Below are 288,358 nucleotides of genomic sequence, written 5' to 3'. Positions count from 1 at the left end.
TGGACTTCAAATTGAACAAATTCAATGAGAACCGGAGATTATAAAAATGTATTATCAAACAAAAGTAACACAATTACAACGCTCGGTCTACGGCAAACAGAAAGTCTTTTTCTACACAACCCGTTCACAGAACGGACATAAGAAACGAATAAATAACTTCAAGAGATCTCATGAAGGAAAAATGATTCCCACATGTGTATCGCTTATCATCCACGTGTCCTGTTATCAAACCTAGCCAATTAATTTGTCTGATAACGGCATTTACAACACGTTAGTCCAGGTAAGCCTACTTTCTTAGGTCGATTTATAAATTAAAGTTTCCTTATCTACGCGTTCCTTGAATTTCAGACACTCATATACAAAAATCCTTAGATTACCTACTTACTAAACATTACACAGACCGTTAAATAAAATACTCAGATTCTTTGTCAATTGGGCAGTGTCTCTCAGGTCCTAAACAAATAAATTATAAGATTGTACAGGATGTCCCACCAGAAATGTGTAATGCCAAAGCTACAGCACGTAAATTTTCAACTACAGTGTGGCTCACTCACATCGACGGCATTATTTTAACCTGGTGAGACGAAGACCCCCCATGCAATTGACACAACAATATATCTTGGCGCGCAATGTGACTCATTTATGTCAATTAGCCGCTAATGAAAGTTACGGATTCCGAATTCGCTCTCTCTGGTTAGTCTGATAGTTAAGGGCTAAGTGAATTATAAAAGTGAGCGAAGGAGTGCTAACACAGCTGACGTGTAGAATTTTGAAACAATGCGTTAACAATTAAAAAGGTAATATTGTTTCATTACTTACATTTGATTGTGAAAGGGTTAGAACTTAATGCAAAAGATTGCAAGGGTTTGCTGCTGAATTGTGGAGGTTTATGTTGATTTCAGATAATACTAATTTGTGCATCCACTGTCACTTGTTGATTCTTATGCGTCTAAACTAAGAGAACATTTGTCTATCAAGTGTTGATGCAAAAGGCGACTACCTTGAAAGTTATATATCCAACAGAAATTTTCCTATTAAGAGTTAACTCAATACAAAAGACCACTACAACGAGAGTTTGCCCCTGAGTTGTCGCCGATTTGTGGTGATTGGATACACAATGTAACGTGAGCCCGCCAAAGCCTTTAAATTGTATAATTATATCTAAATCCAGCGTCAATTAATTAGGGCGTTTGTAATGGGCGGGTTTTGCGATAGTGAGGCAAGTTTTCAAATTCGCGTTTGTGCCGTTTGGCTAGAGCCGAGAGACATAAACCTGAAAACGCGATTGGTGGTGACGCTGGTCGTGCGTGTTGCGTTGGTTCCGTTTTGGATTAGTAGAGACAGCTTAAGAAGAGAGACGAGCATCATTAGCCATAGTGCACAGTTGTCTGCGAAATGTGTAACCGAAGTTATTCTAAAAAATTAAAAATTACAACTCGGCTCGCCCAAATTAACAAGAAACTCCAAATATACTGGGTTAGTAAACATACGCGCCGACATTCTTATTGTTCTATTCTTATTATTATTTCTATTATGTAGCACACCCTACTAATATAGTGATGAAGTTTTATTTTTCTTATTTTTTGTTACAGAAATACCTAGCTTCTTTACTACATTCCAATTTACACTTTTTAATGATTTAATAACTAACTATCGTCGCTTAATATACAAAAAGGCAAGATCGGAATTGGATCAAGAGGGTCTTAAGTACTTACAAGAAAATTGCTAAATAGATTTCTTTTTAATTTGTCGATGAACCTTCATTATTTTTATTCAATTATTAATTATCGCCTCTTACAAAAGACAAGATTGGAATTTGTCTAGAAACTCTTACCGCTGACGGAGAATGCGACGATGTTCCAGAATTAGAGTCGACTTTAGAACTTTCCGGTTTCCGAGCTTTTCAAAGCTTCGCGATTACATCATTAAAAATAAATACCGTCGTATAAAGTTGCAAAATTCCGCGTGTTGCGCTATCAACCAAGTAAACTGTTAATAATGAATGTTAATTAATAAATTTTGTTTACTTAAAAACTTCAAAGTACCTCGAGCATCTTTAAGAGGAGCGGGATATGGAAATTTTAATTAATCTTAATGTAACCTAACCGCACCACTCCGGTTTTTTCCTACGTACATCTTTGAGAGATGAGACTGGTATTTGTAATCTGCAACGTCGGTGGGATGCAATAACAATGTATTATTCACAAAGTCTAATCCCCATGGTTGCGCACTTAAGGAAATGCAGATTGCAACCCTCTATGTAAACATTAATCAAGAAAATATTTAGCCGGAGTGTAAATTCTCTTAATTAAATTTTCTGGTAGCGCAAGAAGTATTTCGATGTGCTCCGTTAATGGCAAAGTTTCTTATAATTGATTTGTACGAGTCTCTGAATAATATCCACCCATTTAGGGGCGAATACTGCTTGATGTATACCCGCTTACAACCAGCCAGCAGTAGATTTTGCACATTTCTCGTAAAGTTAGCGATAAATATTCAAAAATGTTTCGATCAATACTGAATTTGCACATATTGCCCCTTAGAAACGCCAATAAAACGTTTACTACTAAGGGATGATATGTCTAAATTTAATTAATTGCAAAGTTTGGTATAGTGAGTGTCCAAACACCCTAATTTGGTTCGGTTCGTTTTACATTCATTAGAGGTAGTTTATAAATCATTTCGAAAAAATTAAAAACTATGTATAATGGTTTGCGTTCGCTATTCCACCCAACAGACACCTACATAGCTTGCTCAAATTGCACAATTTCTGTTTTTTTACTTTCCCCCTCAGGCCACAACTGGGTTTCGACACAACAAAATGAGTTGAAGATCCCAATAAAGTTTCGCAATTCCCTTCATTCTTCCTATTTAAGTAAAAACCACTTCCTCTATCAACATCAACATCGTTATTAACCCGACTACCCCCGAAATTCCCCTACGTCGTCAGAACCGATAAAACACCTGCATCGATTATCTCGCACACGGCATTGTTTGCCGAAAAACCAAATTAATTCTGATCCGATAACCTGACCAGATAGACTTTAAACTATGGTAAAAAATTTCGACAAAATGTTCCTGAAGATACCCGTTTTTAAAACACACGAACTAAATACTACAAATAGAATTAGGTGAATTAAAAAATTACCGACTAAATTTAGCATAAGAAACTAACATTAAAATGATAAATCCACAAATTTTTCAACTTTGTGTTTATTTGAAATTAAAAGAATGCTCAGGTTTTATGAAATAGCTTGAGTTATGCTATAGACATGATATCCCGACTACCATTTCCGATATTCCGGCCGAAATAACGTTAACAACACATATTTTTACACTACAAGGTGGCTCGCTCTCACCTTATGAAGCAGTCCTTACCGTGGTAACGCCAATTCAGTCTATATTACAATTCGTGAAAAAAAAAGGGATGGATTTTCGAAAACTTCGCTCCAAGAAAACTTGGAAAACTGTAGAAATACATATAACATTGTGCAAACCTTGAAGATCAATTGGAAAATTTCTGGAGAATCATGCAATAACTCACGATCATCCTACGAGTAGTAGAACTTTAAGTAAGTATTCATTTTTAAATTTGAAATAGCTCGTTCTTGAAAAACTTAGCAAGAATGCTGGTGGTGACTAGAGGATGAGCAACTGCAGAAAGATTTGGAAATATTTTACGAGCATCTTCCGAAAATCTCTGTGAAACTTTCCCAAAAACCTTGCTGGGTGTTCGGAGAAGGATGTCTTAGTGGAATCTTACTAGAATCTCTTGTCCAGAGAGAACTGTGAACTGTGATCGTGGCGGTGTACTCATTAGGTGAAGTTATTTTCATATAATTCCTCCTAACACTTTCCTTTTTAGGTGATGCCATATGTTTTAATTGAATTGCCTATCTTTTTTTACCTATATCGCAATCCGAAACCCATTTATTAAGTTTGGAATTAATTGGAATTAGGTCTCCCAAGATATAGAAGGCGGTTTCTAAGATGGATTTTTACACATTGGTGCAGTTTGCTTAAAGTTTTTAAGAGCAACTAAAGCCTTATTGCACCTTCAGATACCCTTTTCCCGTGTTCCTCGGTTCTTGCTCCAACCGTTCTTGCTGAATTTGGGTGACCTTCAATATCGACCCCATTGAAGTTGTGTCGACCAATCTTTTTCTTGCCCAATGCAGAACTGCTCGAAGGGTAGACTTTGAAGCCATACAAATAAGGTAAACTGTAATTTTTTGCTATTTGAACTTTATTAGTGAACATTTAGCAGTCTTGCAATTGATTAATTTAATTTTAATTTGATCCTCCTCCGTAAGCGATCTGGCAGTCCGGGATAGTTGACGCGAAACGGTTCTGTCGTTTAAGAATCTATAGAATTGTAAGTCTTGAAATTCCTTAAGTATTTAGCAGATTCGGGAATTGTAATTATTTCGAACCACGTCATCTTTAAAAATGAGATGTATTTTGCAAATTATAAAGCAAAGAAGCTCTGCTACAGCGCTTGAACTTCCAACATTTTACAAGTCGTCGCTTTCGAAAAATAAAAATCCAAGTCGCAAAAGAAACAAAAAGGTCGTGTTGCAACCTGTCGGAAAACTGGAAAATCACTCAAGAGATTTTAGTGTTTCAATTTGCAAAACTACGAGAGCCGACGCTCGTTTTTCACTTTTTTGGTGCGCAATTCAGGGCGTCTAGGATAATAACATACAGCGTGGAAACAATTTGGGTAAAATATTAAACTTGCGAAAGGAAGTTTTAATAAAAATTCAAACGGTGTAGGACACATTCGCGCGCCATTATTGTTGCAATTTGGATTTTAGTCGTACATCTCTGAGATAGGTGGCGTCGTCTCAGCCGGCGTCACCCCAAATTTAGAATAACATTGAGCGGTAATTTTCCGAAATTCAATTACATTTTTGCATCGATTTTTACATTCGAGTCGAAAGCTCCTGATGTCGTCGTAGGCGGTGGCGAGGGGGGGATGCTACTCTTTCCGGAAGTTCGGCCGAATGGACGGGACAGGTTTATTTCCGCCCTTTCCCTTTATCAATAATTTAAACCCCAGTAATTTTAAACTGTCCATTTGATACGTTTGAATTTTGTATATCCACCGCGGATTTGACCTCCGAGCGAGAAGAGCTACTTTCAAATTGAAATGTTGCCTATACTTGGTGGGCTGATGTTTTATTTATGTCGCCGATCGACAAGAGAAATCTCGCTAGAAAATCTATTGGAAAAAACTACAGGGAGGATTTAATTTCAGTTTTATTTCGTTTCTTCTTTTTATTGGCGGCAACTTCCGCTCGGACTGGCTTTAAAAAAGTAATTTCGTTACTAAATTGAAAATCATAGGTTTTCTAGGAATATTATTTAGTGGACGGAAGATTTATGTGTACGGGAAATGTGTTTTCCCATACCCTTAAAACCGAGAGGATTATCGGGGAGAATTCGAATCGGTCTGGAGAGGAAGCATACCTGCGGCTACTATTGCAATTCACCTACCATGCATTCCCCTAAACAACTTTAAAATGATGCAGGTGTGGTACCGTAATCGAAAAGTTTACATTACTTTCTAATTCAACATTAAAATCAGATCCTTTAAAACATTAAACCTAAAGAAACGTCAAATGTATTAGGTACATTGCTTTCCCGTACGAGTTATCTAGGTCAGAATATTGAAATTATTTATTAGGGTGTAGGTGTTGAAAACGTAGAAAGTGTTTAAAATGCGTATTTATTCCAGCTAGCTCAATTCCAATTATTTTGAATTGCGAATTTTATAATTTTTCCTCTAAATAATAAAGAAAAATCCTAACCTTGACTTTAAATTTTATCAATTTGAAAGACGCAGTGACCTCGATCAACTACCGACAATTACAAAGGAGTCACTGAACAAATTTTAATTAACACCTGACATAATTCTTGGGTACGAATAAAAAAATCAGAAATGAAAACTCTATCTCGATTGCACTTTGGGTTCAATTAAACACACAGTTGACTAATTGACTAAGTCAAGTGTTTTTTTCGCAAAACATAAATGAAACTAAAACAACAATGCTGGAAGAAAGAAAGGGCGTATTTTTACACATACCACGCACGCGGGCGTTCAACAGACAATACTTTATCGAGTTTATCGAAAGCTACGAGGCCGTTGAATCTTGAAAGCCTTGATCACTAAATTTTTAGTTTTAGGCGCGTGAACCTTGAATTATGACAATCTGGGATATTAAGAGTCCCAAACCTTGAAATGATTTTAATCCTGAAATGAACCTTGACAAAGTATGTTGAACAATGGTAACTTGCAGTGAACGAATCTTGACAACATTGAATCATAATTTTTTGAGAACTTTGATTCTTGAAAACATCCAAAACGCTGCCAATCTAAAACCCTGAGGATCGTAAGAGTCAAAAATATTCAGACCAATGGATCTTGGTAACATCGAATTATGATAACTTTGAAGAATTCTGAAAGCTTGAGTCTCTTGAGTTTTGTAAACCTGGATTACAGCCCTTTGAATTTTCTTTCGAAATTGGTTTCTAGTCTATAACTTTTGATTGAGAAGTCTGATCGAAAAAGTACGAATTGTTTTGGATTCTACGCACCAAAATTAATAAGAAAAAGTGTTTTCCCGAGAAATTTTGGTGCAGTCGATTTTTGGTAAAAAAGGAAGGTTATACACTGCCTTTTTTTTTGCCCCGAAAAAAAAATTGTCTCAGATCGACCCGGAAAAAAATTTTCTTATAGAATGTGGCCTGTAGAATCCATAATTTCAAACAGTTCCAAGATTGGGCTACTAGTTCAAAAGTTAGAGCCCTTTGAATTTTCTTTCGAAATTGGTTTCTAGTCTATAACTTTTGATTGAGAAGTCTGATCGAAAAAGTGCGAATTGTTTTGGATTCTACGCACCAAAATTAATAAGAAAAAGTGTTTTCTCGAGAAATTTTGGTGCAGTCGATTTTTGGCAAAAAAGGAAGGTTATACATTGCCTTTTTTTTGCCCCGAAAAAAAAATTGTCTCAGATCGACCCGAGAACAAATTTTTCTTATAGAACGTGGCCTGTAGAATCCATAATTTCAAACAGTTCCAAGATTGGGCTACTAGTTCAAAAGTTAGAGCCCTTTGAATTTTCTTTCGAAATTGGTTTCTAGTCTATAACTTTTGATTGAGAGGTCTGATCGAAAAAGTGCGAATTGTTTTGGATTCTACGCACCAAAATTAATAAGAAAAAGTGTTTTCTCGAGAAATTTTGGTGCAGTCGATTTTTGGCAAAAAAGGAAGGTTATACATTGCACCAAAATTAATAAGAAAGTGTTTTCCCGAGAAATTTTGGTGCAGTCGATTTTTGGAAAAAAGGATGGTTATACCTACAGTCCTACACTGCCTTTTTTTTCCCCGAAAAAAAAAATTGTCTCAGATCGTCCTGGAAAAAAATTTTTCTTATAGAACGTGGCCTGTAGAATCCAACAGTTCCAAGATTGGGCTACTAGTTCAAAAATTACAGCCCTTTGAATTTTCTTTCGAAATTGGTTTCTAGTCTATAACTTTTGATTGAGAAGTCTGATCGAAAAATTACGAATTGTTTTGGATTCTACGCACCAAAATTAATAAGAAAAACTGTTTCCCGAGAAATTTTGGTGCAGTGGAAAAAAGGAAGGTTATACACTGTTTTTTTTTGCCCCGAAAAAAAATTGTCTCAGATCGACCCGGAAAAAAAATTTTCTTATAGAACGTGGCCTGTAGAATCCAATCTCAATCCCGGTATTTGCGGGATCGTTAGATGTTAATCCCGCGGGATCCCGGTATTTGCGGGATCCCGCAAAATTTTAAATAAATTGGCAAATAAGCAATTTTGTGCGGTTAACTTTTGTATTAAAATAAATCGCTAATTATCACAATAAGTATTCAACAAAAAAGTACCTTCAGGATAATTTAACACTCAAAAAAATCACCTGTAAAGCACAAATAGGTGAACTTCTAAAGTGCCTCAAAAATCATAATATATTTTTAACGAAAAAAAAAACTATTATTTTAAAAATAATTTCTCCGTTATGCGTTTCATTAACCAAGCAAACAGAGTCGTCCCCTTGGTCGACAAATTCCTCAGTCCCGCAAATCCCGCGGGATCCCGCTCCATTTATGTGCGGGATTAATCCCGCAAAAATGCTGCGGGATCCCAGTATTTCGAGATCCCGCGATCCCGGTATTGCATTCCCTACCTGTAACCTTGAAAATCTTGAACTCTAACAATTTGGGATATTAAGAGCCCTGAATCTTGAGACTCTCCAATCCTGCTGCTAATTAATTTTCAAAATTTTGAATCATAGTAACTTTCAGGTTTCTCTCGTACCAATGAACCTTGACGATATGTTAGCATGTGAACTTTGAGGGTTTTTGAGAACTTCGGCTCTCGAGGCTCTTGAATTTTGAACCCTAAACATGTTGACTCGAGCTTTAATTTTTTGAGAAATTTGTATCATGAAACTTAAAATTTGAAAACATTGAGCCTTGAAAATGGTGAATTCGGAAAATCTGGGATATTAAAATTCCTGAACCTTGCCAATATAAAATCGTGATAATAATGAATTTTGAGATATAAAGAGTGCTGAATCTGGAGACTACAATGAATATTGAATCAGAGTAACCCTGAATTACATCGGAAAGTCTTAAGGTTCTTGAACATCGGAAACCTTGAAAGTCTTGAAATGTTACAATCTGGGATATTGAGATTCATGAACCTTGAGACTCTTGAACCGAGGTATTATTTATTTTGACAATATTGAATCATGGCAGCTGAAATCCAGGAATCTTGTAAACCTTGCAACCAATCTTTCGAGAACATTGTCTCTTAAATGCTGTAAACTTTTAGAATTTGAACTCTGGAAGTGTGGGATATTGGGAGAACTGAACCTTGAGACGTTTAAATTTGGTACGAATCAGTCTTACCAAAGTTGGGTCATGGTGGTGTTCAAGTTTATTGCAATCATTTAGTTTTGAGATCCTTGAAGGCTGAAAACCTGGAAAATTTAAGACCTTGAGTTTTGTCAATCTGAAATATCAAGATTTCAGCATGCTTAAAGTTTAATCTTCCTATTAATGAATACTGACAATATTGGGTTATGTTGGGTTTGGAGTTTTTCGGAAAGTTTGGCTCTAGAGGCTCTTGAATCTTGAAAACCTTCGAGAACATTGTCTCTTAAATGCTGTAAACCTTTAGAATTTGAATTCTGGAAATGTGGGAAAACTGAACCTTAAGACGTTTTAGACTCGGTACGAATTAGTCTTATCAAAGTTGAGTCATGGTGTTTTTAAGGTTTGTCGCAAACATTGAGTTTTGAGATCCTTGAAGCCTGAAAACCTTGATCATTTGAGACTTTGAGTTCTGACAACCCGAAATATCAAGAGTTCAGCATGATTAAAGTGTAATCTTCCTATTAATGAATACTGACAATATTGGATCATTAGGTTTGGAGTTTTTCGGAAGGTTTGGTTCTAGATGCTCTTGAATCTTGAAAACCTTCGAAAACATTGCCTCTTAAATGCTGTAAACCTTTAGAATTTGAATTCTGGAAATGCGGGAAAACTGAACCTTAAGACGTTTTAGACTCGGTACGAATCAGTCTTATCAAAGTTGAGTCATGGTGGCTTTGCAATGTATCGCAAACATTGAGTTTTGAGATCCTTGAAACCTGAAAACCTTGATCATTTGAGTCCTTGAGTTCTGACAATCCGAAATATCAAGAGTTCAGCATGTTTAAAGTTTAATCTCCCTATTAATGAATACTAACAGTATTGGATCATGTTGGGTTTGCAGTCTTTCGGAAAGTTTGGTTCTAGAAGCTCTTGAATCTTAAAAACTTTCGAGAACATTAACTCTTAAATGCTGTAAAACCTTTAGAATTTGAATTCTGAGGCTCTTTAATCTTGAAAATTTTGAGCTTTGAATAATATATAGAATATCAGAGGTCAGTATCTTGCGACTCTTTAATCCTGATTTTGAATGTTGAAAATATTGAATCATATTGAAGGCTTTCAAGAACTTTGAGTCGGAAGCCTCTTGAATTTGGAAAACCTTGGGCCTTGATCGTCTAATTTCTGAAAACGAGAGTAGTAAAACAATCCCGAACCTTGCGACTCTTTAATCGCGGTATTCAAGTTCATGAATCTTGTAAACCTTGAACGTTAAAAAATCTTAATTCTGGCAATTTAGGATATCAAGAGCCTTGAATGTCGAGACTTTGATTCTGGTACTAAAACTTGTGTCTTGAGCAGCGCATACATCTTGGGTGTCTTAACGTTCTTGATTGTCTTTTGTTTTGAGAGTCTGATGTACCGTGAGAGCTTTGATTGTGTTCATTTTGAGTATCTTAACCTCAAGTTCTTCAGGCCCTAGAGCTTGGAAACTATCAAAACATAGAGAAAATTACGAAACCTCCTGGGTTTGGAAATTTCAGCAGGCTAAAAGTTTAAAGCTTTAAATAGACCATTAAAAATGTATAAAAAGGATCAGGATAATTTGAAACCACGCAGGTTTGCGATTCTGAAATCTCACTAACGAAACCATAAAGTGCTTTCAAAGTGAAAGCATCATGAACTAAGAGAAGTCGTTAACAATGGAATATTGAATTATCAAAAGAGCCATTTTTTTCCTGTCGAAAATTACACCAAGTCCATCACTAAACGATCAACACGCAGAAATGTTTTTAGGAACTTCTCCTTTCCTTGGTTTCTCACTCGATCCTCCTGCTGTCCGAAATAAGAAACTAATTCGAGAGTAATGCACATTTAAGAATTCCCTACGCGAAAAAATTCGACTTTTTTCTATTCCAACTTTCGAGTTTGTCTTTCTACAAAGTTTAAAGATGGAGCTCTCTTCCTTTTTTTCTGTCTCCGTCTTAGTTAGTTACCGGTTAACGGAACCGAGACTAATGCGCAGCTATTTCCGACTTCCCAAGATCACAAAACAACGGCTTTGCGCTTTTCGCCGCGCGGATACGTACTAAATCCCTTTGTTTTCACTGGAGAGAAGCGTTTTCGTCGAAGGTGTCACGCGACGATAGAATTAATCGCGAAATAAATAAGACGTCGATATGTGGCGCGCCCGCTTTCCATCCTTTTAAGGGGTGGCGGATGTAAAGGAAGCTGTTGCGATTTTAATTGCCTTGTTTACGAATTCACGTCGATAGTTCCGGCGGCGGAAAGTTTGTTGTTCCTTACGATGGGCGCCGATTTGATCGAGGTTCAAGTTTAATTTTGGGCGCATAAATTTAAATATTCAAATGCGAGCAAGTTGATTCTATTTTATCAGGCTTTAATGTAAATTATGCGTAGGAGTGGAATTTAAGTACACGCGGGCATTTTCCGCAATTTTGTGAACGAACCACCTGGAAATTCAGTAATATCATTAACGCGGTATTCGGAAAACGTTCATTAAAAATTTAAACATGGCTTTTGTTTCTTCCTCATTTGTAAGAATCTCAGTCTGCCTCCTGTTAACAGGCTACCGGTTCTTCGCCGTTGCTTACTATAAACCACGTTGATACTCTCAACAGCACATCCATACGAAAGTTCCTACATCCTTTATCAGAATTTTCTATTCCTCTTCCAATGTCCTGATTTCACATTTCCATTTCGACTTCACATTGTCCAATTTAACCTTCGATTGGAAATTCTCCATTTCTAATATCCATTTCTTTAATCCATTTTTTGTTTCCCCAGTCAACACGTTACGTTTTATCATCTGGGAGTTTCCAGTGTTCACCTATCGTGTTACCAATTCTATAGCTTCCAGTTTCTAAATTTCAAATTTCTTGTTTTTAGGTCCCAGTTCTAGATTATTCCAAACAAGATTCTTTAAAACACTATTAGTTTAACAGTGATTTCAATAAAATTCACGGAATTTTCCTTTCCTGGAATGTCAACCTGTCTGTGGATGGAGGTGGTCACTTTTTAAGGAGCACTATGGCACTTTCCTTTCCCAAAAGGTATTCCATATATTCCTAAAGTCCCTGTTTGCGTAGTCCTTTAAAACGTAAAAAAAATTGATGCTCCCCCTTGGAAAAATGGTCGCAAGAATTGTAAACGTGGAACAATTTGAAGGGAGTCTAATACCGGGGGGGGGGGGGGATAGGGAATACCCCCCCTCCCAGTCACCCACAACTAAACATCACAGGAAAGATATATTCTGTGTGTGGCTGTGGGGTATTCCAAACCCCTCCCCCCGATCCCTCGGCTTTAAACGCACCAAATTGATAAATTTGTGATTTTTGATCACTTATTAATTTGAGGGAGAGTCTACACCGGGGGCTCTGGAGGGGGGAGGGGGATAGAATACTCTACAGTCAAACACAGATATACACTACAGGAATGAAATATTCTGTGAATATATCTCTCGTTCCTGGAATGTATACATATGGGTGGCTGGGGGGTATTGCATACCCCCCATACCCCCGGTTTTTGAATCCCCCCAAATTGTTAAATTTTCACCACACTTGTGATCCCTTTTAAGGGGGGCTATTGCAATTTCTATATCCCACTCTGCTACAGGAAAGAAATATTCTGTGTGTGGCTGGCATAACTCCCCCCCCCCCCCCCCAGACCCCTCATGTTTAGACTACCAAAATTGATAAAACCAAAAATATATCCCATACCTCTTAAAATCCCCGTTGGGGTGCTGTCCTTTCAAACTTAAAAAAAAATTTAAAAAATCCCTGTAAAAAACCTATGCCCCCTTCAGCCCTTGAAAAATGGTCACAAGAGTTGTAAAGGTTTACCAATTTCATAGAGCGTCTACACCGGGGAGTCTGAGGGGTATAGAATACCCTCCAGCTAAACACAGGTAATGAAATATTATATGAATCTATCTCACGCACTTTTATTGAAACTCCGAGAGCTATGCGTTCCTGTAATGTATACCTATGTGTGTCTGGGGGGGGGGGGTATTCCATACCCCCAGACCCCTGTTTTAAACGACCACCAAATTGTTAAATTTTAACCACGCTTATGATCCCTTTTTAAGGAGGGCTATAATACTTTCCTTCCATATCTCCTAAAATCCCTGTTGGTATGTTGTCCTTCAAAACGTTAAAAAAACAATACGAGTTTTATGCCGTCTCACCCCTTGATCAATGGTCAAGAGCTGTAACGGTTTACCAATTTAAGGGAGAGCCTACACCGGGGGGTCTGGGGGGTATTCCAAGCACAGGTATACATTCCAGGAATGAAATATTCGGTGAATCTATTTCTCGCACTTTTATTGAAACTCCGAGAGCTATCCGATCCTGAAATGTATACCTATATGTGGCTGGGGGGGGGGGGGGGGTTCCCCCCAAACCCCCCGGCTTTAGACTCTACCAAATTGTTCAATTTTCAACACTATTGTTATCACTTTTTAAGGGGGGCGATTGTAATTTCCTTGCCCAAAAGTATCCATACCTCCTAAAATTTCTGTTGGTATGTTACTATTCAAACCGTTAAAAAAATAATAAAAATTCTATGCCCCCTCCCTTTTGAAAAATATCACAAGAGTTGTAAAATTTTACCAATTTGATGGAGAGTCTACACTGGGGGGTCTGGGGGGTATAGAATTTTCACTATTTTTGTGATCACTTTTTAACGAGGGCTATATTGTACTTACCTTACCCAAAAGGTGTTCCATATTTTCACATCTAACAAACATTCTATATCGAGAGAAGGGGGGTAAGAAATTTATACCCCCCCAGCCAAACACAGGTACACATTCCAGGTATGAAATATTCCGTGAATTTATACCACCTAATATTTATTAAAATTCCGAGAGCTCTCCGTTTCTTCCGTTTCTGGAATGTATGTGTGTGGCTGGGGGTATTCCACGCCTCCCAGCCTCCCCTCCCTGTTTTAGACCCCCCAATTGTTAAAATTTCACCACTCTTGTGATCGCTTTTTAAGGAGGGCTGTTGGACTTTTCTCGGCTATACGGTATTCCATACCTCCTAAAATCCCTGTTGGTATGTTGTGCTCCAAAACGGTAAAAAAAATAATACAAATTTTAAGCCCCTTCACCCCTTAAAGAATGGTCGCAAGAGCTGCAAAGGTTACCAATTTGAGGGAGGTGGTTTGGAGAGGTATGTAGTACATTCTGCCTTCCGGTATACATTCCAATAGCGAAGAGCTCTCGGAATTTCAATAAAATTCGTGCCCCTGTGTGGGGCTGGGGTATATTCCATACCCCCGCAGATCTGGGCAGTATTTAGTTCAAAATGGAATTAATTCGTGATCTAATTCTAACCCGCGAATCAAATTCAATGGAATTTAGCCTTTTTTAGCACTGCTATAAAAAGGCTTTTAATTAAATCCTTTTAGAGTCGAATTGTAATTGTGAATAAAAGGCTTAAATCACACGAGAGGATTAAGCTACCATATGATGGCTTAATTCCTTTCAGAAAACACTACCACCACAAATTGCTGTCCATAAATAGTTTCCCTCAAATTCACATTCACTCACATAAATCTAGCTATTTTCGTTCTGTCCCACGACTAATCGGCGCCTTACGCTTACACACGCATTTAAAAAATCAAGACCGTATTTTGAAACAACTCGTCCTCATAAAACATCGAAAAGAAATTGCGCCAAATAATATCCCTTAGTGCGTTTCGCGTGCAAATTATAGTTGGAGTTCTATTATAGGTAGATGTGGTGATCACGTTTTGTCTAAAGACATGAAACAAATTTTGTTGTACTGTAAGGCTTGATTACAACATCCTATTCTACCCGTCAGTAGACGGCGATTTTATTATAAGGGGGTGACAACCAATCGTCTGGGCCCCGTCAGAGATTGAACACCTTTTTCTGAGGTCATAAAATTTAGTTTTCTGTTCTTTGAAATATTAAAAGGAACCACAAATGTTTATTGTTTCTATAAAGCAATCGATTTCGGGTTAACCACCCATCATCAGGCTATGCTAAAAAATATCACATGAATTTGAAGCTGAACACAGGAAGTTTTCTGTACTGTGAGGGACAGCGCTGTTATTGTGAGTGTGTAGGATGATTAATATAATTGAGCCCGGAAAAAATCAACATTGTGTACCACACAGTTTAAGCAGAGCCGAACTGGACAGGACAGTATCGAGGAAGTTCGCACGGGGGGCACTTCCGTTATGGATATTTAGAGATTCTTTAAAAACTGTGAGTACTTTTAAGGTTTTGCAGATGTTATCTGTCGAACGCCTGCGTGCGGGGTAATTTGTTCGAACAAGCTTTGCAAGCGTAGCTTTCTTTCAGGAAGTTTGTTTAATTTTCTTTTCATGTTTTATGACTAAAATTTTGTTATTGTCAATCAATTAATTGTGTGTTTATTCGACCCCAATGTGCAACGCAGATAGATTTTTCTTCTCCAGTTCAAGAATTGTGTCAGGTGTTTCTGGGGGAGTGTGCCTATACCCCCCCCCCCCCCAATCTTAAAATATTAATGCGGTGGCTACGGTAAAGTTCATTGTCAATTCTTGAATAGGAAATAGTAGCCTAGCTAGAAAGGTCAGGGCTGACCTGTTAGCTTCACAGGTACCAAAAATTTTGAAAAGAAAACTTCATTTTATAACCTATACTTTATATTGATTCCAATTTCTCATTTTATATTTTTGACACTGTAATAGATAGAGGTCACTGTCACTCCAAACTCCCAAAAGAAATTTGATTGGAATAAAAAAGTCAGTCTGAACAAAATTTATGAAATCGAATCGAGTAAATGAATAATTGAAACATATGGGGAGACGTTCCGTTCCGGGGCCCGCATCTCCCCCACATAAATCTCGTCGCAACATCACGTAACTATGTAAACCCCCCAAAAACGAGACGCGACGAAAATCAATTCCCTCTCCTCATTGCAGCGTCTAATCGGTCCCGTAAACGAAGTTTTTCTTCGTACCACGTAAACGAAGAGACGTCGGCCCGCGAATTTGAATTTCAATCGGGCGCCTCTCAATTCGGATGCCATAATTAAATAATTACTCCACCTATTCCATGTCGGGCGCGATAATTATGGCGGTTTTTGTTTCATTGTTTACGGAAGGTCTCCATTCTTAGACCTTGCGACGGAATTACCTAACGGAAAATTTTATTTGCTCCGCTCCCCATTGTAAAGTTAGTTAGCCGGAGCGCGCTTGTTTATTGTTCTCCGGTTTGTTTTTGCATTACGGCGGAGAGGATTGTTTAAAATTAAAGGGTTTTTCCTCGGTTCCGACACAAATTCGGTTATAGTTTCCGCGAATTACTGTTATTCGTTGAACTTTCGGCCGCGATGCACAAAGCTTTGTGGTGGGCGCGCTTTCAGAAGTGGGATTTGAATTGTGCCGGATGACAGTTTATTTAACTAAATCAGACGAGCGTCGTGGTCCATCCAGTACGCGGTCCTGTAATACGTTTCGTAAATTATTAAGTTAGTTATCTGAGGAGAATTTATGTACAACTAGGTATAGTGAACAAAGACCTTAGCTACCTAAACTAAACTAAATAAAACTTCACGAACACGCTTCGCTATTTAGGCATTGTTAGATCGTACAAAGCGCGCTCTGGGTTGGAGTCTAAAGCTGAATGTTCACCCAGATATTGCACAATTGAGCAGTTGTCTGCTAACGTTTCGTGCAGTACACATTAAAAGCTCTTTGCGCCACCTTCAAATTGTAATAATGCTACCTTTCGTTGGGATCGTCCCAAAAAGCCGAACGTCTATCGACGCCTTCGCGTTGCTTACTTTACGTATCCCAACACAGAGGTGTACTACTGGGTCTGGTGCCCTAAACAAGGCGTTATCGGATAAATTAATTGGCATTGTTTACTCACAACGCCACGTACAAGATAACGAATGCAGGTGTTTGTAGGTAGAAACAGCAAGCAACGACGGGGAACGAACAATCGAAAATAAACAATGCTGTTTTTGGATCGTTGTCCAGTGTTGTTAAATTAAAATCATTGTATCACCCGATCAGTCATTATAGTTATTTGTTATCTTCATCAAATAAGTTATTGGATTACCTAAGTTACGTGTTAAACAAGATGTGAGTTTTAAAACTATCAGCTCTGTGTAAATTTCCCTATTAGAAACTACTATTTTTTTACATACTGAAATGATCTTATGCTTATTTAGGGGTTTGGAGTGGACAAGCCCACCTTAGCTGTAGTTACAGCAACGTGTGGTCTCCAGACATCCGGAGCCCATTATGAGAACAATGCTCTACAGAAAATAAAAGACGCAGAAATTACAACTTTCACAGATTTATTTCATTCTTGACACAAAATTCTCCAATAATCCTCGCGGTTCGTTTTATGAAAATGAACCAGAAACCGAACTGCGACATTTGAAGAAAAAAAATGAATCAATGCCCAATATGAGATTGTTGCGTATTGCAATACTTCCGTTTTTCCTCCATTCTTTTTATATAAGTTAGATAAAAGTTTATTGTTGTGATTCGCTCCCGATTCGGTTACTGTTCCAATAAAACTTTCCCCAATTTTCCAAACTAAACGCGTTACTAACTGGAGTTTTCATGAAAGGCCGACTCATAATGCCCCAATTAAGATATTTGCGAACCACATAAAAGGAAATGGAAAAGGAATTGAAAGAAAAATTTAATATTGTAAGGTTAGTATAGAGGGTCGTTCATCCATCGACGAACTTACAGTTGTACTCCTTTCGGCGAAATTTAATAATACGCGCTCGTATTTCAAATGGAAAACTTGTTCTTGAAAAATTCGAGATGGAAAGTTGGTAAACTTACTTGTTGAGGTTACCCAGTTGTTTAAATTGCACCCGTTTTTGCCACGCATGTACCGTTTTTATCGCCTACGTGATTTATGGACGTGTATACATATTGCCTCTAACTTATCCGGAGCCGATCTAATCGACCCGTGTACTTTAAGGGTTGCGACCGTCCGCTGTTGCCTAATTGGACTTGTATGCTCTTCCTGAGGGTCCCTAATACAATATGCAGGTTTACCTAACCGTATAATTAAACCAAATAAAAATTGATCCTCGCCGAGGAGGATCGTTCAAATTTGTGTCCGGAGGTTTTTTGCGAGCGGTAAAGATACACTCAACCCTTTTTATCGTCTCTTGATTGCGAAACTCTAAACCGTCCGGCGAGTATAATTAATGAAGCTTCACAACTTTTTCCATCTCTTTATTAAAATTTTTCGGCGTTAAGTACTTGCACCCCCTATTTTTCGTTAGGAGTGTTGGAATTTTAATTGAGATTTACCTCAAATTCATATCGTTTCGTTTATAATGACGAGTGGACATATCCCCTTTATGTCACGTGTCTTCCATTTTTATGCTTTCAGTTTTATCGCAGAAATATTCTGTTTTCAGGTTCCACTTGTACATAAACCGTTGGAAAAGTTTCGTGTTTCTGTTCGCTTTGCGCTATTTTATCCGTTTCGTACAAATTATTCCAACTTGTCTAGAAATAGGAGGAGAAACATCTAAGAAGAGATAAAGGAGACCAATAGAGTGCATTTAAAATCATTACGAAAGTTCTTAAGATTGGTGGCATAACGGTTAACAGCTTAGGAAAATCACTGGTGACAGTCTGACGGGCGTTATCCAACGATAACGTAATCTTAATAGGTTTTACGTGCCCTGAATTTGCAATATTGAAACGTTCGTGGGTTTGATTTAATGTTTTTGACCGCAACATCGGTCGTGGGGCTGAACAAATCAGATTAGCGCATTTATAGCGACACCAATAGGTGACATACCGGAAGCAGAAAAATGAATAATTTAAAATTCTTCCTTTTCGAAGGTAGAAGATTACCGGAACAATTTAAATCAGTTGCTGTTTGAATTTGGAATGTATGTATTGTGACACGCGGCAGTAAACACAGACAGTTCAATTACATCAGGCGCGTGGATCTCTAATAGAATTCTGACAACGTCGAAGGCAGTCTTCCCCCTTAGATCCAAGTTTCGTTACCATTGGTTCATTTTGTAGACACTACCGGGTTTGTATTAATTGAAAACTTTTCCAGAGGACATTGTGTATCAGGTACTGTTATTTGGTCTTCATTTGTGTTGTGTAAAAATCGTCATGTAGACGTTACTTCGGTCTAAACACCAAAAATACTGGTACGGAACACTCTGTATGTGAGAATTTTTCATTTTCTTAAGTGTAAATCGGTGGATTATTTCGGAAATATGTTGTTTTTTTTTTATTTGAATTTGTCTGTCATTATTATTTTTCCTTTTGGAATGCTTTGTAATTGCGCAATTCTTATTTATAATTATATTATAAATTATATTTAGAATGTTATCGCCTTTCTAAATTGTTTATATTGATTTGTGTATTTAATTATAAAACGTAAATGTGCGTGTTAAAATTCAAGACACATCTGGCCGTTTGCGATAAGTTTTATTATTGGACGAAATTAAATTATTGTTTTATCGTTACATGTCCGAGATGCAGATGTTACGCTTAGGGTTGATATTTTATAGTGGAAATGGTGTTTCGTTAAATTATCCTATTTGCTTTGTTAAAAAGGCACGAAATAAAGTGTGCTGTTTGTAGAAGTTAAGCAATTTTAATAAACAATCTAAGTTATCGTCAAGTGAAGTAGTAAAACTTGGTGGAGAGTTTTTAGACGGTTGGTCTAATCACGGAAAAGTTTTGGTAAGTTGACAATGGAATCAGGGAGGTCTTTTTAAAATTCAAGATCCTCATCTTATTTATCAAGATCCAGCTTTTCTAAAGCAAAGTGAAGTTCTGAAGCTGCCAGCGAGTGTTCTAGTGTCTTTGATAAGTGCTCCTGAATATCGCAAACCTTTTACGACCAGATTCCCGGCTCTGACCTAACCCGTTAGTCAGGTTCGGCGCCATCCATACATGCCCACGCCGCAGCCTTGCAGTTGTAAATATATTGGTTCACTCTGTCACTCGTGTATTGACACACCGAGCTCGTAACAATTAAATTAAAGAGAAGAAACGACAGGGAAATCCAGGAGAGCGAAAGGAGGGGTAATGGAAGAAACGCCACTTGTTGAAAAAGAACTACATAAAATGGATAAAGATTGGTTATTCAGGGACTTAAACAGAGCGTTTGATAAGATAGTAAGGAAAAGTCGTGGATATTGACGGAGGAAAGACAAACTAAGGAACAAAATACATCAGTAACCACCAGGATCAAACATCTGGGGCCCAACACCGAATCCTGTTCCTCCTAGACTAATCCCTACTTTTCTTTTTGTTTATTAGCACGACCCAAAAGTGGCGCTAATTACTTACCGCGGCCATCTTTAATCACGAATGAATCGGATTTGTTCTTCCCCATAAATCATGTGCGCCCAAATATCACCGCCATTTAGTATTGCAAATTTTAGGCAGTGAAACCCACTTAGATTGTATTATCGTTCCCCAACACCTGACAGACTGTCGCCAGTTCTGAACTAACCCATCCTGTATACTTCCTAGTATCCTGTACCTAACACTACGCAACTCTAAACCAATTCGAAAAAAAGCATCACCATTAAGGGCTCCCGTTACAACGGGAAGCGACAAGAAAAACATAAAATCCTTTAATTCTCTTCGCTTAAAATTCACAAGATGGTCCCGGAAGGCGTCTCAAAGTCTAGGGTATAGCTCAAATTACATCTTTTTCGGAAGCAACATAAGATTTCATTTCTGAAACTCGAATTTTTTTTTAAAATATTAACGATCGACGTAGGAAGCAAGAAGCAACAATCAGGCGGGTAATTAGAAAGAAAAGAAGTCAGAAGTCAAAAGGTAATGCGTAATATTTGGTACATGCCGAAAGTGGCCTTAGAAATTATACGCAAATGCGCCAGGGAAGTGTCGAAAGCAAAATAACAAGAGAAGAACTTAACTAAACTTATACAGTCACAATAAATCTCAAAATGGCAGATAAAAATGTCGAGTAACAACTATGGCGTGTACGTTCTTACAAGTAATGGTTGAATATCGATTTGTACAAAGAAGTGCGTGCCCCGAAAAAAATTAAGGACAATTCCGCACAACCTCGGGCGGCAAAACAAAGAACTATTGTAATACAAAATCCGAGACAAAATTTATAAATCTATAATAAAATATCTAGATGGTGTAAGAATTTAAATAAGAGCACAAATCTTGCTTAAGCGGAATATCAATCGGTAATAAAATAACTACTTGTAAAGCTTTCTCGAAATCTTGCCAGATCACAGAATCATTTTCCGAAGTTTCTCTCAGCGTCCTTCAAAAATATGTTAGGAATTATCGTCGTTTCAATCCTGGGAACCTTGAGTCTTGTTTCTTCACTCATTTCTCTAATTATTGTGAAAATAATCTAAGGAATCGTATAGAAATTCAACTAGAAATCCATAACTTAGGCGCTTAATCTCTTATTGAAATTGAAGACACGGAAAAAGAAATTGATTACGATCTAAAATTGCATCATTAGTGTGCAAGCCCTCTAAACGAAGACACTGATCATGGTCTGTTGGAATACAGTTTATCTCGAACGGTCCAAACAAGAAGCATTTTTTAAGTGGACGTCCAGCACACAATCTCATTTTTCATTGTTATTAACAAAAGTTAACTGCTCTTTGTTTTATATATTTGATGTTTCGCATGATTTATTTCAGAATTTAACAAAGGCCGCCTTTTCTAAACCGCCTCTCTTGTAAACTGTTCGTATACATACCACAAAATGGTTGACAGGGCTGTCACATACCTGAAACAAGCAACGAATATTAGTTGTGCCGCCTTAAATTATACTCCTTTGAGAGAGCAATTGAGTTAATTACCTCAAAGGTAAAGGAAAGCGCGTCAACAAAACCTTCCCTTGTTTTTCCATTACGTTACATGCAGTAAATAATGATATAACTTTCCGAACAAATATTTAGTATGAAAACGGATGTTATACAGTAATTAATTATTAATCAACTCTTTGAACTTCGCAGGAAAACTTTGTTTCTAACCTCAAACCTTCATGAATAAATCAAGCGAGCGTATACATTTTAGGGGGATATAATTTGAATTTCAACAATATTTAGTGCGTACAGATTTTATGATGACAACGACGCGAAAAAAACACGATCTTATTTAATTAAAAAGTTTCTTGCGGGAGGGAGAGGGGCGGCGGCGAGGAAAAAGCTCGCCATATTTACGGTGGCTTCAAATGCAAATCTCGAGACGAAATCTGAATTTCGGATGAAGAATACGTTGGCATATTAGATGTCACAACTCTTCATGTTACGACCGATATTTCACGTTCAAAAGCTTACGTATCACTTTTATTTTATATATATAATGTATTCTAAACATGACCTTAAGGACGTGCCGTGCGGCAATTTATAAAATTTAAATGAAGGAACGTCGCCGTTGGAAGGAAACACTGCCAATCATTCGTGCTTTCCGGTTAAAGGGCCAGAAAAAAAGCGCCCTAATTGATGTTCGTGGCGGAAAGTAAAAGGAATGATATCGTAAAGTGACGTGAGTCAGGTGAGCTTTAACCGAAGATCCATTCCTATAAGGCGATGAAGGTTTTTTATAGGGCAAGGTTTTTTATTTGCGTTTTTTCTGCTTTGAGGCCGGAAAGAGCTACATTTTATGGCACGTACTCGTGACATTTGTCTTAGAAAGGAAAAAAGTTGTATTCCGATACCGATCCTGTTCGAAGGATATCTTTGGTGTTACGAATTTGCCACGACGAAAGCAATTTTTCTTGGTTCGTCGTGAAATGCTTTAGGGAAGCATATATAAAGACATACGCCTGGAACAATAACGATCACATAAATGTTAAATCAGAGGAAGAGATTTAGTAGCGTCCAAATTTTTGTTGTGTAAACAACGTCATGTAGACGTTATTTCGATCAAACAGCAAAAATAATGACGGGACATCCTGTATATTAGAATATTTCAATTTTTTTAATTGCAAATCCGGTGAGTTATGTACGAATAAGCCCAGAATAGCTTTGTTTTATTTAAATTTGTATTTCCCATTAGACATCTTCTAATGTGTAATTCTTACTTGGGGTGTTATCAGGCGAAAATTATTTAACGCACATGTTTTATACCTGTTAAATGATTAGATGTTTCGAATATTGCGCGTTTCTAGAGAAATTGGGACATTTGGCGCGTTCTGCCGTTCATTGGCGATTGATTTGAAAATTCTTGAGGAATGAATGATTTGATGGTGAAAGTGGTGTTCCCTTAAATACTGTAGTAAACGTTAAAACGACGTGACGGTTAAAGCGCGTGTAAATTTGTTAGCCCAATTTGTTTTGTTGAAGACGCACTTCGTTTATGTTACAATAAATTTGTGCAGAAGAGATTTGTGCATATTAAAGTTCTCCGAATATGTAAGAAGTTTTGTAAAGTTGAAAAGCCAAGCAGTTCCTATTAAAAGTTAAAACTTTTCTACCGTCCGAGCAGCCACGAAAAAATTGTCATCTTATTCATTAAACCAGTTTTGTTGCTTCTTAAGTTCAGTGCTATTAAGAACAGGAGAAGTTTCCAGAAGCTGTCAGCGTCTGTGTGTGTGTTAAATGCGCCTAAATTTTTTATTTTAATTGTCAGCCGCCTGTGTGCGGGGTAATACATCCAAAACAAGCTTTGTAAGCTCTTCTCTCTTTCAGGGACTGCGTTATAATTTTTTCATGTGTTTCGGAATAGATTTTGTCATTCTTAGCTAATTTAAACTTCTTTAGTTGCCTGAGAGAACGCTCGAGAGCTTCCGAAATTTATTCAATTTATATAGAACCTTGTAGATCCCTATACGGTCTTTAAAGAGACAATGTCACTGAAGATCAAACTTGAAGGTGAAATAGAGGGCAACATTGAAGGTGAAACAGACAGTAGAATTAAATGAAATAGGGGGCAAAATTGAAGGTTGAATAGAGGCCAAAGCTGATTCAAAATTACTTTAATTATTTCCTTTATTTCACCTTCAATTCTGCCCTCTATTTCACCTTCAAGATTGATCATCATTGCCTGGACGTTGCCTTAGGAGTTCCTTAAGGGCTTTTAAAAATCCGACGCTTTATGGGTTTTAGAGACGTACCTTGAAAACTATTAGCAGCTTTTATGAATCGCTAAAAGCCTTTACAAACTTTTACGGGACATTTAAAGCCTTCAAAAGTTGGGGTCCACGAGCTTCCAAGGGGCACAAAGTGTCTCTCCAAGTCTCCCAGAATCAAGGACTTGTTTTTGATATTCTAGTAGTGGTAAGAGTCGAACCTTGAAGAGCCTTTAAAAGTTTGTTCGAATTACTAGTAACCTTAGAATCCCCTACAGTCGTATGTAAATTTGTGAGTCACAGTCTTTAAGAGGTATTTTGAAGAGTAAAGTTCTTAAGGATATGATTCTTGAAAACTGCTAAGGTTTCTGAATGACTTTTACGCCTTCAAACCTTCCAACGTTTTCAAACAGCTTTTAAAAGTATTAACTGACTTTAAAAAGCCTGCAAAATCCTATAGTAGCCTTGCCATTCTTTCACGGCCTTTAAAAAAGTGAAAGAATGTTTGTGAAGTGTCCAACCAGCTTCAAACGTCTCCCGTAGACTGGGAACCTTTTTTGGGTTTTCAGAGCTTTTTTAATCCGTTGAAAGTCCTTCAGGTACTTTGGGTAGTAAAGAGATGTCCCTCGGAAAGCACTGTAAGCTTGTAAGTCTCTTCTTTCTATGAAAGAGTTCAACTTTTAGGATCGTTTGTAAGTGCTTGATAACCTTTACGAGTTTTAAGGAATCTTTAATCTAAATCTAAAAATCATTATATCTTTTGGAGTCCCTCAAAGAGGACAAGAGCGTCACAGAGTCTTCTTGAGCTTTCTAGAAGCCTTTATAAAATTATAAAAACCAAACTTTGTAGAGCCTTTAAGGGTCTGATTCAATCGTCAATAACCTTAAGGAATCTTTGAAAGCGTTGTAATACGTGTTAGTCGCCTTTAAAGGCTGGATATCCCTAAAAGTTAAGGTTTGAAATAATCCTTAAGAGCTTTTAGGGGTCGAAAAGAGCAGAGGTTTTAAAAGCCTTCTAGATTTTTGAAAAATGCTAAAGTTCCCGTTTCAGTTCACGCGATTTTTGCGAATTTTATTACATAATAATCCTTAACGTTGCCTCTTACAGGCTTTTAAGGTTTGAAAAATTTTCACCTGTTTTTAAGACACCATAAGTACTTCCAGGTTTCCTTAATGCAATTAAATGTCTTCAAAAACTTCTAAGAAACTGGAAAAGCCTTATAGAAGCTTTGAGAACCTTTAATTGATTTTTAAAGCACTTAAGTGCCCTTAAGAACCGTGCAAAACCTCATCAACTTTCAAAGTGCCTAAGAAACGTACGTTGAATGAGTCTCAATGAGGATTTAGAACTCCCAAAAGGTCTTTTTTCTCCTTTTCCCAAAAGTCACGCTCTTAACAGAGTTTGCAAGCCTTACAGAGTTGAGTACATTCATATTTTAGAGATTTTAGAGATTTTAGTTCTAGGTGTAAGAGTTAGAGTTTCCCAAGGCTTTCCAAGTGTTCAGACAAACCATGAAATCGTTTAAATCCTTTTGTGGTTTGAAAGTCTCTAGGGCTTGAGTCAGTCGCTTAAGTCTCCAAGAGACACCAAGGTATTTGTGTGTGGTTATTTGCGTGAGAGGTATTTAAAAGCCCTTAAAGTTTCTCAAGAGACCATTCTCAACGCGCTTTGTGATTACACTTGTATGAGTCGATAAAGCACATCTCATGCTTTTACGGGTTTTTAAAGTCCTTAAATGACAAACAGCCTCCAAGGGACTCCAAGCGCCTCAAAGGGTCTCCAAGAGCCTTAAACAAGCCTTTATAGTGGGTGATATTATTTCCTCCTCAGCTGAGCTTTTAGATGCCTTAGGAGACTGCAAGGCACGGTTTTTTTGCTTATAACTTTTGACTAAGGGGTCCAATTGACAAAATACGAGACGTTTTAGAATCTACGAATATAAATTACTAGGAAAAAGTGTTTTCCGGAAAATGTTTGGGGTAGTCGATTTTCGGTGAAATTGCTAAGGCTATACACTTGCCTATAATTTGGGTCGGAAAAATGAATTTGAACATTTTGGTATAGATTTGGGTCTGTAGAATCCATAACTGCCAACAGTTTGAAGATCACTAGATCAAAAGTTACAACCCCTTAAATTTTTTTTCGAAATTGGATCGTCTCAATCTGCTTTTAAGAATTTTTGTGAGGCTTTAAAAGTTTTTAATAGTCCTTAGAAGGATCTTAAAGAGTAGACGCTTTAAAGATTTTTATGAGCCTTCAAGATTTTTGACAACTAAAAAGGTTTCCGAGTCTCACCAGGTGACCTTGAGTTCACCAGACTCCTACGAACTAATATAGCATTTAAGAACCTTAAAGATCTTCAAAAATGTACCAGCGCCCCCAGTGTCTAAGAACTTTCTATAGGATTTTTAAGGGTTCAAAAGTCTTCAAGCCAGTTTGAAAAAGAATTCGGAGTATTCATTATACTTTAAAGCTTTTATGGTTTTTTTACGGACCGAATATCTATCATTAGTACTCCCATAGAGCCTTTAAAGGTCTTTAGGCAATTAAATTACAAAAGAGCGTTCATAAGTATTTTCTCTCTAAAACCCTTCAGTGGTCCTTACGAATCTGCGACACACAGTAAAAGAGAACGAAGGGCTAGTTAATATTAATGAAGTAAAATGCTTTCGGTGCGTATAGAAGGGCCATCAACAGCGCCATTGTCGAAAATTTAATTATGCCAATGAGAAACGAGATGAAAATGTGCCAGTGACCCGTTTATTAACTGAAAATTGCACCTTTTGTTTCAAGACTGGTCATTACATTGAGAATTGCTTTCCCGAAAGCCATGGGCGGCGTAATATTAATGTTATATGTTCCGAAAAAGCGGTTACACTTATAAGGATTGACAAAGAACTTTACACGGGGTTAATTGAGACTGTTGCAGATGTTTCTCCCATGTCGGATAAATTTGCAGATCGATTTTTCCTGCCTCACGATTTAATGTTGAGAGGAATTGCGGGAAACCTTTCGTCCACATACAAGTTTGAAGTCAATGTTGAAATAACGAGGATTGGGTGGAAATGCGAAAAATTGTAGACGATTTGATTTCGAACGGAATCATTATTAGTGCGAAAAAAGGTAGGGCTATACTGCATGTGTGTTGATAGATATTATCCCATTACCCAGCAGAATGGATGATCACCTCCAATTCGCAAGACCCCTTTTGTAACCCTAGACGGTCACTGCGAATACATTAGGATGCGGTTCGGTTTAGCAAACGCGCCATCGGTGTCTCAAACAGCTAGTGGGCAGAATTCCCACACCTTATGGTTTTCTCTAGTCACTAAATATAGAAAGTACCGCAATCCAATGGGCTCGTGTGTTAGAGAGAGAACGCATGATTTTTGCCCCAAAATGGCGGAAGTTACCAGATTCTAGTAACTTTAATGTTAGGGATTGTTCCACCTGATTGGAGATATCTGTATATATTTTTATAAAACATGACAGTACTATGAAGTTAGGTTATAAAAAATTACAGCTATTCAGATTTTATTTGTCAATTTTTTTAAGTTGGCAGCAAATTTGCCCAAAAATGGCGGATGATTGCGGTATTTTCTATATCTAGCGGCTTTAGTTTTCTCCATCTCTCCTACTGCTGTCAATTCTTGGTTCTCCTAGATCTTCGACTCCATGGAGTTAATCCAAACCTTGATGTATATCGTAATGTTTAATTTCTATCCTTGTGGATCTCACATTTTCCCATAATCAGGGTCTTCGAGTACTACAAGCTCTCTGAGATCTTTTTTAATGTTTAAGCACGCAACACAGATTCGTTTTCGTCAGCACTTCGGGGATTCAGATTTGGAAAGCTTCAGAGTTGTCCCACTGTTCCAGCGCGTACAGGTTCGAAGTCTGTCGTTGGGCAGTAAAACCAATTAGCGCTCGTCCTCGAATACAATTCCGTAATAACGCGTGAAAATGTTGGGAAGCACGACCACCTCGTGAGAGCAAATGAATATCAAACTGCGATTTAATGCTAAACACAAGTGCTGATGACTTTTAGCGATAAGTGTAAGGTTCCTCCAAAATACAGTGTGCTCCTCAAACGTGTCTCTAGCCGATGTCCCATTTAACAAATGCAACTGCTCAACAATTGTAGACGTTCAAATTGACCAGGTTTAAAGGCTCAAATTTGGGTACAAGCATTTTGAGAACAACCTCTAAGCAAACTAGAATTCATTCACCCTGTATTTGGCATTCGAAAATGGATCCTTGACAGCTTTTTCGTATAAATGCTGCCCACACCACGTACGGTTACTACGCCAAAAAATGCTACTCAAAGCCGTGCTAATAATTTCCGTAACAACCACCTTCGCGTTCGAATCCCAGGTAAGACATTTCTTGTTCGCAATGCCCCCTGCATGCCAAAACCGTTACAGAAATCGACCGCCGAGATTTTCGACGCGTGGAAGATCCGCATCGAGCAAGAGCACCCCGAGTGCGCGAAAACGTCGGGCGTGTCGGACGAAGAGCTCGACGGACTGTTTCGGCAGCACCGACTGTCGTCCAGCAGAAACTTCAAGTGTTACCTGCACTGCATTGAGAAGGTTTTCAATTTCGTAAACGACGACGGTAGCCTCAAGAAACAGGAAATTAGCGACGGCGTCGAGAAGGCCACCGTTGATGTGGTAGACCTGTGCGGGGCGGGAGTGGGCGATGCGACGGATATGTGCGAAAAGGCCTATACATTTCTCACCTGTCTGTTGAATTTGTACGTATAATTTATTGGAGCTGATAGTTAATACAATAGTCGGCCTCGGCCGTTAGCATGTTTTATAAATAAAATCTGTGCCCGGAAGGTTTTTTTAATATCGGCCCAAGTTGAAAACGAGCTTAGGGCCTTTAATCAAAATCAAACATTTTTGAAAGATTTTCAAAAGGGCGTTGTACAGGCTTTATAAACCCCAAATTGTGCAAGACTACTCTAAGAGCTTTCTATGAAAACTTGAGCCCTTCTTGAGTGTTCCTGTTTCTAGAGTTCTACGCCTACCTGTAGCCTTTAGGCACTTAAGCGTTATGAAGGTCTTTAATGGTCCTTATTTACTGGTTTCATTTAAAAACCCTTAAGCATCGAGAATTATTAAATTTTGAAAATCCCTGAAAGTTTTCTGTTCAGCCTTTAAAGGTCTCCATGGACCTTCACTTCCACTGATGACGCTACCCTGTGGGCGTGGAGTTGTAGGGGCCCTGGGACTGACCCCCAGGATCGTGTGGGACGGCGTGGGCGCACTGTTGCGTCTTGAATGGGGCCTTTCAAACCCAACATCATCGGACATAGCCTCGGCCGAGAGCGTCCATTTTGGGAAATAAGTAATTCTCGTAGGCGGCCCTTGCGGTCTCTTCGGCTCCTGTTTGTGCGGTGTTGTACGCGTATAGGACTGCGTCGTGGGTTTCTTTTGGAGCGACGATGCGTGACACTTGCTCGCCGTTTCCTTATAGATAACCGTCTGTGGTTACGTGCTCCCGCAGAAACTACCTCGCCTACGTTCGCCTGTGGGTTTTGGCGACGCGATTTCTTAGCTGATTGCGTTTCACCCGGTCTGTCAGGGTCGCTACTTCCACGTTCGCTATGGCAGAACGAGTTCCCTGGGGCGTTTCCTCTGGCGTTGTTACTTCCGGTCGCTAGTATTCGTTCCAGATCCGGGACTGTTCCATCAGAGGCTGTTTCAGGATTGCGAGATTAGTGATCCGCCAGTTCTGTCGTCTTTTGTCCTGTCTAGCCCTAGCAGGACTCGGCTCGTAAGGTGAAGCGCCGGTATTCAAGGCCCGGCCTGTACCGCTTGATCGGCCACTTCTGCGCGTTGACGTGGTACCTAGATTGCGCAGGAGTCAGTTTCGCAATAATGTAACTGCTAAAGAGAGAGGATTCTATATCCGGTCCGTGCAGATCATAGCTGAAGGGAGATCTAATTTCATTCGGGTTGAAAGCCATGACAAGGGCGCATCTAGTACTCCTGGTGCACAAACAATTATGGTATTATGAACAATTGTTCTATCACGCTATTACCGACGTTGTATTAGCATTCGTTGTTGTTAACCTTGTTGTATCGATTTCCGTCTTCACCAAATCCACGCCTTTAAACCTTAGAAATGTCGAAATCTCAAACTCTGACGCCACGAAACCTTCAAACCTTAAAACTTTGATAGCCTGAAACTCTGAAATCCTCATGTTGTGGTAATTTGAAACAACCTTGTAACATTGGAGGGCTTACGCGTTGGATACTTAAATTTTCTAAGAACTTTGGGCGAACATTTCGAGTTTTGTATGCGTTCAGATTCTTTCAAGTGTGACTAATAGTGGCGAGAAATTTGGTTAAAGGAACCCATTGTATTTGAAGAAATCTTTCCCATGGTCTATTTTTGATGCTTGAATTAATCAGTATTTGTGATACGGATCAAACCACTCACATGAATATGTTTACGTGGCGGCAATTGAATGAGTTCTTTGTATTAATAAACTCAAAGAATTAAATCTTCCTTATGTTGAATTATACAGGAACTTCGTGGGAAATGTCGTTACTTTTATATGGGCAGCTACGCCGCCTCACCTCGCGCACCCGGCGAACTTCTTACTCCTATCAGTAAATTTCTGTGAATGGTACGTGCGCTCGGTTTCGGTGACTGCGTCCCCCGACGTTCTAATTAAACCAATTTTTCTAGGCCTAACGTTAAATATTTGTAATTGAAGTTAGGTTTACCCAAATATGCGAGCAGCTAACGTAAATTATATTAAATTTAGCCCAAAGGATTAATAACTTCCTTCCGCGTGTCTATTTCTGCTCTTTTATATTTCATGAACTTTCATTGGAGTATTTCAGAGAAATTTGTTTTGATTTAAGGGTAGTTGCTTACTGCAGCTATCAGTGAGGCCAGAATTGCGCTTCAAAATTTGATTCTGTAGACCGCAGGTCATTTCATACCCGAAGACCAGTTCGCGTTTCCGTGGTCAATCGGCCCTGAGTACTGTCACTTTTCCATGCGTTCGAAGTAGCGGGAAGTTTAGGGCTCAGTTCACGAAAAAAATATACCTAAAAATCCAATAAAATCTGGTCCAAGAAATGGAGGGTCAGTAATGTTATCGCGGGCGGTTTAGCTGTAGAGGTGGTGCAAGTAGAGCATCCACCCAATCAAATGTCAGAAAACTCGGAACCGTTGTCTAAGAGGTTTCCGGGATTCTTCGTTTGGCAGTTACGCTAAGCGCGTCCCCTTGAGTACAATACAAGAGTTACAGAAAAAAAAAACACGTGCAAATGTTGGGAAGTCAGACTACCTCGTGAGAGCAAATGAATATCAAACTACAATTTGATGCTAAACACAAGTGCTGATGATTCTTAGCTTAGATCTAGTTTAGATAAGTGTAATGTTTCTCGAAATACAGTGCGCTCCACAAACGTACTCCTAGCCAATGTCACATTTGGCAAATGCAACTGCTGAACAATTGAAGATGTTCAAATGGATCAGCTTAATTGGCTTAAATTGTGTCACTTTGTGTTCAAGTAGTCGGAGAACAATCTCTAAGCAAACAAGAATTCATATCACCCTGTATTTGGCATAAGAAAATAGATCCTTGACAGCTTTTTCTTATAAATACTAACCGCACCACGGCCGCTTACTGAGCCCAAAAATGATACTCAAAGCCGTGCTAATAATTTCCGTATCAACCACCTTCGCGTTCGACTCCCAGGTAAGACATTTCTTGTTCGCAATGCACCCTAGATGTCGAAACCGTTGCAGAAATCGACCACCGAGATTTTCGACGCGTGGAAGATCCGCATCGACCAAGAGCACCCCGAGTGCGCGAAAACGTCGGGCGTGTCGGACGAGGAGCTTGACGGACTGTTTCGGCGGCAACGACTGTCGTCCAGCAGAAACTTCAAATGTTATCTGCGCTGCATACACAAGGTTTTCAATTTCGTAAACGACGACGGTAGCTTGAGAAAACAAGACATTAGCGACGGCGTGGAGAAGGTCAGCGTAGATGTATTAGACTTCTGCATGACAGGGGTGGGCGAAGATATGGATGAGTGTGAAAAGTCTTATACACTTGTCGCCTGTATGCTCAGAAATATTTTTTCCTATAATTTGTTGTAGCGGATAGTTACTCCAATAGTCGACTGTTAGCATGTTTTATAAATAAACCCTGTGCCCATGAGGTTTTCTATAATCATTCACACTAAGTTGAAAATTGAGCTCCCAAGGTCTATTTTTGTTGTTTGAATTAATCAGCGTTTGTATCACATATCAAACAATTCACACGAACATGTCTATTTAACGTCTCGTGAACTTCGTATTCCCGTAATTTGGTTATAATGCAATTAACAGTCAATGAAACTCGATCTTAAAGTTAGTAGTTATTGCCAGGCATTCGTTAAGTTCAAATTCATCATAGTACTTCAAGGCATTTTTTTTCATTTAACATTCATTAACTTGGTTTAACACATTAATAATTTTCACGTAGCCTTTACGATTCATGAATCTTGCGTGTGGTCTAATTGCAACGAGGACTGGCTAACGTTAATTATTTGTAATTGGAATTAATTTTGCTCCAATATATGCGAGCAGCTAACGTAAATTCTTTTAACGTAGCGGAAAGGAATAATTATTTTTTTTGTTTGCCTCTTTGCACTTTAAAGAGAAATTTGTGTCTGTTGTAAGTGCAGGCCATGGCCAATCGGCCGTGAGTATTTCCATTTCGCCGTTCGTTTGTAGTAGACCGAGAGTTAAAGGCTCAGTTGATGAAAAAGAAGTGGTATACCCCTCCACATCCTACTTCACACTTACTTAAAATTAAGAATGGAATACAAAGTTAATAAAATCTGGCCCACAAGATAGAGAGTTGGTGATGTCGTCGCGGGCGGTGCGAGCCCTGACAGCGGGTTTAGTTATGGAGCTGGTTCCAGTTCCACCTAAACCAGTGTCAGAAAACTCGGAACAATGTCTAGGTTCGTTTGGCCAAACAAAGAGCAAATGTTTGGAACAAGACACGGTTTCAGGCACCCTGGTGTTTTGCTCTCACAATAATTTAGAGACGCGTAACATTCGTTTGTATTGTCTATCGAACTGCCTTTGCTTATAAGCAAATGCTCGGCTTTAACCAGAACATAATAAAATTTTTAGGTCCCAAGAGATCGTGGCAGACGTCCAACACGTTTACTGTTATCGCTTGTTATCGACATACTTTAGTTCACGTTTACTATGAAGCGGTATATGCTTATCTAATCTCACACACACAAACACACCCTCCCACACAATACGGGTTTTGTTTCATTTAATTAAATAAAGTTGTTCTTGATTGACTAGTTAATTAAATAAATAAACAAATAAGTAAATAAATAAATAAATAAATAAATAAATATATAAATGCAAATTAACGTATTGGCAGCTATATTTTGACTTAACGAGCTGTATAATGATACTTTAAATATGAAGGAAAACGAAATTCATGCTATCAACATTAGCAACGCTCATTGACCCGATGGGCGGATACACTAGAAAATAAGGTATATTTATACAACTCAAAGGATTGAAGCACTAACAGCATAACTGTCACGGGAGACTAAAAGAGGTCGATTTTTTAAAAATTATTTAGGGTAACGCTGTTTTTAGAGATAAACATGATAAGACCTCAATGTGTTTCCAGTATCGGATTTGGTCAACCCAACGTTTTGTAAATCTAGGTCCTTAAGTTCTTGGTAAACTTGGCTGCCCATAGTTTGTCGTTGAACTCTATATATACGTCTTGACCTGTATATTAGCTGGAGAAGTTGTGGCGCCAGTCAGTCGGACGTTGGAGCCTAGGACCGTAAATTCCGATGCAAAAAATACGCCGAATGATTTCACCAGAAACCGAATAAGATTAATTCATGAATAGAAATGGCCGATTTCGTTAATAAGGCACCTTTTCGGGTCGTCAATTAATTAGAAAAGATATGAAGGGAATCACCCCGAGGAGATTTTTGAAGGCATTCGGTTTTGTGTTACGGGAGCGTCAACCGTACGGCACAAAATAAATTTGAAAAATTCTTCGCTTAGCTACCAGTTTCAATAATTGTGTTACATACTTGAGTCTTGAAATATTCCCCAGCGATTTGTACCGATTGTGTCTAGTTGTGATAGTGTATAAGGTTCGGTTCGGAGACCTGAATTTAATTTTCCGCATGTAAGTTCAAATTTAGAGGAACTCGTCATTTTAGTAATAAAGGACACAAAAAAGCCATCTGTGTCCAAAAAACGTCATACAAGCAGCTCATTGGACGATAATTGAGTATTGAATACAGCAGAAATGAAAAACGTAAATCTTTCCCTCTAAATAATCTTAGGGTCGATAGTGCACCCCACCATGGTAATGAATTGGCGATTCAAAAGGACAAAAGAAATGATTCACGTACATCCATTATATCGTGTTGCATATGTTGATAAGGACACGCGCGGGGCGAATATATTACGTCCACATTCCGCTGTAACGGTGGAAACAAGGGCGAACGCCGGGAAAATAAATCGTCGAGAAATCCACCCTCGACCCCATAAACACCAGGAAGGCGTCTAATCACGCATCGTGCCTCCACCACCCCCTGCATTGCATTTGTATTACAATTCGCTCGTCGAGAGAATGACGCGCGACCCCTAAATCTTTCTGTTATTCGACGCTACAGCCCCCGAGAGACGTTAAAAGAAAAAAATGCAATTTCCAAGTAATAAATTTCGAGATTGTATTGGCGTTTGATAAAAAATTCAGTATTCGATCACAAGGGCTTCAGTAGGTTATACGATACCACCATCCCAAAAGTTTACCCAGTTTATTGTGCGCGATGGCAAAAAGACGTCCGCGTCGTTTTCGAATTGTTATCGTTTATTCCATCGCCTTATATCAATTTTTCGCTTAAAACATTCCGTAAACATAAACTTTGTAAATAAAAGGGGGAGAGAACGAAAAGGAGAGGGTCTCGGAATTATGAGTAACAGGCATAAATGCCGATAACAAGCTTTCAGAATTTAGACACGTCACCGGGAATGGGAAACGTTACAGTTAGGAAGAAATGGAAATGATTTCCGAATTTCAAATATTTACATTTATTTCGGATTGCCGTGCACGTTGCATACAATCAACGAAAATTAGAAATTCTGAATTTATATTAACCTAATTACGCTAAATTGGTATTTGTAATTATTCAAATGGAGAGAAACGAGATGCCTAGTTTATGTTACGCGTACAAAAATTTGCATCATCCAATTTGGGGCTACAATGTAATTATCTATAATATGGGATCAGCTGACTTTTCGGAGACGATATTCGGCTGCTTTCCACAATTTGGGGGCCAAAAATGTTTGGCAGGATGATTTCAGCTAATTATTCAGCTCTGGGTAGAGATACAGATGCCTCTCTTGTACTCCCTGCATCTTCATTTATAATTCAAGTCCTGCAATCACAATAATTTGGAGGTGCTGTATTGGTATGGGTTCAGTAAAGGACTTGTGATTCATTTTAGTCAATTTATGAAGCCTAATAATAAGACTTTGGATGTCCATCTGCTTCAAATCTTGTTCTGCATTCGTGGGGAAAGGGAAGTAATACAAACTGAAAACGTGAAATTGTTGAATGCAAATTGGAAAAGGAGTAAGAAAGTAAGTGAGTACATATCCGAGAAGGTTTTCCTTCCTTGTAATCAACGAAGTCCCTAGAGCTATTCTCGTGTGATCAAGAGAGGGCAGCCCTGAATTGAATTTGGATTTGACCGTTTCTTTTTGTTAATGTTTTAATTAAATTTCAGTCTCCCCATTTCTTACGTTTTATTGATGTTGGCCGATCCTTGGAAAGGGAACAGAACTAATATTATATTCGAAAAAATAGGTCGCGTGAAGAAAAGAAACGGGATACGAGTCGAAACGCTACGGGAACGGGGAATAACGGCGATGTCATTGCTGTACCTTCGCATGTTGGGGTCGTTTCGTATTTGGGATTTGGCCAGTACTTAAGTAAAAATCGGGTGGGAGATAGAGACTCTTAGTCCAACTTTGGAAGAGAATCGATGAAAGTCGAGCCCTGCAATTTTCGATCGCGTATTTAATTCTCAGCCAGACCTTCGGGGCAAACCTAGGTAACGTACGCGTGGAAATTTATAGAATATAGATCGGGTAATATTGTAAGTCGTGTACCCTATTTTTCAGATCGCGTAAAATTTCATTATTGATTAAAAGTTCAAACCAAAAGCCGTATAACCACAATAAAAGAATATTTCTTTAATACCTACGTAAATATTTGTGGGTCATTGCACGATCGAGTGAAAGCGCTCGTATTTAAATTAATTGTAACCACGAAGGCGCTGAGGTCCAAGGTGCAAAACATTTCATTGTGCTACATTTGGAATGGATAGTTACGTTAAAAGCAAGTTTATCAATCAAATCTTCGACCTATATTCTCTAACGGGATGTTTTTAGATTAACGATTACCGGTAAAAACGACAATTAATTCGTGCTTCTGTTAGCTGGCAGAACATTAAGTTGTAAGGGTAATTTCGGAGCTAAATTACATCAATTTTTAAATCAGAAAACTGGAGTTGGAACGGTATTATTGTCAAAAATTTGTTTGCAGCTGTTCTTCTTTCCATTTGAATTTTAAAAAAACCAAAGGGCGGAGGGCTATATGTAACTCCCCTCACTTTACTGGGTTCTTGGACCTCACGCCTACTTGAAAATCATTTGTTCCTCGGTTTGGTCACCTTTCTAGGCGGTATGAGATCTTACGGACTTCCTCAATTTAATGGTTTCCTTAATTAGGCTGAATATCGTGTGCAATGGGAAAAGTGCGACGGGAAGGGTGCAGGGGACAGCGAGAAGAGTGCATCGAGAAGTGTGCAGGGTTAAGAACAAGGGGAACAATTCAGGAGGGCAGAGGGCACAGTGTAGAGGAAACAGTTCAGCGGGAAGAGGGCAGGGGGCAGAGTCCAGGGGAAGAGTGCAGGGGGCAGGGTGAATAGTGCAGGGGAAGAGTCCACGGGCGCAGAGTGCAGGGGGAATAACGAAGAGAGAACAATGCAGAGAGAACAGTTCAGCGAGACGGGTGCAGGGGTAACAGTGCAGGCGGAAGATTGCAGGGGAAGAATGTAGAGGGAAGATTCCATGTGGATGACTGCAAGACAAGAGTGCAGGGGGAAGAGTACAGCAAGAAGAGTGCAGGAGAAGTGCTACATATTCTTAGAGATCTTCTAGAGCTCTTCATGGACAGCTTCCTTGTCTGTCTTTATTTCTCTCTGAATTAAAAAGACTACACCTGGTAGTTCTCCCTCAGGGCACATCTAGATTCCTATTATCATAAACTTGGAAAAGCCGATGGCCTAGTCGATGGCCTTAATCAAATTCCGTAAATTCCAATGAAATCTCTGCTCGTATTTTGAATAAAACGGATTGGACAAATCTGACAGATTCTGATATACATAATAAAAAAAGAATTAACTAAAAGAAAATCAAATTAAGACACTTTCCTTGAGACTTCTTCACAACATGAACCATGTACCTGTAGTGTTTAACTAATATAAGAACGATTACGTTACCAATTTTTACAATTGAACAGCCCGGGAGACTACCAGTACCAAAATTTAGCGGCACAGACAAAATCAACCTGCATCGATTATCTCGCACGTGACATTGTTTGTCGAAAAATTAATTAGTGTTGGGCCTTGTCTCCTGTTTCCTAAATTCCCCGAACTCTATTAACCTCCTGGGCCATTTCGACTCGTTTAGATCTCTTTAGCCCATCGGATCTCTTGGTTTCCCGGAAGAGCGTTGGTTTGGCTCAAACTTTTCAGATTTTTTTGCGGTCTGAGTACCACTCAATTTTATGCTTGATTCAAAGTATAATCCCTTTTCATTTCTTGATTTTTTTTTTAGATTTTTGTCTGCTTCATAAGCATCTCTCTTGACTGCTCCCTAGGCAAATAGCTTGATCATGAAATTCAATTTCCGAATTTTTTCTCTTAATTCGTATCGTTCTTTTCAAGTTACCTAATTTTTGTCGTATTTTAGCTTTATTGTTATGCACGTTCGGACGATTGCATTTTTTGTTTTTTAGTACGAATTTTTTTTAAATTAATTTTGGTATTTTTTATTCTTCTTGATTGGTTGTACTTTCCTGAAATACTTTCCAATTTTTTGTAACTTATTTTGTAACTATTTTTGCATCCTTGAATAATGCTACGTAGGGAAATATTTTTAGAATGTCAGTCTTAAGCTTATTCCAAAATTATGCTGTTAGGGAGTACTAAAAAACTTAGGAATTGTTTCAAATATTATGACAAATTTAACGTTAAAATCCAAGATGGCGGATAGTGTCTTCCTTCTACTATGCAAAATGTGTTTTGTCCATTTAAATTAGTTGGCATTGCACATTGCACAATAGTCGCATAAGGTGGCGCTTGGGGGCATTAAATATTGCAAAACTAATTGTTCCCTGTGGCTGTATTTTGACTAAGCGGCAATTACACTTGCATTCCTAATCGCTACGACTGCGATTCGATAATGAATTGTTATTTCATTATGACGCCGTAAATTATCTGCCACCATTTGAATTTAACATAAGATATTTCGGCAACCCAAATAGAAAGTCATAGAGTCCGCCATTTTACTCGAAGACGTTTAACTAATTGGAAGCTATTGTGGGTAATCGATTGCGGATGCAACTCGTTTCTCAAATTCAATTTGGCGCACTCCTTTAATTTCCTTATTATTGTCGAACGCGCTGGGTGAGTATACCTACCTAGCTCTAAGCTTCCGTAGAAAAAGAAAGGGTTGCATGTAATACGGAAATGCACTTCAACTTAAACTGTCACCGGCAGCCATCTACTTCCTGCATGTAATATCATTTAAGGTTCTTGAAAAGAGGCAAAGTTAAGAAAATTCGATTTTGAAATCCAATTTCTCTCTTATTGTTCCCCCATTTTATCGGCTTCCTTTTTATTGTCAAGGAAAACCTTCTGGTATCGCTGTAAATATAATGTTCCCGTTTTATCAATGAAGTTCACTTGCGTTAAAATACTAAAGTGAAATTTCCAAAGTTTGCGGGGGAGGAAAAAAATTAAGCTCGTCCCATTCCGTAGGAAATTAAACGGAAATTCCTTTCAACTTCTCTCAAACGCAAAGATAAACGAAAAATTTTCGAATATACCTTTTCGGATTTCGAATTTTGTATGGAGCATGGATTCCTTTCCGAAAAGGGACTAAATACCGTTTCGTTTTGATACAACTTTGTCTTATTTTTTCGCGAGCCGCAAAGGCGGGCAGGAAAATGCGGTAATGGGAAACGCAACCGAGGAGTTGAAATTATTCCACCTTCGACATAGTCTCGAAATACAATTAGGGGACGAAAGCATGCCGAAAATCGGCAAAGGTTTCCGTTTTGTCCGGTTTGAAAAAACCATTATTTGGAGTAAGCAAAAGGTAGGGCGATTACTGAAGTTAACAATGATGCCAGTGCAATACACTCCAAAAGAAAGCAACTCGAACAATTTAAGAAATTAGAAAATCCGGCGCGTCTGGGAAAGACCAAGAAGCCAAATTTAACCAAAGAAGGGGCGTAAAAAGCTCAGGGAAGAATTTATTGGTTTTTCGACCACATCACGTGCGAGATAAGCGATGCAGGTGGTTATCAGTTCTGGCGGCGTAAACGGAATTTCGAGTATCGTCGGGAATAATGATGTTGATTTGATTAAAGGGGGTGGTTTTTGCATAAATTGCAAGAATTAAGAGTAAACGGGGCCGTCGTCTCGGGTTATTTATAAAGAGAGGGTTTTGGTATCCGTAATCGTTCTCATATTAGTTAAAGAATGCAAAAAGTGACTAATCTCAAAAAAGGAGTCGAAGATGATAGCGTTTACTTTGATTATGTGTTTTAAAAATCAAGATATTTGCCTAGGGTGTAGACGTTGATTTTGAAGGATGTGGTGTACCCGAAGCAGCCGAGAGCGGGGGGCAAAAAAGGTTTGCTTCACTTTAATATTATTAATTCAAGTGGAAGAAGAGAAAGATGGATAAGGAGGTTACGTTACCCGACGAACTAATAGCCAGGCATGGTTAGAAGGTTTTGAAGAATGTAGAGTAGTTGGAGAAGCCGAAGATGTCGAGGAAGTAGTCGCAAAAGCCGAAAATCGGTACCAGGAAGCTCAGGAACCTACTGTGGGGTGTTTTTACTTCAAGAAAGCTGTGTTACTCATGCAACCATGAAATCGACGAGTCTGGAAACCCATTGAGCCTTTAAAGAAGACAGAGGTGAAGAAGGTTTGGAAGATTCTTCCTAATTGAGGTGGAAAGAAGTAACGATGGAAAAGAAAGCTGTGCTGATTAAGAAATTCATGAACTGAAGAACTCCATGGAGCCTAGAGGACGACGATTCTGAGAAAGATGAGAAGATTAAGAATCTGTAGTCGGGGAAGCAGTCTTCCCCCTGCACACTTCTACCCGGACTGTTTCCGCTGTACCCATCCCCCTACACTCTTCACCCTGCACTTTTTCCCTTTCACTCTTCTCGCTGCACTATTCCCAGCACTCTCACCGCTCCCGAAAACTTAAAAAATGTAAGTAAACGCCGAAAAATGTTTCTTTTTTTAAATTTAGTGGGTAATTCATTTAATTCTATTTGTTGTGTTTAGTTTGTGTCATAAATTTAAAACGAAAAACTTAGGAAGCGTTTAATGGAAACGTTTGCGCGAGTTTTATGTTTTTTTTTTTTTTTTTTGGCTTGGACTATTTGTCATTCGGCCAGTCGCATGGTGGTTGTTTATTTATGATTTTTTTATAGCCATATATTTGCTGCTGCTAAGAACTGTATATTAGGCATGCGTATACTGTTGCCTCATTTCTGGCCAGAAGAGATGTAATGTTGTATGGGGTTGGTGCTATTATTAACAATTGGGTGTACAGTTTCTTTCTTTCATTTTCATACCTCTTACACTCAAAAAATATATGTTCTAAGCTGCCAAGTGAGCCGCACTTTTCACAAGCATCGTTTCCTACTACATTAATACGGAAAAGATGAACTGTTGATCGGACTGTTTTTTCGACAAACAATGACACGTGCGAGATAAACGATGCAGATGTGCCACCAGTTCTGGCTGCGTAGATGGAATTTCGAGTGTCGTCGGGAATACCGATTTTAATTTTGTCTGTGACGGTATCGGTAGTCCAGCAATTTTAAGAACAGGTGAAGTAATCGTTCTCATATTAGTTAAACGCTGCAGAAACATGTTGCAAAGAAGTTTTAACTAATGGAATTTCGAGAAAGGAAACTAAGAAACCTAAACGAGACGGAATGGTCCAGGAAGTTTATAGAGTTAGGGGAGTCTAGGAAGCAGAAGACGTGACCGCAATGATTTCGAGCGAGGAAGCAAAGAAAAACGAGGAAGTTTGGGAACGGTCTGTCGGTCTGTATACTCTCATTTACGGCTAAAGGGCTGAACCGATTAGAACTACATTTGGTAAACATATTCTTAGACATCACCCACATAGAGTCCGATATCATTATGTATTGCTATGTAATCAATGTCGTTGAGGACGTTGAGGTTTGGTCCAGACACCTGAATCTAATGACGGGTCTTTAATTGGTAATCAAATATTCGATTTATTTGATTTAATTAATCTGTATGGGTTTTTGCGTGTAAACACAAAGCGTTTCTATTTGTATCCGTTTTATTTCGTTGTAAAAGATTATTTCCAAGAATTGTAAAATGGCAATTTTCGCTTATTTTCGTTATCAATTTTGCTTTATTAAATCATTATGTGACAGTTCTAAATTAATTTATGGGCACTTTGATTATTTTTATAAAAAGTTGATGTAATTTATTAGCGATAACAATGCATTTATTGGTCAAAAAAGCTGCGTGTTTTCATAGAAAATTCTTTATCTGACATAAGAGAATTCCGCGTAAATTTGTGTTACATGACTGAAATGTGCGTCTAGGAACAGAGTTTTTATTGGTTGTCACGAGCTAAGAAAATTAAGAATTCAGAAAAATTTTACAAGCCGAAGCCAAAAGAATTTTGCCAAGATTCACTAGGAAAGAGCATAATAATATTTAAATAAAAATGAGTAAATCACGTTTAACTAACGCGCGACTGTCTTGTAAATTCACAAAAGTTATTGATTATTGGTATTGTCTGAACCAATTTTTATACCTCAAGTAATGACATAAACAGAGCAAAACAGAGTTTCTAACTAAGAATAAGAAACCTTATCATCTTACAACGTCTTATCAATTTAAATAAAAGCAATAATTTGCATTTTTATCTAATAATGGCCTAGATTCGATGCGAACCATGTGTAGCGTAATCAGTCTCTCTGATAAACAGCACATCAACATTTAACACGATGCAAAACAAGGTGAACTTTTTTTATCCGCTTTCGATCGTGATGGCCCCACGTTTACGTACGAAAATCAAAAGTTTTGAATTTAAAGACGTCACTTTCCTTATTCATATATCTCTTGCAAAAGAAAGCCCACTTCAAATTCAATTTTATAAAAGCGCAAAATGCGATCCCTTTTCCTGATATTGTCATTGATATATTTCTGTTTTCTAACAAAAATATGTGAAATATTGTCGGGAATCGAAAAGAAGGGATGCGCCGTAGAAAAACATCGTATAAAGGGAAAAATATTGCGAACGCTTGCTTATAATTTCCGCTACATTAAGCAAGATGCAATTAATTGGAAAGGATTTTCGGAAACGTACGGGGTACGTCAACGTCTGACGTAATCAAAAGGGATCGCTCGTTCCGTTTTTAACAGTCGGTCGCGCATTTTGAATAATGTTGCACTTCTATAAATGAACAAGATAAGATTCTCAATTTCCCGAGTTGATTGCGAGCTCGAAGCTCCCTTATTTTGACCACTTAACAAGATCAAGCTCGGCTAAACATAAGCAGTTCGCGTTCCCCTCCCTTCGTAAGCGTTTCCACTTCGTCCCTTTGATCTTAGTCAATCTTTACGTGCACGTGATTGTTTACCGTCTGTTTAATCAAGCATTAAGGCCCTCACTTTATACACATCACATAATTTACAGCATGATAAATCTAATTCGTTACCGACCTTCTTACGTAAGGAAGCAAATTACGTTAAGCTCCGTGCGAAATCCAATTTGTTTAAGAATTAAATTATAAATTAATTTTCGGGGGGCTTAAGGAGTTTTACGGCGTTCAACTATAATTTATCTATAGAGTTCGCACAAGTTCTTAAAAAACTAGTGCTCAAATTCGCTATGTATTGGTTGTCACCTCGGCTACAATTCTTCATTAAAAAGTACTTGATATTAAATTTGCAATGAAAGAGGATCTAGACATAGGAAACGAGCAGCTCGTTTATTTTCGACGTTGTGGCTTCACGGCGCAAATAAAAAGTTGTAGAGAAGTTTCGTATCAGCTACATCAACTTTTACATCCTCCTTTAGGGCAGGTGAACTTGTTTAACAATTAATTTGATCGGAAATTTAAGTGCCCTATTGTTTTCTCGTTGACCTATTAAAGTTGCAAAACTTTCCCGAGCCTTTTATTGATATTTACGGTCCCCGTAAGGAGGCGACGCCGCTGAACAATAAAGATTCATTGTAAAATGGAAGCGAACGATTCAATTTATTGTGCATCTATGCATTGCGAAACATCATCTCGGTTAACTTACGACCTACAAATTTGAGCGTAAAGGACTTTATTTTATTTCAGCCGTGGAAAAGTTCGAAACTAAGGTATCGTGGAAACTTTAACGGCCATTTTATTAAATGTGAAAGTCGCCAGTGATGTTAATAAAAATGTTACCCATTTACTGCATTTCCTTTTATCACGATCGATGGAGGTAATCCCTAAAAGTTTCATCTCTACGCGCAATTTACTTTTAATACTTTCAATTAGTCTCATGGCTTTTAAATTGATCAAAAAGTAATCGTATTGCACTGTGTTGGGTTTACGGTATGAATTGTGGGGTTTCCAATTAACCACGGCGGATTTTACGATCTTTCGCATGTGACTGCTAAGTGTAGAGGTGCAACCCATCAATGCTGCAATTTAGGAAATCTGCATTCGTCTTGTGAATTAAAGGCATGTGCCAAATCTGATACCTTCATTGACGTTCACGCCGGTTCCTTTAAATAGCATTAAACATGCAACAAAAGCAAACCTCCCGGAAACAAACAGCACAGCTGCAAGCTTTCCAGTCTATCACGTATGTGTGTTAACTCGATGTGGAGAATATACTTAAATTGATTACACCGACGGCAAACAGAACACGTTACGTTGATTTTGCAATAATACACATTCGGAATATCTATACCAAGAAACAGTCGCTCCACATTTACCTATCTCATTTGCGCTACGCAAACATCTATCCTTGCTCGTTTTCTAATTGCGTAACGCCAGAAATGGAGCCGTTCATTCGTCGTGTAGCAACACGAAAAGAAGCGTAAAGCTTTGACAAGGAAAATGTAATAAATTTGTACGAAACGTATTTTTCGCCATATATGCTAATTTCGGAGTGCGCGTAGGGCCTGAGAGGGAGGAAGCCGAAACGTAGCAGAAGTAAAATTTGCTGTTCAACTAAAAGAGACAAGGGAATCAGTTTGCGGGCTTTCTTATTGACGTTCCCCCTTTATAAAACATTGGCGTAGATGAACCAAATTGATACCGAAGGAGCTGAGACGAACGATAGCAATTCGAGCCGGCGGAAATTTGGTTTAGGACGTGCTTACCTTTTAATATTTAAATCTTTCAAGGTTGAAGTGAATTTATCTGCCGCATTATTGGGAAAAATTGAAATTTCCACGTAGCCGTCCATGATGTATAGGCATCCGTCAGACGCAGAGGCGGGAAGCTTTCTAAGGTGAAACGTTTTCTTTTGAACTGCCTATCGAAAAGAGGGACTTTTTAGAATAGAAAGCGCGTGTACGTTTTAAGTTATGAACATTTAGGAAATTACTTATTACAAAAAGGAATGGAAATTTAAATTGCTTCTCCGCTTTGTAATTACAGCCGTTTCAATCCCGTTTTTTAAGAATAAATAATCAACTTCTATTCAGGTCCCTTTTACGTTATTGCGTACGAGGGATTATCCGGCGCTAATGAGATCCGTGATCCGTCATCTGAAATATTTAGCCGCTCTCAGCGTTTTTGTTTTTTCATAGGATAAAAAGTTTGAAAGAGTGGATCGGCCGAAAGCAAACATTATTGTTGTATTTTTTTAGGGGAGAACTCAGCTGTTGACCGCTGCCTATATAAAGAAAAAGGCCATTAACTCTATTCCTAAAACTTCATGTAAAATTTTGCGCCTTTGCTTACTGTCACAAAGACAATGGTGTGTTTGGGAAACGTTTCCACAAAGGCATTAAAATTATTTACTCTAATAGCCAGAAGTACGCTGCACTATGTGCCTTTATAAAACAATATACAAACAACAAATAATGCATATTTATAGTACCAAAGGGGTTGATTTCCCTTTTTAACTGAAGTGATTTGCAATCTCGCCTCGCTCGCTGAGAGGTTCAATTTATCAATTTTGTTAAAGCTGAATGACGCTGAATGGCTCTAAATTTTTTATTGGTTATTGTTTTTTTGTACTACCAATCACAGACGGCCGTTAAAGATCGTTAATCAATCCCACTCGCCTCCAAAACAAGCTGAGTCAAAGGTTTTCCCAGTACGAGTTTCTCATGCTTACTAAGAAATGCAACCTTAGCTATTAAAAAGGACATAATTTCACTCCGACCACCACTGTCTTGAAGCCCAACAGCCCATTGAAAATGACTACTTACTTGTAACATATTTCGTTGACTGCAATTATCCAGACAAATTCTTTACGTTAATAAAGCCCAACATTTGTTTCGAAAGACACTTTTTACAGCCTTAAAAATCCTAATTTACTTATTTCGTCGGAAAAAAATTCAAACATTTTCGTTACCGCGGGCGTGAATGGGTCGTCATGTGCATAGAAGTGGCGTAAAGGGGAAGGAAACGTGAAGTATAAACGTATTTCTTGTGAATGATGACAGAAAAAGATGAGAAGGTCGGGCACCCATGAAGAAAGCAGGCGTAAAAAAGGAAAGCGCTAAAAGGTAGATGCGAAGAAAATTTAAAAGAAGTGTATAAAGAGTGCGAAAGAGTGATGAGTGGGGTATGAACGAGAAGCAAAAGAAGATGTAAAAGCGAGAATAAAAGAGAAAAGGAGATATACGAATGATAAAGAAATGAGTAAATGGCGCCGAAAGGACATCAAAGTAGAAGTGAAAGCGGTGAAACCGCCGGAAGGAACAGTTCAAAATAGAGGAAGAAAGACTTTGAGGAAGTGTTAGCTGACTTACAAAATGATCACACGTGGTAAGGGCTGTGAATACCCCACAGGCAGAAGAAGCTCGATTGCTCTTCCTTGAGAATGATGATAACAAAAACTGATTGTAAATGTCTTGGGGCATCACCGGCTAATCATCGAAGCTATTTTAATCTGGGGGGTGGACCCCCCAGTCCCCGGTGGTAAATTCTCGTTTCTAAACCTTTGGAACCATCAATACTTGTGGCGATCTTGTTCGCGGGGGGGGGGGGGGTCTATCGAATCCCCCCCCCCCTTCACCGCAGCCAAACGAACCTTCTATTGCTCTTCCTAGGGAATGAAAACTCATTGTAAATGTCTTGGAGCAATATGCATCACCGGCTGACCATACAAGCTCTTGGTATTCCATACCCCTCAGACCCCCTGGTGGTACGTGCTCGTTTGCAAACTTTTAGAACCATCAATATTTGCGGGGATCATGTTCGGGGGAGAGCTATCGAGGCTCTTACTCCTGAGGATAATTCCACACTCCACCTCCTTGTTTTTCCTACAAAATGATGGCACGTACTATGCGTTGTAGAATGTTTTTAGGGACGTATACACCACAATGGGGGGGGGGGGTCTGGGGGTATGGAATACTTCTCAGGAAAAAGAAGCTTCTATTGCTCTGCCTAAAATTTAGGGGTTGTCAGCAATGCCAACAACAAAGATTGACGCTTTATAGTTTTACTAAAGAAAAATCGAATGGAAGACCTAACCTGATGCCGCACTATACAAAACTCCAAGAATGCACAACTCATTCGCCAATCACCTAGATGTCTTCCACTAGCAAAGGAGGAAGAAGCGAGTCCCTTGGAGGAAAAAAGATTAGTATCCACTTCCACGAATTCACGACACGCTACGAACTTTAAATTTAATAAGCGGTTATTGGCAAACGGAAGTGGCTCCAGAAGATCAGGCGAAAGCGGCATTTACGATCGGATCGGGATTATCGCATTTTACAAACATGCCGCGATTTAAACGTTTGCCACTGAAGAGGCTGAGAAAGGCGGATGTTCCCGAGCTGCAGAAGCGGGCAGAATAGTAAAAAGAGCAAAGAAGTAAAAAAGGAAGAGTTGTTTGAGGTGGTTAGGAGGAGAAAGAAAGTCTTAAGGTCACCGGAACAAAGGAAAGCCGAGGCAGAGATAAAGAAGAGAGTGAACTGAGGAGAGGGGAAACGGAAATTATGGAAAAAGTACTGGAACAATGGATGGAGGGTGTTAAATACGAAATAAGAAACTAAAGAGATAAATGGGCAAATTAAAAAGTGAAAGGGGAGATGACAAAGGAAATGAGAGGAGCAATAAGATAAGTAAAAAGAAAAACTTGTAGAACGGATAAACAAACTCAAAGAAGAAAATGAGAGAAAAGAATAAGAAAAAGCAAAGAACAACATAACGATGGATATAAATGGAAAGAGAGAAGTAAAAGCGAACGTAAAAGAGGCGAGAACAATTTGAAGCAGGGGGAAAGGAAATAGGTAATAGTCGCGGAACTAGCCTGAGGAAAAAAGGTAATGGGAGGTAGGGGAAAGATAAAGGGAAGCAGGATATACATATCGATGACGAACTGACCTATAAAAAAAGAAGGGTTCAGAAAGAAATTAGAGAGATAGCGGTGATAGAAAGAGGCAAACGCAAGAAGGTAAGATGGAGATATAGGAGATTAGTGGTGAAAGATGTAGAATACGTTGGAGTAACAAAGAGAGAGGAGAAAGAAAGAGAACGGGGTGAGAAAGGCAAGGTTTGGGGGAAGATTTTAATAAGAAAAGAGAAGGCAAGGGGGAGAGTCGACAAGGACAGAGAGAAGGAGCAAAGCGGGAATGAGTAACATGAAGATGTTCTGGAATGTAGTGGAGCAAGTAAGAGTAAATTCTGGGAGTTTGTAAGAGGATTTATGACGCGGTGGGGTTGGTGGAATCATGGATAGAAGACAAGAACTGGTAGAAAATAAAGAATAGCTTACCGAATGAATACAGATGGAAGAACCAATTTGCAAAGGTGGAAAATAATAAGGGAAAAGCAAAAGTAGGCATTTTGACAATGGTAAAAAAAGATAGGGGGAATGAAACGAAAGACGAGGAAAGCATACTGAGGAAAGACGAGTGGAAGTGGGGGGAAAGGAATGTAAGAGTTAACAAATAAATTAAAAAAAATTATAGATGAATCGGAGGAGAGGCTAATAGTGGGGGGGGGGGGAGATTTAACTGTTAGAACAGGAAATAAAGTAAATCGGGTGGAGATGGAAAGAGGAACACAAGATAGAAAGTCAAGAGATAGAGAATGCAACAGAGAGAGAGTTGTGACTGGAATTAACAGCTGCTAGGAGAGGTTGGAGAATATTAAACGGAAACATGGAGGGAGATAAGGATTGGCAATACACATAGAGGCTAACAAGGAAGATAAAAAGAGCAAGAAATGGAAAGGTTCAAATATGAGGGGAGATACAATTATGGACAAAAGACGTACACGGTGGGGGGTTATAAATGGGGACTAGAGGAGCAAGTATATGAAATAGGAAGGGTGAAAAAATATGAATGAGGGTATTAAAAAGGCAATAACATGGAAATAGATATAATATATAATAGGAAGAGGAAGGGGGGCATAAAAGAAAGGAGTGGTGGGACAGAGGGTGTACAGTACAGAAGAGAGAACAGAACAATGATGGGGGGAGAAAGAAAGAGAGAGATAGAAGGAGAAGGTTGTGAGAAAATATAAAAAAAACGGTACATAAGAATATGTAAAGAAAAAAGAACAAGGATTGTATGGAAAATTATAGAGGAATCTCAATAATGACTACCGGCATAATTACAGAATCTATTCCATGGTAGTGAATGCAAGATTGGAAACAGAAGGGGATATTGGAGAAAATGCAAATGGGCTAAAGGAAATGTCAAATGTTTCCATTGACAGACAACATTTTTTAAAGTATATGGACAGAACTCCTACGACTTCAGAAAGATTTCCAATATGAAACGATTTCGGAAAACCTTGACAACTTTTCGTGACTTTCAAAGATCGTAAAAGGGTGTTAGGGACTCATACACTTTTAAGGATCCGTTAGAGCTCCTAGAAGCTTTTTAATAAAAATTAAAAATCAATGTTGGGTTTTTAAAGATTATTGCAGTCCCTTGGAGAGTCATGACGACTGGGTTTTTAAAAGCTCTTATAGTCCTTGGGCGGTTCTATAGACTCTTTAAAGATTTTGAAAGAATTTAATTTGGTTAAAAATGGCTCTTAGACACCTTTAAAGATCCTTAAATGCACTTCAATACCCTAAAAGTTCCCAAGGGTTCCTATATGGATATCAAATTATGTCTAAGACGATTACCACCAGTTTTTAAAGTCTACCTCAAAACCTATTAGCTCACAGGTCATTAAATGCATTTTAAAGTAGACATTAAAGACAAATTAAAGGCTATTACAGCCTTTAGAAGCTTCTTGAAGATTCTTAAAACCCCTGAAGGCTCAAAGGCAAGTTTAAAAACCCTTAAAAGATAACCATCAAATGTCCTTAAAGACCTATAATGTCCTTTAAATGCCCCTTACGCCCAATTACAGAGTGACCCGCATAACGCTTTTTAGAGGTACCCCTGTAGAAGGTCTTAAGTTGTTCTATACTACTCCGGTATTTACCTTACGAATTAGGAAAACTGCAGGAAAACCTAATTAGGAGTAGCTGGCAGAATGCTCGAAACTGATCTAAGGCAATTTCCATCTCTGCCACAAATGAAAAATTCACCTCAACCCAGGTTCTGGGTTCCGACCTCCGGATTTATAGCCCAACGTTCGACCATTGAACCACAAACCCAGTTGGAAGGGGCAATGAATTTTAGGAAAATCTGACAGGTTGATGAGAAACTGAAATTAACCTGAGATGACTCTCCGAGAGCGAAGCCTAAAAGAAGCTTGTGGATGTTTTGAGAACAATTTGAGAACGCTGACTTGACCGAAACATGAAGGTCTGAAGGGATACCAGAAAAACCGTTCTTGGAAACTTCAAAGGAATTTGAGAGAGAACTTAAGAAAGATTTAAAGGGGAACTTGAGACGGTAAAGGAATTATAGGGAAACCTGAGAGAAATTTGATGAGAATTTGGGGGACGCTGAGAAACAAGTTGAAGAGAACTTTCTAAATATTTTATAATCGGTTTATGAAGTAATTGCATAGGAAGAGAATGAGATGAGGATTTAGAAGAATTTTGACGAGCAAGAAGAAGAATTCTGTACAAGTATAGTAGTTTCGTTTAAGTTATTGAAAGGTAGGTAGTGTTGCGTTTCGGAGTGAGTGTCTTCAGTTAATGGTTTCGATTTAAGAGAAAAATGTTGTTTTCAGTAGAAGGTACTTACTTCAGATGGAGGTGGAAATATAATAAAGTGATCACAAGAAAAAAAGGATACTAAAAACCGCCGAAAACCTATCCACCCTTAATATTTAACGATCAGAGCAACCTCATCTGTCCCAGTTTCATTTACTGCCACAAACACGTTATTTCGGCCATATTTCGCAAATATGAAAAGTTACATTAAGGAACTATTCAAGATAATGGCGGCCATGTTTCTACTCCCCCGATTTCGGCCGGTTTTACGACACCATCGACGACCTCCGAAACTGCCGCGTTTTTATTAAAACTCGTAATTAGTTCGGATGCGATTGGCCCATTTGATATTTCGGAATCGAAATTTCCGATCGGCCGATGTTTTACGCCCAAAAACTAATTCGCCCGAGGAAAATGGGGCATTCCGGAGCGCGAGTAAATAATCATCCTTTTTGCTCTTATTTGCAATTAAATATGGAGTTAACTGAGCAAAGCCTCGCCAAAACGTGCACTGTTTGAGTTGGGGAGTCCTAATTACTATTTCTGTATACAAGTAATGCTCTCCTCGTGTACCTAACTCTTTAGCATACATTGCACTCATCCCATGTAACAAATTTCCTCGGGGCTGAAAGTGGTAATTAAATTTCAGAATGCGCGCCAACTGTATTACAGTAGGTAGGTTCACACGCGAGCAACCCCCTTTAAATGTATTGTCAAGTCGAGGCACTCGAAAAATTTTAAGTCGTCTAAGTAGACGCACTTGACGCATTCTTAGTTCCCATGCGTACGAAACTGAATGTCGCTGTTGATATACACGAAAGTGGATTGTTTTGGTCGTATCGAGCTACCCTCTCGAACTTTCTTGCATCGAATTTTAAGTCAAGCGTACTCGAGTGGTAATATCGAAGGGGATACAAAAAGTCGATGGGATTGAAACGGAAAAGCTCTCTCAGACCTAATTATAGGCACGCATTCGCAATTTGCATTGACCACTTAAGATGTAGCTTATTTGCATTCAAGTAGTGTCTGCAAAGTTAGCGCACCATTTATCATTGCAATTTCAGAAATTAGGTGTCACCTTCACCCTCTCGGGCTACTAGTTCAAATTGCATCTGCAATAGTTCTACAGTTCAAGGGGTCAATATCACAATCATAGCAAATTGACTGAAATTCAGAAGTACTAGATTCACCAACAATAAGGCTCTGTAGTTCCGTACACATAGCACCAAACTTCAATGGCACCCTCTCGCCCTCTTTACACGTTTTACTTGCACATTTTCATCCAATTTTGTTTAATAATAACACGTAATAGAGTGCTAATCTATTGATCCGTTCATTTGGTAGAACTTCTCATTTGAAATTGGGGGAGTTCTACTCACAAGATCAAAACGACTGAAATAAAATTACCAACGCTATGACCTTAATGCTTAAATAATTTTTGTGAAAACCCTCTCTCACACCTTATCGTTATCGACGAACAAATTAATTCCAAACTTGCAATTTAATAAGTAATTAATAAGGCATTAAAATCTTAGCCAGAATAAGTTTATTTTGTAACGGCAGCTCTATTATAATTTTCGGGGGACTACAATAAAAATCATCGTTTAGACCCCCCCCCCCCCACCTCCCGTATCAAAGGAAAGGTTCCATGTTCATTTTATCTACAACTAGCACTGGGCGATATTTCATACGCGGAAAGGTTAGAAAAGGATTCAGAAAGACAAAGGTTCGGATGTGATCGGCGAAACCAATACGATTGCTAGTATTAAAGAGAATTAGGAAAGATTCCGGGAGGTTGAGGAAGTTATGTTCCAGGAGAGTTCAAAAAGATTCGAGAATATTCGTGAAGACCTTGGTACATTGAGAAGGTTCTATGAATGTTCATGTCTCTACAACTATCATAAAGATCGTCGTTTATCCTGCAGATCCACTGTGATAGGTCCACCCTTAAAAATTTCAACCCTTTACCCTCTGTGCAAAAAGTATTGTGTGCGAGTAAAAGCTCAACGTTTTGGGAAGAATGCAGATCCGAGAATCTGCGGGAATACCTCCCAATAACAAAGGAAAGCTTCGATGCAACTTTCTTAAAGATCTCCGTTTCCTGGGGAGGGGGGGGGGGGGGATTCCCGGGGATGAATTCGCCTTCAAAGCGTTCACCCCTTAACCTTCTTTCCAAAAAACATTGTGTAACTGCTAAGGGCTCTAAACGTTTTGGGAAGAATGATGAATCAGGAGGGTCTGAAAAACCCCCCAGCAAACCCCCCCCCCCCCTCAACAAAGAAAAGATTCGATGTTCATTTCTCTACACACCTATATTAAAGATCATCGCTAAAGACCCCCCGCTGGGACGTTCACCATCAATGCGTTCCGCCCTGTGACCTTTTCCAAAAATTATTGCTTAAGTGCTAAGGGCTCTAAACGTTTTGGGAAGAATGTAGCACCGGGAGGTTTGGGGGATATGTATAACCTCCCAGTAAACACCCTCAGTAACAAAGATTCAATGTTCATTTCTCTACAACTATTCAACTATTATAAAGATCTTAGTTTACTAGGGGGTATTCCAGTTCCCCAGTAATACATGCACCCTCAAAACGTTCCGCCCTTAGCCCTCTTTCCAGAAATTATTGTGTATGTATTAAGGGCTCTAAACGTTTTGGGAATAAAGTAAAACCGGGGGATGTGGGAGTACGGAATAGCACCCAGTAACAAAGAAAGGATTCTATGCACATTTCTCTTCAACTACTATATAAATCTTCCATACCCCCCAGACCCCCGGCGGTACGTTCACGTTTCAAGCGTTCATCCCTTAAACCTATTTCCTAAAATTATTATCTAAATGCTAAGGCGTCTAAACGTTTTGGGAAGAATGTAGCACCGGGGCGTCTGGGTGGGGGTATGGAAAACTTTCCAGTAAACATCCCTAGTAACAAAGGAAAGATTCAATGTTCCTTTCTCTACACCTATTATAAAGATCTTAGTTTACTGGGAGTATTCCAGATCCCCCGGTGATACATTCCCCCTCAAAACGTTCAGCCCTTAGCCCTCGTTAATGTGTGAGTGCTAAGGGCTCTAAACGTTTTGGGAAGAAATTAAAACTGAGGGGCCTAAAGGTATGGACTGCCCCCAAGTAACAAAGACGATCAATGCTCATTTTCTTCAACTATAATTATAGATCTTCTTTTACTGGGAGGTATAGAATACTCCCCTAAACGTTTTGGAAAGAATATTGAACCGAGGGGTTCTGGAGGTATGCAATACCCCCCAGTAACGAAGGCAAGATTTCTCTACAATTATCATAAAGGTCTTCGTTTACTGGGGAGTATCTCTCGGTGATATTTCACCCTAAAAACGTTCATTCCTTATTCCTCTTTCCAAAAAATATTGTGTAAGTGTGAAGGGTTCTAAACATTTTGGGAAGAATGTACATTGTAGAAGCGGGGTCGGGGTCTGGGATCTTCGTTTACTGGGGGGGGGGATCCCTCGGTGATACTTTCACCCTAAAAACGTTCATCCCTTATTCCTCTTTCCAAATATTATTGTGTAAGTATGAAGGGCTGTAAACGTTTTGGGAAGAATGTACAAACGAGGGTCTGGGGTATGGAATACCCCCGAATAACAAAGGAAAGATTCAATATGTTCATTTCCCTACAATCATCATAAAAATCTTCCTTTATTGGGAGGTATTGATCCCCCGTACGTTCAGCCCTTAACCCTTTTGCCAAAAATTATTGCTGTAAACGCTTTGGGAAGAATGTGGAACCATGAAGAACCGGCGGGTATGGAATAGAGATAAAGGAAAAGTTCAATATTCAGAATTACCTTTTCGGTAAAACTACATTAAGAGTGCTAGGAGCAATAGAGAAAGAGCTATCGAGCCCTCCTGCGATAAGGGCACTGTCTGCGGTGGAGGGGGGGGGGTATTGATAAACTCACTTAAAACTTCACGAATTCACCCAATTCCCCACAGTATTACGGAATCTTTTTGATTCTTCCGGGATCTGAATTTTCCACACTCCCGGAATTTTATTAAACTCGTCAAAGATACCAGAACCTTCTAAAGTCTTCTTTATTCCCGAATTTTTCTAAACCTTCTGGAACCTTCACGAACTCACTCAATCCTCCACAGCCTTAATGAATCCTTCTCGAATCATGAATCTTCCGGGAACAGAACTTTCCTCAATCTCCGGAATCATTCAGTCGAACTGATTCGACCTTCAGTTTTTATAGTTTTTTCAACATCTGCGGCTATTGACTTCCTCAGCTCCACTGATTTCTTTCAGTCTTTCTCGATATCCTGGACTCCATCGACTACCTCCACTTCTTTAGCTTCGTTGAACTCACCATACCTCTTGGTTTTCTCGCATCCATTCAGTCCTTCAGGCCCTTACTTTCTCAGATTCCCTAATTATCTTTTACTTGAAAACTATTTAAAGATCCAGACCCATGTGAAGTTGGAAATGATATACGTTAGTGCTCGAAGCTTATCGTTAGTGCTGCTACATAATATGAGAAAAATTAAAAAAAAAACCGGGGCGAGGTCAACTTCACACTCAACTTTTATTTATCGAAATAACGAACACCCACGGCGTTAGTGCTATGTTAGTGCTGTTAAATGCCAGTAAACAGTAGGAAATTCTTTCGCTGTTCCTAAAAGAATCAGGTGTGAGTCCCGCCTATACATTTTTAATTAGATGAAATGTGATTGTTAGTGCTAGTTTAGTGCTGTTTTGTGTTCAAAATTTGCGGTTCCAGCATTTCATCTTTCCAAGAAAAACGAAAAAAAGTAAAGTATTGCGTGAAGTTGGCCCCACCCATGATTTGTTTCTAAAAAAAACTAATATGATCGTTAGAGCTACGTTAGTGCTCTTTTGTGTTTGAATATTGCGAGTCTAACGTTTTACCTTTCCAAGAAAAACGAAAAAAAACAAAATCTTGTGTGTAGTTGGCTCCACCCTTGACTCGTTTTTAAAAAAATACTATTAGGATCGTTATAGTGTTACGTTAGTGCTGTTTTGTGCTGAAAGATTACGATTCCAATAATTATAATGTGACTCGACGCAAACCAGTCATAAATTTGGTCAACTTCACACAATATTTTGGTATTTTTTTTTGTTTTTCTCCGAAACGAAAAACATTGGAATCGTAATCTTTGAGCACAAAACAGCACTAACGTAACACTAACGATCGTAATAGTTTTTTTTTTATACGAGTTAAGGGTGGAGCCAACTTCACACAATATTTGAGTGTTTTTCGTTTTTTTTTTAAAAGATAAAATGCTGGAATCGCCATTTTTGAGCACAAAACAGCACTAACAATCACATGTGGTTTCAACTAATTAAAAATTTATGAGCATGGCTAACTGCACACTACACTTTTTTTAGGAACAGCGAAAGAATTTGAGACCCTGTTTGTCTGGCATTTAATAGCACTAACATAATAGCAAATATTTTGATAAATAAAAGTTGAGTGTGAACTTGGTCCCGCCCTGGTTTTTTCTATTTTTCTCATATTAGGTATATAGCAGCACTAACGATAAGTTTCGAACACTAACGAGCACTAACGTAGCACTAACACTGTCGGCACATTTTTGTCAAATTATTTCATGTGGGCGGAGCCAACTTCACATGAGTGCTGCCATGCTGTATATAACATTGATAAGTATTATGGTAATTACAAACAAAATTGAACCAATAATTAGTTTAGCAGCCTAGATGTTTAACAATAGTTACTCGAAAATTAAATGGGGCTCGGCCGAAAACCAATTCAAAAAGGACGAAGAAAATTAACCGTTCATTTTAAATTAGAAAACTGAGATAGCGAAATGAATTGAAATAGCAGAAAACTAACCCCATTAACAATGGAAAACATTAAGACCGCAGCAATGTACACAAACTCTTTTAATACGGGATAGGGGTTGATTGATGCATAAACCGCTGACGCTTGCACCTACTCGCCAAATTTGCACGACCATAATTCATCGATAATTGCTGGACGTGTCCTTCTGAGAGCACTAATTATTAATGTAAACCCCCCCCCCCGCGAGGGACCTCATTCAGACGAGTAAAGGAAATCGGTTGCACAATTGAAATTAAAAACCGCAGAATGGTAATGATTGCTAGAATGAAATAACAAAATTAATAACATCGCCTAAATGGCGGATTCTAATTTCGAGCGACCCATAAAATAAGTTGAGAGTTGAAAATTAAACCACCAGAGTTCGGGTTTCTCTCGTAATACCCCAAGTTCCGCACAAAAAACACTATAAGCCTTTATTTCATGATAACTTTTTAACAACCCTTGCGTTTTTAGTAAGTAATCGAAATTCTATTTAAATTTACCCTAAATACTTACGCATCGACGTCGATTCTCACCTGAAACACACAAAAGAAAACCAATTAATTAATTTATTACAAATCGTTAGTTCTGGTTTGCGCAATTCAAACGAAATGAAATTTTTTCTTTTTGAGAATTTTTATAAGACTCATATTGGAAACGCTGCTAAATGTAACAGTTTTCTAATTAACTTTTTCTCTTGGTTTTGTATGAAGCAAATTCAATCAATGCATTTCTCTACGCTCCACATTTCGACGAATACCTGCAGAATTTCTCCTTTTATAGAAAACATTCAAGGCGTAACTGTATAGAATTGAAAAAGAAACAGTCGGACGAAATTGAAAAATACGTGCACTCGACAAACCTCATTAGGGATTCGTCTAGTTCCGAGCAATTAATTATTAATGCACGTCGGTGACCTTTTCCTTTAACTTTTTTTTGTCCTAAATTAAATTATAACGTACAAATTCAGTATAAGAGTACTAGGGCTTGTATTTAAAAACGAAACACCGCTTGTCATTTGATTAAAAATCAAAAATTACAAAAACAAAACAAACACAAACTGGAAAGGTCCAAGAATTAATTTTCGAAAGCTGAAACTCACAAAATACATAAGTTTGACACAATGGCGCCCCGCACTGGACTCCAAAGTTCAGAAAAAGCAACTATTTTGATTCTGTATTAGAAAAATACCTTCTGAAAGACCATTTAAGAAATTTGGAACTTCAAAACTTTACGATCTCCCATACGAGACTGGAAAAATTTTTCGAACCTCCATTTTGGGCTCCAAATTCTGCAGAAGAGTTCCAGAAACTATGGAGCTTTATAGATCCTCATATGAGAACCTGCAAAAATTTTTCGTGTTTCTCTCCAAGGTTTTTAAGGGAGATAATGTGATTGTTAGAAGCCCTCAGTTGTAATAATAACTGATGCAAGAGACAACCTTATAAGAGGATGAAACTTTTCCCATACGCAAGTAGGAGAACTCCCTTATGAACAATGGAACCTAGAATGAAGTAACAACAGGTTTTTCCAGAATTTTGAGATTTAGATTTAGCCCGTACCAACGGATCCCCTCTCCGTCGAAACTGTTAGGGAGCCACTAATGATGTTTCCAGCTTCATTTAGGAGCTCGGCAATTTGTTTACACTCCCTAGTCCTAATCCCTAGTCCCTAAAACGCTTTTTTTGAACTTTTCCATTATAGAAGTAGGAAAAATTTTTCTACGAACTTTGGAGCCCAAAATGGAGCGACGTAGGATTTCTTGGTCTAGTAATGAAGGCTAAAAACGTCCCTTTCTCAGTAAACTCAGAAGACTGTTCTGTAATAGAGGATGAAAATTGTTAGTTTTCGCATATGGATGTTCCGAGAACTCTTTTGAGATCTTTTGGGGGAAAAAATATAGTCACGAAGCTCCATAGTTCGTAAAAGATATTTTAGAAGACAATTCTATAATGGAAAGTAGAATCGCCCAGAAAGTTTAGGTCTCAGCCTCTAGCGAACACACTTTATGACCCTCAAAAGCTTTTGCGATTTTTTACAGCGCCTTCTGGAACGTTTCAGTGTTTCTTAGGCATTTTCCGGAGACTAAGAGCTCATGCAGGGTCTTCTCTAGACCTTTTCCAGAACTTCATTTCATTTGATCTTGGTAATTTGTTGAACATTGAGCACTAAAAGACCTTGTAGGTTTCTCACGATCCTTCTAGATCGTTTTCAGAGACATCAAAGGGCTCAGAAAGCTTAGGTATCAGCCTAAAACTCTCTGGAATACCGGTAGAATGCACTTTGGGACCTGTGCGTAATTTTTACATCGCTTTCTAACACCTTTCAAAGTTTTCTACGCACTTGCCAAAAGCTTAGAGCTCATACAGAGCCGTCTAGGCCTTTTGAATCTTGATCGTCTGCTGAGCACTAGGCGGTATACGAACTTGTAGGTTTTCCGGGAGCCTTACAACTAATTTTATGCATTTTTCAGTGAAATAAGAGCTCATACAGAGCCTTGTACGCCTTTTCCAAACCTTTATTTCAGTGGATCTTGCTGGCCTGGTGAACATTATGCATTAAACGACCTTGTAGGTTTTTCAAGAGCCTTCCAACTCATTTTCAGAGACCTCAGACGAGCTGAGAACGTGTGGAAACATCCAGAAAGCTTAGGTATCAGCCTAAAGGTCCCTGGGATGCCGGTAGAATGCACTTTGGGACCATCAAAGGCCTGTGCGTTATTTTTACTTCGCTTTCTAACACTTTTCAAAGTTTTCTAGACATTTGCCAAAGGCTTTTAGAGCTCATACAGAGCCGTCTAGGCCTTTTCCAAACCTTCATTTCAGTGGATCTTACTGACCTGGTGAACATTAGGCATTAGACGACCTTCTAGGTTTTTCAAGAGCCTCCCAACTAATTTCCAGAGAGCTCAGACGGCTCATAAAATGTACAAAAGTTCAGAAGCTAAGGTAATATCCTAAAAGGCACTGGTAAACCAATAGAACACACTTTATGACCTTCGAAGACTTGCGATTTTTTTCATCGCCTTCTATTCAAGGTCTCTTATGCATTTTTCAGCGACTAAGAGCTTATACAGAGCCTTGCAGGCCTTTTCCAAACCTCCGTTTCAGTGAATCTTACTGACCTGGTGAACATTAGGCATTAAACGACCTTGTAGGTTCTTCAAGGGTCCTCCAGTTCATTTTCAGAGAGCTCAGAGGGCTCATAAAATGTACAAAAGTCACGAAGCTAAGGTAATACCCTAAAAGGCTCTAGTAAACCGGTAGAACACACTTAATGACCTTCGAAGGCCTGCGATATTTTCGTCGCCTTTTATTCAAGGTCTCTTATGCATTTTTCAGCGACTAAGAGCTTATATAGAGCCTTGCAGGCCTTTTCCAAACCTTCGTTTCAGTGGAATGACCTTCGAGGACCTGCGATTTTTTTCGTCGCCTTCTATTCAAGGTCTCTTATGCATTTACAGCGACTAAGAGCTTATACAGAGCCTTGTAGGCCTTTTCCAAACCTTCGTTTCAGTGGAATGACCTTCGAAGACCTGCGATTTTTTTCGTCGCCTTCTATTCAAGGTCTCTTATGCATTTTTCAGCGACTAATAGCTTATACAGAGCCTTGCAGGCCTTTTCCAAACCTTCGTTTCAGTGGATCTTACTGACCTGGTGAACATTAGGCATTAGACGACCTTGTAGGTTCTTCAAGGGCCTTCCAGTTCATTTTCAGAGAGCTCAGACGGCTCATAAAATGTACAAAAGTTCAGAATCTAAGGTAATATCCTAAAGACTTTTGCGATTTTTTTCATCGCCTTCTATTCAAGGTCTCTTATGCATTTTTCAAAAACGAAGAGCTCATACAGAGCCTTGTAGCCCTTTTCCAGACCTTCATTTCAGTGGATCTTACTGACTTGGTGAACATTAGGCATTAGACGACCTTGTAGGTTTTTCAAGAGCCTCCCTACTCATTTTCAGAGAACTCAGAGGGCTCATAAAATGTGCAAAGGTTCAGAAGCTAAGGTAATATCATAAAAGGCTTTGGTAAACCGGTAGAACACACTTTATGACCTTCGAAGGCCTGAGATTTTTTTCATCGCCATCGATTAAAGGTCTCTCTTATGCATTTTTCGGCCACTAAGAGCTTATACAGAGCTTTTCCAAACCTTCGTTTCAGTGGATCTTACTGGCTTGCTGAACATTTTGCATTAGACGACCTTGCAGGTTTTTCAAGAGCCTTCCAGTTCATTTTCAGAGACTTTAGAAGGATTAAAAATATGGAATGACCCACGATGCCTAAAACGCTCTTGGGGGGCTTACTTTAAGACCCTCTTTTGCCGTTTGCAATTTGTTTGCATCGCTTTCTAGGTTTTCAAGGTTCAAGGTTTTCTAGGCCTTTTCTATAACTTTATTTCATTGGATATTGCAATCTGTTGAAAATTAGACATTAGACGACCTTGTAGGTTTTCAAAGACCTCAGTTGGAAAAGTCCAGAAAGTTTAAATTGTCATGACTTTTCAACTCGAGGTTAGAGAATTGATTGTTAACATTGCTTCGGGTGGGCGCCTTGATTCGCGCTAGAAGGAGTTTGTTAATTTTCGTGTTTCCTAAGCAACGTACCTGGGTTTTCAGTATAAACCTTTGTTTAGCAATTAAAGCAAATAAACAGAGAAAAATAAGACAATCAAGCTGTATTTTTAAGCGTTAGGAATAATGTTGTACATAATCATAACTTCGAAAGCCGTATCGCTTTTCGGCCCGACTGAACCGTTTAACTTAACGAGGCGATACTAAAACAACAGAGAGGTTTTTTTGTAAATCCCGAAACAAAGGAAAACAGCAGAAAAGAAAATACAAACAAACCAATATTTTACTCGGAGTACAAGGAGTTTAATTCTAATTTAATTCAAATGAAAGTTTAAGTAGAATTCACTAAACGAAACGCTAACCCTCTTTTTTGTTTAACTTGTTATTAATGTTAACTCTAAAGACGGAGCTAATTAAAATATGCAGGAGTTGATTTATCGCTCGTTTAAATCTAATTAAGTTTAAAAGCAGTCCGCTAATCGGGTTAATTGTCAGGCGGACTGACACTGACCGATATGAAAATAAATATTTTCTAAGTTGCATTGTGGACGAATCTCAAGTCCGTGCTGAACCGTAGAGGTTACTAACGTCGTGGTATCGGTAATAGTCGCGGAGTTAGTTCTAAAAAGTCGCTGATCAAAAGAGACTTGATCCTTAAATATCAAAGTGGCAACAATGATAAGGAAAAAGAACGTATAAGACTAACCATTTATGAGAGAGGATCTCGTAATTTTCGAAAAAGCATTAGAATTTTTTCGAACATCGTACAAACGGGCCAAAAGATTATGGAAGTCACTTAGTGATTGACTGGGAACTCTTCTTTCCAGCGTTCAGGGCGGGTTTTATTTTAATGCATTTTGCTCCAAAGCATTACGACTGAAAACTTGTTAAACTAGGCGCGAAAAATTATTTTATGTGCGACTAACGCTCATTCCGAATCGGCACAAATGGGAAATGTATTGTAAAGTGTCGCGTGCAGTATTTCTAGTTATACGTACTGGTTCATAGGCTGTCCCGTATTAAAATCCTCATCAGCGGCGATAGCATTGTCACCTATCGGTTATCGACTGTCGCTGCGAATACGTATCCCTCTCCAATTTGCAATACCAGAAGTAATTACACACTTTCAAATTGATCAGCCGCAGTCGGATAAACGTACGCTTCGACTTTGTCAATAACAACATATAAATTACCGAATCAACATTAATAGACTGTGGTTGCGAGCCCAAGCTCTAAATATTAATCCAAACCGAGCTCAATACCCTCTCGGCTACCGAAATAGTGGAGAGGTGATCGAAGCGTAAGAACCACCTTTGCCTTTGCCCGTCCGCCGATTTTCAATTAATTCGCGCAACACTATTCATCGTTCACTCCGTTGTGTAACGAGCCGCAGGGGAGTGGGGAGGTGGGGGGAGGGGGCGAAAATGATCTTTTCGACATGTGTACTTCGGAGGGTCGTAAAATATTTTTAAGGGTGTACGAAATATTTCAGATAAAACTTTTGTTTTTGTTTTAGGACTACGCTCATAAAATTTATGGTCGCAGGAGCGAATAAATTCAGTTCTCGCAGCATTATTGTTGCATAAAAATAGGCCCTCCGCAAGGTTGTAGTTAATTAAATTTCATTTGACCCTGTTACTAAATATACCCTCGCCGTCGTAAAAATAAAGTACCAATGAGGGTCAATAATCGTTCGCCATTTTGTAAACAGCAAATCGTCAATGTAAAAGAAATTCATGTTAATTAAATAAAAGCCTCTCGTTTTATAAAAAAAAAAATTATTCAAGCTTCCATTTGGAAGGTTCTTAATTTTCTCCAGTTATAATTAAAATCAATTTATCTGCAAAGCTTTTGTTTGTTTGTACTGCGAAATATAATGAGTAGCAAAGAATCCTTTCAATTAAAATGCCTAAAATTAGCTTATCTAAGCATCTGTGTTTATTTTAGCGAGATCACGTGAACAGTTAGAAAAGGCAATTTTAACGGGCCGCCTAAAAATACAGAATAAAGTTGACGTTGAATTCAATGTAGTCATTTGGTGAATACGAATTTCATTTGGTGCATTAAGAATGAATAAAAAACGTGGATTCAATAATTAAAAAATGTCAAAGTCTCAAAGTTTCAATGCTCCAAAACTTTGAATTACGTATTTCTCATTTTCCAAAATCAGAAGACCTCCTACTACATGAAAACGCCGGAACCTGTTGGCAAGGTGTGAAAGAGTCCGAGGCGATGGGGGAGACTACAAAATGCTCCAACGCCAAATCTACAGCGAAGCCACCATCGGCACCGAAAGCAACCGCTCCATCCGCAGGACCCAATGGAATAATTTGTTTTAGATGCGGAGCCTCAAGCGTGATACGGAGAGGATGTCGAACCTGTATGGGAGGCGGAATATGTGGAAGATCCGACTCCAATGCCACCTCGGTGAAGCCAATGACCGATCATATAAGTACAATTCGAACGCACCCGCGGAGGCGCCCACATGGTGCGAGACGAAGCTGAGCCGGAAGTACAGCATAAATTGGTCGCCACTACTTTCGAACGCCGTAAATCACACCCTGCCGAACAATGTACCTCAACTTCCACGAGAGTACCAACGGTACTCACTCATGATGGAGAATAATCTTATCGCTATCCAGAAACCCAGGGAGAAGGGCCCAATCGAATAGCTCTGATCGCCGCGAAGCGAAGTTATCAAAATAATAATAATAATAATAATATATTGACATTGAGTCTTATGAGCTCAATTTCCGAAATCCAAAAATCTCCAACCCTAAAAATCCCAAATGTAAATCCACATCTCATTGGGAGCCTTAGGCTGTTTGCATGCGTAACAAGCTAAAATCTCGCTTCTCGTTTGTGTATATGGTACGTTTGGAAAACATAGTTGTCACTTTTTCATCGTCCAATTATTTCCTTTAACGAGGTGCGGCTGGAAGTTGCTGAACTAAATGGCACACTATCACTCAAAGTGATTTCACGTGCAGCGCTGTGAAATACATTCTGGGATCGTTACCCGGTATGGATTTGCACATGACTTGTGCGTTTAATGATCATAGTTGGAAGTGTATTCGTAAATCGTTAAACGCATAGCGTGGGTTATTTTCTTATTGCACCTGTTCGCTTTTATATAATCGACATCACATTTCCTTGTCATGAAAACCAATAAGATTTTTTGACGACCTTTTGGGTACATGCAATTTTTATTTACAGAAAAAAACATATTATACGGTCTATAAATGCACGGTTTTGCTTTTATGATCGCTGCATTCGCCCTTTGACTCGCATACCTTTCGATGAAGAAAGCTCGATTTAACCTCATAATATTCCGATGTAACCAACCCATGTGGCTCAGTAATGCTAAAAATTCCGGACACCGCGACTGGTTGCCATTTTTAAACTTTGCACAATTCCCTGCTACCCACGTAATTAAAAAAATAATGAGCTTGTTAAAATTTTTGCTTGACTTTATTAGCAAATTGAACTTTTAATCAATCCCGGCAACTGCTCCAATTTAAACCTCACAATTCATTTGAAGTCAATTGAGCTTTACGCAATTTTTTATATCAATAAAGGAGAACTTTAATTAAACTTTTTTATGGTGGTTTATGTTAAAGTGAAATATAACGAGCTAAATTAAATACAATTAAATTATGGAAAGTATAAAAGTTGTTTGATGTATTCGACATCTTTTGGACTGGAAAATTTATAATGGAATATCATGTTCGTTTGCTTTCTCTTTTTTTTTAAGTTCGCGAGTAAAAATTCACCTATATCTTGTCGGGAATTGTTTTATTTTTATTCGGACGTTATATTTATTTACGAAGAGGATTTCGGCTATGAAAATAAATAACGTCAAAACGGAATTTTATAGCCTTCTGCACAACTGACCTAAAACACACTCGATAAAGCAGAAATTGGAAAAAGGTGAATTCATTCGCATAAACCAATAAATCGCCACATGTATCATCTGGGGAAAAAAAGGGATCTTATCGCTCCCACCCGCTTTTTTTAAAAATTTAATTAACCCCCCCCTTCCCGGAGATCCCCCGGCTTTTGATAGATAGCAGCGTATGCAGATGATTTAGAGATAGAATTAGTGGCAGCGAAAACAATGTGTCCCTCGAACATGACAGGTTGTCCTCCGATCAAAGCTCACAACCGATTTGCCCATTACAATAGCTGATTAAGCCCTATTTTAAAACCAACAGACCGAATACGATTTACAGCCTAGCACATATCTGCGCACATTTGCATATCTCTTTTGTGACGTAATGACGATATTTCATTATTCCGTTAGAAATAGCGCCATTAATTTCTAGATTAACACCCGCCTCCCACTTTTGGTGCGCTATTGATTCGCGAGGACTTAAGCAAAATAGCGCGAATTTTTTTTAACGAGCCGCTAAAGACCGAGTTAATGAATTATGGACAAGTTTCGGTTCTTTTCCTTCGCGAAACTTCCGACAGATTACGGTTTCTTTTGAAACGCGTTATAATATGCAAGAGCGTTTTCATTAATATAACAAAAAAGAAAGGGTTGGTCCTTTTTTTGTGTCCCTAATCCAATCAGTGGTTTTCACTTTAATGCATTATTCATTTTTACGCCTTCGTCGATTTCACAATGCGCGTAGTAATGGAAAATTAAGCTCTCAGCTAAATGGAGAGGTATTCGGTCGAATTAACACAGACGGAGATTGACAAATATATCCGCATACAATGAAGACACATTCGTCAAATTTAGTGACACCCTGTATGATAAACTGTGCAATGAGATACTTTCAGTCTGGAAGAAAGCCTAGGAATTGAAGTAACTTAGGTAGCCAAAACATTCAAAGGTCGAAGTAGCATATCAAAGGGGAAGAAGGAGGGAAGAAGCAGGGAAAGTCAACGAGATTCGTGATACAGGCAAAGTGAAAAAAGAAAACAAGCTATTGATTTCAAAAAAATAGAAAAACCTCAAAGAAGTCTCCGAAACCAAAGTCACAAAACAAAGCTAAAGAATTTCCAAGAGATCAAGAACACAATGATGCAAATAGAGGGAAGGAAACAGTGTCAACGAGGAAAGGTTAGAGAAGGTTGACAGCAGGTTGAGCATATTGTGTAGACCACTTTGCAAAAGCTGAAGTGCTGAAATAAATTCAAGAAGCCGAAGAAAAAGAAATCCAATATTTTAGACAAGACATTGAAGCCAAAATCTGAAGGGGACAGAAATAGAAAATGCAACACTGCTATAGATGTGGGCGAGTTTGGTAAGGACATCAGGAATGCAATGATGCAAGGGAAAGGCAAAGTAAGCGAGACAATAGGGAAGCTTCAGAAGCATTCGACAAATACGATCGTTCTGACATCCAAGTCGGCTGCTGAAACATAGGAAAACCTGGGAAACAGCCAAAGGAGCTGAGGAAGTGAGAACTCTTAGGTGTTGTACAAACCGAAGTTGAGAATGGCGATAAAATTGAAGGCGTCGAGTAGAGAAGGGAAGAAACTCGATAGAACCTGGGAGAATAGGGAAGATCATGAGGTGGGAAAAACCAGTGATATCACGGGGGAACCCGAAGACTACGGAAAATGGGGATGTAGAAAGAAACCAAAAATTTAACGGTGTGACGACAACAGCGTTACTATGGGAGCTTCCGAGAAGCGAAATGATAGAAAAAGGTGATGAATCTAAAACATCAACGCAGCTTCCGTAAAAATTTCTGCACAAACAGTGGAAAATAATATAGAAAAGAAAATGCCGAACAATTAAATAGGTATGCCAAAGAAAGATGCTAAAGACGAACAAGTGAAAGGAGCTGCTTTTAAAGATCGTGTAGACGATTAAGTTGGGGGGAAACGTTCAATAAAAACGAGAAACCAATGAATCAAACCAAAAATCGGCAAAAACTTGAGGCTCTGGAGAAGCTGAATGAAAACAAAAAGGCGAAGAATTAAAAAAAGGCGAAGGAAACCAAGACGCCAATTACTAAGAAAATTGAAAGGAAAATTGAAAAGGAAAAGGATACGAGAGATAAGACAGTAAAAGGGATGCTGAAAAGGTCAAGTAAGTCAATGAAATCCACTGAATTGAGAAAGTAACTGGATCCTCTGAAGTCCACTTAAACCTAAGCGGGTGAGGAAGCCACTGGTGCATAGGAAAACAAGCCCAGGGAACGCAATGATGCAAATTAAGGGAAGGAAAACGAGTTAATGAGGAAGCTTCAGAGACTCAAAAGCAAAGAACGTTCACGAATTTCAGAATATGTAGACGACAACTTGAAGGAATTGAAGAAGTGATATACCTAATCGGGAACTTAATAATTCAAAAAATTTAAAAAAGACTTGAAGCTCTTTAGGAGCTCCAGAAATGGAAAAGTGGAAAAAACACACCAACCTATATAGTTTAAAAAAAACTAGAAGAGAGAAAAGAACTGAACATCTCCAACAACACGAAGACTGAATGGAATTCGAAGAATTCGAAGAAATTGTGTATATCGAAGAATTCGAAGAAATTGTGTATATCGAAGAATTAGAAGGGCCGAGAGGTGGAAAAATTAGCAACACTGAAAAGATTTGGATAAATGGAAGAGTTCCAAAACAGGATGCCCCAAAACCGAGGAATCTATGATTTCTAAAGACATGGATGGATAGGTCTCAAAAAACAGGAATGCAAGAAGAAAAGCAAGATGATGAGGAAGCTGCAGAGGCCCAGGAACTAAAGAACGTAGACGGAACGGCTGAAGTGTTCCAAAACCTTCAGAAGCCGAAGATGTCGTCGAGAAAATCAAATAACTCGACTAAACCGGATGTCATTAAACCGAATATTCCTAAAAGGTAGCCCAAGATGTTGGAGTTGGAGAACCGAAAAAGCTTAAAAACATGGAGAAACATTCGAAGATCCCAAAAATTTAGCAAATTGGGAAAAGTTAAGAATCGAAAATGGTCATGAAAGTTTAAAGAAATTACAGACATAGAAGACGGGAAAGTCTGAAGAAATCCAAGGATGCTATGAATTTGAGAACCTGGAAAAATTGGAGGTCGGCGCATTTCAAAATCTTAACCTAGGAATTTGCAAGACGTGAATGAGCCGAAAAAACTGGAAGAACTGGAGAAACTCGATGAAGAAAAGTCTAAAAAAATGTGCATAATATTATGAAGAATTGGAAGGGATACCTGAAAATGTGGAAGAGATCGGGAGACGATGAGGAAGCTGCATAGGCCCAGGAAACAGAACGTTCAAAACCGAGCCATGGCCAAAGAAATTATCATAGATCTCGCGGAAATAAAAAAAATCATAAAGAAAGAGAAAAAAACAATATGTCCCAACAGAAAAATTTTTTCCTCTCCATTTTCTGAAAATTGACTTCAAAATTGACCTTTTTCGGTTGTACGTCGGTTTATAATAAAAACTAGGATTCGGTCTTGTTTGGTTGCGGGGAAATTAATAGTTTCCGTGATATTTCCGTACCGAAAAAGAAGCGGCACCGAAACGCGACCCTAACCTTATAGTAAAGTTTACAGGTGGTGCACGATTTGTGGCGGCTAATGAGAATTCGCAGTCAGACGGTAAGTGAATCGATTTTTGGCACAATATTACAACGTATCAGAATCATCTTGAGAGTTGTATCATAATCACGCAAATCGCAGAAACCGCGATGCCCAAGTAGGTGAGCCGCCCCCGTTTCCAATATTAATCGTTATTACGGCGAGCGAGATAGGGGGACGTATATTGTTGCAACGATATTAATTGGCGCTCTCCTTTGGCTCGCAAATAACTTTGCGTTAAATGTATTTAAAGCACACACATTCTGGTATAAACCCGAGGGATTTATGAAGCTTCCCGTAAAGCCCGACCAGCTACTACTGGATAAAGGTCAGACCTAATATCGAGTTCATTATCGCGATTAAATTAAAGCGTCTTACCGACGTCTTTTTGTTTTCGCGCGTAAATCCGAAACTAGAAAATTAAGGGTGGCGTACACCCCATCGGATTACAGTTCCAATAATATACGTACGTAGAGCTTGTTTAATACACAGCGCCAGTCGGTCAGTTATAAAATTGCCCCAATAACAGATTTTGGCGGGAACTTGAAGGACGAATATTTCTTTCGTTCCCTTCGTCCCTTTCCCACAACACAGTTATAAAGAAGCGACCGAAGAGCACCTGATCATTATCTAATTCGTGTTGCATTGGATTGCGTAAATTGTGCAATTCTTGAAAATTTCCGAAAAACGCCTGTAAGAAGTACAGAAGTTTCCGCCCATTGATTTCTCCTGGTTCGACGACCTTTTTTCGAAATACGCTAGCAAAGCAGGCCGTGATCGGGCCGGATGCTCATGAATTTCTGTGTTTTTAATAACGTAACATAAGGTAATCGAATGTGTCTTGTATTTGTATGTTCAACTCATCACCGTGCCTTTGAGGGTAAAAAATTAAAATGTAAATTGAGTAGTAAAAAAGGATCGGCATCTTTATATTGTCATCTTTTTTACGAATTGTCCTTTAAAAGATGGGGTACTAATTGTTCTCGTGTAAAACATGACTAGGTAAGACAAAGAAGTGGCCAGAGAGGACTTTAAGGGGGCTTTTCTTGGGAGATTATCAAAAGAAAGTTAGAAAAATCTTGAGTGGGTTGATATTAGATTGTGCACATACTCTGACTGAGATTTTGGAATCTAATTTGGAATAAAATCTTGATAATAGTTCTCCCAATCCAAGTCTACCTCAAATTGTGCAAGTATTGAAAGACCGAAACAGATAGCTTTAACGATTCTCCTGCAATTTCCACGCAAGGTACTCCAATCCAGAGCAAAGCTCTTAAAATTCTTCTATAATTCTGAAAGGGTTATCACCGGATTCCGCCCTCTTACCTTCCCGCCGATATACGTTATAATTAGACACTCGTAATAAATCGGGTTCGTTTACCGTTATAACCCCTTTCCCCTCAATTACTCCCTATAGGGAGTAGACTACAACACCCCGCTCGCAGCTATTTTAATCAAACCGCCAACGCACAACAATACGTAGATGAAATTGAAAATAAAGAGGATCGCGATATCAAAAGGTGGAAAAATCAATTACAGAAATTTTTATAGCGAACAAAAGCGGGAAGGTGGGTGGGGAGGGGTGAGGAAAACAAGCCGATCCAATCACGACTCTTTTGCAATATCGGCTAATCCAGTTGTACCTCAAAATGTAGTACACGTATTAAATTCGGGCTCACGCATTTTCGCCGCTACAGAGGGGACTAATTTCCCCAGTGTGTGTAACATCGAATTTCGCACGTCAATATCGACACATACATACGTATGTGGACGCGCAGTTGGGAAAAAAAATTAATCACGTCGAGCGTTTTTGAAAAGTAATTTCGTCGTGTAAGTTTGGCTTCGGCGTAATTGGGCGACTTGCTAATCGATTCGATTAATTTCGAGTCTATTAGTTTGCCAAATTATAATTAATTGAGTAACGTCGCGTCAACACAATAATATAAATTGTGTTAATTACGTATTCAATGTATCCAACCGCTTGGTTGTGCACTGTGAATCAATTTTCATATCGTTTCAAAAGGGCGATGTGATTTGTCAGTCTTCATATGTTGACTATTTTATTTGACGAAGTACAGTATGGGTTTTGTATCACCGACAGCGTGAAGGTGCTAGATTTTCTACGACACGGCTTTTACACCACCTAGATGTGAATAATTTATATGGTACAGCGATGAGGTTGGAGGACAGGGCATTTTACTACTGCGAATCAACACCAATACGATTTTTGTCATTGATGTTTCTGAATTAGTAATTTTAGCCCCATCGAATATCTTTCCAAATAGGAAGTACGACCTAACTTGATCGATCCACCTCAAAATCGATTTTGACTTATACAGCGTTTCAGTCAGACGCACAAACATTGGAAGTGCTACTTGCAACAGTTGTTCCTTGCGCAATACATAACAACGAATGATACACTTAGAGACCCTCAAATCGCGTTATAACAGTATAGAGGTCTCGATATTTGGCATATTTGGCACATGACACCTCAAGAAGGCATTTCCAGTTGACGAAGAAATCAGAAAATAGATGTTACTACCAGGCAGACCGTCGTCCAATCGCGAGATTTCGCCGAGAAACCCATTATACAACAGTTCCACATTAGCAACACATCGTGGAGTACTCGACAACGATTTCTTTGTGGTACAAATCCCCATCTACGTAGACCGGTATTGCAGTCCTGTGTTCACTAATAGGTAACAAAAATCGCAGTCAATTTGAAAGTAACTCCCTCGTTTGTAAGGATTTTTTAAAAACAGAATAATTAATTGGCGTTGTAGCCTGAGCCGAACAGTCCGCTCGTTGTTAATATTTTTGCGTTGTAGTTTTTTTTACAACTGACATTTTGGTTTTGAAATTCAAGGCGAAGGTTTGTTACGGAGGATTAGTGTAGCCTTTGGTGTAGGGGCATGTTCCCTTTAATATTTGTACAAAAATGCGTTTTTCATTTATACACTTCTGATGCCTCATCCCCTCCTACTAAAATGTAGAAAATTAGAGCCGGTTCGTTTGAATTTCAGGAGAAAGGAACGCATCAGGCGAGGCACACCCCATCCTGGTGACACTAACAGAAGGATATGGAGGATCATGAAATTGGAAGAGACTCTTCGCAGGGTCAAAGTGAAGGGATCGTAGATAGAAAGAAAGGGATGGTAGTTAAATGTCGGAAAGCCGAAGGGCAAAGGAGACTGAATGGAAATAGAGGGTAGAAAGAATACAGGAAGTAAGGGAATTGAAATATTTAGAGTACTCATTGCAACGAGATAACAGGGTACATTCTCAAATACGAGAACAAAGGAAAAGCGGAAGTGGCGGTGAGACAGGTGGGGAACAGGAGGGAGGAGGTTCAAAAATGACTTTAGGACAAAAAAATACACGTTTGGCCCAATTGAGAGGAGGGGTGCTTACTGCTTATGTGCGGAACGGAGATAATGGGGGTAGAAGGCATAGGATGAACTTGAATAAATAAAAATGATGTATTATAAATGGGTAGTGGGGCTAAACGGAAGGACATCAAATTATATATTAGATGAGGAAATAAAAATGGAGAAGATAAGGATAGCCAAGGATGAACATAAAAAAATGTGAGAAGAACTGGGAAACAGTAAGAAGAACAAAGAAAAAATACGATGAGAGAGATGGAGATAGATCAAACAGCATCCCAGAAAACTATGGGGAAGTGGAAAGTCAAACTTGTGTCCGACCAACAGTGTGATCGCGATCAATATCTGCATTTGTTCCTGATGGAGGTTAACGAAGCACTGGTTTGGCGCCCCGAAGTTATGACCACACCGTATATTGGTAAACACGACCAGCTTTGCCGAAGACCCGGTATCGAGTTTGTCCTTTCGCTACGAAAAAGTTCCGGAAAAAAATGTCCTCCTGAAAATCGTATGCGATTCTTCGTATCTTTTTGTGTAATTGTTTATTGTACCGCGGCTAAATACGTGAGCTTTGTGATAAATTTATGATTTGGCAAGAATATTTACATAATTCTTACACTCAGCGAAAGTTCTCGTGCCATAAGAGAAAAGAGATAATTAATATTTGGATATATCAGCGCCGTTAATTAATTATTAAGCATTTTAGGGTCCCATAATAAGCGAAAATAAAAATTAAAAATTAAAAATCTAGTTGTTTATACGTTATCGGTCTTTCAGACATGCCGTGGTGTAGATAACGGCAACAGTTGTTGCGCCGGAAAATTCCAATTAAGACTAGATGTTGATTGGATTAACGAGTATTAAAGTTTGAATGCGCTTCATTGGGTGAACATTACCGGCAGACGGCGTCCAGAGTTATCTCAAAATGAGCGCGCTTAAAAGACGGGAAGTTCGATGTCCATCTTATATTTTTCCGATAACTACAGACCGAGTAATTAATGAAAAACCGAATTAATACCGCGTAAATAGAGATAGGCAATTCAAATACATGGGAGGGAGGGGGGAGAGTCGGTAATTGATTACACAATACTAAATAGAAAAATATTGGAAGAAATAGATGAATTTAAGGTAGGAACAAGGATAAAATAGGATCACCACCCTACGGAATTGAGTCTAATGGGGGAGACAAGAAAATCATAAAAATATAAAAGACGCAAATACAAAGGGAGACAGAGTTATAGACAAGAGATACGATGGAGCTGTAAAGAGGGAGATTATAGGAACAAGGAGAAGAAATAATAGGGAGTACAGAAGAGGGTTAGAAAGGCCGGTATTACAAAAGCAGTACCTAACGTGGAAGCAAATAATTGAAGAGGGGCGGGGGAGAGAAAAAAGAAAGGAGTGGTGGGGCAGAGAAAAATAGATATAGAGAAATGATGGAGAAGAAGTGACATACAGGAGCAAGCGGTGAGAAAACGGCAAAAAAATACAAAAGAAAATGTAAAGAACAAGTATAAATTGTGCAGAACTCCTGTGCAGATAAAGGGCATTTTTTAACCGAAATAGCTTTTGTTTTGACATGACCAATTGATATATTTCTTGCAGACGTCTCAATCGCCCTCTTCCGACAATCCGTTGTTGAGGTATAAGGGACCACGATAAGAGGTCGTGGAGGAGGACTATGGTTGGTAGAAATTAATTCCTTTCGTTAAGACCTTTCATTAGAGTACAATGAAGGATAAAACTAGTTCCACTCCCCCCCCCCCCTCCCACCACCCCGTAGTTTGATAGAGGACAGAAAGAAGGCCAGTAGTTTGGTAGAAAAACGAGTCGCACGGGAAAGTTATAGTTTGTACAAACCAATTTATTTCGATGAGACCTTTCATTAGAATGCCATGAAGGGTTAGAACATGTGAACAGCAATGGAAACAACATATTATTATGGTACCACAAGGTAAGGAGGAGAAAGAGGAGACCATAGAACCGAAAGGAGTAGTGGGCCAGAGAATACAGCAGAGAGAAATAGATATAGGAAAATGATGGAGAAAGAAGTACAGGAGAAAGCGGTGAGAGAACAGCAAAAAGTACAAAAGAAAATGTAAAGAAAAAACAAACAGAGAGGATACGAAGGGCAAATAGCGAAATAAAAATAGAGACAGAGGATTTTTGGAAGGAAACGGCAGGGAGAGGCAAAATAGGAACTGAGCCTTGAATTTTCTCCCCAGATATGGCCAAGGAACGCATGGGAAATCTAGTACACCAGGTGTGGAAAGGAGAAGCTGGGAAAATAGACCAAGGAATTATACGGGACACAGGATTGAGGGTAAGAATTGAAGAGAAGGACAGGGATGCATGAGATATATAAAAAAAAGTATTAACACAATGACAATGTGGAGGGCTCGTAGTGGAAAGAACAGGGATATTATGGTGCCTGGCGTACGCGGAGGGAGCTCTGATCATTGCAACAGCGGTAGAACAAATGAAGGAAACGATTAAAAGGATGGAGCTAAATGTAGAAAAGGCGATGAGATTTGGGAAGGGAGTGGAACGAAAGGGGAGATAGAACGGGAATGGAGGAAAAAGAATAGAAGATGTAAAAAAAAAAAATATTTTGGGTATCAATTAATGCAAAGAAATAATGAGGCAAATGCGACATAATGGGAACTAAGAAAAAAGTGGGTGGTTGAGAAACAGGTTGAGAACAGACCGGTGTGCTCATGTACGGAGCCATGGTATGGGGGTGAAAGGACTGGAATGGAGTGGAAAAAATACGAGGGTATTAAATGGGTATTGTGGCTAAACGGAAAGGCACCAAAAAGGATAGCGGCGGAACGCAGGGAGGTAAAGTTCAAGGACAAAGGTAGTTGGTGATTGACATTGTGGATGAACGCAATAGGAACTTGGGAAGGACAAAAAGGAAAATGTTATGAAAGAAATGGATATGAACGGACTGAGATCGAAAGGAAAAGAAAGGATGGAAAATGAGCTGACAAAATGAAACCCGGACAGAAATAAAGCAACTCAAAAGAACTGTTCAAAGTTTTAATGGAAGTTTTTTGACAGTTTTTCTATCCAAGGTTCAAAATAGCACTTAACAGTCTCGAATGCATTTTCAGGATACCTCGAGATTTTCAAACGGATGCATTTTGCAAGATTTTAAGTGAGTTTCATGACTCTCAAGAACTATGAGTGAGTTCCGCAAGAGTCCAACCTGAGTTTCGTGGAGGTTTCAAAAAATTTAAACTACCTTTCATGATAATTTGAAAAGAGATTCATCCCAGTTCTATAAGAACTCCTAAGGAGTTCCGTGAATCCCTTGAAAGGAAATTTTAAGAGCTCTGGAAGGTAACTTCGTGAGTTGAGCTATGAACTTGGCGTTTCCGGAAAGATTCAAGAGAATTTCAAAGCATTTGCAAGGTTTTAAGCCAGTTCCAAAAAAGTTTCAGTTTCAAGAAGATAAGGGAGTTTCAAGCAAAGCTTATGGCCGAGAGTTTCAAACGTGTTGCCCATTCAATTTCCAAATTAACAATCAAAGTTGCCCAAAGTTTTACGAGCTCCAAGAGAGTTTCATGGAGAGAAGAGAATTTCAGATGATTGTTTGAGTAAATTTAAGGCGGGACTCAAGAACATAAAGAAAGTTAAAAAATGTTTCAAATCCCACTCGTGGGAGTTGCCGGGTAACATAACGGTAAAATATGAGTAACGGGCAAATATAGACCATAGCATCTATCATTTAGCAAAAACGCAAAGTCTTTAGGTGGCCCAAGGGCCGAGATCGCGATGAAACAAACAGACAGACTGACGACGGAAAATCGAGGACTTAAACGTCACCTTTGTTGTATTACGCTAAAAAAATAAAGGGAGCCAATCGTGGAGCCAATAGAGAACACCATGAGCTTTAGGAGGGGTTAAAAAGAGCTCAAAAAAGTCAGTATTTGGAGGAAGTTTCCAAGGAGCTCCATGGGTTGATATTAGAGGCTACTCAATACAAGAATCTCGAACCTTCCCAGATTTTTCAATTGGGTCACCTGGAAAACTTGCAGAGCATATTTCATATCTTGTCGAGTTGGGGGTCTTCAGATTCTCGAAATGTTTAGGACCCTTAAGCTTAGTGTGATCTGTGACACTTTTGAGATTTTTGCGATTCTGAAACCCTTCATATTTTTATAGTACTTGCAGTTCTGGAAATTGTTACGATTCTGGCGATTCCTGAAATTTTTGCGATACATTCGATTTTTTGGTATTTTGAACTCCAGATTTTAAAAGTTCTTGTTATTGAAATGATTCAGATCCTTGACATCCTTGAGATACTGGAAATTCTTGAGATCCTTGAGAATCTTGAGATTCCAGAGATTCGACAAATTCTCGATTTTCTTGAAATTCTTAAGGACCATGAGATTCTTGGGACTCTTGAGATTCTTGAAATTCTTGAGATTTTTGAGGTTCTTGAGGTTCGTGATATTCTTGAGATTTTTGAAATTCTTGAGATTGAGTTTCTTGAGATTTTTGAGGTTCTTGAGATGGAGATAGAGAGCACACAAGAAAACATTGCAAATGAAAATTCGAATTTTTGAAAATTTGAATTTCTGTTCATTTTTATGAGACTGATTTTGGCAGAACCTGCCTTTACTGAAATCCATCTAGGACTATAAATTGTACAGTACCTACACGTTTGGGCAAAGCAACGTTTCAGAGCATTTTCACTGTAAAAAGAGAGGGAAAACACTAGACCATTTAAACTGAAACAACATAATCAAAATATTATAAAGCAGAAAATATACTGGGCTACCACAAAGAATCGGGTTAGTAATTGAAAGGCTAATTAGTAAAAGAGAACCGGCGAACTAAAATAAAGTCAAATTTATTGCGCTAATTTCCAACGAGTTTAATTACTCCTGTTAGTTGTTGTACGTAAAACAGTTGAAGAAACAAATTAAGTGCATAAATAGCTAGAATTGCAGACGCCAGAAAGTTTACTGTTGGAATGTGTATCGAATTACGATTAAATCATAACACCTGTTTGTTTGCGACTCACGCGATTATAAAACCGCAATTAAAAGGGAAAGGTATACCCGCAGAACTCGCTACGTCATCCCCGCGAGATGCCACCCTCCTGAAAAAAGGGGCGAGCTTACCTTATAGTATAAGAAGTAATCCACAGAGTAGGTATACAGCTAAACACTCGACATCATTACTAACAGCGCACTTTGTGTTCTTTTAAAATCCTTCGGCCACCACCCAAGAATTAAATCACAGGAGCACTACGTACGGTAATGGGAAACAAAGCGCGAGTCCCTAATTTATCCAAGAAATCCGGGAGAGCTAAACTTTCGAATTTTTTCCCCATCAAAAAGCTCAGACATGATTCAGTGCCGCCGATTCTACCCCGTAAGCACGCATTCCACCCCGCACGTCTGTCGCAGGATAACTGGGAAACTCGCAGGATCTCATTCTACTCCCCTACCGAGCAAGTGTAGGAGAAATGATAAGGGTAGTGGGGGGATATCGTTATTCCTCAGCATCTGATCTTTACCGGCCGTGAACCTCGCTCGCCCGTACGCCCTCGTTCGTGTTTTATTTTTTTCGAGGGGGTGCGTGTGTGCACCCTTGCACCTGATTTAACGAAATTACTCGCGTCGTCGGGAGTATTGCGTCGCGCGCGAGGACAGTTTTCGTCCCGGTTCCAGGCGGCGGGCGATCGCGAGCGCGCGGGAGGGTGAGGACCGGTTTGGGAATTCAATTGGATTATATATTCAGATATTTCAATAATTCCTTTCCAGAAATTTCTTTTAATCGATCGATATCGGATGCACGTTAATTTCGACGAATACGACCGTTACGTTCTGCGAGCTGCGGACGGTGGCGGCGTACACCCCCTAAAAAGATGTTCGACAACTCAATTGTGTTGATATTGAAGATGAAGGGAGCCCGCATATGGGGTTTCGTTTTGAGGGCGAGATGTGTTTCAGATTGTTCCTGTAGAGCGGCCAACCTTCAGTATAGCACCCTTGCCGCGATCGCTCGTGATACAACACAATGTGGGTCAACACTGCAGAGTTTGTGCCCTCATGAATTCTGGCCATTCAAGTTATATGTACCCTGGTAGGTTGTAGTTATCCAATACCTTAATTTTCCAGTTATTAGTTTTCCGCACCCTTGTATGGGTAGGTAAAGTATTGTTTTCGTCACAAAAGTCAGTTGTCGTTATTGTTCGGTTTGTTAGCACCTGCGTTCAGTTAGCCCCCCCCCCCCCACCTTTGGATCTTTCAAAATATTTTTATTGCAATCGTTTGTTGATCGTTTGTTGGTGTTTGTTAGCTACATTTTCACGTTTTTTGGTTGCACGTTATTCATTTTTTTTATCATTATTTTTTGTTATTCAATTATTCAAAATTCAAAAATTTGGGGGTATAGTTTCCCCCCCCCCCCCCACATTTTGAAATTTTAAAATATGTTTATTGCAATCGTTTGTTGGTCGTTTGTTGGTTGTTTGTTAGCTACAAGTTCACGTTAGTTGGTTGAATGTTATTTAATTATTCAAATTTCAAAAATTTGGGCGTATAATTAGCCCCCCCCCCCATTTTTTAAATTTTTGAGATATGATTATTGCAATCGTTTGCTGGTCATTTGTCGGTCGTTTGTTGGTGTTTGTTAGTTACATTTTCACGTTTGTTGGTTGAATGTTATTTAATTATTCAAAAATCAAAAATAAGGACGTATAGTTAGCCCCCCACTTCACTTAAATTTTCCCAATATGTAAATTGAAATCGTTTGTTGGTCATTTGTTGGTGTTTGTTAGTTACATTTACACGTTTGTTGGTTGAATGTTATTTAATTATTCAAAAGTAAAAAATTTGGGCGTATAGTTAGCCCCCTACCTTTTAAATTTTCAAAATATTTTTATTGCAACCGTTTGTTGGTCGTTTGTTGGTGTTTGTTAGTTTCATTTTCAGGTTTGTTGGTTGAATGTTATTTACTTATTCAAAATTCCAAAATTTGGGGGTATAGTTAGCCCCCCCCCCACCCACTTTTTGAATTTTTAAAATATGTTTATTGCAAATGTTTGATGGTCGATTGTTGGTGTTTGTTACTTTCCTTTTACGTTTATTGGTTGAGCGTTGTTGAATTACTCAAAATGCAAATATATTGCATAAAGACTTACGGTTCAATATGCTACATGTTTTTACTCTCACTCACATTTCTTAGTTTTAGATCATTTGGTGCCCATTTGTACCTATACTTACTTATTTTTGTAAATCATCTAACATAAATCCCAAAGTTCTTGCTCTTTACTTATTTATTTATTATATACCCCTCTCTTGTTCTGGGGCCTCAACAGGCTTGTGCCCAATTACAGAGTGACCCGCATAATACTTTTTAAGGTGTCCCTGCAGAAGGTTTTAGGTTGCTCTATACCTACTACTTGGCGTTTACCTTACCAATTAGGAAAACTGGGGGAAAACCTAATTCGGAGTAGCCGACAGAATGCTCGAAACTGATCTAAGGGCCCCCTCCCCCATCTCCACCGATAATTCTTACCTTAGCCCAGGTTCGAACACCCGACCTGCGGTTATGCAGCCCAACCCTCTACCACTACGGCTATCCTTTATATTGTACATATAAAGCCGATACAGACAAAAATACGTCGTTTTCTTCTTTTTTTGGTTACATCTAATGTCGCATGGATTCATTTAGGGACCCAGGACACTTCGCCGAAAGCCCACGACGCTAACAAAAATTCGTAAATCTATCTAAAAAGGTTGGATGAAGTGTGGAAATTAAAACGTTAACGTCGACATGGACACAAAATTTTTAAATTTTTGAATAATTAAATAACGATCAAATAACAAACGTGAATGTCGGGGGCTAACTTCACGTCCATAACTTACAAAATTATTTTGATGATGCTATCAACTAACAAACGGCAAAATGTAACTAACAAACTACCAACAAATGGTTGCAACAGAAATACTTAAAATTCAAAAACGGGGGTGGGGGGCTAACATACGATCAAATTTTAAATTTGAATAATTCAATAACGCTCAACCAAAAAACGTGGAAATGTAACCACCACACACCAACAAACGACCAATAAATGATTGCAATAAAAATATTCGGAAAATTCCAAAAGTGGGGGGGCTAACTATATGGCTATATTTTTGAAATTTGAATAATGAAATAGCATTCAACCAACAAACGTAAAATTTAGCTAACAAAAACCAACAAATGACCAACACACGATTGCAATAAACATACTTTTGAAAATTCAAAAAGTGGGGGTTAACTATACGCCCAAATTTTTGAATTTTTAGTAATTAAATAACGATCGAAAAACTAAAATCGAATTTTTGTTTTCTGGGGGATATTCTATACCTTCCAGATCCCTGGCATGTATGAAATATCTCCCAGGAAAGGAACTCCCCAGTTAAAAATCATAAGTAAGCCATTCATCTTTGAGGGTAGGTACTGATCAGGCAACACAATATCCCCCAACACAGTTGAAATGATGGTTCTCATGGTAGTTCTTCGAAAAACGGTTACCGGATCTTCTTTTTCCCGATGGGAGATTCCATGAATTACAGATTCTAGGATCATCCTCATCAGCTTCTCTTCTCCAGTACTTCTCACTCGCTTCCCCTTTCCCTTTCCAATTCCGTGCATTCGCATAGCATAGGCTCTATGTCCCCCTATTCCTCTTCACAGATTCTACATTTTCTTTCTTCTTCTTTTCTCCACTTCTTCCTTCTCTCGTCATTTCCGCCGCTAAACCTCACCATTATCTGAATGTTTTCCTCTCCATAAGTATTTCAGCAATCACTTCCTTATTAACAAGCTCCTAGCGAGTTTATAATTTTGCGGTGTCTGTCCGTCCGTCCGTCCGTTAGCACGATGACTCAAACGAATGGACCGATTACGTTGAAATTTTGTAGGTGGATTTTTTATTAAATTTGTAGATCGGAGTTCGTGAATTGGCAATGTAGCCCAAAAAATAAAGTAGGCCCTTTTGACATTTCCGTTAGTTATGAACCGAATTGCATGAAATTCAATATGCCATATAAAACACAATTCCAAAAGTTGAGCCTAATCGATCAGCATTCAGAGTGCCCTTTGCGCGTCTCGACCATTTACAGACCGAATTGCAAACTTTCTTATTTATGAACGTATTTAAATGAAATTTGATACATCTTGGAATAAAAGCAAATTTAACGCCAGTTTCAAAATTTGGCTTTGCGCATGCGCAGTGCCAACTTTCTTATTTATGGAAGCAATTAAATGAAATTTCATACATATACACTTTAAATAAAGGCAAAACTAACATCAGGTTTAACATTTGGTTTTGCACATGCTATAGCCATACCCAGGAGCTCGTTCATTGTATCTAGTTTATGCTCGTGACCTCTCCACCTTCACCCTCTGTTGCTGTACTTGTCCCTTTTTGTAAACTCATCTCCATCCAGCCATCCTTTCGACCTCAGTCCGTTCGCTCCATCTCCACCAAAGAATTTTTTTTCTTTCCACATTCCTTCCCTCGAAATTACCGCCCTGCGTCCCGATGCTATCTTTATTTTCTTTATTTTTGTTTCACCTCTAATATATAATTCGGTGTCCTTCCGGTTAGCCCCAATACCCACTTATAATACCTTCTTCAAGTTGATCCCATGCCTTCCACCCCCACATCTCCGTTCCGTACAAAAACACTCCTCTCACCATTGCATCAAACAGGAACTTTCTCTCATATGTTCTTGTTATAAAGTCATTTTTGAAGCTTCTCTTATTTTCACACCTGAATTAACAAATCATGTTAATAATTTCATAAAAATTAATAATAATAAATAATGAAATTTTTTGAATGTCATCATACTTAATAAAAGATTAGAACCGAAAAGAACCGTTATGGACCGAAAAAAAAAGCGCAAAACCGAACCGTTATTTTTTTTTAACCGAAAATGAACCGGAACGGTTCTAAATATTTTCGCCTAAATATAAACAGAACCGGAACCGATATTTCATTTGGGCCCGGGTCCCTGTTGGGGAAGTTAATAAGTGGGGGAGGGGGGAATGCCTAAACATTTTATTTAAACGTTGACTGTTTACGGCAAGGTTAACTTTCTCTTAATGCATCCACGGATACCTCACCTTATTAAAGTTACCTTGATCTAATTCCCTTTTGAACTTCTTAACTTCTTGGAGGAAAATTACGTCGACAATTACAGTCACCAGATCACGAGTGGAGTGCTGTATTTCAGTGGCATATAACCTACTTTTTTTAATGGACCACCCCATAATTATATTATTGCAGATTTGGAAGGTGGCCGAAAAGTACTTTTTCTGCAACATTTTATACCTTTAAGTTTGGCGAGTTGGCTGTCCTCCAAATTTGATCTTTGGGCTAATTTCCCTTATGCGATAAAATTAAACTGGAACATTTTTACAAGTTCCGAAACTTATTTTTAATGTCTTCGTAAAATGAAAATCTTTAATATTTATTTGAGGGACACAGAGATGTTCAAAAATACTTCTTGGAGCTTATCCTTAGCACATGGCTTGTCATTTTTAAAAACAGTGCAGCTTTGCAATAGAGCATATCTCTCTCTGCGGTTCCGTTTATTTCGCGTGGCGGAAATAATAAGGTCAAATTCTAATTTTTAGAATTAAGTTAAATCATCATCCAGCCTCTAATAATTAAATCTAAATTCTTTCTGTGTCTCTATTAATTATCATTCTTCATCGTTCATTTGTATGATATGTTGATATGCCAAACTGCATAAAATTAAACTCGAAAATTGTTTACCAAAAACCAGTTTTTTTAAAACATACGGAATGACTCATAACGGTCGAGACCGTGACCGAATCTTTCACCGGGGAAATCCTACAACATGACGCACCACAAAACAATGCCTTTGATGCATCACCACGAAATTCCAGGCTACGACTTTGCACCATAAAACAAGGTCACTTCTTAGTTTCGTCATCAAGGCCAAAATAAATTTACTTTTTGATACTCAACCTAGTAAAAGCATTTTCTAGGTTTTTGACAAAAATACACATTGTGGAACACCAGGAATCCGAATCGAACAATCGATCTGTCTGTCTGTACTCTCATTTCCGGATAAACTGTGTGATAATCCACCCTGATGGTTAGGCAACACACATTTACATCTGAAACAAAAATATAATATGCTCTGTATATGTATAACCAACGACCGTTTTGCGCAGATGCCGAATACTAGGGGATTTTCGTAACGAAGCGAGGAGAATGGAGAAGATGGCGACGAGGTCGACGGAAGATACACGCTTTCCCGGTTTTTTTTTTTATTATTCTTGATTATTTTTGGTGGTGGTGTTTTGAAGATGTATTTACAGGTAGTAACCATTTTATTCTTTCTTGCACTACATATTTAATCATTGAATTTCTTGCCACAATGTGATATTTACATTTTGCTGATTTTGCATAAACTACGATATCTGAATCATGGCGTACTCCATGCCTTTGTTTCGTGTACCGTTAGATGAATCATGTTTGTGTCATATTGTACAGATGATTATGCCATTATTTTGTTTAATTAAGTAATTTACTTCTGTTATTCATGAGGAGTTGATTATCGGTGTGATGTTGCTCTGTTCGATTGACCCGTAACTATTCCGTGAGGGAAGCACCTAATACAGTTTGATTGTTCGCTGTATCTGTTACTTTCTTATTCGTGGCGCATTAGCTATACGACGGGGGGCTCTTTTATTTGATGTTTCGATGTTTGTGTGTGCGAGTGGGTATTTCTGTCTCCGTGGAGTAGGTACCTAATGCAGTTAGATCTTTCGCTGTATCTGTTGCTTACTCGTCTCGTGCGGATTGTAGTTCTTAACATCTTAGCAATACGAGTGGGGGCCCTCTCATTTACATTTCCTCTATTTAAAATATGTTCTGCTTGAGCGATAAGCGATTTTCACATGAATACTTGCTATTGACCAATGGCATTCTCACATGTACTTTTCGTGTTAAATTATGTTAACTGAAGGATGGAATAGAGCCACACCATTTACATGTTACCTATGTACATGCAATTTGTTTATTTGACGAGTTGTGTTATTTCTATTGATCGTACAGGTATTTTGATGTGTTTTTGTACTGAATTGATTTATCATGTTTTCCACTGCATTTATGATGTCTTGTGAATTTTGTTTTTATGAACTTGTTTAATTGCATTTGATTTGATTATCTGATTTTTGTCATACAATTTGAGATGTTTTATTTATGTGTATTTTCTCTTGAATTTTATTGCTGTAGGTGATTTATTTCATGTATTTGTGTGGCCTGTGCCAGGGTTTTAGTCCCGTAGAAGGTTTCCCTGGCATGGTCTTGTGTGTGCGTTAATATATTTATTTGATCTTGTCATTTCATACGCACAAAAGTTCTGTCTTTTATTTAATTCCCTTCGCGATTATGTCCCACGTCCCAACACATAAAAGAACCGATTACACAACGTAGGAGTCCATTCGTGCTATCCCATATCGAGCCGACTGTCATCCAAATTCAAAGGTGCCGCGAGACTACCATCGTTTCGATTTGAAAGGTAGGTGGCTCTGCTTGTAGTTTTTGCCAGAGTTGGCAACCGTAAGTATAGGGTAAGTCGACGTTTTCCGTGTCGGCTTGATAGACCCCCCTAGGGACATTACAACTGCTGTACCAAATCTGGTATAAATATTTTTAGACAATAAAGGAAGGGCTGAAAAGCTTTCGGGCAGAATTGCGCATGCGCAAAACTCTCATTTTCGACTAAGCGGCCGATTGTTATTCTTACGTTACAGTCATCTGAAATTTATCTCTTGCTCCAGGCTTTATTTAAACATTTCTTTAAGTACCTCCTTCCCTGCTTTTCCTAGTTCTCCGATTTTTTTTCTTCAGGTTTATTGGTGCCTCTTGTATCTTTATGTTCTCTTCTTCATTTTCCCGAACAAATACTTCATTCTTCATTTAGATATGAAGCGTGTTTTTATTTAAATTCCAAATATATATCTTATTTCGACATTCTTATACCATAATTATGTGTATTTCTTGTGTAAGTTCGTGTAGGCCATTTACCTCGTTTAACGAGTTGCTTTCCATTGAAACTTAATTACGGTTTGTAGTATTCGAGTACTCGAGTGTCAAACGTTAGACAGTGCTATCGCAATGTTTATGTGCCGGGCTATTCATTATCCCTTTTGTGCTTTTGTGTTTATCTGTTACAGATAAGACAGAAAGGCGCCCTTCTGAATTCAGAGGGCCGTTACGACCAGAGTTCAAAGGTGATACTTTTATTTTTAGCGACTCCTTGATATAACGTGTGAGCGCACTGGCTTTCGCTGTAACCAAGTCGTAATTATATTTTTATTTTACTAGCCATAACGCCCATAACACATAATTGGGGAATTCAATAAAATATACCTGGATGTACTTACACTGGCCGAGGAGAAGGAAAAAGGCACATGCGAAGAAGATGTAGGGAAAGGACATGTTGCTATTCATTTTGTAATTCTATGTTTCCATGATTATTTTTAGAGTTGTGCGCGTTAGACATATATAAATCTTCGCGTAATGCCTTTATGGATTATTAATTTCTAAATGGGATTCTATTTTTATGTTCATTTGTGGTACATTTTCTGTTATATTAGTATCGTAGCATCTAAAAATCCCAATTTTGAGAATGGAAAGGGCGACGTGCTAGGTTCGAGGTACCGAAGTTTAAAATTTATGAAATTTCTCAAAACTTAATTCTAGAGTTCGCGAATTACATTCTGCACCTGATCAAGTTTTGAAGTTTTAAAATAAGGACCCTTAACGTGTATTTCCTTTTTTATACACATTAGCTGACATTGTGCCATGCGAAAGTCAAGGTTAATTTTTTCGACTGCTTACGCTGTTAGTCTAGACGAAAGACAAACGCGTTTATTTTTCGGTGAACGATCGAACTCGTCCTCTAAACGCCCAAAGCAATCGAATCGTTTTGCATCTACCGTCGCCCCCTGATTGCTCTTTAACGTGGCCAATTGAAGTAATTCGGGCCATGCGCTTTAGATGAAGTCATCTAATACAATTATAATTTAGGAGGCATTGTTAGAGTTTCTAAAAAATTATGTATACATACTTTTCAAACAACATTCTTTGAGATGGCGTGAAGTTAATGTTGTTAGAGTATACACAGCCGTCACCATCACTGCACCATAGAGGTTTGTTATGACTAGATAACTCCCGAATTTCGAGATTTATGGGTTTTTATTGGTATAGTTCAATCTGACAAATAACCAAAAGCTCTTTCTGTTAAAGTACGCCTACCGAGTACATCATTTGCTTGTCAGAGCAAGCTTCAATAGATGTTAATCAGATGCATATCGCGCTTCGCAATAATAGTGCATTGATTTTACGTGAACGAAACAAATTCGCAAATTCCATATCGAAGGTACCGCTCGCGACGACTTGAGAAATATAATCTAATGCTGGCGCGACAGCTGCCATTTCCCTAATATTGAATATAAATTATCGCCCTAATTTCTTCGAAGTGCCTTAGAATTTATTAACTTATTTTCTTTCGTTTTTTTTTCAAATCGTTTTATTAGGAAACCTCGCATTTAAATGCAAATTTTTTCGGGAAAAGTGTATCGATTGGCGTACAATTACGAAGTAGGACATTACAAGAAGAGTTAGTGTCTTTTATGTCTGTCTGAAAAATGTTGGCTGTCACTTTATTGAGTTACGCTACAGTAGGATTAACTGGGATTGAATGGGATTGGTGTTCTGGATTTGTGCATACCGTGCAATGAGCGCTTCTGTTCCCCCTTTAAAAACTGCTGCGGTAGTTTTGCTTGCGGAGCGTTACCTAGCCACTTGAATAGAATTCTCTTAGTAATTTTCCACATTTTCACCATTTTTAGATCTTCCTTGGTTGATTTGTTCTTTGTTACGTATAAGCACTGGGGAATCAGAAAAATGCGCGTCGTTTAGAAACCCGACAGAAATATGTACACATTAGATCTTGAAGAAATATCCAAAGAATCCATACTACCCAGAGATCCAAGCCAAGCGAGAGATCCAGGAAATCCAAATCAAAAGTTCCCGAAACTAGGGAATATTCAGAACTTTCGAAACCTTCAGTGGGTTTAGGAAGGTTAAATCCTGCAAGAAATAAAAAGAGACTATCGCTAAGAGCCGACTTAAAGCATAACTTATTAGATGAAATAATTTCTAAAGCGCAGTGATGAGTGGTGCCCGCTTTAAACTCTGATAGAAAATTAGCATTTGTGTTGATTAGTGGCACGATTTTATTTCGACGTTAAATTAAGTGAAACAGTAAAGTTTGTGTGTAAAGCGCCGAGCCGTATTGATTTGTGACATCGAAGTAACAAGGCAGTCGAAGATTTTATGATATCTCTCTACGTCTGGATCGCATCCGACATACTGATTTAATTGTCTATAAAAAAGTAGGCACTTAAAACTGTTTTATTTACAAATCGCAACTTGTTACCAACTTTATATATGATTAAGCGCTGCAACAGTGTCGCCGTTTGTACTTTTATTGAATAGGGAGCTTTAACAAAGCGCGGAAAACTATAAAACGTAATTTTTCTCATCACTGGCAAGGTATCGAAAGCGTAATCTTTGAGTGACAACCCATTCTCGCGTAAACTTCAATGAGGTTCGACTTTTCCATGGTTCAGAAATTAAATTTTAACACAACGAACCAATTCCGGATATCTGTCGCGGGATGTCACACAGCTTTCGTTGCAAAATTTTCTTTTAATAATGAATCTGTCCACTGTTAAAAGTTTCGCGTGATTTGGGAACATAATCTCAGTACGGTATTGGGGATCCGGTCCCAAGACCACCTACTCTGCATTACAGATCTAAACAGGACTTACAATGTAGGAGTCAAAAGCATCCAAGTGCGTTCGCAATGATTGGTTCCATTCCACAAATACTAAATAGAGGGCGATTCGGTTCGCCTAGGTTGCACGACTCAAAGGGTAGTTTTAGATACTGTATGATTAAGGTAAAGTATATTTTTTTATTTGTATCGGGTACGGATCGTTTACTTTAAGGTTGGAATTTTTATGCTGAGACAGTAATTAGAACTATACTTTTAAAGACGCGGTCCAAGAACCATAAGATCAAAAGTAATCAGAAAGAATGGAAATTGATAGATCCAACTGTATTCCAAAGTAGAAGCTCACGATACTCAAGGAATTCAAAGAACCCAATACACGATGGAGAAATTAAAATCATCAAAAGGTCAAAGTCGAGGGCAAAGTACTTATCCAGAATCCGCCTAATGAATGGTAGAGGGTAAGCATTGATAACTGCTTCGCAGAAATGTTTATTTAGGCCGATGATGAAACGACGAGTTTATTTTGAAAACCGAAATGTAGGTTTTTCATTTCGTTCTCGCTCCGATGGAATTTTAATTAATTTTCTGGATTCATAAGCAAATCACACACCACGTTTTTTTTTCGTTTGTCAGAATGCTCGGAACGCTAACTCTGTTACACGCTCTCATAGGCAGATTACCGGATTATGTAAGGATAAAGCGATCGCGTTAAATTTCACGCTTACCCACGATTGCCAAATAGTGACTTCTTTATAAGTAAACAGAAGTAAGCCTCCCCGATTGTAGTTACGAATAAAAGAAGTGTCTAAATCCATTTTCAATCGAGCCCGGCCGCCATTCGCCCTTACTTACATTATATTCGGTACGCATTACACCATTTTAGATATTATTCTTTGCTAAGTAAATAGAATCTCCTTTGTGAGGCTTTTGCGGTAAACGTTGATGACATCTGTACATTCTCAGCTCAGGCTTCGGGCGTACGCTCTTTAAAAATCTCGAAAAGCTAGAAACAAGCTGTAGCTGGATTTATAAAAATATGTTCCATGGAACAGGCGATGCTCTATTCAATTCGTTACAGATTAGGTTACATTCCTGCTTTCCAATATTTCTGCATAATAATTACGGATGGTTGACGTATTTCGCAGAAATTATTATTCGACTAAATTTAGAATCAACCCGAACCAAAGCTTGTTGTTCACTGTGAGTAAAAATGGTAAACTCCCGGAAGGTCGTCCAAATTATTAAATAGGAAATCAAACCTTACATTAATATGATAAAGATATTTCGTTCATTTACTTATTTTCTCATACTTATCTGTTACACCATGTATAATATTTGAAAAAAGTTATTCTGCTATAGAGAATGGTAAAGAGGGATTTTCTCGACCTTCTGGGTTTCCAGTAACTTCTGGATATTCTAGATCCTCTGGATCCTTGAGATCGTTTACATTTACATATTTTGTATGTGCTGAATAGTTTAAATATATTCGATATCCTAGATTCATTTACCTTTTGGACCATCTTCGATCATTCAAATCCTCTAGGTACCCCAAACCCTGCAAATTGAGTACATCCAGATCATATGGACATGATCTTCCAGAATCTAGATCACCTGAACCTTCCATACCTTCTAGACATTGAAGTGATGTGGACCGACTATATCTGCAAGGGTTTTTTCTAAGTCTAATCTTCTGTGAATTTTGTACCGATATTTTCTGATTTCTCTACTCACTCGGACTTTTCGGAAGCAAACACAAAAAAGGGTAGCACGTGTTCACAGTATCAAAAGTAGCAAACGCAGCAAAATTATCGATGGTAACAAAAGTGACTAGAGCAATGTTAAAAAAACGAGAAGAATTAACAGCAGCGAAATGTGGAAATGACCAGAAAAGCAAGGATTCGTGCCAGATTAGCGGGTGTAGAGACTGCAGAGAAGAGTGCAGAAGGAGCGAATTGTTGAATAAGAGCGGAAAGAATACAATCAGAAAGAAAAAGAAGGTAATGGGACAAGATCAAGAGTTGCACTAGAAGCAAAGAGAGCAAGCGGACCTAGTGGGATTAGTAATGTAGCCGAGGACACATAAAAGGAAAACAATATGATCAGGAGTTGCCAGAAAAGCAAGAAAATCAAAATTTAGAAGTAGTAAGAGGACGAGGCAGGGTTAGATCAGCTGTAGGGAAGGAGGGTCAAGCGATGATGGTTTTTGGAGAATTTGTATTCTTTTGCCTCTGATCTTGTAATAATAATAATAATAATTTTAATCCGTGCGAGTAGTTAACGAGGCTAGATCTGAGTTCTCACAAGAAACACCGACCATAATAATAATAATAATAATAATACTCTTTATTCTTCTCCTATAGACGTAATAATGACATTGAAAAAAATTCGAAAACAAAAAAGACAAAAGAATCACAAGGCGAAGTTCAGACATACAAAGAGAAATCTTCGTATCCTGTTCTACCACTTAAACCTTGACAGAACATCACAGTTTAAAGAATCTTCAGATCCCTTCGGGTGTTTACAGTTCTTACAACCTTTTGAGTATTTGGAGTCGTTGGAATGTTTGAAGATTTGTGTGTATTTAGAGCTTTTAGAGCCTTTCTAACCATAGTATCCTTAAGGTCTTGTAGATTTTTTGAATCCTTGCTATCTCAAGCCACATTATAAATTTAGGCCTTTTGTCGAGTTTTGAGTTTTTGAAAGTACGGTAACCTTTCAACTATGTCCTAAACCTTAGGGTCAGACCCGTTCCCTTAATGTCTTAACCCTGTTTGGACCTCCAAATTACCCTCTGAATAGGTGCTTTGAGTCCTGAGGATTCGGATTTTTTAAAAATCGAAACGTTCTACATCTCGCGTATATCTGGATTTTTTCAGTGCCTTCTAGTTTTCTTTGGATTGGTTGAGCCCTTTATACTCTTGTGTAAAATACGTCGGGCGGACGTTTTATTGGGCTTCGAAAACTGAAGTAATGATGGAGCACCCTGTATACGAATTTCAATAATTATTGTTAACGTTGAATGTGGTTTGTATTGGAGATGAAGCGCAATGTCGATTATATTATTTGGTTTCCAGGTCAATGCTTTGTATCAGAACTAATGATGTCTGACTTTGTTTAAATAATCGTTTTGTTTGTTTTGTTATGGTAATTGTAAATTTGTTACGTATTGGAATACTAGATCTAAACATCCAAAAACTATTTGGTTCTAGATTTGGTTAGTATTCGTAAAAGTTTATCTCATGTTTTTCTCCGGTCATAGATAAAAAGTTTTCTTATCGCTAAAAAATAAGTTTCGAAATAGGGACGTGTTGTCGCCGGTTACAAAACAGTTGAGAAGCGCTCTTGCGGGAAAAATTGGAAGCAGGGGGTTTGGGGTTGTTAAGGGAAATATTGAGCGTTCGTTGGCTGAAGGTACTGCTGCGCAGTATTGCTGGGAAGTATTCCATATCACCCAGATCCCCCGGTGCTACATTTTTCCCCAAAAACGTTTAATGTTAACCAGCTCAACAGGAAAAAGGAATTCGTCTGCCCTTTCTACAACTAATTATCATAGTCTAAGCACTCTAGTGGAAAAAAGTAGCACCAGAGGGTCTGGGGGTTTCGAATACCCCTCAGCATACGTAGATTTGATCACCCCGGTCCTTCTATAAGTGAGCTAATTTTTACGTCTTGAACCGGTAAGCGGAGGCGTGTATTACGTAGGTTAAATGTGGTCGCCAATTTAGATTGGACACATGTAGAATAACAGGGGCGTACTTAGAGCGTTAAAAGTCTCTCGCCATTTGGTTAAGTAAGGACGCAAACGTGAACTAGAACGTTTGTGCCCGTATTCGAGTTCAAGTTTGGGTTCGATTTGCGTGCAATGCAATTGAGAATTAAATGTGATAACCAACATGGGGTCATTGACTTTTCATGATCTTGAAGGAGTCATTGACCTCCATGGGAGAGAGATTTTTCGCCTTTACCTTAACCTACTTTCCAAGGTCGCTATCAGCGGGAGATGCGTGAATTCACCCTGACTTACTTTCCTTGGTGACGAGAGACCTTGAACGATCTAAGTACTCCCCTGTCGCACAATTTCGATCATATTATTTTAATTCGAGACCAACTTTGTTTGTATTGGAATTATTAGTTGTTAGTTTTGTTTAAAATAATCGCCTTGTAGTATGATTTTTATTTGCTCAGTAGATTACGATTAAGAAATGTTAGGGACATCTGGAAGTAATTGCGTTAAGTATTTCTTAAAAGATTATCTCATTTAAATCAGGTCATGCGATAAGGAGTTCGTTATCGCTCCGTAAAAGCTAATCAATTTGGAGATAAGTATGTGTTCGGCGAAGAAACAGAGGTGTAAGTGTGTGAGAAAAAATGATAAAGAAGTAGCTAGGATCGGAAATTTGAAAGAAGGGAAGAATATTTTAAATAGGTGCACCAGACTTTGAACGTTGGTAGGCGCTTTTTGCTTGCGATTTTGATGCAGTCAGTCTTATGACAGTGTCCAGACTGTCTTACTAAGATGTAAGAGTAATAATGTCACTTTCCATGACAGGAAGCTGTGGCTAAACTCACATTACGCGTTCCTCAATCCTGAGGGGCTCGTGTGGTTTACAGACGGGTCCCTAACGGAACACAGGAGAACCTCTGTAGAGGTTACCGTAATAAGCATATATACCATATGGAGTGACAGTCAGATGGCGCTCAGAGCCCTGTCAGCAGATGAAACACCGAGTATGTGGTCTCTCACAGAAACAGGCCTCAGCTCCTTGGCGACGGCTATCTGGAACCGCCTCCCCGGTTAGATCTTCCGTATTCCTCGATTATACGGATTCGTGATCCAAAATGGCGCGCTCAATGTACATAGGTTCATATTAAACGTACAGCGAAGAATCTCTCTTTCCCACACAATTTTTTCGAACGTAGTCGCCGAATCAAAAAACCGAAACGGACCCGATGCAAACTAAGCTTGGCAACGTTTTTACCACCCGAGGGTTATGTATTGGGATAAAAATAAATAGGCGTATAGCAGGAAGTCAGCCCCTCATACGCAGTAAGTTTTTTATAACCAGAAACACTGTGGCGTTTTAAGTCGTATCCGATTGGCCACTCGCTTCTTATCTGAAAGCGCTTCATTCTATAGCATTGTGAATTGTGTTGTAATTCTCTTCATATCACAGGAAGTGATTGATTTTTATTAACGATCTGGCCACGATTAACCATTCTGTGTGACGCGAATTAACCGCTATTAAATTCTCCTGCGACTGCTAATGGCATAGTATTTACGTGAGAAATACCAAACTGTCAAACGACGCCGCATTAATAACAAACAATTTTCAAAATTGAATCGCCACAGTTACAAGATAATCTCTGCGGTATTTTTCGAAATTTGCGTATGGCAGTCGGCGTTTCCAAATGGGGCAACATCTCCATTAATTAGCAAAGAAATCTGGGCCGCGCGACAAGTGAAGCAAGAAATGAAAAATAATAACAGGCTTCGAGGGAAGCCGCTTATATTATCCCCGTCCTCCCTCGCCGAAATAAATAGAGAAAACGCATGTAAGAACATGGGGAAGAGACAATTCAAAGTGCCTTTAATCCCCGAGTTTAGTCTAAATTTTATGCATATATTTACTGAAGCGTACTAAATTTATACAATTAAGCGAGTTACATTACGAAAATGTAAATAGATCAGAGTTGGTAATGCAAACTTAAACCTACAACTCGCACTGTTTTCCCGAAACCATTATCGGGTGGAGAAAAACAATTCGAGGATGGCGAGTTAACTGCACTCGCTTTGCATTACCTCCAGATACCGTTACCCCGTTAGCGAAGTTTCCGTTTTCGTGGCATCTCACTAAATCACATTAGAAAAGTTTCCTGGACGTCAAGTTTGTTTTATGGATTTATAAATTGTTTCAGTTAATAAAACGGCGCATCTCGACGGTAAAGAGCAACGATACGATGTTTGTTTAAGGGTTTAATATTGACAGCGGGAAATTTACACAACATTGCGGCACATCGTCTTGAAGTTGACCTAAATAAAACGTGTAGTATACAGAACAGTTTGCTATTCGAAGTTAATCCAGATTTGTGGGACACAGGTGCATTAGAAGGTTTTCCAAAGTTTTCCAAGTTTATTTTAGTACGGGATAGCAGATTCTTTTCGAGCAAAAATATTCCATACAAACAAATTTGTTGTTGCCTATTATTATTTTTTTATTTATTAACCCTAGTCTTTCGGCTTCGGGGACTTAATATACATTATACAGGGTGTCCCTAAAAGGTCTGTACAACGCGCTACCATGGGTTCTTGGTATCAAAATAGGACGATTTAACCCAACTTACCTCTATCCAAAAGTGCTTCGGTAAGGCGCTATCTACCGCCAAAGATTTTTAAAAAAATCGTTATTTTTATTTTATCGGAAAATGGTTTTGCCGATTAAAATGAAATTCGGGATGTGAATGTCTAATGTAAAAAGGGTCTTTGTGATATCATCGTTTTGATTGTAGTTGCTATGTAGGTGGTAAAATACTGACCATCCACATCTGAAGAGGTCTAAAACTTTTTAACTACTATTTTGACAGTTCTGAATTTTTAGACACTGATAGACAGTTTACTTGCAAGCATTTTTTGTCTCTTGATGAATATCGCTATCTGTGATGGTTTACGAAAAAAAAAAAATTTAGGCATGATGAATGGCATGCACCATACATGCGATTGTTCCTCAAAAACCATAAGTGCAAGCAAGAAATAGGCTATGACGATTTGGAAACCTGTGAGTATACTCCCTAACGCATTGGCGACCATTTCCACGGCAGTATCCAAACACTAATAGCATATCAGTTATCTCTGCGTTACTGTATTGAAAGGCCATATTACAATTTTAACAATGGCATTTTAAGTCTTCAAGCAAAACGTAAATTGTTCAAGTTTAAGAAACAACAAACAAACGTTACGCCACTCTAAGGTTTCACAGCCATCTTCTGATTTTTTGAGGAACAATCGCTTGTATGGTGCATGCCATTCATCATGCCTAAATTTTTTTTTTTTTTTCGTAAACCATCACAGATAGCGATATTCATCAAGAGACAAAAAATGCTTGCAAGTAAACTGTCTATCAGTGTCTAAAAATTCAGAACCGTCAAAATAGTAGTTAAAAAGTTTTAGACCTCTTCAAATGTGGATGGTCAGTATTTTACCACCTACATAGCAACTACAATCAAAACGATTATATTACAAAGACCCTTTTTACATTAGACATTCACATCCCGAATTTCATTTTAATCGGCAAAACCATTTTCCGATAAAATAAAAACAACGATTTTTTTTAATCTTTGGCGGTAGATAGCGCCTTACCGAGGCACTTTTGGATAGAGGTAAGTTGGGTTAAATCGTCCTATTTTGATACCAAGAACCCCTGGTAGCGCGTTGTACAGACCTTTTAGGGACACCCTGTATATAATGATACTAAGTAGTACAACACCCGAAATAGCTATATAATGTTTATTCTTATTCCACTTTTTCGCTTCCTCTCTTCTCTGCAACGTCCTTCTCATCCAGTAAATTCCTCTTCCATCTTCCTGTAATATTTCCTTTACTGCTTTGCTCGTCTTGGTTTTGTGAATCTGTATATCACGTGTTCTATCGTCTCTGTTTCTTCCTTACATAGCCTGCACTTTTCTTCCTTCCATCTTTTCCCGGTCCTATTTTCATTTCCGCATCTAAATCTTGCAATGGTTTTTATATTTTTGTTGTTTTTCTGTAGATATTTTGACAAGTGTAATGTTTTTATTCCTTTGTACGTGGTATTGTAGCTGCTGCTTTCTATTCGATTGATTTGGTATTGTAATTGGTTGTCTTTGTCTCTCTCCTTCATAATCATTGGTATATTTACTCCTCTCCTTAATCTTTCCGCCCCATCTTCTGCATACCCGTTCTTTTGGAAATATCTTCTTCTTCCTTCCGTCCACTGTTTGGGGTAACTCTTGCCAGTCCTAGGATCCATTTTAGGTATTTGTTTTGTATCCGCTCGATCTATTTCTCTTCCTTCGATTTTACACGATGTCTCGTCCTTATTCTTCTTTCTCCCTTTTTGGAAAAATCCATTATTTTTTGATTTTTTGTATTTATTATGAATGTCTTTCTTCTTGCGTATCTTTCTAACTTTGTGATCATTTTCTTCATTTCTGATTGTTTTGTTACAAGGAGCACCATGTCGTCCTTTTGTCATCCAATTTTTATTCCTCCTGCTTGCCATTTTCTTAATGCTTCTTCCAGGTCTGCCACATAAACGTTGAAAAGGGTTGCCCTTAGCGGATATCCTACCTGACTCCATTTTCCGTCCAAAAATAGTCTGTGTTTGTTATTGACTTCAACTTTGATTAGGTCCATTAGGTTGAGTTTAGGAGTGTGATTCCCCAATAGTTGATGTCATATTTGTTTCCTTTTTTGTATATTCGGCATATTTCTCCTTTATTCCAACTTTCCGGAAATCCTCCTCTTCTCCATACTCTGTTAATAATTTTTGTGATTTACTGTTTCACGTTTTCCAGCGCATGTATTATCATTTCATTTGTTATTTGGTCTGGTCCATGAGCTTTGTTTTCATTTTTGCTACTTCTGCTTCTATTTCTTCTTCCCCTATTTCTTTATCCTCCCTTTCACTTCTTCTTTTTGTTTTTTCCCCTCTGAAGCTTATCTGTTCGTTTAAACTTTGTATAAAGTAGTTATTCCCTTCTTCTTCTCTAATGTCGTCCGATATTCCTTCTTTATTTTTCCTCCCTTTGTTTATAAATTTCCACACTTCATTTTTGTTTTTGATGCTTTGTATTTCTATTATTTCTTCTTTTTGTAATTCTTCTTTTTTTCGTGTTGCCGCATCGTTTTTTCAGTTTTTATCGTTTTTCTTACACCTGTTAATATTCCCCTTTGGCTCTTCCTTTCTTGTTTTCCCTTCTGGCGTATTGATATTCCCATTCAAAGTCTTTCGGTATTTTTTTCTCCCAATTTTCCCAATATTTTTACTCTACCCATACTTCTATCATGCCAATTACATCATAAGCTTTCACGTAGATTCTCCCAAAATTCTTTATCCTTGTTGCTGATTTCCGCCACGTTCCAGAATCCAATTTGATGATTCCTTTTTTGTCATGTTTTCTTTTTTCTTTTCTTTCCTTTTTTTGTTTGTGTTTGTTGTCACCTGTTTGTTCTTTTGTTAATATTGTTTGTGTGATCTTCCCTCTCGTCCCCGATTGTGTATGCTTGTTTAGTTTTTTGTCGTTAAATTACCATCTCTTTCGTCTTACTCACTCACTTAAACGATGTATCATTTATCATGAGCTTCATATAGCCCATTTTTGTTGTGTTGCCTTTTTCTTCCTCCAACCTTTCTCTGATCTTTTGCACTTCTCTTTCTGTAAACGTCAGGTTGTGATCGATATATACCTTTTCATCTCTTAGGGCTTGTCTGTTCCGCTGATTCCATTTTTTTCCTCCCAGTTTGTACATTTTGTTAGAATCCCTATTTTTCGTTCTCTATTTTGTATTGTACGGGCTTCTGTAGTGGAAATATTTATTTTTAATTCATTTCTTAGAAAATTTATTGCGTCGGTTGCCTTAATATTATTTGCTCCTTCTCCTTTAATTATAACGTTATTTTGTTTTCTTCATCCTTTCCTCTTTTTCCAGTCTCCATTCTAGTTTGTTTATTCTCTCCTCTAGTTCTCGTTTTCTTTGTTCCATTTCCATTTTACTTCCTTCCCTTAATTTTGCCTCTTCGGTTCCTGCATTTCCTTTTTAAACTCTTCTTTCATTTCCGTTATTTCTTTTCTGTCATTTCTCATTTCCATCATAATCTTGTTAAGGGTTATCATCATGTTTTTAATTTCCTCCATGTTTTCTGGTTTTTCTCCTGTTTTTTTTTCTGTTCTGTCTTTGTTGTGGGCAGTGATCGGTAGATTTTGCTGTTTTTTTGTAATGGTTCTAGTTCGGCTTCTAAATGTTTCCTTGCTTCTTCCTCCTATTCTCTTCCTCTTTTCTTTATTAAAAATACTTTGAGATTTCCTGTGCTATTGGCTCTTGAATGTCCTTGCTGTTTTTGCTTTCCTCCTGTTTGTATTCCACTTGCGTTTTCTGCGTTCAGCAAGATAACTTCATTTCGTTGTTATCTAGGTTATCTAATCCCTTTTCTCTGGTCTTTAATTCTTGTGTATTCTTTGGCTTCTCTCCCCCTATTCCTTGATTATAACGCTGCTCTCTCACTTTCTGCTGTCGGGCACGGTTGCGTACTGCGATGTATGGTTTATTGGTGTCATTGTTCTTCTTTTATTCTTATTATTTTCATTTCCACCTTTCCAGTTCGTTTAGTTCTTCCATGCCTAATACCTATTCGTCTCGTCTTATACCTATTTTCCATTTTTCTTTCTCTTGTTTTCTTTTTCTCCTTCGTTTCGTTACATTCTTCTTTTATCTTTTTTGCGCCATACGTCTCTAAAAAGAATTACGCGGGTCAGCCTAATTAATTGGGCGCAAGCCTGTTGAGGGTCCAGAACAAGAGAGGGATACTAAATAAATAAATAATGCCACTGAGTCTGGATTTTGATTTTTCGTATCCTTATGGCTTTTGGCCTCATTGCTATAGCTGGTCTTTTAGCCACTTTCCAATATTTTCCGTTCCATCCATCGCCCCCTTCCTTGCACGTATTCGTCTCGTTTATTTTGTCTCCTTTAGTTTTTGATCTTTCGTCTTTTCACAAGGATCATTGATTTCTATTCTTTTATCCTTGCATTTGGCTCCTTACTCTCACCGAATACCTCGCCTTTGATCCTCGCTGCTTGTTGCATGGTACCTACTTCATTCTTGTTCCTTGATTGTTGGTATCTGAATGTGGAATGTGGTCTTTAGAATCCATAATTTCACACAGTTTCAAGATTGGGCTACTAGTTCAGAAGTTACATCCCTTTGAATTTTTTTTCGAAATTGGTTTCTACCTAGTAACTTTTGATTGAGAAGTTTCATCGAAAAAGTACGAATTGTTTTGGATTCTACGCACCAAAATTAATAAGAAAAAGTGTTTTTCCGAGAAATTTTGGTGCAGTCGATTTTTGGTAAAACAGGAAGGTTATACACTGCCTTTTTTTCAGCCACGAAAAAAAAATTGTCTCAGATCGATCCGGAAAAAAATGTTCTTATAAAATGTGGCCTGTAGAAACCATAATTTCAAACAGTTCCAAGATTGGGCTACTATTTCAAAAGTTACAGCCCTTTGAATTTTTTTTCGAAATTTTTTTTCTAGTCTATAACTTTTGATTGAGAAGTCTGATCGAAAAAGTACGAATTGATTTGGATTCTACGCACCCAAATTAATAAAAAAAGTGTTTTCCCGAGAAATTTTGGTGTAGTTGATTTTTGTTAAAAAAGGAAGGTTATACACTGCCTTTTTTTGAGCCCCGAAGAAAAAATTGTCTCAGATCGACCCGGAAAAGAAATTTTCTTATAGAGTGTGGCCTGTAGAATCCATAATTTCAAACAGTTCCAAGATTGAGCTACTAGTTCAAAAGTTACAGCTCTTTGAATTTTTTTTCGAAATTGTTTTCTATGTTTACAGAACTACAATTAATTTTCTTTTACCACCTGACAGTGATCCATTATACATTGCATCAGATTCCCTTATAAATAAAGTTGAATGGGTCCTATCAAGAAGTGTATTTATGCGAATGAATGTGGCGAACATCTACTGTACGTTTGTTTGTAAACGACCTGAATTTTTTTTAAATTATTTTTTCGTTGGTATTGCACTCTGCTATTTAGTGTACCGATTGGGCAGTGGGGTCGTGACCGTACCGTTACTGCGCATCAATTTTCAAAGATAAGTTTTCCAATTTGCACTCCTGCAGTGTGACGGGGCTCCAAAATTTGCACAAGGAATTTAAATTTACTCTAATTTTAGTCTTATGTCTCGAACACAGCCGAAGAGGAAATAAAACTTAAGAACAACCCGATTTGTAAATATATTTACATTTAGGACCCGTGAATACAGAGTGCCAACAGATATTGGAATTTGAAAATTTGAATGTGGATTTATTTGACTTAAAGCATTGAAGCCATATTTATTTGTTTAACCAGACACCATACAGAATTAAAATTCCAATTACATGTCACTGGGGCTCTGAACAAACATTAGGACTTAAGATCTAATTTGATTAATATCGAACCGTCTGTGGGTGCGGTTTCACGTTTATTTTTAGATCGCTGCTTTAAGTCACCCTACATCCACCAGTAACATTTTTGATTTTGACACTATTTTTGGATTATTATTCACTCTACTTGTGCACCACAGCTAAAGAGTGTAGACCTTTTCGTAATGCAATAGGCAATTGACAAGCTCGAAGGTCTTCTCGCAATTGTGGGTCTTCTCGAGAACCCTACCACCACAAAAGTCCACCATCTGATAGGTCATCCTCTCAAACATCTTATAGATCTCATCCCTGTTAACGCTTTCGTCCTCGTTGACAAGATTAAAGCTCTTGAAAACGCAATGAACGTAACACTTGAAAGTAGGGGTATCCGCCACTTCGCCATGGCGGAAGTACCCTTCCCTCTCGTCGTCAGTTATGGGCCACGTCTTCGCGCACTCGGGATGTTCCTGTTCGATACGGTTTCTCCATCTGTCATATATTACCTTGGTTTCCACCTGTGGAAGAACAGATTAGTTAAAGAGGAACGTTGAAGCGCTTTAACCTCAGCCTCAAAAGCTCGGGCAAAAACGAGCACTGCAGAAATAGTGAGTAGTACCTTAGCAATATTCATTGTAGAACTTATTGTGTTTTTCTCAGGCCAGCTTTTATACAAGTGTAACTCAAGGACCGTAACATATTTCAATATTGAGAGGTTTTTTGTGTGATGACCTTTTAATTGTTCAGAGAAAATAAACACCGAGTACTTTTATTTTGCAATTCAAGACAATTAAATAGTTTATGGCGCGTTTACACTTTTTTGCAATACTTTTGTTTTTCATTTCAATTCATCGTTCCCAAAGACCAAAATTTGAAAATTTACCTTATATGTAAATAAAGAGATGGGGAAAGAGCACTTTCAAAAAGCTTAGACAGGATCTTAAAAATTTTTACCACCTCCAAAATTGGAGGAGTCCTTTTATGTTAACTTAATAAAAAGTTCCAATAATTAAGTATGGAGTCTTAGTTACTCGCACCGTACATTTGCGGGTGAGTGATTCGCTGACTAACGTAACGTTAGTGCATACGTTGATAAATACATGAATGTAATGGCTTATATAACAACACATGCGAACTCATGGCTTCATTCTTCCACAACACTCAATGACAACATACTGTCTATTCGTCTTCTTCGTTGGTTCTTAGTTTACACTGAATTCAAATCATTGCTTTGTCTTTGTGTCCCAATTTTTTTCGACGCCAAAACCGCACACGCACATACAAAAAACGACAAACGGTAACTAACGCCTCCGAAAAGCGACTGCTCACGTACTGAAGAGCAGTATTTTACTGTTTCAAAATTGCTCAAACGACAATAAAAAAAACAATTACCTACGGTGAGCAATAAGTGTAATGTCTGGTCTGTTATTGTGAATAGTTTCGACCGTGAGTAGTGTCCTATCCCAATCTAATTTATGCGTGTTGTTTTCAAGTATTATCTGTGGAGTGTATTTGTAGTATCTTTAATGAGATTATGTTTAAGAGCTAATTTTTGATTGTGATCTTAGCTACCTGATAAATGGCGTTACATTAGCACCTAGGTTCAGTTCAACCACCACAACTACACACACAGCCGTGAAGGATCAACCTCAAGGGCGCCTGATAGCTTTCGGCTTCGAGGAAAATGACCAGGCTAAAACTTGCTGAACCTGAGGTGGGGAGTACAACCACCACAACTACACCATCAGCTGCTACAGGGGCAACTGCAAGAAGCTACAGAAGCATCACCGCCCAGGCTGACAAGGCGAGCTGTACTCTGTGCTTGCTCCAGCGTTGCTATTACCTACATACATAACTATAAAAGAGAATTTTATACCAAATATATCTGCAACACTGTACGATTGTTAGGCAGACGCGTCACTGTAAAGCAGGACATTTCCCCACATTCAAGAACCCTGAGTGGTTAAATTACGGGGTTTCTGGTCTAGTGGGCAGAAAAAAAAGAACCGTTTTCTTTGATACACGGCAAGAAAAACCTAGACCATGAAGTATTTATGTTCCTACCTGAAAGCTCTTCTGCTATCACATCTGTGTGGCCGTGATACCGCGACTATACAGTGAAGTTATGACATACAGGGTAAAGCTCAATAAGTAGTAGCATCAATACATCTCCCATGAAATTCTGTCAACCTGATGTACTGATGGCAGAACCGATAGAACACCCTGGAAAAGACATTATAGGGCGTGAATCAAATGTTCACCATACTACATGGGGGAGCACTAACGTCAACTCTAGGGGTAAATCATTACTTGAATCTCTGACAAATACTAATCTAGAGATTCGAAATCAGGGTGGTCCACGATCGTAACTACCCGAAGCTAAAGTGACTCAATTTAGAACAGTGGCGACAACAGGGTATCTCGTTTTTGATTGGTCGTTGGTTCCGGTCGCCATATTGGAGCTAAATTTCAAACTGGCCTCCCAAACGACGGGGTACACTCCGTGCTATAATTATAAATTATACTGTTTTGACAGTTCACGCTTTACGGCTTAAAGTTACTAGTTTACACTTTGCTTCTTTCATTTGCTATTTTTTCCTCACCAGTTTTATATAACATCGTATTTTTCAAGGCGCATATAGCTTAGGGTTACGATATTATAAGGTATGTAATTTGCTTAAAGTGTTTTTATATGTAAAACCAGGTGTAAAACTGTCCCTAACCTTATTAGTGGTAATTGATGTAAAAATTGTTCCAGAAGCCTTAAATGATGAGTTTAGATAGAAAACTGGTTAGAAAAGCAGCTTATACCAAATTTACCAGCAAAATCAATTGTGGCTATGGATAACACAGTTGTGATCATAACTATGCATGAGTTGGTTTAAAGTTTAGCATTAGATTTTAAAAAAATAAATAAAAACTGACATTTATTATTCTACAGTCACAATTTGACATGACAAGGTACATTGATCATACAATCAAACAGTTTTTTAGCTCCAATATGGCGGATTGTGATAAGTTGTCGGCACTGTCCTAATACAGTTACTGTACCCGAAGGCAGACTGTGATTGATCTCTCAGTCTGGCATCATGGAGTACCCTTGGCCAACTGACAAGTCACCCCATAAGTGACTATGTCAGACCATAGATAATTATCATTCCAAATTAACTGCAAGGGAGCCGTCCCAAAGGCTTAACGTAACCCCAAGGTAACGGATATTTCCCATTATAAACCCCTCCTTGGAGAGAAACAACCGTTTCAGGAGATACCTCACAGGTCCTGCTGACCTACAGGGCAAAGTAAATCTTCTGACCAACTCCATTGTGGAGTCATTTAAACAAGTATGTCCTCTCAGGAATGCCAAGACACCTTATAACCATCCCTGGTGGCGCGTGGCGCTCGAAAAGCAGAAAACTGCAGTTGGCAATAATGCAAAGAAGAGCAAAGCTACCGCCGATTGGGAGGCACAACCTCTCTGAGTCAGCAGAGGTACTGAGAGGCGCCCACTTTTCCAGAGACACCACAGCGCCATACCCCAACTGGCCACAAGTAACCCCCTGGCGGCGCATTTCCCGCTGTTTGTCGTCCTAGTTGAGCCGCGGGATCGGATTACTTCCTTCCGTATTTCGCCGGTCATGGTGAACGAAGTGCTGTCGGTGTCAGTCATTTTCACACCAATTGGGCGCAAATTTGTTGCCGGAAGACTGAATGGCAGTGGAGTTAAGGGTAGCATTATATGAAAATCAGAATGGGAAACACTAGAAGAATACCAATATCAATCACAAGGCGATGTGCCCTCCAACCCAAGGGCCAAGACTCAGTAGGAATGCCACTGTCGAACAAAAAGACACCTGGACAAGGTGAGCGAAGTAGGCTGTCTATGTAGTAGAGGAAGAAGAAACGCCTCTGGGTATACAGTGCTAGTGTAAAGTACATAATTTAATATTCATGTTCCTGGAAAGAGGAAAGATACATCCAGGGAGGGCCCCGCACCATAACTATGGTTAGAGGAACGAATGGCAGTATGAAAAAAATAGGAAACGCTCTGTATATCACAATCGTGAAAAATTTTCGACTTCGACCGTTTTACGCAAACCACGAGCAGGGATTTTGGAGTTTGAAGTTTGGCAGAAAAAGTTTTATTTAATTCGCTTCCGGAATGTGTCTCACGTCCCAACACATTAAAACAACCGTCGTAATATAACACAACGTAGGAGCCTATTCGATTCCTACCGCGTTTTTTAAATTGATACGAAACGTCCAACATAAAATTAGATACCTGTGTAATTTTCTTTAACTATATGGTAAGTCGAAATTTCAGTGCTGGATCAGGGGTTTGCGTGGACTTTTCTTTACAAATTTTCCCAAAAAGACATATTCCCTCTATCCGAAGAGCGTTTAAAGACGCCGTAGGATTTCTCTTCAGCCTTGACTCTTGAGTCTAGACTCCAGTCTAGAATCTCTCATCTAGAACCTTGAGGTTTGTGCCTAAGGCGTTGAATCTAGAACCTTGAGTGTGGAGTCCATAGTTTAATGGATTGCTTTTAGGGTCTTGAATTTTGAAGTTCTCAACCTGCACAGGTGAAGGTTCTACAAATTCTACACCACGTCACATGCTGCTTCCTCCAAAGGTGGTGGGCAGTGGAGTGGTTATATCATATCTCTACTACTACCTATTACTGTACATCTTTACCATACAACCGAAAAGAACCTAAAACTTAAGAACAAATTTAAAAAGTTTCGATTTTGAAATATATTTACATTTAAGGCCCATGTAACGTACGTGACTTAATGATTCAGTAATTGTAATAACCTTATACTACTTCTACACCCCCCGCTAAATAGCTTCAAGCGTACACCTTCTCGTAATGCAATAGGCAATTGATTAGCTCGAAGGTCTTCTCGCAATTGTCGACCTTCTCGACAACCCTACCATCACAAAAGTCCACCATCTCGTAGGTCATCCTCTCAAACATTTTATAGAACTGATCCCTGTTGACACCTCCGTCCTCGCCGATAAGATTAAAGGACTTGAAGATGCAATGAAGGTAACACTTGAAAGTAGGCGTATCCGTCAGTGTGTACTGGCGAAAGTACTTATCCCTCTCGTCGTCCGTTATAGGCCACGTTTTCGAGCACTCGGGATGTTCCTGTTCGGTGCGGTTTCTCCATCTGTCAAATATTACTTGGGTTTCCACCTGGAGAAGAGTACCTTTAGTAAGGGGGAACGTTGAAGAGTTCTCACCTTAGCATCGAAAGCGCGGGCAGCAGCTAGGACAGTAGAAATGGTGAGTAGAACATTAGCAGTATTCATTGTGTAACTTTCTCAGGTCAGCTTTTATACAAGTCCACCTCAAGGACCATAACATAGTTCAATATTGAGAGGCTTTTGTGTGATGACCTTCTTTTAATGTTTTAGAAACAATCTTGGAAAAAATTAATACCACACGTGCTTCTAATTTGCAAATCATTTCGATGATTATTTATGGATTCATGGGAAAATTACATTGCCCAAATTTTGGATTGCGTAGCTGTTGATCGTGATCACCAGAACCCACTTTTTGGAAAAAAATACGCTGTTATATTCGTTATGGCTGGCTGGCTGGCTGGCTGTCCGGCTGAGATCTCAGCAATTACAATTGATAGAGACTAAATTTTCACTAAAAGCTTTTTGTTATATTGTAGATGTGCAGGCACTAGCCTATTTTGAGTGAGATTACTCGTGAGATCGATAATTTTAAACTTTGCTAATGAAACACTGATCTGCATTACCAAAAATGCGCTTTCATCATGCATATGCTGATTTACAACTTGTTTATAGTATAGTAAGATAGATTGAAGCAGGTTTTTTAAGGACTCGGTTTCTCTATTATCGTCACCCCTTCTTTCTAGTTTTTCCAAGTTTTCAATTTTCTTACCAATTCCCACGCCTTCCAATTCTTCGAGTATCTAGAACTTTTATGAGTCCTGTCAAGTCACGAATTTTCCACCTTTTTCTCATTATTCAAGTTCGTCCAGGCATTTTAGAGAAGTTGGAGGGAGTAGGAGATTCAGAAGAAGTGAAGATTAGTAAGCAAAGAAAAAAAAATGTTTCAAGAAAGGTTGCTCTAAGCCAAAGAAGATCTGCTGAGATCTCAGGAATTTATTGTGAAACTGAAGAAGACACCAGAAAAACAAATAGCTGCTTTAGAGCTAAAATATTTCAAAAAAGAACAAGAAGCGATTACATTAAAGGACGTGAATAAGAAGATAGTACGGGATATGAAGAGAAACCGAAGTTAAAAGAAAAGAAGGTGAAGATTCGAGAAGAAGTAGAGTTGGATCAGTATTGCAAGTTGCTGCGTGAAGAAGAATTTGATGAAGACCAAGTAGAAGTCGAAGAAATCGAGAAATTACCAAATATGAAGGGATAGCGAAGAAGTGAAACCACAAGAAGAAATTAGAAAATTAAACCAGTGATAAGGATAAAATGGACGGAGATCAGTTATAAAGACGAGGAAGTGAAGAACATTTTTAAGTTTCAAGACAGGGAAGGTGTTTGAAGACCCATTTTAAAAGAATGTAAACTTTATCAACTGGAAGAAAAGGAAGAAAATATGATATCGTGAAGTGCCAGTGGCGTGACAGTGAAATGAACATTTAAATAAAGTGAGGAGTGTAAATATTTCTTATAGTGTTTTTTATATATGGTTTTTTAGTGAAGTTAAAGAGTTGAAGAGTTTAGTCTAGTGAAGCAAAGTTGAAGACAATTTATGAGGATATTTTATGAAGATTTTGAAGACTTTTATGAAGTTTTTTGAATATTTCTAAGGAAGTTAAGTGAAAAGTTGAATTTTTTATGTTTTTTGTCTTTTTCTTGATTAGGTTTTAGGATTTTTGGGTTGAATAGGATAGATTTAGGATTTTAGTATTTTTTGAATTTTGCCATTTTGTTAGTATATATCGATTAGGAGTTTCAGAATAAAATTCTTTTGTGGGTCACATTTTTATTTATTTTGAAGAAACGCTCTTGTTTCTTTTGTTGTTTTTCAAAGCGCATCAGGTTTTCTTCGTTTAAAAAATAGAAGGGGGTGCTGTAACGAGCGATTTTGATGCGGTGAATTTTTTCGGTTTGTTTCGTGTGAGAATGCGGAAATTAATGGCTGAAAGTTATTTCTAGTTCAAGTACAGGTCTATAGTCATCCAAACAAATATGGATTAGATCAGTAGAGGCGGATGAACTACATCAGAGGAAGGTACGACTCGAATCGAAACCATGAATGCTGGCGGGGGTCCAATCCAAACGTCAACCGAGATTCGGAAAACCTAGGAGGGGACCAGATCTCCACTCGTTCCTCAGAAATTCCATAGGAGCAAGGAGCAAACAAATTCAATTTATTACGTTCAAAATTACTATCAGAAAATTAGAAAAGAACCGAAAAAGGAACAATTTGAAGAAAATAAGCATGAAATAGTGGCAAATAAAATCAAGATTCAAGACGTTAAAGCAGTTAATCATAAAAAAAGAAGAAATGTTATATAATTCAATTCAAAATATCAGGACAAAAAAAGAAAACATGATATCGTGAAATCGCAGTGACGTGACAGTCACATTGAAAAAGAGGGTAAATATTTGTCAGTGTTTTTTATATAATATGTTTTTTTTTTAGTGAAGTTTAGTGAAGTTTATTGCAGTTTAATGGAGTGAAGCAAACTTGAAGGCAAGTTATTAGAATATTTAATGAAGATTTTGAAGATTTTTATGAAGTTTTTTGAATATTTCTAAGGAAGTTAAGTGAAAAGTTGAAGTTTTAGGTTACGAAGTTTCAAGCAGGTCAAAAAAGTTCAGAGCGCTTAGAAGATTCATAGGCCTTCACCATTTTCAACGATTCTACGGCTTTACAGTGTTGGAAAACTGATATTTTAGAATTTGAAATTCCCAACGTAACGCCTAAACCTGAAACTCGAAACCCTCGAACCTAAAAAGTGTAGAACTGCAAACAGCCTTAGGTGGGATACCTTAAAATCCTCAAAACGATAACGTTATTATTAAAATATATTATCTTCGAAGCTTTTTTTAATCCTTTGAAGTGTCCTCCTAAGTACGATAAAGGTGTCAAAACCTCAGGGCTTTTTGAAGGAACCTTTTTAATAACCTGAATTTTCCTGAACCTTTTAAACTTTTTGAGCTACAATTTTCCCCTCGCCCTCTGAAAGTAGGTATACTTTCAATGATTTTCCATCTTAAGCCTTTCGGAAGCTATTGAACCAATTGAAAGCAATTTTAACCTTGTTAACTTTGAGACATCTGTTCAGTCACAAATTGACATTACCAATAGAAAATCGCCGTATGAGATTTTACATTGAGTTAAATTAAAGTCGACCTTATATGGCTCACAAAATTTGAGTGTTTCCCAGGAAAATAAAATATCACACCACAAAAAAGGAGTTATTGACCTCAAACAATTCGGTACATTGACCTTTGATGATTTTAAAAATTGAATAAACGTTGATAACTTTAAAAATGAGATATGAGACCCCAAAACTGGGGATATTGATCCCTAGTTACTGTAAAAATAAAATATAACACCACAAAATTGGGTCTTGAATGGCGACCAACCTTTGGATTTTGAACGGTGCTCAACTTTTGAACTTCGAACTTCGAGCAACTTTTGAACTTCCTCTTCAAAAGAGAGCTAGAAAACTTTGAAGACATCCGAATTCATCCTTATGGAATTATTCATGGAGTTGATTTAGAATCGCCCTATATGGCTATCACTTGACATCATATAATTCGATACGCATAAATGCGGAGGTTTTTATAATCGCTGAGTAAAGTACATGACTTTCCAAGGTCATTATTTGGAGGGTAAATATCACACTCTTTCACTTCAGCTGAAGATGGCAAGGGACGCAGCAGGTACTTGGTGGATTGGTTCCGTGCGACTCCGAAGAGACTACACGTTCCATTTACGAATAGAAGGAGAGAGGACCTTGGGCGAGTCACTCTTCTAGGACGTAAACTGGGCCTGGACAGGTCAATGTAATATTTGCGAGCTATCATAGACTTCCACCTGACTTAGAAAGGGCACATTGGGCGAATAATCAAAAGGCCTATGTGCATGTAGAAGCCTTTCTGAATGTACAGGGGCCCTCGACTGGTACATTGGCTTTACACTTTTGTGATAAGATAAATAATTATGATGTCCTGGTATGCGCAGGATAAGCTACAGGAAGCAGATAGGAAAGGTACAAAGACTCGCCTGTCGAGGAGTCACTGGAACCATTAAAACCACGCCAACTTTGGCCATGGGGGCACTTCTGAAACTTGAGTCTTTACATTGAGCTATAGAGGCAGAGGCTCGGACGGCTTAAATGCGGCTAAATGATAGGGTCAACTTGATCTGAGTTCCACCGCACTGCGGAATAGGGGGCAACGAGCTGGCTCGGGAAGGTAATAGTGTGGTGCTAGTCGAGTCCGAGCTTACCCTAGGAATTTTTCTCCCCGTTGTCAGGGCCAGGATCAAAGACTGCGTGTCCAGGCTCAGTGGAAACAAGCAACCGGACGTGATCAAACACTTAAGGCCTAAGACCAGAAGTACCGTAGGGAAGGAATGCAAAGTAAAACACTGAAATTGGTGAAAGTTTGTTTATTAATAATATTATTATGGAGATTTGAAACCTATGAAGGTTATTCGGTGTACGTTAATGTTTAAAAGCAAAACAAGTAAAGTCAAAAATGTGTCACACTCGAAAAACGAGAGAGTGCCAAGTACGGCTGAGAAAAACCTAGACATTTGATTAATTAATCCAAAAAAAGTTTGAGCAATAATTAAAGAAACACACTAATTGCTCAAATACTCAATGTTGGTTGCAATCAAATTTGAAAACAAGCAGGTTAGCAGGTAGCACAAATCCTTTGTGAAAAACTGCATGGAAATTTACATGGCCTTGGTCAACTCCAACCTTAACAACAAAATATGTGGAAACACGCGAATCGCTACCTATTATCGCACAGAGATTCTCAACCAAAGAGTTTTTGTTAGCAGTCCCCCGCTTAAGGACCCGTAACTCGCCCCTCGTTCGGGGTATTCAAGCCTACAGTTGAAAATCTAGTACTTCTACACCCCAAAGGGATTCAAGCATACACCTTTCCGTAATGCATTAGGCAGTCGACATAATCGTAAATTTGCGCGCACTTGTCGGTCTGCTCCACAACACTTCCATCGCAAAAGTCCAACATCTGGTAGGTCATCCGCTCGAACGTCTTAAAGAACTGATCCCTGTTGATCCTTCCGTTCTCGTCCGTAAGATTAAAGGCCATGTGGATGCAATTGAGGTAGCACTTAAAGGTGGGCGTATCCGTCACTTTGTGCTGGCGAAAGTACCCATCCTTCTCGTCGTTCGTTATGGGCCACGTTTTCTCACACTCGGGATGTTCCTGTTCGGTGCGGTTTCGCCATCTGTCATATATTGCTTGGGTTTCCACCTCAGGAGGAATGAATTTATTAAAAAAAAGGCGAAGGTTGGTGAGCTCTTACCTTAGCCTCAAAAGCGCGGGCAGCAACGAGGACCGAAGCAAAAACGAGTAGAACCTGTGAAAGGCTCATTGTGCAACTTAATGGACTTGTTTCACGCTAGCTTTTATACAAGTCTACCTCAAGGACCGTAATATATTTCAATATATTTTTGTGATGACCTTCTTTTAAGATTTCAAAAGAAATTTATACGGTGTGCTTGTAATTTGCAAATTATTTCGATGTTTATTTATGAACGTTCTCAAGCGCAATTTACATTGCTCAATTTTTGGATTCCATAGCTACGGGCTGTTATAGACTTTATCCAACTTTTCAACTTCCCTCAGCTACACCGATTCTGCCAGTTCTTAAAAGCTTTAAGAATCCTTGCGTTCCCTCGGCACTTACACCTTCTGAGATTTACCACGGTTTTCCCCGAAATCATCCAGAGTATCGAGCTCTTTCACTTCTCCCATTGTTCTACTTTCTCTACGTTTTCCTGTTATTCCATTGACTTCGCTCTTTCATTCCCGTCTATTTCCCATTTTTAAATTTTCTGATTCCAATTTGTCCAAATTGTTTAGGCGGGAGCAAGTATGACTCTCTTTAGATAATAATAATATTTTTCTGATTCCTGTATTTTTTGGGCCTACTAAAAATGTTGGAAATATTTTTCATTTTTTCTAAATTATTAGTGTTTCAGTAATAATAATTGAATGAATTCAACAGAATCATTAATTCAGTAATTCCTTCACTCCTTTAGTTCCTAAAGCGTCTAAATGTATTTCCAAAGAATATAGTGATAATCTTGGAAAGTTACCATTGAGTAATGAAAAAAGCGAAAACAAGTGAGACATCACAACTGTAACATTTGCACATTGATAAATAAATAAATAAATAAATTAATTAATTAAATAGATATTAATGACCCCTCAAAAGTCAATTTGCATAACCTCTCATGTAGCAAGGTTTGGACTTGAATGCTGGGAAAACGAAACACCGGATAACATTATATGTATGTCTCAGATTAGTTTTTCCTAATATACAGGGTGTTCACTATGCAAATTCCCACGGAGAAAATACAAGAGTCTTTGTAACACTAGTATGATAGAAAAGTGCGGGGTAGTCTACCGAAGTGTTAGTAGTGTGTCTCGAAAGAGCCACCCTGTATATAATTTCGTGCAGGATGCTCGCCTTCGTCTACTTCTTTCATTGAACTATGTGCAAAATGTTCAAGTTTTTACATGTAATTTCTGCAGTCGGGTTTGGTACACTCGCTTTACAGTGTGACGCAAGGAACACAATCCAATCGATGCGTGAAATAAAAAAAAAAACATGGAAGAACCCAATTTTGCAGGAGCGCTTGGTTTTTGCGACTATGGCCGGTTACCGACGAGGAAGTCGATGTATAGGTCCTCCAGCATAAGCTTTCTTCAAGAATAATGAACAAAATTATCCCTTTAGTAGGAAAAGTAGGATGAGATGCGTGGCGAGGATTACCAGGAAATCAAAATTTCATAATTTCCTCCAGAATTTTGAGAATAGCAAGCGTCTCGGTGGTCTTGGAGTTTATTCTCGAGCACTACGTTCCTTGGAGGTATCACATATCCCACAAAACGACGGCGGTTGCTACTTTGTCCCAAAAGCGCCGGTTTCCAGACAATGTTTCAAAAATGGTAATTAAGAATCTTCCTTTTTGGACGTGCGGTACATAATATTTACCAGAAAGCTAACATTTGATGGTCTTCTCCCCGAAATTCACAAACGATTGGCTGTGACGTTACGATCTCGTTTCTGAGTGGTGTGACGTCACTTCCTGGTCCAGAACATACATTGGTCATCTACTCTCCTCTCTTCCCCTAACCCTCGAGACTGAAAAAAAGCATTATGCGGGTAACTATGTAATTGGACGCAAGCCCGTTGAGGGTCCAGAACAAGATGGGAATAATAAATTAAATAAATAAATAAATAAATAAATAAATAAATAAATAAATCAATAAATAAATAATTGTAGTATTTCTGGAAATGACAAAGGAACTATCGCTTAGCCCTCAGGGCCCTCATAATACTTTTTAGGTCCTCTTCTGCAAATAAGTATTGCATTGATCGTAGCACCGGTGGCTCTGGGGAGTATGAAATACCCCCCAGCACGAAGAGTCCTCGGCAAAAGACCACTTGGTGACCTCTTTCCCTTTAACCCTCGGTATTCTCATGGGTTTTGGAAATGACAATGGTACCGCTGTACACTGGGGGTATTCCATGTCCTCCAAAGACACGTTTCCTCACAAAAGGATGCATATTAACAGAAGCAGAAAAGAGATAATGGAATGGGGGAGATAATGAGAGTGGGTGAAAGCAAAGAGGAAGTGGAAGTGGAGGGGGAAAAATTAGACGGTTAACTATCCGGCCCGTGTGGCACAGTTCAGTTAAGTCTGGACTGTGGTGCTAAGGGTCCCTGGCTCGAATCCGGGTACGGGCATGGATATTTGTAAATGTACAGTGGGTTGGGTTGGTAGAGCAGACTTGGCTGAAACCCCGCCCGCTCAAAAATAAAGGCAAAATAAAATAAAATAAAAATGTATGGTCGAGAAGGGGTTAAAGTGTAAAAAAATATTGTAAATTAAATGGCGGTTGAGGAGCTAATATTGGAGTGAGATTTAAACGCCAGAACAGACAATAAAGGAAAAGGAGTAGAGGTGGGAAGATAGAAAGTCAAGAAATAAGGAATTATCAGAATTATCAGAAAATTTTATACGGAAATATAGAGGGTGATAAAGGGACGGCCAATACAGACTCATGGATGGAAGAGGGGTGTCGGTAATTCCTTACATACTAGTGAACGAGAAAATACTGGAAGAAATTCAGATAGGAACAAGGATAGAATCGAATTTCAAAGGGAAGATACAAGGGGAAAGGAGATTAGAGGAACAAAAAGGAAAAATAGGAGAGAGTACGGGTAGGCAAATTTGAAAGGGAGTATTAAAAAGGCAACAACGTGCAAGAGGTAAATGAAGATAGAGATGGAAAGATCATAAAAATGGGTGGTAGAACAAAGAGAGTATAGAAGAGAGACAGATACAGAACAATGTTGGAGAAATGAAGAAAAGGATAGAGGAGAAGAAGTTGAGAGTACCTTTTCTCCATTTTGAGCTCTTTTACGCCATTCCTGTATTGTTTTTATTCTTCCCTAGTTGTCTTACCTCCTTTTGTACTTCCCCACTCTCTTCTTATATTGCTTCTGGGCTCTTTACGTATTCCATCTATCAGTGAGTTTGCCTTACTAATTCGTCTCCTTTTTTGTACCTACTGTCTCCCCACAGCTAACGGTTTTGCAACCCACTGTACCTCCTCTGTATGTTGTGTTGCCTACTCTACCACAACGTTTTCCATTAATTTTAACTGCTGGATCGGCCTTGTTATTATTAATTTTTACTTATATTCTTTGGAATGTTGTTTTACTGCTGTTTCCCCGATTTAATCTTGAGTTCTTTCCCTTTTTTTAAACCTCGCTTAGCACTACCTTTAATTGCTCTCCACTGTTTATCATTTAACTATCTCTAAACCGGGAAGGAAAATATGTTGCTGATCAATTAAAAGTAGATTTACTGGAACCCTACATTTAAAACCCTAAAAGAAAATTAGAAGTAAACCCACTTTCTTGACAAACTAAAATGTACGTACCTCTTAAATAAAAGGGCTACTAATGCAACAATCGTCAATAGAAACTGTAATATGACAAATATCAGCCGAAACCTAAAGAGAAGGTACACTTCAATTGCGGGAAATGCAAATGGCGGTACTTACGATAACGAGATAGAACGCAAATTATATTCTCCCTACGGAGATCTATGGATCTGTAGCGGACGAAATTTCCGGTATTAACTTCTAGTAATTACGTTGCACAAATGTGCATAAAACGCTGAACCGACAAGTAGTTTAAATATTAAGGGTCTATTCTTTAACCGACAAGGGTGTTATTTACGAGTTAAGGAATAGAAGCTTTCATATAATTCATGACTTCCTGGGAGTCATCCGAAATGTACTTTGTTGCACATGTGTTACACAATCGGTAGTTTCGAACAGTAGGTCCACAGCACTTGTTAAGATAAGTCGAGTTCGGTTCAGCGATTCTTAAGATTCATTTTTGATTCTAAAATAAATTATATTTTAGTTGTATTTATTTTACTTTCACCCTTATCCACAACACCTACCACAGATCAATCCGTCCTAATTACCGCATAATTCCCAATTTAATGAATCCAATTACCAGAGATTAATAAAATATGGATGATGGCAATTAAAATTCCATGCCTTCTAACCGTTTCGGTAAAATGAAGTGTAACTGAATAAGGTTCTAGACAGAAAGAAAATACACATACTGTAGAGTATACTAATAGAGAAAATAATTTCCATTTAAGACCCCTGTAAACCAACAAATTTGAGAATCTGAAAATCAAATGCGCAAAAGGTTTGGATGTACTCGCTAACTCGCGTACACCTTTTCGTAATGCAATACGCAATTGACAAACTCGAAGATCCTCTCGCACTTGTCGGTCTTCTCGACAACCCCAGCATCACAAATGTCCATCATCTGGTAGGTCATCCTCTCGAACATATTATAGAGCTCATCCCTGTTGATATTTCCGTCCTCGTCGATAAGATTAAACTTAACGTGGATGCAATTAAGGTAGCACTTGAAAGTGGGCGTGTCCGTCAATTCGTGCTGGCGAAAGAACGTATCCTTCTCCTGGTCCGTTATGGGCCACATTTCCGAGCACTCTGGATGCTCCTGTGCGATACGGTTTCTCCATCTGTCGAATATTGCTTGGGTTTCCACCTGGGGAAGAATCCATTTATTATAATGAAAGCTTGATGGGTTCTCACCTGAGCCTCAAAAGCGGAGGCAGCAACGAAGACTGTAGAAATAGTGAGTAGAACCTGGGCGATATGCATTTTGTAGCTTAATACATTTCTCTCGCTCTGCCTTTTATACAAGCCGACCTCAAGGACCGTAACATATTTCAATATTGGGAAGGTGTGATTACATTTTCTATGGTTTCCGAGAAATTAAAACCGCGTGCGTTTGTAATTTGCACAATTTTAATACTTAATTATGGACGTTCTCAAGCGCGAATAGTATTGCATAATTTTTGGATTGCGCAATTATTTAGTGTAATAAGAAAAAAGAAAAAGAAAGAAACACAACAAAAACTCAAAATCTTAACATAACTAAACAACAAAATAATTAAATTCATATCTCAAAAAAAAAATAATAAAGTGTAGACAAACTGCAAGTTAGATTAGGATACGCATGAAAAATAAAGAGAGCAGGTGTAACGTGACAATTTTCACTGTGACATATAACTTCGAAGCACGGCGGATATTTCAGGTAAAGTAATAAGGAAAATAGATCGAAGCCATTGTACAAATTTGCAGGAACTGCAAGTTATTTAAGAGCTCAGAGTGCTAAAGGTCTTGCAATTCTTCCATTCCAATCACTTCTTCGGCTTCTTCAATTCTGAGAATTACCCGTTCTAGTTCGTACAAGTTTTCAATTTTCTCAACAATTCTTCCACGTCTTTCAATTACTCGAGTTAACACCTTTTCTAATTCTTCGAGTTTATCCACACCTCTCCTACAATTACTTTGCTGCAAATTTTTCCTTATCTTCAGAGGTCCCTGAAGTTAGCAGTACTTATACGAGCTCAAAATTTGTTTAATGTTTTATTATTTTGAGCTTTTTTTGAGTTTTTCAACGGAAGCACTCTTCATTTTTGAGCTCTCACAGTTACTTTGCAAACTAAATCTGAAAAAAGTTACTGCTAACTTCACGTGAGCAAAACAAATAGCAACTCAAAAATTAAAAATAACTTAATAATTATGAGTTTTTTTTTAGCTTTTCAACGAAATAACTCTCATTTTTTGAACCCTCATAGTTACCTCGTAATTCAAAATTGAATAAATGTACTGCTAACTTCACGTGAGCAAAACAAATAGCAACTCAAAAATTAAAAATAACTTAATAATTATGAGTTTTTTTTGAGCTTTTCAACGAAATAACTCTCATTTTTTGAACCCTCATAGTTACCTCGTAATTCAAAATTGAATAAATGTACTGCTAACTTCACGTGAGCAAAACAAATAGCAACTCAAAAATTAAAAATAACTTAATAATTATGAGTTTTTTTTTAGCTTTTCAATGAAATAACTCTCAATTTTTGAGCCCTCATAGTTACCTCGTAATTTAAAATTGAATAAATGTTATGCTAACTTTACGTTAGCAAAACAAACTGCAACTCAAAAATTAAAGATTACTTAATAAATATGAGCTTTTTTTTAGCAAATGCATAAATAAAGATGTCATAAATAATTCCCGTAATACCCGGCATACCGGATAGACGTCCGTGGCCGTATCAACTTCAATGTAAATCGAAGTTCCTATCTATAATATTATTATGGACTAGGTATGGTAATATACTGTAACGTGATTTATAAATTCGGGTTCGATTTATATCAATATTTATTAAACAAAACTAAAACGCTATAATAACTGTACAATTTATATCGACTATTTATATTACACTCACTTCGCCATTTATATCAGATATTCATTCGCGCTCTCGAACTGTCGTGCGTACTCGATCTCCGACGGTAGTGAACTGACTGCGATGTGCGATCCGCAACCATTTATAAACGCAAGCAATGCAGGTCCCGAATGCTCACATAACTTCCAGATGTGTCTCCAATGCGAATTCCACTGTCGCGCTAAGAACCTTTCAGGAGTTCGAAAGGCGACACCATGTCTGGAGCGTTTCCGTTACAATACATTATACTATAATACGTCTCATTACAAAATTAAAAACTGCAACTTAGCTACTTTTTATAATTTATAATATGCTGATTTTGTAGAAGAGGTTATTTTTGCTAAGACAACAGTCTACATCATACAAAACTGTCTATAATATTATGAGTCACGTTCGTCGTTCACTAAACAGCAGTACATGTACATTGTTTAATTCTCGTTTGTTGTGTCGTTCGTACTACTTATATCTAAATATTTTACACGTTGATTAGTTATTAAAATGGAGGTAAGTTATTCATTCGTTTTCTTTTATGCCTGTGGTGTGAGGTCAGTTTTATTCCGCCTTGATCACTATGGACGTATCCGACGTATCTAGCTTTCAATATTAGAAAATAGAAATAGAAAGTTCCACCAATGTGTTGCATTTTTTGAAAAGTCGTATTGTTAAAAGCTTTTTAGGTTGTAGAAACTAGGGATCGACCGATAGAAATAATTTGGCCGATACCGATATATTAAAGACCGATACCGATATAGGCTGATACCGATATTACATTGTATATAAATAATTGCTTGGAGAATTTATTGCACCTTTGAATGTTTGATTAATAGTTAATATTTTATAGGCGTAAGCCCGAATTAAGGGTTCTTCTTAGTTTTAGATCTTTATCTTTGTACGGTTGAAATGCCGCTGTGCTGTCGTTAGATCACAAAGGATTGCCCTTAACAATGTTTGTAGGTAGTGTCGTACGTAAATTATTTTAATACTTTTCTTTAGATACCTATTATAAATAGGTATATATGTTCCAGCGTTTTCTGTGGTTTTTGCAATAACTATCGGCGGCCGATATATCGGCCAAATAGATCGATACCGATTATCGGTATGTTGGTCGACATGGCCGATAGGCCGATACGTATATCGGTATCGGTCGATCCCTAGTAGAAACAGTACTGTATGTGTATTACAATTTATAGTAGACAATACTATTTGTAATTAAATCATTTCTTCATTCATGGGAAAATTCCATTTTTAAGCGTATTATACAATTATACATAAATTAATGTCCTGTATCTTACAGAGCCATGAATCAGATTGTTATAAAAATGATGCTCCAAATGATGCGTCTCCGCCAGAAAGGTAAGTTTCGCATAGAACTGTTGCCAACATTTCAGTTTTTTCAATTATAAATTAGTGTATCGAATAGTAACTTTACCGCGATTGATTTATCGCTGTGATAACTAATAGACAACTCAAAAATGATAGGTACTATATTTATTACTTCTCATACTTTGTACGTGAAGTAAGGTCAATACGTCCCCCTTCGTCAATTAGAAATTAGAATTTATTATTTTCCATAAATTTGTATGTACCATGAAATTTATGAACGGAACCCGCTGTTAAGTCTATGACTTAGTGGGACCGCATAATGTATAAATGTTAAAAACCAAATATATAAATACAAAAAATTATGCTTTATAAATAAGTAATAAAACTCAATCTACACTGGAAAATGAATTTATTTATTTATTTGAAAATCCAGTGTAGATTGAGTATTATTACTTATTTATAAAGAATAAAATGGACCTACACAAGGTAACACGCAACTCTATAAATAAACAAAAATTATTAGTAGTTAAGTAGGACGGGTTCTGGATCAAAAAGTCACTATAGATTCTGAAGGCCGTGTAAAAAGTCACCAGAAAAGTTACTAGATTCTCAAGGTTATTGCTCAATGTGATTTCAAGGTCATTTCAGATGACTTTGAAACATTTTTCTAATAATTGTAGGATTGTAACTTGGATAAGTATGTCAAGGTCATATAGGTTTACATTTCTGCTACATTTTTCTCAGAATTGCAGTTAATGTCTGTGAACTAGTAGGGCGAGTTCTGAATCAAAAATCACTAAAAAGCCATCAGAAAAGTTACTAGATTCTCAAGGTCAAATCGGTTCGCGTCTCTGCTACATTTTTCTTTGCACTATTTTGTTTATCTGTTTATAGACCTGTTGATCTGTTTAACTAAACAGATATTCGCAATAGGTTGGTTCAACAAGTAAACAGATAAACAAGTCTGTTTACCTGTTGACCTGTTTAAACTCATCATCTAAACATGTAAACTGAACAGCTGAACAGGTAAATTGAACAGCTGAACAGGTATATGAACAGCTAAACAGATATAACGAACAGATAAACAGATAAAATGAACAAATAAACTAAACAGCTCAATGTTGAATCGACCTATTGCGAATATCTGTTTAGTTAAACAGGTCAACAGGTCTATAAACGGATAAACCGAATAGTGCAAAGAGAAATGTAGCAGAGACGCGAACCGATTTGACCTTGACAATCTAGTACTTTTCTGATGGCTTTTTTAGTGACTTTTTGATCCAGAACCCGTCCTACTTCACTATTTGTATTGTATGACATTTTAATCAGACAAATAATCGCGATGTACGTTGATGATTTACAGGTTGAACCCAAAAAGTATCCCAAGAAGAAGAGGTAGGCCACCTACTGTAGATGCCGACAAGCTTAGAGAAATTGCACGAAATGAGGCAGCTGTGGTGGTATTAAACGGAAAAATATTGCCAAGATCCAATGCAGTGTGGGCTGAGCTGATACTCAAATACAAAGTAACAATGTCATTAAAAGGTTTTCACAACGCATTTCACGAATGCAGATATGGAATTGGAGACATCTTGGGTTTGAAAAAAAATCACGTTTATAGACCGCCTTGTATAGAAGAACTATCTGAAGAATCAAGCACTTCCCAGGAAAACGAAGAAGTGGATGCCAATCACTACCGCGATTTTTTCATTTCAATACCTGCGGAAAAATGGGCTTTCATTGCACCCACTACAGTACACGAAAAGTCTAGAGATATGGACAGGCTACGACGAGGCGTTTGGACTGATGTTATCGCCGATATGATAATAGAAAAAAAGCGAATATATTGTTGTTGGAGTTTCAAGAACCATCAAGTGGCAAAAACAAATAACGCTAAAAAATATTTAGTATTCAGCGCAAGATGTGTAGACTGCGGAGCGTGGTTAGAAGGAAGCGTTGATGAAAAACCACATGATGGTACAAACGTTATTGTTAACATTACAATAAAGGAAGGTGATTTAAGCATGAAGCATACAACTAGAAGACAACTCAAATCCGTTAAACGAACAGAAAAAGTTAACCAAATGATTGTCCGCAAAGAAGCTCCAAGCAAAACTCGCAACGATGATGCGAGTAACTTAATGCGACACGGAGAACTGGAACCACCAAATTTGCCAAGGTTAGGGGTATACTCAAAAGCACTTTCCGAGAGGATTACGGGTCAACGTTTACACAAAGATCCAATGATTGCTGTCCATAGACTTCAGTATCTTCAGCCTATTGGATTAATGATACACGAGGTAGGATTTGAATTCGTTCACTTTTGGACCGCTGAACAACAGACAGTGTTCAATGCATGTCATAGCAAAGGTCATTCTAAATTGTCAATAGACGCCAGCGGTAAATTTGTACACAAACTTCCTCGCCCGGGAGGAACATTATCTGGCCATTTTTTCCTTTATATAATGGTGATAAATATACCAGGGAAAGGTAAATCTCAAATTCCAGTTGCCCAAATGCTTTCTGCTAGACACAATGCTGTAGCTATTCAGTACTGGATGATGGAATTTATCCGTCTCGGCGCTGCTGTACCAAAGGAAGTTGTGACTGATGACAGTGGGGCATTAGTGAGTGCTGTTTGTAGAGCTTTTGCTAAAATGCCCGATACAGAATCTTACATTAATAAATGCTTTCAATTTCTCCAAGGAGAAATTTCTCAATCAGATATGCCCGCTTGTTATGTAAGATTAGATGTAGCGCATATATTAAAGGCCGTCGGTGGATGGAAAGAACTAGATAAAAATAGAACGCCGCGTTTAGTTCGTAGGTTTTATCTAAAGGGCGTAGGACTTCTTGTAGATACATGCACAATAGAAGCCGCAGCTGAAATTATGAAAGCTATCCTCACAGTAGCTCTTAGTGAACGTGAAGGGGTGTCGGTTCTGACAGGAGAAAACACGCCTTCAGATGAAAAAAAAATGTTTCTTAAGAATACCTATCGAACTGCAGGATTGCCGGAAACATTCAACGCCATCGAGGAAATACTGGGAACAACAGATCCGTATCAATCCGAATATGACGCCTCAATTCGAGAAGAAACAAGACCAATCTCTCCACTGCTTATTGACGATGCAAACGTAGAAGACATGGCCGCAACAGGAAAGGCCTGGGTAAAAGATATTGAAAGCGCTAGCAGAGATTTGGTGCAACAAAGCGCGGATGGTGATCGAGACAATATGATGTTCCTGCCTCGGGTGGTTAAACCTCTTTTACATCTTTTTTCTCGTTTTCCACTATGGTCAAAAGTTATGAATGACTACTTTAGAGTAGACAGTCGACCATCATCAGCTGGCGTAGAAAGCACCTACAACGATTTAAAAACACGAAAATTACAACTTCCAATGAGAATAGATAATTTTTTAATAGAATATTACAAATACATTGACGGGGCAGTAAAACTTGCTGGTGCGACCGACTTTGTTCAAGAAACAGATAAAATTATCAACTCAAACGATGGACAGCCTCCAAATATTAATTTGCTAGAAGAAATAGTAAGTTTACCTTCGGCAAGCAAAAATATATCTTCATATTCACCAAACAATGAAAATACCTCAGAGTACGCATTTTGTTCTCAAACATCTAACCTTCTTACTTGCTCTTTGTGTTTGGAAGGAAATCTACCTGGAGGTGCTCACGTTTGCGTGAACTGTAAGAAAGCCATCCATAATCTTGATTTCTGCTCCGTTCCCGTAAACACTAATGGTGAAGATGAAGGCTACGGTCAAAGGAGACGTTGTATTCAGTGCAACGCGAAGTTGATTAGCGCTCCAAATGTTAGTTCAAGTTCCACTGCAAGAGAAAAAACGTTTGAAAAATTACTCACGGAATCTAATCCTTCTGCACCGTATCTTATTGATCGATTAGATAATGTGGTTTTATCCCCCAAACACCAAGCCATAATTAAAGAATCGAGAGAAACTGAACACTGGAAGGGTTTAGGTGGGTCTCCAAAAACGAAGAGGAAGGCGAGATACTTAGGCCCGTGTCCTGAATGGGCTACAATTGAGGAAAGCAACGTGAGAAATGCTCCAAAGGTAGGGTTTTTAAGAAATGGTGGCCTCATATCTGCAAAACCTAAAAGGTCTAGTGGAAAAATAATGCAACTTAAAAACACGTGTGCATTCGATAGCATTGTCCAAGTTTTAGCTTGTATTTATGTAGACAGTTTAAAAGTTAGGGATTGTTTTGAGTCTATGGAGAACCCTTGTGAAGTGCTTCGTCTTGCGCAGTACCTTGCACAAACGTCAAGAGCAGGTCTTCAGGCTACTAACATGCGTTCCTCTATTTTGACGCAAGCATTCCCTGGCAAAGAACTTGTAGGTGGAGTTATTTCGCACGATTGTGTAACTACTGCTGCACATATGTACACAGTAACAAACTGTCCCGAAAGTTTTACCGAACATATACATTGTCCTTCGCCCTATTGTCCAGAACCAAACATCAATAAGAAGTACCATATAGTACGTATAGACCCCGAAGGGTTAGGTGAGCTGGGATTAAAGAACTTGCAGGATGCAATCCAACAAATAGTTCCTGGTCAAATATGCAGCAAAAAACTTTTGACGGAAGTTCCACAAAACTGGTATAATTCTGATGTTTATACAGATCCAGAAACCAAAGAAGACAAAGGTAATTTCACCGTTTATTTATTGCACTAAACCGTAGAACAAACACAACTAACACTTAATTATAATTGGAATTTACTATTTGTACAGACGTTCACAAAAAAGAAATTCGGTAGTCCCGCTATATACCTATGCAGTTTAACATGTAATTAGTACTAAGACCAGCTTAAAATCTATGTGAACAATTTTTTGTAAGAATCGTTACTATAGATTTTAATCTGTTCCCAGTATCACGTAGTATTGAGTAGGTTGTGGTGAAAACAATTAGTACTTTTAGGTCTTTAATCAATAACAAGTTAGAGTATAAAAATAATGAAACACGCCGTGTTTAGCATATTGTTAGTTCATATGCTGTTTAACCCACCTTTGCATTTTAAACTAGAGAAACCGATTATTTAGAATATTTGCTTACTTGATTTCAGTAAACTATTACTGCTCTGGAGTAATAGAGAGGACCTACACTCCGTCTTCATTGCTGTTTATGGAAATCTTGTCGACAAATGAAAATAAGCGAAGCCCTAATGCACAATTTCAGGACGTTGGCACGGAAGAACTAATTCGTTGTCTTCTGTCTTCTATACCTCCTGTGATCTCGTTCCACAAATCAACCTATCGATTACGAGGGGTAATTAATTATAAAGCCCCTATCATTGCAAGTGATGATGGACATTACATAGGGTATAGTCTAAGGTGTGATGGTACGTGGGAGGTGTTCGACGATCTCAAAACTAAAGTGTCCAGAGCAAGCGGCGACACCTCTGTGTCACCTCACTCTTTAATATATTCGTGGTAGCGCATAACAACGAAGTATCTACCGGGTATATTTATTTAAACAATGATTGGATTTAGGACATAACATATATTATATTATTGTTTACTACAGTATGAAAAATAAATTTTTTTTTGTTTAGTTACTATTTCAACTAATTTGTTGTGTCTAGTAACTAAGAGATTAAATATTGAAAGTTGATCTGTAGAGAAGATAAAAAACATAAAGGTATGAAGTTATGTATGAGTTTTGAGATGCTAGTCTTCTTAGTTGACGTTCTAGACACATTTTAAACTTTGATTTGCGACGTAACTACGAGAGCTCAAAAATTTATAGTTGTTCCATTGAAAAGCTCAAAAAAATTAATATATACATATATGAAGTTACGTTTAATTTTTGAGTTGCTAGTTGTATTACTGACGTGCGCTTTATAAACTTTCATTTGCGAGATAACTATGAGAGCTCAAAAATTGAGAGTTGTTCTATTGAAAAGCTCAAAAAAAGCTCATTTTTATTAAGTAATCTTTAATTTTTGAGTTGCAGTTTGTTTTTCTAACGTGAAGTTAGCAGTACACTTATTCAATTGTGAATTACGAGGTAACTATGAGGGTTCAAAAAATGAGAGTTATTTCGTTGAAAAGCTCAAAAAAAACTCATAATTATTAAGTTATTTTTAATTTTTGAGTTGCTATTTGTTTTGCTCACGTGAAGTTAGCAGTAACTTTTTTCAGATTTAGTTTGCAAAGTAACTGTGAGAGCTCAAAAATTTAGAGTGCTTCCGTTGAAAAGCTCAAAAAAAGCTCAAAATAATAAAACATTAAATAATTTTTGAGCTCGTATGAGTACTGCTAACTTCAGGGACCTCTTGATTACCACGCGATGTTTCAGAGGTATTATATACTTCACTGGTTATTAATTTAGTACGCGAAAGTTTCATAACACGTATCTAATGTGCTTTTCATGCGTGATCTAAAAATCGTCTTTCAATACAAATCCCCGTTTCATAGACAAATGGGCATGTGCTTAACACTGAAACTGTTCCCCAATCTACTAGAATCACGTCATTATTTTGTTCCGACAATTTCTCTGATAACGTTTTCAAGCACATTGAGCTGCCATTAATTACGCCAATAGATTACTCAAGCCTTTTGTTTGCTTTCTAATGACATTAGTCGCTCATACACGCCGGTGTTATTCCCTAATTAATAATCGTTAACGCGTAGGTACGAAAGTTCATTGGTATAAGTTCATTATTTTCATTTGAAGTAACTCTTTGCTTTACCCATACATTTATTACGGCACAACACCAATGGAACCTTTCTTTCCGTGACAGACGATACTCTTGTAACGTACTCGATATTTTTTTCTACCGCGGTAATTAGTGACAGCAAACTAAGGGGTTTTGAAGTAACAGACAAGGTGCGTTAATTATAGACTTTCTTATAATTTTAAAATCCTGAAGGATGGTAGGAGGGGGTAATAGTGCCGATTTTCAAAAGAGGTGACAAAGATCGTGTATAAAATTATAGGGGGATCAGGATAATGACGACGGCGTACAGAATCTAAGCAATATGATACTGAATGAAAAATTAGAAAGAGAAATGGAAGAAAAGAGAAAGTTGGAGAACAGATTTATTAAATCTGTGGTTGGAGGAACCACAAATGGCCTTCAGAAATGGAAGGGGAACGATCGGCTGCATATATGTATTACACTTACACAGATTGGTGGAAAAGGAATTGGAAAGAAGCACGGAAAGGTGTGTGTGTGTGTGTGTGTGAGAGAGGGTGTGAGAGGGTGTGTGAGGGTGGGTGTGTGTGTGTGTGTTTTTCATGAACTTAAAGGTAGCCTTTGACAGAGTAGTAAGGGAGAAAGTGTTTAAGATGGAAAAATAGACAAGAAGCTAAAGGACAGACTCAAGGATCTATATGGAGACACAAGAGTGAGGGTAAGAATACAAGGCAAGGAGTCTGAAGTGTGTTGAACTAAGACAAAGATCCCCACTTCCCAACCTTATTAAATCTTCACATAAGGGACTAGAGAGATGAAAACAAGTATAAATTGTGCACAACTCTTGTGCATATAAAGCGCATTTTTTTAAACCGAAATAGCTTTTTCTTTGACATCACCAATGGATATATTCCTTGCAGACGTCTCAATCGCCCTTTGTGAGTACTCTCTTCCGACAATCCGTTCTTGAGGTATAAGGGAATATATCCGATCACGATAAGAGGTCGAGGAAGAGGGCTATGGTTGGTAGAAATTAATTCCTTTCGTTAAGACCTTTCATTAGAGTATCATGGAGGATACGACGTAGACATGGTAGGGAAATCTTACGGCTACAAACCTAAAATACTTCCACTTCAATCGGTTTTCTTTACAGCATCATAGGTAATTACCCTTTAACAGACTACTTGTAGCGCCTCAAATTCAAAAGAGGAAAGATGGGTGATAACGTGATAAGACCAAGGATACAAAAGACAAAGGTTATCGATATAAATTTGGTTCTACAAACAGTGCAAGGTACTGTCAGCGCAGCTAATTCTGAAAGATATGAAGGATCTCAACAAGAGGAAGCTGTTATGTATGTCCAAGACCCAAAGATAAGAAAGATAAACAATTCATGTCACTAATGTAAAAAAAATGTATGCGCTTTACAAACAAAAACTATTACAGTTTACAAGTATAAATATTTGTTGTACTATTAGTAGGGGACCCCACCTGGTAACAAGTGTTGTAACGGAATTTCCCTGGACAGAAATTTTTGTTGATTGATAAAATTGCTATATGTATGTATGCATGTAACCCTGCACACTATTTTTGTATTTTAGCATTGGAAGGAAGTTGATATTTGTTACATTTACTTTAACCCGAATTGGGATATTGTTTAACCGTGACGAAGCTAAAAGGGAATTTAGCAATGTAAAGTAAAAATCGCGCTTAGAAATGCAATTTCGTCGTTTTAAAGTTTCGCCGTAGATACTACAATAGATACTAAGAGAGAGGGTATAAATACAAGTTTTTCGTGGTCGGAAGTGAAGTGTTTCCACAGGCAGCTCAGACGGGGAGCCTAAGTTGGTTTATTTCAAACATCCAAAAATAGTGCGTTACCGAGCGAATCGTCTTCCTGAAAATATTTAGAAGACCTAAAATTACACACTGGGAATCCGATACCATCTACATAGAGCCGTAGCAACGCCAGGAGAAAATTCCAACAGCATTTTTGGGAACGAGCTTTTAGCTCCTGTTTTGTTATTAATATCACTAGGCTGACAATTTCACTTCACCTGTATGAACGAATGGAGGATGATGATGATTGTTCCATACCTATGTGAAATATTTGGTATTGGCGCAACTGCAATGTCAAAATTCCCTAGGTTTATTATGTAAAATAATAGTTATTCATATAACAAGAGCGCGAAGTTCAATTTCGCGCATTGAGACTGAAGGTATTTTGACGAGGCGAAGCCGAGTCAAAATATCAGTCAAATGCGCGAAATAACTTCGCGCTAGCGTTATATACAATATTTTTTCTACAACTGAACCGATTGTTAATTAAATTTGCTGTTTAAGTTCAACTTTGTCACGTGCGCGAAATACTTTTTTTCACTGTTGACGATTTCGCGCACGTTGTCAATAGCAACCTTACGTATTAATTAACCGTTTAAAAATCTAGTATTTCGCGTTTCGAAATCCGTCAGAAAATGACAGGTTTTTTGACAGTTGTAGAAAAAAGTAATTAACGTCATTTCTTAAAAATCCCTTCTCAATAGAAAGAATAATAAATATATAAGGAAATTTGTTTCATTAGACGCCATGTACAAGAGCGCCTTTAAGAAACTTATTTTTTAATAATATATAATTTACTGTTTCCTTTGGCAATTTGAGTTATTAAATTAGATGTATAACTAAAATAGCAATACATATCACAGATTAAAGAACATTTTACGAGAACCAACCCAAATCTTTGTTTCCGAGTAAATATATGAAAGTAATGCACTCGTCAATAAATAAAATTACCTCTTACCTCGAGAACTTCTTAAAATGTAACCACTCCAAGATTTATGAATTCCCTTTCAGTGGGATAATGTTTAAAGAACATCATAAAGATACAAACGGCGAGTTTTTTCGAGGAAGCAAATTTCATATTCTAAGTATGACCTAAATGATTAAGATTACAGACGTTCATTTTACGCAAACGAGTAAAGGAATTTTAATTGGGTATAAATTCTAATGCGTACTTTAGCAAAGTTATATACCTACTTCGGCGTGTATTTCTAGATAACATTTTAATTGCATTCATAACAACTTTGTAAAGTAAATCTTTGGTAAAATGTTTATTAGTGTAATGGTTTGACTATTAATTGGGAGACCATTGAAACTTTATTAATCGATTTTCCAGTTAATACGACACGACAGAGCTTTCTTTATAACGGTTTGTTACACTTCAAAGGATTTTTCAACATACTACTCATACAGACTTATCGATATATTTCTTTTCCGATTTATCGGATTCTAGTAACCTAACCTAACCTAATTCTCATGCAAAGTATGTATTTTCTGTCCTACCCTGTATACTGTACATGTCAACTTGAATCTGATTGTAATAAAGCACCGGGCATTTATAATGCTTTCATTGTGTCTGGTAGATTTCTCGTCGCAAAATGGGTGCTTCGTCACACATCTGACTATAGTTAGTGGTTAGTACGTTGGAACCTACCTTTCATTACTTTACTTCCCAGGCTAACTCAGATAAAAGGTGGTTAAGTCAATTAGTCATTGATAATTAAAAATTCTTAACCAATAGTTTGGAAAATATTAACTCAATTTTATTAGCAAATTATTTAGAAATTTGAATACTCGAGTATATCTGGAGAAACTTCAATGTTGGCGTGCATCTGAAGTAGCAACTTTTTAGCATTGGAAATCCTTATGTTTGAATATGAGTATGAAGTTGCCAGCTTTACGCACAAAAGACAGCGGTGTCGCATCAAGTGACGATTGTACGGTACTCGACCCTGATGGGTAGCTGAAGGAAAAGTGGCAGATATTGTCGATACGGTACTTACTTAATAGTGCGCAATTGTTTTGTTAATTCCAATCTAAAATTATCGCATAGGATTACGAGCATGTTATGACTTTATGAGGCTTATTGTTCAGAAACTCTACGTTTGCGACATGAGTACTCATTTATAGATGAATGCTGGCATAAGTCACAAGATCTAAACACTCTCTGTGGCATAAGTAGTGAAGTGGATTAAACCCCCACGTACACATCTGATTGCTCCCGTCAAAATCAAGGTGCAGTTTCGTGTATTGCTTACAAGTTGAAATGGATAGGTATTCAAATTTGTTCCATTCGAATTAAACCTGAATTAAAAATTTAGTTTTAACAACAGCTTTGGACAATAAAACATTTGTTCCGCGAGAAAGCTTCAAGGTGGATTGCTTCGGTAAGATCTAGTAATTAATTTCGTATTGTTAAAGGAATGTGTCTCGCTTGTTAAAGGTTTGTGAGGGAAGTGGAAGAAGGGTGGTATTTAATTGGATTGGATCTACGATCACACTTCTCGTTGTCGATTCACCTTACAAGTTACTAAAGCCCTAAAGTTATGCAATAAAGTTATTTCCGTAATAGGATTCAATTCTCGGAACATATTTTAGATACCTACTGGAATGACCAAACCATATCGCTATGCTTTACAAATTTATGTTAATAATACAACGTTTGTCCCGGGTCGTCAGTGAATTTGTTATGATAAATTACGTTAATTGTTAGTATAATAATTATCTCTAAATTTAAATGTAAATGTAACAAGGTTACCACGATTACTTTGTGTCTCAGAGAAGTTATTAATTATTATAATGTCAAATTTGATTTTATTTGCGATTTCCTTGTGACGTAAGTATTACATTAGGATTTCGATTGGTGTATGCAAAATCTGCGATCAAACTCTTTCCGTTTGTCTTATATCTAAAGCCAAACTTCCAACTTTTATATATTCAAAAGGATTGAGTCTAATAAAATTAAATATGAATCAAAATTGCGTCTGGCAAAGCAATTTCATCTACTGACAAAGTCTTCATTCATTAATTAGATTTTATAAAATGTTCAATTACAAAGGTTTGCTTGTAAAGTAAACTAATTGTTTTTTTTTCTTTCTAAAATCATATAAGAGCTGTTACTGGTGGTCGTAGGGTAAATTTTTATCGATTACAAAAATTTATGCGCTTGTTGGATTGAAAAGGTTGAGTCGACGTTCATTTTTGGCAGACAAAAACGTTCCTTTTATACACTATAAAAACCATGTCACATGCTGTCGTAGGAGATATGTATATTAGTAGGTTCAATTAATGTTGCTGAAGTAGAACCGAGTGGCAGTTTATCTGTAACCGCTAGTAGTTCAAATTGTAGTCTCTATTGTGAAACATATAATATAAGGTTAAAGTAGAAATAGTACATTTTCGTCTCCTGAATTCTCCCTCAATTGCTTTACAGTTTGAAGAAAAACGAAATCTAGGTTAGGTTTTTCTTTCTTTGTGTCAAATGTAAAAAGTGATACGGTTGTAGTTACGAAAATAAAAAGAGGAAAGAGGTCGGAATAAAATCGTCGATACACATAAATCACAGTTTCTATCCCACAAGCAGACAACTTCTACACCAGATTTGAAAAAAAGAGAAATGACGACAAAACTACACACACTATTGGAGTCAAATATTGCAACTTAATTTCTTAACGCACATCTGATTCTAAACCAAGGAGTAGCGCGTAGCATTGGTATTTTACACGTACATTAGGGCGTCTTCATCTTAAAACGTGCGTGAAATGCACAAATGAAATCTAACTTTCCCACAGGCAATTTGTGGTTACGGAATTGCGGGACTGCCGGTTTAGATTTGCAGATTGTTTCGGATAGGGTAGGCAGTTCTAATTCAATACAACATCAAGATTATTAGTGCCGAAATGTTGAAGTAATCATTACCTTTAAAAATAATAAGAATTAATTAACATATTGTTATTTTGACAGAACTCAACCTTCTGCAAGACGAGAATTCCCGACTTCGTTATTGTGTCACTCTATACACTCTTCTTCTACGAAATGGTAGTTAATAGCATATTATTTACCAGTAAGAGTGATCTAGAAGTAATACGTTAGCTGATATACCACTCGCCTTCTGCTAGACTGGGACTTCTAGATGTTGGCGTCAGGATTCTAGTTGTCTTTGTAGGGTTTTAGTGATCGTCGTTTCTAAAGTGATCAGTTTGGATTTCTATCCACATTACAGGACTTGTAAGATGTATGGTAGAAAAGTCGGTTTTGGCTATATCTTATATTTCTCTACTGGAAGAAGTCGAATATCAAAGATTTCTGGCGAGATTCTTTCAACGCTTGTCTGTTCTCCATTGCCTGTACTCGGAAATTACTCATAGTTATAGTAGGTACACCGTAACAATGCCAGTTTCAATCAAATTAATGAACACAAGTTTAGCGCTGCACCTACTGAGATGTTAGAAGAAAGCTAATCACATTTTTAGCGCATTTCCACAAAAATATAAAAAAATGCGCTATTGTGGCCACTTTGTCCGTCCGTTCGTCCGTCCGTCCGCTACATTTGCGACGCTACTAGTTCTTTATCTTAAGAGCTATCGTTCTACTTTTTTCGCTATTTGGTTCGTTATGGTGTCGAGACTTGCACCAAGGAAGGAATTTTTTCTGCGTTTATTGATTTCTCGATGTGAAAGGAAGAAAAAAATTGCAATAATAACTTCATCTTCTGCACGAGGAAAGCTGTTTGTGTTGTAATAAGTTTTCGCATTTTCTCTATGTTGCGGTAAAAGATCCCAAAATACTACTTTACAGTCACGCTGAGTGCAGACATATTCGCTTTCACAGTAACATGTTTATATAACAAACAAACAATTGTTTGAGAGCCATTAAGACTAATGTTACTTCAAGCTATGTACTTGAACTTTCACAAAAGGAAACTGTTAATGCCACATCCCATTTTGCAGCTATTGATTACCTAAAAGTACAATCTATATGTCTGACAAAAATGCTTAAATATTCCTTTAGCCCTTTTTATTGTTATTTTAGGAAGTATAATTTCCCTACAAATTTAATTGTCCGGGTTTTATTTCTCCGGTTTTTGTTTATGACTTTGGTAGTCGGAATTATTTTTTTCTGAGTACATAAAGCTGAAATATAGGCGAGGGTATAGGATAATATAATTTGAATCAATGGTAAATATTGCTGTGTAATTCACTTGGTTGGGCAGTATGTTCAATATCTGCACCGTTTGAAGTTTCGATTTTAGAAATAATCACTCGGTTGCACTAATTAAAAACAGACTCTAGATTTACAGCGTTTATAAACACAAAGTTATACGTACTATCACCACAATCACCAAATATCGAAATAAAGAAAATAATTTAATATTTATATTATTGCCCTGCTTATACCTGTAAACCTACTTGAAGGATTCAACAGCAAACTTGCAATACTAGCTTCTAACTCAAACTGCACAAAAATAAATAATTCTTCTAACGTGAACAAGTGAGCACTCCATTAAAAACGTTAATTTCTCATCATGTAAAGACGTTACTAAATAATAAATTTATGTTATCAGGCTTTATACAAAACGCACTGCATCATAAAAAGAATTGTCGGAATATTTTACGACCGCGCCGCCCTGAAAAATCTATTCTGTCCTGTTCTAACTCCTTTTTAACAGAGCTAGCCTGGGAAGCAAGTGCGGAAGGTTAAGTCCTTAACTTACAAAAACCGAAAGAAAAGAAGAGTTTTGTAGATCGAACTACACCACGAATCTGAGCAGATTATCACACCTTTCTAAGTGCGTCCGCCGAAAAGTAGGGCAACCATTACACCAAAAACAATATTTTCTCAAATATTTGATACGATATTTGAAATCAACGCTTTGTTAAATTAACCCTCTATTGTCTCTTCTAATAACTGAGATACCGATACTGGTAATCGATATATAGGCATAGTTTGGTAACGTTTTAAGGCTTAGAGTCCTTCATTTGGAATATTTTGTATACTAAAGATCTCAGCACATCAAATTAAATTTCGTTTTCGATCCGCCACCTCAATAGACTGAATATACTGAATAAAGTTTCTCATTGAACCAAAATATGCATATAAATAAGGAAACAATGGTTTTAAAATGTACACAAGTACGCTATGACTTATAGAAGAAGTGCCTATTAAATTTAGGGTTTCTGTGGTCAAACCCCTGAGATAGGAGGACTAAAAACGCATGGAAGTGCTACTTCCTTCCAGCTTTACGTGGGTTTATTAATTCATGAATTGCCTATAGGTACCAAAAAAAACATCACCATGGAATGTACGAGTAGGTTACATAATCGATGTTTTCAATTATTATACATGTCGTCCTTTCCAATTAATTGACGCATACGGCAAAGATAATTAATCAAGATTGAATGAAAACCACTTACAACCTAAACGGTAAGATTAGATTCAACATAAAACTTGTCTAATTGCAAGTGCGACAGAATTAACGTGTCTTTGCAATTTATGTTATTAAACAATACAACGGAAGAAGACAAATTGCTTTCATTTTCACAGTACAAATAAGGGTGAAGTTTTAACTCCGTATATGCGTAAGCGATAGCATCGGATTAGAGTAGCACCTGTTGCACGATCTACTTTATTTACTAATTTGAAATTTAAATGCAATTATTTAGCAGAGGATTGCCATCTTTTCTAGTAATGGACATTTAAATTGATTTTTTTGCAACAATGGAGGAATCTGGCCTTGTCCCAAATAGCCTAATTCGCATTAACCGTTTAACCCATTTATAACGTCGATTATACATTAGGGGATAATCTTGTTAACTGCGCAATATTTTAAATTTTGTTTCGTATTATACGTAGGCCCGTTTTTATTATTGAGGTAATAAACCAATACATTTCTGAGGCCGACATTTATTATCATATCATATTAGTTTATCTTTGATTTGCGCGATAATTACTAACATAAATGTAATGCTATTTGGTATGGTTTTTTATGGTAGCATTTTTCCAGAGCTTTCCAACGATGTATCACACATGGGGGGTCACTATTTAAGATTTAAAAGTTGTGGTGGCTGTGGCGAAGGGGGTTGGAGGGGGTGCGTCGCCATCTATGTCATTGTGATTCCCCCTCCGAATTACCGAAACGGGTTTTGATTTTTTAAAATATCTCGACTAAGACATGGGGGGCGGTAAGTTTTCAAATTGCCACCCTGTATAAGAAAGTAAACATTATAAGTAGGAATTTCTATAATGTTTAACAAATGTTGTATTATATATGACTGGATACTGTTTTTCAGGCAGAAATTCGGTGAGATGAAATTTTCTTTTTCCTAGAATTTAAGTTTGGATATATCTCTTAATGTCTGATAACAAATTGATTTATAAAAATCATTCGACCTCTATATTTTGGTCTAACAACGTAGGTTGAGGGGATAATCTTTGTTGCCAACGGTGTAGCATTGGTTGTTGTAATTTTGATTTTCAGAAGAGGAGTTTCGCCTTAAATAGGACATCAAGAAGAAAAGCGTCGCTTTATGCCAATTTTAAGGCCATAGTGCGGCCAATTTAAATGAGCTTTTAGCCACAGTCAACGCAGAAATAAGTGAAGTGAAGAAATTCCGTTTGTGAAGCCGGAAGTACGTTTGTTCATGCTGGAGGATTGTCGTAAAGTCTTCGCTAATGCAAGGAGAAGTGTTTGTCGGCGCCCCCATAAGTGTTTTGTCAACGTGACTCAGTTTCAAGTTGAGTTTTTTATTGTAACGTCCTTGTCTGCCAGAGGAGAGGATGCTGCGATTACCCGGTCGTTAGTGTAAAGCGTGTTAATTGAAAATTGTAATTGTTTTTATGAACTGTCTAAGGATACTTTTTATTTGGATATTTCAATTCCCGAACAAGTAGTGTAAGTAGTTAAGTCTTAATTTTAATCTATTTGTAATAATTTTTTTGTTTGTGTTTTTGCACCATTTTCCTGTTGTGTGTTAACATTACATCGCAATTTTGTAATTTTCACATTAATTTCCGTATGTTTCATTCTCAACGAGTTCTTTCTTCTCCTTCTGGCTTCCACTTTTAAAAATTCACATCGCAAGATTAATGTAAGAAACCAATAACGCCGCCTTTATCAGTTATCACCATACGCTCCAAATAGAAGATAAATTCCCGGAAAAAATTTAAAGGTAGATGCTCAAGTATAAACAAACAGGCATCTTTTTTCTCATACAAAATAAAGATAAATTATTATAGTTGAGAACTGAGAAGTTTTTTGTGCCATAAAATCGTGAAAACGAAATTTAATTACATCTGAACCGAGAGCGCCGTCTTTTGAGTGTCTACAACGCTAGGGATTCAAATCAATAAATTTAAGGGTTGTTCCCTGTTATAACTTTATTTTGCTGGTAGCTTTTACATTTCACAGCAGATGGCAAGTCAGACAGCGAAAGTGAAATGATTTAACAAGTCTGCACGACGTATTACCATTTTCCTTACAATTAAATCATGATACCAGCTATAGTATCAAGCAATTAAATGGCATTACCCTACCTATTTAATTCGAAATTGACACGAATTAATAGATATTTCTATTCCAACATACCTATAGGGCTTTTAAAACGATCCAAACGTAATCAAAAGGAAGCCTCGTTAAAATCCACGATCACAGTATTTATAATATTTATAATTAGGAAGCGGTAAAACGGTTACACACTACAATTTCCAAAAAGCTGAAAGTTAGTTACGAGTATATGCATACATTCAATTCCAAGAAAATAATTGTACTAATTAGTAATGATGCAGTATTTATCTTTATACATATGTTACCCTTTACTATCTTCCACGTAACTAACGATATTTCTTTTCAGATATTTGGAAACGAAAAATTTAAGAAATGAGCAGAATAACTGCTTCACATTGGTATGGCCATTTACGCATCACACTTGAAGAAGGTTTCAAATGAAGACCATTGAACCGTCTAACTATCTATCATCGTTCAACATCGGGACATTTAAGAACGGTAGTTGGTCAGAACTACCGTTACTGACTTACGAAAATGCTAGTGATTGGGGACCTAAGCGAGATCCTCTATTTATAGTGATACCATTCACAATACTTTTTGGAGCCATTTTCCTGATTGGGCTGATTGGCAATATTAGTACTTGCGTCGTTATTGCGCGTAATAGAGCGATGCACACAGCTACAAATTACTACCTCTTCAGTTTGGCGATTTCCGACTTACTGCTGTTAATATCAGGATTGCCACAGGAGATGTACAATATATGGTCCAAGTACCCATACATTTTTGGCGAGGCGTTCTGTGTACTGCAGGGTTTTGCAGCCGAAACTTCAGCAAATGCTACAGTTTTGACGATAACTGCATTTACGGTTGAACGTTACATTGCCATTTGTCACCCGTTCCTGTCGCACACGATGTCCACGCTATCACGGGCGATAAAACTAATCCTGTTGATATGGATGTTTGCAATTTGCCTTGCAATTCCACAAGCTATTTCGTTTGGGATTGTATACGAAGATGTTCCTGAAAACGTTGCAGTCAACGAAGACCATAATACGTGCAATGTGAAAAGAATCGTGATACCTCACGCCTTTCTGATATCAACGGTTCTATTTTTTGTGACACCTATGACGCTCATTACCATTTTGTATATACTAATTGGCCTTCAACTTCGCCAATCTTCAGTAGGACCTGTACGTGGAGGAAGCGTAAAACTGAAACATTTGGTTTACAAAAAGGCGTTAGTGACACATACAAATTCAACTCAACCACCTACTTTCGTAACGAAAGATAACGGAACAACGGATCTTCAGTTGTCTCCAGAAGACAATCGAACAAACTGCTTGACTCCCGTATCACAGACGTCGACTCAACACGTAGTTAAAATGTTGGGTAGGTAATTCCCTTACGTTCTCTTTCTCCTCTCGCTACCCCTGGGACGAGTGGTGGAGAATAGTGCTGCATATGGAATGTATTTAGTACGCTAAATTATATATTCTGTTTCAGTTGCTGTAGTGGTTGCCTTTTTTATTTGCTGGGCACCGTTTCATGCGCAACGCCTTTTGGCCATTTATGGCCAATCGAGTTCATCACACATGGTGGCGACCTTTACTGCACTTACATACATCAGCGGCGTTCTTTACTATATGTCGACGACAATTAATCCATTACTGTATCACATTATGTCGCATAAATTCCGTTTAGCATTTAAGGTGAGTAGGTAGTACCATTTTCAATGGTTTTAACTTAACAATAAATGCAATATTATAAGTTTCCGTATGACAATAGAAAGATACTTTTTCATACTGTAACAATGGTGTAAAGTGTCTTGGGTTATTTACTCCGTATCCACATATTCGGGGATGGTTAGTAAAAACAACCAAAATCAAAATGGAAAAGGTTGTAGAAAGTCCCACTAATATGGAATGGACGGGCGGATAAATTCTTTGAAGCTGTTTCCTTTCGTTGTGTAAAAATTTTGATGAAAACCTCTTTGGGCCTACGGAAATGTAACGGGGAAGATATGCCGAAGAAACACAATGGTTTGGACGGTAGAAATTTACTTGTGTCACAAAATTCTTCAAGTACCTACTTGCTCTGATGGAAAAGTAGTTTCAACCAATGGTGACTTAAACTTCAATATATATTTTACGCTGTATTTAATGGTGGGTCCTACCAATGGTCCTACTTCGGAAGCTAGTAACTAAGCTTTTCTGCTACCCCAATAATTTAATTTTTGTAACGTAGACGCATCTTTCCACATAGTGTACATATTAATTTCTTCATCATATTGCTTATGTACTGATACTCTTTGATTTTGCAGGAAACGTTCACTGGCTGTCTATTCGTAAAAGAAGACCCTGCTACTTTGAGGTACTCTACAGGATCTGTCCGAGGATCAATAGATAAAGGAAATCCCCTCACAGAAACCTCACTTTTTAGATTAACATCAGGCAACAGCCTACGTACTCACTTTCGATACAAAAGGAAAGTCCATAAAAACAGAAATGGTGTAGTTTACTTGAACTCCGGTGTTACGAAGAACAATGACTGTAATAAATATGTTAGTTATTTACAAAATGGTTCAGGAGCGAGGAATCAACTTAGAGATTCATTACTGTACAGGAATGTTATTGCGCATTTAACCTCAGAAGACAATAATTGGAGCAAAGGTAGCGACTTAAGTGGGGGATGGTCCAATGATTCCTCCACAGTTATCGAAATTCAAAATATGCTGCAGAAAAGATGTAATTCGTGTAAGTTGGCAAATGGCGATGAAGTGACTGATATAGATTTATTGCCAAAGTCTTTTACAATGCCTAATGTAAACACTTGCCACTTAAAACCTTAAGGTTGCTCTTAAATGTACTATGTTGTGAATGTGTTTCTAAATGAAATATATTATTTGTGTATGTAATATTGTTTCCCTCATCGTAATACATACATAAGTATCTTTTTATTGTTTGGGATTATCCAAGAAATTATAAACAGATATATAAAAAATACAGCCGCTTAAGACCGAACAGAACCGGCGACAATAAAGGATAGTAAGCGATATCAGACGAGAAAAAAGAATTTTGTGCTCTCTGCGTGACATCTTAACAAATGTGTAATTATTACATATATCTAGCCCTGTACGGATAACCCCTCTCGGATGTTGCTAAAAGGCTCTAAGAGACGCTCACTTTTCCGGTGACGCCATCAAGTGACGCCCTTTCTGAACAATTCTAGGACAATGTAGAAAAATTACAGTGAATGTACCTACATAGCTCCATGAGCAGAAGATTTGCGCTATGTAACATTTATCTACCCAATACAAACTATGATGTAGGAGAAATTGGAAGAATCACTAACCAACTACCCAAACCTTATATCGTTGTTGATGATTATAACTCCCACCACACTGTTTGGGGATCAATTTCAAGTATTTTAAATGACAAGTACCGACTTTCTTTACCATAAGGTCAGGTACGTTTGATGCTTGTGTCAATATGCTCGCCCGGATTCCAGATTAGTCTAAAATGGGACGTGGAAAGTGATTTGTTCAATAGTCACCATTTCCCAATAATTATTACTGTACGAGGTAATAATCCCGCGATTAGATCTTGGCTTAAATTTAAAATCCTAAAAGCTATTTGGGGAAGATATGTTACCCGCCTTGTAGTCCCGAATGAGGAGCAAGTTAGTCTTAAAACTCTTACATCTTCTATTTTGGATGCAGCCGAGGCTAGTATTCCAAAATCCAAAGGTCGCAAAAGGACTAAAATGGTCCCATAATGGTGGTCTCCTGAAGTAGGAGAAAAAATTTCATTAAAGAAGCGAGCGAGCATTACACAAATTCTGCCATCATCCTACATTGGAGAACCTAATTGAATTTATAAAAAGAAGAGGGGAGTGCCGTAGGAAACTTCTGGAAGCGCAAAGGAGATCGTGGCAACAAATATGTGTCCACCATTACACCTGACGCTACCACCAATGAAATATGGAGAAAGGTTGGAGCTATATCTGGTAAAACAGCATGTAATTATCCGGCATTTGTCCGTAATTCAGATGGGGTTATGACAAACACTCTGCAGGAATGTCATATATCCTTACGCACCAATTTTTTCAGCTCCTTAAATTATTCAGAAATTTTTCTTGCAACCAAAGTTCATGAGAAAGCAAATCTTGTGGACTTTGAAACACAAGAAAGTTTAGATTACAACTTACCGTTTACGTTTGAAGAGCTGGAGCACCAAATCTTGCTCTCCGGGATACGATGGCATTCATAATCAAATGATCTGCCATTGTAGTCTGAAAATGGTTCTAAAGATTTTAATATTATTTAACAAATTCTGCGAAAATTGTAATTACCCTCCAGAATGGAAAAAGGCTGTTCCCATACTCAAACCAGGAAAGGATCCATTATCGGCAAAACACTATCGCCCAATCAGTCTAACGTCATGTTTGGGTAAGCTGTTAGAGAAACTGGTGAACCGGCGACTGCAATAATTTTTGGAAACCAACGACATATTGGTACCATACCAAACGGGCTTTTGGCATGGCAGGTCAACAATTGATCATTTGGTGAAACTGAGCAACAGAATCCTAAAGACCTTTGATAATAGAGAACATCTGGTGGCAGTATTCTTCGATATTAAAGGGGCGTAGGATATGACATGGAGGCATGGAATTCTAAAGAATATGTCAAAATAATTTACCCAAGTTTGTACGTTCCTTTTTAGAAGATAGGAGGTATTCGGTCAGAATCGGAGACACCTATTCCCAGGAATACATTTTAGAGAATGGAGTGCCACAAGGGTCAACTAAAAGCTGTTCTCTTTTTGCAATCACAATAAACGAAATAGCCTCAGGAGTTGCGGAACAAGATGTAGACGCGACGACCTGATGATATGCCTTACCGGAAGAACTATAGGCAGTGTAATGCGTAACTTGCAAGGTTCCATCAACCAAATTGCTACAAATGCAGATGCAGTAGGGTATGCGCTTTCCGAGGAAAAAACTAAAGCAATGCATTTTTGCAGGCTTCGTAAACCTCATTACGACCCTGTAATGTTTTTAAATGGTCAGGTAATAAGTGTACCTAACGACATTAAATTTTTAGAACTCACCTTTGGCAGGGAATTATGATGGACCAAGCACTTTGAGAACCTTGTAACATCGAGCAGGAAATCGTTAAACGTACTGAGCGTACTCGCACACCTGAAATGGGAGGCTCATCCTAAATCCCTTCTTGATGTATATAAGGCAACGATTCTGTCACGTATTGACTATGGGTGCTATAGTTATTCCACGTGTAACTTCACGTTGCTGAGTAAGCTGGACAAAATTCAAAATCTAGCAATTAGATATCCCCTTAGGGCCGTCACTGCTCTCAACGTCGAAGCGAATATTCTACCGCTTGCTCTTCGCAGAAAGCAGTTAATAGTTAACTATTACCTGAAAGTACATCAAAATGATAAACACCCAAATTATAAATTACTTAACGATAGAACTAGACCTACACGTTTATATAAATATCAAGACAATGCATGGAGGAGCTACAGTTGCAAGAGGATGACATTGTAGATCTCACAAAGGTGGCTGTGATGCACTGTGTAAATGAGCGCTGGCAGGAACAGTGGACCCGGACCTATAGGTACATATACATCTCTGAATAGTATATTAAGTATGGGGAACGGTAAGGGATTTTTACCGTTCGAAGACAATTGTTTGGAGGAGGAGCGAAGCGACGACTCCAATTATTGTCTGAGAACGGTAACCCTTAACGTTCGACGTGCTTATAACATTTTTTGCGCGATCGAAATTAAATTTATGCAACCAATATAAATATGCACTAAGAAATTAACGAGCAGAATAAATCGAAATGATCGAAGTGGTATGGTGTATATCACTAGGTAACCAGTTTATTTGTCAAAATTGAAGTTAATAATTTCATAAAAATGTGCATGTGTCTGATGTAGTTTACTATAGAGCATTCGCACCTTAGTATGCAGTATGTGGTCTTATGGACTATATCCCTCCTTTACTAATTTGCGTCATTCTTCAATAACGCTATCCTTATTCCTTACCGCAATGATGCCAAACTTACATATGATTGAATTTAAGCTTTAAAACAAAATATAACGTCAAATCTTCTTGTATTGTCATTACGTGTGTGGTTCGTTTTTGTCTTTCGTATTTAACACATTTTATTGTCTCATTGCTTTAAAAATCGTTCTTTTAAGAACGCCTCCATCTCGTACTTTATATACAAGGTAACTTTGAGTGTTCTTGTAGAACCGTTATTTGATTTCATCTTTTTAGAATATCCCATTAAATGGAAGCCGAAGCTGAAGCAGGATCTGCTAACGTGAAACGCCATAAAGGAGAGTGTTTTAGCCGGAAGGAGAAACACCTCATTATCAACGTGCTGAACTATTTCTCGGGAACGATGAACGTTACTGCAGCTGTGAAAGAAGCAAGTAAAGCTTTATGTTGTTCTGAACGGAGCATCTATACCATTAAAAAGGAAGACGGAAACGAAGGTGTATCAAGCCCGAAAAAACGCAAGCAAAGAAAAGGGAAACAAACAATGATCGTCTTCATGTGTATGATGAAAATGTGCAATCAGTTATTCGACGTAAAGTGCATAACTTCTTCATTACAAATATTCCACCAACTATGAACAGCATCTTAGCTTCCGTAAATGACGATAACGATCTACCCAACTTTAAACGCACCACATTATTCAATCTCTTGAAAGATATGGGTTTTGAATTTAAGAAGGTTGGCCGCAAGAGTATCCTTATTGAACGGGATGATATTATACGATGGAGACATAAATACCTACGTCGCATCAGGAAGTTGAGAGAAGAAGGTGCTTAATCTTTTTATTATATTTAATTGCAAATTACATAATATTTATATTTTAGGTAAAAATATTGTGTATACGGATGAGTCATGGGTTAACATTGGTCATTCGGTGAGCAGGGCGTGGCATGACACCACCGTTGAAAGCAATCGTCAGGCATTCATCAAAGGACTCAGTACAGGTTTAAAATCACCCACTGGTCTAGGGCCTCGCTTTGCGTTAGTACATGCTGGTGGTGATAATGGTTTTATTCCGGGCGCGGAACTGACTTTTCTCTGCAAAAAGAACACTGCTGATGCACACAACGAAATGGATGCAGACACTTATGAAAAGTGGTTTTTGAACAGCTTCTACCAAATGTGCCACCGAATTCAGTCATTGTTATTGACAATGCCTCGTACCACAGTAGAAAGTTGGAGAAGATACCAACAATGTCGTGGAGAAAAGAACACATTATAGATTGGCTTCGTGAGAAAAATGTACCGATTGAAGAAAATCCATTAAAACGAGACCTACTGGCTTCTGTTGCGCATGTTCGGCATCACTACGACAAAAATAAGCTTGATGTTATTGCACAAGAAAAAGGTTACGAGATTCTCCGTTTTCCTCCATACCATTGTGAATTAAATCCCATTGAAATGGTGTGGGCTCAAGTTAAACATCATATCAAAATGAATAACAAAACATTTAAAATAAAGGACATGGAAGAATTAATAAAAATGGGTTATTCACAAGTTACGGTTCAAAATTGGCAACATTATGTCAATCACGTGAAAACTATCGAAGATGGCATGTGGGCAGCAGATTATCTTCAAGATGATGTTGAAGAATTTATAATTCAAGTGTCGCAGTCATCTTCCAATGAATTTCAATTCGATTCCAGTGACTAATATGTATACTGTACATTTGTAAATTTTTGGGGACTTAATAAATACAAGCTGTTCTCGGCCACATTTGACAAACAATTACAACTTGTTATTAATTTACCTTTTTGACTTCTGAGGTTAGGTTAAAAAGTAATAAATAGTGTCTAAACTACCGTTTTACGGTGCAGTAATCGATCCTATAATAAGTTTGGCAAGCATGTACTGTTTCTCCATAAGCCCCATACTGCATACTAAGGTGCGAATGGTCTTTGAACTTCCTTTATGACTTTATGAGCGTCTTGCTATAGGAAACAACAGCACAAATTGTACGTTTAATGTACCTAACAATAATTAAAGATTAAATGTAATGTAAGACTGTTGATTTTTAAAAAGGCGTCGGTAAGAATTTTGCTGTTCTGTTTTTAGATCGGTAAGTAATTTTGACGTCGTCGTAATCATAGCAACTGGTAAATTCTACCTACTGTCATGGAAACACCCATGGTAAATAGTCAGAAATGACCGATCGCGCAAAAAAGAATTAAACCAAATCTAGGATCACTCTTCTTACTCGATGTGGAACATTTGAACTCGACAAAGTTGTATCGGCTTCGTTTGGGACACACGCTGCTCTTAGGCATAAGTTATTTGCGTAAGGGTGAAGCACCACATTTGTGTAATAGATGTGTGGTATCACCAAAACACATACTTTGTGTCTGTGTAGCATACCAAAATGGGCGTGAATTTTGAATGAACTCTGATAATAATCTGTGTTATTAGTACATATGTAAATGTTGGCTAGTTCTTGTTTCGTCTTGTTCGTATATATCTTTGTACCTATACAGGGTGACAATTTGAAAACTTACCACCCCCCATATCTTAGTAAATAAACGAGATATTTAAAAAAATCAAAATCCGTTTCGGTAATTTGGAGGGGGAATCACAATGACATAGTTGGCGACGCACCCCCTCCAACCCCCTGCGCCCCAGCCACCCCAACTTTTAAATCTTAAATAGTGACCCCCCATGTGTGATACGTCTTTGGAAAGCTCTGAAAAAATGCTTTCCAACCATACCAAATAGCATTACATTTAGGTTAGTAATTATCGTGCAAATCAAAAAATAAACTAATATGATACATTTGAAATCTGTCGTATTTAAAACGCAACCGGCGAACATAGACGAACTAAGACAGAGAATAATTCAAGAATGTCGAAATATTGCAAAACCAACATTTGAAAAGGTTCGACAAGAGTTTGAGAATAGATTATAACTGGCGATCAAAAATGAGTTACTGTCAAGTCGGCTTTGGAAGTTCAAGTTAAATACGATTTTCCATGTTTATTTTTTGATTTGCACGATAATTACTAACCTAATTGTAATGCTATTTGGTATGGTTGGAAAGCATTTTTTCAGAGCTTTCCAACGACGTATCACACATGGGGGGTCACTATTTAAGATTTAAAAGTTGGGGTGGCTGGGGCGCAGGGGTTGGAGGGGGTGCGTCGCCAACTATGTCATTGTGATTCCCCCTCCGAATTACCGAAACGGATTTTGATTTTTTTAAATATCTCGTTTATTTACTAAGATATGAGGGGTGGTAAGTTTTCAAATGGTCACCCTGTATAGGGCGATAGACAAATGGCCTCAGCAGGCGAAACCTTAGGTGGGGTTTTACTGGATATTCCTATCAAATGAGAGAGCCCCCACACTAATCTGGAACTTCCTTCTAGAGTGTGCATAAGAAGCATTTCCCCACCTATACAAAAAAATACTAAATCCTAAAATAGATAGAATAACCATGTACAGCAAAACAAATAGATACCTACACAATTTAAACTATAACCTTATTAGTAATATATTTATGAAAAAGTAATAGTTGGAAAAACAGAATATAATATAACCAACTTAACATTGAAATTACTCCTAGTATCTTAATTCGGGAGTTCTAGTATAACTCTAGATATATCAGCAAAATTTCCTGTAGTTATATCGCAGAGTGGAGATAATATATCGTTGAAACTTGTGCACATTGTGTGAATGGGTGATGTAAGAAAAATGTTAGTTTGTGCTGTGGGAACGTAAAATGGAGTGGGGTTTCTGGAATTTTACCTAGGAATTAAATGAAAGCTTCTGTAATAACTCTGAGCAATCTAGTGTTGATTGTGGATAAATTCGTGTAGGAGTTTTAACAAAGCACATAACCTTCGACTTTGACAAGAATGTAAACTAAACGTCTGTAGAAGCAAAGCTTGACTAAACATTTTTTTTGCACATTCGCAATCGTTGTAGTTTGTTAGTCATAAACAGAATTCCGTATCGTTTAGCCGTATCAAGTTTAGAATGCACAAGGGAACCGTACAAACAGCAGATGGCAACAAAATTTGTAAACATTTTGCAACTTCGAATAACCATTGTTTTGTACAATGATTTTACCATTGAATTAATGTGTGATGAAGGAATTTAGGAAATGCGGCCCAATTAACAACCTACGACACATATTTTTTGAGTTTGCAAGGAACACAAATGAACACATAAGCTTTTCGACCAATTACCACCATTGCCAATACCCAGTAATTTAATCTTCACGAATTATTAATAGTACTTACTGAAATATCCAGACAACTAGCCTACCACTTTTAAGAAACCCGTATGAAACCTTAGATCATATACCTTGACACTTGAATACAAAATCAGCATCACCAACCACAAATTATATGGAAACGACACGAAGAACGGCAAAATCCTTCAAGTATGGAATTTCCACATTTTGAACAAATTATTGAACGATTAACGGCCTATTTACACACCAGAAACTGTTTGAACTTCAATATAACATTTCTAACGTGTTAACACTTCCAAATTAGCTGGAATCGACATCCGAAACATCACGCAGGGTTAAAACTATCAAATTCAAAATGAAACCATTATTTTGAAAATAATCCAAATTTGGGGCCTAAGGGTCAGATATCCAACTTTTTTAATGCCCGGCCACCCTAATTCATTCAAAAACGGCCCCTAGAATGCCGAAATTCTTCAATTTTTACAGGTTTAAAACCTTGAACACCCTCTTGAATAAAAGTGTCCAAAACTCCAAATTTTGAACCCACACGAAAATTTCGGTGGGTGCTGCGGGCCAAAAGTTTTATTTGGACCTAATGAACACGTGTACCGAGTTTCATGCTTTTGTCACAAAATGCAGAGAAAAAATTTGTACCGCCTACGATGTATCGCTCGTCGGTGTATATAGTATCACAGACAACATATACTATGTTGTCTGTGATAGTATTAATAAGCTTAGCATTCACTGCGTCTCTTATAGTCTTAGGTACACAGATTAGGTACAACTATTCATCCAGAAACAGTTTTACACTATTGTGATCATTTGTGTAGTGTTTGATGGGTAAATTGTGTACGTTGAACCAGAGTATCTTAGGTTAAACGCTAATTTTAAAGTCCTCGTGGATCCTACGCGAAAAAGTACTTTGTCGTTTTCCTATGGTGGGTTCTACGTGGGACACGCTGTATATTGTATATATGGATACCGAATAAATATACTGTTTGTTTATATACATTTATCACGACTATTAAATAACGCTCAAATGACTTCACTATATTTTAGCGAATTCTGATATGCATCATTAACGGTTCCTCTGAAACCATTGTACACTACTTTATGTAAATGATGTCACTATATATTTCTCATAATTGCATATGTATAAGTTCATAATTTCATATGCACTAAAAATAGAACTGCCCATCTCTTAAATACTGCCTGTCAATTTTGATTTGAATAAAACACTTCTAAGGTTATAAATGAGAGGTTTTGTGCATAACTTGGTAGGTTTATTTGAAAAACAATTAATACGGGAACTTCCACCCCTATGATGAGTTATGTGCGGCGTATCCCATATAAAATGGGATGAACTTAACTTGTAAAATACCTGAAGTCATTGACGAGTTCAAACAACTTCGGTGATACCAATATTCTGCATGAGCTCGAATAAGGCTTTTGTTTCTATTTACAGTATCTATACCTACTGTAGCGTTGTCGCTTACCTTGTTTACCCCGCGCGCGCGTCACTCGAAGTCCCTCGTCGTGGCTCTTCTCGAGCTGTCTCCCCTTGGCTCGCATGCGCACGGTCACACCATATACCACATCCCCCCTTCTGTAGGGTGTTCGAACCGGACGTCATGTTCCCGGCTTGTCTAACACTAATACTAAACATGCACATGCTTATGTTCAACAGTCACACTTATTATTTACAATACACTTGATTTAAATACACGCACACACTTTTGGTCCTTTTAACTATACGTACACAATGACTAGTATTTTGGGGAAAATATCGCAGCGGCCTTTAGTGATTGCACCCGCTGGTGCAGTTGCATATATTTCGCGGCGGTTTAACTAGGCGCCCTGAACGAGTTACATATTGGTGGTGCGCGTTTGACTTTTCTTGATGTGCCCTGGTATTGGCCTCTATTTTCCCTCCTACTGCGGTCGCGTTTTCTGTAGGACTTGGTGCGGTGGCCTCATTTTCCTTCTGCCTCGCGCTCTCTTCCGTTTCCGCAACGATTGTGCGTTGCTGGTCTCTTCCGTTTTCTTCTGCTTGGCTACCTTCTCCAGCTTCTGTTTCGACGATGGTTGCGTTCTCTCGGCCTCTGTTGTCATCTTTCATCTCCTTCCCCTCTTCCCGTGATATTTGTTGGGAGTCTTCTGGTAGATCTATATCTAGGTCTTCTTGTTGCTGAATTGGTATGTTCGTGACTCCTATGAGGTGTGATCTATTTCTCCTGTAGACATTATTGTCTGCTGCTATTATGTACGTTCTGGGTTCCGGTCCCTTGTTCACGACTACGCCATATTTCTTTGCGTTCGTGATCCATACTTGTTTGCCGATCCCAAGTGGGGAGACTGACCGCGCTCTGTGGCGAATGTTGAAATCTGCCGCGTATTTTGCTTTTTCCACCTCTCTTTTGCGTTTATATGATTGCAGGTATGACCATGTCGGTATGTACAGGCTTTTATTTGCTGGTACGTTGGACCTTGGTGTTCTGCCCATTATAAGCTCTGATGGTGACAATCCGCAGCTTAGTTTCGCTGTGCGGTAGCTCAGCAATCCTAGATTTGGGTCTTCGCATTTCGTTAAAATTTTCTTGGCTATTTTGACGGCTGCTTCTGCTTGACCGTTTGATTGGGGGTATAGCGGACTGCTGGTGATGTGCTGAAATCCATATTTCTCAGCAAAGTCTTTAAATTTGTTACCCCGGAAGCATGGTCCGTTATCGGTTCTTAGAATTTCCGGAATTCCCCATCTTGCCATGAAAGTTCTTAGTTTTGCTATGGCTTCTTCCGCTGTCTCGGATTTCATGTTGGCTACTTCCAGGTATCTTGACCAATAGTCCACTGCGACTATGTAAGTTCTTCCCGCTACTTTACACAAGTCCGCCCCGATCATCTGCCACGGATATTCTGGTGTCTCAGACGGTTTTAATTTTTCGGTTGGTGGAGTCCTGTGCTCAATGCAAATATTGCAATTGCTTATCTTGTCTTCAATGTGAGAGTTTATTCCAGGCCACCAAACCGTCTCCTTTGCTCGACTTTTGCATTTCGTTATGCCCAGGTGTCCTACGTGTATTTGGTCGAGGATTTCTGACCTGTAGTCTCTCGGTATGAACACTCTGTTGCCTCGCATTAGTAGATCGTTCAGTATCGCCATTTGACCTTCAAACTGGTGAAATGATCGGTCTTCTGGGGTCATACGTTTTTTCGTGGGCCAGCCTTTGACGATGTATTCCCTCACTCTTTTCGTTTGTGGATCGGAGACTTGTGCTTCGCGAATCCTTTGTAGACGAGCGTCGGAAAATGGTAAAGTTTCTCCTATGTGTTGCGCAAACGCTTCGACTTCATCGATTAAAAGCGCGTCGCTGCCGGGATCGGTCGATTCTATCGGCGCTCTAGAAAGCATATCGGCAATGATCATTTTCTTTCCAGGAATGTATTCGACGTTATAAGAGTATTGCATGAGGCGCATTCTAAACCTTTGTAGCCGTGCAGACAAATCCGATAGTGGCTTTGTTCCCAACAGTTGGACCAACGGCTTGTGGTCTGTGCGCAGACTAAAATGTTTGCCTAGCAAGTACATTTGAAATTTCTCACAGGCCCATGTAGCCGCTAGTGCCTCTCTCTCTATCTGTGCGTATCTGGATTCCGTTTCGGACATTTTTCGTGATGCATAGGAGACGGGTTTCCAAGTGCCATCTTTTTGCTCTTGTTCCAGTACGGCTCCAAGACCGAATGACGATGCGTCGGCTGCTACTCTTGTGTTGCTGTTAGGAGAAAAGTGAGATAATACCGGTGCTGAAGTTAATGCGATTTTTATGGCTTCTAGTGCCGCCTGTTGCCTTTCTGTCCAACAAAATTCATATTTTGTAGATAAAAGTTGCGATATGGGGCTTGCTATGTTAGCCAATTCTGGTAAAAATTTTGCATTTACTTGCAATGTGCCGAGCAGTTGTCTCACGCCGCTGACATTCTTTGGTGCTGGCATCTCGAGTACGGCTTTGACTTTGTCTTCATCGATTCCCACGCCTTCTTTGGAGATCGTGTAACCTAAGAATTTCACTTTTTTCTTTCCAAAGACACATTTCTCCTTGTTCAGTCTTAACCCTCTTTGTTTCAAGCGCTCTAATACTTGGGCCAAACGCTGGTCATGCTCTGCCTTGGTTTTCCCGAAGATTAGCATGTCGTCCGCTAAGTTGACCACGCCTTCTAGGCCTTCTAGTGTTTCCATCATCTCTCTTTGGAAGCGTTCTGTGGCTGACGTGATGCCCATCGGAAGCCTTTGAAAAGCGTAGCGTCCAAATGGCGTTATAAAAGTCGTTAATAACTGAGAGTTTGTGTCTAAAGGAATGTGATAAAATCCTGATGCTGCATCGAGCTTTGAGAAGTATTCCGCCTCTGCTTCAATTAGAGCCAGGGATTCGGATATCTCAGGTAGAATCATGCGTTCTGATTGTACTGATTTATTGAGAATAGTATAATCGACGCATATTCGAACGCTGTTGTTTTTCTTGGGTACGACGACCATAGGCGCACACCAGTTTGTTGCCACACTGACCTTTCTTATGATGCTTTCATTCTCTAATTTGTCGAGATGCTTTTTAACTGCGTCGCGTAGATGTAACGGTACCCGTCGTGCTGCCGCTATTGCGAAAGGTACAGCGTTTTCTTTAATTTTAATGTGGTACGTTTTGCCTAAGTTTCCTATGCCTTCGAACAAAGTAGGAAATTGCTCTGCTATCGACGCAACATTTGCCCAGGATAGCATGCCCAATGTTTCCAACGCGTCGCGGCCCAATAAATTCTCGCGCAATTTCTTTGCCACGTAAATTTTTTCGAGAGATTTGCGATTCCGATACCGGAGATCTGCGTCAAACGTTCCTACAATTTGGATTTTATCGCCCGAGGCTGATATAAGTGATTTTGGTGCGTCTACGAGTGTTGTTTTGTTTAATTTTTTGAGATCGTCCCATCTTATCACCGTAACGTCCGCGCCGCAATCTAATTTAAAATCTAGATTTGTGTCGTTAACATTAACGATCGCGCGCCACGGTTTTTTGGGTTTTGACGTGTCGATCGATCCCATAAAAAAATTGTCTTCCTCATCTGGTGCCGTTTCTACGCTCGCAATCTTTGGGTTTTGTCTATTGTTTACTTTAGATAAGCATCTAGTGGACCAATGTCCTATTTTGCCGCATTTTTTACAAGTGTCGTTTCTCGAAGGGCACGACGCAAACGCGTGGCGAGGAATGAGGCCGCATTTTCTACATGATTTGGTGTCATTTTTGTAGTCAGCTGTCCTAACGTGGGGATTTGGTCGCTGCATATGGGGTTTCTGTTTTGGTATGGCACCTCTGCTGTGGTAGATGGCGCTAACCTCTTCCGGTTCCGTTACGCTTTGAGTTGGCGCATTGGCTGGAGCTGGTGCGCTTGCCCGAATTACGGCTTGTTGTTTACGGAGTGATTCTGCCAACCTAACGCGTTTGATTACCTCGTCTACGTTGTCATCTGGCCTTGTTTGCAATTGGATCGACAACCGACTATCTGCCAAACCCGCGATAATTCGCAATTTGATCATCTCCCCTTCTAATTGAGCCCACTCGCACGTTTGGGCCATAGCGGTTAGATCGCTTATAAATATATCGCAGGGTTCATCAGAACCTTGCACCCTTTGAAGAAATTTGACCCTTTCGTAGACTAAATTTTTCCTTTCGCCGAAATATGCGTCGAATCTTTCTAAAACGATAGCGAAGTTTTTTTGATCTTCCGTCGAAAGGTGAAATGACTTTAGAATTTTCTCCGCTTTAGTACCCAGATGCCCGATGAAATAATCGACCGTTTGCTCACTGGAGCAGCTGACTAACATGGTGCGTTTGTAGCGATAGAAGCTGCATTTCCATTCAGCCCATTCTTCCGCTTTATAAGAAAAAGTCGGTGGGGGCGGGACCGATGGATTAGGTACAGCTACCGTTGCCGCGTTATTCGTTGTCGCGGCAGATAACGTCATTTGTTGCCGCTGTAGTTCCAGTAGCTGCGTAAGTATTTGTTGTTGACGTGCAAAATGTTCTGCATTAATGTCCTTATGCGAGGGGTCATTGTGTGTAGCGTTATCGTTCGTCATTTTGTTATGATTAGATTGGGCGTATTATAAAACTTTTGCCGTATAAATGCCGATTGTTGCGAGAAAATGAAAGAAGTTATTACTTACAGTTTCTCCACATATTCCTTGCGTATTTACACTCACTTTGTTTTATAATCGCTATCGTTTCGCTTTTGTTTCGCGTGTGTAAGTTCGTCACCGATTAAAAAAACGCACTAGTTTTTGTATCGCGTGTACGTACCTTTACCGATACCCGAAACAAAAAACCAATCTCACCGTTGTCACCATGTAGCGTTGTCGCTTACCTTGTTTACCCCGCGCGCGCGTCACTCGAAGTCCCTCGTCGTGGCTCTTCTCGAGCTGTCTCCCCTTGGCTCGCATGCGCACGGTCACACCATATACCACACCTACCTTCATTTTTACAAGGAATTATTTGTAGCATAATGGATTACCGGAAGCCCCAATTCGAAGATTATTGTTAGGTATATAACCTATAAGTTTCAGCCTTTTACGAGGAGAAACATGTTTCGTACAACAGATGTGGTATTTGTGTCGAAATTGTCCCATGGAACTAAGCAATAACATTGTAAACTCGTTGACACTAAAGGCCGATTCAGAGTTTCGTAACGGTAAGCGGTAAGAGGTAACGATAAGAAATAAGAAAAATAAACATTTAAATTATAATGGTGTCATTCAGAGTTTTTCCGTAAGATGCAAGACGTAAAGTAGTAAGAAGTAAGAAATGGATTATGTCATTTCATACCTTATCTCTTACGGAATCATGTTTTGTTTATTAAGATGAGAATGTATTCGACCGTTAAAACATTTGTGTTGAAGATGTATTAACACTAGAAGCGCTATGATTATGTACCGTTACGGAACTCTGAATCGGCCTTAAATGTGCCTTTTTTGTAAATCGAAATCACATTTAACGGCTTCGTGTGATAGTTCGATTAGTATTAACGCGAAAAAAGACATACTTAAAAGTAAAAAACTTTGTTTTAGATGTCTTAAACCTAACCATAAGTCTATGTTTTGTAAAACTAGAAACATTTCTTGCAATAAATGTAAGCGATGTCATGTGTCCACCATGTGTGAAAATCATAAATTTTCCGATTTTAACGAGAAAAAGGATCTTTCGAATAACCCTTCGAATAGTTCGAATAAACCTAACAATGGGTCTGTATCTCTAATAGCGGGTGGCATTGTTAACAATATTTATTGAAAAACTGCATGTGCGTTCCGAACAGCTCCACCTCGTGTCTAATCGTATTCTTTATGTGCTCGTATAATAATATACTATTGTGTAATTTACTCACACATAAAAAATTTCACTAGCTAAATAAAATGTCACTACACTGTTTACAAATTGTTGCGTTATATTTAAACTGGAATCGATTGTCTTACGTGTTACGTCCCTTTTAACAAACGTGCTTTGTACCTACTCATTTGTCCATTAGTTAATCCTGGTAACTGCATGCATTACAGCTTGACGACATTGTTACGACGTATGTATGCTAGTTCACGCGAATAACTTACTGAAAGATGAGGACTCCTATTCTAAAGCTTCACATTCAATATTCGAAATATATCTAATGAAATTAATAAACGTAAGATGTCTTGTTCGCTTATGTTATGTTGTAATTAGTGCAGGCGTAATTATAACAACATTTCTTCGACTTTCATAATTCCCTAACACACCTCAAATTATTACTATTGTTACATCAAAATAATAATAACCACCTTTAGTTATGAAACGGGGTCTTCCATTCTACGTTTTATATTCACAATTTAACAGATAACAGTAGTACACTGACTTTAGACAATTACTGTAACAATAGGTTGTAATAACGGGCGATCAAAAATGAGTGGCGGTCGAGTCGCCTTTGGAAGTTGAATTTCCCATGTAATCAAAAATGACTCGACAGCTACTCATTTTTGATCGCATTGTATATCTATTATTTATTTATGAACAATAGGTAGAATTAGAGGCCTCTACCGGTGCGCATAATAACAAAACCCCGATTATCCGTCGACTGACGTCGCCTGAATATTAAACCACTCGATTTTACAAATGTATACGTGGTTCATAGTATATATAGATGTCACAGATTGTAGTTATTCTGTGATATGGTTTACAAACAGAATTTAATTATATAAGTCGGAAAGCAAATTTTTAATTTTTTCATGTTATCATTAGTCACAATCACAATCAGCGCAAAATTAAATAATCCGACTCCAACCTCATTTAGGCCGTTGGGAAGTTTAGGTACGTCAAAAATTGAGAAAGCTCACAAAAGCAAATTGCAATCCGAGAAATACAATATTCGGTAATAGTTTTAACAGTTACGACTAATCGCAACACGTTTAGTGTCAAATCGTTTAGCAAATTTTAATTCAGGTAATTCATTAATTTCCACTTAATATTTCGTTTATTGTCACTAAGGTTCTTGTTCAGATAGTTTTTACACAGCAAATTTGAAAAAACAATATTGAAGCATAAAATATACTCCCACAATGAAGGTTTCAGGCAAAATTAAATTTCTGTCAAGAAGTTCTAAACGTATATAAGTGATTGAAAAGATATTTTCAATAAGTACTTTTATAAAATGTAATAACTTTCAGGATACTTCGAGATGACAAGTACCAAAATATTGTCAAAGTTTGCTAATATCTGAAACTCTTGTTTGCGGATATAGATATCAAATTATTCCTTTATTATAGCTACTTTTTTGTTATTTACGTGTAGGTCAGAAGACGAAACCTCGAGGCGCTTAGTACTTAGAAATAAAAACTGATTCTGTTTTTTGTGGACAGCATTTCTTTTTCAATTTTCTGTAAAGGTGAAGAAAACAATTCCTACACCTACACATGTGTAGTACTTAAAAGCAGGGTTAATTAAACTAAATTATGTTCGTAGAAATTAAAAACTAAGTTACGAAATTAGATAAAGCTAAAACTTTGTCAATCCTTGTGTTAGACCCAGAATGAAATTTTACTCTATGCTGAGATCTCTCTATTCTCTATTCTCTATATTCTAATTTGTGATGAAGTGTAAAAAAAAGAATGGCGGGAGAGTTACAAAATGGTAAAACACGAATTCCTGATCGAGCTACCCCATTGTGAGGTATACCAACCAATTTCATCATGTCGGAGTTACAAAAAGTGCAGCACAGTGTAGGGTTACTGTGAGTGCGAGAGAGAATATTAAAAATGGTTGCTTGAAACCGACGACTTGGATGTTTTTCATAAAAATGCTAATTTCCCATGTGTCAATAGTTTTTTTATTCCCCTTCATATATGTTGGGCCAAGTTTGAAAACGGACGAACTAAAAATGTACTCTTTTCGCTTTAACGTCGAGTATTAAACGAGACGGTTATGCTTTCTCCCAACCCAATCGTCCGATCGCACGCTCGATCGCTCGATAGCTTCATGTCCATTGATTTAAAAGAGAACGGCTGCGTAGTGTTAATAAATTCCATTCAATTAAACAAAGAAGCAGGGCTATATTTTTTAAACTAATCTCATGTTTGACTGGTATTATAGGAAGACGTGTAAAAAAAACCTTAGGACGGTTTGAAGTTTTTAACACCGACCATTCACCCTGTAGAATTTCAATCATTCTTGTGTAGCATCAAGTATGTATTGTTGATTTTGGAAGACTATGAAATTCAAGTCAACGGAGTCATAGGTACAGTGCTCAAAAGAAAAGCAGTCAAACGCCAACATGTTAAAGAATCTTGAATATCTTGAAAACCTTTGATACTGGGTATAGGGAAATGTTGTATGACGTAGATTTTCATGTAGATTTAGAAAATGCAATAAAATACAGGGTGTTGTATTTAAAATAAGAAAGTTGCCATCCACATCCGGTAAAACAGGAGTCCGGAAGAGAAACAATCGTGATTATATTTTGTTTCGACTATGCCAGTATGCAAATGTTCAGATTTAAATTATCAGTGAGAGCCTGCATACTTGGTTTTCGTGAAACAGCCAGTATATATAATAATGAGCACATAGGATTCAGTTTTATCCAACTGCTGATTAATTTTTTTTTTCATGAATATGTCTGCATGTAAAATAAGAACAGTGCACAATTCCTACAGAAACAAAGGAGAGCAAAACCGAAGATATTATCTATCGACTCTTGATTCTAAAAACCATAAAGTGCGAAAAAAGCGTTGATGTTTCCGAGATTGCGATCCTACCTAAAAGTTTTAGCTAGCTACGAATAGTGAGGTAATAACACAGTTGAATACTAAGTTTGGACATATGCTCTGAGATTGTGGTTTTGACGTTTAACTTGTTACAAAGACGTACTTTTACACAACTGTACTTGTATGTAGAATTGTAGAAAATATGTTTTGTGTTTTCACGGATTTTCTCATATTAATTATATTAAAAGCTCCTATGAGCAAATTATTTCCCATCTTTGCCTATGTTTTTGGCTATACTTTGCACTCTTAAGCGAAATAGGAAAGATATGCAAAATCATTTTAAATACAATTTGTTTTGTACACATACATACATTGAATTTAATTCCACAATAAACGTCTAGTCTAAATTGTGATTACAAGATTTAAAAATCAATTTGTATTCTATAATAGACTTCCTGCAGATGATTCGTATTACCATCTATAAAAATATTGCCACATTATATAGTGTTCATAGAGGAGTGATCGCATTTTTATTACCACTGTTTTCTAGTAACTCGTACAACGTGCTCAGTACCCTATTCTATAAAAAGTGGTCTTTAAGCTTTTTGACGTTTTCTTATATCCGTTGCTTCGATTGACGTCCAAAATTGGATTATTCACAAAACACAGTCCCAAAACAAACGCTTTGTTAGTTACTAAGTAGTTGAATTCAAAGTAAAAAACGGTCCTCTGTTATAAGTTTAGGCGGATATCCGCTTTAATAACCTGCCTTTGTAGAATATTTATGAGTGATTGAGAGCGTTATTGACAATTTTGATCAAACCTTCAAACGGAAAACCATGTTTGCAAGATGGATTCTCAACGATAACAAAATAAACTTCCTTTTCACAGTCGAAAATGACCCAATTACGTTAATAATGAGAAGTTCCAAGCGTGTTTTTCTCCAATTATGTTTATTTATCTACCATAACCTAATTTGGCATCATGCGCGCATGCATATCAATCAAGAATCACTTCAATGTGAAGTAGTTGCTTTTCCATTTACTCGAAAAGCGCATCAAAGGTAATCCAGATTGAGCACTCATTGCACACCCACTTATTGCAAGCCTGCTTTAGGTACTTGACCGACACATTAGCCAATTACCTAATCCTTACTGTTATACATATAAGTAATGCTTGGGAAAATACAAGACCTGCTCTCAGATTTCAAAAACTAATGAAAAAAACTGAAGACTGTGATATCAAATACAATATTAAAAAAATACCTACAGTAAATTGTTTACGCATCCTGTATTTATGACAATTATGACTTCAAATTAACAAATTGAATTCATCTTCTGGCCTTAAATGAAATTTTGTATGTAGACACCTCGAACAAAAGTAAAACTAATGCCGAATCGAAATAGTATACCGTATTAAGATACAAGTGTATAATCAAGTCTTTAAAGCACGCGAAACGAGTTTAAGAGCACGATGCGCAGCGGAGTGCCTTTAACATTGCAAGTGCTTTAAAGACCAATTATACACGTGTATCTTATAGTATTTTTTTATTATACCTGCAGTATAATCTAAAAATAGGAAATACAATGAAGTCATATTGACGTTATACTCGAATACATGTCTAATTAAGTGGGCTGGGTGTACGTAATTTCACGATTGCCATGGAAATGTCACTTGACGTTTGCTTATAAAAATCATCCTCTTTGTGAATAAAACGATTTCCGATGAAAAAGATAATACACCGTCCATTAACTAGGTTGTTGTAAAATCTAAACAAATCTACTGGTCGGTGTAAAATCCAAATCCAGTAAAGCCTATTATAAAGGATATGAAAAGCTGTTTCCATGGATGAATAGGAAGTTACTTCGAATAAAGTCTTAAATGCATCGATAATGCTGGCATATATGAAGGAAATGTCAAAGTTATTTAAATCTTCTATCTTTTGGTGCATTCATTCAAAACTTCAAACAATGCTGCGATTAAAAAGTGGAACAGATTTGGAAGTATACCCTAAATTAGGGGCGTTTGTGAAAGCTTCAACCAAAGGATAGGTACAAACGGAATAAAAAACCGCATGATAAGGTACCAATGGTTTAAGTATTGAAATGGATAGTGCATAAGATAGCAAAATAATAACCGCTCGTCTGCCGCTGGTAAGTGGTCACCCGTAAGCCCTATTATAAAATGAATTTTGAAAAAATAGACTCACAAACTCGTTATTAGTACCAAGTTGAAATATGTGTTAAAACATGCGGTAACATCATTAGTAAACAAAACCAAATTGGCAGACGCGTTAGTTGGTAGCATTTTTGAGGCAGACGCAATCCGAGACGTCGAAAATCACTCAGAATCGCGTGATCGAGTACCGGTTTAAAAGTTGTGTTAAAATGTGTTGTGCTTAATCGATACCTGAAGTGAAAATTTGAAAAGACGGTAGCACCTTCATAGCAGACGCAGTTAAATATTTTCATGCCATCTCGTTTCGGCGCGTATACTGGTACGCGGTAGAGTGAGACGCTTGCGGTGTGGCGATCTAATACGCATAGCTCACAACAACAGTGATGTCGTCCAAGAGTCAATCGAAAATTGTGCGATTAATGAAATAATTCCTAGGGAAGAATTTTTCGCCAATCTCTTCTTTATATCATTATAAAGTACGATAAAAATGTCTTCCCAAATTTTGACCCGGAAATATGTTATTTTTTTATATTAATCCCAAAAAAACGGGTTTTATTTATAATTTTTCAATATAAGACAGAAACTAGTAGGCACTTTTACATAAAAAATATCGCTATAAGAAACTGAAATGTATGTATGTTGGCTAATACATTGGTTGACGTAAGTCGAAGAGGTCAATAGGTTGTATGTGCACTGTTTATTATAACAAAGGAACATGTGTGGCATACCTATGCGGACATAAATTTTTGTAAATTTCAATTAAATCAACTGGACCTTGGACAATATTGATTGATAATAATTGTAAATATTCAGTATTCAATATTCAATATCGTTCATCAATTCTGCATCCTCCAGGTACACCCAGAATTAGTACCGCTTGTAATAAAACATAAGAAAGGTATTTCAAGGATGATACAAATTCTTACCTTCATGCGTACGTACTGTACTGTGAGAGGATTAAATACACAGATTTATTATATCACGCACCTTCTCCTAGACTGAGATCTTCTAGATGATAGTTGTAGTACTCTAAATTTAATGTTCGTCATCTGCCAGTTCTTTTATTGGAAGTAGCACAAAGATAAGGTAAATTAAAGACATCATCGAGTTATTTATTATAGGTATAAGTATTCCTTAATTCACAATTTGTAAATGAACTCTTTCATTTAAAATCCTCACAATGATTTTACAATAAATGCGGCATATAGAAGAGACAATTAGAAAGCGTACGAGCGTTACAGAATAGTCAAATGGCATTTTATACCAACACGGAAAACTTTATGCTCAAAAATATTGTTCGAATGTATGCGCATTAGTCAGAACCAATTTGAATAACTCATCATCTGAACAAACAGGCAACAAACACTATGGTCAAATTGCTTCTAACCTCGATCAGGGTTGCATCGAAGCACAGACTCGAGGTCTTACGTGGTTTCTAAAGTCTACCACAGAATCGAGGTTCAGGTGATTCTGAATAAAAATACTAAGCGAGTCGTTTGCATTGTTACGAACTGCCCTTCATCTAAGTCAAAGCGACACACAACACACTCGCATATAAGCAAAGGCAGCCTGTTACAACAGGATGTTACGCGTTCTAAATTATCCTGGGATGGGGACATGGGTGCCTGAAACGAAGTTAGGTTTCTTTAGACGTAGACCATGGTGCCAAGTTTTCTGACACTTAGTTAGGTATCGCCTTGCACATTGCGATCTCCAGACTTATCACCAATACGCCATAGAATACAGTGGTTTTTTTCTGGATTTACTCTACTCAGCCTTACTAACATTAAATGCTGTTCAACAGGCAATTTGGTTGCCTGGGAACATACCTCAAGAAGACAATACTTCAATCGAATCTTGCACCTGAACGTCCACATCAACATTGAAAACAATTTAAGACCTAATCACTGGGGTTACCAACTTTTTAAAATTATTACTCATAAACGGAACAATTTACGTTTACTAATTTGCAACGAGCGATTCCTTAGTTGGTGTTGCATTTTCAATGTCACAGAGTAGAGTATAGGTCAGGGTCGTCTTTGCATAACAAAACTTTGCTCCTTTATTTACTTAGAAAAATAAGATTATTTAATCACTTCGTGATATTAAGGTTTTTTATCAACTACGTATCATCATAGGTTTTATTAGTGTCATATCATATAAAAATAGAAATAAAATCTCATGACTCAGCTGCTACAATAATACAAAAACTAACCTATTCAATGATAACAATGAGCACGAATTTAATCGGAAGTTCCAAATACGTCGCCAGTGACCTTCAAACTTGGATCTTATGAAAATGGGTTTCACAGTCTTGTAGGCGTTTTATATGATGAATGAGTTAGTGATATCTAGGGCAGAGGGCCTGCAAAGAAAGGTCTGGTTTCGATGGGTCGAATCGGACGCACAAATATTGGAACAACGTCATTTACACCAAATCTTGGCCTCAAGTCATGATAATAATCTCGAAAAGCAGAATTAACTGGTAGTTGTTCCATCAATCTTTGAACATTTTCTGCAGGGATTCTGTTTTGTTGCACTTGAGAGTTTTGGTGCGATACACCTTGAGGATTTCTTTGTCTTTCAATGTGTTCAGCATTAAGATACCAATAAGGGATGTTTTGCCTAGGCCATTCCTTTATTCTATGAACCAAATCTGCATCACCACGGGCATCAACAGGTATTTTTTCCGTCGTACCATCTACTTCCCCTAAACGAGAGTTCAAAATTGCAGCAGTTGTTTCTTCGTTGTCATTCCGAAATCTACTAGCCAATTTGGGGTAGGTAGGTTCCGCAATGTAACCCGGCCGTTGTGCCATTGTTATGGAAACTAGCGTCGCCACAATAACTACAATCTGGAATTAAATGATTAGACATAAAATTACATTAATTCACAATCCCAACTCACCATTTTATTTAAATCGTGCGACCGTAAAAATATAGGTACCTAATTCAGATTTGAGCACGTCTAAGTTCACGAACGAATATGAGGAAAACTCGTTGTTTCATATTTATGTATGAGAACCTCCTCCGTTTGTTGTGGTAAACAGGAAACCGTCATGTTTGGGTAAAACCCAAGTGTAAATCGAGAGGATATCGGCAATAACCACATTCTATTACTTTTATCAGTAACGATTCATGACTTTAAATATAAATTTACACTTTTGCACCAGTCACTGTATTGAGAATTATTACACATCTTTACTGCGTCTAAGTAATCCTACGAAAATGGGGATCTTGAACTCGCGTCAATGGAAAAAACAATTTGCTATACTGACAGATGGGGAATGAAATGACAAGAAAAAATGAGCTGTGATAAAATTAGGTCGCTGTCCCTTACACAAATCTTTTGGAAAACACTCCGTTATTACGCTGTCGTAATAATTCGAGAATCATTATCAGTAATTTTCTATTCATATACTTACAGACAGGGTCCGTGAAGTTGGAGTGTCGACTTGAAATGGATCCAATAATTTTGTGCTCATTTTGTGCTAATGTGTGCTGCTAATTTAAAAAAGTGTACGAAACTCGTATTTAATGGCTAATAAGGCACTCATATTCCTTACGAAACTCGCCAAGGCTCGTTTCGTAGTTCTCATACTCTTGTCTTATTAATAGCCATCATTAAATGCTCATTGTATAATATACTGTTAAATCGTTTTACTAAAATGGCAATATGTTTGTTGGGGAAATTGTTCGAATGAAACAAATCCTATTATGTGAGGATCTTGTCCGTCCGTTTGTCCATCTGTTACCGTCTAACTCGAGAACGAAAAGAGACAGCGATGTCAAACCTTCGCCAATGGATGTCTACAAGTTCAACGATCAGTGCTATTGAATATGAGCCGGATTAGAAATCGTGTTTCCGAATGCGAGCTTGGTGTTAAAAATCCCTCTACTGAAAATCGTATGCGACTCGTCGTATCTTGTTTTGCTTGTTACGTTGACTTTGAGCAAACGTAACAAAACGACCGCGAAATAAGCACACCAGTGAGCTCAGGCAAAGTAGAGATGGGTCGGGGTGAATGATGGGGTTCTGTACACTAGCAAAAATGAAGGATAGTCTCCATTTAATCTCTACTAACTCTCAAAAGAGAAAGGAGAATACTCACATAAGGGGAAACAAGGCAGACTAGGATACCCTTGTTCTGGTCTTGATAAGCTAAAGACAATTGACAGGGATAGAACATAAACAAGAATCGGTGTCACAGTCGAGGGTAATTTAATAAATGATCTCACAATATGGACACTGTCCTTTGGTCACAATTCATTCGATATACTCATATGTGATACAACTCTAGCAAAAATAAAAAAGTTTCTCGCGTGGTGAATTTTACTCTGCGCGGATAATTAATGCGCGATTTTATAGGGCCTGTTACAACTGCACTAATACCAGGTTAGTTATGTTATATTAGTTATTATATACTTTTTAAGATGCCGAAAGAATTGTAAAGATGTCGTTCATAGACAAAGAAATATGATGATGTAAAGATAGAAGAACAAGGATTTACTATCAGCGATTTATCTTCAAAGACTTAAAATACTGATTTTTGTAATTTCGTGATCAAAGGCGCTTTCTTTCGGCTACTTCGCAATCATGATTACAAGATCGTGATTCGTAGGATCGCGTTTTACGAAAGAACGCGCGAATTTATATCAAAGTTTGGTTAAGTTTACAGAGTACACATTTGAATTCGAATTACGTATTTTTTTTTTTGGATTATGAAAATAATTTAAGTACAAGTGGAAATACTTGCACGATAATGCTCCTTTTCAGTTACAAATATCGACTAACCTAACATTTGTGCAAAAATATCATTGCATTTATAGGTTAGGAATCCGTGATCATAAAACTTTTATGTTCATTTTGTTCAGGATTTTAGCAATCATGATCATAAGATCACACTTCGAAAGAACGTGATTTGACAATTCAAACGCGTTTGGATCACCGAAAGAAAGCGCCTCAAATACTTATATTTAGTTGTCGTTTTCAGTTTTAAAAAAGCCGTCATTTAGCCACAACTGTCACATTTTGACACATTGCCGAACATTGGCGTACTGGTACATTAGTCTCACACTACCTACACGACTCTCAATAATTTCCTGAACTCATCAGGTAAATCCTATACTACAACCGTAGTTAATACTCAATATGAAATATGAATCAATAATAATGACTTTACAGTAGCAAAAGCAAACTGTTAACTCGAGCACGGATGGTCCGTACAAATCGGTGTATAAACGCCATGAACGTGACGTTAACTCAAGAAAAACTACTTTAAGATGCACAAATAATCCAATACCGGATAAATATAAAAAATCGGTGTCGACCGTTTAAATCTTCACTACAGTTTACGTAAGAAGAATATTCCGCACTGCGTAGTGCCCATTGCTAAATTGCAAGCGCGTAGTTGGCGCCAGACTCGAAACTCATTTTATTGTCGCGAGTAAAATTCGATCTTGACTCGCAGCTTTATATGAGAGACCTTGACCGCATTTCGTCTTCACTCCGCGGCAACAGCACATTCAGGCAGACGTTTGATTTTCGTGAATAATATTAATACGGGTTTTGTTTTGTAAGTGAAGTTCAATCAGCAAACAGAGTTACTTGCGTTCACCAAATTTTGGATATTACCTATGTGGCTTTAAATCATATAATCAAACGCTTAATTAAACATGTATTCGAGTATAACGTCATTTCATTGTATTTCCTATTTTTAAATTATACTGCAGGTATAATAAAAAATACTATAAGATACACGTGTATAATTGGTATTTGAAGCACTTGCAACGTTAAAGGCACTCCGCTTCGCGTCACCACCATTTTGCCTACCCCTAGAATCCACAACCATGTGCCTGTAACACAATCCGTACAAGTCCTCTACAACTGTTAGAATATATTCACACTTGTAACTTTTTCATAACACAACGCATTATGCATATATTTTACCCACGGTATACATATACAGAATTCAGTAGGACTTGTATTAGTTACAGGCAGATTACCTTGTAACTTGCAGACTTGTTACAATTGTATAGTTTGTGTTATAGGCCCCAGGTTAGTTAGAAAAAGCAGATTTGTAAAAGGATTTTGAACTACATCTTTATAATCTGTGCAATTAGTAATCAAAGTATATTATCGTAAGAAATCCAAAGAACCAGAATATAAAGGGGTTGTCAACCAAAATCACTTTAGTGTATGTAAAAGTCACTCTGCTGCTTTTACAGTAGAGGTTTCCCTATTCTAAATAATCATAAAAAGTTTGGCCTTGCAATCGAGGTTGGTATTTAAACCGATTAAATTTGTGTTGTTGCAATTCAAATCTGTTTCCTTTGAGCAATTTCTCGAAAAACTGTCAACCTAGGTACTATATTAGCATAGTTTGTGTTATATTATGGTATTAGTTAGACAGTTTTTCTCGTCTAATTGCTAGGCAACAGATTTTCATTACCTAAATAACCCAAGTTAACGTGGTAAAATACAAACATCTTGTGCAATTATAAGTGGGAAACCATATAAATCATTATAAAACTTCTGAACATTCTGAATTTAATTTAGACGTCAAAAATTGCAAGCTTATAGGTTCTCCCGTGGACTCCATGGAAACAATATTGTTCTCAATTCTGAACTTCATATACTTTTTTCAGTAGATAAAGTACCTACCCATCTTCGCTTCTGGAATTAAATAGAAGTTATGTCGTTGGTATGTCTGTAGTCTATACACAAAACTAAATTGCAACGTATTAGTTTAGATACTAATGCCACTAATAGAAAGAACAAAGCAGCTTCAAAAAGTATTGCAAGATATTACTCATGCCTACCGAATAAAACAAGTTCATTGTCCTGTTTGGTTGCTCAAATCCGAGCTCAAATCTTTGTATACTAAATTAAACCACGAACAGCTAAATATATCCAGGAGTTTAAGAGAACTCATCAGTCATTATTGCCTGCGGTTTGATAATAATCGATGATACTACATTCGTGGTTAATACTTAGTCATTACGTGACCACTTTTGAAATGAGTTATGAGAATGATTCCATTATGATTAACAACACGTATAACTCTCGCCAGGAAAGATTGCCGGTGACAGCACACCTTGTGTCGATTTACAATCTTTGTTTTTATTAAGATGCGAGCGACTTCTGGAATAGGATCGTGCTAATGTTGAACAAAAAGTCTTTTCGTTCAACATTGACACGATACTATCCCGGAAGTCTCTAGCACCTTTCGAAAAACAGAGATTGTAGATCGGGATCAAGTGTTCTGTGACCGGCAATCTTTCCTAGCGAGAGTTATACATTATCTAATTTGCATAATATGGACTATACAGGGTGTAACATTTAAGTGCGTCAAAAAAAGGTGCGGTAGTAGATGATTGCCCAGCGTGTTACATACCCTAAAAAGTGGTGCATTTCTTCTTTAATTTTATTCTCCACAACTTTGAAGAGGTTTTTAAATATGCCCTTTTTGATTTTATATCATTTTTTCTCAAGTTCTTGGTTCCAATTCAGTTCAACTATAAATTAGCAGTGGTCATAAAATGGTTCCTTGTGCTCTCGATGTTGATGATGCACTGCATGGTATTTCAAAGTTAACGGCCAATGTTTTCAACCCTATTTCTTGAAACATCATGAAGTCACTAAAAATTTGGCGATGGTATCAAAATCAATATTATTTATTTATAAATTAGGGTCAAACGTGTTGCATTTGGGAGCTTCCCTCTAAAAAGTGGTGAAATTCGCGTTTTTTGTGTAATTTTTTTCTCGGCAACCAGAAGAGCTACAAAAACTGGTGGCACGTCTTTGAATAGATTTGTTGGTATGTCCATTTAATTACTGTGATTCTAAAATTCCATCCCCCACCACGGTGGTGCGAAAAAATTCTGATCTCGACCTAAATTTTGTATGTGGGGGACAGGGCTGTTCATGAAAATCGACAATCTGAAATTAGTTTTTAAAAATTCGAAAAAAAAACGTACGCAATTGCGAGTATAGGCTGATCAACTAAAATGTCAAGAATTCAAGAAATGTAAGGAAATAATGTTGTTTCTATAGAGAATTTAGAATCTGCCTGCTAGTCGCCTGTCTCCCGAGCAGCTCTTACAAAATTGACTTTCTTTTTTGTTTTCGTGGATAGGTATACTGGATTAAGTATTTACGCATAGACACAGTTTTTTGCTTAAGTTTTAATGGTAGGTAGTGGGTTTGTTCTTTTGAAAAAAAAACAAATTGTTAGCACGTCACATGTTAAGAACTTGGATGGCACATTTTCGACGTTTGGAAACAAATTTCTTATCCTTTTGAAAATGATAATGCGAAGTGGTTCCTTGTCGATTACCTAAAATGTTTCTAGCGGAGCATTAGTTTACAGTAATTAGGTACTCTAACTCTAATTTTGTCTAAATATGATATCAGTTTAAGTGTTTTGAAAAATAAAACACTTATTACATCTGTACCAAAATAGGTAGATAGGTATAAATACGAACACAAGAAAATTTATGAATTTCAAAGGTCCTATAACTTTTTCTTCTAAATCGAACTACCACTATTTTGTTTCGCTGTTCGATAGTCTTTTGTGTTTTCTTGAATTTTTATAACGGGTACCCTGTGTCTAAACGCCGTAGTTTTTAGGTTAATATTTTTCACAAAAATACCTACCCATTAATTAATTACATGCTTATATGCACCGGAGTGAAATTGTTTCCAGATTATCGAGTTTTGACAATAAACGCTATTATTTATAAATTTATTGAATGATTGAATGAGGAACAATAATGAATGATTCCAAACAATCCTAAAAAACATCAGAATTGGTTCTTTTAAGCACCACAAAATGTTTTCTTAATTATCGTTCTTCTTTCAATAAATTTTAAAACAAATAGCGTTCATTTTCAAAACTCAATAACTTGGAAACAACTGAATGTACATTATGCTTCTTACAAATTCTGTTTAAAATTAGAAGAAGAATTGAAATATCAAAATAATATACAAGGGATAATAAATGCAATTTTGGTGTGTCACGCCTTTATGACCAACCCTGTATATTTAAAATTATTACTACCTAATAGATATGGAAAAACCCCAAAACTGTTGTATATAACTTTTTTTTATATCTTGTATATTTTCTTCGATAATGACCGGTTTCTGACTTATCATATCAGACTTACATACGTTACGTTTATTTTTGTTTAGTTAACTTTTGTATTTTTCAACAGATTGTTTTTGTCTTTAAATTAAATAAACTATATTTACTCAATTATTTATTAAAAATGTTACCTCTCCCTAAAAAACAGCTTTATTGTTTTTTTTTAATCTCTTGATGTAAGATAATTTATACGAGCGACTTAATGTAATTATTATTGAAAATGGCCAGGCTAGGTGTTGCAAGTTACCACCTTAGGGGGTTAACTTGCAACACCCTGTATTTCAAAAAATATGTATATTAAATATTGATTTAATTAAAATCGGATACTTCACCCTAATTTTGGTATAAATTTTGTAAAATTTGATAAAAAAATAAAAAAGGTACTAAGAAGATAATCTTGAAAGTATTGCAAGTATCCCCACTTGGCGGTGCATATATTATCGTGTGTTGTTGCCATGTATGATTCTTGTTTAAACTGTGGAGAAAGTACGATTCATCGCCGTGTAAGTTTTTATGTGCATCCAATTTAGCATTTGACCAGTTGGATTAACTAAATTAATCCGTAAATGTGTTTAATGTGTTTTTGGTAACAATTCCATTTATAAGATCTTTTTGTTAAGTTAATTTATTAAAAATACCATAAATACTCTGCATAAATGATACCTAACATGATACACGAATTAATCTATTATTACATATTTGTTAAATCAAGTTGAATGTTTCTAATTAGAATTACATTAGGTACAGAAAGATAAAAACAACAATTTTTTCGTAAGGAATAGACCACCACCACAGAAAACTAAAATTATTCTTCTGGTCCATTTATAGAGGTTGGTTGTTACAATCATACGACTGACATTTAAAGCAGTTACATTTATCGGAACCAGCACACGGATCGGTCCCGGGCACCAAGCGTGGAGTGCACTTTCTTACTTGGGTTCCAGTACAAGCTCCGTCGACTAGAAAAAAATGGGTGAACAGCAATATTAAAACATTCAATCGTACCTGTCTCTCGATAAGCAACACAATATTGAGTTGTTGTCTCAAGCGGATGTCCAGGGTCACATTCTTCTCCTTGAGTAGTAGATCCATTTCCACAGCCGTTTTCATCACCTCGGCAAGATAAGCAATGTAAACCAAAAACTAAAGAAATGATTACTCTTAAAAAGCATGGTAAAATTTTAGTGACATATACTTACCGCCATAATTAGCACATGCAGCCATGGCGAGGGTAAACAACAAAATTGCAAAATTCATTGTTCTGGCCTTGATTCAGCGAAAGCTCCAATCGACAATATGACTTTTTAAAGCTCCCTAATAAGTTTACCCGAGTGACTTTCAATTATTGGTTTGGTTTTAGAATTAATTGTCATGACGATACATTGAGTAAGAGATTCGCACACTATACACCTCCTCGTACAAATAAATATGCAAGAAGTTATATTTTCTTCCACGTGATGAATAATCAATTCAAAATAAATAAAGTTTCAGTCCTGAACGGGTTATAAATTAATATCGCGTCTGGCCTGAATCCATCGGAAGCGACAATCGAAAACAGAGCTTCTTAAGCTCCGTATAATGAGCTTACTGGAGCGACTCCTTCAATTTCTTTTTATTTGAGAATGAATGGCCATATTGTACTACGGAAAATAATGCTAAATATAAAAAAACTCAACCCTTTAGATATATGTTTCTGCTTTTCTACTGTTAATATTAAGAAGAAAAAAGGGAACTGTATAAAAGACGACCCAATTCTAGAAAGGAAACTACAGATTTGGGATTTAACCTCGATTATAATATCGATAAAGCCCCCAAAATCTGCTCATATATTTGAGAGATCTACTTTGGTGTCGTCCAAATACTCCGATTGGAAATAATTAAATTCAAACAATCTCTCGGAGTACGGTCCAGTTTTTTTTACCTTTCTCGATCAATCGTACACCGATTGGCTTTTCTCCTTGTAAGTATTTTTCTGACGTTTCGTGTTATGTTTTCGCCTCCCATTCTAGACCTTTTTTGTGTAGGTAGTGTAGCGTAAGCAGTTTCCGGTCGACAACCACCGACTCCAAGAAAAGAAGCAAGGTTCTGATCGTGACATCAAACACCAGCGAATGTATAGTGTATTATTATAAAAGGAAAGTTTTAATTACTAACTTAGTATGGTCATTGAATCATATTCAATGGTATGGTTTAAAAATACGAAGAGATGTGCAAAAATGGACCATCTTTGTTATTTTAGGTCTTGTTTATGAACTAGTGTTATTTTTCTCTAAGTAACGGGAAAGAGACCTACCTACTATATTGTTTATACAAACCTAAAATGGCCTTTCGTTTGTAGAAAATAATTGTTTAACTTTCGGTTCGAATTAGTTTTGGAAATTATGTTATATGAGCAGTCATATTATTACAGTGGTGCGATTATGACGTTCAGTTACAGTGGTGACTTGCAAATAAAATAAATGAATTTGATTATAAATGTTTAGTTTTCGTATTGCCATATCGGAAACATACGCTGTATGTCTTTCAAAAATAGATCCAGGATTTATGAGTTTATCATGTTTTATTGAAAATTTGTTTTCCAACGACTTCCTTAATTCATGCCGTAAAGTCTATTTTAGTCAACATTTTTATACTGTGGTTAGGTGTGAATTTTATCACCATGAGTAGTATTTTTATAATAAGGACATTTACTTAAAAGTTGTCAAACGGCTTTTTTTCATTGAAAAACCGTAAATCAAATTCATTCATACTTCACCTGTGTGATTGGCAACCGAAGTTAGTAGCCAAAGCTCCGGAAATTGCCCTTCAATTCTATGTTACATTTCATATACTGAGTGATTTTATTATTATTTAATAACTATTGTGTGATATCACATACTTACCATATATTTAATTCTTTCTCTTATAAGCGGTTATACCGAAATTACGAGTATATTACCTAGATAACTTGAGATGATGCACGCAGAATAAAAAACTGGCATTTAGGCAAGATATTATTAATTCCCTTTATTAATATCTTCCAGGTCCCGGGTGATTTTCAATACTTACTCCTGATGCCGCGTGGGGTTACTTCTCACCACAACTTTTTTTTTAGTTTTCCTGATTCTAAATTTTATTGAAAAGTATACTGTGAACGGATTATTGTTAGCTGGCAGTGTTTGATACAGAGCTCATTTAGACAGTTTAATAAAACACGAATATAAAAAATCTATTACCTACTAAAATGATCAGTAGTTACCAAAGGTAGTTACCTACATTTTATGTAGTACCCTAAATTTAACATGTACTTTCCATAGCGTCCTTGCACAATATTTTCCTACATTGTTGTATACCTAATGACTAATTCACCCATTTGATAGTGAATAGTATCATAAGATGTTTTATAAATAATAGGTATCAATTAAAATTTGTAATAGGTAATCGCCTTTTGGATAACTTCATTCAATTTGTAATAAAACACATTAGCGTATTTATAATATTAACACAAGTCTGCAAATATGTGAAACCCTAATGATTTGCTTCCTTCCAAAACAAAACACAAAATTAGATTTCACTTGTCCAGTTGATTTGATTGATTAATATCATTTGAGTTTGTATCTCCGTATTTGTTTTTCCATTTTAAACATCTGGTGGTTTGCCATAAAAAATTTTGTTATCGGACAAGATTTAATTAACGCACGTATTTTTATCGCCCAGCTTATGCATGTATTCAACAATGTTACATATACATAAGTATATGGCAAACGTATGCCAAGTTGGAAAAGCATTCAGTTTAGTGCACCCTCAGGCCTTATATCAAGGCTCTCTCGTTATCAAAGTTAAAAGTTTGTACCGTCTGAATAGCCACCGGCAATTCGTCATTTAATTCATCGAGTTCAGAAGCTGTCAGTGTTTAGGCGTGCGCCTTGTTTACCGAAATCCGAAAAATTTTAACATTTTCTTATATCATTTGTGGAACGCTTGCGTGCGGGGTAATTTGTCTAAACAAACTTTGCAAGCTTCTCTTTATTTCAGGAATTTTGTTCTTTTCATGCGTTTCTGAATAAAATGTTGTCATCGTCAATCAATTATTGGTTTGTCAACCATTGTCCCAAGTTAGTCCCTAGCCCAACTCATGGATTTTTTTTAAAAACATTCTATAATCTAAAAAAAGCGTCTAAACGCGGGCAACGGCATTTTTATTATTTATAAAACATGCAAAACTAACTAAAAATGTAATTAGAGTTACCTGTTTACTTTTTGTTGACTGCCTTGAGAAATATTATATTGGAATTGCCGAATCGATCCAGACTATAGTTGGACACATGAAACTTTGTTGCAGTTTTTTGAGAAAATCTATAAAACACAACAAGCATTTTGTGTTCCCAAATTTATCTGGTGAGTATGATACCACAGAGGATAAAGTTGTGAGAGTGCTAAAGCACGGGAGCATTATTAGAGGTCGCCATACACTTAATGGATTAGAAAATACAGATTGGTTACAATAAAGAACGTTAACTAACTATTTTTTTACAGAATACTTTTTTACTTTCTTTTGATCCTTATAACACAAATAATAAAAAAAACTATGATACCTACCATTATTTTTTATTTAAGTATTTTTGCATTGTGATAAACAATTAAATATTTGTAAAAAATCGGGTTTGTCATCCCTCTAAATAATTCTCTGAGCAAAAAATTTTAACTCAAGATGGGTCCTGGTGTATTATAGTTATTTTTCTGACATCCCAAGTAACCCCTGATTAGTTTAATATGTATTTTCGGTGTAAAACAGTTACTGTCCTATTCAACCCCAATGCGGGGAAACTTGGGACAGTAAATGTTTAATTTTTTTTTACAAATATTCGAATGTTCGAAGTTTATATTTCATTCTAATTGACGCTAGGGCCTGATGATGACTTAAAAGTCGAAATCGATAGCCCAGAGAAAATATAACAAATAATAGCACAAAATTTAAGTTTAAATCTCACTTAAGCATAGTTAATGTTAATTTATTGTTAAAGTTTCGTAAGTTTCTAATTATAAAAGCTTTTAAAGAATAAAGAATCATTTGTTATTTTTTGAATATGGTTATTAAAAGTTAATTTATTGTCAAACAGAACATCCAGATCGCTAATAGTTTCTTTAATACTAAGTGAATTTTTATTCATAGTGTTTTGAAAGTTCATAGGTTTAAATTTTTTGGTAAATGTAACCTGTGGCTACATTTAGATATATTAAAAAATAATAGATTTGCTTGACTCTTGAACAGAGTAACAATCAGAAATTGAGTTGATAGTTGTCCACATTTTAAAGTCATCCGCAAAAAATGCATATGCTGAACCCCGTACTACATCACCGAGGTCAGTAATAAATAATAAGAAAAATAGAGGGCCCAAAACAGCAATCTGAGGAACACCAGATGTTGCTTTATAATTTTTTGACATATTACCACTTGCCATCGGTTCGTAAGGTATGATTCTAATAGTTTTTGAAACCAAAGTATGGGAGTTTACCCAATCAAATTTGGTGATGGACTCTGTCAAATGATTTGACAACATCAGTAGGTATACAGGTTCTCTGCACGGCGATATTGTCATATTAACGATATTGTCATGAATCATGATCATGCAGAGAACGGTTTTTATTTTTTTAAACGAAAACCGTGCATCGGATTGAAAAAACAAAGCAATCAAATTTGCTTAGAAATGATTGGTAATGTCAAGAATAATTTTTAATTTCAGAGAAATCAGTGGAGTACCATCAATATCTGCCAAAATCGGCATGTGAAATTCCGTACGAATGCCATTGATGAAAATTAAACAAATGTGGATACATAGTAGTACATACATGCCAAATTTCATTAAAATTAAGTGGTATTACAAATATTAATAATAAAGAATTTATTTTTGAAAACTTTACCACCCTGTATCTCAAATGTTAAGGCGTTTAGGACATAGGTTCATATGAAGTTTTCTTTTTAAAATGGACCCAAAAATCGACCCCTTAAATATTAACATTCAGTTATGAAACACCCTGTTATTAAGTCAATTTGTTTATTTCCGTCCAACGCATTCGCTAGGTCTTGAGTAAAACTGATTAAATTTTACAGGTCGACCTCCGTGGGAAGAATCCATGTTGCTCTTTTATAATTTATACCTTAATATGGGGAAATATTTTAGTTGGATTACACATGTCAATTTTGTAGGGAATTAGAAATAGTAATAATTTGATACTTCCACAGAGACGACTTGTAAAATCTCATAAAGTGGTGTTGCTGTTTAACTTCATAATAAGACACATAATAACTCTCCCTTAAAATGCATTTAAAAATTAATTAAACAAGTTTATTATTATGTTCAAGGATCTGAAAAGTAACATCGGAAACTGTTTGAGGTGAATTTTAATTTTTAATTTTAATTAAATTCTCGGAAATGTAATCGTTTTCCGCTTTATATAAAATTTTGCCCTGTACACAACGTAGAAGCTGATTGATCGTGAACACACCAGTTAAATCCTTTAACTAAATGGGTTAAAATATATTTTTAAATTCGTGTTAATAAGTATGTTTCGTCTAACAAAATTGTATGTTTACTTTTACCAGTTTTGAAACAATATCAGCGAATATTTGTGAGCATGTGCGTATTTCGTACCCCAAACAAATAATATTACGTTCAGATAGGGAAAGGTTTCTATTTACATTTCATTGTGAACATTTAAGCAGTATTAAAAGGAAATTGATCCAGCATGTTGAATTTATCCCCAAATTTAGTATGTATTTATCTTAACGTACATCGCTCTGTGGACTGTCTTCAACAATAATTAACTACGGCCCGCTACAGTAAATTAAACACAAATAAGAGCTCCAAAAGGCGAGTTATGAAAATAGGTATCGAAAATTGCAAAAATATTATTATTAAAGTTCACATTTGCATGGCTAGAGGTCGTAACGAAATTCCTCCCAAGTTCTCGCATGAGATGTTGACAAAATGGTTAGTTCATTATAGTAGGACTAGGAGAGTTGGTAGAGTTTGAGACACGCTGAAAACTTGTCCAATATCTCCAATAATACCCAAATACAGAATTGCAGACCTGGCTGAGGAATAGCGGGGCTAAATCAACCCCTATTTTTAGAGATACGAATTTTTTTTTCAAAGAATATTCTTAGGCATTTCCAAATCTTTACACCTTTAAATTTAATATTTAAAGAGCGAAAAAATCATTTAGTGGGGCCTTACACTTCACCAGCCGCGTTCAAAGTTTGAAAGAATGTATACTCGCCGTCGTACATCCAGTACTTTGATCACTTTTGATGAAAGTTTCAGGACAATAACTTTATTTCGAAATAATGAATGTGATTATTTCGCACTTTTTGTTGTTGCGGTTCATGCCATAATTACAGCGCGTAATTATGGCATGAATAACACATACAAGTTAGCGCAACTTGTATGTCTTATTAACTTTGTTGACAAAAGAATGTAGGTAATTAAATTGTCGAACTATATTCAGTCAAAGTGTTTGTGTACACATTGCAACGAGGTTACATATTAAGGAGGTAATCATCCTTTTATTTATCTAAATAATCAAACGAAAAAAAAGGGCAAAATAGCTACCAACTGTTAAAAAAGAGTTACGGAAGTTGTCCCATATGAGCATCGATCCTTGATATTAAATCTCCTTCATGCCCCGGTGACCAATTTCACAGCAAAATGGCCGTTTGTTATCAGCAGATGGAAAGATAAGTCAAAAGCGTCAGCACTCGTAGGCAATGGTGGGCTGAACCCAAGGTTACCAAACTCGGATGTCGATCAAGAATCATACGTACAGTAAAACGTATCCGGAATTTATACCGGCACTTAAAATTAAAACCCTAAAAGAAATCAAAGGTAACCCCTCTTCTTTGGTAACCTAAAATTTACATACCTCTTAAATAAGAGGGCTAATCTATATACACATGTTTCCGTCCAATGAATTACTTCGGAATCCCCAAATTATCATTCCAATCGCCAGAGATCAATATATATGGATGATGCCAATTAAAATTCAATGCGTTCTAACTCGCGCTTTCATTTGTTGGTGTAAAACGAGGTGTAACTCGATACGTTTTACGAAAGCAAGAAGGATGTAAATCACCACGCACTAAGCAAAGCGCTGGCCGTATTCGAGACAAAATTGCGTTGTTAAAATCATCGTAATCTTGACATAACTAAGTACCCTGGTTAGCGCTATTCGTCGCATCGTGCTACTAATGCTTCCAGACAAAGTCCGTGGATAACGATAAATGTAATTAGGGAATAATTTTATTGTCTCTGGTTTACTTCCACCTTTATCTGTAAATCTTTACAATCCAAATCCCTAGGATGAAATGAAATGCATCTTAGCATTTTTACCCCTGGAACGTATAAAAACTTAAATAACCTTTGGTATTGCTTTATGTATATTTCTTGCAAATAAAAGTAAGTTGCGTGGTCCTTTGGGGCTGGCCTGAGAATATTACATTGTGCGTCGGAGTCGTTTCGGAATTACTCTGAGGTACATAAAATAAACGGTCAACGATTAGAGTTACCATGTATTTCATACAAATATGAACAAGTATATTAATATTTCTTAGTCTTTAAAAACGAATATCACATTTAGATACATTGACATGGATCATCTCTTAATTCTAACACTTATTTACGTTGTAGCAAACCTCATAGGCAGAATACAAATAATTATTTATTTTGTTTATCCAAACACAAATAATCAGATAATTCATATTCTAGTAATACGTTCTCGACGTCCTTTAGACTGCTATTACTAATATCACAAGAAGAGCTGGATAAGTAATTAATTCCATTTATGGTTTCTATTGGTTGGCAAGCAGTAAATTCGGATGTAGTAGGTTGAAAGGTCAACATATGGGTGTTTGTGGAAGTTGTAATGCGTAAACCTTGGAACCTTTCGCCTCGATCAAGTTTTCCAAAACTCGTAAACTTTCCAGAAGAATCAATAGTTGTAAAGCACGAACGCAATCCAATCCTATAAAGAAAACAAAAGAACATATTAAACGGTGCACATAGTGTGACGAGTGTGTAATATTATTATATATTAGCGATACAAATATACGTTTGCACCACATAATAAGGACTTCCTGAAAAAAATCAATATAACTTTTTCGTGTCTTATCGTCAAGTTTATAACCTGTAATGAAACATTTCATATAAAAAACTTTCCTTTCTAATTGCAACAAGTCAATAAACAACATATATGTACTATCGTAAATCTTTCAAATGTACAGCCGACGAAATGCCGATATTGGCCGAGCGCTGCTGACGTCACTACGCAGGTTGGCGATCGGGAGTTAGTGCATGACAGATAGGAGTCGTGTACTAATTCGATTTAGAATCCAATCAAATTGAGTTCTGACGGGTTCGTAAAGGGGCAGTCAGATAATCTTTTGCAAATTTTGTCTTTGGCGCACGCTCAATTTGCAACTTGTTACATAAATAGCCATTTGCTAATTACTACGATTTTCATGACAAAAAAATTAGTACCAATAATTTTTTTAATATTCCTCTCCTCTGTGGTTCTTGGTGCATTTTGTTTTAAAATCAATACAGATAAATAACCCTCGGTCACTAAGTCCGCAATTTAACTATTATAAACATTAATATTGGATATAATACAAAATCCTACCTACCTTCTTTGTATTCATTCTTAGAAAATCAAGTAGTTGTTAGTTAATGGGGTGCTGCCCATTTCCTGAACTGACTTTTGATCCCTTAAAAGTACCGCTTGAGTTATGTAACATCTTGGTTGCCACATTCCGACGTATGTTTAAACGTAAGGGTGTGTTTGTAAATATGCATCACTTTATTGTTGGCATTGGCACTGAGCGTAACTTAATTAAACGGCATTAAGTATACTCTGCATTTTATTAATAATCCAATAATTAATTACGGGAGCACCGAGCTAAATGTAGCCCAGGGCGTTGAAAACATAACCAGGGGCCTGCACATATATAAAATATAATTACAAATACTGGCGTTAATTATACAAGTTGTTTCACGCAAACCGTTACCTAAAAGTATTCAGGCTCTCATTGACAATTTAAAGCTGAAAATTGGCATACCAACATAGTTTTTGATGATCTATCGATAAAATTCGTAGATCTCGCAATTCAACAATACCTTTAGAAAATTTGAGAGAACGGAAGTGATATCTGTAGTTTGAATATGCGATCAGATAGATCGTAATGTCACATATAAAATTATACAAATTTTTCGTATCTGGTAAAATAAAAGAGATATTGTGATGACCCTATTATCTGAAACGCACTGTACATCGTCGATCAGATGTAACACTTTACGTTTGATGATTTCATTTAACATCGTTCGGGGGAGATGTTTTTAACGTATAATACCTAGGTATATATTTTTATATATTGTATATTATTTTTATATTCCGCTAGCTTTTTGAATCACCTTGTAATAATAAGCTGAATATTGGCGGGGTGTATAGGCTACAAAAAGAGAACTTCGTTCCGTAGCTTTTACAGGTATTTAGTAGACCAGATTTAATGGGATCAAAAAGGAGTTGCGGTCGAGTCACCTTTGGAAATTTTCTTTATATGGGAAATCATATTTAACTTGAACTTCCGAACGTCGATCCTTTTTTTATCTCCCGTTATTAAACTTTACGTTAATCTAAAATTTCAAACAATTAAGTTGAACCTTACGTAACTCATTTCCATAAAATTTACCTCCAACCAATGGTAAAACGGGGTGGATTTAGTTGACAAAAAATATGTGCATCCATACATGACACGGGGTAAGGTCATAAAAATTATTAATAACCAGCTGACTTTTTCTATGCAGCTTATATGTTTCCATAATAAAATGGTGATACTCCTACAAATTTAGGGGTACGTTCTCCCAGGCCTGATGCGCTTCACGCTTGGATTTTTAACACCTGCACAGATCATTAGCTACCTCTACCGAGAATCTTCACAGAGGAAAAACGTGGCCGTCTTGTCGAACCCAATCTACTTGGCGAAGATTCCGAAGACTTTTGCTGCTGGACTATCCCTGTGCATTGGTCACAGCGCCAAGATACTACAAATTTAGTGAGCCGTTTTTATCGTGAATAATATCTTCCTATAATCCCAAATGGCTTGTCGCGGTGTCTCGAAAGTTTTACCGCATTCTCCCCGAACGGGAAAATTAGCTATAACTTTGCTACTGACCTGAAATCATATAGTAAAGGTACTGACGTGGGTCAGTTTAAACTTTTAAACAAACGGTTTTAGAAATTGTATTTCTTTAATGTATTAAAAGCTTTTATGGGGTGTTGCAGACCTTTCCTGCATCTTAAGAATCACTTCGTTTTAAACGAACAGTATTTATTTTACAGAGGCATGGATTTCACTCACGTCCCATATAGGCGCTAACAACTAATACATTAAAGATATGTAAAATAAACAGGATCACTGCAAAGGAAGGGGTGCAGATATATCTACTCTAATGTCCGTGTTAAGTTTGATGAACGATCAAGAAAACAATGACATTGTTTTATAACTTCATGTTAAGTGTGAACTACAGAGGAAATATAATGCAAATGCTACTTACGGATCTCAACCTCAGAGCATTGAAGTTATAAATTCAATGCTCAGAGTAAGAAATTACTCTGAGATCTCAACCTTCATTTTCGAAGCTACGATATGAGCAACTCGATCTGAAAGTACGAGATAAAAGGGGGGGCGTATTCATTCAGACGGCAACGCTAAATTTATCCAAAGACATTGGGCCGTATGAATAAAAGGAAGCAAATGCTTATACTTACAAAATTGAAAGTAAATACTCGTAACTGCTCCTTCATACTGGTCTGTTTAGCATGGTTTAGCAGCGCTGCACTGCGTCCTGTCCTGCTGCTCAGAAGCGCTGCTAAATCGCCCAGTGTGAAGGAGCAATTACGAGTATTTACTTTGAATATTGCAAGTATAAGCATTTGCTTCCTTTTATTCATATGGGCCATTGTAAACTATTTCATTTAACGTAACTCGCTTTGCTCATACATCGGGAAGTTGTAATAAGCCTTCAGTGAATGCATGTTTAAGTCCTATTACATCAATATGGTACAGCCTATGGAGACGCGTAATTTGGCTACTCTAGTTTAAGGATTACACAATTTACCATTGCCATACTTTCATTGCTATAGTGACGACATGTGCCTACCCGTTCGTTCCCTCATAGGTTTATGTCTTCGGTCATATTGCTATTGATCTCAATTTTTGTTGGATTCTTGCAGTAATGGATATTGTACGGAAAAATATATCCACCACCCTGTTCCACCCTTTGCCCGTATCTTGTCTTCTCTTTTGAGGAGTCTTGAATTAGTATCAATAGACCAAGGTTTGTCCTTTTTCATTTGTTCACGGTATGATAACAATTTGCTGATAACAATAATAATAACAATAAATAATAACAAACAATAACAAGTGCGACAATCAGGTTTGAAGTCTTCTAATGGTCACTGATTCCCTTAAAATCCACTGTACATACAAATCTGGGCTTCGTGATTTATTAAAGCGGGCACATACTTCAATAATAGCGTTTAATCTTTATAATATTTAGTACCATTTAATACCTTTTAAATACAGGTGTACTTATAGGCACTTCATTTTCATTTTTTTTGCAGCAGTCTAGCTAGAAGTAATTAGTTTGTCTCATTCCAAATGAACTATCTCGACCAGGACAAAGTACGCAATATAAACTATATGCGCGATTGAGCTCTATTTGATTGTTTACCACGTAATTTCCGAGACACTGTGTGACGTTTTTGGTTGCTAACGATAAACTCGACGGTAAGTATTTTGGTGTTCTAGAACGGTAAGTAATTTTCTTAGGACTAATCGATTATTACAATAATTAAATAACAAATAAGTAGATATAACCTGATTGAATAAGTTGATTACTTATTCAATGTCATTACTAACTAAATCGTAAGCAACCAGTAAACGTCACGTACTGTCTCGGAAACAGACATGGTAATAGTATTTTATTTGTTACTCAGTTGTAAACGTTGATTAACAAGACAAAACGCAAACGGGTAAACGTCATGTTTAAACGCTACTGACTTGTAAAACTGACAGCTGAGCTGACCTGTAAAAATTTTACAAGTTAGTAATCTAGTAATTTCATTGGCCAGAATTAATGCGAAGTCTCTGTTACATGGATAATATGATATTTTAGAACATTTCTTCGAGATCAATTTAAGAACTAATTATTGACGTTTACAAATGAGTAACAAATAAAATATTATACATTATACGCCAGGTAATAGTTTTTACTGGCTCTAGGAGATGACATGTAAAATACTATTACATTATTAGCCAGGTAAGTGAGTTTTTACTGGCGATAGGAGAAGTTGACTAGCGAGCCGTTAGGCGAGCTTGTCATCTCCTAGAGCCAGTAAAAATTATTACCTGGCGTATAATGTACAATATTTTATTTGTTACTCATTTGTAAACAATAGTAAACGTAAATAATTAGTTCTTAAATTGATCTTGAAGAAATGTCTAAAATATCATGTTATCCATGTAACAGAGACTTCGCATTAATTCTGGCCAATGAAATTACTAGATTACTAACTTGTAAAATTTTTACAGGTCAGCTTTCAGTTTTACTGATGCGATTGTTTTGCTTGCGCTGTATTATATAGCAAACGTAAAGAGAAAAAAATCCCAATACCAACTCCTACGAAAGGGTGCCAGGAAACAAACGGAAAACATTAATGTGATATCTGTTATATATAGTAACTATTTAGTTGTTACCTACATTCACTCACCTTTGCGTATTCACAGCATCTGATGGAATTCTGAAGGAACTCGTCACGTTGGTCTGGATACTAGCATCATCTTTTCCGGAGGAGTCTGTGCATGAGTCCTGTCCCCTCTTGATTGATCGTGAGAGAACCGCATAGCTACACTTTGGGTGTTCTGGCGACATAAATCGGATTCGGCAGCATGCCGCGAACGTTTCCTGAAAATTAAAGTCTGATATGATAAGTAACCAAGTACTTACATTCGAAATGAAAATGCATATTTATTGTCAATGTGTGAGTAGTTATGTGAAGGGGTGGCTGATGCGGAATTTAAATGAATGCCCTGGTAGTTTACAAAGATGGTAAAGGTAGTTTGAGTACTGAAACTACCCAATTGTTGTTGTTGATAATTTAAAGCACCTAAACTATGGTTTTCCAAAGGAGACTTTAACTTTGCGGTAACCATGTAATTGTTACTTTAATTTCAATTCGTTTTCGTGCGCTTACATTCCGTAGGAATAATGTTGAAATATCGTCTTCTACGAGTATATGTCTTACTTTAACCAACGCGTTTAGAAGCAATTGAAGGGGAGGTGGATGAAGCCGATGAAGTTGGTTACATAGTAAAAAAGGTTTTTGAGAAAAATTGATGTTTGTCAGTTGGTTTTGAACTTTTTAACAAAGAAAATTTATAGAAATATATTAATATCGTATTTAGGAAAGGTTAAGGAGCCTTCTTTGCAAAATATTCGTTTTGTAATTTTGTCAACAGTAATATCCCAAGTCATCACTAAGTACACTTTACATACTTTGTATATTGTTTTTCACCATGTTCGCCATTAATGGATACATAAAGGATAGAGCACAAGTGACAAGTAAGAGACGCGTTCAATTAAAACGCGGATGAAGGAGTCAAATAGACCATTGTTATTATAGGGTATGAGTAAGATAGGTACGTAACACTTTCATTCATGCACATAACTCATTTTGCAAAAAAAAATATTATATAACCCCTGCATCCATGTGCCCCTTCAATTGGGAGTGAAAAATTACCGTTAAGTGCCCATCGAATTACACAAAAGAGCTCTTATGTATGGAAAAGCATTATACGAAAATTTATTAATTAAATCAAAATTAGATGTCGATGAGATGCAATTTATCTTTTAAGATTGCCTTATTCTTTGCTTGGGATAACCCCTGCCATTCACATTAAGTTCTATACGTCGAAATATGAAGCGAAGCTTTATTCCTTCCAGAATTGTAGATAGTTTTGATTCAAGAAGCTCATTTGTAAAAATTACCCATTACGGGCATATACGATTCTATTTCATGCCAGACACCTACATGAGAATACTTGAATGAGATTGTACATTATGCAACAATGAATGACGTCAAACAAAATTTGGGTGGTAGAAGGAAGCAAACAAAGTTTCAAAATAAGCCGTACGTCAGAATGGATCCTTTGGGAGCTATGTCGAAGTAATAATAAATTGAATAAATAACTGTATAGTCCAGTCATTCTACGAAATATAGAAAAAGTAATTCGTGTAGTTCCATTTTTTTCGGGAATGGGTGGTTGAAATTTGAAACGTCAATTATTAATTGTCAACACCTATACTAAATCACAAGATTGGACTTATTTCGTAAAGTTTCTGGAACTTCTTCCTCATTCACGATGAATTGAATTATTTAAAATTACGTTTGTCGTTTGGATGGTTTCAATCACATTAACAAATTCGAACCATGCATACTTGCTTGATCAAACATATAGACCAAGAGCTCGCGTATAAAAAACCGCATGATAAGGTACCAATGGTTTAAGTATTGAAGTAGATAGTACGTAAGATAGTAAAATAATAACCGCTCGTCTGCTGCTGGTAAGTGGTCACCCGTAAGCCCTATTATAAAATGAATTTTGAACTCACAATCTCGTTATTAGTACCAAGTTGAAATATGTCTTAAAACATGCGGAAACATCATTAGTTAACGAAACCAAATTGGCAGACGCGTTGGTTGGTAGCATTTTTGAGGCAGACGCAGTTAAATATTTTCATGTCATCTCGTTTCGGCGCATATACTGTAACGCGGTAGAGTGAGACGCGTGCTGCGGTACGCTTTATTAAGATGTTAACACCAAGAAATTTAATCAGATTTGCATTTAATAATGAAACACGCATATGTACTCTTCTTAAGAAAAATTCCCATACAATAATAAAACATAATATAAATATTGTGTATGTATATGTATAATAGTCCAGGCGTCATTTTTGCCGAAAAAATTCCTAGGAAAGATTCTTTTTTGTCAATTGCTTCGTTTTATCATCATTAAGAATACCATATAAAATTCTTCCAAAAATTCGACCCGGAAGTATATTTTTTTCAGCTTGTTCAAAAAAAATGGGACCATTTTGTGTTTTATTGCAAAATAACTTAATAACTATCGTTTCTACGTAAAAATAGTCGTATATGAAAATAAAGAGAAGAAAATTTTCAACATTTTATCTATTTGCCTTTTTTTTGTAGATCCCATATATCCGCGACCAGCTGATAATAAAAGTCGCGATACCCTCCGTAGCGCGCTCCCATGCATTCTTCTTAGGTATTCTTTTTTAATTTCAGCTGAATCCAATAATATGAAGTTAAAATGTATGTTGTAAAGGATTGGGTATTTTACTAAATTAGAAATTTTTGGAAATATACAGCGATGTGTCGCGTACCGGGAAAGGAAGAGGAATTCGTTAAAGTTGAGGGCATAACATGTTACATAAAAAATAAGTGCTTTTCAATTACTTTCCAAATCCGAAATAAAATATGGGGCGTTCTATTTAAAAACACGCAAATTTGATACGCCACTGAAATACACCATTCCTCTGGTAATCAAATTTGAGAACACCTTTGTCAGGTTTGTCGAGACCTTTGTTCACACACAACTCTTCTGAGAATATTACAGACGATCAGGGCAATTACGCGACCAATGAAAGTACTCGTTTCAACACACATTTGTTAACACCCAAGACCTGGAATCAGTGCAATTATGCGATCAGTATTATGAAAATAAGCGTTCTGTAAAGAATGATTTTCGTGCACTTCGTCAATAAACAAAATTGTCGTATTTGGGCTGAAGAGCAACCCGAAGAGTTACACTACACTTAGCGAAAACAACGGTTTGGTGTGGTTTATGGGCTGGTGGAGTCATCGGTCCTTATTTTCCAAAAATAATGATTGCCAGAACGAATGGTATCGCGCCATGATATCGGACTTTTTGCTACCTGAAATTGAAGCCCGTGGTCCCCACAACATTTGGTTTCAAGAAGATGGTGCCACTTGCCATACAGCTCGTGAAACAATGGATATTTTGAGAGGTCATTTCGAAGAGCAACTGATTTCACGTTTTGGACTGGTGAGTTGGTCGCCTAAATCGTGTGCCATTGGACTTTTTCCTATGAGACTACGTCAATTCAAAACTCTTTGCCGATAAACCGACAACTATTGAAGCATTGGAAGCAAACACTGTGCGTGTTATTCGTGAGATTCCGGTCGAAATGCTTGAAAGAGTGATAGAAAATTGGGTTCAAAAGAATTAATGACAAAAAATGTTCTTTCAATTGATAATAAAGATTTCATCATTGTATCCAATTTAATGTGTTTTACTTACATTTTAAAAAAGGACCATTTGTTGAATAACCCTTTATAAGAAAACCGTTTTGGGGTCAACTCACAATATACTGGTAGGTAGAAATGTCGTGCCCTTTTAGTGGAATTTGAGCATTACATTTTCCCCTTAATAAATTGACTATAGAATGTCATTCAGGCGAAAATAACGTAACACCGAGTTTTCTCATTTTAAAGTATAATTGCAAATGCAACCAAAACATATCAAAACGTACAGTACAATGAACTCGTCTACATCCATACAAAAACGCATAACATTAACAATGGAAAAATGCATTGCCACGCCACTTATTATAAACAAAGTTAAATGGTAATATATTACAGGGGCGCAATAAGGCGGAATTGTACTTCAATATTGACTATAGCATTTTAAAATGAAAAAAACAACAACTGACGCCGGACGCGGTGTTATGTGTCCAATAAATACCCTGCAACTTTCACAATAACGACACAATACCCATGCACAACTCTTATTAATATATTAATAACACGATACTTGGCTTACCTTGAACGCTTCTCGAAACTTGTTGGACATAATGTTGTATAACAATGGATTTACTGTAGTTGAAAAGTAGTACAGAACTCCACTTGTATATGTTACGATCTCGTAAATTCTAAAGAACAGTTGACGATCTTCATGATCAGCTGGAATAGTTCCGTATATGGCTACCAGTCGTTGTGTGTGAAAAGGGGCCCAACAAAGGAAGAAGGTGACTACTACAGCAACTGCAAAGAAAAAACAATTATTACTTTTCGATGTGCCTAAGTAAAAATAGAGGGCCAATAAATTCGTTGGATTAGAAGCAATTGGAATTTGGAAGTACCTACCTACTAAACAATTCCATTTGTTTCTAATCCAACGAATTTATTGGCCACTGTAGGATGTCTGTCGGCGCGGCGTTCCATAGCAAAAATCTCTATTTTTACTTATGCCAGAATGTTCCCTTTACACCTTATTTTGTAAATTTCCCATATTTCCATTGAGAATTGTTAAGACTTTGTATTTTCCTATGTCCTATATTTTAAGATTTGTGCATAGTGTTATTTTACTACATCGGGATGAATGCGTATTTATGCGTGTGCGTATTGGGTTAAACCGGTTCAGCCGTTTATCTGGAAATGAGAGTACATACAGACAGACAAACAGACCGACAAACCGAACGACATCATCAAGATTTTGTTTGATTCAGATTCCTCGTGCTTCAAACCGTGTATTTCCGTCAAAAAACTGGAGGGGGGGGGGTCAATTTCTACCCCAATGCAATAACTTTGCTAACATACGGGTGGAAAAAATGTAGCAGTTTAATAAAAAACACATTTTTGCCCTAAGTAGAATAACTTTAGCGCATTCTGAATGCACAGATCAGGACCGTCTGGAATGGTAGATATAAGTAAGAAATCTGGTGTTATGCAGTCTGCGCATGCGCACGTTGATTTATACTATATAATAGCATTTCTTAAGAATGTACAAAGACTTGCGTTTCTTGCTGGCACGGACGCGTGCGAAGGTCTGCCCCCACTAGATCTCCACGTGAGAGAGCAGGCCACTCTAACATTCTTGCGTCTGAAAAGTAGGGGGTTGTTGAATAACACCGGTATTGAGATTTGAGGTGGGCCACTCTCGAATTCTGGGCGAGGTGATTAATGATTGCCTATCCTAGAAGGGCGATCGGACTCACACACCCCTCAGTTCATATTAGGGAAAAATCTTTCATCTTTCTTGATGAGAATGTGACATCCCAATCAGGCATACTCATCTTTATCGATGGATCTAAAACAATGGAAGGAACATGCATTCAACAATCAACTTCTTACTGTATTCCAATCAGAGTTCATAGTACCAACGCTTAATGCAAGAAAAGTTCTTATGCATAACATAAAGAACAATCAGAATATCCAGTGACGGCAGAGCTACCCTGCAGACACCTGGTCACTGTAAAATTACCTATATGCACTAGAGCAAGTAGAAAACAGCAACGCCCTTCAGTTCGCATGGGTCAAAGGGCACGCTGGAAGGGTACGTAATGAGAAAGCCGATGAGTTAGCCAGACTGACCTCAAACCAAGTGTTTTTATGGTCCAGAGTCGGCTTTTTCATTTACAGTTGCAACTGTAAACAGCTTAACTTAATCGCAATACACCCAAACCCAGCACAGGGATAGGTGGAACATGATGCTAAATTGTCGCCATACGAGAAAAGCCTTCAAAGGCAAATCTCGTAGCCTGCCACAGGGCTATCACTGTATAGTATACCTATACGATATATTTGTCTTTACTGTCTATAGTTGAATATTCATATATAATACCATAAGTAGTCGAAGTATTGTCGAATATTTTTGAGGTGCTGTCACGAATGTTAGTTACGCTGATTAATACCACGAGCGCTTGCGCGAGTGGTATTAAAAAGCGTAACTAGCATGAGTGGAGCAGCAGCTCAAAAATAATCTACAAATACTTCGACTACGAATGGTATTCGGAGGACTATTCAATGAATCAAAAGAAAAATTAAGCATAATTACCCACGCGAATGTATTTCCATGACAACAATAAACGTCAAAATAAATTATGGAAGTTGCTTTTCATTTTGCTATTGATTCTATTCGAACTTTTGTGCTCCAAGCTAATTCGTTATGAGTGATTAAATTAAAAGATGTGGTGATAAGTCGGTTGTCGAAATTGATTAACAAACTAAGAAGAATGTTCCGGTTAATACGACAAAATTTCGCGTCATTTCACTGGTGGAAGTTTGACAAATGTCATTGAATAATCGCATTGAATTGTCACTTATAATTGCACAAGAGGTTTGTATTTTACCGAGTAAATTTGGGTTGTTTAGGTAATGAAAATCTGTTGCCTAGCAATTAGACGAGAAAAACTGTCAACTAATAAAAATGCGACACCGCAGGTGGAGCATTTTTAGGTTGACAGTTTTTCGAGTTCAATTGCTAAAAGGCAACAGATTTGAATTGCAACAACACAAATTTACTCGGTTTAAATACAAACCTCGAGTGTAATTCGGCAGGACAATTTAACGAACAAGAAATTCGCATAACTAATCAATTACTGACAGACGTCAAACTAGTCATATGGGAAAGGATAATGCGATAATTGGTTCGAAAATGAATAAGTGAAAAAACCACTAGTGCATTTGTCGCTGGAAAAGTTGCAGGTAACTTTTGCCGCTGTCAAAGTGACAATTTCACTGCGGCTTATGCGATTTTTTATACATGAGTTGAATTGTCGCTGAAATACCACACGTGAAATTATCACTATAATTCGTTCCCATTGGCGCAGCAATTTGAAATCGAGACATTTCACTGGTTGAAATGTGACAAATGTTAGATGAATTGAATAGTCAAAAAAATATTTAATGTTGACGTTGCGTTGTTTACGTATGCACATTTGATTTTTATTGTATGCGAGGGTGTACAGAAGCACCTGTGGATAAAATTTCAAGAAAAGATTTTTATAAATGAAACAGTTGACATGTATCAGATCCGTCATTTTCCTTGGCTCCGATGCGCTATAAATAAGGTACCTACCGAATACAAAGAGAACGAACTATCTATTGAAAACTGTAGCGGTATATAATCTATGCTATCTTACAGTGGCTTCGATATAATGCCCTCGAGCGACAGACAGAGAATATTAGACGTTATATTTACAAAATTGGATGTAATTTTCCATCCTTTCATCTTTTATTAAGTGTGAGACGTGTGGGTTAATGAAGTATGTAGAAATATTTTGACACGTTTATTTATTTGTTCTTAGGCTATCGATTTCAACCTATTGTGGTCATCATCAGGCCGAACTATAAAATATAATTTGGATATGTGACATTGTGACAATAGTTGTGATGATATCTTTTCATCGTAAAAGCAATGAAAAGTGGTTTGATGTAATGATGTTAACTTTCCTGTGCATATTCAGTTGTATGTTGGATGTTGCCTTCATAAAGCTCACACGTAGAAATATTGATTGGCAATTTGTACCTTGCAAATCTATTGCACACAATTTTCTTGCGCGCTTTTCTTGCAGAGTTCGTTAGTTTTTATGGATTCAGTGATGACGTGATCTATGACGCTTTTCCACCCTTATTCAACTATACGATGTATCAAGATTAGGATAAATAGGCAAGTACTGAAACCTGAAACCACCAGATTCATCTAAATAAGTTCCTTTGTCATTATTAAATCTACGACAAGAAAGTATAAAGACAGTAATCAGCAATAAATAAGTAACAACTTTGAAGCATTTATGGTAGTAATAACATTGACTTTACATAGTGTATAAAGTCAATGGTAATAATGTACTACGGTTTTATGACACGGTTTGCTATTGTAAACTTAAGGTAAGTAACGACGTGGCTTTTTTCTTGACAAATGAGATACACAATTATGATGGTAGAAATTATCAAAAAATAAAGAACAAATAAACAACAAAACAATAAGTGATTTATCAAAACAATTAACTTTATGAGATTCCATATTACTTGACTTAAATATGAAATATTTCAAAGATTGCCTGACTTTATTTTCAGATTATACTACTTAACTTGTGAAGTTAAACTACCCGATTTAAGAAATGAAACATTTATAAAAAGACAATCTTCAAATTGCTAACCAAAAAAGTCGGGAACCTTCCGTAACAGTAGCGCTGTAAGGGAGTGTTTTTTTTAAATTGTTCTGTAGGTTGAAGGTTTAATTTCTCTCGGGGGCGCATTGTTATAAGTTTGATAGCAGAAGTATAGTCGAAGTATAAGACTTGATAAATTCAAAATTTAGGTACCTAAATTCAGCTTTTTGGGATAGTTTGTAGTTTTCATTTAAACTTAGCGATCATATATTTTTCTGCGTAATAGAATTCTATAGGGCAGTGAAAAATGTCTTTCGGAAATAATCGGCAGCACTTTGTCGGAGGAACAAGAGATAATGTTATCATAATTAATTTGGCGCGCTCCAAACCGCAGAATCAGGACTACGTCATATCCTGTATTGTGGAAATGAATTGTGCAAAAGATTTAGGGCGTGCATTCTCTAGGAATAGTGTAACTATCGTGCACTTCAGGTAGTAACGCGAGTCTCTTTCGCTTAAAGAAAGATAGTTCACCCAGAGAGCACAGAGCGTTGGTTAATGTAGTACCTAAAGTTGTGTTTTGGGGCATCCAATTTTGGCCCTTATTTAGAACTCAAGAGAATAATTAGTGTTTCTCGAGAAATCTCGAATCATTTGGGGGATCCTTCAGGAATTATTATGCTTTAATAGGACGGGTTTTTTCAGCGCTATTTCGTTTCGCGCGAGAATTGTGTGAATTTCAGGATCGCTCAATAGTCATGGGAAAAAAATTAATTGCGGACAATTTAATTGCCGCCGGAAAGGGCGAATATTGCGCGTACTAAAATATCGTCTAAGAGAGTTCTGTGGGTAATCGCAAAACCGCAGCAAGCGTGCGAGAAAACTACAGCAAAAAGTTAATTAGTTGGGGCGAGAGAGTAAACTCATTTTACGTTCATCTGAAATTCCACCTAAACAGTGAAGGTGACAGTTTGTAGAGAGTCCAGTTTTAATCGTGAATAAACGTCAATAAATCAACGCAAATTTAGGCTGGCTGGCTGTGCCGATTTGAAATAAAGAATTAGGGAAGAAGGGTTACATACTTCTAACATACGCTTGTTGGGATTCAATTAGGCTTTATAATATGGCATGAATTGACATTTACGGTAAAGTGAAACATAATGGTTAGCTGTAAATCGTGTAACATAACGAAGTCAAAAGCTACAGAAGAAACGGAAATTACATTTCACAGGTGGTGACCGTGCTATATTTCTTAACATGGTTTTCTTTCATAATACTTAAATTTCATTCATTTACAGGTTGTGATATAAATCCATTGCCGTGGTGACAGCATGTAAAACAACATTTTGAAATAGATCTATTTTTCAGATTTCCTTTACACAGTGAATGGCGAAATACGTATAGATTTCGTTTATAGAAAGTGATGAAATGTATGTAATTTCAGTACTACCCGCAAAAAAATAAATATATTAAATGTATATTGAGAACTAATAATATATTAAGCTCTTTCCTTGGTCTCTATTTCAATGCTCTTGACTAGATCCTCTAATGTTCCGTTGAATGTACTCTTGGTTTGTGTGACTGCCTGAATGCGCTCTTAGTGGGTTAGAAGTACTCACTTGGTACCAATGAGGACAATTTGGTGATTCTATGGATTTCCATTTAAATAACACCATTCTTCTCTCCATTCGCCTGTGCTATCAAAATTCTGCCTCAAACATTCTTGACTCCAAAATGGAAATCTCGATTTTAGACGTAAGTTTGGAGTATTTACGCGAATGGACCAGATCTGTATGATCTTTAGCTATATTTGTCTTCATAGGATTCGTCTTTGTTAACATATTTCTTTTTAGGTTATGCCACATGGTTTAATTTAATTACATCTCTGTCTGTTATCTATATCGCAATCCGAAACCCATTCATTAATGGCGTAAGTAAGTTTGAATTAATTGAATTTGGGTCTGATTGTGGTATTGTGCAGTTTCTGGGCAATTTTTCTGTGTACGTTACGAGCATTGGGGTGATCGTATTAAAAATCGTATTCTGAATGAGGTGTAAACACTCACTTTCAAATTGAATATTACTACCTGTCGATTAGCTGGGACTATGTATCTAAGATCGAAGAATCGCTACGCAAATGTTTATCTCAAATACCGAAAATTTCAAACGTGCAGGTAATCTGTAGGTAATTGCTTTTGTCATTAGTTTATCTTGCCGATTATCTTTACTAAATGAAGAGACGAATTTCTCTGCAATTGACATCTTGAATACAAAAGTTGCGGATGTTTACGTAACTACGTATTTTCTCCTTTTCTTTACCTTTGTCGTTAGTGTTAACGCAAGGTAATTCAATTAGTTACCATGCTTGCAATAATGCTTATTGGTTGTAATGGAACTCTACTTAAAAAGCATTTCCCCACCACCCGCAGGCACTGAATTTTTGAAATCGAATTTGCAGACTTGAATACCATGATCGACATATCGAATTTAATCATAATATCGTTATTTTTCCGTTATTTGCGACATCAACTAACTACATGCAAAATTAGATCACCACTAGTAGGCGGGGGACCCTTTGTAACCCGAAAGCCCAATCTTCAAATGAGTATAACTTTTGTTTGAAAAGTTTTTTTAAAAAACTGTTCGACAATTTTGTTCCTTAATTCATCAAGTATGTATACAACAAATTTTGTGGAATTCTCTCCATTTTCGTTGTCCGGCCAAGAATTGCAGTGGAACTTTTTTTTCGAATTTTCAAAAAGTAATGCCAGATTCGTGATTTTCATGTTCAAAAACCCCCAGGTACCAAATTTCGTCGAAATCAGAATTTTTTGGCACCCCCAAGTAGGGGTGTACCATTTTGTGGTACCAATTTTGAAACATTTTTTTCAAAATCGGATAGGGCATACCTCATAGCTATCGAAAAACGGTTCAAGTCAAAGTTGCAAGATTCGATGGGATATATTCAATGGGAGTAGAAAAAAAATTTTCAAAATGGCGATTTTCAAGATATTGACATCAACTTCCTTTTTAGCGCATTTCCACAAAAATAAAAAAATGCGCTATTGTGGCCACTTTGTCCGTCCGTCTGTCTGTCCTCTCGTTCTATGAGACGCTACTAGTTCTTTATCTTAAGAGCTATTGTTCTACTTTTTTCATTATTTGGTTCGTTATGGTGTCGAGGCTTGCACCAAGGAAGGAATTTTTTCTGCGTTTATTGCTAAAAAAGTTATTGTAAAAAATCCAACAAACCGTTTTTTACAAGTTCCATAATTTTACACTTTTGCCGTTTATTAACGATCCTAGAGATCGTTTATAATTTTGTATTGCTGTCTGTCTTCTGTCTGTTGGTCTGTCCGTCTGTTCCTTTGTCTGTCTGCCCCTCTATCTGTCCGTGTGAACGATAACTTTGTTTAGAAATTTCCGATTGCTTTTACATCTCCGACCCGACCATGCAAATGCAAGACCAATATTGTGGTAAAGCCTGCGGATGCAGAAAAGCAGGATTAAAATGCCCCATGATTTGCGGTATCTGCAACGGAAGCAACTGCAATGTCAATCAAGTGACACTGGACGACTCTGATGAAGGTGAAGTGGACTTGCCGCTCGATATTCCTTTGTCGAGTGAAGAAGCAGAATCCGACATTGATCCCGAAATAGGGATAAACATATTCGACGTTGAAAACATTGACATTAACGAACCAAGTCCGTCAGGCCTGTGCAAATAGAGAATGTAATTTTAGTTACTTGAAATCAATGAATCAATTTCATTTTTTTTATTTAAATGATATTATTTGGATAAAATATACGCGACTGATTATTAACAATTTCTGCTTTTATATCTAAAGGTTAACTTTAGTGAAAATATGCTAACTACATTTTTATAGGAAATGTTTTCTCTTTAATTTTGCTCACTGTATATTTTTTTGAAAAATGCACAGTATTGAAGATATCTGCAAAACATCGTTCGGCAAGTTTCGAATTTTGCATTTTGTGAATTTTAGTTCTACGCACCCAAACCTACAACATTCCAAAACTTCCCGAGTTATTTCCAGGTAAAAATTCCCAATGACTGGCCTATTTATTAACAGAACAACTAAAAACGAAATAATTTCCAAACGGTATGTTTTACTGGCAAATCTTTTACGGCACAAACCGGCACAAACGTAGCATTAACTAATCCACCTAGTTCCGATATTTGTACCGCCAATGTTTTGCTAACTTCACGGACCCGTATATCGCACCAAGCTTCGCTGTTTTAGCATTGGAAATGCTTATGTTTTGTATGGGTATGAAGTTACCAGTTTCGTCAATCAGAAAAGAAGACAGCGGTGTCGCATCAAGTGATGATTGTACCATACTCGACTGCAATCGGTAGATTCGGGAAAAGGCGCGGATACTGTCGATACGGTACCTACTTCTTCACAGTGCGCAAGGGTTTTGTTAATTCGAATCTAAAATTCCCTAACATCGCCGGTGTTAGTATTACATGCATGTTACGACGCTTATTATTCAGAAAGTTACGTGATTCCGTGTGAATAAGAGGTATTTGTGTTTTACATATTTTATAGGTTATATACGTTTATCATTTCCAATGTCTCCCATGGTTGCAGGGCTTGCAAAATCTGGGAATTTTTTGTTATCCTTTTCTCATAGACACAATTTTTCACCCCATGTTATTTTCAGTGACAACTCTTATTTAATGCCATATAAACCCTTGTGATCAGAGGTGGCGGTTTGAGAGTTAGATATGTCGTATAAGATATAAGGGATAAAATAATCAAACGTAACAGAAGCTCACGCATAATAATAACATAGGAAATGGAATCCGGGTAATGATAATGACTGATGTTACGTTCTGCTCTTGTTTTGGCAACAAAGGAAGCACTGTCTTTAAATTTACAAAACATTCCTCAACAGTCAATGCGCGGGTGTATGGAAACTAGAGAATCTATATTAGCCTCCCGTATTTGAGAGAGTTCTATCTAATAAAAATACGTTTTCCTTACTACAATTTGTTTGCATGAGATGTTCTATTTGATAAAAAGAATTAAAAGAAATAAAGAATTAGATAAGAATAAAATATTTAACGTTTAAATTGTTAGGTAAATGTAGTTGTCGTTTACTTAAAAGTAGGTATCTAAAAAGTTAACCTTAAAAATATTGAAATGTAATGGAAAAGTTCCAGCAAAAAGTTATGGCTCTCTTTCAGATTATGTGAAATGTGAAAATGCAATGAGATTTAAATTTGAGTAGTGTGAAAAGGACATTTTCGAACATCTAAAGATTGCTGGATTCGGTTTACGCATCTTAACCAATCCTTCGTTCGAAAAACGGGCATGGAGAAAACTCTATATCGGCAGCTATTACCGTTTTTCAATACGCGATAAAATGGAAATTATTTCTTTAAAGCTCAGATCATTCTATTAAGAAAAGCAACATCAGTCATCTGAAATATGAGAATCTAGAATAAAGAGTTATTATTGTTAATCATCCATCTAAAAGGGATAACTACTCGATTTTTAAATGTAATCTGAGTTACAACGAATTCTATAAAGTGTTTCCAGCAACGCACCACTATATTCACACTATTTCCCATATCCTATGCTTTGCAATATCCTGTGAAATTTACATTTTAAGCGTTATCAAACTCCAGCCAAAATTCAATGTTGCACTAATTAAAACAGGGGCTGTTATAATAGCAAACATTCAATGGGTTTAGACTTTAGAGTAGGTACCTACATCATTACAAGCTTAACAGGGCTCGGCCTCGGTGAATTAATGACCACGATTAATTCAGGATCGATTTCAAAAAATTAAGGACCATTTAACACGTTGATTGCCACGTGTAACCGATGTGGTGTCACGCAAAATTTATGATAACGGCCGCGTTATCCACAGTAGGGTCTCGGACCATGAGCTAGTTTGTGCCGCGTGTACACACATACATGTCTCGATTTTGTGTATTTCATATGGATACCATAGATATCGGCCATTAGAAGCAGAAACCTGTTGCATTGAGTCTTGTTAATGGATACACGTGGCTGTACATATAAATCCCTTGTAGAGCTTTTTTTATTTTCACATTGCGGCAGCCAACGTTAAAATAATGCTCTTGTTTTCACTACTATGCGTCTGATGACATGATTATTAACCTTTTTTTTTCATGTAAAGTAGGCTTTCTCGGCAGTTGTGCAAAGTGGTTAATAATGTGGACATTATTAACTAGTAGTCAATAATGAGAACTGTCACGCTGTCACTTTTAGAAATCACAACCCGAAATTTCGCTCAATAAACGTTTAAGACAAGTTCCCTAAAATGAATAATTGCCACCATCCGTCATTTCCAGAGAAATTACATACCTAAAACTATCACATTTTGAACAAATTCGAACGAAATTACTCTTTGAAAATATCTCAATGACAGAACAAAATACGGCCTGTTTGACTTGTGACTTGATTGACATGTTAAATTAGTAAACAAAAAATTCTGTCCAACCGTTCACTTTCTTATAGTATGTTAATTTAGAGGACTTCAAGTACTAGTAGTGAAAAAAATAGTATATGTACCACGGTAGAGAAGTCTATTATTGCCTTCGCACCTTACACGTGTAATCTTGGTGCTCGGGCAATAATACTGGACTTCTCTACCTTGACATATAATGTACTATTAGTTGAGTCATGGCAAATGTGATTATATAAATGTCCGTGTTACGATTTATATCAGATATCCAATAACTGGACTGGTAATTTTGGCTGTATGCATCTGCAATAATATTTATATTTCAAGGGTTAAGAGGGGATTCCAGTTGTACATTAATACTGTACTTAATAGGCCAATTGAAATTTCGTTTTACGCGCTTAAAATATGAGTTGAAAGTTGAAACAAGGGTCTCTACCTGTACGTGTATTGTGCACGTCTCCAGTAACAATTCAAGAACCAATAATGTCTACTTTTAAAAAGTAATTTTTTTACAGAGCAGAACCCGGACATTAAAAAAATATAATGCGACTGATTAAACAGCCCTAAACGATATTTAAAAAAAAACGAGTTATAGCGGCGATCGCGATACCTAAACTAGATTTGTCTTCTGACCATACACCTGTTATAGCCACGATAAGCGCAAGCGTAATAACAACGCCCAAAAAGCCCTCTCTATATAACGCGAGAACGAATAGGGATTTTTTTCGAGAGCAACTTGAAACCAACTATCAACTAAAATGGCCACTTAAAACGGAAAAAGACATCGACGAAGCAATCAACCAGGTTACTTGTATTATCCAAGAAGCAGCCTTCCGCTCAACACCAAAACCAAAAGAAACAAACGAGGCAAATGTTAATATACCACTACAAGTAAGGGAGAAAATCGCTGAAAAAAGAAACTCCAGAAGAGCGTGGCATCGCAGCAGACATCCAAACGACAAGACAGTTTATAATAGAATAACCAAAGAGCTAAAACAGCTAATGTTTCAAATCAAAAACGAAGCTATTGGAGAGTACTTGCACATCTTGACACCAAACTCTCAAAGTGATTACTCATTATGGAAAGCGACAAGGAAATTAAAACGACCTTGCCTGCAAATACCGCCAATCCGAAACAAAAACGGCTCCTGGGCTCGGGACAATAAAGCTAAAGCTGAAGTATTCGCAGAACATCTGTCCAACATTTTTCGACCACATCCACCCGAAAACAACGCGGATGAAAAAGAAATATTAGACTTTCTGGAAGCCCCAATGCAGATGCCACGTCCAATAAAACACATTAGACCAAGGGAAATCTGGGACGAAATAAAACTCTTAAGTGCCAGTAAAACCCCCGGATACGATCTAATAAGTGCCCGCACATTGAAAGAACTTCCCAGGAAAATCATAGTAGCTCTCACAGAAATCTTTAACGCTGTATTACGAATCCAGTATTTTCCAATCCAATGTAAGTTTGGACAGATTATACTTATACCAAAACCGGGAAAGCCTCCCCAGGAAGCTGCATATTACCGTCCAATAACACTTCTGTCATGCTTATCTAAATTACTAGAAAAGTTAATATTAAAACGCCTTAAGCCATTAATCCACGAAGACATTACTCCAGACCATCAGTTCGGCTTTCGAGAAAAGCACTCGACAGTAGAACAAGTTCATCGAATTGTCAAGATAATAGGAAATGACTTAGAAGAGAAACGGATATGCTCAGCAGTATTCCTGGACATCAAGCAGGCGTTCGACACTGTATGGCACATCGGTCTGTTGCACAAAATCAAAAAACATCTTCCTCATCAATATTACCTGCTTTTCAAATCATACCTCTCGGAGCGATATTTCCAAGTTAAACAAGACCAAGAGTTGTCGGAATACTACTTAATACAAGCCGGAGTGCCCCAAGGAAGCATTATGGGTCCCATACTGTATCAGCTCTATACTGCGGACATACCAACCACCGAAAATACAGTAACTGCCACCTTCGCAGACGATACGGCAATTTTGGCATCGCATAGAGACCCTTTGGAGACAACTAATAGGTTACAAAGCGCTTTAAATCAAATAAACACCTGGACTGAGAAGTGGAGGGTTAAAATAAATGAAACTAAGTCAGCTCATGTAACATTCACCTTGCGACATATCAATACTCCTAACGTACATTTAAACGGAGTTATGATTCCAAAACAGGAAAAAGTTAAATATCTAGGTATTCACTTGGATCGACGCCTCACATGGAAAAACCATATCATTGCTAAAAGAAACGAAATCAATATAAAATTGAAAAGGATGTACTGGTTACTGGGAAGAAGATCAACACTCACCATTAACAACAAACTACTACTGTACAAAGTAATGATTATCCCTATATGGACGCTCCATGGTATATCAGAAATGAGACGTTACATAATGACTTAAACATAACAACAGTCAAAGAAGAGATAAGGAAATGCACTGAGAACTACATCGCACGACTACATCGGCACCCAAACCCATTAGCTATCAACCTTTTGTTAGATGAGGAACCCAACAACCGAAGACTACAGATAAACCATGTGTTAGATAATGTATAAAAATTCTAAAATTGTTAGGGAGTAGCTCCAGTGGGAGCAACCCCATTCAAGTCAGAATCTTTCACAACTTTTGCTTGTTGGCTAGTTGTAAATTAATTGTTTCAATTAAAAAAAAAAAAAAAAGAAAAAAAATAGCGGCGATCAGTAAGGTGTAAGACCGGGTTTTCAAATTCGTTCTCAATACCGAGATCGAACTGACAAAAGCCGGAAAAAGAGGTGCTTACGCTAACCTTATATACAATTCGTCATAGTGCAGTAAACGGAACTGAATTACAATAGATACTGAGTGGAGGGATATAAATATAAGTAAATATCGTGTGAAAACTAAGTTAGTCCATGGGCAATCTCAGACTGCGAACTGCGCTATTGTTGTCTCGTGGAGTCGAGCCGTGCATTGTTAAGCGAATCGTCTTCGAGGCGATATCTAGAAGAACAAAATCGTGCCGAGAGCCACATATTAACGCCACCCAGCAGCCACCGTGCCGCTGAAAAAGAATCGGGGCAGCACGTTCGAGAAGAGAACGAAATACCCGAGAATTCCCACGACAGAACATAGCGCAATGAGTCCGTGACCGGTCCGTGCAGATCGCACCTGAGAGTCTAATTTCATGCTCTGCTCTCTGTTGTCGTATTACCATCGTTGCTTTCCCTGTTGTATATTATAGGATAGCGTCATAGCATTTCTACCCCGATATCGAATAAAAATACGACCATTTTACAGGAAAACGTAGCAAATTGGGGGGATCTCGGTCCTCTTTCCTTTCCCCCGATCAGTTGGTGTTCCCTCTCTCTCCCCTCTCCTGTTTTTTGTTTGGATCATAAATAGGATTGTCAATTGTCATTCTCAGTCCGACGGGATGTTTTGATTGTTGCAACACACTCGAGATAGATACAGTTGCAGTTGTAAAAAAACGCAGAATTCTTTCTTTAATTGGAGCTCGAATTGGGGTGAATAAGAAACATGGTCTAGTGTAGAATAACCGATTTCTACAGAGATTGGATAAAACCAGGACCCAGGACGCATGCAGAAAGATATACACGGTTGAAAGTAATGTTGTCGTGGCGGTTCGCCGTGGTTTGATGAATCTCCTCAACCATAAACGACATACAAAGGATCAAGAGGCTCTTCAGGATCCTGTAACGTGCAGAATATATGTGTTCTATCTTACTGATAACGTTTTGTGAGATTGGGGGCGGTATCAGCCATCAAACAGTTCTTTGTTTTCGCGACGTTGTCAGGAAAAACATTCTGTACGACGAACTGGTACAATGAGAGAAGAAGCTACGCTACGGAAGAACGATTGCGGGTGGCCAAGGCTGCTGCAGAGATACTTTTGCAAGATATTCGTTCAATAATATTATGACGCCAGTTAGTATCTTCATCCGATACTTTCTTACAGGATGCTGACTGATCCAAGGTTGAATTTTTTCATATGTGTACCTATATACATATCAATGACCAATACCTACATCATGATTTGCTCTGGTTCTTCCCTCCAAGAAACCTCATCGTAACTGCATAAAGGAGAGGTAGTAATTCGAAACTGGATCGTGCTTTATGCAATGTGTATAACAGATATTAACAGTAGGTATCTTCTAAGACTAATTTTCGCTGTCCGAAAAAGTGAATGTGTCGATGTTGTCTTCTTCATCGCCGTCCTCGAGGACCGGTGGCCCGTTAAAGTACGCACTCTCACATCCACAAACTGCAGTGCAGTTGATGCCCGTCTTACGACATCCACACCTCGGGTCGCATCAAGTTCCAGTTGTGCAGCGGCAGAAGATGAGTTTGGCCGATGCTGGCGAGTCGCTAGTCTTGATGGGGTGGAGTATTCGATCCTCTCCTTTCACCCAACCCCACCGCTGTTGAGGGTAAATCCCGCTATGCGGATCGAGTTGGCTAGTACGGTCATGTGTATAATTCACATATTCGATCTTGGTGGGTCAAAAACGGTGGGTTTTTTAAGAAAGTGTATGGAATCAAAGTTGTAGCAAATTTAATGAGCTTGTATTTATATGAAAAGCATTTTTTTCTAGGACGCACCGTTTTCGAATTGTAAGTAAAAAACTATAAAATGTGACCATCAAAACTACGGTCTCCGCCCCTCACCCCTCTAGCACAACAGGTAGTCGAGGGGACTTTATTATATGTTGATCAGGGAACCTTCTTCTACACATTTCCGAAGGAATTAGTAATACATGATTTAGTTCCCCTATTTGCCATTTTTTGATCTATTCTTACTGGACTATAGTAACGATATTTTGCCTTGATGCATTGCATTTATTATTGAATTGGTTGGTAATAGCATTCCTGTAACCGTACTATGCTGCTTTCGGAAACCAGATTGCTTGTCGTAAAACTCTTCCATATATTTTGCACTTTGACTATATACAATTCTTTTCAGGATCTTTGAAGCTGCAGGCAAAATACAAATTGGTCTAAAATGTTCTCCTTTATCCGCGTTTTTGATTTTTGGAATTGGTGTAATAATGGACGACTTCCAAATCAGCGGCACAGTCAGCTGTATATAGAGAAATTTATAATGCCAGTGAAAGCTTTTAGACAGAATGGTACACAAAGATTGATTTCAAATATAGATATAAATGACAGTATAAACAATACTAATAGTTTAAATATAAATTTCTGGTGGATGTACATGGTTTCTCCTTTACAACTACTCTTAAATCATTATGCCGAGAACTAAGCTAGAACAAATCTGAGAAAATGAGTATTTTGCTGGATGTCGAGGTCGAAAATTCACCTCGATGGAGATAAATTTGCACATTTGCACAGGGCGGTGCGAAGCACAGCTGTTTTCGGATTGTGATTTTCGTAAGACCCTCGGATACATTTGCAGTTTAGGCTCGAAGCAGTGAATAGTTATTTACACATAAGTATGATACGTTAACGAGTGAGATGTGACGTGTCCAAAACAAAGTTGCCATGCCATGCGTATCAGGATATGAGGATACCCATAATTGGCGACGTAGTTATAGTTCCCTTCAGTTGTTCATCTGAGCGCTATCGTTCCACTCGACACTCCGCCACCTCTCGATCGATCACCATATATAATCGTATCCGTTTCCCTTTCTGTTAGGGACCCGTCTGTAAACCACACGAGCCCCTCAAGTTTGAGGAACGGGCAATCCAAGTTCAGCGACTGCTCCTTGTTCGGAAGAGTTACTTTACAACTCTTTGGTCTTAGTAAGACAGCCCGGATCACATCCCTTCTTGCGAGGAGGGTATCGGATCTGAGGGTTTCCTCCCAGATCCGCCCGTGTCCAAGGCTGCTTCGATCCTTCCACTCGTCCCAATCATTTAACCATATGGAAGCCGTCCGAGCTTCTACCTCTACAGTTAAGTGTGAAGACTCGAGGCTCAGAAGTGCCCCCACGGCCAAAGTTGGCGTGGTGTTCATGGTTCCACTAACCCCCAGACGGGCGAGTCTCTGAATCTCTCCTAGATGCTTCCTACTGAGGTTGACCTTCGCATGGCAGGCCACCATATACAAGCGCACCATAGGTACAGTATTATTGGCCTTATCACTACAGTGTAAAGACAATATACCAGTCGAGGATTCAAGCCCCATATACAGGGTGTAAATCGAAAAGTGGAACATAGGCGTTTAACAGGGGAAATTACTTTTTCTTTACGCAAACGTTCCTAATTATTTTACGCAAAAATACTTCAAATAAAAGTTATAGAGATATAAATTGTGCATCTAAATCATGTGAAACGATTATTCTACCTCTTCTTGTACGCGAAAAAATTAATTATAAAGATTCTGTTTTCACGAGTTTTTAGTCTAAGTAGCCATGGACTATGTTTTTCTCTTATCATTTTTGAATTTACACCCTGTACAACCAAAAGCCCTTCTACATGCCCATAGACATGCAGTTGCCTTTTTGCTTATTTGCTCAATTTGTCCTTTCTAGGCGGGAGTCTATAATGACTTCCAAATGTTTCATTGACCTGGTCAGATCCAGTGGACGTCCTCGAAGAGTGAGCCCATCAAGGGGCGCTCTCCTTCTATTCGTAAATGGTACAATCTTGGTCTTTTCCGTGTTAACCGAAAGGCCATGGATACTGCACCACCTATCCGCCTTTGTAGCGGTTTATTTTCTTCGTTAGAAGCATTATTATTGTTCCCCGTATATTTTGTTGAATGATCCTCGTTCCTCGTATCAGTTGTAAACCTTGGAATTTTCAAACGCGTAGTTTCTGGCGCGAAATTTCTTACGGCGGCGCTGCGAATTGTCGTTGTCGATTGCCTCTGTGTCGATTGCACGCTTTCATTTTTCTCCATAAATAGGTGTTTTATTTATGATTAGGTATTCTCTTTCGTTCACCAGCCGTGATAGAGTAGTATTTACTTCATTAATCAACTGAAGCATTAGTGCAAACGCATGGGATTTTAATTGTCGCCACCCATATGTATTAATTATTTGGCGATTAAATTCGGTTAATTGGGGATTCCGCATCAATTTATGAATGGAATTTCACCCCTTAACTCCGAAAATGTGGAGGATATATTTGCGTTATACTTCTGGCTTCCTTGTATAAGTAGGTACGCCATTTGCATTTGATCTGCTTGACAGTTATTTTTTTTGTAGGTTGGCTGCAAGGATGCTATAGCATCCTTGGGTTGGCTGATATTTTATATTTTCATATGGATTTTTCATCGACAATTTTTGCAACTTTATCTATTTTTGGGGTTAGCAGGAACGAGGGTTATATTATACATTTGATTTTTTCTTTCAGGGTTTTTTTAAGTTAAGTTTTAATTTTAATTTCAAGTTCAAGGCACATTTAAGTATTACAGTTTAAGGAGCAGTTCCAATTCCATCTTAAATAAGTTTCATATACGCAAGAGGCTAACCTTGATATAAATTCACCATCTCGAATAGGTACCGTCTGACAGAGTTTCCATTTACTGATAAGGGCGCCGCCATTTGCTGAAAGTGGGTCACGGGGTCATGCACCAGATTTGCAACAAGATTCGATCCACAACCAATAAACAACTTCCGTAACTTTTTCCAAGTTTTTCTAGATTTTCTATGTTCTTCAATTCTGACCTGGAAATCGATTTCTTCCATTGCGCTCCGGACTTTTGCATGTGATGGTTTTGTGGCTTTAATTTCTAGTGCCACGCTCAAAGTTTCCAGCATTGACTTCGGACGAGACCATCTTCCTGCTGAATGTGCGTATCCCCTTAGTGAAACCTTATTAGCAATCCTGGTCTGGACGCCTCTAAAGCAATGGGGTGAAACTGCCATTGGCAAGCACTAACTGCTCCTATTGTTCTATGGTTCTAGGGTATCTCTGGATCGTTTTAATTTTTCCTCCAATTTCAAATTTTTTGAATTTTCTTCTAACTGCGAATTTGGTTTCACACTTTCTAATGTAAAAATGAAAAATTCGTACGAATGTGGGTCTTGTCCCTTTTCAATCATATCCGTGCGAAGGTGGTCCCGTTTCTTACCAGTAGCATCTAATGACAGTTTTTATCGTCATTCGTTTGAGATGCTTTGCCTCGTTATTCCAATGAGAGAAGCTGCAACATCAGTTTATCTGTGGAAAATTAGTAACTGTCATCATAAGTCGAAACGTGTTCATGTAATGATTTTTGTATGTGCTATGCCTTTTATGATAAGAATGAAAGAATACAGACACGAAGGTAAATGTGTTTATTATAAAAAATACGAAGTTGTGATAATCCACCCTGATGGTTAGGCAACACACGTTTACAGCTGAAACAAAAATATAATATGCTCTGTATATAACCAACGACCGTTTTGCGCAGATGCCGAATACTAGGGGATTTTCGTAACGAAGCTAGGGGAGAATGGGAAGAAGATGGCGACGAGGTCGACGGAAGGCACACGCTTTCCCGGTTTTTTTTATTATTCTTGATTATTTTTGGTGATGGTGTTTTGAAGGTGTATTTACAGGTAGTAACCATTTTATTCTTTCTTGTACTAGCTATTTAATCATTGAATTCTTGCCTCAATTTGATATTATTTACATTTTGCTGATTTTGCATAAACTACGATATCTGAATCATGGCGTACTCCATGCCTTTGTTTTGAGTACCGTCAGATGAATCGTGTTTGTTATACTGTACAGATGATTATGCCATTATTTTGTTTAATTAAGTACTTATTTCTGTTATTTACGAGGGGTTGATTATCGGTGTGATGTTGCTCTGTTCGATTGACCCGTAACTATTCCGTGAGGGAAGTACCTAATACAGTTTGATTGTTCGCTGTATCTGTTACTTGCTGATTCGTGGCGCGCTGCATTTCTGTGCGTTAGCTATACGAAAGGGGGCTCTTTTATTTGATGTTTCGATGTTTGTGTGTGCGAGTGGTTCAACCTGTCTCCGTGGAGTAGATACCTAATACAGTTCGACCTGTCGCTGTATCTGTTACCTGCTCGTCTCATGCAGGCTGCATTTCTGTGTCTCGCAATATGAGATGGGGGCCCTCTCGGTAACATTTCCTCTATTTAAAATATGTTCTGTTTGAGCGATAATCGATTTTCACATGAATATTTGCTATTGACCAATGGCATTCTCACATGTACTTTTCGTGGTAAATTAAATTATGTTAACGGAAGGCTGGAGTAGAGCCACACCATTTACATGTTTCCTATGTACATGCAATTTGTTTATTTGACGAGTTGGGTTATCTCTATTGATCGTACAGGTATTTTGATGTGTTTTTGTACTGAATTGATTTATCATGTTTTCCACTGCATTTATGATGTCTTGTGTATTTTAATTTTATGAACTTGTTTAATTGCATTTGATTTGATTATCTGATTTTTATCATACAATTTGAGATGCTTTATTTATGTGTATTTTCTTTTGCATTTTATTGCTGTAGGTGATTTATTTCATGTGTTTGTGTGGCCTATGCCAGGGTTTTAGTCCCGTAGAAGGTTTCCCTGGCATGGTCTTGTGTGTGCGTTAATATATTTATTTGTTCTTGTCATTTCTTACGCACAAAAATTCTGTCTTTTATTTAATTCCCTTCCCGATTATGTCTCACGTCCCAACATATAAAAGAACCGATATCACAACGTAGAAGTCCATTCGTGCCACCCAAATTCAAAAGTGCTGCGAAACTACCATCGTTTCGACTTGAAAGGTAGGTGGCTCTGCTTGTAGTTTTTGCCAGAGCTGCCAACCGTAAGTAGGGTAAGTCAACGTTTTCCGTGTCGGCTTGATAGACCCCCCTAGGAACATTACAAAGTAAATAAATGTATGTTTAATCTGAGTGGCGTAGGCACGACGCACTACTAGCAAATGGCAAAGCTACGAAAGGATAATAACAAAGGAACTTTCGAAGTTCACTAATTACGAAGGAGATATTGCAATGACGACGATTGCTCTTTGGTGCAATTTTGACAAAGACGATTATTAGTTACAACGAAAGCTTCATGATGTGCGATGTTCGATGGTTAAAACCTCGCACATGGAAATGAGATCGACACAAAATTAATGAAAAAAATAGACAATTGGGGGGGGGGGGGGCCCACTGCCCCCCCCCCCTGGGACCGCCACTGGTTATAAATAAATCCACCTTTTCTTTCGGAAATGTATATGTAGAGTAAATACAATAAGAAGGTAATGAGAAGATGAGTTTTGTTTCCGCTAATGATGCTTTGAATGAATAGAAATTAATTAGGTCCTAAATGCAAAACTGCATAAACAACCCGAAAGTGTAATTTCCATAATCAGTAATTAAATAAACGTTAAATTTCTAAATAATTGTGGGCAATAATTATATTACAATTACAAATCACCGACACCAAATACCACGTGGGGCGATTATTCGCCCCGAATGCAGTACGCTCAGCTTTTTTTAAATATAATAATCTCATTATTTTTAAAAATAATTTAGACATGTTTGGTTTAGTTGCTTCCTAAGATTGTAAAGAACAATGTGCTATGAGGACAACCCCGTAAGTAAACTAAAAACAAAAATATCCACGTAAATAGGCATGCTGGGGCGAAAATTCGCCCCACCTGGTATTAGGAAGGTTAAAGGAAAAACGAAAGGATATTTTATTCTAGTTTGGGTACGCAACACACACATACTGTGTTGAAGCGGAACTCATTGATTTTTTTGTGATTGTAAAAAATAATAAGTTATTTCAGCAACGTTGATCACATCTTCGACAAGCACGGTTTTGTCTCAGGATATTGTAACTTTTCTTACCCAGTGTTACTGCCTACAGATAAAATAAGAAACGAGACATTCTTGAATGTATCAGTGTAATAAGTATTTGAGCTATCAATAATGCACAAAGAAAATTAAATTAGCAGTTCCATGCAAGTTGGAAAAATTGGATTGAATTATACCAGCTAGGCCATCGGTTTTCTGCAATAAAATAAGTGACAATTTACGACGATAAAATAAACTTTAGGATTCATTTTTATTAGCCTGGTTCGATGATACTAAGTGTTATTGAATTAATGTTCCAAAAGTATATAGGTCAGAAAAGCAAGTGATAATCAATAAATATAAGTTAGTCCGCAAGGTTTGTACTTTGACTTAAATATCGCAGTATTAATTACACAAAAATGCAATTACAATAGTTATTTATGCAATGAGTGTATAAATGAGGCGTTTTATTGGTGAGTGAGATGTTTAGTCCACGAGCGCAGCGAGTGGACTAAATTCGAACGAACCAATAATCGCCGATTTATACATGAATTGCATACAACGTTTTTTCGTCGACTTCACTGGGGTAGGTAATTTTAAATTCAACTACAAGAAATTACAAACGAAATTATGAGCGACGATTTTTCACTACCTATATTACAGCTATTGTCGTTGCTATAGTAATGTGTTGTTTTATGCTGTAGCGTCAGTCCTTGTAATCGCAGTGGAAGATTATATGTTGCTTGCTCTGCTGCGGAGACGATTTTAACATTATATCCACTCAAATCAAAAGAAACTTATTGGAACGGTTTCGATCAGTTCGGCAATTGATGGAATACAATGAATTTGAAAGGAGATATTTCCGAAAATGTCACGTTGACATTTTACCTTGAAAAGGTATGTGAAATTAGAATGTAATTAATTCTTTTGCAACTGTACTAAAGTACGTGTATTAACAGTGAAAGATATGGAAATGTTCATCCCTGTGGTCGACGTACTCAATGTTGAAGGTAAAGTAACTGAATACCTTAACAATACCTTATCCGAGGAGCTACACATACATACATCAGGATATGCTTTGCTGAGATCGTTTGGCGACCATACTGGCTGCTGATCTCACTACATTAAAACCGAGATTAAAATGGTTAGGTGGATGGAAGTTCTCAGCTGTTGCCGAAAGTGAATTGTTATATAATTGTCATTTCCCTTTAATAAAATGGTTGTTATGTATAAGTGGTTGCTAACGATTAATGGTTGCTAACGTATGGTTGCTAACGTATAATGGTTGGTTGCTAACCATTAATGGTTGCTAACGATTAATAAGCTTCATCATTGTACTCGTCACTAAGGAGTAATTTATATTGTTATCGAGAGGTCGACGAAAAACGTAGGTTATGGTAAAATACAGCTTTTTTTATTACATCAATTAAGAAACATATTAATTGGTTATTTAGTTATTGGATCACCTTTCGAAAAATGCAATTCTTTAAATTATTTTAAACCTTTTTCTCTCTCGCGAAGGACTAATTAGGTAGAATGAAAGTATGGAAGGTGTAATATCAATTTCGGTTGTTCGGTTGAAAGTCTTCTGGTCGTCGCTAAATCAGTCGCTTGGAATCGGTTTTACCACCAGCCTCAGGGAAACACAATTTATTATTACGTTTATAGTAGAAGACTAAAGACTATTATTATTATTATTAATTTCCATGTCTTCTCAAATACGAAGGACGTACTCATCACTCCCGCGGATGAGCGTTTGAAATGCTTCATTATCGGTGACCTATTAATTACAGTCAGTAAGAGAGTATTCTCCGCATGGACTGTGGCGCTGTTCTATTGCTTTCCTTTACTTGCACACCTTGTCGATTTTAGATTCGCTGTAGATGGGGATATTTCAGTTTTAAGTTATTTTCAAAAAAATTGCAATTGTTTGGGTATTGTCCGTCCGTTTACCCGTGTGTCCAACTGTCCGGACCCACTTCTACGATTTTGAACTACTTTTAGGGAAATTGTCCCGCAATTTTTTTTTATTGGTAGCCTATATCTTGAAGGTGTGCGGATGGCCTTTAGACTTTCTTGTCTGAGAAATAATGTGAGTATCGGAGGAAGGTACCTGTAATAGGAAAATTGAATTGAAGGGAATTTCTTTAAGTGTTTGATTCTTCTAACATTACATAGCCTAGATCTGGAACGTGATTAATGAACGACCCCTTATAACCCAATCATTTACTAACCTATTTAAAAAATGCGCTTTATTGTTCACAATCTGTAGGTACTTGTTATATTTGCTAAGTATACATAAAGCGTATTGAAACCATTCTCAAACCAACTATCGGGTTTTCCAATAAGAGGTGTTATTTTGATATGGGCGGTTGGCGTAGACTTTGTCTTTCACGTGGCCCCAAAGGAAGAAGTCGCAAGGTGTCATATCATAAGATCTCGGTGGCCAATTGTGATCACCTCTTCGAGAGATGACACGTCCCGGAAACTTTTCCCGTAGAAGATCAATGGGATCAATGGTTTCGTTGTTTGTGTTTGTGTTGAAGCGTGTATCGTTCTATTTTTATTAATGGCGTAGTTTCTACTTGTCTAATGTCAAAAAATGACAGCTTCAAAACTGACATCTACCGAAATGGCGGGCTATTCAAAATAACACCTCTTATTGGAAAACCTGTTAATAGAGTTGAGTGACTCCGTTATTCAGCGCTAATTTTCTAACGCATTCCGCAAATGTCGATATAAAGAAAAATAGGAAATCAACGGTATTTTCAATTAAGTTTTTACGATTACGGCGCTATATTCTTACTTTTATAACCATAATGGAATCTCGAAATTGTTTGTTAGTGTTCTTCTAACTCATTATTATAAAAATTTTAAGTATCGTCAACCACGTTGTGGGCGTGCTAAAAGGGTGCGAGTATATGTGCATCTTTTCATATTACCTAACTGAAAATATAACTTTCTCATTTATTTAGAAAAAATCGATTTGTTGTCGGAACGGAAACTAAACAAACTGGGACAGGAGTGGTATTTTCGATGACAGCGCACAATCAAAGTATTTATTATTTTTTCGATTTCCTTTCCCTGGCCACCCTTGATTAAAATAATGAGAAGACAATCCTACGTTCACGTGACTAACTGTGAATTGGAATTACGCCCACACGTTAAAATGGTCGTATTCCCTATTCTCTAATGTCCGATTTCACAAAATAGTATATTGCATAATAATAATGCTAAGAAGCCTATTTCGTACGAGTATATTGTCTATAAAACGAGTTGAATTATGTACTATACTGTGACCGAACTATGAATTTTAAAAATCAGAATTAAATTTTAATTTGAGAGTAAGTACTACAGGTGGGACATTTAGTATTATTGCGCAGGTTATTAGATTGTTCGACTTTGCGAATAGTGTCCTTATACGTTAAAGGATTAGATTAAGTTTAACGTTGAAACCTTAACAGCCATTATGCATTTTCTATAAGAAATAAGTTTTTATTTTGAAGTAGATAAGCTGGTGTTAGGTAAGGGAGTAGTTTTGGTTGCTTTTCTTTATCCCAATACATTTTAGGTTTTTTCAATATTAAATTTATCACAAAAAAAGCAGTTTATTTCGTCATCTAATTCGGAATCCACAAGAAGCATCGTAACAATACGTTTCCTTCGACTTGAATATAAAAGATTGATAGATTACGATTGATTTGGATCTAAATATTCGAACTCCGAACTAAAAATTAGAGCTGTCAAATGTCATGCTCTATTTAAAAATAATAGGTACAAAATACAACGTAACCTCACTTTTATTCCATGAATGCAAGCAAGAATAGCAAGAATTTAATAAATACGCAACACTATTTACCTACTTATATTGGCAGTGTATTGCAGGGTTTTAACATCCCTATACCTAACTAGTTCAGGTGGCGTTGGTGCTCTTTCTCAACACGGTTTTGAACGATCTGTATTGTTGCAGTTGACAATGTATTAGGTACTACCTAACTATCGATAATACTAATGTCTTCAATCCGCTGCGTCTTTTAACAACGATTAGATTTCCACCCTTCCCCACTGAAACGGTAGCAAAGATCTGGCAGATGTAGTGGTTTCTATAAGCATTCGAAGTGACCAAAGAGACTGAATATTGGATATTTTCGTTAAAATTTAAACCGAGCCTTTTGCGTCGATGAAAACTGGTATCGATAGGTAATGTATTCGACTGCATATGAAAACATAGTTACATATTGTAAACTTTATATTTTATTACATTTCATTGTTTGTCCATAGTCCTCCTCCTCGGTCCCTTATCGTGATCGGATATATTCACTTATATCTTCGAACGGATTGTCGGAAGAGGTACTCACAAAGGGCGATTGGGGCGTCTGGAAAAATTCATTGGTAATGTCAAAACTCTCGAAACCGGTTTGTCGGAGGAAAGTATTCTCAAAGACAAAATGAATCGACTGGACTAGACACATATATTGATTACATCGAAGCAAATACCTTGACAACGAAGTGAATATTCTCTAGTTTCTGGATTTGTTATTCGACTTCTATTTCAGTTGCTAGCATTCTAATTTTATCTATAACGCTATAATAGTTATTTATGTATTAAGGGCATAATAGTGATGTTAATATTCTCGAGGGCGACGAGTTAAAAAGCTCGAGGGCCTATTTGTTTGCAAAATAATTCATTATGTTTGATCGAGTATGCGTGGTTCGAATTTGTTAATGTGGTTGAAGCCATCCAAACGTCAAGCGTAATTTTAAATAATTCAATTCATCGTAAATGAGCAAGAAAGAAGTTCCAGAAACTATACGAAATAAGGCCAATCTTGTGATTTAGTAGGTATTGACAATTAATAATTGACGTTTCTAATTTTCAATGACCTGCAAATATTTGTTTGTTTTGTCATTAAGTATAAATGAGTTACTATGGTCATACTTAATGCCCTAAGGACATAAAGTGGTACTTTATGCCCGCGTATCACAGATATAAAATGTGCTATGATATGTGAGTAAGGCATAAAGAAATTTATTGAATTTATAGATAAGGGCATGAGCACAAAACGGCTACTATCCATAACTGCGAAAATAGAAATCTGAAGTAGCTACACAAGATTTAACTTAGTACATAAAGCCATAATTGTCGTAAAACACCAAGCATCAGACGTAATACTTTAATTAAATTGCCATACCAAGTGGCATTTGTCTCATACGAAAAACAGAAAAACATCAAAAGGATGTTTTATTACTGTTAACGCAAATTTCACGTAAAGTATGACAATGTAATTTCAAAGCGAGGGATGTCTCACAAAGAAGGAAGGGTCTGAAGAGGAGCACAATAATGAATTTTTATTAAACATAAGATTATCGATAGACAGATCAGTAGGTACGTTGTGAAACAAAGCAACCATCGATACGAGGGCACCAGATTTGTTTATATTTTTAAAAAACAATTTCTTATTTTATTTTATTGTTATTTTGTTACCGAACATTAACTTGGAACGCCTTTTTCGTATAAATCGCTGCTTAGCACTCACCGCCTTATACGGTCGAGAGGGGAAGGAATATCTCTCCCATTTCCCATGAATTCTACGTTAGCGATTACAGATTAACATGGAACGCCTTTTCCGTATGAATCACTGCTTAGTATCCACCGCCTTATACAGTCGAGAGGGCAAGGAATAGTTCATGTAGAGAACTACTTGCATATTAATAGTTGTATATCATTGTTTAACGTTTATTAAATCATGGAAAAATAACACAACCTCTTAAGAAATTAAAGTTGGCATTCAGGAATGTTAACAACACCATTGCCAACCGAAAAAAATCATGAAATTTGGAGTGATATAACCTCACTTTCGACGAAATGAATTGAACTTTGAATGAAGATTGTACACAAATGTAAGGTTTCTTCCGCAAATTTTTTATCTGAAAAAGTGTTATTAAGGTGCCTTCTATCCATTTCTATCAATTTCATGATCGTGCCTGGGGGCGCTTATTAGCGTCACCTAACCATGCCCCATATTCCATTACATAAAACTTACGAAATTTTTCTAGAAGCAAGATTGCTGAGGCTACATCCACAGCTCGTCGAATTTCGGGCGGAGTTAACGTAATATTGTCTTCTTTAGACGTAGAAGTCAACGATTTCATTTCAAAGTTTAAGTATTCAACTTGCGTGCGGCAACCTTAGACCATATAGTACCTACATGGACTGGGACTGCTATTAGCCCTATGCTTTCAATACAAAATGGATGGTCACGGATAGAGGGCATCGTAGTCGTGGATATGTGAATTTCAGGGTAAACTAAAGTCGTGTAAACACCACGCGGATCGTGTAAAGAGTAGCTTTTATAGTAACTGCGTAGTACGGGAAGCTTTAAATACTCTTGGTTATCTTCTATCCGTCCACAAATAAGAATAGGTTTGCTTTTTTGGCATATCTAGGCGATTAATTAAGTGACGTTTGTTAATTTATAGGTTGACAGCTAGTTTGAGAGTCTCAAATCGTATCTAAACGGACACTTCGAACAGACTTGTTTACCCTGAAACTCACATATCCAGGCGATGCCCTTGACCATATTTTAGTTACAATTAGCAGTCTAAGGCGGCAACTGAACTGACAAATTATTTTTAACTTTGACAGATCACAGATCATGTCCTCCAAGATGATGAATTTACTAATGAGACTAATGAGACCCTTGCTTTGGGTGAATAATGTAACATTATATAGTCTATGGGCCAACTGGCTAAATTTAAGGAAATGGTATAATTTGGGGGTACCAATTTTCCTTTTTACCACGGTTAGCCACATACATTAGGATGTAAAAAAACGATAATTGCCATCTCAAAGTGGTAGCTAATAGATATGGCGGCCAATCCAAGATGGCGGATGTTGAGTTTTATAAAATTAACTATACCTATCTTTCGAACTATTGGTCCGACTTCATCATTTTCTTAAATGAAAGCTTTTGTGGGTGCTACAATATTGTCATAGGTAACTACATTTCCGATAAAATCAACAATTTAACTAATGCATGAAGTAAACGAACGGAATTTTTTTAACTCTTAACATTTAATGAAAACTAAATTAACCCCATCGTTACTTTCAAAAGTTTCATATACACTAAAATCTGCTCCTTCTTCCTTTTCTTCAGTGACGTATCCACAAGTTGGCAGTTTGCATGCGCTTGTACACTTTAAGTTATTAGCATTACGTAATGGTAGTTGTCAAGAGCCAGCTTGGTAATTCTACGTGAGGTGATATGGAAGCCAAACTTAGGGTATTCTTTCATCTTTTTGCTGCTTCCGGAATAGCATCTCTTTGATTTTGACGTACAATTTTCCAATTTATTTTTTGTTTTATATAATCTACTTATGTCAAATTATCGGCACAGTATACACCTTTTCATCAATATTAACAAACTCTTTGCTGATGTTATGGCTAAAAGCCGTATTTGATCGTATTTATTGCAAGACAGTCAGACTTGTCAGTTGTAAAGTTCTTGTTTACCGTTAAGCGGAAACGTGTGTCACGTTTTACGAGGAAGTTAGTGGAAGTGCTGTGTTTATCGAACAGGCGTCGCTTATCTAAAGCCTTTCTTTAAGGTTTTCCCAGTACTCGTTGAAGGGAGTTTTTTCACCATTAAAGAGCCAATTTTACACCTGTAATTACAATTACAACGAACCCAGTGTCGTCCAAATTGAGATACAAGTTCAATTAAAGTAGAGAAGTGAAGGTTTAGAAACATAATCCGCACATACCAATTTCATCATCATTTGTTATTTGATCATGGCTCTTCAGCTACAATATATCTATAGACATAACTACAATGATTTTTGTATTTAGTAATTATTTTTATTTTAATTCAATTTTTTGATCAGCTAAAGCTGTCAATAATCGTTTACTTTTGGTTGTCTTATAAGACAATATTTGCAATATTTATTAAACCGAATTTATTTTTGCGTATCTTGCATATTTTGATATCCTTTGCATTTACATGATAGAATTGCATATTTTAAGATGTATTTAAATTTTTGTTAGATTTAATCGATTTTAATTTCAATTGTTAATACATTTTTTCGGATTTTTATAACGGACGCGATAATGAAACATACTGCAAAAGCCGAAAGGAAGATTTATTGATTTAATTTAAGTTTAATTTCATCATTTCCAAACTATTTTATCTTTCTCTTTCTCTACGGTGATGATGGGTGATATTGTGGAAGGTTTGGAAATTGCTCCTAATAGTTTGTCCATTTCTAATGCACCTATTACTTTAGTTGATGTAGAGTATAATTTCTCTGCTTAGTGCTTATAAATTTAATTCTTAGCGACAGGAGACAATCATTTCGTGCAGAAAACTTAGAGAAACATCTTATTGCTAGTGTTTATCGTAATTCCTTTTTTATTAGAAATTATGCAACATATATAATTTTGTATACGTGTGCATATATATCAAAACTGTTTGCATATTTTTCACTAATATTCTGCATAATATGCGCATAATTTTACCATTCATTGTGTATTAATACAGGCAGTAAAGAACATTCGGGAAACAATTAAAAGAATACATTTTTTTAAATTACTTATTAACAGTTGATTTTATCGAAAAAGTACTAATAACAATATTTATAGCACATATAAAGAGCTTTCATTAAAAAAAGATTAATGAAATTGGATCAATAATTCCAGAGATATAGTTTACTTTATAAAACTCTACATCCGCCATCTTTGATTGGCCGCCATTTCTATTAGCTACCGCTTTGAGATGGCAATCATGATTTTTTGGCATCCTAATAAACCTGTATAACCACTGTAAAAAGGAAAATTGGTACCCCCAAATTATACCGTCATGTCGACTGGCCCATGGACTATATACACGTTAAAAGTGTTTATAATGTAAATTCGTTGATTAATGTACCCTATTACAAAAGTCTTTCAGATGGAATAATCTCTATATTATAGGATAGTCGTGAACAAAAGTATTTCGCACATGGAAAAACTTGTACCTAAATATAGCAAATGTAATGGATATTCAGTTGAGTTGTGAAAAAAATGTTGTACTTATACGAGTATAACACAATCATGAAGTTATTTCGCGCATTTGATTGATATTTTAACTCGGCTTCGCCTCGTTAAGGTTAAAATACCTTCAGGTTCAATGCGCGAAATTGAACTTCTCGATCTTGTTATATAAATAGCTATATAAGGATCATGTAACCTTTTACGCTTAAAGGTTTTAAAAGGGATGGCTTTTGATATATAGGTATTTGAAAGGGCACACGTTAGATGCTCGTATTCGACTCGGTTGTGCTTACTGAAATTCAACGAAAAATGTTTGTGGAAGATGTAAAAAAGAATGTAGCCTCAAGAAGCAATTAGGCTGGTGGGTATAACCAAAGAGTACTATGGTTACTCTTTGGTATAACAATGTGAACGTTCATAGCTCTATTTGTTATTTTTATAGACTTATCGCATAATACGTGGCATAAAATTTTACACAAAGATATCGGAATGTTTTCATACAGTTTCGATTACCGCATTTATTTGAAGACGTTGATAGTCCTATTGCATGTGAGCAACTGAAATGAACTTTACGGTGATGATTTAATTAACATGACAATCCCTCGGGCAACGTTGGAATAGATATTTGAATACATGAACCGGAGCGTGCAACTAAGCTTGATAATTAATTTTTTTAAATTAACTAATTGTGATTATTGTTTAGTAATTAAATTGATCGATAGTATTCGAATACTAAATATTTGCGAAAGTATTTGAGTTACAAATACAAAACTGCGTCCATAAAGGTATTTAATTACAAAGTATTTGAATACTTTAAAGAATTTGAATACAAAATCGAATACTGCCCAGCTCTTTGCACATCATCCATCCAATTTTCTTTTGTTATTTTCTTAAATGCTTCAGAAATGTTAGGAACTTGTGGTTCTTTAAATGACCCCTTCATTATTTCGATAGGGTTCCATTCGCAGTGATCCGGCGATGATTTTAAAATTTTTATATTTTTATTGCTATTTCTTGTAATATTTTCTATGATCTGCATTCATCATTGAATTTTTCACGACTTGTAATATGTAATTCACATTCTAAATAATTTTTAAAAAATGTCTTAGCTGACAAGCCATTTTTAATCTCTTCTTTGTTAGAAGCCTTATTAGGGATGTGTTCCAACTTCCTGCTCTGATAGGGCACATTAGCCCTCACAACGGCGGTTTTCCAATTAAAATGGCAGTAAGTTTTGTATCCACTCTTCAAAAACGTCTCCATCCATCATTATAATCTATAACATTTTTTGCCACGAAAAATTTTTTTTGCACATAAAATTAAAAAAATTCTGCATCGGCCAGGAACCGCACCCGGGCCGCCCGCGTGGCAGCTACAACGTTAGACGAAGGATGACGACGGCGGCTAGCATTAATAGATATGGATATTGTGTGAGTGCCGGGAATCGTATTGCGTACAGCGGTTGAGTGCGCTACATTGCAGGCCTCTTATAATACTACTTGGGGACCTATTGGCGAAGTCATAAAGTTAAGTGGAGTACTTTTGTTCTCCTTTTGGTGTGCTTGTTTATTCGGGAGGGAGAGGGGGTTACTTGATTCGACGACCTATTCAGAGTTTTGTTGTTCCAATTTAAATGTTTACAATTTCGATTGACGGGTGATAAAGGAAGAACAAAAAAAAGACAACACTGCAAGAAAAAAGTTAATTAATAAGCAGCTTGAGAATGGAACACTTTAACTCGTTCAAAAAATTGTGACGTACTGCTGATTTAAACCTGGACACTGTAAGTTTTTTAATATTCGACGGAATGGCATTCTAAACATTGATAATGTTACATGAGAAAGATTTTTTGAATATCTCTGAACTATGAGAAGGGGTAGTAATGAGATCCTTTCGTCGGATAATTACATTATGAACGTCAGTTCGAAAGGTGATTTTATTATAGAGATACAAAATTGCCGCGTGAAAGAGTGGACTTTTTTCCATATCAAGCCAGGATATCGATTTCAATTTATGCGAAACGCTTTGAAATTTACGTATGCCATAAATCAATCTTAAACAAGAATTCTGAATTACCTGCAATCTCCTCTTATGCGAGTAAGAGAGTCGAGGACCATATACAGCACTGCATTACGTAAAGTGGGATCATACAAGTGACGTACAGAGACATAGGGAAATAAAATGGGAAAATACATTTTCGGCAATTCCTGCTCCCCAGTTTAACCTAAAGAAAAAATAAAAACATCCCCGGGTAGATAATTAAAATCGACATTCGATGGCACCAAAAAAGCGTGCCTACGCCCTCTTTTAAAAGAATAAAAGTGAAATAAATAAATCCAAAAAGGTAGTAAAAAATTGGTTGGCCATGATTTACCTACCGCATTTCTCACCTAATTCTTTGATTTAACTGCCATCTCTAATAAACCGGCCAACATGAATAATAATTACAGTGCAGAAGAAAAATTCTTTATTGTAAAATCGTTTTATACTGGGAATGCACGGCGAAGTTCGTGATTTATTTTCAGTTAAGTTTGATGACAGGCCAATCTTTTATAGTGTAATTATTTTACCCTTTCGTGGTTGAAGTGAGATGATAGTCAAAGGAACGATTTGTTGTAGTAGGTACCTAGCAAGTGCGACACGTCACTCCATGGCCATCCAGTTTTGACCAATTTTTAGGATTTTTAATTTAATTTTTAGGCTTGCATGAGACCTCACAGTTGTGTATTTTTGTCATCCGATGGATATTTTAATCGATATGAGAAAATATTTATACCTTCCCCTTCCCCTCATTTTCTCATATCGATTACCATTCGCCCCCATTTTGTGAACTTCAATTCCAACGTTATGGACGACACTCATTTGGATATTTTAATTATCTATCCGAGGATGATTTTATTTTTTCTGTGGGATGAAATGGGGAGCAGGAATTGCCGCAAATGTATTTTCCCATGTTATTTCCCTATGTCCCGTCGTTAACTTGCCACCGTATGTAACGAAGACTAGCAAAAGCTCGTTGAGTACATTTTTTAATATGCGTGTTGTAAATAAATTTAACATCAATAGTCCGGACGAGATTTCGCGCTTCGTCTACCAACTCCAGTCTTTCTCCATCAATCCTTATATCCAAAGGCGCACTCACGTCTTCACGGCAATAACATTATACTGCGCGCCAAATAACATCAGTTTACACTTACTTAAGTTTATATTTAATGACTGCAGAGCTGCATAAGAAATGAAGTTATTTAAATCTTCATTAACTTCTTTATTAGCACTGGCGATATCGGATTTATCAAAACTATAATACAACTGAGTATCATCTGCATACAAATGATATTTGCAAAATATTAGCTCTTTAATTATGTTTGGAATGTAGATTGAAAAAAATATGGGACCTAAAACAGAACCCTGTGGTACCCCACAATGGAGATATGCCGTATCTGAACAATTCCCATCGACTGCAACTACATGGTTTCTATTATTTAAATCATTAGATACAAGTCTAATGGAATGTTCAGCGATTCCAATGGAATATAGCATAGAAACAAACAAATCATGATTTAAGGTATCGAACGCCTTTGAAAAATCCAACAATATTAACACTGTAAATTTGTGACTGTCCAGTGTCCACGGCTGACAAAATATCGTCGGTTACCTTAAGTAAAGCCGTCTCACAACTATATCCCGATCTAAAGCCAGATTGCTTTTCTGGAAGAATATTATGCTGGATTAAGTACTCTTTAGATAGGACTTTTTCAAGGATTTTAGACGTTAGAGAGAGAATATTTATAGACCTTAGATCTGAGTATGTTACAGGTGTAGAAGTCTTAGGTAAGGGGCGAACTATACTTTTCTTCCATCACTGAGGGAATACAGAGTTTTCGATGGAGTAGTTGACAAGATGTGTGATAATAGGTATAATACTTGGGCAACACGTCATCATCTAGTCCCTACTGTATTTATATGGGAACCTAATTATTGAGGGTAAGCGGGGTGGATCGTTTCAGCATATGTTTGATTTCCCCATTTTAGTTCCTTTCCCGTATCTCTTGTCTGCACCGAAACAGTATCGTTAACACTTCAACCAACCAGTAGCTTGATCTAGTAAGATACCGTTACATCGGGCAAGTGTGGTGGATCTCCATCCATCACCCGGGACCGCAATATTACCTATTTCGAGTCGGCGAAGTTCGAATCTCGCTTTTAGAAGCACGAATGTGGTAACAGTATCATGTGCATTGTACAAGGTGCCTTGGTTGTTAATGACCGTATCTGCGTTGGTCATTCAACATTAATTTAAGCTTACATTCTTTACGTATTTTTAGGCTAATGTTGTATCGTTGCATGTATTTACTGTAGCGGGTATTCCGCTTGTGGAGCTAGTGTCCCTATTTATTTCTCGTTAAAGATTTATTGCATTTATCGATCGATATTAGTGTTATATAATATTGATATTACTTTAATATTTTGTTATTGAAATTAAATAATTATATGTAGTATCTATCGATTATTAGTTTCATTTTGACATGATTTTGCGCCTGTCTAGCACCCACCTTATAAGGGTTTGCATGCGCTCGGGATTGATTCACAGAGAGACCTAGCTCTTTCTTGACTCTCCGGTCAATCCCGTTTCCTATCTCTCAAGAATCGCTACAATGTCCTATACATAGATTTATAGACTTATCAATATTTATATTGTTCTGAGAACTTTTGTTGTTGGCTATAAATACAAAAATTTCAAGTTAACGCGTCGTGTTTGTTTGTTGGTATTTGTGTGTGAGACGCTCCTTTGGAATCTGAAGGTGTCGCCTGAATTTTTCAACAGGTAGCGCCGCTTCTCGGTATATTCAGCAGTGGGTTAGGAAGCGAACTGGTAGAGTCCTCATTCATTTCTTTCTCTTTAGTCGTAGGTTGCAGTAGGTTGCGGCCAGCGTGGAACCCACTGCGTCATAAGGCGGAGTGAGAGATCTCTGGATTATACACAGTCCACACTAGGACCATTTATAGATATAGAAATACCAATGCGAACACCCCCACAGTCGTCTTGGAGGCCCTTGTGGACCTACCTCCACTAGATCTCCACGTGAGAGAACATGTCAGTCTGGTATCTTAGCGTCTAAAAATTAAGGAGTTGTTGAACAGCAGAAGTATTGAGGTGGTACACTCCCGAATTCTGGGCGAGCTGATTAAGTGATTGCCTACCCTAGAAGACCGATCGGACTCACTCACTCCTCAATTCATATTAGTAAAAACTATCACATCTTTCTTGATGAGGACCAGACATATTCATCTTTACGGATGGATTAAAAGCAATAGAATGGACAGGTACTGTTATTTACCATTGACCATCTCGAAGCTTGGCACGTTTTTGCACAGGGCTATCAAGAAAGAACTTCTGGTTCCATGCCGTTTTCTAAGAACTATAGTGGATCACTAGGATCCGAATACAACTGGTAGAGCCTTCCCCAAGGACCCAGTATAGTAACTTTTTCAAACGAAACTTGCAACTTGCTACAATTTTTTTTAACTTCTACTTTACACCATTTTACCAACAAAAATATCAATATTGCATCCTTTGCAAAGGATAACAGAACTTTCCGAGACCAACCAAAGAACAAATCATCAATGGGCACATTTGTATGCATTTTTCATAGAACTGCAGCAGGTTGCCGGCATACTGTTTTTAAATTCTACTTTATAGCAACCTGCACCAACAAGAAAATGAAAATTGCATTCCTTGCAAATGACAAGGGAACCTCCAGGGGAGTGCCAAAGAACAAATTATCAATGTTCTCGCAACAGGAGAACATTGCTGGCATTCTTTCTTCTAAATTCTAGTTTATACCAATATGAGCAACAATAATATAAAAGCTGGATCCCTTTTATAACGAATAGGCCGTTGGCAGGTACTATTTATAGAACTAACTCTTAACACACATTTTGTATAAAAATAATGTCTAATAAAGAAACTAAGGAATTGTCCACAAAGACCTGCAAAATTTTATCAGTTAAATGTGATATTCAATAAACAGCGTGTAAAGCGGATATATGGGTCGTTTGTGGTATATCAGTATATGGGTCGTTTGCGTTTTCCAGTCATCGTCTTGAGACACCATCGACCCTAAAAATGCTGCATCGCTTTGCTCATAAACATAAAAAAATGGCGCAAACTAAAATTGTTACGTGATATCGATATCACAACAATATATACAAAGGCATTGTGAAAACTGAAAACAATCTCCCTATATATAATGTTTTATAGCTTTACTTTCGTGTTTTACCATCCCGTTCCTTTTGGGGATAAATGCCATCAGGCATCATTGCCATTAATTAAAGTTTTCAAGTTCTAAAAGGGTGTCATTCCCTCTTTCCCTTATTTGTTCTGTGCGAGATAGACTGATGTTAAAAGTTAAGAACTTCCACAACCCTCTCTGATATTTGAGTTACGTGTTTTCAATTTGTTTTCTGTTTTCATAATAATATTAACCTGCCACAATGAGATTTAAAGAAAATCAATTTGAGTAAATTTTGTACTTTCCTTCATTTATTTTGTACTGAAATTGATAAAAAATTACTGATATTTTTCATAAGGTGAGATTACCAGTACCACACAGCTTTAATTGTAATTTCTTCTATGCCACGGTTTTGTAGTTTCATAGCATTTGCCCAATTGAAACGTTCATTATATGGGAGTATCACCTAAAAACACTCTTCAGTCTTCTCGCATAAATTTACCTCATTTTCAAGTATTTTTTCTCTTTCACGAATAGTCAACATGAAAATATAAATCGCGATAATAATTTACGAGCAACAATGTTTAATGGCCCTGATTTAATAAACGACTAATTCTGTGCTGTAGTTCATTTAAGGTGCATAGTTACGACAAACAATAGGTACATAACACCGTTATGGAGGTATCATGTGCTGCTAAACAACGTTCTTTTCTATAAAATACTCTGGATCTAAATATTGAAAGAATAAACCCAGTCAAGAGTTTTGTTGATGTTCTAAGCATGGTAATCACGTGCTGAAGGTTATATTTATGAAGCAATTATTTTTGGACTCTGGGTTACTTTAAACAGAAACCAACATTGTCAATGTTACTCAACAGTTACTGTTATCATTAATTAACGTCGGTGTTTTAAACTTTTTCCAACATTTGTTATTTCTTCACACGTAAACTGATGTTGTAGCTAATTACGTAGAGCATTATCCATACAAAACGGGAAAAAATGGGGAGCAGCAAATCTCTCGTTTAGCGGGTAAAAAGTTCAAGTTGAATACTGTATTGAAATGGAACCGAATTGCTCGTTCAAATTCGATTTAAATATTCTCGAAGCCGCCCCTGGCCGCCACGAAATAATTCAAAGATTCGGTTTGTTTCGTTTCCGTGGAACACGTGTTTTTTTCTCCTTTGCCCTACATACAAATGGGTCATAATTTACAATAAACGTTCCAAACCTAACGATATACGAGGGAAGTGAATGATCCATATCGATTCGGCGACGCAGAGCCCTTCGATTTTAACAGACATCTATGTGGGCTTTGATTAAGTTTATGTGCCGAATAGTGACTGTGGGTGTCGACCATTAATTGCTTAATTAATTAGGTGATGTACATTTCTCTTATCTTTAGTTTATTGCATCCATCTAATAATTGTAGGATTAGTTGCCAAATTAACGGCATACCAGTACAGCATGGGCATTCTCCTTGATAGCGCATTACAAATACAATTTTTTTTATAATTATGTTGATCATACTCCTTATTAAATGCACAGGGATACGGCAAGATTCCATTGTGGTTTTCTACGTAAACATGTTGTTTAGCAATTTACAGTATTGCCGTAATTTGACATTGTTCGTAGCGCTGGTTTTTTACCTGCCAAACCTCAGCCTACATCCTGACCGATTTACGTGTTTTTATTTATATTTAGACACAGTATGTTCTCTTAGGAGGGATGATATTCAATACGAGTGTGCAGAACTAAATAATGTAATAAATATTATAGCGATTCGGAGAAGGTGATGTACTTAGAAACATCTACACTGCATTGTTAATTTATAATTTATTTATTTATTTGCATGCTTTACAACGGGTCTCTTTTTAATACAATCCAAAAGAATACATATTCTAACTCAGGTTTATTAAACAAAGCTAAATTGATTGTAAAATTACAAAAAAATGCAATTCAGTGTAAGGAATTAAATACGTGTATTGCCCGCTCCGTTTATAGTTGAGGCCTTAGGAATTTCTTTTGGGCTCTTCGAGGCTATTCCTAAGAGTGAGAGAGTGGGGCTTCCAGGCAGTACATGTATACTCCAAGTGTGGTCTAACAATGGTACAAAATGAAGTCTTCAGAGCATACTCTTTTGAAAATTTGGCAGCTGGTCTCAAGATAAATCCTAAGTTTCGGTATGCTTTGCCTAACCTGTGGTCCAATATAACTCCTAAGCCCTTTATTTCCAGAATGCGCCGTAGCACTTCCCCGTTCATGGAATACTCGTACATTATAGGAGCTATCTTCTTTGTAAAAGTAAGAACTGAGCATTTGGAAACGTTGAAGGGTAATTGTTTGTGTTTGTATTGTGTTCCAACCAGATATTTACAGCATCTAAATCCTTTTGCCGCGCTTAACTTAACATTCATTTACGTCAGAGATGGTTTTAAATAATTTTAAGTCATCTGCATATAACAGAATATTGGAGTTCCTAACCACTTTAACGACTTCATTTATTAATAGGTTAAAGATGAGGGGTCCTAAAACACAGCCCTGCGGAACTCCCGATTTGGCGATATACCTACTGCTTAGATGTGTATCCCAGGAACCGCACATATTGACGGCGATTTGTGAAATAAGAGTCCTTTTTTAAATATAGGCGTTACATTGGTGGTTTTCCATACATCAGGAAAGGTATTCGACTTAAGGCATTTGTTAATTATAATACACATTGGTTTACTCAACACTTCTGAGTGCCTTTTGTAAAAGTACTGCGGAATGAGATCAGGACCCATAGATTTTTTGGATTTCAATTCTTTCATAGCTTTTAAAACGTAGCCTGGTCAACTTCCTTCAACGTAATAACATTAGTATGTACTGGACGGAGATGGTAAGTAAATAGACTCAAAGTTAACAAAATTATTTGATATTTCAGGACCCGTTGACGCTATAACACCATTAAACTCAATTTAACTCACCTGGGAAGTTTGCCTACTGCAGTGTTTCTCATAGGACCAAAAGCGATTAGGATCACGTCTAATTTCATTTTCGATGCCATTTGATATTTCCTTTTTGACCGTTGAACGTAAATTAAAATTAAAAATTAAATTTCTTGCAGCGCATTTCCTTCCTTTTGCATGAATGTGTTACTGTTTATTTACAGGGTGCTTCATATGGAGGCGAGAAACGTATACGCTAGGTCAAGATTGTTACATAATTGCACTTGGCATTGAAAATTAATTACTTTATACTCCTATTTGGTCACGACACAACTTACATACATTTTGGGGGCCGGCCGCGGAAAACCGATCTTAACTCCCTTTTTTCTTTGTACAGAGCGTGCCTCGCGCCTAAATAAACACTGGCGCGTGCTTAAATTCTCCTGCTCACATATAAATATGTAAACGATGTAATTCGTCTCGATTTCGCCCTGCACTTAGTGTACTATCCCCTAACATGAAGCATTATCCCTTGCTACTATAATTTAATACACAGCCCTACTATTAATCTTTTCCAAGTTACATTATTATTACTACATACAAATAAAATATCTTTGTAAAAGGGCAGTTTTATTCGCTACTCTTTAATGGTAGAGCAAACAGAATATATAGTAATGCGGCATAAGTAAAAAAAAATGCCAGAATCGCGCATTTCGTAAAGAAAGCATAACATTTTGTTGAGATGTACTCCAGAGTCCACGGGGGAGCCACCTAACATTTTTCTAAGGAGACCCGGGGCGGATTTAGACAGGGGCTTTAAGGGCTGCAGCCCACGGCCCCCGCGTTAGCGGGGGCCCCAAGCCACCACTACAATAGGGATTAATAAAAACAATAAGTCCAATAAGATGTAAATGTGACAGGTACATAGTCACTAGGCGAAACCTTAGAGCATTTGTAGGTACATGTCATGTCATCTACGTTAGAGTGCCTTTTTATGACATATTTCATAATTACAGTAAGGTCGCGGTAATCCGACGTTCCGTGCAATCCGAGGTCCAAAAGAAAAACAAGATACAAAGAATCGTATACGTTTTCAGTAGGCGAATTTTTTGATACTTAGCTCGCATTCGGAAACGCAACTTTTAATGCGGCTCATAATCAAAAGCACTGATCCTTGAACTCGTAGAAGTTGATTGAAGAAGATTTGCGCTGTTTCTTTTCGAGTTAGACGAGGTACAGACGGACGGACAAAACCATCACATAAGGGAAATTTCTTTCAAAAAATTCCTCTAAAAGACTTGAAAACTCTATTATTCTATTTTCATGTAGTCACCGTGCAGGCAATATTCTACGCTACTCACCCCAAGGCACCGGGTAACGTGTTGAAAGTCACGCTGATTCTCACAGGTCTAGTTCTAAAAATAGGTCCGTGGTTTTTCGGCTGCCGCTGTGTACGGATCGAGCTTCACTGTTTCTGTGTAATCTGTGATTTTGGAAATTTGAACCCTACTGTTTTTCAATATTTTTCATTGTATTTATACTTAGTGCGTTTGCCTTGGACCTGTAATTTTAATAATAATTTTCTGAAGAAATAATAGAAATAGAAATGAAGATGTTTTTCGATAACCCGAAATTCATTAAGTAGAGGCCCCCCTACAAATATTAGCCCAGGGCCCCCTCAGGCCTCAGTCCGCCCCTGAGGAAACCTTACCAGAAGTGATAAACCGAAAGTAATGCATACTTATTGAAAATTTACTGTAGCGTCTACATCGTTGGGCATATAACAATATTAGTGTTCTTATGAAAAATGTTATCAGACCTACAAATTGATGCTAAATATAACCGGAAGTGATACAATTTTTTTAAATCTCGTCCATCGTCGGAAATAACGAAGTAGATGTTGGTATACCTAATTGTTTTGTAACGATTGGATCTACAGTCGCCGGAAGGTAAATTCCGTGCAACCGGAAGTTAGAAGAATTGCATGTATAGTAAGCAAATGGTTTTCAGATTAATATACAATCGAGTATACAATACAGTTGTAACATTATTGCAGTGCAAATAATGTTTTAGAGAATATTTGGTGTATGGTGTTCCATCACAATGCCTGACGTAGCCGCCTCTCCCAGAATTTAGTCAACTGTCATGGGGATGTGTCCCTGGTAGTTACTAACATGGATGGATCTCCACCATTTTGTTGCCACTGCGCTGGGCCAATGTGGTGGATTTTGTGGATTGGGGAGGTTGTGGGAGGGGGGCTAACTGTTATCCGACCCGAAGGGTACGGCCACAGCTTCGTCACTAGAATATCTGCATTAGAGAAAACTCTGCTTCCTGGTGATGGCCTCGCCCCCGGGCGTTCTACTAGTTTGCGCTGCCTCCATCCTTTTATCTCATTTCCTGTATTATTGTTTCTCCCTTTCTTATTGCTGTCCTCTCCCCGCCTCTCTTTCTGTCTCCTCCCCCTCCTCTGGGCTGCTTATGTCTGATTTTTCTTCCACCTCCAGTACTCGTCTGCTTTCTTCCTTAATTTGGCGTTTGTCTCTGCTCCACTCTTCCCATCTTTCTATGGTAATCCCCGAGGCCGCCACCTTGGTCTATAGTGGTGTTCCATGTGAAGCAGGGTCGGCCTACTTTGCATTCCGACTTAAGCCAATTATTTGACATATTTTACATATACATTTATTATTTATTACATGCAATAATGTAAAATACCATTTTTTATGCAATGTCATGAACGACGCACACCATAAATGAAGATTGTTATACCCTACACTAAATAAGAACTCACCATTGAAAATAGAATGTGTGGTATTGATCTATAAATCAATCCTGAGATCAGCCCTGATGTATGCTTGTCCGCTTTGGTGGACCGCATCATGCACTTACCTGCGTAAGTTGCAAACCTTTTAAGGTGTTAAGAATAGCTACCAATGCACCCTGGATTGTGCCTAATGCTCAAGTGAGCCGTGAACTCAACACGAGCTCAATATTTCTCCAATTATAGTACATTCATAAAAACCACAAGAAAATTCTTTCATGATCTAAGAAACTATTCAGGTCCCATTTACTACGCACTTGGTCAACGATCACAAAACCTTAGACTAGAACCCAGACTTCCTCAGGATGTCCTACTTGGTGACAGTGATTAAACAAGTTGTAAATCAGCATATGCATGATTAAAGCGAATTTTTGGTAATGCATGTCAGTAGATATTTACTTAGCGAAGATTAAAATTATCGATCTCACGAGTAATTTTGGCTGCGTTAAATAATTAATTTTATTTAATTTCAATTGAGAGTACGTCTTTAATTTTGTAAAACAAATCACAAAGTAAACAATAAGTTTTTATACTAGTAGCGCTATCTAACGGTAAAATTATAGCACCTCCGAAAACCATATCGAAATTATTTTCTTCAATTATCGATCTCACAAACAATGTAACTAAAAATAGACTAGTGCCTGCACATCTACACTATAGCAGAAAGCTTTTAGTGAAAATTTCAAGTCTCTAGCTATTGTAGTTCCCGAGATCTCACGCGGACAGCCGGCCGGCCAGCCATAACGAATATAATGGCGTATGTTTTCAAAAATGCGCTAAAAATGTTCATGAAAACAGTTACTAAATAGGCAATTTGTTACTCGTTTAACACCATAACTCACTGATTTGCTTATTTGCGTCTTATATTACATTATGTTTATTAGTATTTAGTTAAAAAATAATTATAAACTAGCTGTGTATGACCCAAGTGTGCCGATCCAGTTAATATAATATATTTAAAAAAAACGCAATGCCATGTAAAAAACTAAAAGTCGTGTTACGACACTCATTATTCAGAAAGTGATTCCGTGTGAATAAGGGTTATTTGTGTTTTACATGTGGCGTTATTCGGTTATCATTGCCAATGTCAAAACAATCTATGCTGCAAATATAAACAATTTCATTGGTCGGTTCTGAACAATCCGGTCGATATAAACACTAAACGGTAAATGCAAATCGCAAACTATATATACTGATATTTCTTGACAAAAGGGAAATTTTATCTGATTGAAATCTTCGTATAAAATATTTAACATGGGTATGATATATTATAGACGACGTTCGATGCTACTGGCCACAAGCTTATATTTTAGTGGGCGAAATGTCTATATGCAGTATGTGATACACTTATTTTACTTTGTAAAACAATTTAATTCAACAAGCTTTGAAGGGGTCATTTCTGTAGCGTTGGATTTTTACCGTTAAAGTTCTTGTCCATTACAGAAAACTACCGCAAGTACTTAATTTTACGATCCAAAAAGATCAAGCTAACCTGTGATACTCGGAAGCAGGTGGTCAGGTTATATTGATAAAGATAATGTGGATCAACGTCCCCTTCAATTATTCGCCCTTACAATTAGCTCCCTATTTGCGGTAACGAGCACTAGTCTGAAGTGTACGAGTAAACGGCTCGATACTTACGATACTTAATAATTTTGAAAAAATGCTTTTCGACGATTAGGTATAGTTTTATTTTTATTTGCTGTCGGTTAACGCCCCTACTATACTTTCAGGTCGTTATATAATTGACTTTGTACACTAGAAATTCAATGTGTATAATATCAATTTTATCTTTTAGCAAGTGAAAAGGTGCGCTACTCCAATAAAAAGTGTTGGCGGTTCAGTTAAATTAATACACTTACACCGTTGAGTGCTCAATGCTTATACTGTTCAAAAGTGCTGTGTGTGCTATCGTGGTTAGGAAACCATAGTGATTTCTAATGATATTCGGTTTCAAACAAATTTCGCATATTTCAAACAATTTTCTTTTATTTAAAAATGCAAGAATCTTTTGCATATTTGATGGATACATAACAACTTACATAACAGGCTTTTCTCTCTGCAAAAGCTAGCTGTGCCGTTTGTTTTACCTGTACATTAGATTTTCTAAGAAGTTTAAGATAACTAAAGGCGGAAACGCATTACTGTCACGTCACGTGCTATCACGTCAAGCATACCTTCGCGTGATGTCACGCTAGGAGACACACTTGTGTGCGCTCACGATGTCGCGCGGTAGCTGTCGTTGCAATTTAAGATTTGCATTCAGTCATTAGTAGATGTCCATGAACTTGGCAGGCCTATTACAGCAGACCATAGTTCTACTTACTCATATCGTTAGTGCTCCGTTAGTGCACGTTTGTGCCGCTGAAGAAATCGTTAGTGCATAAAAGGAAACTTACTATTTTTAAAAAATATTTGTGGGCCTGCTAACTTCATGCCAGCAGACCCATTTGAGAAAATCGATTCAATCTTTGCACTAGTTAAACTAGCAGCGTTAGTGCTCATTAGGGCCGCCAATATAAACGTTAGTGCTCAAAGTGCAACAGCTCAAAACGTCGTAAAAAGGGGTCTGCTAACTTCATGCAGCTGACCCACATTTGTCAAATTGGCTCAGTCCTAATGCAAATTTGAAGCGGCTCGTTAGTGCTCGTTAGTGCTTCACATGCGAACGTTAGTGCTGCAAGGGATCCGCGTCAAAAAGGTACCAAACCACCTCAAAATTAAACTTGACTTATTGGGACCTGCCAACTTCACGCCAGTAGACCAACGAGTGAAATCCGTTTGATTTTCTACTTTAATCGACCGGTAAGTATTAGTGCTCGTTAGTGCCGCCAATATAAACGTTAGTGCTCAAAGTGTAACAGCTCAAAACGTTTTAAAAAGGGTCTGCTAATTTCATGCAGTAAACGCACATTTGTCAAATTGGCCCTGTCCTAATGCGAATTTGAAGCGGCTCGTTTATGCTTCACATTCGAACGTTAGTGCTGCAAGGGATCCGCATCAAAAAGGTACCAAACAACCTCAAAATTAAACGTGGCTTATTGGGACCTGCCAATTTCACGCCGGTAGACCAACAAACGAAATCCGTTTAATTTTCTACTTTAATCGATCTATTAGTATTCGTGATCGTTAGCGTCGCAAAAAAAAAGTTAGTGCTCAAAGCGCAAGAGCTCAAGTGTGAAATTATGGGTTTGCTAAATTCATGCAGCAAGCCCACATTTATTAAAGTGGTCCTGCCTTAATGCAAATCTGAAGCTCCTCGTTAGTGCTCGTTAAGACTTCACTTGTAAATGTGAGTGCATGGAATGGATCCGTGTCGAAAAACTATCAAAGCATCTCAAAAATTAACTATTACTTATAGGTTCTGCTGACCACACAACAACTAGCAAAATTTGTTTCCAATCCAAAAAAAAGAAGAGAATGAACGAAATGTATTTTGGAACTATGAAAAATTTCATGCCCAGCTACCTCTTTTTATACTATTAACAAAAAGACACTCATGACAAAATGCTTTTACTACGAAAGTGTGCGCTAGGAATAATTATAAAAGTAATTGAGACCAGGTACCAGAACATGTACTTTTAACTTTACCTACTTGTTTGTACCTAATTTGTAATAAGCGCTTAGTAACGTTCTTACTATCCTATTTTTATTACCTAATAGACACCCTCTTACATGGCAACGTGAAGTTGTGATGATATGAATGACTAATACTAATAACTAACAACACTATTATATAACTTTTATAATTATAATAATAATGTTTATTTGTGCTCATTGTGCAGCTATGGCTTTACACTAGTCAATAGGTATAGAAAAACGGGCATCTTATGACACATACGCATACCTAACATTATGCATAATTTCAGTTTACATCCACAAATTTACCTTTATGTTATCACATCTGTGTTTACCATATTTTCCCGAGAACTACCCTACCAAGCATAGGCCTCTTCGGCGCATTTTGCCTTAGGCCTCCTAAAGCCTAGCGGCGGCGCTGAGTGTAAGGTACTAGCATCAGTATATTAAAAAGAAATCATACCAATGTTTTGAACCGCATATTATAAAATGCAAAATATGAAAATAAAAATTGAAACCAGAGCTAATAAAGGCATCACTAATTTAATCGTTATATAGTTTTTCACAAAGCAAACTCATATTTTCAATCTTGAGCTGTTGCGCTTTGAGCACTAACGCTTTTTTTTTGCGACGCTAACGATCACGAATACTAATAGATCGATTAAAGTAGAAAATTAAACGGATTTCGTTTGTTGGTCTACCGGCGTGAAATTGGCAGGTCCCAATAAGCCACGTTTAATTTTGAGGTTGTTTGGTACCTTTTTGATGCGGATCCCTTACAGCACTAACGTTCGAATGTGAAGCATAAACGAGCCGCTTCAAATTCGCATTAGGACAGGGCTAATTTGACAAATGTGCGTCTGCTGCATGAAATTAGCAGACCCTTTTTAAAACGTTTTGAGCTGGTACACTTTGAGCACTAACGTTTATATTGGCGGCACTAACGAGCACTAATACTTACCGGTCGATTAAAGTAGAAAATCAAACGGATTTCACTCGTTGGTCTACTGGCGTGAAGTTGGCAGGTCCCAATAAGCCACGTTTAATTTTGAGGTGGTTTGGTACCTTTTTGGCGAGGATCTCTTGCAGCACTAACGTTCGAAAGTGAAGCACTAACGAGCCGCTTTAAATTCGCATTAGGACAGGGCCAAATTGACAAATGTGCGTCTGCTGCATGAAATTAGCAGACCCCTTTTTACAACGTTTTGAGCTGTTACACTTTGAGCACTAACGTTTATATTGGCGGCACTAACGAGCACTAATACTTACCGGTCGATTAAAGTAGAAAATCAAACGGATTTCACTCGTTGGTCTACTGGCGTGAAGTTGGCAGGTCCCAATAAGTCAAGTTTAATTTTGAGGTGGTTTGGTACCTTTTTGACGCGGATCCCTTGCAGCACTAACGTTCGCATGTGAAGCACTAACGAGCACTAACGAGCCGCTTCAAATTTGCATTAGGACTGAGCCAATTTGACAAATGTGGGTCAGCTGCATGAAGTTAGCAGACCCCTTTTTACGACGTTTTGAGCTGTTGCACTTTGAGCACTAACGTTTATATTGGCGGCCCTAACGAGCACTAACGCTGCTAGTTTAACTAGTGCAAAGATTGAATCGATTTTCTCAAATGGGTCTGCTGGCATGAAGTTAGCAGGCCCACAAATATTTTTTAAAAATAGTAAGTTTCCTTTTATGCACTAACGATTTCTTCAGCGGCACTAACGTGCACTAACGGAGCACTAACGATATGAGTAAGTAGAACTATGGTCTGCTGTAGTAGGCCTGCCAAGTTCATGGACATCATTAGTAGCGATGAAGCAAAGTCGAGATTCTTCTTCGTCAAGTTCTTTAGACGAGGAAGAGGATATAGAAAATGCGTGGCTGCTTTTACAGTGGCTAATGGAATACAGCGCAGTGTTTGGATTCACCACATAAATCATCGAAAAGAAGAAGTGGGGGAATTTCGTCAATTAGTCCACGAATTATTGAATTAAGATTCTACCAATTTCCACCCAAGCTTCTTGTCGAACCCTCTGATCCCGGTACTCAGCAGAGGAGTGATTGTATAGCCCTTCGCGCTGTCTCACCAGTTAAATTAAATGTTCGTCCATCTTTTCTTGACGAATCCACTTCGGAAAATACTTGACGTGATGTCACCTTCTACTACAAAATGTCATTTTGCGGGATAACAGAGGCGTGATATCATGCGAGATCAGAACAGCACGTCGTGAATGCGTGAGGTGACAACAGTACGATTCTAAAGACATAAAACCTCATAAACTTCTATACGTCAATGGAGTTGCACATTTTGCGCAGGTAACAGTCCGGACGACAAACGCGATATTTTTGAAGAATCGTGCACTTTTGTATAGGAGCATGAATTTTTGTATACGACTTACTTATACCCCAACAGTCATTTTAAACATTAGAGCCACTCTGGCTCTCTGCCAGGGGGGGCGTAGGGTGCCCATTTCAAAACGGTCGTTTTAGCAACCACTAGGGCTAGAACAAAATTAAAACACGGATTTTGTTGAGCACCATCTTAGCTAAAAAAAATGTTATATTGATATTTACCCTAAATGTATTGAGTGTGGCTTTTTTTGGGGTCAAAGTTAACCTTGATTGTTTTTCCCACAAAAAGTTGAGAATTTAGGCTTTCTCCACTCAAAATACTGTTTTTATTCATCTTTTTAGATGTATAGTTAAGCTTATTAACATACATAAATTAAATTAATTAAATTAAATTAATGAAATTGTAATTTTATATTATTTGTTGTGTCCTATTCTTCGTATAGTAAAATCTTATATGCAGTTTGAAAAGAAAATTGTAGCTTTAGAATAATAATTATTATAATTAGTTAATTATACAATTAATTAATACTGTACTATAGCTATTATTCACGATCGCATTCACCACACTTGCAACGTGGAGTGCAAGGCAAGTTCAATTTCGTACACTTGCAGGATGTACATACGCTGCGCTTAGAGTCACATTTCACCACTTCCTTATGCAAGCTTCGATCGCTGGGGGCAGGTCCATCCGTTTCATCTGATATAGAATCGAAAGCTTCAATTAATTTATATAATATGCAACTTTAATTATTTTGATGTAGTGCAATTTGTCCTCACTTACCTCCCACCTTTAGTTGTTGCGCTTCCACCCGAAATCGCCTGGATCAGGAAGAACAGGGTTTCTTTCAAGCGCATTACCCCAGACATGACCTCCTTGGTAGGCAGCATTATTATTATTATTATTATTATTAAGAGCATCCTGTGTAGGGGGAATATTCTCAATTTGCCTACCCTTGTTAACAAATAGGACTCTTCTGCAATCGTTGACAGTTACCTCAGGACTCTGCTCCGTGCTACCTACCAAGGAGGTCATGTCTGGGGTAAAGCCCTCGAGCGAAGCTTGCAAGGAAGTGGTGAAATGTCACTGTAAGCGCAGCGTATGTACTTCCTGCAAGTGTACGAAATCGAACTTGCCTTGCACTCCACGTTGCAAGTGTGGTGGATGCGATCGTAAATAATAGCTATAGTACAGTATTAATTAATTGTATAATTAATTAATTATAATAATAATAATTCTAAAGCTACAATTTTCTTTTCAAACTAGGTACATATAACATTTTACTATACGAAGAATAGGACAAAATAAATAATATAAAATTACAATTTCATTATAATTTAATGTAATTAATTAAATTTAATTTATATGTTAATAAGTTTATCTATACATCTAAAAAAATGAATAAAAACAGTATTTTGAGTGAAGAAAGCCTAGAGTCTCGACTTTTTGTGGGAAAAACAATAAAGGTTAACTTTGACCCCAAAAAAAGCCACACTCAATACATTTAGGGTAAATATCAATATAACATTTTTTTTAACTAAGTTTGTCCTCAACAAAATCCGTGTTTTAATTTTGTTCTAGCCCTAATGGTTGCTAGTTGGCAGAGGTATTACCGAATGGGTACCATTGCTAAAGCCGCCATTTTGAAATGGGCACCCTACGCCCCCTGGCAGAGAGCCAGAGTGGCTCTAATGTTTAAAATGACTGTTGGGGTATAGGTAAATCGTATACAAAAATTCATGCTTCTATACAAAAGTGCACGATTATTTGCTAATCCTCCGGACTATAACGTGAGTTTGCGTGGTAGCACGTGAGCTCACGTGACGTGACAGTAATGTGTTTCCGTCTTAACTCTACTGTGTTTACACGTATTTAATATTCGTCCATTTAATTCTTAAGTATTATTTTTATTTTATTTATTTTATTTTATTTATTTGTTTAACCAGAAACCATACAGAATAAAAATTCCAATTACATGGCACTGGGGCTCTGAACAAATATTAGGACTTGAGATCTAATTTTATTTATTATTGAATTTAGGGGATCGTGAAAGAAGTCGATATCATTAACTGAGGACAGCTTATTTAAAGTGATCAAGATCTTAATAAGTGGGGCAGTTGTGATGTTAACTGCAAAAATAGTATTATTTTGCCTTAGCTTAACAAATGGTACCTTAAGCTTAATTTCTTGAAGTAATTCGGAAGAGTTTAACAAATTGTGTAACATTTTGAAGACAAAAATTGTGGAGGCAATGTACCGTCGGGTTTCTAATCTCGTTATATTTAAACCGAAAGTACTATTTAAGTAATTAAGCTGGGTACCGTAAGAGATCAAATGTGGATAATTTTGGGTTGACCTAAAAAACATTACACGGATGAACTTTTTCTGCACTTTTTCGATCATGTCTGAGTATTTGACAGTTTGAGGAGACCAGATACATGCAGCATACTCAAGCTTGGATCGAATAAACGCATTATATAAGGTTAGCATTGTCTGTATATTCGTGAAATTGAGTGTATTTCTGATAACGAAACCAAGAAGTTTGTAACACTCATTTGTTAGGTATTCAATGTGTAAGTTGAAGTTAAGGTTGGTATTGAAAAACACGCCCAGGTACTTAACGGAGCTGACTCTTAGTAAGACCTTTCCATTCATCTTATAGTCAAAAAGTAAGGGATTTTCGATCTAGTAAAAGTAAGGACTTTACACTTATTGATATTTAGTTTTAGTTTATTTTTGATACACCACTTAATTACTGAGTTAATGTCCTCTTGAATATTTAAACAGTCACTTGCGGATTGGACTTTATTAAAAAGTTTTAGGTCGTCCGCTAATAGTAGTGCTTTCGAGTTTTTAGGGCATTTTTGCAAATTTATTTGTAAAAAGTAGCTTTTAATCTCACTTTGGCTGGCTGGCTGGCTGGCTGGCTGGCTGGCTGGTCGGATGGCTGGCAGCAAATGTGAGCGCGTAGAAGAACTCTTGTAGAAAGGCAAGGGGTGTACGTGTATCTACAAGGCCGTGTAATTTGTAAACCTTGGGGACAGAGCTACATGTTGTGGGGTTGGCGACATCTGGGCGTCGTCCTCGAGCGTAGTATACTAACGTGAAGGTTTTTCAGTTTTTTCCTATCTTCTACTACAGTTTTGGTTCGATTCTTTTCAAATTGGTGTCGTCGGAAAGATGTTGTAAACGCGCACAACTCCTGCGTGGCGGAATTTTGTTTTTTGGCCTAGGGGCGAAATTAACGACCTTTTGCAAGGCGCGCGCGCGCGTCTTCGAGAGGTAGTCAACTTCGGGCACCTTTTACCTTCCGTTGCGAATTCTGTCACGCGTTTTAACGTTTCGTAAATCTCGAATGGCTGTCTCTCTTTCTCGTGTCGCCAAAGAAGCTCGAGAAATGAGAAGTGCCCCCCCAAAAATTAAGTACTATCTTGTGGAAGGTTTTTAGCGAGATCCACCAAAATGTGGGTGTAATATAAGTATGCACCGAAAAAGGAAATGTGGTAGCCTCCCACAAGATCTAACTGATGGTGGAGAAAAATCTTCAAACGCGAATTGCGGGTGAACGGGACGTCGGAAGTGGGTACCGTCAAAGGGAATGTGGTAGCCCCCGACATGATCTTACTGATGGTGGAGTCAAATCTTCAAACGCGAATTGCGGGTAAACGGGACGTCGGAAGTGGGTACCGTCAAAGGGAATGTGGTAGCCCCCAACACGATCTTACTGATGGTGGAGTTAAATCTTCAAACGCGAATTGCGGGTGAACGGGACATCGGAAGTGGGTACCGTCAAAGGGAATGTGGTATCCTTCGACAAGATCTTTTATTCATGGTTGAGTCAAAAGTGGCTAATAGAATACTGATCTGCCGCACAAAAATGCGCTGAAGTCCCTTCGATCTCACACGAGGACTTTGATAATTTTTTATCACTCGCGGTAAATCATTTATGTATAAGAGAAACAGAAAAGGTCCAAGAAGTGTTCCCTGGGGAACGCCTGATGAGGGATAAAATTTTAAATTTGACATTACATTATGTCTTAACGGTGACGGCTGCGCTTTAATGTTAGTGCATGTTTACACCATGTGTTAGGATCTTAGGGATCGATTAACCTTCGATATCATTGACCACCTATGACTGTAGTTTTAAGTCAGATTTAGAATTACGGGAACCTATGTCCCGGTTCGACGCATAAAATATGTATTCTGAGATGTAATTTGTAGTAACGTTCCATAAAATTGAGTCTTAAGTCTGTTTCTCCCACCCGACATTACAAATTGACAAGAAACATTCGAAGATTATGTAAAATCCTAAAATCCGTCCAGCAGTTTAAGAGGAATTCGGTCACAAACACAGGTACAGAAGAAATTTATATATAAAAAAGATGTGATAATATATTTTACATTTTTTTGAATTTTTATTTATTGTACAGTGAACAGTTCTTGGAGCAAAGAGTAACACTCTTTGGTTGGACCAAACAGTAACCATAGTACCTACTCTTTGCTTAGACTTTCTAAAGTTCTTATTGCAATCGTGGTGGTTGTAGACATAAGACTCGCACTACAAGAGTAAAATTGTATGTGGCTGTACCTACAAATAATAATTTTTTTAACCTCCCTATTATATCAACCTGCCCCTCCCTGGGCCATCGACTGGCGTCGCCCTTAATTGGACCTCTCGTCGGATACTTTTTCTTTTACAAATTCTAGACAAAACTGTTGTCTGAATTCTTTTCAATGTTAACTTCTCATAATAAGTGGATTTATAAAGACACTAAACCTTCCCCATACTTCTTTTAATTGTTTCAGGTTTTAGATTCAAGGCATTAGGTGACAGCGACTATAGTTTCGACCCGAAGGTCGTTATCAAGCTTAAGTTTAAAGGAACATATAAAAGTGGTTGAAAATTACATATTAAAATGGTACATTTGGTTATCAATATGGGGAAAAAATTACTAATTAGAACATGGAAACAATTACAATATTAACAATTTAAAGACTTTTTGTCCTCACATATTATTATTATTATATTATATTATATATTATTACTTTGCTTGTCAAGATGGCTGCGTCCATCTCGTCTCCTTTAATTTTAATTTAAACAATTGTTTATAATATGTGAGGACAAAAAGTCTTTAAATTGTTAATATTGTAATTGTTTCCATGTTCTAATTAGTAATTTTTTCCCCATATTGATAACCAAATGTACCATTTTAATATGTAATTTTCAACCACTTTTATATGTTCCTTTAAACTTAAGCTTGATAACGACCTTCGGGTCGAAACTATAGTCGCTGTCACCTAATGCCTTGAATCTAAAACCTGAAACAATTAAAAGAAGTATGGGGAAGGTTTAGTGTCTTTATAAATCCACTTAGTCAATTTCACCCCGTTTTGAGTCGTTATAAGATGGATAGCCACCAATTAACTTCTCATGTTGATAATTGCCAGCAAGTTAAACCTTATTCTCACGAGAAATTATCGTTAATGAGTTTTGTCGAGGTATTAAAATTTTGTGTGTGTAAATGAATAGAATGAGAAAGGAGAATTTTCCCTACATAGCTACCAAACAAATTCCTGTTATGGAAGTCTTTCCAAGTCCAACCTCATTACAAACTCGAAATTTGAAGGTCAATCCCTGTTTAACGTACGTGCTGATGTAATTTCACACTCCACATAAACAATATCTCCTTAGTGACCAAACACTTCGAAACTGAATGAAATGAAAGAAAACCGCACCGTTTATCCAACTATGACAAATTGGCATCTAATTACGTACATCTTTCTAAGGTGACGTGACGTCTTGAAACGCGTCAGATGGAGAAGTTGACAACATTATTCATTTTCACTTTCTGAACAAATGTACCTATTAAAATGTATTAAATGAAATTCAATATTCTATTGCGGAATTAACAAACGTTGTCCTTTATTTCTGAAATTATCATTAAATTAATGAACAAGTCCCGGTAAGCGCTTTGCGTTATTTCAGATGATCAGAATTCTTGATGTTCTTATTCACTGTTGAATTACATCAATTTCGTATTTCTCAACAATTGTGATTGAAAATCACTTTGGTTAAGTTCGTTTGATCATTTTAATTCTTTCGAGACAAACGCAAAATCTAAGCGCGTATTCGCGAATTAAATGTTTTCAGGAAACATTACCGGTTAGCCACCCAGCGTCAGGGCTGGTACAAGATTTGGAGCTAGGATGAATAAGTAGTTTGGAAACTTAACAAGATACGAAGAATGGCATACGATTTTCCGTAGGGGATTTTTTCCACTCAGCTCGTATTCGGAAACCTTTTGACTTTTGATCCGGCTCATACTTATTCATTTCCGTAGAAATCGATTAGCGAAAGTTTGACATCAGTCATCACTATCTCTCCTCGAGTTAGAAGAAGAACAGACAGACGGATTCCCTTAAATAATGTTCTCGCCTGTTAAAAGCCGAAGTTAGATACGCAATTGGTCTATGCTATTGACTAAAATTTTTTAGCGTAACACAACAAAGTTGCGGTAACGCTTGTATGCTCAAATTTCCGTCGTCTCTCTGTCTGTCTGTCGTCGGTCTGCCTGTTCCTTCGTGATCTTGACCCTAGGGCCACCTAGAGTCTTCTGGTGTTCGCTAATTATGATAGCTGCGATATGGTCTATATTGGCCCATTACTCATCATTTACAGTTGTGTTACGCCACGCGGCAACACCCACAAGTGGGTTTTGAAACATCTTTTATTATTATGTTAATTGTTGCAGAACTCAAAATATAGATATGCTACGGTTAATAGTAGATGAGTATAATTCCCTGAGGGAACAATAATACTCCGAGCGACGTAGTCGCGAGGGTATTGCGTTCCCCGAGATAAAGAAATCTTCTTTCGATTGGTGTCATTATAAAACCCGCTAAGACCTAAATTATCATGAGGGAGCAACAATCTGCAAAAAACCTTTTTCCTATGTTAATTGCCTATGTTCTTTTTTGAAATATTTTTATTTTATGCCCGTGTATATAATAATTTAGAGGTACTTTTAGCAGAGCAGTGCAGCAGCTGCGCTCGGAAAATCGTACCTTCCAGCGTGTCTACCGAGACCTTAATAACATCACGCGATCGGTAGACCATTTTTTTTGGTTGCTTATGACATCAACCTTTTCCGACAAAAATTTCATCTTTGTAGAAATAACTTCAATCGAATAATTGTTTACTTGTACTATCAAAACAATAAAATGGCAGAATATCAGCTTTGTAGAAATGAGTGCACAAAAAATGTCGCTGCCTCCTGGACTAATAGGTTAGGTATCTAACTTACTCTTAAACTTTGTTTTTGACTGGGACTTTTTCTTTCACGCAACGCAATGTAGTTAACATATACCAGTTAATTAATATACATATAAAATATTATCACTGGCCTCTTGAAATTTCACTAGACGTAATAAATACGGACCTCCAAGTTTTACACATTGTTTTGTAAATAAATTGCGAGTGGCGCCACCTAACTAACAAGCAACTATAAAATAAAGGCAATAAAATAAAAATAAAAATAAAAACGTAATTTTTACGTACGTATACGTAAGCGATATGGAAGTCTTGCGCATAGTTGCAAAAGTTGAAAATGTTTCAAATTTACGTACGGTCAAAGATCATACTACTATTTAGTATGATCTTTGGTTTATTGTAAACCGCGAAGTAAATTTACGGAAACGATACGAATATGTACGAGTTACAGTTTAATGAAATATTTACGTATACGTTCATTGTAAACAAACACTAGGCTGAAGCACCCCGCATTCGTAGCACAAGCAAGCTGCCGAGAGACAACTTAAAGTAGCAATTATTGATACCAATAACCACCTGGGTAGGCTAACGGCTAACCAGGCGGATATGGTTCAAAATCACTTGGCCAAGGCTCTTGACCAGCATTTGTTCACCCTAGAAGGCCCCACACTAGCACCACGTTCAGGGGGTGGAGGTACTCGGGCGAAATTTTAAGAATATCGTGCGAGAACACTCCCTGGAGTGGTTGAAGGAGGTGGTTGGCAACCTCCCATAATTGTGGGAGGCTGCACGAAGTGCAGAATTCCTGGGCAAAGGTAGGCAGCTGGTATCTCTTCCACACAGCCGTGAAAGACCAACCTCAAGGGAGGCTGGTAGTTTTTGGCATTGAGGAAGCGGACCAGACTAACCTAATCGCCAAGGGGGGAAGACTCAGTTTCCATTCAATTTAGATAGGATGCTTTGAAGTAATACACTTGTGGTGGAATTTGCGTTTTTTATAAGAGGTTTATTGAAGTGTTTGCAATAAAAGCTTTTGGTAGAAGGGGCAAGTTTATTAATTTCAAAGAAAATGCTTCTACGTATTTCGTATTATTTCGGTTGAGTAAGAACGTTTGGCGCGTGCACTCGAAGCCGGCGTTATCAAGTGATTGTGATGCGTGAATTTATTTGAATGTCCTGGAGAAAAGTATTTTTTTTATAGTGGAAGTGGTGCTTCGTTAAATACTGGAATCAACGGAAAAACGTAGCTGGTTCCGACCGTTGGAAAGCGCGTACGTTTCTTTGCGCTATTTTTGCTCGGTCAGTCCGACCGATTTGGTTATTTGAAGGCGTAGTTTGTCTTTATTATAATAATATGACATAATAATTTTATGCAAGTTAACCCACGTTGATGAGAAATTTGAGGCGGTATGTCCGTTTCATGGAAAATCTGTCAACTTAAAGAATCAAGCAGTTGGTGCACCGTAAGGTCTTCTGTTAAGGTCCTCTTGTTAAAAGTTAAAAGTTTGCACCGTCTGAACAGCCATCGACAATTCGTCATTTTATTTATCGGGTTAATGTAGTTTGTTATCAAGTTTTTGTGCTAAATAAAAGTAAAGGTCAGAACCTGTCAGATTTTGTATGTGCAGTTAAGTGCACCTTGTTATTGCAAATTTTTGTACAATCGACCGCCTGAGTGCGGAATAATTTGTCTAAACAAGCTTCAGTTTTGATTTGCTTGAGCTAGCTGAGCAGGTGTTTTGTGGGCGGTATAGTTGAACGCTTTCCAAGGCACACATCAATACTTTAACATGAAAATAAAGTTGCCACCAAGCAAATAATAGTTTTAAACAACTAAAACGAGTAATTTTTAATTAAAACAGATATTAAATCAGGCGCTGCAAAGTACTTGCTTAGAACGGCAATATCATTTCTTAGTATTACATTACAATAGCGATTGAAATGGCATAACTTAAAACCAATCAAATAAATGAATTACTGGCGATACATATCGCATTATGGGAACAAATTAAAAGTGAAAAAATTCGGGTTCGGTTGATTGAAACCGTCCAATCCGCATTGTGGTCGCTTCTAAAATGCCCACAACGAAAAATATTTAATTACGGTGTATGGTCATTTAAGTTCGTCCATAACGCGTTATTCGCCCATTGAGCATTTTCGATATTTGTGCGTTGATCCTTCAATTCTTTCAAGTTTGCACTTTAACATTGAAATTGCTGTAGCTGGTTACCGGAGTACAACAAATAGCGTATGTACCACAAGACTAAAGTTCGTCCTAATCCCTCGGGCACTTCTGCACCCTAAAAACACAGACTTTAGTCCCTTGGTATATAATATACTATTAATAACTCATTTATTCGTCAATATTTCTATTGTAGGATTATTTAAGTGCCAAAATGTATTTAAATAATTTGACCATTCGTACTAGTTATACAGAGATATATTTTTTTAAAAGAATACATGTATAATTCTCTTGTGTCATTGAATAAAAATGTTATTCAATTCCTATGTATCCTTTCACCCCTTTCAGATGGACTTGTTCAAAGCATTATAGACAATGTAGGCAAGTTTATTCATGTATTCATTATTCATTATTTCGTGTAATAGCAATATTATTCCTAAGCGTTAAATTTTCTTTTATACTATGCGATAAAAAAGAGTTGCTGTGGAGTCACCTTTTACATGGGAAAACATATTTTCGCGCTTCTTTCTCTGTACTGAAGCCGTCATTGTGCAGATACTAGTCAAATTAGTTACAGAATCTTTTACGACTCCCCTATAATCACTTTGCATCTCTATGCTATTTCAAATGGTTAGACGGGCTTAGACCGCAAGTAATGCACATTTCTATGTATAGGTATTTCGATCCTTTCAATATTTCTTTTACTGCATTTTTCTATAATGAAATCTGTAAATTACTTACGTGGTTCTAATGTAATTAGTGAACAAAATTATTAATGACCAATTGCACCATCAAAATTAAGTATCGCTTAAAATTAAGCTTACATGCCATAGGGTTGGTATTGATTTTTAGTTCGACGTTTAATTTTGATGGTGCAACTGGGCATAAGTCTCGCCAGGAAAGAATGCCGATCACAGAACACTTGATACCGGTCTACAATTGGGGTTTACAGTATAGTTAAATTCCGTAGTTCTAATTTAATAAGCGTATACCTGAAACCATAAAACAATTTTTTGGACAATAACAGTTTATTTAAAAATAGCGGCTGATTAGAAAAAAAATAATTAACATGTGCAGTATTAGGGGTTTCTTAGGGGGTTCCTACGACCATTTTTATCGCTGATAAAAAGCTACACGGTGAAAAGGTATTAGTTAGATGAAGTAAAATTTCTTTAATACAACAAAATAAAGATGTCGCTATTTCACGACTAAATATTTCATTCCCGCAAGAGAAATATTTTGTCAATATTCAAGTATTTTGTTAATTTAAGAAACGTTGCGTTGATTGGAGCATATCTCTAAGTTCTCAAACACCATGTATAACTCTCGCCAAGAAAGATTGCCGGTCACAGCACACCTTGTGTCGATTTACAGTCTTTGTTTTTATTAAGATGCGAGCGACTTCTGGAATAGGATCGTGCTAATGTTGAACAAAAAGTCTTTTCGTTGTACATTGACACGATACTATTCCGGAAGTCGCTAGCACTTTACGAAAAACATAGATTGTAGATCGGGATCAAGTGTTCTGTGACCGGCAATCTTTCCTGGCGAGAGTTATAGACGCCTTTTATCGGTATCGTTTTAATGCTGTTATGTAATATTACGCTAATAAGTAAAAAAAAATAAGCATGTGCCATTTGTTACCTAATGGATGAAACGTTATGGAAAGCAAGGGGCATGTATATCTCTCGCCGCATTTCTGGAAATAGGTAATTTTCACGAAAAAATTTATCATTTTAGATCCGAAATACCCACAACCGTGCAATTTATTACTATATAATTTATTTGATCTATATGAAAAATTGTGCTATGTTTCTAAAGGTTTGAAGGGATTTTTTCTGTTATAAAACAAGCGCTACTGCATAATGTGATGCAAAATATGTTATGTAAAATAATATACGAAATACCCAGAATTGTACTTACCCGTCGTCAAAGCTAAAGGGAACTGGTTAGAGGCGAATTTCCCCTTCTTACATGTGTTGTTGTTTACCTGTATTATACCTACTCCATAATGTTATTTTTAGTGTCTAACTGAATCTAAAAGAAATAAGTGATAAATTAAATCATCAGCAATACTTGATTAGGTATAATTTAACGGAAGTATTAACCTAGAGGCCCAGGGTTAAATTAGGATAGATGGATAGGTCCAGAGATAAAAAATAGTCAAATTTGTCTTGTTTTAATATTATACTGGCATCGTTATGCACAGAGTCTATCATATGCACATAGGCGCGCAAGTGTCACGTATGCGGCAAACCTCGCCAACTTCTGTAAGTAGCCCAATAACAAGGTGTTACATTATAAGTACATATGTAAAACAAGCATAAATTGTACACAAGTCTTACCGAAATAGCTTAGTAAATGGTTGCGTTATAAGGTAGTAGCATGCTATATTAATTGAGGTTTCGTTCTTGTTAGAGAATTAATAGGGAAACTTCACCAATAGATATGTTTCGTCCAGACAATTCATTATGCCTTTGTGGTTACTTTCCTCCGACAAAACATTTTTGGGATATACAGTGATATTCATTTAGAAGTAGACAGGGATTTTCTGTATGTCTACTTTTAAATGACAAAAACTCTTCTGAAGTACGCCTAATTTTATGCAACCAAAATAACTTCATAAAACAAATGAATTTGCTGTCATAGTGTCATATTAATTAATTGGAATATTATTGCTTTGGCTTTCTGATTGTTATTTTCGTTCGTGTTCGATGTATTCAACTTACGAAAAAGTTGTTATTGTCAATTGGTATAGTTCCGGTAATAGTGGATATGCGATCCACATAGACACCGTAAACAACTCTTACTTTTAACGGAGGATATGAAACTGAATGATTTAATTTTTGTGGAAGAGAATCCCATAAGAAACTTAAGAGAAATAAAAGCATACTATTTACTGTCGCTTTTATTAAAATCTAAAATGGTAATGCAAAATGCGTGCGCATGTTATTTCGGTTGCATAAACTTAGGCGTCTCTCGGAAGCATTTTTGTTATTTAAAAGTTGACATAGGAAATCCCTATGCCTACTTTTCTAAATGAATAACATTATATAAGTTTTGACATCACTAATAGATAGATTTCTTCCAGACGTCCCAATCGCCCTATGTGAGATATAAGGAATTATTTATTTCCTTTCGTTTTCAGTTTTGCACGTTTTGCATGCAAAAACAGCAATAGGAAATAATTCATGGGGAGGCCTTCCTTTGAGACAGCGAAATTTGATAGCCATCTGGCACAACCTCAAGATATAGGCTGCATATTGCAAAAAATTCCAAGACTCTAAGACCATTCCCCTAAAAGTAGTTCAAAACCGCAGAAGTGGGTCCGGATAGAGTGACAGACGTACAGACGGACGGACGGACGGACAAAACGCAACATTTTTTTAATTCTTAAAAATGCAATAAAAATTGGACGGAAGGAGGATCAAACCAATAATGTTTTCTAAATAAACCCACAGGATCCAACGTGTTTCGTTAGGGAGTCACCGTAAAAAAAAAGTGGTGAAATTTCTTCTTTAATTTTTTCTCACCAACCATAAGAGTTAACTGGTGATACGTCTTTGAATAGGTTTTGGGGTACTCTTTCCGATTTTGCGCAAAAAATCTGACTTAGACGAAATTTTGTATCTGAGAATTTTTGCAAATGAAAATCACGAACCGGACATTAGTTTTTGAAAAAATTTGAAAATTTGTAAGTGCTAAGAAACAAATTAAAGAAATGCAAATTTTACCACTTTTTTTGGGTGGCCCCCAAACGACACGTTGGAAGAGTAAAAAAGCATGCGAAGACGTTAAACGGTGAAGAGTTGAGCTAGGAAGCTGTTGTGTCAAGAATTTGGCACATTTTTGAAAGTAGTAAAACTTGCCAGACGTTTGTCGCATCTGTAGCCAGCAGATATTTTTCACTCATTCCATATATAATTTCTGTAGTGCTCTCTTTAATCCGCGATGAATTTTCGTTATCGTCGAGTAAACAAATGAAAATGATCTTATGGAAAACATCATTTTCGTTGTTTATTTGCCAAACAATCCCAATTAGAGAAGATAGATTATTCAGAATAACGTTATCGTTGTTTTTTTAGCTTCGGAGATAAACACATTGTTAGCCAACATTAAATTAAAGGATCAATGGTAATTAAAATGTAACACTTACCTAACATCTTGAGAACACGCCGAGATGTCTGGATCTGTCGTTGTTTTACAGATTCACTTCTTTTGCTCGCGGCAGTCGTGGCGTCATTGCGTCTTCGGAAGTCCCATTGAACCTTTTTCATTTTATTCGAGCTCCTTAGTCTCATTCCAATGAGTACATACAATATTGTAATTAAGCTCATCGGTCCGATGAAAAACACAAACGTGGAAAATTCAAACGAATGAGGAATGATAGTCCTCACAGCGTCGCATTTCGTACTTTCTGGAATTCCATTGATACTAACAACTTCAAACTGAAGCGCTTGCGGCACGGCAAACACAATTGAAACTAACCAAATGATAAGTATAAATTTGACCGCTCTGGAGAGTTTTGACATCGTATGTGATAAGAAGGGGTGGCATATTGCGATATACCTTTCAACTGTAAATGCAGTTATTGTGAGCACGGTCGCGTTTGCAGAGGTTTCCGAAAAAAGTCCTCTGAGCACACAAAAAACTTGCCCAAATACGTAAGGATACCGCGACCATATGCAGTATACCTCTTGAGGAAGACCTGACACTAAGAGCAATAAATCGGAAATCGCTAAACTAAATAGATAGTAGTTTGTGGCTGTATGCATAGATTTGTTACGAGATATCACAACACATGTACTTATATTTCCTATGAGACCAGTAACAAAAATGATCACGTAGATTATAGTAATTGGAATAACAACATTTAAGCTGTCCCGTTTTGGTCCATATAATTTCCTAATAAATTCACTAGAATTATTGTAGTCCAACTGTGTATAATTTTCTGTCGCACTTTCTATCAAAGTTGTTTCCTCCATTTTTCAACTTCACATAAGCACTACTAAAATTTTGCGTACAGAAACGCGGTTTCCGCGCCTGTACAGAGCATTACTATGTGTCAGCCTTCACCGCCAGGAAAGTTGGACGAACTGATGCTAAAACAAATCTGTTTTCACGATAGGGAGTTGCTCTTTCAATTGCGCACATCTATTCCTACGTATTCCTATAACCAAATAGGTAATCCCTAATTCATCTCCTTACTTGAAACACTTTAATCAGTTGTTTCGAGTGCACGTGAATGTTAAAGCATTTCTATACTAGCAAAACAACTATGTATCAAATCTGAACAGGGATGGAACTTTTTGTCAATTGCCAGTTTACATAGGTACGCTGGAGGGTACGCTAATGCATCATTTTGGCATTCTCAATCATAAATTTGCCTCTAGCTTCGCCCCAAAAGATATGAATCTTTCCAAAAGGAAATTTCTAATGAATTTGTACAATTGACAACTGTTGTAGTGTTTCTTATTTATTTATTTATGCAAACAAATTATCCGAGCTTGAGTACAGGCATTATGTAATTGTACCATGATCTAGAAAATGACTGGTTATTACCTTGGGCTGAGAGAGGATAAATGACGGGACCGATTATTTTTACCAGTACGATTAATTACTTGTGAGAAACATTTAAATGGAAAAAAAAAGGTATAGTCTAATGATCTAACTCATATTAACTTAACTGTCTATATCAATATTTTAAACGTAAATTTCTTCAGACCATTAAACTTGGGTCACCGAGAAACATTCGCAACTTTGGAATGGATTTGGCGTGCTATTAAAAAAAAGTAAATTCGATAAATACCTAGGAATAACATAGCATTTAAAGTATATGTTAGAAGTAAGCTCTTTACGTCGCTAAACTTAGGTTTGCCTTTGCAATTCGAGCTGTGCCAAACCTCTCCAGGCAAAAGTTCGAGGTTATTTCGTATTACGGACATTGCCTGATGTGTAATCCGGCAATCTTATGTTTGCCAGCTGTGGGTTAGGAATGTTCGAAATCATTTTGTATAGATATTTAAAGTTATTAATACAGGGCGTCCCAGTGGAAATCGATACATTTTAACCGTAGAGAAAATAAGATAGAAAATTGGAGAAGAATTGCAGTTATTGTTAACCTTAAAAAAAGGAAAGTTTGTGTGTTTGTGATAAGAAGAATTTGGTGAAAATGGGAGACAGACTGTCTCGAAGTACGAGCGAGAACGCAAAGAGTTTTCGTTATGATGACAGCGAACGTGTGCCATTAAAACATTAGAACTCGATATTTAGAGTCATGTCTCAAATAATTTTAAGCGCAATATTTATATTATTTTTGGGCAATGTCTACCCTTTAGTCTCGCACTCAAAACCCTTAAACTCTCTTTACTGTAACGCCGTTTTACTAAGTATCTTTTTCGATATGTTTATTTCTATAGATTTAGTGAAAAATAAACACTATATACAGGCTGTTTCACGCAAACCGTTATCTAAAAGTATTTAGACTTCCATTAATAATTTAAATGTGACAATTTTCATACCAACATAGTTTTTCATGATTTATCGAAAGAAAATATTATCATAATCGTTTCACTTCCGGTTTTATCGGATGTGGATAGCAACTTACTTATTTTAAATAGAACACCCTACATTTTATTACATTTTCGAAATGTACATGAAACTCTACGTCGTTTGATACCAATTTCCCTATACCTAGCATCAAAGGTTTTGAAGTTATTCGAGATTTTTCAAAATTTTTTACGATTCACTGCTTTTTTTAGCCCCTGTAATTTCAAAAAATCTTTCAAAATCAACAATACTGACGTGATGCTACATACGAATAATTTAAATTTTGGCCGCTCTTTTACAGGGTGTTTTAAAATTAATGGTCAAGTTTAATAACTTCAAACCAAAGTTGATTTTTTAATGAAACCTGCTTTAGTTTTTTGCACTTTCAAATGTGGAAAAAAATTCTGCATCGATCAATTATTACATTCCCTATATCTATCTGTTATAGTTTTCGTTTTATTTAAGGTTTTCTAAAATTGTGACCGTTATATGCATAATTTTCTTAGGAGGCCTTGAGATAAACACGTTAGCAGACCTTCGCTACTCGTTGCTCATGTTAGTTTATATCATTTAGTATGAAAAAATACTTTAATGAATACAAAGTTAAATAAACGTGTAAACAAATATCGAAATATGCTATAGCATGTACAAAACCAAATTTTGAACCTGGTGGTAGTTTTGCTTTTATTTAATTTAAAGTGTTTATAGGAAATATCATTTAATTGCTTCCATGAATAAGAAAGTTGGCAACTGTTCTTCAAACGGTTTGACAGCTGAAGAAGATTTCAAAAATACGACTTTTAAAAATAGTGATGGAAGGTATGTTGTTGAATTGCCATTCAAGAGGGGCGCACTCTCTTTCTCTGGATCTAGCGATATTGCCTTAAAAAGATTTGTACCTATCTCAAGACAGTGTTTAAAAGAATATTTAACTTTAAGACAAAAGAGATCCTTGGCTTTCCCAACTCAAAATGAAGATACATTTTATTATATCCCTCACCACTGCGTTCTAAAAGTTGAATGCTGTACCACAAATCTTAGAGTGGTGTTTGACGCTAGTGCGGTAGATGTGAATAATAAAAGTTTAAACGATTCCCTTTTAACAGGAGCCAAATTTGCAACACGATATTCAGCCCTGTGATGGATCAGAAACGTGCGTTATTTAGTATAGGCATACAGGAAATTGCTACGGGGGTTCCTTCTGGACTTGAAAATTACCATCGGTTCCGCCCGGCAAGGCAAACCGTCTTCTTCTCAGGCTGCTCAATCGATAAAAATAAATGCTCCGGCTAACTCAAATCGGTGGGCTTTTAACTCTTTTGAAACTGCGTAACAAACCTTAACCTGCCGCCTACCAGTCTCCTGCCTCAACTCCTACTCCTCTCTTTCCTTCCCCTCGTTCTTCGTTAAAGACATAGGCACATTGAAACCAAATAGATAATATATTGAAATGATATTAGAGATACAAACAAATTACAGGGATCTAGCAATTCTTCTCTCCTCCTTGTAAAAAAAATAGCTTAACAATGACAACTAAACTAACTAAAAATCCTACCAGGTGAGACTAATTTACTCAAGGGGTGGCCATCCTCTACAGTTTGAAAATTTCAACAACAGGTCATTGGTTTTTACTCCAGCGTGGGCTGGGACTTATTTAAATAAACACAAAAATTTATCCTACTCTTTGGTAATCGTTCATTGGACTTTAATAAACAATCAAATCAAAATTATTTACTATAGCTTCATTACCAAAAAGTGGAATTTTACAGAACGTTACAAATTTAATTAGACTAACCTTTACAACATTTGTACAACCGATCTTGTGAACTGCTCTTTCCTCTGGTACAGGGTGGATGTGATGAAACCTGACACTTAGGTCTCTGTGACTTCCTAGGGGGTGGCTTGAAATTAACGCACGGAAACAAAATCCACGGTGCCTATCCTTCCTCGGACGAAAGCAAAGTTTAGTGTTTGAACCGAAGCTTAGTCCAGGAATCCTTCGCGTGGCGAGTGGGAGACGGCTAGTTGCCAAAGTTTCTACACAGCGGTGTATTTAATTTAAACAGTGACCCCTACTATTTCCTTCCACCGGCTCTTAGAGTTTATTAACTTTGATCGCCTGCGGGAGACAGATTTTTGAGTTAGCGGCACGGCAGAACACAAATTTTTATGAGCGCTATCCGACGGTAAACCGCGATTTGTTCTTGGGTGGTTCGACTTATTAGTTCACCAGCTCTTCTTGGGGCAAATATCTCTCCAAAACGCAGCGCTCCTTCGACAAATGACCGTACGACACTAGTAGGAAATTCCACCTGGGGCGGATCCCGAGTATCGGCGCCTTGAGGACTAGGGCAGCACTTTGAATTATATATCCTCGAGAAATCACAACGTATCCTAACGCGATTCACTGCATCCAAAGTAAACTGGGGTGAAGCTCAAGGGTTCGCCAAAATATCACCTGATCGGAACCTGGGTCTTCGTCGCCCAGAAATCAACGCGAAAAGAAAATAACACTTCGAAACGGGTGCAAAAAGCACGCAACTGCGAGCAAGCGAAATAAACCGGTGGCTCAAAACGCTAAGTGTACCAAAACGATCACTCAAGGTACGTGTTGACCGCTTGACGTACTAACTGCGAGTCTTTTCAAAACGATTGCTCAAGGTACGTGTCGACCCCTCGACGTACTAAACTCGAGTCTCTTTAAAACGATCACTCAAGGTACGTGTTGACCCCTCGACGTACTAACCGCGAGTCTCTTCAAAACGATCGCTCAAGGTACGTGTCGACCCCTCGACGTACCAACCGCGAGTCTCTTCAAAACGATCCCCTTCTTCAGAATTGAAATGAGAAAACCACACCCAAATTACCATAAAACAAAAATGGCTCCCGCTAGAAATTCTCCCATTGGTTTAGATAAAGAAGACTTAACCCACTCTAACTTCGTCGTCAACCTCCAGGAACTGCTGAATAAACTGATCTCACGGTTTTCTGCTGACGAATTTAAAACCCCTTATCTCTTGATGGCTCGGTGCTATATCCGCTCCTATTCTCGGTCTAGACGGCGCCTTGGGTGATAAACGAACGACAAAAAACTCGCATTACTCATGATGACGTCAATCAACTTTGCACTCTTCCCACGACGAAATTAAATCTGAGCGAAATTAAATCTATCGGACCATAGTCTTGAGCGAACCGAAATGCCCAAACACAAAATTTCTAACCGCAACAAATAATGAAATATACAGGGTGACCTTCACTATCATGACAAGAAATTTCGAATTTTTTAATGAAATTTGGCGCGAAATAAAACCACTCGTTACAAAATACATAGGTAAAATAACATTTTCTATAGATAACCTGCACTAATTATCTTTAAGTAGGCACATTATTACAATTTAGGTTTCATTCCATAGTTGCTCTATTTTAGTCGGGAATCTGGGAGTCGGGAAAAAAATTCGAACATGGTATGTGCACTCAAAGATATACATTTTGAAAAATACGTATCTTGTGCAGAATTAGATGCCGATTCTGAATCACGCTTTTTGAAAATTTGTCACGGCCTAACCGTAATAGCGCTAGCTTTAGGGTGGAATTCATAGACATTACTTAAGTTAGACTTACACTTTACTAAGTGCACACTTAGTTTAGTTTAAGTGGAACTTATATTTACTGCTAGTATCTGTCCGAATTTCGCGCGTTACTATAGCAATAATGTCATGCGTCACCTTAACTATATCTTTGAAACGCGCTAAGTATGAGTAAAGTGTAAGTGTAACTTAAGTAATATCTATGAATTCCACCCATAATTCAAGTGGCGCAATTGAGCGCATAACCAAATGTATCAGGTGACCTAGTTACAAGCGACAAAATACGTACTGGGGAGGGCTACGTTCAGTTGGCCTCCCCCCAAATGTTTTTTCGAATTTCTAAAAAACGATAATGGCGCAAGAGTTATTATCGGTGGCGCATATGAGCGCATAACGAGCGCATTCATTTTAAAATAATACGACTACCAAATCTCTCAGTGGGGGGGCCAAGTTAACGGACCCGAGGAACCTAAATCCAAATTTTGAAGCAAATCCGTCGAGGCGCGAAAAATTACACGGCAAAACGGTCATTTACTGGCCTACTAGTGTTAGTTTATAATTTGTGGTAAAACAGAAGCAATGTTTGTAGATTATAAATAAGTAAACGATTTACTGAAAGCATGATGATACACCACTGCAATTAAATAAATGATCATCAGTTAGTACCAACTTCATAATTTTTATGATTTGCGGGAAATTCAAACTGTCATCACTTCTAATGAATCACTCGGTATAAGAACAATGCAAAACTGCATTGGTATTTTTTACTGAAATTTCTGACCGATATATTTGAATATAATTTTAATATTTAAATCGATTTTCTAGTTTACATAATATTTAACTATCTATACCTACGTGGTATGTTGTTAGATTTATTTTCAATTGTAAAAATAATGAAAATCGAAAAGCTGAAAATTTTTCTCTATTCGAATTAGAAGGTGCACTTTTGATTCTATAAGAGATGAAAAAAGAACTATCCATACGAATAATGCGCTTTATTAGCAGATTATAAATCGCCAAAAGCCATGTAGATCGTGCAAATAGAACTCCAGTAAGTGATCCTTTATATTGGTTTTATCAACGGCTCTAATTATATCCAAAATTATGATAAATATCGAAAATCAAAATCCGTAGGAATAATCTGTGTTATATTTCCTACAATATCCAACATCGAAATAATTTTCATTCAAAGCAACTGTACACGGTAAGTGAGAAAATACCGTCCTTTTATACTTGGTAGCTTTCGGCAAGATCTTATTGATGGTTTCCTTATTCAATAAACACTGATCTGCCAACAAAAATGCGCTGAAGTCCCTTCGATCTCACACGAGGACTTTGATAATTTTCTTTGTATGAGGCCACTTTGTGTCGTTCGCATTTAGAAAATAGAATCACGTTTGTTACTTTTAGACAATGTAAAATTAATCAGACTTTAATTTGACACCATTCAATTATTTATGTCTCAAACTCGAATCTATATACGTACGGTATACGTCGACAATACTGTAAAAGTGAATAAAGCTATATATTTTGCGGCATCCATCAAAATTACCATTATTACTATTATTCTCCTCAGAAAAGGATATCGGATACCTACTTTTGTTATTAATCGTTACATAGTTGATGGTAAATTTCCGTGAGAGATTGACGGAATGTGTAATCCAAACGGTTCGGGTTTACTGAGAGATGAGAAGCAGAGCGACATAAAAGCCCGCGGCCTCTACTACTCTCTGTTAGCTTTCTACCCCATTATGCTTTCTAGTCGTTTGCTGTCCTCTCCTGCTTAATTCAAAATCTCAACCAAGAGGCTGCGGATTTTGCTACAAACATTTTGGTTAGTTGTGTCTTGCGAAGGTATATTTTTAGACTATGCATTCAATAGAAGTTCTGGGACTACGAATAATGAAATTTTTGTGCACTAATTATTTAATACATTATTATATTAGATAAAAGAAAAAAATTGGCAATTTATGGAAATTTATCCTGTAAGCCCAGAACAAGAAAGGGGTAATAAATAACAAAAAAAACTTTCACAATTGTTGGAATATACGAATCGCAAATACCTTCCAAAGTACTTTTTTATAACTTATTCGTTCAATACAATAATTGGACGCATCTACTTGTTTCATTCGTTTCATTTTTAATTAAGTTTCATCAAATAATTCATTAAAATGGAACTAAATCTTTTTCTACTTGTTCTAAAAGTATCTAATATTTTGCCCGCAACTTGTCTTTGTCTCCAGTTTGTAATTATCCGAGCTACTGCATAATTTCCTTATACTACAGAGATGTCTTCCAGTGAAGAAGCATAGTAGGTGCCAGATAACAGACAGTCTTCTACGTACTGAACTATGTCAGACTTTTTTATGGGTTCACTAGGCTTAGAAGATAAACTTGGTTGTAGAAACTTTCACTCGATTTTATGGAGACCCAAGAGAATGGAAAATTTTTATTTTTCCCTTAATGGGGTTTCAAATCTAAATGGGAATCTGACTTTCAATTAAACTTTTACTTAACAATTTCGATTAGCCGTCAATCATGCCTTCCCGTTTAAATGCCCCTGCGACTATCTTTTGTGGCGGATAGGGATTTCGCTTTAGTCTTCATGTCATTAATCTTGCGTTAATTACCCCGCCTTAATAAATAGTTCACCTGAGCTATGCTACTTTTCATCGATATTTTCATCTTATATTTTGGAATTTCCGTTTCGTTGTATCTACATATACAGGGAATGTCAATGTCAAATTAGGGTTAGCTATTAGTCTTTCTTTTTATTAATAGTATCAAATGGTGGTTTTCTAACACAAATATGTACTTATATCAAATGTACCGGGTTGTTACAAACTCTCCTTTTCTCCTACTTCTTCTGGTTGATAAAATCGAGGGTGGTTCTTATGATGTAGTTATATAAATATGGCCCGGCTGCTCGTCAGTTAACAATCCTCTTCTGGCCCCAAGGATAAGGGGTAAGGGATGAATAATAAACCCAATAATCTTTATTAAAGGTTAACGGTTCTTATTTTAATACCGCCTTTACTGCGTTGATTTATCAATCGACGTTTACTGTAAGAGAACACATTTGAGTAAATGGGGTTGAGGCGAAACGATTGCTGAAAAGGTAAATAATTAAACCACATTCACTGGCAAAATCATACTTCGCATTGGTAGGAAATATTCAAACTTTATTTATAATCGTATGTGAATACTAACTCAGTGTCAAATGAATGGCCGTTAGGTGCTAAAAGAAAACTATATGTTTACACACAGACACACTATGTACAATAAAGATAAAGCGAACTGCAATACGTGAATATGTTAAGAATGTCGAGGCATGAGTCAAAGTTTTATAATAGGCAATTGGCGTTCACAAAACACAAATAGGTAGTTAAAATTATCTTTACATTAATGGGTGTACCAAGTTTATACTAATACGCCACAATAAGTTCTATCTATAATTGATAATTCGACAATGAGATCATACTTCGGGGACGGTTTATGTAAACAATTGGAATTCGTGCTACTTGAATGGATTTTCCTGACTAAAATTTAAAAAAAAAACTACAAATAAATACAGAAAAAGACTTCGAAGACCAAACGAGAGTCTCGTCGAGACTCATGATTAGACGCTTGGCCATCGGACATCGGTAAGAAAATTTGGGCGATTATTTATTATTATTTATGAAAAATATGGCTGCCAAAAATTCTACCCTACGATTTTCCAAAAGCTTATTACATTCACTTTTTGTTAATCTTCACAAAATATGAGTAAATGATGGCGAATCGGAAAAGCTGAATACAGTGATTTAATAGATTACATGATCGTGCTAACACTTATGCTAGTAGTAAAGCTTACATAAACAGGTGCAAGGGGCGTATTTACAGAATTAGGTTAATTCGTTACGTCACCGCGATTTATATAGCATAGTACAGCATACATATAAATATCATTTACAAATATTTGTTGATCGTTTGAGTTTATTCAGCATTCCCAATGAGGATTAGAAGCGGCATATCAACAACAAGATACATAAAATGAAGCGCGTAGTTACGCCAGAGACTTAATTCGGCCATTTATGACAAACATTTGCTATACGCGAATATTATATCTACCTACCACGTAGGTAAATTTCGGCAACTATAATCAAGGGATACGTCCTACCCTTCTGATGCTCAACAAAAGTAGCGACGTGAAAATTCAGTTCTAGGTACATGAAAAGCTCGTTTATTAATTCTAAGTATCTTTAAAATACAGCCAGACGCCCATCGTACTTGTATAGAATCTGCATTGCAATCCATAATGTAGCGCATCAAAGTAAAGTAAAAATAAATAACAATCCCGAAATGCAAACCAAAATTGAAGTGTCTCATTTAGATAATTTATTTCGGTTAAGCTTCGTTATACAAATATGCATACCTTTGATCAGATTGTTTGTTCACTCAACATCCCAAAGCTTGGCTTGGGAGGACAGGACAGGGATTACCTACTTTATTTAACTTTCTTCATTCTGTAGTCACTAAACAGGTTTAGTATGTACTATGTAACCTTTATTTTTGCTTCTATATACACTACTTTACACATTACATATATTTTTTACATAGATACAATTATTTAAATAACCTTAAATATTTTGGTCGATCCCTCAAACGGTCTGATGTTACCAAAAAATGGCTTTGAATATCCAAAGTGTCGGATTCTATATGTACCCGAGGGGATGTCTTTGCTGACGTACCACTGTATTGTAACTTGGCTGTATCCAGCTACGAGCACTAAGCTTTTCCAGGTCATACTACAACATGGAATTGCAGGGATTATGCTTACGTCTGTCTCATACGTATACCAATAAAATGAAAACAAACTTACGTAGTTTCCCAATCCGCATCCGTCGCGACAACATTCCACTTTGAATCGGTCAATTTTTCCACGGTCAAGTATGTTTTATCGAGCATTAAATTATTACGGGGGTTAGCTGATACCTGAAATAATTCATATTCTTCAACTGCCACATTTCAATCTATTTTCCAAGGAAACGCTCACTTACAAAAGTCGTGGTTACAGTTGATTTCGTTTTCACTTCTGATGAAGGTTGTTTTATGCACTCCCCAAAGGAATATCCAAGGAGGGGTAAGTCGTATAATATTGGGGTTGCAAATGAGAAAACCTTCCCCGATATGTCGGATGGCGGTATTCCTTTGTCATATTCTTTTCTCTGTGTACAAAAAAGATTGTTATTACCAGGTGCAAAACATTCCGTTACACCAGATTTGTAGTGACAAGTTACGTAAAAAATCAAACTACTAGTCAAAGTTGTGTCTCCAATTTGTTTATATGAAATGCAACAAATTTACGACAAAAACGGCTACCGGTAAAAAGTTTGAAGACAATTAATTTAAGCTTTCGTTTGCTGGTTGCAAGAGTACATTTTTGATATTTATACATTGCAGAACATCGATGATTTATTACTGGGAATAACTAATTAACTACTAATTAAATCAAAGTAAGCCTGAAGCACGGTTTATTTCTGAATCAAATTGCATCAACCATCTTTCGAAATTAATTTTCAACAAGCAACCCAATCAAACTGGCAATGCGGGAGATCCATTCACATTGCCTAAGATGTTTTACTATCCTATTTTCCAAATTGATGCTGCCTTCTACAGCACAAACCCAATTGACAATTGGTGAAGATTTCATCGCATCGATAAAAGTAGTTCGTTTGAATTTTTGTAGTGAATTTGCGTTTGAAGTCATTTTCTGAAGCGGTGTACTTACACGGGTTTATCCCGTGAATAAATTTGTATATTTTTTTATAAAGGATAAGTACACTCGGGCCAAAGATAGTGGTAATTTCATTGTTTGTTTAATGGTAAATTTAGAAGAAAATCCAGTAATTCCACTCTTTGGTGTGGGTTTTAATTTTTTTAATCTTCGACTTTCCTTAAGGAAGAATTGGGACTTGGTGTTAGGCACCCTGCAGATCTACAGTATTGAATATAGCGTAGTTTGAGATTTTGGTGGCGAGTTCTTCAATAGTTGCGTGTAGCGGTTTATAGTCTGCGAGTAGGCGACAACCATCCTTTTCTGATGGTCCGCGTTATTGGTGATCAAAACTTTTGCTCTCCAGGGAGTTTTCTGCAATTATACACTCTCGTAACACTGTCTTTATCAGCAGCTATGAAAAATGTGCAGGATCTTATTGCGATTGGTATGCATTCTGTAGTTTGCAAATAACAATACAGCAGGCACGGTTTCTTCAGCTACAGAGTAGATTTTTGAGTGCTTGTTTCGGTCCTCCAAACATAAGCAGGTCGATTGCAGTACATCGTACCCAATGATTCTGTCCGCGGATGTCTGTTCTGTATTTCTTACGATTATTCTCCTATGTGAATGAATAGTTTGCCGTGTAAGACACTTGATACAATTTGTTGACAATTTTGTTTTTTAGCTTCAGCAGGTTTGCGAATCCTTCATCGATGTAGATGATGCTGCTTCCCGTCAACACGAACACCTTTTATGAATGCTGTAACCATAGCTTTTTGAAGCGAGGAAAGTGAGGGAGCTGTGATACATGCAATACCATTCTTCTTTAACACAGAAAGCACTGTGTTGAATTTGACCTTTACTGCGACAAACGGTTGAATAATGGCCTTTCTTTCTACAGGTGTGGCACTCAACAGTTATTGCTGGATAACTTTTCCGTGCGTAGACAGAGCCACCCCAAAAAAAGCATTTGCGTTTCGAATAATTTTTGATTTTCGTGGATTTTGGCACTATAGCTACTGTTTTGACAAAGGAAGATGGTGTAGGTGAGGTACATTCGCCTAAAGTGATATGAATAATAATAGATACATAAATCTCATATATGAAATTATTGCTTGGATTTGGATCAATGCGCTTTTAGCTCTTGTTTTGGGTGGCAACTAATTAAAAATGCGTTTCTCACGTGGGTCATTTTAACGGTTCGAGTTGCTCATTGGCTATGTTTATAAACTTTAGACTTTATAATTAACAAATTTGCTGGAAAAAAAAACGATTCCTAATAAAAATTGCACGTGCTACACAACTGCCACCCCTATTTTGATGCCCGATAAAATATTTCCTCATTTCATTTCTTATTAAGCCAGGAATACATCTAACAAATGTTGTCGAACGTTCGCGTTGTCGATGCGTTCGCGAAGTGTAAACCATCGTTCGCGGCGATTTCAGTGTGGTACAAATAGCTAACTATACAAACGAACGTTTTCCATCGCCGGGCGGTAAAAATAAAAAGATCAAAAGAAAACGTTAGCAACGAATGCCAGAATAGGCCATGAATGATGTATTCCCGGCTTTATATTGGTTTGCATTTAAATTTTCGATGACCGATTTTCATTTAATATTCATACTATGCCTCTTCAATTGAAAATTATGGAAGCAACGTAGCCTTATGAGGTTTTTTTGCCTTGTAAATATACATATTATAGTGAAAGCTGAAACACGTTGTTATTTCTGTATAAATTTATATCGAGCGTGGTTGATTGCTCATTTGCTCAAGTACACTTTTTTTGAGGCCCATATATATTACTTTAAAATGTTCGAATCATTTTTTTCTTATATCAAAATAACGAACATATTTCCAAGTTAAAAATTTTTCAGGTAAAAATACTATAAACTTCATTAACCGTACGGGTTAAAGTTGTGCTAATTTCGACAACCCTTAGTTAAGTAAAGAGGAAAAATGAAAGCGGCACAATTTCATGTGATACGATTGATCCGCTCTGATGAAGCACCTCTTATATAGGTTGTAGAGAAACAAACTCATTACAAATGTAAAGCACCTATAATTCCACTACGTGTGGAATAAAAAAATCTGAATAGGTACATCCATGATTTTTACAAGTACGTATAGCTAAAAAAACAATAGCGAACATTCTTATTTCTATTCTTAAGATCATGTGTACCAATTTTTAATGCAGACGTTTCTAATCAAAGTTATCGCGCACACGGATAGACAGACAGCAATATAAAATTATAAACGATCTCGAGGATCATTAATTAAATTCGCCTCATTGCAATTCTTGCAGATTGCTGAACATTTGCGTATATGGTCCACGTTTGACTCTGGCAAAACACCGTCGTATCGCAGAATTGGACTGGGTCAACATAGCGTGACCCAGTGGCCCAGTTCGTCTACTGACCCAGCGACCCAGTGATCCAACTTGACCCGGTGACCCATTTTAAACCCTTAAACCTGTTTAATCCGGTGACCCAGTAGTGAAATTATTGTTAGGTACCTATCTGGTATCCGCCTTTGTGACAAAAGGAATATCGTAAGTTTACAACACTATCTTAATTGTTTATTCAAATTTATAGTATTAGTGTAACGAAGCACCCGGAATTTCTGAGTGGAGTTTGCCGTTTACGAGGACCACCCTGTATAGTAACGATTGGTTTGGGCTTCGTTACGTAGAAAACGGCAATTTCGAGAACTTTCCGCGATGCCATGGAGACCAGGAGAGTGGTTGGAATTTTAGAATTATTTTTGTAACCACCGAAGGGTGTTGTCCTAGAGAAGATGAGGGACAATTAATATTTTTCTGTTTCAGTGTCGTTCAGTTTCCCAGTGAGGATAGAACGAGTTCCAAAGCGAGTTGTTTACAAGTTTTGCAGACCAGACCGTATTCCTGCATGTTGCGTGTTCTGTTGAGTGTTAGTTGTTGCAGATTGAATTGTTGAGTATTTAGGTTTGATTACCCTTCATTAGGTAAGCACTGTTAATGAATGCCAGGTTAATGGGCGGTAGCAAACCTTGTCAGAAACCGTCGAGAGAGGTGTCACAGAGGCGCTGTAATTTTTGTAGCAGTTTGCAAGCTGTCCCAGATTTCTACGATTAAGAATTATTTGTACCGCGCTCGGTGCGAATGCAGCGAGGCTCTGGAAATTCCCTGTACCACTTCCACCAAATTGGGTTTTATTTATAAGGAAAACGCTTAATTTTGGATCTATCTTTTGCGTTCTACTTGTCGTAAGTAACTCCGTAAATCTGTTTCTGCGATTTTGCGTACCGTTTAATAAGGCGGCCAACCGTCCCGTATTCAGCGGGACGGCCCCATAATGGCAAACACAATCCCGCATTCTAAAAATGAATAAATATGTCCCGGAATTAAAGCAATGCGTCCCGCGAGTCCCGCTTTTGTAGTAGGATTGTCCAAATCAACATAAACAAGGCAACGCCAACAAGCGAAGCGAAGCAAATCCTTTTTACGCCAACGCGAATTTTAGCTCGGCTCGTGCTCATATTCCACACGGTGTATTATAAGTTATTTAGTTAAAATAGACAGGAATAATATTCCACTAATTGGGTTTTAATTCCTCCAGCACAGGCTATGCGCGAGCAGCCCAAGTTCGTCGCATTAGGTTTGTATTGATATATAAATTATGTCATCCAAAACAAATTTCAATTATCTTTAAAAAAAACTTCCTCAATAATATTCACCCAACAAGCACGCAGCGCAATTTTATTTAGTTACAAGAAAATTAATACCTTTGTAGGTACATTTGCAGTTTGTAGTCAAGTAGACAATGAAAGACTTGGATTGGGACTAAGTAACGAAAGTAGTACAACAAAGCAAATTTGTTTTGGCTAAATACCGCTACTTGCAAAAAAATGGCACATTGTAGCCGTTAGCACAACACATTACTATAATACTTATTAACACTAAATAAATAGAAAGTAAAAAATTCATAGAGATTATCCACGCCCGTCTTCCATGCCGAATTCTCGAAATGAAACGTGTTCCAGCAATCAAGAATAAATAAGTAGAAAAAAATGAAATGTGAGTGAACACCTGTAAGCAAATGGTAAGCTCTGAAGCAAATAAATGAAGGAGGGCACTGTTCAGAAATAAGATTACTATAATACAATTCGAGACATGGAAAGTTTTTTTCCGTCAGTATTAAAACAAAGATCACAGATGTGACACTTGTCAAGCAACCGAGTATTATTTTCAACAAACCAACCTTCATTTTCATTTATTTCATAATCTGTACACTTGAACTGGGGTCATTGACTCAAACTGGGTTATTGGATCAAACTAGGTTACTAGGTCAAATTGGATCACCATTGGGTTAAATTGGGTCGCTGGGTCAAACTGGATCATTGGGTCAGATTGGGTCAGCGGATCAAACTGGGTCATTGGGTCAAACTGAAAAAATGAATGAGTATGAAGTGACCCAATGACCCAGTTCACGCGGTGAACCAGTCCAACTCTGGTATGCCGTGGTATAGATTCTTTCACTACCTACTCGAAGTCATTCTGCATCCAGATCTGATTTTTTCGACCTACCTACATTTCTATGCCTTTCTTGTAGAACGATTTATCTTTTGCCTCAAAATAGGAGTTATTTTCAGCAATAGCCTCATTTGAGCCAAATCTCTTTCCCTGGAGCATCTTTTTCAAATTAGCGAAGAGCCAGTAATCGCTGGGTGCCAGACCTAGAGACCTAGAGAAGTCGGTTTTTACCGACTTGTGGATTGGTGCATTGCCTTGATGAAACAATATTTTTTCTTTGCCATATGAGGTCGTTTGCGCTTGATCTCGTCATTCAATCGGTCGAGTAAGGCTATATAATAGTCACTGTTGCTCATCGATGAACAATATTCAATGCGTATCCCAAAATACAGACGCCATAACCTTGCCAGTCGATTGTTAGCTTTTTGGACGCTTTGGACGGCTTTAGCCCTCTGCTCTACACTCAGCAGATGCTCTTTTCGACTCTGGCATGTAGTGGTGAATCCACGTGTCATCCATGGTCAGATATCGACCAAAAAATCCTTTTTATCGCGCTTTAAAAACTCCAAACACCGCTTAGATTCGTCAATTCGTAGTTGTTTTTGTTCCGATGAGCAAACGCGGCACCCACTTCGAAAAAAGTTTTCATGTCTAAATTTTCGTGTAGAATGTTGAACACGGCGCCTTTTGATATCTTTAAGATGTCAGCTATCTCCTGCAATTTCACTTTGCGATCACCCATAACAATTTTCGACACTTTTTGGATGTTTTCTGGCGTAGTCACCTCTTTTGGCCTTCCAGACCGTTATGCGTCTTCAGTGGTCGTACGACGTTTGAAATTATCATGCCATCGGCAAATGGTTGTTTTCGATGGAGAATTTTCCCGGTAACATTTTTCAAGCCATTCCTGGGCTTGTACAGTATTTTTACCCATCAAATAGCAGTGTTTTATTAAGACTCGTTTTGATTCATTGTTCACAAATTCACAAAAGTAGCGTCACTTTAACCTCAATATCGCGAAAATAGCTGAATCAAATGTCATGAAATTTTGACACGGTTCTTTTGAAGGTTGGTACTACCTGAAAACCCGGGGACTTTTTGACCCATATAGTAGGTATGTACAAGGTAAACCGTCTATGGTTTCAGCGATATTTTAAGAAGGTTGACACTCTTTTCCACGCACTTACTACAAGTGGGTAAAATTCTAAGCGATAGTGACTGTGGTGCTATGCATCCACAGCTCATTCTGCATATGTTCGATAACTTTCAATGCACATTCACCCCCTTCATCCATTCGCAGTCTCCAAAAGGGTGTCGTTTCATCACTTTGCATATGAGATTTCATTGTGAATTGAGCTTCCTGCTTTACTTTAAGTGGAAGTCGTCGAATATCTCTTCGCCGTACATAGGTAAATCAATGGTCTCCGTATCCGTAACTGAAAAGGATGAGGTGGTCCAAATTCTCTAAATCTCTGTTCCCGTGGGAAAATGCACCTATTAATTTATGATGTACTTAATTTTTGCGACAATTGTTCTGAATTTTTACTTCTGTGACTTTCTTTAATGGTCTTTAAAGCGCTGGCAACGTTTAAAAGCACTCCGCTTGGCGTCGTGCCCCTAAACTCGTTGCACGTGCTTTAAAGACTTGATTATACTAACACTTGTCTCTTAATATATTATTTACTTACTGTCATTAAAGAATTGACTAAATTTTTGTAGACATTAAGGTAGATATCTAACGTGTACGGTCCAAATATGGTCGAAGCCCCTTCATATCTTTGCATCTAAAATTTAACATTTAAATTGCAAAGCCCTCTATAACTAATCTTACTTGGTATTCTTCTTTTGTAACGATGTAACTAGTATACGTATTGCTGAGGCCGGCAATAATAGCTTTGCTCTTCTGATTTCCGTGTTCACTGTACGTTTCTTCAAGTTGTCTCCTTAAACGCCGACCAGCCATTGTGGTAAACTCTCCAGGAACAGCAGCAATTATCACATGTGCAATGATAGCCACCTGCACCGAAACAATACGACATTGCCAACGGTACGGGACGTTTATCTGAAAAAGAGACAATTGATTTTTTCTGTGCATAGGTGTGCGCTATGAATTATTATAGTATACTCAACAGTCATGTTATGAAACATGACAAAAAGCTAAAAGCAATATCAGTTCACAATCGGTAAACCTTGACTTGAGATGAATAGAGTTTAAAAATGAAGAATAAGATGTTAAGTGTCACTTGCCATGGTAGATAAAAATATGTCGTATGTTTAAAACAAGTATAAATTGTGCAAAACTCTGGTGTAGAATAAGCGCGTTTTTTAAAACCGAAATAGCCTAATAAATAGTTTAGTTTAAAGGTAGTATTAATACTTTTTCTACAGTTGAGGTATCTAAGGGAGGACATTACTTCTCACCACTACTATTATACCTTCTTCCAACATTCTCGAGACGTTCACTATTAAGCTTTCACATCGCTAGTAGATGTGTCTCGTCGAGATGATCTTTCTACCCTTTGTGAGTATCCTCCCCCAACACTCCATTCTGCAGATATTTATACTGAAATATTTGATATGCCTCGTCCTGACTTGACCTTTACCTTCTTGCGAGATTTTCAAGATATTCACTGCGTTGTCAAGGGATTTGATTCGATGTCACTAATAGATATCGCCCAGACGATTCATTTTGCCTTTGTAAGTACTCTGCTCTGATAAACCGTTTTCGAGATATTCGCTCTTAAAGTTTTGACATGGGCAATGAAAATATTTCTTGCAGACATCCCAATTATAACTACCCCCTCCGACAATTTTGAGGTTAAAGGTATTATAACCGATCACGATAAAGGGTCTAGAAGGAGAACCACAAATCACATACAATGTTGTATGTGATTTGTGAGGAGAACTATGGTTGGTAGAAATTAAAGATCAAATTATACTCCTCCCTCCCTCACCCACTGATTTCGGAAAAAAGTTGCGCAGAAAAGTTGTAGTTTGTAGAAACCAGTTCATTTCGATGAGACTTTTCATTAAAATACCATGAAGGGTAGAACGTGTGTTAACCCCCGCCCCCTCCCCTAAAATACCTGTTGCCACTATAGACATGCGTATGCAAAACCAATTGGTTGTCGCATGTAAAAGTTATGCACGTTCTTTTTAAAAATAGATCGAAAAATAAATAATGAGAGACATCCCCCTTAAGACATCAAAATTCGAAGGCCGTCTGGCTCGCCATCAATGTATAGGCTGCCTATTGCTAAAAAATTCCAAGCCTCTGGGACAATTCCCCTAAAAGTAGTTCAAAACCGCAGAAGTTGGTCCGGACTCCGGACACACGGACAGACAAAACGCAAACATAGCACACTTCTTTTAGTTCTTAAAAAATGCGCTACTTACATTATTATTCACTATATTTTGATAGATAGCCCCCCTCCCTAACTCATTTTCTATCAGATTTTCCAAAGTAAATGTAATACAAACGTTGTTTGGCGTAAGTACAATTTTTTAAATTCGGTACTGGGTTTCTCAAAAGCGGTTCACAATCCCCAACTTGAAAATTCTAAATGGGATGCCCTGTACCTACAGTGATTTGAAAGTGCTACGAAATGTCCGTCGTTTTGACCTGAAAGTTATAGATGGCACTGCTTATAATTTTTCCAGAATCACTTCAAGAATCATATGGGCAATTTTTGGAAATGGTTGTCTTAGGGTTCCACCATCTGTAAAAAAATTGAGAACGCTCCTGGGAGTCACCCAATTTGAAAGACAAAGCATCGTTTTTTTTTTAATTTATTTATTTAATTAATCAATGAATATGAAACTTATGGTGATCGGGTTTGTCATATTGTTTTGTCATGACAAGAAGTAACCAAATACGTATTTGCAAAAAAATCGGATGAATTTTACTTAGTAATAATAGATTATTAACTTTCGGAATTACTTTTTTTATATTTTTCCATAAAAAACAATAACGTTTGAAAATCAACCTTTTATACCAACTGTATCTTAGAGAAAATTCGAATCTAAACAAATAACTATAGCCATTATTAAACGACTAGGGGGCGGTAGCTATTTTTTGTACCATAAGGGGGCGATGCTTTAGATAAGATTGAGAGTCTATGCCTTTAATTTAAATAAGTAATGCAGCCGATTCCACAGATTATATCTAGGATTTTATACAATTTTCTTTGTCTTAAATTTTAACTATTTAAAAAAACGGCGTGTGTGTTTTTTGGTAGATGTAGTAGACGAAAAAACTTTCCATTCAATTGAACACTGACTGGCTGTGTACAGATGGGTTAAGTGGTATCATAATTTCAGGTAAAGACCCGTAATTTATAGCCTTTTGGGAGGCGCGTGGTAAAGTTATTGAACCGATTGAGCCAACCGTACATACCTACATATTATATAAAAATCAATGGATCAATAAAATAAAATTAATTTAACCCTTAGATTAACATATACACAAAAATTTGGTTTCTGTAACGAAGGGCCCGCTTCTTACACTTACACATTTAGCGAAGGTTGCCAACAATGACATAAATGTGTAAGAAACTTGACTAATTCAATTTTACTTTTTACTACGGTCACTACAGATTTCCGAAAGGAGATACAAATTCGACCTCAATAAACTTTCCTAAAAGGATGAAATATTGAAGAGATTTTAACATAGCAATATATCTCCTTTAACAAACGATATTTCCCATTGTGTTACATTGCTGAATGCCATTCTTACATCACGAGTCATCAAATCGCACTTATTGCTCCTAAATTATACATAAACTTACCAGTTGTGCAATACTACTTTAACATACATTCATGAAATGATAAAATAAAATGCATTTTAAACGGATTATGCAGGTAAGGTGCGATGGACTAATGGGGTTAAATTACATAACAAGTGCAAACCAATGGGATCGGTTGCACTTAGAATGTTTTTAAATGTCCTTTTTACCATAGTTATAAACGGAAAGGACGCGTTTAATATTCTCATTTCGGGAATGGGCTGAATTGAATTAACGGAAGCCACACGACGACAAAACCAATTCCATGATTTAGGTTTCTGGGACAACAGTTTTCATTAAAAGAAATTCTCTTTCTGAAATAGACATGGAATTTGTTAAAAAATAAATATGGATACCTTTGGTTCCGCATGATATTAGATGATAGATATTCAGTCCAATTCTGTAACTTTAAGGTGGCGTTTACAATGAAAAATTGGAAATTTGTTTCCACAATAACTGCCTTCTGGGTACAAATTTTAGGTTGAAATAGCATTCATTCAAATATATAATGTTCCGACATTTGCATGAAACAAAAATGATTTAGCTAATTCTGCACTTCTGCCGTTATTTAGCAAGTAAGTTGTTAAAAAACTCCCATATAAAATATATATCTTTCATTTTTATCACACACTGATATTAATTTGTTATCAAATTTAACTTCATTCACAAGCTTTGCAACCATCGGTCGTTAAGAGAAGTTTATTTTTTTACCTCGAAACAAAGTTATTGAATACGATTTTTTAAACGCTGTTGAAGATTCAATTCTTCCCATAATTCATCTAGTTTTTTAATATCGTTTGGAGCAGTTTCTTCATGAACTAACGTGGCATTTTTTGTTCATAAAAATCATAAAAACATCTTCATTTTGTTATTTATGTTGGTTGATGGTAGTTGACTGAATTGACGTAAAGATTGCCAGAAAAATAGAACTTGCGCTAATCCGACAAGAAATTGAACTCAAGAAATCGATCAAGTTATTGCATCCAATTCTGTGTTTACACTCGTAAAGTTTGTCAGAGCGACATGAACAAGAAATTGGACAATTTATTGTTGCTCTAAAACCAGTTTTAAAAACTAAAAACTCACAAAAACACTGTAATGAACTTTTTTGTAGAATGTTTTAATCCACTTTGGCCGGTGTAACTTTCAATTTATTTTAAAATGACTGGCCTGTTATATTATAATTAAATTTTATCATGATTTCTTGACAATTTTAAAATGTATTCCAATTTCCAACAATTAATGTCTTCTATTTTTAATATGTCAATAATTTAACACAATTTTTTTTCAATAATATGTTATGCACGTAACAAATTGTAATTAACCTCAGTTTTACAGCATACTTCCTTAATTGCTTTATGTAATTTAACCTCACCACAATTTAAGAAGCTATCAAGGTAAGTATATGTATTCCAAGGTATAAATTTGCAAAAACCTACCTATTTCACATTCCCAGAAACGTTTAACTAAAGCTACCAAAAAAACACCCCATAGGTGTACATTTTTTGAAATTGAAGTAAATTACACGTAGAAATTTAATCGTCTAAAACGGGTTTAAAAAAGTAACATGTCAAATAATTTTACGTTGTCCCACAAATTCTGATTTTGTTAATAAATCAGGTTTTTCATTAAAAACAATATGCGTTGATTTGGTCGAAAAGGGGGTAACAACGGCAGAAGGTTAATTAGAGAAAATTATGCAAACGAATCAAATCACATTTCCAAAAGTGGTGTGAAGTTAGCACGGAAAACGGGTACGCTGTACGTCAAAAAGGGGTGTACTTTTTCGTACACAATCAAGCACAAACGATTGGCACAAAACATTTCGCTTGTGCTTCCATTACAGTGCTAACTTCACGCACCTCTGGTTTTTTGTTAATTATTATTATACTGGCTGGTCGTTAATGAAGGGATCGTTTCTATAGGGTCATAATTTTTCATTGGTTACAAGCGTTTTAAGCCTCCATTCCAATGGTTCAACAAAATTTCGATAAATAATACATAGCTTGTCGCCACTATTCTTTACATGTTATGCCTTCTGCCTTTGTCCCCTATTACGATTATCAATTATCAACTAATTCAAAAAAAGATGTCTTGTAACAAGGTTGCTTCAAAGCCAAAAAACATGCAGATTGATTACACTTACCCTTCCAGTTGGTATAAAGATGGGTTTTGGATGATGACAGGAAATATCGTCGCTTGTCGGTTCGGCAATAATATTTCGTATAAAATTCCACATAGTGTTGTCACTTAAAGTGCCTTGTTTAAAATCGAAACCTCCAGGTCCATCCGTCGTTCCCGCCGCAAAGCTGTAACCCATTGCTGGTAGACAACCGTGTACCTGAAATTAATAGAGGGATATAAATACCTTATACATTCATCACTGCTAAACTTTATTGCTAAATTTAAGAAATCAACCATAAGTTACTCTTCTATTCGATGCTCCTTCGTAAACATAGAATTGTCCAAAGAAAACGTAAGCATCGAAATGAGTTCCAATCGTTAAATTAGTAACTAACTATACTGTATTCATTTTAAGAAGGTAGCGGTAAAAAGCATAGGGAAGCTTTGACCTTCACTGTGATTGGTTAAAACACGAGTCAGTATTACAATGAAACATAAAACGACTGTTGAATTTTGCAAGTTGGTAGGTAGGTTATGTTGCCAACTAAACTGCCGAAGTGTCATTAGTTGTTATTGTGAAAGATTTATTTCTGTTCGCAGTGCTGAATATTTCTAATTTACAATAATTTGGTGCCGTTTTATTTTTCCTGTGTGTGTTTATCTTCAAACACAGCGCCATCTACTACCTTCTTATAATGAATGCCGTATAAGTGTTATATTTGTTGATTGCGAAAAAATTGATTATCTGTAGAAAGAAATATTTTTATACTATAGTGAATATTCGGCGATAAAGAACGAAAGCGAATGTGACGCAATCTTTCCGAGAAATATGACGTGTTTGTTCGAGAACATTCTAGAATACTCGAGACGGTTCGGAAACGTTCATGAAAGGCGTTTGCTACAAGTAAACTGAATCGCGTATTGCTAGTGAGTTCTAACATCGTTGCGAAGTGAAGCATTAAGCTTCCCCTCGTGTTATGTTACAATATTACGAATTGTAGATGATAAATAACAATTACTGTTATAAATTAATCAATTTCAAGACTGTTATAAATTTATTGTTAATTAGTTAAACTTACGTTACAATAATAACTCTGAAACTTATCTAGAAGTCCGGTTGCACGTAGAACATCAGCCGAAAATTTAACTTTTTCCAAATTTAAAGTTCTTTTCATTTTTTTCTGATATTACGTCTTACTCTAAAATATAAATTTTGGGGAGGGAGGATGTGGATTTATGATAAATTCCATTCAACGCTAAATCAGGAAACGGCAAGGATAAGTATAGGAAGTAGAATGCGACAAATTTTCTTTTTCTTTCAATTTAAACCTGATTTGCCTGACAAGCTAAATTAGGCAAATTACATTCACGATTAACGGATTTTATTTCTTTTCATAGGCGACAAACATAATACGACAAATAATAAATACATAAATTAAATTAATATTCGTAACTAAATAAGGATGTCATGTGGCTTACCATTTAAATGGTTTTTAGGTAGGTAGTTAAAAAGCCCTATTCTTTTACAACGGTGAAATATGAAGTTATTAGGTAGGTAATTCATTAATTATTAAATTAAATGAATACTTAAAAGCTCGTATAAATTCCATATGGCTTCATACGGTTTCATAGCACACCTTTTGTAATTAGGGAGATATTTAATTATTTGGAAATCGTCGTTTTTCAGTTCTTCTTAAGTAACCTTCACTCTGACCCGAATTTTCAAATTTCCTTAATGGAATATTAATCGAAACATAAAACCATAATACTTTTCTCATTCTAACTTCAAAGATAATAAAGTTACTGATGCAATTCCACTCCATTTGGGACTTCCCTTATAATATCTACATATACTTCTTAAAACTCAAACAATGGCAGGTAAGCTAATAATTTGTCTTTGGAAAAGAATACTGATTTTGACATTCAAATTATACCGTGCTTTGAAAAGAACAATGATGTGACGTCTCCCTTAAAGTAGCATACCTTACAAAAAACTTAAAGGAAACATGCCGGGGGCTAGTTTTCTACAAAGAACATTTTACTGTCTGATGTTTCTCCATGAAAAGCATACGATTGGGTGTATTGCAAGCAGTTATAAAAAGACACGTTTATTGCATTGACAATAAATGATGAAGATGGAGAATCTGGTACCTAACGAATCTAATAAGTTATTTTTCGTTAGGGGATAGATAGCGGATTCGGTTAAATTGATAGGAAAATAAAAGTTTATATAAGATAATTTGAACTTCTTTAAGAACTTGGAAAAGTTTAATTAAAAGAACTGCGAAGTATAGGTACCTATAATAAGTAAGATACAAAATTACTACCGGTTGGGTAAGCAATTTAATAAACCTCGAAACAGTTACACAAATTAGATTTTGTTTATATTCGAGGTTCATTTAATGTATTTAAAAAATAAACAACAATAGGTACACCAGAGAAACACTTCCATAAATACACCAAACAATTTATTTATAGTTCATGTAATGTATATGTTACAATCAGCACTTTGAACTAATTCTGCTTAGTACCCTTGTATACTTGTACCATAGTATTTTATGTTATGCTTATACTCAGGTAGTCAGGTGCCAGTATATGACAGTCCAGAGCACTCGATAAGTCCATACCTTCTTTTTGGTTCGACGCAATAGCCACCCGCCATAGAATTTTCAAAGTTAGTAGATTATAACCAAAGAGTAACCATAATTTACTCTTTGTTATAACACTGGCAAGGTTGATTGATTTGAAGCAGAGGCATTCCAATAATGGTCACCTATAAGTTGTGGATCTAGAAATCTGAAAACACAGGTATAACCACATGTATGTTTCGCCCAAAAGATGTCAATATTGTTATCATAATATTCATTGGGGAAACATGCAAACGCATTATGTCAATGCGCAATAAGTGAATTAATTTTTTTTGTAAGGAAGTGTATTCTCATCAATCTCGTTGGGAAAACGCAGAACTGAACTTCATTATTTGATCAAATAATGTCAAAATCGTCATTTATTCATCAAATTCGTTGGTGAAAGGAAGTGAATTTCTCGCATTTTAAAAAGTTACGTATATTTTGACCTAATGAGGGTGTCCTTCTTGTATATCTTTATTCAAATACGTCCTGATCCGCCGCTGCAAAAATTCTCTAAATCACAAAATCATAAATACACTTTTTGAAGGAGAAAACCGAGGAGAAAACCGTTACTACTGATGAAAAACCAATTATAGGACTTTTAGAAAAGGTGAATCAGACATTTTCAAATCACTACATGCGAAATTAGATCACTTACTAGTAACCCGAAGGCTCAATCTTCAAATAAGTATACCTAACTTTTGTTTGAAAAGTTATTTAAAAAAACTGTTCGACAATTTTGTTCCTTGTCCTGGTGCGAAAAAATTCTGATTTCGACGAAATTTGGTATCTGGGCTACGATTCAGCAAAGTGAGGCTTGCTTATGGGGAATTATTCGTAAAAAAGTTAATAAGATGGCAACGTTGACAACAACCAAAAAGTGAATAGATTTTCGTGTAGAGGTTAACAAATGATATCGAAACAAGTGAAAATATACAGGGTGTTCTGTACACCCTGTAAATTCAAAAATAATTTCTGTAGAGGGGTACTCAACTATATCAATACAATTAATATTAACTTCGTCGTTAAAAATAAATGGCTATTTTAATTTACGAACGTATAAAGTTCTACTAAAGAGGCAAATTCACCGAACGCTCAGTGACCTCATCGCGAAGAAATGGTGGCAAACTCTCTGAAGTTTGGGTTTTTATTATTTCTGTGCACTAATACCCATAACTCGAGACGAGACGCAATTATATACGAGAGCAGGTCACGAAAGGGTTCAACTGTATCACCCTAAAAGCTATCCGGTTTTCAATTTATCTTGAAGGGCGCCCTTTTCAAGGGAGAGCCTTACTAAAGAAACACAGATTCTAAGAATAGTGTAAGTTACTTCATTTTTTTGAAGTGTATAAACTATTGGTGTGTTATCTTGAACAGTTTGAAGCGGATGCTTATATGACGTAATCATATGCTTAAGGCAAAGAACATTTACAAAAAAAACGAATTCCATTATAGCTTACCTTTGTAGCAGTTCCATTTGGCATCATGTGATCAATATATTGACTAGGCATATCTACGTACTGATGTCCGAAAATTAAGCCGCCGCGTAACTCTTCGTCGTTCTTATCCAAAATTTCCTAAACAATAGAAAATTCGTATAAATATAGTTGCCTGAACCACTTATTACTGATAGGTCAGGGTGAGGTACTTTATTGGTATAGGTATTGCACAAGTTCGGATACATTATATTTTTTATATACATTCACGTACAGCAACAATACATTCGCATCTTACTACATTATAGATGCAGTTTGAATCAATAATAATTACCTACATTTTGATTACGTTAAGTAGTAAATGGTGGTACGATTCACCTCTGAGGAAGAATCCATCAATAACTTGTTATCTTTGATATTTCGAAAACTACAATAGACCAATAAGTCAGATTTCAATAAGAAATTCGGTATTTAAGCTTGGACGACTAAAACGCGAAACGTATGCGATCCGAGCGCCTTTATAACAAGATGAAGTCGGCGCTAATGATAACTTGCCGTTACGAAGTCAGTTAAATTAGAAAATAGGAGGCATTCTTATTTCAAGATTGCAACGGTCAGAAAACCATTGGTTTATAAAAATATTCAACAAAAGTAACTTTTTTAATGGAACTCCCTATATATTATTATGTAAACTGCGTTACGCAGACGTTCTTTTGTTTTCAGCACCTTAAATAAGGTTGGGCCGCCCTGTATGTGAAATGTTCCAATCTTTGAAGTAAACCTGGTGGGTTTTTTACGAACAAACACAAGGTTTCGTTTCGTTTAAATGTCTTTCAGTATTTGTTTTCCTTTTAAAAATATGTGTAGATGCGGAATTTTTTCGTTTTAATCGCTTTTGTAAATTGTTCACTTTAAGGTGTGTTTTTAAAGAACCGTAACCCAATTTTCTTTTGAAAACCAGTATTTAAAAGCGGACAAATATCAAAAGTACGCTCCATAGCAATAAGTGTTTGAAAGGATCGCCTAGACAGTAGTTAATGAGCTTATTAATAATGGTTTTATTTACACATTTAAAATGTACATGGGCGTGCAAATGGGTAAAACAATATTACTCATGCACATTAAGTACAAATTATTAAGAATGCATTCCAGAAATTTATGCAATTAAACCAAGTGTAATTACCATGTACCTATAATCCTTATTCTTTATTATTAAAATGTAGGTATATAAATATCATAAATTTATTAATAGGAACGTATTGGATCCTAGATGCAACCCTAAAGTACGAGTATGTTGAAATGGTGCGCTACTGGTATATAGCCGCAGGCGCATTCCTTTACTGCACGGACATCTGAAACGAACATTAGATAATATGCTAGAGGTAAGACGCATTGGTCAAATTTTGGGTGATTTATGAAAGGTTTTCCGTTTTATTAGGTCTTTTGGAATAAGGAGTTTTATTGTTAGGCGAAATTTCATTAATGCATATGTGGTTTTGATAGAAAGTTGTAGGTGTTTTACGAAGATGTGAGGGTTTCACGCGTAAGTGGAAACGCGAGACACCTTTGTCGAAGCTGGTGTTATTCAAGTCTTATTGTGATCGGCGGTTTATGTGGACTAAATCCATAAAGGAGATTATTTTATGGTAGAAGTGGCGGATCTTTTAAATACGGGAGACAACGTTTTATTCGTGACGGTTTGAGCGCGTGATATTTGTTGCGCGGATATTTTGAGCAGTCGGCCTTATTTGTTTAGTTGGAGACGTAATTAATCGTGATTATAATAAATTAATGTAGAAGAAAGTAAGTAATCGTATTGCGAGATTTGAGTTCTAACGTCGTGAATGAGTTACTAAAAGTGCGTAAAAAATTTTTAAAACGTTTTGTCTGTTAATAGAAAGAGTAGTGGTTCGATGTTAATAAAACCATGCATAGGCAGTCTACGGTCCGAAAAGTCACTAAATTTTGTCATCTAATTCAATAAGTCAGTTATTTTTTATCATCAAGACTCAATTTAATAAAAAGGAAATGGGTCCCTGAAGCTGTCAGTTTGTGTATGTGTCAGTTCTAAGTGCGCCTGAATATCGCACGGCCAGATTTATTGGATTGTTGAAAAACTGTGTTTACCTCAAACCCCCCCTCCCCATAATAAAAAAAATACGGTATACAAAAAATAAAATTTTTCTATTTGATTATTCCTAGCTTTCTATAGACTGAGTAAACAAATGAGGGGAAACCTATTATTCTTTTAAAAATACGTAAAGATACACAGGGCGTTCCATTACAAAAAGTTACTTTATTGAATATCTTGGTACCCCGATGTGCAATTGTTTTTCCTGAAGTATACAAAATTACCCCGAGGTGGCAGATAAATTAAGGATAAAAAAAGGTTTTTCGAGAATACAACGATTTGGTGTTCATTGAAGGCAAAGTGGTTTAAGTGGACCGATTAGGGACCAATAAAAGGCTACATGGACGCTGAAAATCAACCACGCATTGCACCAAGCTCCTCTCGGTGCCAGTTCGATATGCGGTCTACCAGAGAGTACTGGTCCAATATGCATGACTATTATGTAGGTACATATTTAGCTTTGGGATTTTTTTTGGGATCTCTTGATTCAATAAGCGATCTACACCAAAAATTGTTTATTATTTTTATTATAGTTAATTATTCATAATAGTTCAATTCGAGGTTTAATTACAAGCTATTACACATGCAACGCCCTCGCTAAAGAAAGCAATAAAGTAATTGAAAAACGGGTAATTGAGTACTTTCACTGAGGGATGAGTATTATGATACTCATTAATTAATAATTAATTAATTAAAATTATGTCCACCCACAAAGAGGTGCACATTCTCAGGAATTGAAAGATCCTGGTTAGACGCCAAAGTGAAAATTTTGAAGAAAATGAGAGGTGTTCCAGCGCACACTTTGCAATCCCATTTAGATTATTTCGCATGGAAAGTGTTGCGAAAAAACGCAGAGGATGAGTTTATTGCATTTCTAAACGACGTTAGAGATGTATATGTATAAATTGACAATGTAATCATCTATGTATGACATAGTTAAACATAATAAATATTATAGACACTAGTTTGCTTATTGATCCGTAATACCACAGATTTAAATATACTATTTAAATCTGTGGTAATACTTATGTTGGTATGCATATTATGTAGACCGCATATTGAACCAGCTACTTTATGGTAGATCACATTATACATGGTAGACCGCATATCGAACTGGCACCCTCCTCTCGTTGCTCCCCTCAGAACAAGGAAAAAATCGGGTCCGTCTATATACCACCACTATTTTCAATTTTACACTTTGTAACGCTTTATTTTCATCATTGTGTTTACGGTACATTTTGTTGGAAGATCATCGTAACTTTTAGGAAGCAGTTTAATAGATGGGTCCATTTATTGTTGGAATTTTAACCACGCAATTTTACCGCGCTCACGTTCATTCATTTTTCATTCGTTCTGTCGCGAACTGTATTGGGTTACACTTCATTAAAAACCAAAATCTGAAGCGTTAGTTTAGAACGCATGGTTTTTTAATTGCCATATTCCATTTATAGTAATCTACGCCATTTGCTTTTTCCGTAATTGAAGTGTACCGTTTCTTTAGGTTTCGGCTGATATTTGTCATATTACAATTTCCATGTACGATTGTTGCATTCATCTATAATTAGCCCTCTTATTTAAGGGGTATGTACATTTTAGTTTATCAAGAAGGGGTGACTACCTTTGATATTCTTTCAGTTCAAGTTAACTAATAATAAACAAAAGTTGGAAGCTCGCGCTCAACGGCATAATCGTGCGAGAATACCTATCGGAAAATTTCTGGGAAAATGGAAAATATGTCAGGTAGGCATTCTCGCACTATTAGAGCGGGTGCATCATCCTGTTGAAACCAACAATTTCCAACTTTTTTTGTGTGCCACACATTGCTGTATTCGTAATGAAAAATGCTGCTCAATATTGTATGTACTTTTTTTACGGATCATATAAAAAATTACATTGGTGATGATTTCCCTGGAACGAAAGTTGTACCGAAAATCTCTTAACGCAGTCTTGTACAGCTCAAAAAGTGCCAATGAGAAAGTGTTTTTTTTTATTTTTTCGTATCTGTTCCAATAACATCAGATCAAAATAAAAACGATCTCGGCAAATTTTGGTTTTTCTGACCTATCTTCGGAAGTATTCAGAATTTTCCAGCATGATAGTAACTTTTTAATTTTTATATTTATTGTCTTTGTTTTATAGTGGGCGGAGTGTTAACTAATTAGCTATTCTCCCCACTAATTGCTCATACTTTCTTAAATTTTTCTATGGTTTCGGAGATTCCTATGATAGACATCCTTATCTTAGTCACAGTTTATAATCATACAAATGTTTTTAACATTTATAAAGCTTTTGAGGAGCGCTTCTACTCTTATAACTTTTTCACGCATCAAGCCCTATAGGTAGGAACGGCCCTGAGTTCTGTAAGAACCAGCTTAAGTTTCGGAGACGTTTTACCAAAGAGTAGGGTACTCTTTGGTTTTACATACAACCTGAGTTCGACATACAAGTGTAGGTAACCTTGCCACATTGCGAGTGCCTACACCTTTGACATATTTTCCACCTGCTGATAACGAGCGGCCATTTTCTGGAATTGCGTCACCGGGCCATGAACGAGAATCGATCCTCAACAAAGAGACAACTTCCGTAACTTTTAGCGTATTAGTATTAACTATTTTTGCCCCTTCTGGGTTATATGCTGTCACATTCAAGTAATTTGTTATTATCTTTGCGATCTCAGTTAAGTTAAGGTCGAGTTAGTCACACAAACGCTATTCGAGTCTGCGACTTACATCAGAAGCGGTTGGCCGACTAAGTACCGTATCTGTGATAGAAGCTTGCTACGAGTAAAGCGAGGCCCTTCAGGCATTTTTCAACGTCTTGGAGTTAGCATTATTTATACACGGTAAGAGTTGCCTTGTATCTTTTACTTGTACTTCGGCTTATACGAGCGAATTTTTGCGCGGACTTTCAATTTATTTGTGGAAGCAAGCGCATAACTTTTGAAAACGTTAACTTAGCGCCCCCCACTTTTTGAAAGGGTGTTTAACTCAAGTGGTTCAATTAAACGCATAACCAATATCTACTCGTAGATAACTCGATAACTTAAGAAATTCGCATTCTTTCCCATTTCCAAGAAATTGCGTTTTTATGGAAGATAAACCCTAATCAATTGAAAATGTTTACTTACCAGCGCTTTTTTAAATAGTCGTTCTGCTATAATTTTGGTACTTTCGAACATATCTCTACCAGGACCATATGCTATGCAAGACTGTGATCTGCCCCCACAGGTGCTAGTTACGGCATCGCACGCAGCTCCTGTATCGACACATCGTGCTCCTTTAAGGTTGGGGGAAACGTCACCCAAATTGGTTGAAGCGAACGCTGCCACAAATGGGCCCTAGAATTGAAAGTTGCGGTAGCAAATAAGAAAAAGGGGGAACATTGTGTTCCCGAGTAACATCAAACTAAATCAGTTGTAGAAATCAATCATCTACTAATTCACATTGTTGTTAGGAGAGAGAAATTAGTTGGAAGGAAACACTGTTTACTAAGAGTGAACCGTGGACGAAGTGGGGGAGTAGAAGAAGAAGGCTGGAGATGATAGAAGCCGTGTAGGAAGGGGGAGGAGGGTACGTATCATCAATAAACAGAATGAACAGATCGGATGGAGTGGAGAAAGAGCACTATGAACTGCAATGCAGAGAGCTAATGATGATACCACACAAAACAATATTACAGCTGTACAAGATAATTTGCACTATGAATGCTTACCTTTCCAATCCTTTTGTTTTTATTAATATATTTTTCAAATAAGATGGATGCATAACCGACATTATCTGAAGACACTAACGTATTTGTGTTGTTCATAGAGGTTGGATGAACAGGAAACCAATTTATGATTCCCAACAACCTACTATTACCTTTTGCAATGAACTTCAATTGGGTTAGCTCTTTGTCCACATCATATTCGTACCTACAATTAATAATATCTATTATTATTTTTACTATGTAGGTAGCTAAAAGTAATTTAACCAGTTTCGAATTCATCATGTTTGCATATTATCCATTACCAAAGGTTGGAGAAAAAACCGCGGTATTTAATGTTTGTAATTGGGCGCAAACCTGTTGAGGGTCCAGAATAAGAGAGGGATAATAAATAAATAAACAAAATAAGAGTTTCTTCTTTTTAGTTTCGATTTAGTACCTATGTTAAGAAGGTTGTACAATTTTTTATTGTTTTCGTATGACTTCATAAATAGGGCTTCACTTGTGACGAAACATTGCACATTTCTTGAAATTATTATTAAGTAATATTATATTGCATAAGAACGAAAGTGTTTAAACGTAAATACTATGTAATCAACTTACTTGTCTCTTTCTACTTTTGGATTCAGTAAATAAGCTGAAGGACTTCTATTAATATTGCAATCCAGCAATGTGCCTGAGCTAATATATATTTTGGCCTCTTCCAGAGAGTTGTGGGCGGATATTATAGCCTGCAAATAAAATACAAAACCTGAATGAACTCTATAAATAATGGATATTCGAAACAGAAATAAAAATAAGTCAGAGGTATCAATTTAGTAGGTTTCATTCTCATTTTCCTACAAAATTGATGTATCTGTTGTTATTGATTTGATATAGCAAACACCAAGGATGCTGCCACAGAGAATTCCGTAAGATGCGAGATACTTCCGCGATCGGACAGTGTGAATGTTGAACGAAAAGTCCACGTTTTGCCCATTTTCGTAAGGGGCTTCACAAGGACAAAAAAAGAAACAAAATAACAATAAAGAAAAATATACAAAACCCTTGTAACGAAGCACTTAGTTTTCATACTGCAATTAATAAACACACTGTGTATATGTGACCGCTACCAATGTTATTGAACATCCGATATCTACAGGAGCTTCGTTACCAAAAGGCTAACGCCGTCTTATCCACCGATAAGTAAACCAGTTGTCGCATGTAATTGATCAGTTTTATGATTGTTCCCGTAGAGATATGTAAATTACTTTTGTAGCATCCGACAGCCCTTGGCATGGGGACGCAAGAGATAGAATTTTAGCTCCTTTAAGTAATTATGAGATGATTTCGGTTTCCTATAATAATTTAAAACGATCATTAAAGCTGCAGGGACGTGCAGTTTATTTCATTATCGCAGACCTGTTGCGACTGACCCAAAATTCCGGATCACAATGAGCATTACTGGGCTACCGAACTTAGAGATTTTAATCCGGCAAATTAAGTAAATGTAAGTATCAGTAGCTAATTAAATGAGTTGCAGTTAATCGCATCCGAACCAGTCGTGAGTGGTTTCATTAGAAGTGCGCTTAATTAATTAAAGAAGTTTTAATTTTTGGATGTAAACAATCCAATCGAATGCATTGCGTCGACTGGGAAAATCGTCGATCCCTCCCTGACATGGCCGAATTCTATTGTTTTGGTGTTTTAATCTAAACGTAAGATTACTTTTTAGCAATTGGTTGCTGTACTCGTGTACGTTTTGCCCGACACCGTACCGTTAGTTTTAAAGGTAAACGTTTGGTATTTTCTTCCGATAATTATAAGGGGAGTATTTCTTTTCTTTTCCTGTATTTGATTTCCCGTAGCTACCGGTAATAAATTTATGTTTTGTTGCTTTCGATCCAGTTAGGACAATCGCTACCGTGTCCGTGTGTCGTAATTCTGTTTTAGATGCTTCCGTTGCCGTTTCTTCAACTGCCTGTGAAATGAAACTCAAAATGCTACTGCAGGGAAAATAACAGGAGAAATTACAATTAGTAGGCGACATGGTAATTTTTTTTAGAAGTAATGCAAGAAGATATGTACTATCGTAAACAGGCTTATCATATCACAGGGATAAATAATGGCACAAGTTACTTCAAGAATGGTACATTCTTCAGAAAAACGCATTTATGATGATATTGCAACTCACATAGTTCACCTAGAAGCAGGGCCGGATTTACAGCTTGTGGAGCCCCCAAGCACAAGATAGGGATGGGGCCCCTTAAAACCAAACAAAAGGTTTAGTAAATGTAACATTTTACACTACTCTACTGGACATTTGAAATGGGAGCTGCCAAGTATGTGCCATTTTGCCGCAAAGGAATCCTGCAATTACTCAGGCCGCCGTTCCCAAAGGGATACATGCAAACCTCTGTGGCACTATTATTTTATAGTAGAAGCCATATAAATCATTGTAAAGCTTCTACCAATGCTGAATTTAATTTAAACATCAAAAATAGCAAGGTTGGGTTCTGCCGTCGCGGTCCTTAAAACCGCATTGTCATATGTGCTAAACGTCATTTTATATGGTGCTTCGTGTCCCATTTGAAATAATAATGACATATATCATTAGAATGCATAATCATCAGTGTTCCACTTTATCTACCCTTGCGGTTAAAGTGATCACTTTATCTACCCTCACAGATATAGAACGGCTTAGCCTACTCATTAAGCTATTAAAATGTCAATTTAACATCTGCTATAAAATAAAGTGTATTTTATATCACATATTAATTTGACAGTTTAACGTGAATGAGTAGACTAAGGGTCTTTAACCGTAATAAGGGTAAAGGTTAAAGTGAAACAAATAATTTTGCATTCCAATGGCATATGTCATTCTTATTTAAAATGGGACGAGGAGCACGATATAAAATAAAGTTTTACAATGATTTCTATGGCTTCTGCTATAAAATAAAGTTTTGTATTATACACGACCATAAAAGAAAACTAACCATCTCGTGAAAGAGAAAGAATTTATTTATAATATATTATACAAGTACGTTACGGGCTCGAATGTGCGTAGAAGTTTGACTGACGGAGAACTACTGAGAGCGGCGACGCGACGGTGCAGTGTTGGGTCCAGGTAACAGGTCGGTTAGTTCTGAAGATCAAAGTTGAATCGAGTCGCGATAGAAATAGGATGAATTGTTGCGGGCCTGTGGCCGATATTTGAACGGTTGCGCTTTTCAGCTGTTTATTGTAAAAGATTGCGTTTCATTTCCGAAACAGAAAAACTAAATTCTGAACCGCTAACAGATAGCGTGGAAAACAATGTGAACCAAATATACAGGGTCGCTATTAAAGATAAATATTGAACCAAAGCCCTCACACTCAAACCATGAAAATTAAAACAGTTCATTATTCATTATTATTAGTTCACTGTGTCTGTTCAACATAACTTCAACATTTTTTAGTATAGTGATACACTATTTACCTTTACAATTCCTCTTCGTAAGGCACTAAACGTTTGAGGAATAAACCCAAGGGTTGAAATATCTATAAGGAGATCCATCATAAATCCACCTGGTGATGAGTGTGTATGCGTTGCACTTAATATTAAATTTTGCTCATTGTAAGAGTCGCCGTATTTCTTTTCGAGATCCATCAGCACCTGAACGCATAGAAATAGTAACAAGGAAACTATGTTGTCATCTTTACCTTGCTTCTTAGGCCCGCTCCGATCATAGCTGCATCTACACTTACGAACACAACCCTTTGATTATCTTCTTCTATAATAAAAGCTCTCGCAAATTGCCGGAGGTGCAGACCGGTACCTTTCTGAAAAGGGTTTGCATATCCAAGCTGAAATAGTCATACACATTCCAAATCACCATATTATCACCATATTAACAATTACTTACGAAATGAATTTGGGCTATCGGTCCAGTAACATCCGCTATCCCGACTCCCACGCGATATTCAGCTATGACGGTGGCCGATAGGATGATACTTATTACAAAAATTGTATTTGGGATTTCAACTGGAATAGTTGTCTTCATGGTGTCTAAAAAAATAATGTTACAGATGATTAGACTGGACGTGTATGTGTAAACGATGTAAGAGTTTTTGATCTTGAACTACCTTCAATACAGGTTTCATCAATGACGTTAAATTCAATGTTATGTTCACGACATTTAAATTAACATGGTCAAACGTAGTTAAAACACCAGTAAAACATTTACTCATGTTACGCATATTAATAATGGGTGGGCTTATAGGGAAGGCACACATTGTCATTTCACTTTTTTTTTTGTTATTCTAAATGTTCGTTTAATCTCATAGTCACGCTTGCAGTATAGTACTTCAATTGAGTTTTTTTTGTGACCACGTCTGCAGACGGTCGTGAATTAAAAACGCAAGGTCGTCTAGTAATTTACGGATTTGTGATTTTTTGGCGGTAACATTCTATTGAAACAATAAAACCAATAATGTTCCTTTACATCCTTTCTTGGCTTCTTTATAGAAAATGTATGAACTTTTCTGCACTTGTTTCGTTTACTTCGCTCTCGCACTTTTGAACTACAATGCAATGTATTTATTAATCAACAAAGATTCCAAGAGATAAGTGAACATGGAATGTGTATTTCTTAGTCAAAATTGATTGGGTTGGACTCGATCTGAGGATCTTTTTAACTTTTAAGGTTGCAAGTGGAAATTTTACCGTTAGATAATTGTGAAGTGTGTACCTATTGAATTCCGTAAGTTTTTACCGAGGAGCAAAGCAATTCAAGAAATGAGTCTATGGATTAGAGGCGGCACTATAATTTCTAATTATTAGTGATTACTCTTGGGGTTGATTGGATCATTCACGACGCCATCGAGAAACAAGCGGATTGGCGAACGAACGGAAAGTATCCAAATGCACTACTTTTCCTGCTCGGGAAATGTGAAGGGCTCTATACAGGGATGGAAAAAATTCAAATTTCAAAAAAGGACCAAGTACCTTTATTGCATTGGATCGCTCGCCAAGTGGAATACTTAAAAGGGAAGTTTCGGAGTTGAAAGACTTTTTGGGGACTTCTGAAGCATTCGACAAATATTTTCTCAAGAGTTTGCCGACAGATAAAAGAATTTAGGTTCACTCCCCCTTTACCTGGAGAACTTCTTGTACCATTTCCACAGTGTAAAGTAAATCGTCCATTATAAAAACAGGATCTGAGAACGTTGGAAATTTTTGGGGAATGTTTCGTGGTATTGATCGGTAAGCTTTTGTAGCCATATAACTGGCGAAAACTCACACAAAAAATGTATTGAAATTTTCTTAACGGTGGTTGAACATTTATCATTCTGTACATTTTTTCCCAGTTGCCAGTGAGTGCAATTTTGGGTTGCCGAAACCGTAGCAAAAGAGAAAAATTTGCTATGGCTAGCATAGACACCACTCGCACACATGCGCATGCGCGATTCTGCCCAAAAGTTTTTCAGCTCTTCCTTTTATGTCTAAGAATATGTGTACCAAATTTGGTTCCAATCGGTTCAGCCGTTTAGCCGATAATGCGAGTACAGACGGACCGACAGACCGACATCGTCAAGATTTTGTTTGATTCGAATTCCTGGTGCTTCAAAACGTGTATTTCCGTCAAAAATGTGGGGGGCCATTTTTTACGCCAATCCAATACCTCCCTTACTAACGTGCAGGTGGAAAAAAAGATCATCCTGGACCATTAGGCCCACAATTTGAGTATCGTTTATAGAGATATTTGTACCTATCAAATTTGACACTGCCATCATCAAATACTACAGTAATAATAAGCCTGGCTTAATAACGACGTGATGTGGAAGGTAAAATCTTGGTATAGTGTTAATGCACATGTCGCCATCAACTGTTGAAATAATGACTACCATCACTTGTTCATGTATCCACGTCCTCGTTGGAAATTTTAGTGGCATGATCTAATGATTGATTCGTGTATGAATTTACAATATTCCTTGCGAAGAAACTCATCCTTAAATAATGTGTTTTCTACAGTATGAAAACGATGGATCGCTGTTTGGAATTACCCAACTGCGAAAGAGTAGAGTTGAATTGAATGGATACAATGAGTTTTCCATCTGAACCTTGAGAGATAGTCTCAGCAAAACGAGTTTCACAAAATTTCACTTCTCTGGATAATAATGAAAATGTACTTTTAGTCTGGACCTTTCCAGTCTGGCAGAACTTGGAACTTGAATCATGCAGCGTTTCTTCAGAGGGCGTACCTAATTCGTGTAAACTTCCTTGGAATAAATGAGTCTTTAAGTGATTAGTTCCAGAAACAAAAGTGCCAAATAATACCCAGCTAAGAATGGACCTCTGTAAGCTTGGTTTATGGTTACCTAATTTGACCTATACATAGGTATCAAAGAATAGAAATGATTCGCGCCAATTAAAATATCCACTAGGACGGATTTATAAAATTTGTTATCAGCTAATTTAATATTAGAAGGAATGTCAATGTTTGGCGCGCGGAAACTCTCTATTCTAAGGTTTTGTGTATCTTTTTTGATAACTAATCAAAAAGTTCGGTTTCAATTTTGTTGTGCAAGGGTGCAATTTTAATTTTTACGGCGCCTGTTAATTGGGAAGTACTCACAATTATACCGATTACTCATATGTTTCGGTTTAGTTTAGATAACAAATCACTGGAAACGAAATTGGTGTCCAAAAGACATCTTGCATAAATCCATTGATTGGCATTAGCCTTTACCTTAACAATTGCCGTGGAGAGTAAAACTTGATTTGTGTGTACACTTTCACATGCTAATGTAGCTTCGGGATGTGAAGGACTTGAAGAGTTTTGTGAATTAGAAGGAGCATTGCAATCATTTGATTCAACCTCATTAATATTTGGCGTAGGATAAGAATTGGACCGCTTTGCTAAACATGCATTTCGATTTTAATGGATTTGAAGAGTTAGCTTTTACAAATCGTTAATTCGTTTGTTTTGTCAAACCGTTGCGTTGCTGTAAACTGAGATGTAAGAACTTAGGGCAAGCATAAAGCAAATGATTTTCTTTGCATAAGACGCACATAATTCTTGATATAGGAAAATGATTGATCTGGAGCAGAGAGAGACCAAACGCATTAGTTGATAGAGAAGTATTAATGCGAATATCTAGAGAACAGAGTGTCGAAAGAGGGTACTCATACTCACAAAGCGGGATTGAAACGTCTGGATAAGACAAACCTATTGGTAATATCAGAACGAAGAACCAAGTGTCGGTATACGCACAAAGAGAAATTGAATACAGAGATATCGTCTCACAAAGTGTCACTTGATCGGCATTTTCGCCCGAGTAAGATTTGTAACGCATTGCTACACTCGGCTTAGCGGTTTATGTATTTACGCGAATATTTACTACCAGTTTGAAATAGATCTTGCATTATCTGAGAATTAATTAAATTTTTTCGCATTATTTGCCTTTTGTTACAATTTTAAACCTATTTTTAGCCAATCGCCGTTGCTCAATCGAAAGGTGCTAATTGGCCGGCATTCAAAACGTTCAGGACTTAAATTTCACAATGAATTCTTAAAAAAGTTACCATTTTGTCGCTACTGTGTACTCACGCATTTAAAATTGTGAAAATGTTGCGAATTTCATAGTAAAAACAATCCTATACCTACTAAAGAGTGGCTTATTTACCGGTACAGTAATGGGATCTTAGAGTCCTTTGTATAGTTATATATCTAAAAAATGTGCATTTCAATATAGAAATCAGTAATGTGTATCCATTAGTGAGAAATAAGTTTTAATGAAAATGATATTTTCGTCAATATTAAATGAGCGCTTTTACTCTTTTAATAATAAAATGAAACATAAGTTCCCTTTAAAAAAATGTATTTTTGTATTATTTCTCAAACACTATAGTGTGTTACCTCTACGCAACTTATTTCCACATAAAAATATACAATAACTTTCCCCAGTAATTTCCAGAATGAATCAATAATATAGGTACCTACCTCGTGGAAACCTAAATGAAAATATTATAAATCTTTATGGAAAAGAAACAATACATCTCATTATGAAAAATCGAAAGCTCCTTACTCCGACATAATTCTTCAACCAGAAAACAAAGCAGAATATATTTTCTATGTAGAATGTAATCGCAAATATCTTTCTCTACAAATAACAAAAGTATTGATAATGATCCTTTCAAGACTGCCCAAAATCTCAACAGCTTGCGCATTATAATGAAACTACATTAG

The 288,358-nt window shown here is 37.1% G+C and overlaps 10 protein-coding genes and 2 long non-coding RNA genes across 12 annotated transcripts; 4 read left to right on the top strand and 8 right to left on the bottom strand.

Annotated features, from left to right (window-relative positions):
* Positions 1 to 28,272: 28,272 nt before the first annotated feature.
* LOC116181464 lies at positions 28,273 to 28,809 on the top strand. The gene is made up of 2 exons (XM_031501845.1): positions 28,273 to 28,350; positions 28,401 to 28,809. The coding sequence occupies exons 1-2, from the start codon at positions 28,291 to 28,293 to the stop codon at positions 28,740 to 28,742; spliced, it is 402 nt and encodes a 133-aa protein (XP_031357705.1). The 5' UTR covers positions 28,273 to 28,290; the 3' UTR covers positions 28,743 to 28,809.
* A 2,836-nt stretch (positions 28,810 to 31,645) lies between these two features.
* Positions 31,646 to 32,112, top strand: LOC116180056. The gene is made up of 2 exons (XM_031499884.1): positions 31,646 to 31,705; positions 31,756 to 32,112. Exons 1-2 carry the CDS (start codon positions 31,646 to 31,648, stop codon positions 32,110 to 32,112), a joined length of 417 nt encoding a protein of 138 aa, XP_031355744.1.
* Positions 32,113 to 99,833: 67,721 nt separating this feature from the next.
* Positions 99,834 to 100,648, bottom strand: LOC116180055. Its single transcript, XM_031499883.1, has 2 exons — positions 100,580 to 100,648; positions 99,834 to 100,532 (listed from the first exon to the last, which is right to left on the bottom strand). The coding sequence occupies exons 1-2, from the start codon at positions 100,646 to 100,648 to the stop codon at positions 100,179 to 100,181; spliced, it is 423 nt and encodes a 140-aa protein (XP_031355743.1). The 3' UTR covers positions 99,834 to 100,178.
* Positions 100,649 to 104,848: 4,200 nt separating this feature from the next.
* Positions 104,849 to 105,340, bottom strand: LOC116180218. Its single transcript, XM_031500102.1, has 2 exons — positions 105,260 to 105,340; positions 104,849 to 105,212 (listed from the first exon to the last, which is right to left on the bottom strand). The coding sequence occupies exons 1-2, from the start codon at positions 105,326 to 105,328 to the stop codon at positions 104,862 to 104,864; spliced, it is 420 nt and encodes a 139-aa protein (XP_031355962.1). The 5' UTR covers positions 105,329 to 105,340; the 3' UTR covers positions 104,849 to 104,861.
* A 4,294-nt stretch (positions 105,341 to 109,634) lies between these two features.
* On the bottom strand, positions 109,635 to 110,780 carry LOC116181106. The gene is made up of 2 exons (XM_031501379.1): positions 110,535 to 110,780; positions 109,635 to 110,482 (listed from the first exon to the last, which is right to left on the bottom strand). Exons 1-2 carry the CDS (start codon positions 110,601 to 110,603, stop codon positions 110,132 to 110,134), a joined length of 420 nt encoding a protein of 139 aa, XP_031357239.1. The 5' UTR covers positions 110,604 to 110,780; the 3' UTR covers positions 109,635 to 110,131.
* A 2,810-nt stretch (positions 110,781 to 113,590) lies between these two features.
* Positions 113,591 to 114,997, bottom strand: LOC116181021. The gene is made up of 4 exons (XR_004147195.1): positions 114,722 to 114,997; positions 114,315 to 114,660; positions 114,192 to 114,263; positions 113,591 to 114,137 (listed from the first exon to the last, which is right to left on the bottom strand). It is a non-coding gene; the product is annotated as an uncharacterized LOC116181021 (long non-coding RNA).
* A 2,982-nt stretch (positions 114,998 to 117,979) lies between these two features.
* LOC116180164 lies at positions 117,980 to 123,943 on the top strand. Its single transcript, XM_031500022.1, has 3 exons — positions 117,980 to 118,447; positions 119,781 to 123,106; positions 123,525 to 123,943. Exons 1-3 carry the CDS (start codon positions 118,371 to 118,373, stop codon positions 123,893 to 123,895), a joined length of 3,774 nt encoding a protein of 1,257 aa, XP_031355882.1. The 5' UTR covers positions 117,980 to 118,370; the 3' UTR covers positions 123,896 to 123,943.
* Positions 123,944 to 129,245: 5,302 nt separating this feature from the next.
* LOC116180054 (pyrokinin-1 receptor-like) lies at positions 129,246 to 138,286 on the top strand. Its single transcript, XM_031499882.1, has 4 exons — positions 129,246 to 129,322; positions 135,785 to 136,827; positions 136,942 to 137,147; positions 137,759 to 138,286. The coding sequence occupies exons 2-4, from the start codon at positions 135,876 to 135,878 to the stop codon at positions 138,284 to 138,286; spliced, it is 1,686 nt and encodes a 561-aa protein (XP_031355742.1). The 5' UTR covers positions 129,246 to 129,322; positions 135,785 to 135,875.
* Positions 138,287 to 147,512: 9,226 nt separating this feature from the next.
* Positions 147,513 to 151,838, bottom strand: LOC116180053 (uncharacterized protein K02A2.6-like). Its single transcript, XM_031499881.1, has one exon. It carries the CDS (start codon positions 151,836 to 151,838, stop codon positions 147,513 to 147,515), a length of 4,326 nt encoding a protein of 1,441 aa, XP_031355741.1.
* A 9,052-nt stretch (positions 151,839 to 160,890) lies between these two features.
* LOC116180527 lies at positions 160,891 to 161,245 on the bottom strand. The gene is made up of 2 exons (XR_004147142.1): positions 161,062 to 161,245; positions 160,891 to 161,008 (listed from the first exon to the last, which is right to left on the bottom strand). It is a non-coding gene; the product is annotated as an uncharacterized LOC116180527 (long non-coding RNA).
* A 14,645-nt stretch (positions 161,246 to 175,890) lies between these two features.
* LOC116181193 (pyrokinin-1 receptor-like) lies at positions 175,891 to 248,013 on the bottom strand. Its single transcript, XM_031501476.1, has 4 exons — positions 247,087 to 248,013; positions 185,259 to 185,479; positions 181,106 to 181,299; positions 175,891 to 176,299 (listed from the first exon to the last, which is right to left on the bottom strand). The coding sequence occupies exons 1-4, from the start codon at positions 247,913 to 247,915 to the stop codon at positions 175,993 to 175,995; spliced, it is 1,551 nt and encodes a 516-aa protein (XP_031357336.1). The 5' UTR covers positions 247,916 to 248,013; the 3' UTR covers positions 175,891 to 175,992.
* Positions 248,014 to 257,589: 9,576 nt separating this feature from the next.
* On the bottom strand, positions 257,590 to 284,193 carry LOC116181012 (neutral ceramidase-like). The gene is made up of 13 exons (XM_031501225.1): positions 284,033 to 284,193; positions 283,830 to 283,973; positions 283,606 to 283,782; positions 280,752 to 280,879; positions 280,155 to 280,356; positions 279,571 to 279,780; positions 274,337 to 274,453; positions 270,266 to 270,460; positions 265,167 to 265,397; positions 265,024 to 265,119; positions 258,106 to 258,273; positions 257,928 to 258,040; positions 257,590 to 257,853 (listed from the first exon to the last, which is right to left on the bottom strand). The coding sequence occupies exons 1-13, from the start codon at positions 284,168 to 284,170 to the stop codon at positions 257,676 to 257,678; spliced, it is 2,097 nt and encodes a 698-aa protein (XP_031357085.1). The 5' UTR covers positions 284,171 to 284,193; the 3' UTR covers positions 257,590 to 257,675.
* Between the last annotated feature and the right edge of the window lie 4,165 nt (positions 284,194 to 288,358).

This window comes from Photinus pyralis, unplaced genomic scaffold (assembly GCF_008802855.1).
Source record: "Photinus pyralis isolate 1611_PpyrPB1 unplaced genomic scaffold, Ppyr1.3 Ppyr1.4_LG9, whole genome shotgun sequence".
NCBI lineage: Eukaryota > Metazoa > Arthropoda > Insecta > Coleoptera > Lampyridae > Photinus > Photinus pyralis.
The sequence above is the reverse complement of the archived record's forward strand: the minus strand, read 5'-3'. Positions and strand labels throughout refer to the sequence as shown.

What these genes read in the sequence shown, in the direction of transcription:
- LOC116180164 (XM_031500022.1), top strand. Translation starts at nt 118,371, where the DNA reads ATGTCCTGTATCTTACAGAGCCATGAATCAGATTGTTATAAAAATGAT. An exon ending in GATGCGTCTCCGCCAGAAAG is followed by an intron (nt 118,448 to 119,780) that starts GTAAGTTTCGCA and finishes GATGATTTACAG; the next exon opens with GTTGAACCCAAAAAGTATCC. An exon ending in AGAAACCAAAGAAGACAAAG is followed by an intron (nt 123,107 to 123,524) that starts GTAATTTCACCG and finishes ACTTGATTTCAG; the next exon opens with TAAACTATTACTGCTCTGGA.
- LOC116180054 (XM_031499882.1), top strand. Translation starts at nt 135,876, where the DNA reads ATGAAGACCATTGAACCGTCTAACTATCTATCATCGTTCAACATCGGG. An exon ending in ACACGTAGTTAAAATGTTGG is followed by an intron (nt 136,828 to 136,941) that starts GTAGGTAATTCC and finishes ATTCTGTTTCAG; the next exon opens with TTGCTGTAGTGGTTGCCTTT. An exon ending in AATTCCGTTTAGCATTTAAG is followed by an intron (nt 137,148 to 137,758) that starts GTGAGTAGGTAG and finishes TTGATTTTGCAG; the next exon opens with GAAACGTTCACTGGCTGTCT.
- LOC116181464 (XM_031501845.1), top strand. Translation starts at nt 28,291, where the DNA reads ATGCTACTCAAAGCCGTGCTAATAATTTCCGTAACAACCACCTTCGCG. An exon ending in CCTTCGCGTTCGAATCCCAG is followed by an intron (nt 28,351 to 28,400) that starts GTAAGACATTTC and finishes AAACCGTTACAG; the next exon opens with AAATCGACCGCCGAGATTTT.
- LOC116181012 (XM_031501225.1), bottom strand. Translation starts at nt 284,170, where the DNA reads ATGAAGACAACTATTCCAGTTGAAATCCCAAATACAATTTTTGTAATA. An exon ending in GACTATTTAAAAAAGCGCTG is followed by an intron (nt 274,454 to 279,570) that starts GTAAGTAAACAT and finishes TCTATTGTTTAG; the next exon opens with GAAATTTTGGATAAGAACGA. An exon ending in CAAATGGAACTGCTACAAAG is followed by an intron (nt 270,461 to 274,336) that starts GTAAGCTATAAT and finishes TATTAATTTCAG; the next exon opens with GTACACGGTTGTCTACCAGC.
- LOC116181193 (XM_031501476.1), bottom strand. Translation starts at nt 247,915, where the DNA reads ATGGAGGAAACAACTTTGATAGAAAGTGCGACAGAAAATTATACACAG. An exon ending in GCGTGTTCTCAAGATGTTAG is followed by an intron (nt 185,480 to 247,086) that starts GTAAGTGTTACA and finishes TTTTCTTTGCAG; the next exon opens with TTGCTGTAGTAGTCACCTTC. An exon ending in GATGCTGTGAATACGCAAAG is followed by an intron (nt 176,300 to 181,105) that starts GTGAGTGAATGT and finishes TTTTCTTTATAG; the next exon opens with GATTGGATTGCGTTCGTGCT.
- LOC116180056 (XM_031499884.1), top strand. Translation starts at nt 31,646, where the DNA reads ATGATACTCAAAGCCGTGCTAATAATTTCCGTATCAACCACCTTCGCG. An exon ending in CCTTCGCGTTCGACTCCCAG is followed by an intron (nt 31,706 to 31,755) that starts GTAAGACATTTC and finishes AAACCGTTGCAG; the next exon opens with AAATCGACCACCGAGATTTT.
- LOC116180053 (XM_031499881.1), bottom strand. Translation starts at nt 151,838, where the DNA reads ATGACGAACGATAACGCTACACACAATGACCCCTCGCATAAGGACATT.
- LOC116180218 (XM_031500102.1), bottom strand. Translation starts at nt 105,328, where the DNA reads ATGAATACTGCTAATGTTCTACTCACCATTTCTACTGTCCTAGCTGCT. An exon ending in CCCGCGCTTTCGATGCTAAG is followed by an intron (nt 105,213 to 105,259) that starts GTGAGAACTCTT and finishes ACTCTTCTCCAG; the next exon opens with GTGGAAACCCAAGTAATATT.
- LOC116181106 (XM_031501379.1), bottom strand. Translation starts at nt 110,603, where the DNA reads ATGAGCCTTTCACAGGTTCTACTCGTTTTTGCTTCGGTCCTCGTTGCT. An exon ending in CCCGCGCTTTTGAGGCTAAG is followed by an intron (nt 110,483 to 110,534) that starts GTAAGAGCTCAC and finishes ATTCCTCCTGAG; the next exon opens with GTGGAAACCCAAGCAATATA.
- LOC116180055 (XM_031499883.1), bottom strand. Translation starts at nt 100,648, where the DNA reads ATGAATATTGCTAAGGTACTACTCACTATTTCTGCAGTGCTCGTTTTT. An exon ending in CCCGAGCTTTTGAGGCTGAG is followed by an intron (nt 100,533 to 100,579) that starts GTTAAAGCGCTT and finishes GTTCTTCCACAG; the next exon opens with GTGGAAACCAAGGTAATATA.